The sequence below is a fragment of the Acipenser ruthenus genome, chromosome 14 (genome assembly GCF_902713425.1).
Source record: "Acipenser ruthenus chromosome 14, fAciRut3.2 maternal haplotype, whole genome shotgun sequence".
Lineage (NCBI taxonomy): Eukaryota > Metazoa > Chordata > Actinopteri > Acipenseriformes > Acipenseridae > Acipenser > Acipenser ruthenus.
In genome coordinates this window covers 23,713,892-24,002,249 of record NC_081202.1, presented here as the reverse complement: position 1 = coordinate 24,002,249, position 288,358 = coordinate 23,713,892, and the positions used below count along the sequence as shown (strand labels likewise).

The 288,358-nt window shown below is 37.3% G+C and overlaps 7 protein-coding genes across 12 annotated transcripts in view; 4 read left to right on the top strand and 3 right to left on the bottom strand.

The window, feature by feature from the left end:
* Positions 1–371, top strand: part of LOC117420146 (ubiquitin-conjugating enzyme E2 N) — a 12,921-nt gene extending 12,550 nt beyond the window's left edge. Inside the window, exon 4 of the mRNA XM_034033714.3 lies at positions 1–371. This exon is cut by the window's left edge and continues 345 nt beyond it. The gene's annotated coding sequence lies outside the window, so the exon portion shown is untranslated.
* Positions 372–5,585: 5,214 nt separating this feature from the next.
* LOC117419958 (diphosphoinositol polyphosphate phosphohydrolase NUDT4B) lies at positions 5,586–40,638 on the bottom strand. 3 transcript variants are annotated; one of them, XM_034033385.3, is made up of 5 exons: positions 40,191–40,638; positions 19,891–20,001; positions 12,218–12,262; positions 12,009–12,096; positions 5,586–7,451 (listed from the first exon to the last, which is right to left on the bottom strand). In XM_034033385.3, exons 1-5 carry the CDS (start codon positions 40,287–40,289, stop codon positions 7,246–7,248), a joined length of 549 nt encoding a protein of 182 aa, XP_033889276.1. In that variant the 5' UTR covers positions 40,290–40,638; the 3' UTR covers positions 5,586–7,245. The 3 variants fall into 3 exon arrangements, with proteins under 3 accessions (XP_033889276.1, XP_033889277.1, XP_058842161.1); XM_034033386.3 differs by having other exon boundaries at positions 12,009–12,093; XM_058986178.1 differs by lacking the exon at positions 40,191–40,638 and adding an exon at positions 39,104–39,189.
* Positions 40,639–76,260: 35,622 nt separating this feature from the next.
* On the top strand, positions 76,261–106,568 carry LOC117419784 (early endosome antigen 1-like). Its single transcript, XM_034032893.3, has 29 exons — positions 76,261–76,476; positions 78,280–78,360; positions 80,249–80,376; positions 80,655–80,709; positions 81,006–81,071; positions 81,246–81,282; positions 81,818–81,931; positions 82,036–82,157; positions 83,730–83,885; positions 87,000–87,116; positions 92,895–93,233; positions 93,763–93,912; positions 94,133–94,252; positions 94,951–95,154; positions 95,295–95,495; positions 95,630–95,743; positions 95,949–96,104; positions 96,355–96,494; positions 96,936–97,266; positions 97,510–97,611; positions 97,720–97,914; positions 98,355–98,528; positions 99,909–100,094; positions 100,283–100,414; positions 100,836–101,021; positions 101,234–101,472; positions 103,452–103,572; positions 103,786–103,884; positions 104,218–106,568. The coding sequence occupies exons 1-29, from the start codon at positions 76,453–76,455 to the stop codon at positions 104,335–104,337; spliced, it is 4,209 nt and encodes a 1,402-aa protein (XP_033888784.3). The 5' UTR covers positions 76,261–76,452; the 3' UTR covers positions 104,338–106,568.
* Positions 106,569–106,703: 135 nt separating this feature from the next.
* Positions 106,704–125,452, bottom strand: LOC117419785 (pleckstrin homology domain-containing family G member 7-like). Of its 3 annotated transcripts, none has more exons than XM_058986175.1 (17): positions 125,254–125,452; positions 123,912–124,591; positions 123,393–123,415; positions 118,818–118,936; positions 117,809–117,849; positions 117,575–117,670; positions 117,226–117,375; positions 116,283–116,378; positions 114,844–114,942; positions 114,201–114,314; positions 113,320–113,494; positions 111,687–111,802; positions 111,480–111,570; positions 111,313–111,392; positions 109,042–109,195; positions 107,609–107,706; positions 106,704–107,171 (listed from the first exon to the last, which is right to left on the bottom strand). In XM_058986175.1, the coding sequence occupies exons 2-17, from the start codon at positions 124,545–124,547 to the stop codon at positions 107,061–107,063; spliced, it is 2,199 nt and encodes a 732-aa protein (XP_058842158.1). In that variant the 5' UTR covers positions 124,548–124,591; positions 125,254–125,452; the 3' UTR covers positions 106,704–107,060. The 3 variants fall into 3 exon arrangements, with proteins under 3 accessions (XP_058842158.1, XP_058842157.1, XP_058842159.1); XM_058986174.1 differs by having other exon boundaries at positions 123,912–124,579; XM_058986176.1 differs by lacking the exon at positions 125,254–125,452 and having other exon boundaries at positions 123,912–125,245.
* Positions 125,453–127,423: 1,971 nt separating this feature from the next.
* On the top strand, positions 127,424–145,939 carry LOC117419521 (integrator complex subunit 13-like). 2 transcript variants are annotated; one of them, XM_058986172.1, is made up of 17 exons: positions 127,424–127,731; positions 128,776–129,024; positions 129,422–129,496; positions 131,734–131,936; positions 132,164–132,244; positions 133,311–133,401; positions 135,904–136,032; positions 138,338–138,422; positions 138,638–138,730; positions 139,127–139,216; positions 139,418–139,596; positions 140,282–140,449; positions 140,954–141,108; positions 143,022–143,252; positions 144,302–144,441; positions 145,179–145,314; positions 145,613–145,939. In XM_058986172.1, exons 2-17 carry the CDS (start codon positions 128,800–128,802, stop codon positions 145,647–145,649), a joined length of 2,118 nt encoding a protein of 705 aa, XP_058842155.1. In that variant the 5' UTR covers positions 127,424–127,731; positions 128,776–128,799; the 3' UTR covers positions 145,650–145,939. The 2 variants fall into 2 exon arrangements, with proteins under 2 accessions (XP_058842155.1, XP_058842156.1); XM_058986173.1 differs by lacking the exon at positions 127,424–127,731 and adding an exon at positions 128,368–128,386.
* A 4,550-nt stretch (positions 145,940–150,489) lies between these two features.
* On the top strand, positions 150,490–271,439 carry LOC117419457 (inositol 1,4,5-trisphosphate receptor type 2-like). The gene is made up of 56 exons (XM_034032209.3): positions 150,490–150,923; positions 162,533–162,603; positions 168,552–168,667; positions 169,798–169,884; positions 172,873–173,031; positions 174,542–174,640; positions 174,910–174,993; positions 175,214–175,360; positions 176,292–176,387; positions 177,608–177,652; positions 181,734–181,885; positions 182,454–182,553; positions 182,823–182,983; positions 183,754–183,895; positions 184,215–184,376; positions 184,887–185,059; positions 186,050–186,169; positions 187,269–187,451; positions 187,848–188,099; positions 188,611–188,755; positions 189,640–189,790; positions 190,485–190,675; positions 190,961–191,084; positions 191,173–191,230; positions 192,197–192,362; positions 194,042–194,209; positions 194,796–194,885; positions 195,157–195,282; positions 195,970–196,092; positions 196,704–196,904; positions 197,801–198,052; positions 199,873–199,998; positions 200,724–200,852; positions 201,409–201,529; positions 201,858–202,039; positions 202,460–202,602; positions 204,618–204,726; positions 224,132–224,261; positions 226,745–226,932; positions 227,231–227,414; positions 227,896–228,149; positions 228,537–228,737; positions 229,556–229,666; positions 229,990–230,085; positions 232,609–232,728; positions 236,758–236,868; positions 239,468–239,660; positions 240,500–240,625; positions 243,536–243,711; positions 244,776–244,940; positions 245,401–245,584; positions 247,560–247,684; positions 253,975–254,140; positions 254,488–254,648; positions 267,417–267,578; positions 268,444–271,439. Exons 1-56 carry the CDS (start codon positions 150,832–150,834, stop codon positions 268,528–268,530), a joined length of 7,986 nt encoding a protein of 2,661 aa, XP_033888100.1. The 5' UTR covers positions 150,490–150,831; the 3' UTR covers positions 268,531–271,439.
* Positions 271,440–274,446: 3,007 nt separating this feature from the next.
* Positions 274,447–284,219, bottom strand: LOC117419732 (sarcospan). The gene is made up of 3 exons (XM_034032744.3): positions 283,789–284,219; positions 278,678–278,764; positions 274,447–278,247 (listed from the first exon to the last, which is right to left on the bottom strand). The coding sequence occupies exons 1-3, from the start codon at positions 284,101–284,103 to the stop codon at positions 277,882–277,884; spliced, it is 768 nt and encodes a 255-aa protein (XP_033888635.1). The 5' UTR covers positions 284,104–284,219; the 3' UTR covers positions 274,447–277,881.
* Between the last annotated feature and the right edge of the window lie 4,139 nt (positions 284,220–288,358).

Here is a 288,358-nt window from a genome sequence, read left to right as displayed (position 1 = left end):
TACGAGTGCTGTGAATGAAGGTAGGCAGAGTAGCTGTGGGCACATTTTTATGTTACTTTTTTTTCTTTTGTAATGCTAATGGAGTTAATAAAGCAGCTAAGTAGAAGAACTTGGATCTTGTCCTCTGCCATGTCTGGTTTACCCTTTAGATGCTGTAGATGTATTTAAAAAAAAAAAAAAAAAAAGCTTGGCTTAACCTCAACCTTAAAAAAAACAAACAAAAAAACAATGAACTCCACCACTCCACCATCACTAATAACATTGTGACTGCTGTCGTGTACACCCCAAAAAAGGCTTGTGACTTTTTGTATGGCTTGTCTGGAAAATTCTGTAAATCTTATGTTTTAGTAAAATATTTTTTTGTTATTCTATTTGGTCTTAGTATTTTATTTTGACTTGATTTCCACTTTCTTATTTGCCATGACCATACAATTGGGTTCTAAAGGTTATAAAATCATTGTAGTTAGCCGATATGTCATAAATTTGCAAGTATTGCGGTAAATGGCTCCTCTGTGCTTGCTTGCAGGTGAGTGTCGTCTTTTTTTTAATTTTATTTACCTCTATGGAAATTCCATTTGAAACTGTAAGTTTTAAGGGTGGGAAACTTAATAGAAAGACATTTCAAAACTGATGTTGCTTAAAACTTCTCTCCATTTCCAAGAACAGCACACCTGTCATGATTGGTAGTTGGTAAAAGAATGTAAGAAATGAACTGATTGTAAATGCATTCATTTATATATAACAAGGATGGGATTCAAACATCAATCCACTTGCATACTGTTTGTCCTTCCTGTAAATAAAGAGCTGTTGATTTAATAAGAGACGTTGTCATCTATGTGTTCCTGGGGGCACCATGTTTGTTCACGTAGGATGTGCACATTAAACCCGCAGGGCTGTATTTTAAACTAAGAGCAATGGTATGTTTTCAAAGATGATACAACAGTTGTGACAGTTTAAAACTAACAAGAAACAACTTTGCTGCAGGAGGGAGCATTTCAATCATTTGTAAGTAATCTCTTGCTCATTAATACAGTTACTTTTATTCCTTTAAAACTGGCTTTAAAATGGGGTCTTGGCCTGGCTTTAAAATGGGGTCTTTCATGTACTGTTTAAGAAACACTCATGAACAAGTCTTGATTTTTCAGAGGCAGAAGAAAAAAGTTAATTTGCTTTTGCAGAAAAAAACGAACTTCAACAAGTGCTAAAATGTTTTGTATGTGGGTAATGGTAAATGAAGCCCCTCTGAAACCATATTGCTGTATAATGTCATTGGAAACTTGATTTAGGTTTTAAATGTGACAAATGGCTGTGAAAGGTATTGGCTTTATCAGCATGCATACAGGTTCAAGTTAACTAGCTTCCTGAATCACAACTGTTTCTGCCAAGAGAATGAATAGAGTGGGGTGGTCAAATATACCTGAATGATAAGGTAGATGCAGCAGTGCCTGCAATGCATCATTTCCTTGATTTGAACAGGTTCAACCAAGAATAATACTCCAAGTCAATATAATTTGACTATTTTGAAGACCATGGCTGTCTCAATCCAGACACTAAATTGAAGTACAGTGATTGTCTTTGGTTCTGTGGACTGGTATTCTAACCAATGTATGTCACAGATCCTACTATACTGGTGGTTGTGTATATTTGAGCTGGCTAGACACTGATGCATTTTGGATCACAGAGATCTTGAGCTTGAGTTTGAGTTTACTGACAATAAAGAGCTGGTGTTCTGTGCTCCTGCTGACTCGAGTACTCTGCTTCAGGATGTAGTCAAGTTTGATAGAATGCTGGTCCTGCAGTTGTCTCTGTTGTGTTTTATGTTGTTTGCTGTGGTGGTGTGAGCCTCTTGCCAGGTCCAAATTCTTAATGAGAATTTGTTCTCAATTGACTTACCTGGATAAAGTTTTGACTGATTTGATAAACATGGGGGTTACCTCTTTAATTACAAAACAAAGCCAAAAGCTGAACTACAAACTAAATTGTTCCAAAAAAAAAAAAAAAAGAAAAATGTGTTCAAGCCACTGGAGCATAATGTGCTGAAAATTCCAGCAACTGTTGATATGCAGATGATCAGAAAAGAGGTGGGATTTGAAACCAGTATTGTTAAGCCTCTTCCTGGCACCCATCATTCCACGTGTTGGAAGCTGTTGAAAGCCTTTGTGATGGGAGACTTTCCACCCATAAAAGAAAAATGAAAATCATGAAAACTTGTACAAAACATCCAGAATGGACGCTTGAACAAAGATTGGATGAGTTGTGTAAACTAGAACAAGATACTTGAAACTTAACAGGAACTTATTTGTGAGGGTTCTCTCTGTGCGTACAGTGGTTAAAGTATTAAATCAATGCAAGTAATAGATCATATTCATGTATGTTAAACGGACATATGCTGGGGTCTATTTTAATCATCTAAACAGTGGCAGATTACTGCTTGGGGTTTTCCCCTGCTGAGGTGGTTTATTGACCCACTTGCTGCATTACTACATACAACTGACGTGAAAGGAAATGGTCTGCAGAAAATCAAGTTTGAAAAATCCACTGTTTGGATCATTTTAAATCCATCTGTGGGGGCCAGGAAGGCCAGCCATGGGGTTAATAACATGATCTGTTATATGGAAGCTCAAATCCAGTTTGAGATGGATAATATAGGTGTACAGTACTGCCAGTGATTGTCTGTGTATGGGGGTAATATCGGCACGAGCAGAGTAGAAGTGAACGGGGCTGCCAGTGCCGATGTAACTCCTAGATGCGCTTGCAGTCCTATAAATCTATTATATACTACTTTCTAATCATCTAATCAACTTTTACCATTAAGTGGCAGAGGTACATTGTTGATTTGTGATGTCACTGTTTTCAATGGACTTTGCAGGGAATTGAATTCCGAGGTGAGTTTTCTTTTGACAGGGTTATTTCCTGAATCTAGTTCAGATTCACTCAAATGCAGATGTTTTCTTTTTCATTTCAAGAAGTTTTTTTTTTTTTTTGTAGTGTTCAGGTTTGCTTAAGAACCTAATGCTTACATAGAAGGGCCATTGTATTATTATTTTTTTTGGTTCTTTACATAGTTTGTAGGTTAGTTTTATAGTTTAAAAAAAAGCTATAAAAAAACAAGGACACATTAGGGCTGTCAAACGATTACAAAGATGAATCTCGATTTAATGTTTAATATTACTTATGCTTATTCTTATCATCGTTTATAGTTTTATATTTTTTTATAATCTTGCATTGTTAATTGTTTGAACCAACTGCTAAATCACAATGGAGTCAGTTTATTACTCACCTTACTGCATTTACAACTATCAGTTTCCTTTACTTATAAAATGATGTTTTTTATTGCCATTTAAATACTACTACTACTAATACTAATAATAATTAAATTAAGAATAAAAGGACATGCAATGCTGTCGTATTACATCTCAAAATGCTTACAACTCCAAGAATATAAATCATGTTTTTACTCTGCTGCTCAGAACAAATATTTAGCAAAAACACCATATTTAATTGCTGCGGAGACGTGTGCTGTACAGTACATAAAGGTCATAATGGACTAAGGCTGGAAATTCTTGTGAAATTACTGAAAGGACATATTTATTATTTTAGTAGGGATATTTAGAAGGCTTTTTAATGTGCTAATTGTGGAGACCACAAATTATAAAATATAATGGAATTTAATTGAATAATGTAAATTATACATTGTGATCTTTAATAGTTATTATTTTTTTTATTATTATTTGTTTATTTAGCAGACGCCTTTATCCAAAGTGACTTACAGAGACTAGGGTGTGTGAACTATGCATCAGCTGCAGAGTCACTTACAATTATATCTCAACCGAAAGACGGAGCACAAGGAGGTTAAGTGACTTGCTCAGGCACAATCTGGTTACAAGCCCTTTTCTTTAACCACAGGACCACACAGCCTCCTAATAGCCCCTGAAATCAACAGTGAATTGTATACAGGTCTCCTAAACAACTTTAAATCATGCTGATCAAGTTATTGTATAAAGTTTAAATATGTTCATATTAACTCAAATATTAGAAAACAATCTCTCTAATGGGGGTTGGTTTTCCCTTTTAAGAAAAGCTGTATCTTAAGCGGCAATACTGCTATTGTTAGAAGCCCATGCTATTATTATGTCGCAGTTTAAACACTTAAAATATGTAGACAGCTTTATATATTTATATATTATTTAGTTGGAGAAGTGAACATTATTGAGGTCATATGTTCTATTTTAGGCCACAGAAAAAGAGACTGAAATCCAAGCATTTGTGACTAAGTAACTGGGGCAAAGTCTAATAAATAAATAAATAAATAAATAAATAAATAAATTGTTGGATTTTGGAATTTTTTACCGCACATTGTATACAACCATCATTATCATATACAGTAAATATTGTAAAATATGAAAGGTCAGCAGGCATATACATATCTGTTTGCACTGCCACCTTGTGGTAGATGCAGGTCCAAGTCACTCAAACAGGAACTGTTGAAGCACCTCCACATGTATATTAAAACTAGTTGTTTCTATTATTTAGTCCTTTTTGTCTTTACGCAGTATGTCCATTTATGCTTTATATATAAACAGGCCATGCATGATTTCCTTTAAGAACTGCTCAAATGAAAAATAGAATACTCCTGCACACTGTATTTAGCCAAATCTCACTTTTTTATTCTTTAAAAGAAAATAGAAGCTAACGTTGCGCCACACAATTTGATCATTATTAATTAATTACAAAAACATCATTTTGAAAAAAAAAACACATTTAGAAATAAATTATTTATATAAATGTTTGCATTGATATACAGGAAACCCTTAAACAACTCAAACTCTTTAAATGGACTTCAATTTTGTAGATGGATGTAGACCAGAGATGGTTTGCTGGTGTAATATCGCACAATTCCACACTGCTTTAACTCAGTGATGGTATAAAACATGATATACATAAAGAAAAAAATATTTTTTCAACACTCTGAATCGATTGGTAATGTAGGTGGTATTCAAATGGTTTCGCAGAGCCTGATTCAGACTAATCTTATTCAGAGATTAGTTGTGATCGTGGTCTGTGCAACGAGTCGTGTAATTGAGCGGTTAATGAAGTCCACAAGAGTACTTGATGTTGTGCTGCCGGAGCACTTTGCTGCACATCCCAAAAAAGAAAAAAAAAAAAAAAAGTGTAACAATAAAATATACAAAAACACAAACTTGGCCTTGTTCGTTAACAGAAAACACTTGTGCATCCAAAATGAATCGCTCAACCCCGATTTGTATCCCATTCACTCTTTAAAGTCACTAAATATACTGCATCTGTTCTTTAAAACCTACTTTAACCATTTCTATTCAACATAACTTTTTTTTATTTTTTATAAATGTAATAACATTTTCCATGTTGGCTTCCAATTAATGCCTGGCGTACAGAATGGACTTCTGAGAAACAGTATTAAAAATAAATAAATAAATAAAATAAAATAATATAATAGAACTGTAAAGTGAATTTCTAGAAGGTAAATAACACAGTATTTCTGCTGCATTGTCCATGGAGCTCAATGTGGCACATTAAGTTTTGCTGAAAGTAACACTACTCAAAAGACGAGTTTGTTTGTTTTTATTTACAGCAGCACGTTTTGTAAAATGTTAGAAGTATACATTAATAGAAAATAAAGCATAGAAAAAAACAAAAAAAACAAACATCCTTTTTTTGTGTGTATTAAGGTACAAACCACACAAGGCCATTCCAGTCCTATTTTCTTGAAATATTTATGAACCTTATTTGTGTAATATTGTAAATGTGACAGTGGCCAGTTTGTAACCGTGTAACTCTACACTATTGGGGTTGGAGTCCAAAATCACAAGTACATTTTATTTTTGTAAGAGTTTCTAATTAAATGTGTGTAAAGGAGGCAATCTCTACCAATTGCTGTATTCAAAAGACTCAGGAAAGCTCACGTAGACCTTGTGTTTTCCAGTTTCCAGCCTGTAAACAGGAGATTGGGACATGCAATCCCAGCAGCATCCGGTCCCTTGCCACATATTGACAGTAATGCACACAAGTATCAACTGAACACACAAAATCTGGTTTAGCTGTTACTGATAATATTTGCACATTAAATCATTTGGCAGAATTTGTTTTATTTCATTTAGAAAATATTTGGCTGTAATATACTTTGTTCCAGTGGCTCTAAGAGAAAACAAAATCAGCGAGTCAATGAAATTGAAGGTTCAAGACCTAATACAGTGTAATATATTAACTACATTTGTATTTGATTTTTTGTTCTGGAACATACTTTTACAGTCTGTCTAATGTGCTGTTATGGGTTCCTCACAGCTGTGCTGTTTTGTTATTATCTTGGTCAGGCATTTAAATAGACAGCTGTAATTTTGTTAATATATTGAGGTAGCTTTGGAGTACTCAGAATTGACCAATTGGTGGACGAGGTTAGGGTCTATTTTACTGATGTAAGCAGCAGCAGCAGTTTTTTACCGTGCCGGTGCTTTATTAACATTACTACATACCATAGAAATACAGTGAAAGGAGGCCCTCGAAAAAGTTTGTACATTTTATGGTAACGGTATTAAGATCTGCCATTGTTTAGATTAGAATACACCCATATCTGACTCCATGCATCATCCAGCATTAAATAAGATTAAAGTTCCCAATGCTAGTCTGACAGTTCGCTTCTTTAGCAGACAAATGTAACAATATTTCCAAATGTGTCAATTGTTCAAATAGGACAATAAATCTATTGAATTTAGCAACATCTCTGAAATTAAGGGCCTGTTTAGTTTTCTTACTAAATAGCCAGTGTATATTATTTCCCCAATATGATTACAGCAGTGTCTGCAAATCTCTAAGTTCATGAATACAGCATTTGTTAATTTCAAGTATAATTAAAACAGAGGTTTTGAATCATAAAGACCATTTCATGTACTGTATAGGTCTGTTTAAAAAAAAAAAAAAAACACAACCCAAAAAGCAGAGTTTTAAAAAAAAGGCCAATTAAGGCATCCTTAACAAAACATTGTTAACACAATTCCAGGTATGGCTTTGGTTTGTTGAAATACTATTTTACAAATTATATTAAAAAAAACAAAACAAAAAAAAACACCTAGTGTCAACACTGCAAGAGTTCATGCAAATGTATTTGTTTTATGGATACATTTTACATGAGAATCCTGTGTCAGATGTCCCTACTCTCCTGTGAGTGCAGTGTCCCCTCTCCAGTATGGGACAGGCTGAGTGACTGTCCTTTTATCTCACAGTGGAAGGCTTTCCAGGAGTCTGTGATGAGGTCACATACAGAGTGGAGTTGTCATCAGGAAGGGTGGGAACCACAGAGTTGCCGTTGGTGGGAGAGCAGCCGAGTTTCAGTTTTTCCAAGTATTCCGCGTGGACCGGTTTGTGACACTGTAAAACTTTAATGGCATCTTCTACTTTAAACCATTCTCTCTTTCTCCCTAGAAGCAAAAGTTAGATCATTAGTAACACTCTGCATAGTTACACGCCCCTCAACAGGCCGTCATAGTCGACAGCCACAACTGGTCAGATTAAAATATCAATCTTACAGATTTTCGTGTTCTAGTCTGTCTAAAGCCATTTTAATCAACGTATGCCTTTTGTCAGTATAGGAAGCACTAGAAACACCACTTCAACCAGTCTATGGGAAACAAATGGTTTTTCAAGGCAAAAGTTAACTAGTCAAAGAGCTGAGTGAAAAATCCTAAAAATAAGCACCGCTGTTCTATAATATTCAACATCACTTTCCAGCTGCAATACTACTTAAACCAGGTTATTTAAGGACTGACAAACTCTCGCCAGAGCCAGTCCCCATTTCCAGAGGGTATTAAAGCCAGTGATATTTATAAATGTGTCAAGACAGCTCTATTAAAGAGAGAGTGTATCTCAGCAGCTAGGTCTGCTACATCCTCACTGAAGAGCTCAATGGTGGCACATCTGTGGTCACACATGTCCCAAGTTAAGGGACTTAGCTACATTCTGATATTGCAAAAGGGCTGCAGCTAGTCAGGCGCCAGGGGAATGCTGACACACTGTACAGCATTACCAGGCCTCATTTAGTAGCATCTACAAATAGTTACAGGTTTGAATTACGGCGCACTTGTTTTTAAACAGGTTGGAAAGAATTTGGTTAATTTCCCTCAGAGATTGCACTCAATTTAATACCTTTTCTATTGAATGTCAGTGCTGGCAAAGGGGACCACTTATCTGGCTAAGCCCAATATTCACATACCAGATTTCATCCATAACTATCCAACACTCAATAATGCAACATTTTGAAATATGAAATGAAATGTAAAATTCAAATGACAAAAGTTTTGAATAGAAGACTTTGAAACAGACTTCTAGTTGAATCATTTGTCATTGAATTTAGAAATGTTTCGTTTTGTATTATTAAACATACCAGTTTTAAATGGACCTTCCAGGATTGGCCCGACAGCAACAGACATGACAGGTTTGGTCACCACTGCTGGGTCAAGTCCATGAACCTTCACACTTTCTTATGAACTGACAAGACCCCGGAGCCACAGCCATCAGTCGTATTTGCTAACTGCCAAGCTAAGTCATAAAATATTGGAACCGCCTCAAGGCTTTAAATGGCCAACTGCTGCCAGATATTTTCAACTCCGCAAATAACTGACTGACTGAAGCTGCATCCACACTGGACGCAAGCGAATAATTTAGAAGTTACTGCAGTCAAATGGGAGTATCCACAGCAGCAGCGAGCGATGCACGCGACGCCACTTTGAGAATTTCACGTTGCTAAAATAGAACCGGTTTCTATTTTTTTTTTGTCTTTTTTTTTGTCGCATGACTGGAATGAAACTGACAAATCAGAAGCAAGGTTAACACCCTTGACACACGTCAAACACAGGCCTCAAAACACGTCACGCCTCAAAACAAGTTAATCATGGATGACGAAAAGTTAATTTATGAGGTGCAGCTGTATCCTTTATTATGAATGTAAACTGAACGACTACAAAGACATGCAGAAGACAGACAAAGCCTGGGTGGCTTGCAGGTGTTGCATTTAGCAGCACCAAGACATTTTCTTTCTGATTGTGCAAGTTCCATAAAAATAGGGTTATCAATAAGCAAAAATAAATTGGACTATACATGCAGTCTACATATCCAGCATTTAAATGAAAAAATGTGCACTTTTGCTGGCTTTTAAAAATGACACAAAAAAGGTCCCGCATTCACACAACTTGAACATGTGACCAAATTTTAAGCTATTAAGCGATGCGAGCCAAGTCCCGCATGTCAGTCCACACCAGACGCAACATGGAAACGATCCAAAAGACTGGAAATAAATACATCCCCTGCATTCCTATTGGACATACTAGAGATGGGCTGTCCCATTACAAAACAGGTCTTGTTTTGATAAAAGGTTACCACTCTGACCTCCAGCAACTCCATTGTAAAATAAAGGTTGGACTTGTACAATCTATAGATCAGAGTTATTGAACATCCCTATATATCCAACAGTTTTACTGTTCATAGTAGTACAGTTGTAGTGTTTTTTTTTTTTTTTTTTTTTTTTTCTTGGTAGCAGTAGTAGTCTGATTTGAAGCCTGGTACATCTGTTAGAAGACAGCTGGACAATAGTAGAATAGTTGAACTGATATTTTCAACAAAATAATTTTATTGTTATACATTTATATATACAGCTAACTGCAATCTCAATTGTGTTTCTTTACAAATTCCTTCATTGATCCTTTTTATTAACTTCTAGAAGTATTTAAAAAGTGCAACATTATTATTATTATTATTATTATTATTATGTGCAAGTCACCACTTACCTTGTATTACTACTAATGCCGTTCTGCAAATCTATTTTTCTACTTAATCGGAAACGCTATTGAAGACTGTGACGCATCAGATCATGGGTGAGTGTTTGAGCCGTCTCAGACTTAATTTACTTATAAATAATTTTACACAGAACAAGATCGTGTGCCATAGCAAGACGCAAGACTTTTATTTAGTTTTTCCTTTTAAAACAGTCCAGGTGAACAGAGGATGCTATGTAAAAGAATCTTTAATATAGCATCCTTCCTTAAAAACTAAAATGAGTAGAAGCAGCCTGTCAGACTCTCTGTACAACCACCAATTGTTACCAAGGAGTGGTTTTATATTTTTTTAAAGCCATTGTCTAGTGAAACCTGACCATTATTTTCTTCATTTCTTTTGTAAAAATATAGGTCACCACTGGCACCAACACAGCAGTTGTTAAAGTTCAATACATCTGAATCTGAATCTGTGCATCTTTAAAAGATAAAGGAAATTTTAAAAAAAGCAAAAGATCAAATACTTTATCTGCTCTCAGATATAAACCCAAAAATACGACAAAATTCAGTTTAGTTCATGTTGGAGGTCATTACAAGCAATCAAGGCGTTGGTCCAGGGGCATGATGTGTACATGGTTTAATCTGGCATGGTCAAATCTCCACCCCCTAATCAAAGCAGATAAATAACTCACAGTCCAATAAACTCTTTATATACTACAATAAGGGTGTACTGTCACTATTTGTATTCTAGGAAGACCTTGGTTATTTACAGTACAACCTCATGTATTCACTTTTTAGGGGGAGAGGATTTCTCTATCTGTAAAAATAGAAGTTCCTAATTATATTATTTAAATTGATTCTTTATTTAGATCTGCTTACGTTTAGATCAACTGAATTAACCATGCTGAATGAATTATGTTTTCTGGATATGTTTATCAAACTCTAGTGACTGTTTTAAGTCCATAACCAGTAATAAGGCTGCATCTATTTTATCAAAAGGTGGTGTTGCTGAGAAATGTTTAAAATTTGTTCTGTAGAATGTAAGCTGTGAGGCACTCCTGTTTGAACCTGCCTCAGCAGCTCCAATCTAACTAGCTGTCCCGTGTGTGGTGAGGCACTCCTGTTTGAACCTGCCTCAGCAGCTCCAATCTAACTAGCTGTCCCGTGTGTGGGGGGGGGTTTACTTACCTGGTAGGGGGTGTGTTTAGAGTGCAATAGTCGTTACGGCAACAAATATATTTACTAAAAACACATTTTCTATGCAATAGACCATGCTGAGGTGTCAAATGACAATTCCTTTATTAATAAAAAAATTAAAAAATACATATTTACATTAAAACACCTGTGTAAATAATGCTGGGAGAAAATTCCTGTTGCAATATATACATTTTCATATTCTTATGTCATGATACATGGAGTACAGCTGAAATTGTTTAGAGCCCAAGACTGGCAACAGCATGGGTTTTAATCACTGCGTGACCCACAAAGGTCGCCAAATAAGCATTTTTGAGGGCCTTTTCTCATCCAGCTGGTAGCAGGACACATGGGACCCTGTGTCTTTGTGTGTTTGCGTGTGTATCTATGTGTGTTTTGGGGAGTGGCACTTTTTTGGGCAGACGCCAGCCATCTCTATTGTCCACATTTGAAAGATTGATTGGTCCTCTTAGAATTGAGAGAGGCAATATATATTTCAAGCTACTGGGGCAGTACAAAGGTGCCTTTCACAGACATGTTTTTTTTTTCATGCTGTAATAAATGCAGAGTTTTCAATTAGATCAAATGAAATCTTGCATTCATAAATCCCAAACAATAACTCTTTAATGTTAAACCTAAAATCTCATTGTGTTCCCGAGAAAGGAGCTAAGCCCTTTAGAAAGGAGTGTAGTTTCGATTCAAGCGGTTATAATGGGGCATCGATTGAAGTTGTATATCTTTAGGAGTGTAGCCTGGTGGCTTGACACACCAGAACATTAAATCTCCTCATTCATATCCTGTGACTCTGCTGCTACACAGTCACGGGACCAGTGAGCTCATGCCAGACAAAGGCGGCATTTTGACTGCAGGAGTAAAAGAGCCCAAAAAAGTGTGCCCCTGGTGCTTATTCCTAGACACACTAACCGGTTTGGGAGGCCTTTAGTCTTGAAAAGACCTGAAGCTGCTGTATACCAACCCAGTTCTAGAGGCAGTAATGTAGAAAATGGTCAAACTTACCTATATTAACAGAATCCTCCCAGTCTTCTAGGGTCTCCGTCACTGTGAGAACGTACACGTATGTTCTATGCTTCCTGTCTTGGTTCTGCTTAAAAAGCATGATTAAAATGTTTAATGCAAACAAAGGCTTTACTTTAGATAGATTCTTATACAGTTGTATTTACAGTAGAGCTGTGTGACAGGTTTGAAATGTTAGACAAGATACTCACCTCAAAAACTCCTAGCAGCCTTCCTAACTTGCCTTTCACTCCAGCCTGCACAAAAAAACAAAAAACAAAACACACAGTCAGTTTGAATTATGAGTCACCACAGCTATTTATTCGCATTTGTACTTTGACATTAAAATCCCACCAGAACTATGGTGGTGTCTTTTGCGGTCCATCGGCACACTCCGAGAGGAGAAGAAACAGGAGCACTTATGAACTTTACCTTTAACACCTTTCCATTCAATAGCACACTGCACGCTCTTTGATCCATGAGACACTATTAGAAAAGTAGTTGTCAAAGCAAATGACTAAGAGCCAATAGAGTCAGAGTTCAAATTCCAGTTCAGTTGCTCGCTCGCTCACTCTGTGACTGGAGGAAGGTTTGTTGGCAACCCTATGACTCTCCTGGCCAGGTGTAAAAAAGGGGCAGACTCAAATTAACCGAGGTAAAATAAATAAATACATTTCATGCAGCAGCCAGTCAGTGCTTGGGAGGTGTAAGTGTTAAGAAGATTGATAGACTCTATGGTGACAAAGATACTTTTATATAATTTGTTTGGAAAAAGTTTAAAATGTATTAAAACCAGTGTCTTTTAACATGAAACACAGCTTATCTGCATTGGGTAGCATAAAAAGTAGCAAGAGTCAACACTTCAGTCACTTTGCAACTAATTAAGGTCTGATTATCTCAGCATATGTGGTTTCAGAAAGGACCATCAAGCAGAGAGCGAGAACACATTTAGCTTTCAGTCTCCCTCAAGCTGCTAACATTTTGCCAAGTTCATAGGCTTTTGAGAACCAATAATACAAATCTCTGAAGAAATTGAATTTCACTGAATTCTAGGTTTTTAAACAAGAGTTGTTTTCATACTTGAGAGTGGGAAGGTATATTTATTGGTGTGTAATTATAGGTCTTTATATACCAGTCCATATTTGTGTCCAAGAGGAAAAACACCTACACACATTCTGTATTTTTGTGGTTTCTGGGGAGCTGTTACAACAAGTGGAGGGGTATTATTTTTAAATAGTTTACACATTTAAAAATGTTATCGTTATAAGAAACTGAGCCATGCTTTCCATGTTTTATATATTACATTTGATTATGTGACATGAGCTGTACAGAAGCTTAGGGAACTACACAAATACACAAGGGGGTGGTGGAAAAAAATCAAAATATTGAGAAAAAACAAACAAACAAACAAACAAACAAACAAACAAACAATCTGTATCAAACTTTCAACATTTATCAGACGGTAGAGGAATTTGAATTAGGGATCACATGAATAGATGTTGTGCCTTGACAGGGTTTTTGATTATTTATATGGTTATACCTTGTCAAATACAGATGTAACACACAAGGATAGCTAGCAAGTACTTTCGCAAAAATGTATACTTGTGCATTTCTTACACAGATATTATTCAAAAAACCTCTGTTGCCACCACTTCACCAGCCCTATGGCAGCTGTATTAAGCAGTACAAGGCAATTGCCATGCTGAGCCAGATATAGTGGCATACCTTTATATAATACACCTTCAAAAAGGTAGTGCCATCACACAACTTTTCATTTTACAAGAGCATAGGACCAAACTTGTGATCAATACTTGCTATAATGCATTAGCTCAAAATGTTATTTAATAAAAAAAAAAAAAGTTTACATGTTTATTGTCTATTGTGTGGTGTCTTAAGAATGGAAGTCCTGAAGCACATCAGCTTTGGCTTAAATTAAGCTTAGCTTTTAACCTGTATTATAGTACTGAAGACATTTCAAACTTAAATTCTTCCTTGGCTGAAATTAAAGCTTCTAGAAAACAAGCTGGAATAATATCCCTGTATAAACATAATCTGATTGAAGAAGCAGAACAGCAAAGCACAAACAGAGCCATGTTGGTGTCACCTGCTCTTACCAGCCTGATGGTTTTTCCAATACAAATAAAAATGACACAAAACACACAGCCCCCTGCCTTAAACAGCCACAAACACAAAGTTCATTTGATGACTGGTTAATTCAGGTTTTGCTATAGATTAATTAAAATGAATTAAAGATTGAATGTAGTTTTGACCAGAAAAAGAATGCCAATTTTACAACCCAAATATATATAGTTTAACCATAAGAGACAAGCATAATATATGCAAGTCACATCAGGTGCAGTCAAAACTTATATTATTACACAATATTATTGTACAATTCAGCATACCTTCAACATACCTTCAACAGAAGTACTGATAAATAAAATGTTTAAAGGCTGCAAAACCCTCCCATAATGCAACAGTAGCTTTAAATTATTCGAGATATATAATTCAATTATGAAAAGGGAAGAGCCAGCTCAAGTACGTAGTAGTATTTTAACAGAGCAAGTTTTTTTTGGACAGACAGAGCAGTCGTAATGGTGAAGCTAACCTTCGTGTGGAGCGCATGACAAGGGTTACTTGCAATGTTGGGTTGATTGACATGTGGTGCCTGTCTGTTCTAGTATGCAAATATGGATAAAGATTTGCACTCCTTGCTGTTCCAAGTCGGCATGGCTGGCTTCCTACTTGCTTTACGCAGAGATTACCAGTAACAGGATACAGCATAAAAAAAAGCTCAGCCATGTGGAGAGGATGCACTGCTGTAGTTACCAGCTAAACAGTGGTATCAATGTGGAGATCACATTTCTGAATCCCTCCCTTTCAAGGGTTATAAAAATCCAGGTCAACAGTTTTCAATGAAGCTGATCTACATTGTGCACCAATACCTTTCTGTGCAGTAACGAATCTGGGGTTCTCATTAAATGTGACATGAAGTTGTGGCCCAGTATATTGCTGACTGGCAACCCGGTTGTAAATTTTCCCAAAATAGCTACTGGAAGGATACTCAAGACACCGAGTAATATATTGATGAGCAATTTGGCAAGCCTGGAAGCCACAAAGCAGACTGCTACACAGGCGTGGTAGAGATACTGATACGGGGGGGAGGGTGGAGTATGTTGTATGCTCTGTCCTATGAACGCCTATAAATCTCTACGTGTGTCTAGTCTGTTCATCGAGCCAATAGTAGCAATGCCAAGTTATTTATTGTTTCAAAATATTTTACCTTTGGCCTAGATGTAGTGTTTGGACCTTACCAATATAACATCTATAGCAGCCCAGTTGTTTTTAATCAAATTGAGAGGAACGGTAGTTCCTCACGCCATGTTATCAGCGAAGCGCGAGAACTGCCAGACTCTCTACACAGCAAGGATAGTTTACGTGTTTTCAGAGTATTGGTGTAGCAAAAGTAAATCAGCCAAAAGCACCATTTCACTTTTACTTTGCAGTTCCCAACACTCAAGTGAAATGTAGAAAAAAAAAGCCAATACCTGTCAGACAGTAAGAGAAATAAGTCACCAAAGTAAGGTAAAAATGTCCTTCTCCTTTTTCTCCCAACGTATTTTTTTGCAGACTCCAGGCACTTTTATCCACGCATATGTATATTACAGGACATCCAAGTTTAATGACAATTAACTTGTTTTGTCAACATGCAAATATACTAGGGAACACATTTATTTTGATGTCTGTATCACTTATATTAAACGATTTATTGATATTTTAAAATTGTCTAGTCGCATACATCGCATGCAAAAAAAAAAAAAAAAATCTTGCACTTATTGTGACATCTATATCATTTATATTAAAGATTTATTTCTTTTAAAATGGAACATTTGCCTGCAAAAAATAATAAGGTCTGGCATGCGTGGGATTTTAAACTATAACCTTCAGTTTGCAAGCGTGTTGTGTTACTGTCAGTGCTACACGATTACCATAAAAAACGTTGTATAAGTCGATTTTCTAGGGATTTTTGCAGGGCCCCTGTAGATGAGGTGTATGAGAGGAAGAAACTGCGGTATGCTCAACTAGCCACTGAAGCGGAACAGCGAGGATGGAGAGTCTGGGTTTACCCAGTGGAAGTGGGTTGTCTAGGATTTGTGGCACACTCTACAACCCGGTTTCTCAGAGACGTCGGATTCAGTGGCCAAGAGTTGCGTTGCACAGTGAAGAACTTATCTGAAGCAGCAGAGAGGTGCAGCAACAGGCTGTGGTTGAGACGGAAAGATTCTGGCTGGGGATCTCAAGCACAATAGAAAGGAAGAAACGCTGATGTACAGGTAAGTAAGCTGGGCTGAGTTGAGTGGGGGACGGAGGGGGGTGATGCTGGGATGCCAGAATCACCGTCGAGCCCTCTTGAGGTGTCGTGGGCTAGTCGACGAAACACTGAGGATGGAAGGTGCCCACTTGAAGACCCCAGAGATGTAACCTACTTAGCTCAATCCAGACTGTTGTTATGCTGATGTGCTGGGGAGACCGCACTGTGGTTGATCCCCGGAGCCAGCATCGTAGCCGTTGTGCATACTGATGCGCCAGGGAGGTAAAATAAGCTGATCCCTGGAGCCAGCATTACACTTCAGCCATTAACACCAGACAGAAAGATATCTACATCATCATATGGAAGGAAACGTAAATGGATGGAGACACATATGGATCACATTAGTTTACTGTAAAGCTACGTCTTATTTGGTGCTTATCTTGGCGAGAGCCGAGTTCAAATCAGCATGAAGTTTTAACATCTACTCTCGTGTAATGGAAATCATGGCGAAAGAAAAACGAGCGTAGAGAGCAGGAACGTGTTTATGGCCCGATGTAAAAAACACTGTTTGAATGGAGTACTTTGAATGACTTTAATACATAACATACTGTAACTTGTTCTACATGTCAGTGCAACGCAGTGGTACACTTTTATAGTATGTGTATGGTTCTGATTAATAAAACAATTAATGTATTTATTTTTACAGATGGAAATGTAATGCAATTGTACTGCACCGTATGTAACACTAAGATGTTTTGTTTACTGGTTATTAGATAGTGCACAGTGCAAGCAGCAGATAGTGCAAACAGCACTGTTTAACACTTCTTTCAAATTTGAATTAATACAACAAATCTGTAAAAGTCAAGTCAATGCAGCTGGAACTACTGTCTATGTTACGGGAAAACACGCACAAAAGGTAAACAAGCAATGACGGAATACAGCAGGGAGGGAATAACACACGACATGCAGACAGACAGGGAATACAGTACATAAACACAAATGCACAGATTGCTACAATATCTGTATTTGATATTTTGGCAGTGCAGTTTTCCTAAACTTGAAGTCTCAAAAAGGGGGGAGTGACTTTTACGTTGGTGCGACCTATAAAATGATTTTTATGGAGATGTTTCGAGTCATTATTCATCTTTACTATCATCATCATCCTGGGATTCTGATCTTGAAATATTTCAGCACCTCCAGGAAGGTGGAATGCCTCAGGATATGTGGATTGGCTTTTTGAAATTCTATCATTCAGTAGCTTAGAGGGGTAAATAAGAATCTATGGACATTTCTATTACAATTCCAAAAATGATGCACCACCTAAAGCTGAAAAATAAAAACTAGTTGACCTAGACCCTAATTAGAGATTGAGGACTATAGGAAGGTAACTTACTTCATCTCAAGATCTAACCTGTTTACTGAAGCAGAGCATATCGAATATTTGTATTTAAAAATAAATCTCCCACTACAGGCAAATTCTGCCAAGTGTGGGAATGAGACCTAAATAAAGGCAGTTGCTAACATTAACATAATACCTTTTAATATTGTTGTACATCTCCTAGTATTTGAAGTAAATTGCAACTATTTCAAATTCTCCACACAGTATTCCTCCAGTATATTACTGCATAACAATTTTAAAAAACAGACAAACACATACACATGCAAAACATCCTCTATAGCCACGAAAGATTAGATTTCCGATTTCATCATCCTGCATGCTTCACTTAGGACATCCCAAAGAAAACCCATGTCTTTGGAGCCACATTTCTGAACTTCCAAACAGGTACGGGTTGTACCGTAATTTCAGTGGGTGACAAGGAGACTGACGGGGTCCTGACAGCACACAGACAAAATTTTAGCTGGGAAACCCTGTAAGGGTTCTTTTATTTATCTTTTTGACAGTGTAAACACATCCAATCCAACCTGGCGTAATTTAAATCTCTGGGACTCTTTGACCCTGCTGGCCTAAATACAGCAGGCAGTATTTCAGAACCGTCAGCGGTTCTTTATTTCACATCTTGTCAAAAATCCCTTCGTCTCCAGGAAACAAAATGGAAGGTTTTCTTTGGATTTGATTTAAAAAAGCCAGATTACTGTACATATATGGGTATAATTGTTACACTCACAGGAACACCAAACCTTTAAATATTAGCATTGTTTATAACAAAACAACCAAAACAGTTAGTATGTTGGCAATTTCAGCAATGAATCCAAAATGTTCTTTTTTTAAACTTTGTATGGATTTCAGTGTACAATTTATGTTTTGGTTGATAGTTCTGAAAGTATGGATTCCAATCTAAAAGGAACTTGAGTTTTTACTGTACAGTGATGGCCAGGAGTTTTGCCCTACAGAATGAAAAATTGAAATTTTGTGACATTATTTTGTAGTTTCTTTAATTACACGACGTTAAATACAAGATGTTCATATAGCTGGTTTTTTTTTGTCTCAATCCTAAAATTCTAGGTGTTGCGAAACGTGCGTCCATAGCCGTAGGTTGTCATTAAAGTACTAAAATATATACAATGTAATAAAAGATTTTAAAAGGGTTATGAAACAGAGACTGGTGTCAGGACTTTCATTTGCTGTGGAATGCAAACCTCCCCCAGGTGCACAGTGAACCGAAAGCAATGCTCATTAAAACAGTCAGTCAGGTGGGCTCCCGAGTGGCGCATCCAGTAAAGGCACTCCACGTGGAGTGCAGGATGCGCTCTATAGTCTGGACGTCACAAGTTCAAGTCCAGGCTATTCCACAGCCGACCGTGGACAGGAGCTCCCAGGGGGCGGCGCACAATTGGCCGAGCGTCGCCTGGGAGGAGGGAGGGTTAGGTCGGCCAGGGTGTCTGCGCATCAGCGACCCCTGTAGTCTGGCCGGGTGCCTGCGGGCTTGCCTGCAAGCTGCCCGAGAACTGCGTTGTCCTCTGACGCTGTAGCTCTTGGGTGTGTCTGCATAGTGAATCCGCAGTGTGAAAAAAAAACGGTCGGCTGAGGGCACACGCTTCGGAGGACAGTGTGTGTTCATCTTCGCCCTCCCGAGTCAGCACAAATTTGGAGAAAATACTAAAAATAAATTGGCAACGACTAAATTTAAAAAAAAAAAAACACAGGTCAGTCAAGGTATTTTGGTAAGCATTTAATTGAACTAGGCAAGTCCAGGAAAAAGCAAACCACTGTTTACGTTTCCTAAAAAAACACGCAGTCTGAGATCTCAGGTCAACAGAGTATACGTTAAACAACGGGTGCAGATAAGGGTTTTGTGGTAGGGAGCTGTTTGTGGTAGGGAGCTGTTTGTGGTAGAGAGTTTTGTTTGTGTAGCAAAAAAAAAAAAAAGAGCTTTGTTACCTTATTGATTATTTAACAAAATGAATCATCTAATTTTTTTTTTTTTTACTGTGTGTGAATGTAATGGTCAGGCAATAAAATAGTTTGCAGACTTATTTTCAGTTTCTGACATCTTTACTTGGGACCAGTAAACAAGGTTAAAAGGACACCAGACCAGCAGAAATGCCCTTAAAAAGGTTTTCTCTCATCAGTCAATTGTAGACTGTACTGTAGATCGATAAGGGGCTTCTTACCTCTTCATAAACTTCCCTGACTGCAGCACCACCAGGCTCCTCCTCGGGCTCCATGCCTCCACCTGGTACAATCCACTGGTCCGGGTGCCGACTACTGCTAACCAGCAAAACCTGCAAGAAAACACTGCGTTAGTACCCACAGGCAATCAATATTGACATGCCAGTGTTTCAGTGAAAGGGATATTTTACTTGTATATTCCCATATTTTTGTGTGTCTTTATGAATATAGTGCTTGGAAGCAGATTATACTTTTACTTACACACAAGTTATTTCAATGTGGTAAAAATGCAGCCTGGTTTGCTACACAAAACACATTCATTATACTATAGCCATTTTTTCTAGTTTCGTCTCTTCTCTCGACATGCATGTCTTTTTTCACCCCATGAAATCAATATAGCAAGCATCTGTGCCAGGAGCAAGACAAAGAGTTTTTAGTAAGTCTGACCTATTTCATAACAAATCTGAAACTATTACTACCACAGCCTGTTTAGCTTGCAGGGGGGTGCAGATGAGATATTGCAATTCCCATCGAACCCATGCCATGTGTACAATTTCACAGGTCAGCTAGAACAGCTTCAAATAGCCTCCTAACAGCATTCCTCTTGAACCAAATATTTCACAGACCAATGCATTAGATGCATTAGCGGCCCAAAGAAATGGGAATTGTTATTACTCTCTGTAAATGACAGCTAGAAACGTGTTTGGCTAGAATATAAAAGATATTAAGAGGGAATTGGGAACAGAATAAATCAAGCTCTCTCACATCATCCACTTGTCTCCACAGTAACCCTGGCGCATACTGCATGTTTCTACGTGCAATGTTTGATTAAATATTGTGCTGCTTTCTGATTATAGCTGTCCCGACAATATTGTCTTGGGGTAACAAATGGAACAGGAGAAGTTAATGGCAGTGGTGCGACAGGAGAATTGGAAACTACAGGAACTAGAAACAGGGAGGACCGCCACAATACATTCTTGAAATAGGGTAAACAATACATTCATTAATGTGCAAAGAATTTGGGGTACAGAGTTTTCCAAAATTTCACAGGTGAGGAATGCAAAATAAATGTATACTTCTGGTATTACATTAGTATCAATACACTATGGAGAGAAAAAAAAAAAAAAGTAAAAGATAACTGAAACCAAGTCTGAACTCACGCTCATCCCAGACCTGATGAGCAATGAACACACCTAATAGATCTGCACTCACTGGCCAATACTTCCACAAGAGGCTGTCTAGCCAAGGAACTGTCTTGAACTTTGTTACTTTTGAGACATTTCTATTTAAAATAAAGAACTGCTTAACACTTTAAAAGCTCCAGAGCCCCAGATATCTGCTCAGCAGGTCCAGTGCTACAGCAACTCAATGACCTACTTCAACTACTGTGTGTTTCTGAGCAAGGCAGTGAAAAATGGCCTGTCATTAAAGCACAATACAATTATTATTATTATTATTTGTTATGTATTTTTTTTTTTTAAAAGACTGGTACTATGGTTACAACCCTGGAGTCTGTATGTCAATTTAACATTGTATACCATGCGGCACAAAGCCAACATTATTGTAAAATGTCAATGAACATGAAAGCAGAATAGGTAATATACGAGTCAGAGATGTGGTCCCGATAGCAAGAGGAGTAGCAGGAGAGGCCCAATACGCGACAGAGTTACTGAAGCTAGACTGCGTTTATATAGAACAGCCTTGTGTCAGGGGTGAATAGGGAGGTAGTTATTATTCAATGGAAACTACAAAGTGGAATGCTTAGAGAATATTTCATAAAAAAATATAATATTTGACTTACCGTACACAAATAAATACAAATCTGAATTAATAAAATAAATATAAATACATAAATAAAATCCTTCAAGGGCAGTGAATTGGTAAAAAGCCCTATACAATACATATAGCACGCATTTACCATCAACATAGCATAACTGTGAGGGAACCAAATAGGTGAATTATTGCATTGCAAAATAATGATGAGGTCACTGTCATGCTTTAACACTGAAAGTGTTTCTCAAGGACTGAAGACAGGAACAGTCAAGTGAAAGATCTCAATTGTATTTAACCCTTTGCTGTCCATTTATTCAGCGCCTGTCAAGCTGTCCAATTTATTTTCACATGCGCTGTTTATTTTACACGCGCGGTTTAAAAGTAATTTTATTCACAGTAAAACGGGTTTAAAAGGCACTGCATATTAATAGGAAACTCAGTACTTCATCTCCAGACCCGCCCCACTCCTTGTTCACTGTATTTTTCACCTCTTCATAGTAGTGCATACTGATAAATCATCTCCTGATCACTCGTTTTATCACCAAACACCTCAATAATGCTATCCAAGTCATTATTTTATTACTATAATATCACAAAAAAGCTTGACAAATGTCTGTGATATTGTTTGAGCGCTGGATGCGGAAGCAGCTATCTTGTTTGTTTATGTCCGTGTTATGTCTGTGGTGAAGGGACTATGTGTATTGCTCAGATCCGCCTACCTTTTTTTTCGGCTTTTCTCGGCTTCTACCGGTCTCATTCGGCCATTGAAAGGTTTTCTCGGCTTTTTCTGGAGGAAAAACAACTAGAGACCTGTGCTTGACGTCTTTTGATGATGTTGGACCGGAAAGGAATAATTGTAATTTCAGACCTGGTCCGACATAGGACCGCAAAGGGTTAATTCACCAACATTAATTCTTGTAATTTCCATTATTGACAGTAAACGGTTAGAATTCACAATGTGGCAAATTTTCACGGACGGGCCGTTTATGACGTAATGACGTAATTACTAAACTGCGCATTTAAGGAAGTGGAAAGGGGTTCACTGATCCCTGGTACTGGTGCATTTGTTGATTCGTTGATTCGTTTGTTCGTTTTCTTTTTCAAATTAAAAAGACTGAATTGTCAGGACATAGCTAATGCATAAGATGCAAATATAGCTACGGTTTACTGCAAAGTTGGCTAAACTTTCTGTAGGTAATTAGACAGCTAATTGCAAATGTAAAAATTCAGCTAAACAGCAACTGCTAGCAAGCTGGTTGCATGCGTGCCTTGCAGTGAAAAGAAAAATTGCCTGTACATTAAAGGCACAGCATAGTCAGACGATCATTCTACAAACTTTGGTTTTAATTGTCTGATAATTGGCGCGCGCAGGACTTGCCTGTACATTCAGCTTGTCATGAGAATTAAAACTGTCAATCGCTCCATATATGGATGGGCCCATGAGCAAAATAGGCAGGCCCAGGCCCAAGCGTGGCTCCGCCCCTGTAATGTAGTTTCCTTATATATTTCTTAAGTGTAGAAGGATTCCATTTACCTCCAGCGCCACTTTAGAAAGCTATTGAGATCATCCCTGGTATCATGGAGATATTTTAACAATGATTTGGGAATACAGTATACAGTTTATCAGTCACAGCTGTCAATCGTCATATGACGGGGTGCTGCTCAGTTCTAAAACATGTAACCGCTAACCCATGCCATAGCTCCACTGTAAAAGAAAATGTGGGCTCTGCAAGAGGAAGTACCACAGGCAGAAAAAGTGCCACCACAACTTTACCCAAATTAGCAAAAAATAAATGTGCCTATTTTAATTGCAATATAATTTTCTTAAACTAATATGTTGCTTTAGTTATTATTTAAATGTACTGGGGTTTTGTGTACTGTACCTTGATACACTGCCTCTGTTTCATGTAAACTCTTGTTACTAGTGTTCCTGTGCTGTTCTATATGGTTTTAAGTTTAGCTATGGCAAATTACATTAAAAACAAAGAGTTTGGGCTCAAATGTTAAACTGGTGCTTGTTTGCTAATTTCTGTAGCCTACTGTATTATGTAACACTACATGATCTTGCCAGGACAAGTTCAAATATGTTGCCTCCCTGTTGTTGCAAAACCTCTTACAATGAATGAGCAATTTATTATTGCCTCACTTACCTTACAGTAGAAAACATTTCACAAAATGGAATGGTGGTAAACGCCCTTACCCTTAAGGGGCCTCCCTATACAATGTTAAAGATAGCAGGAATGCAGTGTAATGGCACGGTCATCTAGGACTGCAGCTTTTGGCTTTGCCGATTAGAATACTCTACCCAGGCGTGCAGTCATGTGAAAGTCAATTGCAGAACTGCTGAATAGCAGGATTGCTGTGTTTGATTAAATCATACAGAGGCTTTGTGAAAGCCTTAAATCAGCACTTACCTTTCTGTACAAAAAACAAACGTTTAGACTTGATGGTAGTTCGTCAACAGAGGAACCAACACATATGCACGTATGCAGTGTAAAATGCCTCTAACAACAACTCTTAAGCATGACCTTGCAAATGTCAGGAATTCAGATGGCTCAACACACAGCAGCTCTATGGCTTTTTAGACTCAGTGATTTTGTAAAGCCATGAATCGGGAAGGATTAAGAAAAACACCTGCAGCATGGGTGAGACACCAGCTTGCGGCAAAGGCCAAATTACTACAGAAATGTCTGAGCAAACATAAAGAACGCATGGGTAACTGGATTGTCAGTGGAATCCTTCAAGTGCTGGCAGGTACTGTGTTAATCCCAGCCCCCCCCCCCCCCCCCCCCCCTTCCAATACATAAAATGAAAGTAAAACTGCTGACTGCAACATCAATGGATGGCATTATTGCTCTGTTCCTATCACGCTCCCTTTTATCCTGCATATTGGTAGAGGATCTCATGACCAAAATACCAAACAATTATCTGCAACTTCGGCAGCACAGCTCCAAATTCCGAAGCCCATTTCAGCCCCCCCTCCCCTGGCACAGCCCTGTTCTACTATCTATACGGAACGTTATGTTCACTCCCCTAACATGCTCTTTACCTTCTCCTCCTGGCAGACTGCCATGCACAGAGACTGGCTTAGCCCATTCATACATTGTAAATGGGCATTTCGGTTTAAAAAAAAAACAAAAAATAAAGAAAAGATGGCTTTGTTTCATTTTGAACTGGGTCTGTGTCAGTGTGTGGCGGGTTCATTTAGAGGGAACTATAAACAGAGCACAATGTGCCTCGCTTCTAGAACAGGGCACTGCAATGAATGTAGTGTTTCTATCAATGGAGCATCAAATTGATCCATTCAAGAATCAATGGTTACACTTTAGGCTCTACTTGCATCAGTCAGTTAGACTAATCTTAATTAAAAAATTTATAGAATAAAGTATAAAATAGACAATTGCTGTTCAGACAGTGACAGGATATTCTGCATATGTGTAAAACGACAGAGACTTTAAAAAACTAAAGTTTTTAGTTTCTTAAATTAATTTCTATCCATCATTACACTCATGAATAATCCCTATTTTAATATTTCTAAGCTTCTTGTAGATTATGTATTCTTTATTAAGTTAATAAATTGAAGTTTGATATTAATGAAATTGTTCTAGGCTGCTGTTGGTTTCCCTATCAGTACATTAAATGTACGCAAAACTCAAGATAGATGTTGAAAAAATTCAATTGATAAAAAAAATAAATAAATAAAAATAGAGCTGACTGATACCCTGTGTCCCAATTGCAGCGCATCAGTGGTTTAGTCCTCTTCAAGCAGACTAACTTCAGGACTAGAAAATCCCAACAAACTGAACAAAATGAGTCCAAATTGCAGCGTACTACTCAGAAGATCCAGTTAATTTGTTTAGTTGATTTGATCAAGCGGACCAAGTTAGACTGATCATGGGAACTAATCCATAGACCAGTATAAGGAAAATATAAACCAGGATTTGAAAAAATCATTTGCTGTGTGTTGTAGTGCAAACAATTATTTCCCTCCTCTTTATAAAAGTTAATTTCTCAAAATGATATATTTTTTTAGATCTTTAACCAACATAATCTGTCATTTAAAATGTACAGTAAGTGGATCCATCATTCTACACAATGTATATGCTGTGAAACAGTGTGTATTTGCAGGACAATCTATGCATCCCCATTGTGCTCTGCACACGTTTATGATGTATAGCCTGATTGATGAAGGCGGTTTGGTTTTGTACTTTCAATATTCATTTGTGTGGTTATTTTAATACAATGGTACTTTAAGCCAAGCAAGTATCAAACTCACTTAATATCTCAATTGGATGCATCAAGTGGACTAAATCTGGTACGCTGCAATTGACCTTGTGTGTTTTAGTATAGTGAAAATAGTTTTTTTTGTTTGTTTGTTTGTTTTTTTAAACCTCCGGTTTGTCATTATACATACGGTAGAATGCTTTATTTGCACTCAAAGTCATTTTAACATTATCTTCCGGGGGTCGATTTATTCTGGTCAATTCTGCTAGATCACCTCCTAATGACACCTCACTGCCCCCCGCCCGTCCGCCCACCAAGTGAAGACAAAAAACAAACAAACAACCAAGAGCTTTCTGGCAGCACAGATTTCCTGCTAGATAATCAAATCAATAAATCACATTCACTTTTGCCAGTTATGAGACTGAAACAAGATGTTTGAGAGGCTGCTTCACATGAACCATTGGAAAGCTTCACAGATGAGTATCTTAAAAGAAAAAAAGGGCTTTTACTTTAAGCACCAAGATATTTGACAGGATGGTGTAGTGTCTAAATAATAACGGAGGGGCATCTAAAACAAACTGTACTGTTCTGTTTTAGTAGTTTCTTCATATATCACAAATAATTACGTGTTGAACAGTGCAGAACAAAATGCAAGCAGCTTTCCAGAGTTCCAATACAGGTGAATTTGTGAAATCCCTGAATAAAATGTGTTAATAACTAGAAACGACTGCTCCCATAGGCCATAACAGTAATGTTGCTGGCTGATGAAATAAACTGGATGGTGCTCTCATGGCAGATGGTGGTTCAAGCAGGTGTTCTCAACAAGGTCCAAACAATCCATCTCATTAATTGCACATTGTTCAAAAGACGACTCGAGGTAGCCCCAAACCCACCTGCGTTTGTATTCTCTACTATAATTGTTGCACAGAAATAAGGAAATAATGCCAGAAGTATTTATACAAAATCGACAGAAAAATGCTGCAGAATTAGGATGTACAGAAAACCAAAAGCCGTGGGAGGTCTGTGCATTACAGTTCAGCTAATAAATCACAATTCACAATCCTTGCTTCTTTATAAGTAAACAATCACTAGAAACAATTTGTGAAGGATTGCAACTATAATGGTTTCATTTGTTTTGCAATGCAAGCACTTTTCACACAGACAACTACAACCCTGTTTGTTTACATCCCATGCCATCATGTCACTGCAGGCACAAGACATGTCTTCCCAAAACATGGATTTATACAAGTGCTCCCCTCCCCCCATACTCACCAGTGCATTTTTCACATTTTTTCACAGTATATGACATGTTTCACTCTGTTTCAACAATTACATTCCAGCAATTGCCTGCATAGCATGGCCTGCGTCCAAACCAGCTCTGAAACAGATTTCCTTAGCAACAGTAGTTGTGGAGGGGCGTGGCACTGCGGACATTACCTTTTGGAGAGGCAAGGAATCATTTCTTATTAGCATACAAGTGCAATTAAAGTCATTCTCAGAGTGCATAACCTGCAAAAGTTGAAATGTAACTATTTTGTAACACCATAACTTGGGGAGAACACGAAAATGCCATTTAAAAATTGCAAACAGCAATTCCATTAACATCTGGCAGGGTCTCTCACACTACCAACCTTATTTCTTGCTGTACTTTATCCATTATTTTTCAACGTATCATCTAGTCTGTGGATCTGGCTTTTTAAAAATGTTCGGTTAGTTGCCCCGACATCTAGCTTGTGTGGTCCAGGAAGTCTCCCAACAGCCTTAATACATTCAACATCTGCCCTGGGAATTGCTTCAGAACCATAACATATATCCATCAATTACAGTTTCTCTCAACTGCAAAAAGCAAGATTTTACAGCAATTAAAATACATTCTGCATCAGCCATGCTCTTTGGAATACCCACAATTGTCTCATACTACTGGTGTTGGAGTGGAGTGGTTTGGAGCTTGCTTGTCTATATTTGATGAAACATGCAAGGCCATTGTTAAGCACAAGTTCAACAATAAAAATATACATTAACGTGACCTTATGCAGAAGTTCTGGGGATTGGTTTTGCTAAAGAAAGCTATACAGCATTTTAGAAACCATTTATCTAGATTATATGACACTTTGCATATACTGTTTAAACAATAGGCTATTAAAAACACTATCAAATGCAGGTCTATGTTGACCACAGCTGTATGCTATATTACTGTATATTCAACCACATCTCTCAATCTTAATAGCTCTCATTGAAGAATTGTATGTTATTTACATTCAGTACATGGTCTAGTTCCAGCTCTATTATTGGTTGCTCATCAAAAATATTTTGTTAGCTACAACCACTAATAATTTCTTATTATTATATCCATGCGATTTATATTCCTATGAACAATTGGTGTGTGAATTTAGTGGCAGAGTTTAGTTTAAACATCCAATGAATGGCTATTAATTTAGCAGTACTGTATATTAAAATGAAGCATGTAACCATTGTGGCAAAGTCTGGGGAAAAGTGGTAGAAGGACAGTACATAGAACTCCAAATAATGCGAAGTCTGTATCCTGTAGTTTAAGAGGGCTTGGAAATAAGAGGGCTTGGAAATAGGAGGAGAAAAAATGTGTAGTTCTACCATTTAAAAATGAGAGAAAGAACTACATTTCCTATAATCCCTCAGCTAGGCATAAGTAGCTGATTGCCCTGACAATCGGTCAACTAGAGACAGCTGTGGCTGATTGAGGCAAGCAGCAAAGGTAAAAAAGGGCAGGTTAAACAGTCCCTGGGTTGGGCTCCTTTACAAGGAGAATCTGGACAAACCCGAGTGCAAATAGTTTAAGGTTTGAAGAACTGTTTTTCTGACGTTCATTTGTACAATTTGTTATTTGAGTCAGTTGTTTTGGATTAGCCCACTGACTAAGTTAGGGTGCTAAAATATTGTTTAGGTAGTGCTCCTGAAGGAGTTTGGTTTTCTTTTGTTTGTTTTGTAAATTTGTGTTGCATTCTTAAAAGATGCAGTGCACTATTTATCAAAGCGCCCTGCTAAACAAATAAACCATACGTCTGTTGTCACTGTCATATACCCACCACCATTGGTAGCAGGAACCCAGAAATGGTGACCAAAGTTGCCCCAGACCAGAAGGGACAAGCCTCACCTTGTCACAGCATTAAAACTTGACACGTCTGCTAAAATGGCTACCACTTGGTTAACCTTTGAAGTAGGAGTAATAATGTTAAAACACCCAATTTGGTTTAGGGCTCTAATATTTTCAAGCTGTTACACTTGGGGAAAAAAAAAAAAAAAAGTTAGGAAAGCACACTACAAAAAAGTCTCGCTTTTATACTTATCATAAAAGTTACATTTCAAAACTGTTGTTAAGATATCAAATACTTTGCTTTAATTTGCCTGCAGTATTGACCGAGTTGATGTCATTCGGGCTCAGGTTCAGGTTCAGGTTCAGGTTCCTGGTTACACAATTTGATAAACAATATAATCCAGGAGACAATCCTGTATCAGTTTGCCATTACGAAACTACACATTTTATTTTTGTAACTGGCATAAATTGAAATTTTATTTAGAGCAGTTCTATGCACTACAAGAGACAGCTTTGCAGCAGTGCACAAACCCATCAATATCAATGAAGAAGCCGTTTGACCTTTAAATTAGATTTCATGCTTTGGAAAACTCAGGAATGCAGAAAGAACATCCGACAGATACGGTATACAACAACATGCTGTTACCAGAATGATTTAACCAATAATGAAGTCTACCAAATCACAGTCAGTTGAAACAGAAAACAGCAGATTGGGAGAGTGGATCAAAGATGATAAAAAGCAGGGTGCACACAGTTCTGTTTAAAAGGAGCTCCCACTGAAAGACAATGCATCGAAGAAAGTGCTGCACATTTCAAGATTCATCCATAAGCCAGTGCTGTACTATGAAGAGCTGCAGTTGATTAGAAGGTAATCTCTACTGAGGACCTGCTACTCGGAACAAATCAGATTGACCCATGTCAGCATGTACTTCGACCAGGTTGAATACCACCATCCAAAGGTGTATTTTATTTAATTATTTCTCTCATGTACATTAAATATAAAAATGGTGCAAAGGCTGCACAGTGAGCTAATTCACTTTTACGCCTGCACTGGAAACAATATGAATTGGATGCCTCTATGCATCCAATTCATAGCTACATTGTATGCATGTTAATATTTTATACAAACAACTCCTCACAGGGGCATAATGTACACTATAACAAACCTGCAGCTGCTCTGGTCCCACCTCCCCTAGCAGGTGTCACGGTTAATTAGGCAGGACTACAAATCTATGAGATTGCATAACCAAAGAGCTTATTTTTAGGATGGAATTTAGTTGGCAAGGGGTCAAAGCCACCACGTTGGCGGGGGAGGGGAGAAATCAAACCTCCTTACATAAGTTCTCACTAGTGCAGTCAGTCACCTAATGTTTGCCATTCTTTTCCTACATGGTTTTATTTATAGGTTAAAGTGGTTCTTGAAACAGATTAATGAATGTCAAATCTCTGAAAGCTGTGGTTGAATATGCTAAAGAACACTGCTAATGTTTGGTTCACTTTGAGATGACATCAAACAAGTACAGTACATCTAAAGTACTGCACATCTAAAGTTAACTGACTGCTCTTAATTATTGTCACACTACTGCATGAGAAAGAGGAACAAGGTTAATTAATGGCATATTCTATTTTCTTCTCTTTATTATGCCTTTTTGTTTAACTATTAGGCACAAGTGTTTTTAGTTATTGGATGTTCTGTTAAAATACTAAATGTTCTTTATTTTGAAAAACACAACCATATGGCACATGTGTAATATAGCCTAAACAACTGTGTTGCTTTCTGATGCTATACTGTATACTGTCTATTTTTTTTTTTTTTTCTAAACTCTGATTGACAGTTGTCATGCTGCTCAAGTATACATTTGATAAATTACAAGAATTTTAAATATTGTATTTATTCGGCCGATAATCATGATTGTCGTGATAATTTACAGACGACAATTGATAGCTGAAAATGTCATTATTGTCCAACCCTAATATACCGGTACTATATAAATGACAACCTGGAATTTCTTAAAACACTGCAGTGAAAACCATTAGCATCTGTCGATAAACCTTCTTTCAAAATTGAACTTTTCTTCATCCCTGCCACATAATTAAGCATTTATCACTTCAGAATTCCCAAAGGGTGCATTTCTATAATGGACTGCTGGAAGCATGCCTCAGGGCACTAGTCTGGACATAGTAAAGGTGGAACCTTCTGGAACAAATCTACTGACTATATGGAGCCAATCATGGGCATGTAAAGCCAGGACAATCTCAGCTTTGTAGCAGAAAGTAAACTCCTTTGCTTTGTTTATAGTGCTGAGCTAAAGAACTTTTCCTTAAAATGCATGGCATCAGGAATACAGCACTCAGATATACGTTATCGAGATACACATTAGTCACGTTTTACCGTCTTGGAATTAAGAATTCCGACTCCTTCACAAGTTTCCTTATACATAGACCATTTCTTCAGTGTTACAATTGATTTAATTATCCGTCACAGCCTGCATTTCTTTTTCACATGCGTAATTCAGTCTGTCCATAGCGTGCAGTACATACAGTACCCAAACGAGTTTCATCGGTACGAAAATGCAAATCAACAGAAAAAGAACAATAACTGCAATTTCAAATAAGTGGTTCCCAGAATATACATATTCTGTATATTCTATACATATACATATACATATATACATATACATATACATATATATATATATATATATATATATATATTTTTTTTTTTTAATTATACCAGTCTTCGTGCTCATGTGGTTTCTTTACTGTACCTCACAGTTCATAACTAAACATGCAGGGCATATTAACCACCGAGTGTCAGTTTTACTCAAACCACTGCAGCCAGGAGCAGACTATACTGCAGCACAGGCAGCTTGTGGGACTTTGAAACTCTTATTTGAGGGAATCGGACACAGGTCAATGCAAGACCATGAACACTTTTGTCCCATTAAACTGCCAGACTGTATTAAATTATGTATTGGGGATCACAGACACCTAATCTTTCCCCCTTTCAATGACTGCCCTTCTCTTTCAGAAAAGCAACATTCCTAAAAAGTCAATGCAGGTTTAAAGAAGATAACTGTACAACACTGGTGAAGATGATGCTTGCATTATGGTTTGATGAAAATGCCAGTTTAGTAGTACTGTTAGGTAAAAACGGGTTCATAGGCCTCTGATGAACGTGAGAAGGAAGATTTTTCTAACAATGCAGTATTGCATCAAGCTCCCATGTGGGATCACTCAGTAAGTGCAAAACATATGGATTATTACATATATTTTGGGTGGTCAAGGGTAAGATTCTTCAGTACATGAATACCCCCTATCCAATATACAATCAAACCAAAAGTTTAAATGTGCTGTCATGTCCAGTCTAAATGTACCCTTCTCTGTACAGTTAGAAGGTTATTGGGCTCATGTATAGCATGGTGTATTGTAATTTAAGGCAAGCTCCTCTATCAGTTCCAAACAGTGAAAAAAGGGCCTTTAAAACACCTTTTGTTTCTGATCAATGTGGCAAGATCTACTTCCTAAAGACCTACTTTGGTTTTAAATATTTCCATGTGACATGACAGATTACATCTGGTTTTCTGTGCGACACAGAATTAGAATTAAAATAATTGAGAACTGCAGCGCTACACGCTGATCACAACATACCTTCTACCTTTAAAGGCACAGTTCAATCCCAGCTCCACATTGTTAAAAATACAATCACACTGGCAATCAGGTTTCTGGGTAAAACCCATATAAGGTATGAAAAAGGTTTTGGCCTAATACAATACTCATGTTTACAATGTACTTTATGAGGATTACTAAAATAATAGCCATGACCTGGACACACTCCATCTACCAGTACTTCAAATCTGTGGGAAGTAGTTGCAATGCAAACATATAGTTTCACACATTGCTTCATTGAGCAGACTGCACGAAAACTTGTACTTCATCCAAAGATGTATGCATTCTAACCAGAGATATCTATGCATCAGATTCTAGATCAGGAAGAGGGTGACATTCACACAATGTAACCTTTCTTCTGTCCTACGGTAAATAGCAAATAATGGATATTTACACTAGCATGTGCTTTGCATCAATTACAGCAATGAAAAAGTATTTGTGTTTTCAAAAATCCTACACTCAATACTTGCATACAGTTATCTGTAGACACACAGTTTATTCAGTCTGCTTAGCATGTGACTCAGAGACCAAGAAAGCTTTTCATTCGACTCTACAAGGTATACCCTAATTGTCTTAATAACATATGCGGCACATGTCCTGACAGAGACTGCCTGAAAAAATGAAAACAACTGACTGGACAAGACAGTCTAGAGCATTCCGTGCACAATAAAAAATATATTTTAAAACACAGTACATACAGTATGTGGCAAACACTATTGTAAAAAAAACCTATACAGTTGTATCTGCAAATTGAAATCGTTGTTATAAGGTAACTCCTTTATAATAAAACGATTTTAAACTAGCACAATAGTCTGCATCTGCTAGTTGGTCAAAACATCTAAAAACTGTACCACAAACATTTTAAAGGAAGGTATTCATTTAACTGTTTATGTTAAATTATATGTTTCCAATTTCACTGTACACCATATAATTAGGTACATTTATGATTAAAAGGCTACGCCCTTAATGTTTATAGGATGAGGCCATGTCAGTTAGTCCAGTTACCAGTATTACCTTTCAAAGGGTAATGAAAGTTTAGACAGCTTATCTTTTTTATTGCACTATTGTCTGAGCTACAATACAATTGTATGGTAGGAAACTGCTGTTCCAGTGGGCTGTGTACTTCAAAACAAAAACACTCATCCAGTCCTAGATCAGTAAACTACACCCACATTCTCATTTTTCATTTTCACAGGGACTGTTTGGCCCCCCTATTTAAGCCTAGTATGTCTAAGAGCTTTTGTTATTATTATTATTTATTTCTTAGCAGACGCCCTTATCCAGGGCGACTTACAATTGTTACAAGATATCACATTATACATTACTTTTGTCAGTTATGGAAGGTTTAAAAATATCAACCAAAAGCATATAAAGAACCCTGTACAAAAGACAGTCACCAACTACAGAAAAGTTTTGGTTCATGTGAGTGATACTCTGGCTTCAGTGTAACAATTCTTTTTAATGTAATGCTAAAATATGATTTATTGTGGGCTGGAGCAGTGAAGCAGTGGCTTGGATAAAAAGCCAGGGCTTTTAAAAAAATAAATAAAAGACATTCAAAAGTAAAATGATGCGAGACAAAACATTAGGGAAGACCTGATTGATATTTTGATATTTCACTTCATGTACTTAATGGAACAAAAAGAACCTGAAAAAAAAAAACAGACCTCAGGTATTAGGAGTCTATTAGTTTAGGCCAAACACTTTAATGATTGCCTGGGTTTAACATAAATATAAGTACAAAGCAAGTACACACACTGCACTGTTATTAAGTTTAAGGACATAGATTACACAATAGTCTGTCCCCCAACTTGAGAAAAATGGTAACCAAATTGGATTCCTTGCATATTAAGGTTTGGAAAATAAGGACACTAACCATTTGGGTTCACTGGTCACAGATTTGATGTAAAGCAGCACATTTGGATCCGAAGAAAAGTGTCATTACTGGTTTGCAGCGGTGTTTAACTAGTGGCCCAATGTTTTACACACTGTCTCCCAACAGTTATGAGTGAAAATTGAAATGTAGTCTTTCTGGATTTGAGCGCCTACATCATTACAACGCACTGATTGCCAAACAGTTTCACAATAATTTATGGTAACTGCAGTAGTAAAAACAAAGCCATTCTATATCAAATGGGTTATTTGTTGTGGTAATCATAAAAATATATACAGCATCACAGCCCAAGGATTTTAGTGTATGCTGTGTGTGGCTCAGTTAGGTGGGAGCCAGAATCCACACAATATAAACAAATGTTTTGGCTCATACAACTTATTATGGGATATTTACTTAGCACCCAGTTACTGTGAAAACGGACAAAACTTGTTTTTCTGCAATTGTCAAAATAAAATAGTTTTTCATGTGTCAATTTGTTTAAGGGACTACAGTGCATCACAGATCAGATAAGGGATTCACCTGCACTGCAAACAGACTGCCTCTCACGTTGACTTGAAAACTTCTCTGACCAGGTGAGCAACAAGAGTAGTATACTTCCTTGCATTTCATTCCTTCATACAAATCAGCTGTGGAAAAATACTTTCAAATGCGTATTAGTGCAGAGGGAATTCAGCCATTTGGGATTTTCATATTTGTAAAATGGCCAGTGGCTGGGGGGGAAAAAAAATAAATAAAAAAAGTGATAAAAAAAGTAAAAGTTACTTCAAGTAGGGTTAGCAGAAAATGCCTTTTTCTTAATTCAAAAGGTCACACAACCAGTTCCCTCTGAGGACTCACATTTGCTATTGGTTGATTTTCTGGTTGTCAAAAGCTCTCATAATTGTAGTACAGAGCCAAGTTTAAACAAGTTCTTACTCTAAATGGGTGGTACCATAAATACAGCCTGGAGAGGTTATCTTGACACAACAATGCAATTCTATGGCTACGTTTTAAGACCTAGTAAAACAAGTTAAATTATATTAAATGATGATAACATTTTACAGAAAATACCAACACGTCATATTTTCACCGTGGGTGTAACAATCTTTCAAAACATACTTATTTTTCAAACCTTATAGGGCACCACACCTTTAAATAATGCACTGTGAAACAAGAGATTACATTCTTCTATGGAAAGTGCCTGGAGAAATTACCTCTAATAATAAAAAGTTATTTTCCCTGTCTCACAACAGACTTGTATAAAAAATATGATGATTTTCTTAGCAAAAATCCTATAGCAGGGATCATTTAAATCAAGCCAAAACACATACGAAAGACTTCCCAGTACAAACATTTCTTTGTGTAGTACGGCTAACATTAATGCATTGTTGAAAATGTGCCATGGTCCACCTATTTAGCATTTTCTTGTCTCATTATGCCCCTTTCCTAATAATGTTGAAAAAAAGCTTAAAAACACTTTTTAAATCCTACTTTTTCCCTGTGCTCACAGTGACTTTGACTGATGGAAAGCTTACTTTCTGTAAACTAAGTATAAACAACAACTCCCTTTCCAAGGAATCTATGAAGCATGTACTCCTAGTCCCATTGTGCCATGATGTAAATATTGCATAATGGGAAGACAGATGCCTCCGAGTTAAAATGCTGATGTATCCACAGAAAGAGTCCCAATGCATCAAGTCATTGGTGAACCATTATAGAATGAAGGCTAAAGGGTGGCCACTGATAAGGTCAGCCCTATTGTACCTCAGCTCTCTGTATCAACATCTAAGACTCTGTTCACACTACTGGGCCGGCCCTGGACCAGCCCAAAGCCAACCCATATTTAGGTCTGCAACCCCCTTTTTGTTTATTTTTATGGAACGATAGCCTGCACTCAGAACGTAAGAGCTACCGGGATATATGGTAATCCTTTTGCAGCAGATATTTTTTATTAATATTCTTTTTCAATGCAGCACAGTAGCAATTTTATGGTATATATTTAAAAAAAAAAAAAAAACATTGACTATTTTCAGTTGCTGTTATGGTGTGTAACAGGGTGACGGTCCGAGCTTACCCCCACCCACAATCACGTTATTCTCTCAAGAACACAGAGGTAATAGAACGTAGGAAACAGCAACTTGCTATCAGGTTGTACACAATGACTGACATTCACAAGAAACTCAAGACTGACCACCTAATAGTCCTACTGCTCCCTCCTAAGGAAAGACACAGCATTAAATAATGTTAAATACATTACACATGTTTCTTCTGATTTATACACATTTGTTTAACCTGCATGAATACAGTCTTTGTTTACAAACAAGATTGTTAAACTACTCATTTGTTTACTCATTATTATTCTCTAGTCCCTAACCATTACCAGTAACTTTACTGAACATCAGCATTACCCCTTCTCTTGGGAGATTACCGAACATATGGCTATAACAAAACCCTTGTCCCACATGTAAACGACAACTTCATTAAGGGAATTGCCCTAATCTAAATTCACCGTCACATATAAAATACACTTTGCTCAACAACACACACGATACATAATAAACCACTGCTCTAGCGCTAGTACAATAACCTTAACAATAATAATCACAATAACAGGCACTGAAATTACAGTGAGGGTCTCACCCTCACATGGTGCATCAACGATCTTAATATGTGTGGATGAGAACAGTATTTTATGTGTGTGTAAAAGCAAGCAGCTAAAATAAAGGATCTGTATTTTAATGTAAAGACACACACTTCTGTAGCTATGTATATCGTTGCATTCAAAATAAACAATGGTGGCTGAATTTTTATATTTAATCGCTTAGTTACTAAATAACAGGAAGAAACTGTAATTAACAAATTAAGCATAATTATGAATGCACTGCAGATTGTATATTATGTGAAAGAAATAACCTGAACGTTAACCCGCTATTTTTTTTTTTTTTTTTTTTTTTAAATGTAATATTTTTATAATTAAAGTTGTATGATGTAGAAATAATTACCATTCAATATTGATCCACTGCCATCTTGCCTAGCACAGACTCTGGGATGTGTCTGCTTTGCACATAACCACATTGGTAATGAGATACGAAAGGCCGGCCCTAAATCTGCTTGGCGGACTAAATCTGGGCTGGCCCTGGGCTGCCTTTTTTTTTTTTTGGAGCGTTCACATATGAGAAATAACAGCCCTGAGGCGACCCCTGGGCCACCTCAAATTGCAAGTGTGAACGGGGTCTAATAAATCAAGCAGCTTGGTCATTCTTAAAAACATGCTGGTACACCGGCACTCTGGAGAGATCCAGAACTGTCACTGTGCAGTCCAATCCATAGTAGTGACCTACAGTATTGACTTTATTCCATAATTTGCACAACAACAGCAAATCAATATACATGCATTACAAAAAGGGCACTGACCAGTCATGCATTTACAACTTCATTACAAACCTTACATATGCTGACTGTTTCCAACAAGCAGTACTATCCCCTATCTACTGCTGGATTACACAGTGTAAACAGGAGATAGCACCATCAAGGAGGGGGAAAAAATAATCTTTAACATTGTGTTTACGCAAATCAGAGCTATTGTTTCTTTTGGAGCCATTGGGGTTCTGTCTAATCACACATTGTGAAGGCTTGGGCTATTCAAACACTCACCATTTAACTTATATCAGCAAATGAATGTTACCTCTCTGGAGTGAGATTATCATGTTCAGCATTCACTCATACCGGAGTTTGAGCATCTTTACAGTCAGGTGGCTTAGATTATGTTTGACACTGATGGCATTTTAAAACACCCAAATCCATTTCAAATTATTTGGAATCCAGTTTAAAGACTCCTGAAAGTAGCTTATTTGAACGATGTCTAATAGAATGACACAAGGCACAGAATGTTTTACACATTCCTCAACTGTGGGAGTCCAAGGACAATATAGTTTGTTATTAAAAGGGGCTGACCCATGCCACTCAGATCATTAACTAATGATAATGCACTTCTATCAATACTCAAGATTAAGCTGGCTGTGCTCCTGCCCACCCTCACACGACTACAGTAGATTTATTTTGACTAAACTATGGCAAGCACCTACAGGGCTGTTTAACATCTACCACACCTTTTAAAAAACATTGTATAATATAGCTTAATATAACTAGCACACAGAATGACTAACCCTATTTCACAAAACTTTAGTTTCCAATACCAATAATCCATTGGATATACTAAGAACGGTTGGTGAATGAATATTCTGTTTTTGGAAACTTGTTTACATAAATAAAAATGGATTAGTATTATTGTTCTGCATCCTGGCAAATTTAGTTTAGTTTTGTTTATTTTTTGGAGAGGGTAGATATGTAATTGGATTAGAGGAACTTTAAGAGAATATTAGGCTCGTACTGTATATTTCACATTAACCCAAAAACGTGAGATTTTTTAAAATTGCTTCCCCTCCCCCCACAAAATTATTTTTAAAGTCCTGCCTCCAATTCTGAATTATACAACACTGTACTATAACCTTTTTTTCCGCCCGTTAAGCATGTTAGACGACGTCTTATCGTTCAGACACTGTGTGTGGATTCTGCATTTCACTTTACCAGACAGTTTAGAACTTACCGTGCATTTCATGATGGATTTCTTAAGATCTGACAACTAAATGTCCCAATGTAGCACTACGGCATACGCAATGTAACACGCTTAATGCTGGCTAGTGTCTCGTGTCGTGCTGTTGAAAGTGTAAATGCACCTGTAAATGATTCACTGAAACCACAGATGAGGACCTTTAATCAGGCAAATTACTTTCATCATTCCATTAACAAACTAGACGGCGGCGGCAAGATAACTTCATTCAGCAACAATGCAATCATTAAAACGGCCTTACCTTACAAGCTCTACAGAACATTACTAATTAATAATAATAATAATAATAATAATAATAATAATAATTACCTTGGCACATCTCACAAAATGGCTACTATATGATAAATCTCAGTATACTGCCCTACCTGACACCAGAGGCATCTGCGTAATTTGTTAATGTTTTAAACAGTCGGGTAACCTATGTAAATTCAGATGGAATGTACATTATCACAATGCAGTGTGGTGAAATACTGATTTGTAAACGACTCTTGCCACATCATTGCTTTGTATCAATACTCAGTAATTTGCTCTGAAATCTAGCCCAAACTGGATATCACACACCATACAAGGAAGGAAACACACATCAGCTGATATTGTGCAGCATCTACTTTTCTTGAATTCATCACCTAAACTGCTTCATTAAAATATTGACTATACTATATTTTAAACCCGAACAATAGTATAACATAGACATTACAATCCTTTATGAACATGGGCTACCGTGTGTAAATGCAGCCTACTGTGGTATCACGTCGCCAGTAACTGCTGCGCTAGAAAATGGACACAGAGAACACAAGGTAACACACACCAGTACAGCTGCGTATAATAATGCCACTAGGTGTCTAGATAAGCTATAAACGTGATAAAATGTGGACTATTATTGTTTTAAAAAAAAATCCTGACATAACAACTGTACACCTAACTGGATAGACTGTGGCTGTCCAGTCTAAAATATGTTTTAAAAAAACCTATGTTACGTGGAGTTCGAATCTACGATCCATGCATTATCTGTGTCTTAGTTCCACTCCCCCATGTTCCGATGGTGTGTCTCAGCCATTCTTACCTCGTCCTCCCGTTCGTTCTTGAAACACAAACATGCCGCTCGCTTCTTATAACCCTCCCCGTCGTAAGTCCTTGTCTGGTTAGGCTTGAACTTCATCATATATCCTCACCTTTGCCTCACTCGAAGCAACAAAAATGCAAAACCAGAAGAGTGAGGCTAGACCCGTGCAGGGTAGCTGCTATTTAAACCGGCATGAACAGAATGGAGAGTCCTGGGTAGATGGTTTAGTGACAAACTGCTCTTTGTACTGTATATTTCTCCATTGAGTCCATTCGCCTGGGATACTTGTTCTCCTGGTTTTGTTATTACTTTACCCAATGAGCTTGCTCTCTCCTCCTGCGCCTCTCGGTGCTCCGTCTTTTATTTTAACTGAACTCACAATCTGCTAAACGCAATCCAAACCTCCCCCTGACCTTTTGCAGTAGTGCGCAGCCGCAGCGCTATCACCACTTGGATCAGCGTTTTACAGCGTTATTACAGCAGCATGTACTCGCGGTAAGATACTGTTCTGGAATATGTGTACAGTCTAGTTGCTTATGTGTTACCAGAAATAATAATAATAATAATAATAATAATAATAATAATAATAATAATAATAATAATAATAATAATAATAACAAACTTCTGTTAAAATTGAGTCAGTTGAAGAATTGTGTGTATTTGAAGAATCTGATTTTTTTTCTTCTTATGTCTTATATAATTGTATAGAAATACACATACAATGTACTTTAATTGACTGATTAATGTCACAAGAAATATATTGGGGAGAGGGGGGTTGTGACACTGGGACTGTTTGATTAGAACAGTTTGATTATGGTTAGTCAAGTAAATTACTTATAATATTTCAGTGTAATGTATAAATTGTCCACTAGGTGGATTAAGGTTCTTATAGCAGATGCCTTTATCCAAGGCGACTTACAGAGACTAGGGTGTGTGAACTATGCATCAGCTGCAGAGTCACTTACAATTACATCTCACCCAAAAGACGGAGCACAAGGAGGTTAAGTGACTTGCTCAGGATCACACAATGAGTCAGTGGCTGAGGTGGGATTTGAACTGGGGACCTCCTGGTTACAAGCCCTTTTCTTTAACCACTGGACCTCCTTTATAGATGTCAAACACTGCCTGTAACAATGCTGTATTGGTGTGGCAGGTGTGGCACCCCCCTAAAGCCTTGGGACAATGGGGAGGCACCACAGCTCTCGATGATAGTACTGTTAAACCTCAATGTGAATGATTTGTGATAAACTGAACTATTAACAAATGTTTTGTTTCTACTTTTAGTTTTTTTTTCTTTTTTTATATTTGCTCAGGTAGCCTGAATGAGTTTGCCACCACTTCATCTGTACTTTTTGCACATTTTCACAGTGACGTCTTCACATTTATTCAGTCAGACTGTCTATCCTTCACTCTACCCTACATTTTATAAATTGCTGGCATGCTGATTGAGAAATTGATAACATATACAGATTCTATCATACAAGATTATATAAATCTAACCTGTCGTGCTAGTACCTTTGCAATGTACAGCAGTGGCAACTGGTAGCCTAAAAATAAAAATGGGGAGGCAGTAAAAAGGCAGAGAGCCCCTAGCAGCAGGACAATCTTATTACTGTATTCCCACTGACAACACTTTTCATATTATTTATTTATTTATTTATTTATTTATTTATTTATTTATTTATTTGGCAGATGCCTTTATCCAGGGTGACTTACAGGTATTACAGGGCACTACTGTACAGGGTTACAATGCAAGATTAATATTTAAATACAGTATAGTTTGCAGTAAGTGCAAGTAATACTACTAAAATACAATATGAACTAGGATGCAACAAGTTAGGATTACAACAAGTTATATATACAATGACATATTAGTAGTGCAGTAGTGCAAGGATAGTGCATCAGTTGAGGATCCAGGAACATGGTGCTGAGGTCAGGCAAGTCCAGTGCATAGCAGTAGTAGTGGTAGGTCAAGAGATCTAGAAGTGCAGTCTGAACAGGATTTACCCCAATTTGGCTGTTAAACGCATTTTCTCCATTAGCAAACAGAGAAAAAAAACAGTGGCCCATCATAGTTTATTCTAATAAACGTAACTGTTACACACTGCCAGCGTATGTTTAAAAATGCACTATATACAACATAATTATAGCATTTAGATTTCAAGACCAGAAATAGAAATATTTTCTAAACAAAGTTGTTAAAGCAGGAGAAAGGCAGACAAAAAACTGGATTATGCAGCAGTCAGCAAACTACTGTTGTTGAACAAGGCACTTGATCTATGTGATGATGATGATAAGTGATGGTGATTTCTAGTAAAGTAACAAAATTCAACAAAATGACACGATCCATTTAAGGAGACTTCTGCCACTTAAGAGCCAGTTAATGGATAAATATCACACACTTTCAGATCATCAGAAAATATTGACACTGTCAGTTGGCATAAGCATGCACATGAGTCACATTGGGGTTTAATAGATGGACGTTTCTTTTCACATGGTTGAGAATTAAAGCTGTCAGCAGTTTTCTGATGACGGGACCTAACTTCATAACAGGAACATTTTTAAAACGGAACCAGTTCAGTTCAAATCATATTGTGTTAACAAATCTAATGACCAAAACAGAACATTTACATTTTCTTTCAAATCATAATTGTACACATCTAAAAGTATGACACAATTACAGACATTGCTGCACTTTATTGTGTGTTTTCTGAATATAGAATACTGGCAAGTTTGCTGAAAATGTGTTCTTAGTTGAGAAACTGATTTAGCTATATGCAATAGAGTAAGCACTCCAATATCCATTTTATATATATATATATATATATATATATATATATATATATATATATATATATATATATATATATATATATATGTAAGAAATTACATATATATGTATCACCAGTTTTCTGATACAAAGCCCATCTCTTCAATGTTACAATTTATTTGAATATCTGTCACAGCCCGCGGTTTTTCTTTTTTTTTTCTCTCTGCATCCCAAAGCAGTCTGTTTTTATTGTGCAGTTACATAGCGCTTCCTTCAGTTTCACCTGATGAAAATGCAACCAAAACAAAGCAAAGAGACAAGCTACGGTAATGTAACAGGTAATCATTAAACAGCTGTAGATACTGTGATGTATTTAAAAAAAAAAAAAATCTGTGATCTTTAGTTGCTTTTGTGTATTTTTTTAAAGTTTTGCTAAATTGCATATCTTTAAATTGTACGCTGTTCTGTGCATGGGTAACATTTTGATTTAATTTTGCTGTTTGGTCGTTAATGGGGAATTTTACATTCTGCTACAATATGTACCAGATTTAAAAGTGTTACAGTCCACGTGTTGTCTCTTTTGGCAAGTGATATTTTCAGAATCATATTGTTCTGAATTAAAATACTTCTTCTGTTGAAAATATAGTACTGTACCAACAAAACCAACTACAGTGCATGGAAGCCTACTTATTTTAAAACACCGGCCTTTCAGATATTTATTTTTGATATTGTATCTTTTTTGTGTTCCCTGGAAAATGGATATGGGGGAACTGGCCAAAATGAAATAATCAGATATGCGTCACACTCGTTTAACCGTCACTGAAGTCAACATTTTATAGGGTCGGATATGTGAGTGCTGACTGTATACTGTAGGCTAAATAAGTCAATTTTATGTTTGTGAACACCAGTGCCATCTAGTGAACACCTACTCTGTATTACCAGCATTACAAAAAGAAAATGTATGAAAAGTAGCTGATCGCTAGGTGGCGCTGGCTCTTACTAACTCTTAAGCTGATCTAGCCTGTTACATTGTCTATGGCTGACAACTAGCACTGCAGAGCAGCTTCTCAATAAAGGTTGAAGCACCTTAAACACAGACACATACAAACAGTATTTTAGTAATTGCAAACAGGACCACTTAGGAGACTTGCAAACATCATAAAAAGTAAATACAACTATGACAATGTTATTTGAAGATACTTAGTATTTCAAGTTCTAGATGAAAGAATATGAATGCACACTAGTACAGCTTGGGATAGATCTGCAAAGTTTAAACAGAACTGTAAAAGTCACCTTCAGTCAGCAATAAAACATTCACCCGCTTTAGCCAGACATGTAATCACTCCTGATTATGTTTGTAAAGTTTGGAGAACAGACTATCATTATGCTGAAAGAATGTTTACTTTGATATTTTTTCAAGAGACAAGTCACAGTTTGGCAAAATTGAGGCGGTCAAAAAAACAAATAAATAAATAAACTGACATTTGAGACTTTTTTGTTATTTATTTCAAACAGAAGCAGGGAGGGGGGAAACATTGCATATTTACTGAATTCTAATAATTTGATTACTGAAAAATAATGAGGAGAGACTATGGACAACACATACCTCTGATATCTCTTTCACTATACTGTTGCATAGGTATTATACAATATTATTATTTGTTTATTTAGCAGACGCCTTTATCCAAGGCGACTTACAAAGACTAGGGTGTGTGAACTATGCATCAGAGTCACTTACAATTACATCTCACCCAAAAGACGGAGCACAAGGAGGTTAAGTGACTTGCTCAGGGTCATACTATGAGTCAGTGGCTGAGGTGGGATTTGAATTGGGGACCTTCTGGTTACATGCCCTTTTCTTTAACCACTGGACCACACAGCCTCTTAATTCACTTCAGTCTCAATTTATTTTACACAAACATAATAATGACATTGGGATGTAATGCATCAAAGGCTCATGTTCAATAACTAATTTCCATATGTCTGACATTATAATATGTTCTGAATTTAATACTGTATATATACATTACAGGGACATGTTATCCTTTTCAATAAGAATTAGAACCAAGGCAGCATACAAAGCAAGGCAGATTACATTGTGCCTTTATATACCACTGTGGAATTACACAGCCCCATTGACAGGTCATTGGGTGGATATTGTGAACACAATTGTATGCATCTGTAATATCAGGTTTTTATATTGAGCCTACTGTTAAAAAAAAAAAAAAAAAGGTGTCATGTTGATTTCTGTGAGATAATGTTATCTGGGCAATGACAGCCATCAATCCTGAATCATGGGTTGTGTTGATGTTTTTACTAAATTTCAAATTGCTCATTACAGTAAATTATTAAAAAGGTATTTATGTTTACGTGAGTCAAAACCAATTCCCTGTATCAAATGATTTAAAAAAAGCATTTTACAGACTGTTGACAAGCACTCTTCATTCCTTTTTAAATTTCCATATTGACTCTCCTAACCAAACAGAGCTGCTTGAGCCTGTAAGCAAGACCCAAGACAACCATTCAGTGATTGGTTATGGAAATGTCTGAGTACACCCCCAGACTTCTACAAATAATTGGATGCCTGCCAAGAAATACAGTATTCTGGTTTGCACTGACTTTATGTAACTTTATGTAACTCATCACTGCCTACACATCTTTATGAATACAAGAGCACATTCATGAGCAATAGTGGAAACCCGTATACACATAGGACTGCAATGCTTTGAAATGTGTTGAATTGGTTTTCTCACAGTGATATTTAATAGGTCAGAGTTATAAATGTACGAAAAAGCAAGGTTCCAAGTTATTGAGAAATTTATAAGAGGGAATTCCAAATAAATCTTCTGAATATCTTTATCACAGTAAAAGCCTGTATGTGCTTGCTAGGGACTTCTTCCATTTCATAAAACATTATCTTCCACGTTATGAAATTCATTTTGTCACAGACTGAGGAATACTTTCATGCAAAAGAGGCCCAGACATTTCAGGTTTTCCTTTTTATATGAGACAATATACAGTAGATGAAACATACCAAGGATGATATCACTGCAGAGCCTATTTGCCCATCTGAGCTTCAGAATTCTGTTCGATCTCACTCGTAAATAACAGCATGTGCTCCTGGGAAGTGTGTTTTATGCAGTGTCATAGCTGCTGATGTTATAGGGGTATTGTCATCGTGAGGTCCATAAGTTAAGAAATCCTTGTTAGCAGGATATCTTGAATGATCCAAGCGAGTGGAAAGGGCTCAGCTGTGTTATGGATTCTGACCCTTGCAGGTGAGTTGAGGTTGAATGCTCTATTGCTGATCATTCAACATGCTTATATGTCAATTCCATTTGTTCCTATTTTATTTTGCAGTAGTAGGAATTAGAAAACACATTCACTGGTATCTTACTGATTACCCGATTGGGAAATGACTCATCCATAACTTCAGATAGTCAGTCTAGTTGTAATGGGTTTTATATCCCAATAAAACAAAATAAAATGTTGTAACGTGCTCAGGATTCTGTGAGTGTCGCCTTGTCAAAATGTTTGTCTACTGGATTAAAGTTGGCATGGGACAATATAAAAGTTTAGTAAAATTGTGTAAGAAAGGTTACCATTGCATTTTGGAAAATTGTATCATCTGGGTGGTGATTAAAAGCTTGAAAAGTGTTGACATGAAAGGTTCTGTGGGATTGGGGATGTTTCCAATGACACTACCCCATTCATCCTGGGGTGAAGAAAGAAAGACATACTGGAACTTTCATGTACTGTATGTAACACAGAAATGTCTCCAGTTTTACTTTTCATATGAAGGATGGTGTTTCTGACACCATGCTGGGGTCTTGGTTGATACAACAGGTCAGAGTTTCCACCCCATGGATATGTGCTCACAGCTGAGACGCCAGTAGATTGATGGTCTCTGACTTCCCCAGTATATTAATAACTTACTTGACAAGAGCATTTACAAAATGATGAGGCAGCAATTTAGAAGAAAAGGGCATGGAAATATATGAAGCCTTTATGAAGAGCATGTACAAAAAAAACAATGCCCACTGTGATTCACTCTGTGATAATTAGAGTGTATTGCAGCAAACAACATGTTTTCATTTTTATCTTGTATTGTTCTTAAATTAGTCCAATATTTAAGAAACAGGACACCTGAAAATATTTGTCTGTGAAAGTGTGAAATAAGCCTCCAACATGGTAAGAAAAACAAGCACCTCAGCACAGCAAAACCAAACCACTGACTGCATTATTAAAGACTTACATTAGACATTCTTAGCTTCTTCCATAAATATTTTAGCAGCCAGCATAGCTGAGGGAATAACCCACAGCACAAACCTGTATTTTCAATTCTTGAGTCAGCATCAAGCAACCCTTTAATCATAGCAGCGGTTTCACTGTCATTTTATGTCTACATAATCCTATTTACTGCACAGGCTAACAAGATTACAGTTCTCTAATTTATGACAGCAATTCCATCTCAAAACATATCATTGTAGGAGGACATATCTGACACAGCCAGCTTTAACTGTTATACTTAGTTACATGCGAATGCCTATCCCAGCATACAAGGTCATGTTGAATACAAGTAAATAGAAACCTGTCTTTCTTAACAGAAAACAGCTCCATATATACTCAGGAATGAAAGCAAAAAAGGAGAAAAGAAAGTAACCTAGTTTTGCAGAAATGGCACCATTCATTTTGTTTCTTTTGTTAAATTGTTCAAATTATCATTTTCATCAAGTATTATTTTAAAGCTGAAATGGTCAAATATAAAACCATAATCCCTCATTTGTTTCAATAAATTAATATATTGCATACAATTGTATAGTTTAATACAAATCTAGGCAGGATTTGGGAACACAATATCGGTGCCCAATATATTGTTATATTTCTTTTTTGTTATATTACATTTATTTGGTTGCCTTTTTCCAAATTGAAAATAATGTTTATGTGCTCCCTGGGGCAGGTAAAACAGTGTAGAAAATCAGAAAATCAGCCATGCCTCAATCAATGTCCCCCAGGAGGAGTTTCTGAAGATACCATCGTCCCAATCTCAAGTACAGTATCACCATCTGCTTCCATGTTTTACGATGGACTGAAAGGTAAATAAAAACAGACAATGTGGGTCTCATTTAAAGCTCAGTTCCCTATTTGGAAACAATGGCTAAACCGCACTTACAGGCATCAAAAAGAGGCAGTGATCGAGAGTTGCTTAGACTGATTTGTCTATCACATTAACTCAGCCACCCATTTGCTTTTCCTACAGTGAGCTGTTGATTTGTTCTGCTGTGCAATGCACTTTGTTTATTAAATTAATGTTGCTCATAATGGAATGGAAAATGCAGACAGGCACTGAAATCAGAATCCAGAGCACATATTTCTTTTGACATATGTACAAACGTATTGCCTTGACCAAACAGGCAAGTATTTCCCATGAGCTGTGTAACTACATACTGTATATCAAGCAGTTTAAATAGATACTTTGCTGTTTTTATTTTAACAGTGTGTTATGTTGTTGACCATAATGGGCTTTTTTTGTTTTTTTTAAGTTAATTATTATTGAGACTTGTGGTGGCTTGTTATGACATCATTGAAGGGCACATACAGTATCAATGATGTACTATCCCATATGCTAGTGTTTAATCATAACAGTCACCCTGCTTGAACTGGGTATTTCGGTAGAGCAGTCTCTACTGACATGTGACCTTGAGTACTCCAGTGTTGTTTTCAACCTTATCCTTGATATTACAAATAAACAAGAAGCCTAAAGATGAATTCACTTGTTAGGTGCAGGTGTTTATAAATGAATGGGGTATTGCGCACAGGAAGTAAAGTACGTAGAGCTGTGTACCACTTTCTTTCTTTTCTTTGTTTTTGTAATTGTCATGAATATCTATTTCATTGATAGTAATTACCAATTTATTGAAATGCTATAAATAGCCATGTATAACCATGTGAAAATGACAAATATCAGTTTAGTAAAACCAATCCCTGATGTCTCATGGAGAACATACAATACAACAAATACAAAATATATAAATGGAATGATTTATATCATTTTAGAGCAATAAACATTGGTATTTTTAAGAGAATTCCACTGGTATGATATTACATTTAATCTATGAAAGCAGTAACATGTTGTGGAGTAGTGGCGGTCGATCAAGGCTGGTAAACGGCAGGAAAAGCAAACCCAGACACTGAAACTGCAGTTTAAAAGCTTTCACTCACTTGTAACAATTCAACAAATAAAAGGTTTAAACAAAACTCTTACACAACACAAGCTCTAACCCAAATGGATAAAATGACACCCAAGCTACAACTATCTCGGTGCAGGGTATAAAGCTCAACCTGCAGCTCTCAGCTCTTCTCTCACCATGTGCTCTCCCAACAACATTTCCTTTCCTTTTCTAGGGTGTGGCCAAGGGTGATTGACTTCAATCATTCATTTGCCACCTGGTCACATTCCACACTTTTCTATTAAACAATTAAACAATTACACAATTAGTCCAACAATCAATCCCATGTGGCTGTGCAAACACAGTCACAAAGCACACACTTCAGTGTGCACCCATGTGCCCATGCTTTGTCACACATGTGTTTAAATATGGTCCAGTGTCTGCACTTCTAGGGGTAATGTTCAGTACAAGTCTAAGAGAAGTGACATTAAACAGCACAGGTCTGAAGAGTTTGGACCATATATTATCATCCTGGAGTGTGTTATTTCAAAATTGCACCCCCTCACCTTACACCACCCTCCCAAAGTGAATTGGTTGTCAAGTGAATCAGGTAAAATGGTTCTAAAAGTTCCAAGCTGTGCTGGTACAGTGACATATATGCACAGGTAGAAAACTTTTATCCAATCAGATTGCTTCCTCTATTCTTACCATTTTATACAGTAATGGCATATACCACATAGCAAATGTGGCAATTCAGAATATGGCAGATCATATTCAGTTAAAAAATATTCAGTATGCAGAATACTAATCTACATCCAGATTCAGTATGCAGAATACTAATCTACATCCAGATTCAGTATGCAGAATACAAATCTACATCCAGATTCAGTATGCAGAATACTAATCTACATCCAGATTCAGTATGCAGAATACAAATCTACATCCAGATTCAGTATGCAGAATACAAATCTACATCCAGATTCAGTATGCAGAATACTAATCTACATCCAGATTCAGTATGCAGAATACGAATCTACATCCAGATTCAGTATGCAGAATATGAATCTACATCCAGATTCAGTATGCAGAATACTAATCTACATCCAGATTCAGTATGCAGAATACTAATCTACATCCAGATTCAGTATGCAGAATACGAATCTACATCCAGATTCAGTATGCAGAATATGAATCTACATCCAGATTCAGTATGCAGAATACTAATCTACATCCAGATTCAGTATGCAGAATACTAATCTACATCCAGATTCAGTATGCAGAATACGAATCTACATCCAGATTCAGTATGCAGAATATGAATCTACATCCAGATTCAGTATGCAGAATACTAATCTACATCCAGATTCAGTATGCAGAATACTAATCTACATCCAGATTCAGTATGCAGAATACTAATCTACATCCAGATTCAGTATGCAGAATACGAATCTACATCCAGATTCAGTATGCAGAATATGAATCTACATCCAGATTCAGTATGCAGAATACTAATCTACATCCAGATTCAGTATGCAGAATACTAATCTACATCCAGATTCAGTATGCAGAATACGAATCTACATCCAGATTCAGTATGCAGAATATGAATCTACATCCAGATTCAGTATGCAGAATACTAATCTACATCCAGATTCAGTATGCAGAATACTAATCTACATCCAGATTCAGTATGCAGAATATGAATCTACATCCAGATTCAGTATGCAGAATACAAATCTACATCCAGATTCAGTATGCAGAATACTAATCTACATCCAGATTCAGTATGCAGAATACTAATCTACATCCAGATTCAGTATGCAGAATACTAATCTACATCCAGATTCAGTATGCAGAATATGAATCTACATCCAGATTCAGTATGCAGAATACTAATCTACATCCAGATTCAGTATGCAGAATACTAATCTACATCCAGATTCAGTATGCAGAATATGAATCTACATCCAGATTCAGTATGCAGAATACTAATCTACATCCAGATTCAGTATGCAGAATACGAATCTACATCCAGATTCAGTATGCAGAATACTAATCTACATCCAGATTCAGTATGCAGAATACTAATCTACATCCAGATTCAGTATGCAGAATACTAATCTACATCCAGATTCAGTATGCAGAATACAAATCTACATCCAGATTTCCTGAGATCACCACCTTCCAAAAATATGTGTGGAGGCTAGACAAGAAGGACAGAACATTTAAAAAACCTAAAACAAAAGCTCAATTATTTTTACCCCTGTGCTCCACCGACTGTATGACTGGCTGTGCACACAGTGGTGCCTTTGTCAGGGTCTCCCGAGAGAGCCTTTTGTAGCAATTTGACAACCCTGGACATCACAACAGTAAATGTACAGTTTCAGGGCACTCTTGTTACAGTTATTGAATCTCTCTGGCCTCCTCATAAAACTGGTTGGTTGTTTTTCTCATATCCACAGAGCTGTGTGACTGCTGAGAACATAAAAGTCTGAATGGCACAAATATCTGATACTGTGTTTCATCCATATTAACACAGAACTCTGTAGTAAAGTAACCTGCATGTAGCTTACCTAATTGAACAATCACTTCAAAAGTAAGTAGCGGGGTTCCGAAAAATATACGTTACAAGTCCCCACGTGTTTCTACAACTGTTTAAATAATGTACCTCTAATTTTTCTTTTTATTAGTTACCATCTAATAAACAACTTTTTACACTTATAACTTTAAAGTCTGTTTCAAAACTATTTTTAAAATGTCTGCTCTAGTGCACTGATAGTGTAAGGATTATTGCCTACATTGTCAAACACAACAATAATGATCTATGGTTTTGTACGGAACAGAAAAGCCAGAGCACTTGTTGTTAGGTTTTTTATTATTATTATTATTGTTCTTTCTGCAGTGATTTATAGGACAGATCTCAAACCCCAGTGAGCTAGAGCGGACATTTTGAGAAGAGCTTTGAAACAGACTTTAAAGTTATAACTGTAAAAAGTTGTTAACAATGAAAAGAAAAATGACAGGTATGTTATTTAAACAGTTGTAGCAACATGTGGGGATATGTAGCACTATATTTTTTCGGAACCCCGCTACTTACTCTTTAAGTCACATTTGTCACTCATGAAAGGAAACTGTGGTTTAAATAAACAGGCAAGAAAAGAAAGTTTCGCTAAATGACATTCTTTAATACGTGTTTTGACAAGTCACTTCTGGCCTATGTCACAAGCATGTTTGCTTCATGTATTAACTTGTATATCATATACAAAAGATAACTTCTATAAGTCTTTTTTATTTCAAGGTGTTGATGTTTTAAATCCCCTTGAAATGTTTTTTAGATACTGAAAATGTGACTTCTTTACTTTATATTGCCTTTAGGTAAATACCATCCAAAAAAAGGAACCACAAGCAAACACAAGACATCAGTCTGTTTCAGTCTTGTTCATAATTATCATGCTGTTGCCATGTGAGAATATGGCTTATGGCTTGAACACAGTGTTCTTTGTGTGGATATAATCTCAGAATCAATGAGCCCTAATTATAACAAGCTGGTTTTGACTTGCTGCTTATTCACAGACCTGGTGTTACTTAGAACACTTTTGCTGCCTATTTGAGAAGCCATATTGTGCAAAAGGAGGGGCTTCTAGATTTGTCATTCATGGTTAAATTTAACACTGTCAAACTAATCCTAAATCCCTTGCTGAAAGGCGAGAACAGGTGTTAACCACTACTCTGCTACTGGGAGACACACAGGAGAAATTAAACAGCACTCTCCTCCAAGAAATGAAGTTTCATGGGTTGAGTAAGAACCAGCTTTGGGTCTTCTTATCACACCCCCTAATACAATGTTAAATGCTGTCATCCTGTTACGATCTCTGTCATGAATATACTTTGCTGTTGTACAGTATGGTTTCACTGGACAGTGTGTGTGTGTGTGTGTGCGTGTGTGTGTGTGTGCGCGTGCGTGTGTGTGTGCGCGTGCGTGTGTGTGTATTTGAAAATTGAGTATCATTCAAGTGGGCAACGGCAGATCAGGAGGGCTCTCATCAGCAGCTGTCAGTTATGCAACAAAAGTTTTTTGTTTTTTTTTTCTGCCTGTGACCTAGAGATGAGGTAGTCTCTTAGTATAGTACCAGAATAAGCACAGATCCAGATGGTCAACACTTTGAAGAACATAGCTATCTTCAGGCTGCTGTTTCTAATTTCTGAGCTGTGTTCTATATAGCGTCTGCCTAACTTCCATAACAAATACATTCAAAATACTCAGGGGCCCACGCTGAATATGATTCGACGTCCTATAAATCTCTGTCAGAAAGACCACAAACTGTGCATTGAATCACATGTCAATCTCTTACAGACCAAAGTATTGAATCCCTGTGTATATATGTAACACCTGGTAAGGAGATTACTATAACCTGGTGCAATTATAAGCAGGAAATACAGTTCTTAACAAACATCTAGGATTTATTTTGTTTTAATTCTGTTCTGAGACCATATAATGCATATAGAAATATCAAATAACTAAGAGAGATATAACATGAAGAAAAAGCAATGATGTCATTGCCATAAACAGTTCCATCACATAGACTACTATGGAATACTCCAAGATGGGAGTTCTGATCCAGTGGACGCCGAATTTACAGAAAACCTGTGCGACTATCCCCATTTTGTCACTCAGGCAGAGTGCTAATAGTGTACCTCCTAACACAGTGACTGTGAAATCCCTTAAAGGGTTAGTAGTAGTGATTTTCGCTTATTACATATACATTTACCATACTGCCTAACGATATGAAAGAACAACCTGCATAGAAACGTCTCTTGAGTGACTGTAATAAACCAGTTTAAATGTATGGTCCCTAACTACACTGTAAATTATATTTGTGGTTACATGCTAACTATATTGTAAATGCACAATCACATATGTAAATACAGTGTAATTACAAAAGGTGCTAACACCTCCAATGTTTTAAAACAGGATTTAGTTTTTGGTTTTTAAATGTACACAGTAGACTATAACTGCATTAAGTACATTATGTTTATATTTAAATTGCAGTCTTGCTGTATTATAATAATGCTTTTTTAAAGAACTTTAAAAATGTTCACCTGAGAATGCTATCAAAAATATTATTAACCTGACCGGTCCCTTCACTCATACTTCCATAATGCTAGGGGCTATTAAAATCAGGGTGATCTTTAACCATTTGTATGATCCTTTTTTAAAAATAAAATAAAATAAGTATTTATTTTTCTTTTTAAATGGAACCTGATTTTACCTGATTTACCTTTCTCTGTATGTATTTGTTTTCCATCAACAAAATATGTAATGTGATCGTATAGGCCCCCTCAGCATTGACTGATACAAATGAAGTAGACTGACTGTGTGTTAATTGGGAGATGTTGCTTGATCTTTTGCTAATGTGTTTGGAAGCACAGCTACTATAACGGATGACTACTGTTCATCTGCCTTTTTGGATACTGTCATCTCCTGACTTCTTCATAACACTTATAATTAACCGGCCAGGGTAGAAAGTGTGGCATAACAGATTTTACTGGAACACACACTTGTCTTTGAAAAGTGAAAAGTCCCACTGGAGAACAATGGCTTTTGCAATAACGCAAAGGTGTGCATATCACTGTCCTTCAGCTGTTGTCAGGGGGGAAGTTGAAAATGGATCCAGGGGTCAGTGATGGGTCTGAATGAATCAGGTCACTATGACCGTTAGAATAATTTCACTGCCAGTTTGGGGGAGCGAATTTCATCCAAATGTACAGTATTGACCTGTTTTAGTGAAGTAATTGCACCCTGACAGGGAGAGAATTACATGTGAAGACTGGTTGGTTCTGAGGTTTGTCTGAGGAGTCTGTTAAGTGACTGCAGCAGGTACTGTGATTATTAGTTCTATTCAATAAGCTTTAATTTTTTGAAAAGGATGCAGTCTCTGAGATTAGAGAGTATTTTGTAACTCGTGGAGTTTTTTAAGCCATTAATATAGATTTCAAGTTTTATTCATCAGGATTTGATGAGTACAAGAGTTTCTTCATTATGTGCACATCGATAAAATAAATCTTGATAGTGAGTGGGAGATCCAGCTGCTTGCCCCCAGTTCTGACTTGTTTTTTCTGAACACCTGTAATGTGTAATGAAACATTCTCTAGTCATATTGTAATTACATACATTTTACAATAAAAATGTGAAAATACCATTGGGATACTATTATAGTTTAAGGATTACACTTAATAATCCTTAGCAGACAACAGCTTTACCAGAAATGGCAGTAAAGTAGATTTGGTCCTGTTGCAGCAGGAATATTGATATATTCTGCAAGGGACTATCAATGTGCATTTCCCTGTGTGATAGATTTAAAAAATACCTGCCTGTAATGTTAGAGAATTAAATTAAGGGTTTTGATCCTTTAGCAGAACCAAACAGTGAGTCTCCATGCCGATGTGCTCCATGCTTGTCTGGCAGTGACATTCTGTTCTTCTCAGCTGGTGGTTATACCCACAGGCCGAGGGCACTGTGACAAAGGAAGGAGAGCAGGACAATTCTTGGCCGAGGTAGTAACTCCCTACAAAGCTCATACTAATTAGTAGACAGATGGTGGGTACCAACCTATTGTGAGTGTACTGTAAGTGTGTGTTTATGCATATAAATGTATTGAGTTAAATAGCTAAAAGCTAAAAAAAAAAAAAAACATCAGACGCATGTAAGCAACGACCCTTCTCCCCTCATTCGCACACACACAACTTGGGGAAATAGGGGGTTCATTTGTAAGTAGGCAAGATTTCAGGGGAGCTGGGATAGTTTGCATCCTGGCTGTTCCAAGTTGTCAATCTCGCCTGAGGATAACAGTGTCACATTGGCTCTGGTTGAGGGGTAAAATCAGCAGGAACTGATTATTGTACAATGAAGCTATACAATAATAGAAAAACAGTTGTACAAAATAGAATGCAGATAATAATCAGCTAACAGACATGTGTTTGGTCAGGAAATAAATGACAGTTACGTAAACCAGGATACAGCCTACATGTTACCATATCCTCACTCAATACTCACTGATGATAACAAGACTGACAGGGTGTGTTCATTACCACTGATAGGAAGAGGATTTCTTTTGACATTAATTTGTGTAAAATGACAAAGAAGAACATTTGTATTCTTAGTACTAATTCAAGAATAAAACTTGTGTGGATAAAGAAGAGATATAGTTTTTAATTGGTCAAGGTTTATTGTTTAATAAAGCAATCACTGTGGTATCACGTTTTCACAAACACAGTTGACATTTTCAGTGAACGGCCTGTGATATGCAAAAGTTCATTCTTTGGTACATGAATTATAAATCAAGTAGACAAATGTTTTAGCTGTAACCACTGAACTGCATGGTCCTTTGAGGGTGGTCTTTTGTGCATAGCATGAGAAATGTTGACATTTTGATTATATTGTTTTGAGGAAACCTCAAATGTAAACAGTGTTTAATTATACTACCACTGTATCTGAAAAGCTCATTTCAGCAATTTATAGCTTAACTGACTGTGAGGGACAGAGACAGAAAAGATACACAAGCACAGTAGGGTATCTGGTCTAAATAAAATAACTTGTTTATGTATAGGTATTATGTACCTACAGTTCACACGCAAATCTTTTTACCAAGAGCAGGGTGTCTTCAGCACTAAACATGTGGAGTAAATGGACTATATCCAGCAATAACAATAAACTCAAATTACAGTTTTTGGGTAAAAAAAAAGATAATAAAAAGACAAAAAAGTCAGGGTAAATGGGCTCAGCTCAAAGTTCAGGTCTGGTCAATATTTTGGCAACACTTATGGTTTTAAACTTGAACTACTTTTGACCAGCTGGAAATGGACTTGGTCTTAAATCAAGAGGACTTAGATTTGGGTTTGTGCCATAAAAAATAATATTAATAATAATAATATTAATGTTTATTGATTTAGGTCTCAGAAACATGAATGTGGCCACTTTTTTATTATCAAAATATGAACTTTAAGTTAATTAAAATTTTTAAACATACATTGTACGTTTACAACGTGTGTTTCTGGATATACTTCCACAAAGTGCTCAGCACCTGCACAGACCTGTTAACTTGCCATTTCACACGTTTCAAATCAACTTCATCTACAGTTGATTTTTTTTTTGTTTTTGTCTTGCTGTAAGACCTGTGGATGTACATGCTATGTCTGCTGGGTCAAGTGCCTGTGAAGAAGGGCTGATGTCTTCATTCTCACTGCCATCACATATATTAGAATCTGTAATTAAATAAATAAACTGGACGCTACTTTTAAGGCTGGAGAAAATACACATATAATAATTATTATTTATTTCTTAGCAGACGCCCTTATCCAGGGCGACTTACAATTGTTACAAGATATCACATTATACATTATTTAACATTATACAGATATCACATTATTTTACATACAATTACCCATTTATACAGTTGGGTTTTTACTGGAGCAATCTAGGTAAAGTACCTTGCTCAAGGGTACAACAGCAGTGTCCCCCACTGGGGATTGAACCCACAACCCTCCGGTCAAGAGTCCAGAGCCCTAACCACTACTCCACACTGCTGCCCATAAGTAATAATAATGGTACTACTACCACTTATTATTAGTAGTATTATTTAGTATTAGTGATGCATTATTATTATTATTATTATTATTATTATTATTATTATTATTATTATTATTATTATTATTAATAATAATAATAATAATAATAATAATAATAATAATAATAAATCACCATCAGAGCTATTTTCCTCACTTTCCTGATCACTACTATCTGGAGGAATACAGGCAGTTTGCTGTTTACGTCCATAAAACACAGGGTTTTATGTCAGCCATCCTATTTGCTACCTACAAAGAGGAGATGGATTACTCAATTAGATATTGTAACCTTACAAGACATATGTATACAGTGTATGTTTAGAAATACATGGGTATATTTACGCATATCTACTCAAATTAAGTAGCTGTACAAAATATAATATATACAATCAATACCTTAAGCACCCACATATTAAACAAACAATCCACAACATCGTGGCTGTAGGATTTTATTATTTTGTTTTAAATCTTACCTTTCAGAGCCTGAGGTTCACAGCGCCATCTGCTGGTTTGGTCTAACCTTTCATGTGTTTTTTTTTTTTTTTTTTTTACAACATACATTGTCTTGTTTTATCTTACTTACTATTTAAGCCTTTATATCCGTATCTGATCGAATCTGGATACTGTACCAGTACATTAATTTGATATTCATTTGCGCTTTTCAAATTGTCAAATTGGCTGTATTGTGTTAGAATACACTTCGTTTTAATAGTTACTTTAAATATTTATATTTATTTTAAATCTGTTCACAATAAGGCTGTAATTCAGGGGTTTCTGGTGATGTAAATGAAGTCTTTGTATTGGTGATTACCAGTGACAAAGCTTTATTTTGACTGTTGAATTCTTGAGATTATTGGACAATGAAGCAGCACTGATGAGTCCTATGTACCATTCTGAATTAAATTTACACGTACAACAAATCAAATAAAGAAATGTTTTATGTCAAAATCATCATGACAGGCTTTTTGATTAAATAATGTCACCCTATTGATGCAGCCCATTACATGGCACAATGTAGGCTGATGTTGAGTCTATTTGCTGAATGCTGAGAATGAATTCGCCTTATGACTCAAGATGATTATTATTATTATTTATTTCTTAGCAGACGCCCTTATCCAGGGCAACTTACAATTGTTACAAGATATCACATTACAGTTACCCATTTATACAGTTTTTACTGGAGCAATCTAAGTAAAGTACCTTGCTCAAGGGTACAGCAGCAGTGTTCCCCACCGGGGATTGAACCCACAACCCTCTCGTCAAGAGTCCAGAGCCCTAACCACTACTCCACACTGCTATCTACATGAAAGTGCCAGCATAGCCTAGATTGGAGATCACTTTGATATTTACTTTTGCATCAGACATTCAGAAAGAAAAATGATTGAACGGTACCCCACTGAATTTGTAAAACAGAGAACATTTGATTATATTGTTCAGAAAAAACATGTAAAACAAAGGGAGTTAAAACTCCTCGAGGCTATGGACAAAAAACAATGACACGTTTATGTTGGATTCTCTCAGTCTTATACCTATACACTTAAATTTGCCTAATAATCCTTAATCATTTTCAAAGTCTACAGGGACATCAGTTCTGCAGTCTGCTTGTGGGTGTTATTAGATCAGATGATCTTGCTTACATGAGGAATACAAAGTCTTCTATCAACAGCTAACACATGATCACTACAGTGGCTTATTATAACCATCAAATGTTCATGAAATAAAAAACAAAAACTGGCTTATCCAGTGGTTTCCAATCCTGGTCTATTGGGACCGCTGATAGTTCAGGGGTCTTACATTCAGCTATCTATGAGTATCACTGACACGTATGCTGGTTGTCGGATAAAGTCCTATCTTTTTCCTTTTTCACAATGTTAGTTTACTACTATTTTATTATCTCTTTTAGTATATCTTAATTTTGTAAGGGATGACTTGATATCTTAGAGGTACACTGCAGGGGTAATGTACTATTAGCTTTCCTGGGTGGTTCGTAATGTGGGCAGCTGTCTGTTAGAGACTGGCTGAATGGGCAAATGTCCTCCCAGGTCATTGAACTGACAGAGACAGTCATTCCAAATAAAGATTGTATGGATAAGTAGCACATCTACCTGCTAGCATAACACACGCAGCCTTAACTTTTACCAGCAGGGCAGTTTAGTTAATGCCAGCGCATCAATTTCTGCTGGAGTCAGCCATTAGTGTTGAAATCCAAGCCTTAGACACAAACCCAAACCAATGTTTGTTATGTACAGTAGTAAAACAATAAACACGAGTCACCAAATACTGTTCATATCAAAATATTTAGCAAAAGCACTAACTTATAAGTTTTGTTAGCAAATGATCATGAACTACAGTTTTCACTCATTAACTCAAAGAATATGTTAAAACTTGAAGAAATGTGAGGCTTCACAGAATGCAGATTGCTACATTTCTATATTTGGTTTATTTCCCGGGAATATACATAGCCTGCAGTAGCGAGTGAGAGTGAGGGATCAAGTTTTTTCACATTCTTGAGAGATCATTCACATTGTATCACACCTTAGGAATGTGTGTTGATGATATAAGTATTATGATAATTAGGAAGATACCTACAAAGAATTCTAAAAAGTTACATTTTGAAGTTTATGGTAATTCTACAAGAGGATGGTAATATTTAGTACTTATGAAAGTTGTAAAAATACAGTCCATATCTTAGTCACAAACGCTGTATATTCCTTGACCAGCTTAGCTATCTCAGTTCAAATGACATGTAAATGGTTAGTGGATGCTGTAAAACCCTCCAAACCCCTATAATATCAAATATCTATGATCTCTTCGAACATATGACACATACACAATACAATTCCAATGCCACAAACCACTTAATCAATTTTGAACAACTTCCATTTTTTATAACAAAATCAGGTTTAACTTACACTACCAATCACATTCTTACAATGAAATCTGCGAATAAAGCCTCTCTGAAACATTGTAATGAAACATTTGGCAGAGCAGGAAGGACAGTGCTAGTCCTTTTCTAAACATTATGCCAAAACACTTCATATACTGGCTCTCTGATCTGACACAGAGATACAATGGACGCAAACAGACTCTTTTAATCGCGTTAAAATGTAATCAATTCTAATTTTTCTTTTCTTTTTTTAAAAAGCAACTCCAAAAGCATATTCCCAAAAAGTTCCTCAGTGCTCATTAATGTAGTAAAACCGTGAGTCCAAAGACGATAAGAAGATGATAAGATGCGGAGAGTGAGAAAGAAAAGATAGAAGTCAGAATGAACTACAGGGTGTGCAATAAGTAATGTACATAATCAGAAATAACCTTCAATGACTAACTCTCAGAAAGTACAAAACATGTTTCAGGGTGCACTCATAAAGCTCCTTTGTGAAGGCCTTAGCATCTGAAAATGCAATAAATATTGACACTGAGTCAGCGCACCAACTACTATTTGTTTTAATATACGTGTATAGTGCAGGCTGATGTCATATAATCCAGGCTGTTACTGAACAGTTAGACATTTGTCAGTTTGATGACTACCTACATCTGAAAGGATACAGTTAAGGAAAGGCCTTTTTTATTTACTGCTTCTAAGTCCCAAACCCTATTGTTAGTATGACATGTCACGCTGAAACAGGCCTTTCAGTCAAAAGACCCAAAGCCCACTGCCTACTCAAAAATTGTAAAATAAATATGTTAATTAATTAATTAATTCATTCATTCATTCATTCATTCATTCATTCATTCATTCATTAACAAAAGTAAATACATAGCTTTTACGCTGAGACAGCCATCCGATCCAAATTCTCCACTCAGTCACCGCTGTACCAGTGTTGTCAAGTCTCACAAGAAAAGAAAGCGGCACTGTCTTTCAAAACAAGCCCAACACATTTCAGAGGGAGGGGAGAGGGGGGTTTATACAAATTCCATATATTTTTTTAGTAGTTCTAGTTTTTTAGTAGTTCTTTTCTTAGGCCCTGTCCACATCGTATTAGTTGCCTTTAAACCGGCTTAAAAGTGCTAACTACGGTTTGCGTCCACATTACGCAGTGTTTAATACCGTACAATAGAGCAGTTTCGACTACGGTTCTCAAGTGTGGACAGGGCCTTAGTTGAACTGGAGTGGGGATAGGAGGATTCTAAAATTCTAATGACGTGCGTATACATTGACACCAGTCAATCATGCAACCCGCGATTAAAAATATGAAAGCAACTGTTATTATAAGCGGCCTTGGCAACTGTGCACTGTACGTTCGGAGGAGGCAGACAAGCTCTTGTCTCCTGTGTAGTTATGATTAGCTGGTCTGTTAGCCAATCAGATTCTTCCATTCCTTCAGATGGCTTGCATGGAACGCTGATTTAAAGATGTATAAAAAATAACCAAGGGCGGCATGCCTCTCCTCCCCTTCTGTCTGTTTTAGCCAATCAACAGATGTGTGCCCTCCTACTTTGATGCTGTCGGATGCTAATACTGAAGAGAGTAAAAGGAACGAAGTTCGCTTTAGAAGGACGCAGGGAATACCTATAGATTGATTAATTCAAATGTTAATACATTTTAAAAATTTAAATTAAGAGTACTGCTTCATGAAATACAACTGGGTAATGTACCTTTCTCTGGAACTAAAGTTTGGCTGAATTGCTTTCTTTTTAATAAATAGATATGTTTCATATGTACAGAATGGTATATAATTATTATTTTGGTCATTTGGTTATTACATTTTACAAATTAAATCGATAGGATGAGCTTGATTTTTGTCTGCCTTTCTCCTGCCTGAAGAACTTTGTTTAACAAATATTTTATGCCATGTTAAAGTGACGTGGTCTTGACATCTAAATGCTATATTACTGTTGTATACAGTGCATTTTTAAACATATGCTGGCAGTGTGTAACAGTTACGTTTATTAGAATAAACTATGATGTTTTCTTTTCTCTGCTGGCCAGTGGAGAAAATACATTTAACAGCATTGTATTGCAGCAAAATGTTAAGAAAAAATGAAAAGTGTTGTCAGTCAGAACACAATAATAAATTCTACTGCTGCTGGGGGCTTAAGGGGACTTCTAGCCATCTGCCTTTTTTCTGCCTCCCCATTTTTTATTTGGCCACCGCCATCACTGCCAAAGCCCAGTATTAATGAGAAACTACTTGATCAGGCTCAACACTCAAATGAACCCCCCACCTTATAAAAACACATGGTTGAACAAAATGGTATCATTTTAAATCATAAATAACAAGCATTCTGTAAATCCTTGTGAAATTCCATAGAAATACAGTATCTCCTTATTAATGATAAATGATTCAAAATCAGTGTGCTTTTCAAACCATTTTACTCCAAACACAAAAGTAAAAACATCTATTAAAGTTACAAAACTAGAAATAAATACCTCACATATTTAAATTAAGGCATTTTCACTGCATATCTTTAGAATTTTTTTTTTTTTTTACCTTTTGGTAAAAAATGTAATAAAAAACTCAAAATCATCCCTAAAGTCTACCCTGCAATGACATTGTTACAACTAACAAACTAACCTCATTCTAGTTAATGCTAAATTAAGGGAGAACGCTGGTTGGCTACTCCTGGGCCTGTATTCAAATGTGCGAGAATTGTAGGTGCTCTTTTGGAGCATTTTGACTAGATAAAAAGCAATACCACAATAATTACACAAAATCATTTATTACACTGTATTTACCAAATAATTACTTGGTGATTGTTATGTAATAACTAATAATTACGGAGTTCAGAGATCTGAGACTTGACCTTGTTCTGCATAAATCTTCTGAGTGAAAGCCATATCGTGTCACAGTTAGGGGTGAAGGCTTTTTCCTGCAAGGTGTTCTTGGAAGTGATGTTACTTTGAGATGAAACGCTTCACAATAGCCCCGCAGGCCCCACAGTGGGTAACCTCTTTTAATGGCTTTCATATTTTGGGCTTCAGTAAATGTCAGTACCTTTCATCTGGACAGAAATAGAGGCAACATGTCAATTTATCTTACTAAACTAATGATAGTTGTATTCAAAATAGCCACCAACTGTTAAACTTTGTCAGCTGCATTCTTTCTTGGCCATCTGAATGTCTTCATGAACTCTGGACCTCTTTGTGTGCATATAGCAAAAACAAGATGGAGTCAGAAAAATTCATTACTAACGTGGTGCTTAGGTCAGGCGAATACAGTACATGCTGTACATACAGTATATAGATAGGTAAGATAGTCTAGCTGGTCTTTTAATTAATGCTGCAACTTTACTTTTCTTTTTAGCTGACTGTCCCAGAAAGGACAATGCTTAGACCTTTTGATTCAACCAGACAGGCACAGCAACCGCTAAAGCCAAAACTAAGAATTTTTAAAAGATCCTAGACGATAAGGCCTCAAAAAAGGTATTATTATTCTGATCATATTTCTTCAGTGTGCCTCTTCTTTTCATCTTGTAAAATCGTTGACCATGCCTGACGTTTCCCCTTTGGAAAATACTGCTTTACACATCCCTCTCTATTGAATTTGACAGGGGCTTGGGATGTTGATGTTTTTCTAACACATTGCTGCAATGTTCACGACAGGGTCACACTTTATCCAGTGCTTCCGATTTGGTTGCAGCATATTTGTTTTCAGACCAGTAAAATACATTCACTTGTGTAAGTTAATATGACAAAGCTTTTACCACTTTAAGATTGCAACTTTTTTTAGTAAAACAAAAAACAAACTGCTTATTGTTGTTGTTCAAAGAGTTGACATTGTTTATCAAAATGTTCAATTTGAAAACAGTGTTAACATGATTAAAAAGGTTGGCAAGTCTTATAACGATGAATGCTGGAGTGTAGTGTACTGGGCTTTAGCTTGTATTATTGGGTATGTCCAGAACTTAAACACTGTCTCATGTGAAAGGGTTGGTCATGATACCAAAATCTCACTGTCTAATTCTTTTGACCCTACCTACATCACAGATAGCATAACCACCTAGTCCTATACTAAACCTTATCTCAGTGACATACTGTCTTCTTAGCTTCCACCAGAAAAAAACAATGTACACCAGAGATTTCAATACCCTAGCATATGATTAAAACTCATAGACTGCTGAATAGCAGTCTCTGCAGGAAATTGTAATGTGTATGGGAACAATACGCTCAGTCAAAATAAAATAAAATGATTGCCCAAACAAAGACAATAATTTGACTTAATTACACATTCAATATGCGTCATTGAGACCATCGGTGGATGATATGTAGTTTTGTCAACACATCTACACAGAGTTATGATGACTACTGCTCTGCTATTGTTAAAGGCCAACCACAAGGCAGCATGAATGCAGATGTTGTTTACACCATATGTTTGTATATTTCAACTGCCTGACCAAAATTTCTACTTTTCTGGGCATCATTGTTCAAAATATGTTAACAGCACATTGGTTACACTGCCAGATTGCTTAAGAGCATGCTGAGTTTATGCCGACTGTGCACTATACTCCAAACATAATTCTTAAACTTTTGGGTAAATATGTGCATTGTGAATTTGGTCATTACACTAAATTAGAGGATATGAGGGTGGAGTAGTTGTGGTGGATGACATGATGACTTTTTGGAGTTGTGTGTGGGTAAAATCGTTAAAGGTATTCAGAGACAAAAAAGACTCCAAATATTATTATTATTTGTTTATTTAGCAGGCGCCTTTATCCAAGGTGACTTACAGAGACTAGGGTGTGTGAACTATGCATCAGCTGCAGTGTCACTTACAATTACGTCTCACCCGAAAGACGGAGCACAAGGAGGTTAAGTGACTTGCTCAGGGTCACACAATGAATCCGTGGCTGAGGTGGGATTTGAACTGGGGACCTCCTGGTTATAAGCCCCTTTCTTTAACCACTGGACCACACAGCCTCCTGGTTTAGAGACCTCAGAATCAGTATAGAATGTACTGTCTGTTTAATATTATTTCTATGCTTTAAAAGGTATAAACCCTCACCTCTTGTCCCAATTCCTGTCAGTGTTGCTTCCAATGCTAAATATACTCTAACACCTTAGACCTGTTGAATTTACACCAGGTGTTTTTCTAGAGCTGTCTGGGAGGCACGTTTGGGCCATTTATTTTAACACTACTTATTCATACATACAGTTGTAGTCAAAAGTTTACATACCCCAATGGAAATGTATAATTTCTTGAAATTTCTTAAAAACAAATAATTATAGGAAAAATCTTTTGTAGCAAAAGTTTTGCTTTTGTGAATGAGGAAAAAAAGAAATATACAAGAAATAGATGTCTACAATTATTTATTTCAGCATCCAAAAATGCTAATTAAAAAATATTCCGACCCTGACAAGGAAAATGAAATTAATATCTAGCTGAGGTACCTTTAACAATAATAACCTCTTTAAATGATTTAGTGATTTTTGACCATTCTTCGACGCAAAATTGTTCCAGTACATTCAAATTCTGAGGACTTCTCTTGTGCACAGCCTTCTTCAACTCATATCAAAGATTCTCAATCGGATTTAGATTGGGACCTTGACCAGGCCATTCCAGAACCTTGATTTTATTCTTCTTTAACCATTCTGAAGTAGATTTTGATGTGTGCTTTGGATCATTGTTGTGTTGGAACGTCCAGTTGCGCTTTAAACCAAGTTTTGTAGCGGAGGGGTTCAAACGATTGGCCAATATCTTTTGGTATGCTATGGAATCAATTTTACCATGTATTGAAACTAAATTTTCTGTGCCATTAGAGGAAAAACAGTCCCATAGAAGGATATTACCACCTCCATGCTTGACAGTAGGTATGGTGTTCTTTTCTTTATACGCCTCAGCAGACTTTCTCCAAATGTAACGACTATCAGCGTGACCAAATAGCTCAATTTTTGTTTCATCACTCCACAAAACCTTTGATCAGAACTCATATCCATCATTCAAATGCCATTTTGCAAACTTTAAGCGAATGTCCTTGTGATGTTTTCCTAAGAGTGGCTTTTTCCTTGGCCTGCGACCATTGAGACCTTCACTATGCAATACTCAACCTATGGTTAAAATGGAAACCCCAGTCCCACTTGCAGCCAATTCACTTTGAATATCTTTGGCAGTCAATCTCGGATTGTTATTAATGTTCCTGACAATTCTTCTACTTGTTCTTGGTGAAAGAACCTTCTTTCTTCCAGACCGAGGGAGCGTTGTGACAGTACCATGAGTCTTGTACTTCTTGATAATAGAAACAATAGTTGAAATTGGGATACTCAAATGCTTGTAAATTATTTTCTACCTAAGGTCTTCAGAGAGCTCTTTACTTTTTCCCATATTGACTTACTTCCTATACCTAACCCTTTATACTCTCTAAGAATGTTTTTGGAGTTTTGCAAAGAACTTGCTGAAATAAATAATTGTAGACATCTATTTCTTGTAACTTTTTTTCCTCATCCACAAAAGCAAAACTTTTGCTACAAACATTTTTTCCTAAAATTCTTTGTTTTTTGAGAAATTTCTAGAAATTATACATTTCCATTGGGGTATGTAAACAACTGTACATGCACTAATTTTCCTTTGGCTATAGTGTCCCCATACTGACGTGGGAAGTAATACACCTTCTGAAGAAATAAACCTACAGGAATTGTAATGTATTGAATGCATACAAAAGCTTGGTTGATCTGAAGGAAGCATTTACTAATGGTAAAGTATGATAGGATGTTAGTTGATAGAAAGCTTGGAGTGAGTTTAGAAACAACAGTTTCCCTAGCTACTATATTTGGAAGACTGTTATGTTGTCATACACATGATGCGCCCTGTAGTATAAGTATACTGTTGGTAAATATCATATTACATATTCATATTTTTTTGACTCTATAGCTTTGCTACAGCATTACCCTGTATTATATATGTAATATCATATATGACAGCATATTATAATATTCTACGGTACTATAGTGAACTGTGGATCACAGATATCATTCTCATGGTTTAAAGGGAAGTAAGCTTCCTGCCAACAGGGAAAAGCTGTTTGGTGTGGTAAAAAAAAAAAAATACAAAATAAGAAATTCAGTTATATTACGGAAGAACAAGAGACATGTGCGCCTGTGTTAAGCATGAGGATAAGTTCCTATTACAGGCGGTTCACACGCAAAATTGGGTGAGATTCCAGAATGTTTCGTGAGTCACGCAATTAAAAAATTTAATAAAGTATATATTTTCAAATGTATTTGTATTATGATACCCAACATTGCTATAACTGTCCAGTAAATTATTACAATAATCTCGTATTCACTTCAGTCGTTTTTAGGGACCAAAGCTAAATAAGTCCTGCTACTATGAGCTTTATAATTTTTGCCTTCTTAGCGTTGAGCACTTAACCAGCACTCATCATTCCTGCTATTGACTCCTGCTGTACAGTATTATGCTTTCAAAAAGATTTCAGTTGCAGTGAGTCCCTCTATTGGACAGAGGTAGAATTGGTAACATTTCTATTTTTTGTATGACTTTTACATCTCTACTGTATAATGCTGTGCTAGGAAGAAAACACCAGTAGTCTACTTTTTATTTATAAGAACCAGCTTCCTGACTATCAAATTATTTATATAATTAAAAGTTTTTTTTGTTTTTTTTCTTGGGTCCCCAATGACTAGTAACCCCAGTAAAAAAGCACTACAACGTGGAGTCCACGGTGAGCCATGTGATCAAGGTTTGAGATCTTAGCTGGATGCCCACAGTTGCAGCTTGGGCCTTTGTAATCTGTGGCTTTGGGGAAAAGATTGATTGGGGATGGTCCACCTAATCATGCTTCAGCGACCCCCACTGGTTCTGCAAGATCAGACTAGCCTGGGACTTAGTTTCGTGCTGTAGTGCAGAACAATATTGTACAAATAATTCTGAAAGGAATTTATTAAACAAAAGCTAAACGCATCCAATTAAGCTTCCTGAACCACGCACACACATGTGTATTGACAGTCAAGGGTTATATTTTGTTCAAATTGGCTACAATTTGTGGTTCTGTGGGGATGACTATAATGACTATATAAGGTATCAAATTTCTTGTCTATCAGTCTTTAAAATATTTATCAAACTCTCTTGAATACATGAAAAACTGTTTTATCTTTTAATATATGAACGCTTGTGGCAAAGTGCCCCCCCTGTGTGTGTTATATGTTACGTGTTGTGTGTAAATGTTGGTGTATAGGCATTGGTACACGGGATATAAGCGGTCTGTGTTTCACGTGTGTGTAAATTGTATATTTGTATTTAGGCACGGGGATGGCACATCACATCACGTGCAAGTAAAAAGTAATATGTGAGCACGGGGAATTGCACTTTAATTAATTCACGTGCAGTTGTACCGAGATTCCAATTGAATGATTGACTAGCAATCGAATCTCGGTACAACTGCATAAAAGCTGCATGTTTTCACTCACTGGGGGTTGGTGTTCGGTGAGTGGAGAACGAGTGTGGAGAAGGAGAAAGTAAATAGTAAGAAAGTAAGAACGTAAATAACTGTCTCACTCACCGTGTTTCGTTTGTCTGTCTGTGCACTGTCTGTTTACTGTCTAGTCCGTTTTGTTTACCTGTTTATTTTGGCGCAAGTGCCGTGTCCTGTGTTTTTGGTTGTGTTTAAAACCTTTTATTTTCTGTTTATTAAATGCTGATCGCAATCACGCGCTCAGCTTAAACCAAACTCCACATCTCTGTCGTTTGTGTTCCTGTCTTCTGGTCTGACGTCACCCACTCAGCCATTCTTGTCACAATGCTACATTTCCATCTCTCACTAGGACTGACTGTCTATCACCAGCAGAATGACATCAAATCTATTTCAGTTCTCACCTCTAGTTAAGTTTGAGAGCTGGAAAAACTCGATCTCGCATTGATGGAAGAAGTTACCCAATGACCATCCAATGCAAAGAACACAAGAAGAAGGACCCCCTGAAAAACAGAAAAATCCTCTGACTCTGCGGACAATCCTGGAGGCGCTGCTTCCTGGACTGGGCCATGCCCCCAGAGGACAGAAAAGTTCATAACCTGGAAAGAGGTGAGGTGAGGCAAGTCCTCCATGGCCAGGAACTGGAGTACTCTCGCAGGGGTATCTGAAGAATAGAGTTTTGTTAGTATTTGGATTTTAGTATTTAAGGATTGTAGATGACTACAGCTTTTACTGGTACAGTGAGAGAGAAACAATAGAGTCTCTGGGTGAGACAAGAAAATAGCACATGAGCTGCAAAAGAACAGTGTGGCCAGTGGTCCCCTCTGACTCGCTGTGGCGAGGACCCCCCTTTGAACGAAGGCATGAGTAGCTGCGGCTGACTCGAGGCCGGGGAAATGAAACTCACTAACCCCTCCGTAGAGGAGACCGGCGCAGAGGCAACGCGGCAATTGAAATATAGAGGAGGAGGAGGAGGGAGGAGGAAGAAAAAGCAAACTCAAGAGAAAGAACATAGATTGTGACATGGCTTAAATAGGCAGATAGCTTTGACGGGCAGGAGAAAATAGCAGAGGAGGAACCCTAGCTCCTGCCACGGAACCCCACTTTAAAGTTAACATAAAAACGCAAAAGTCAAATCTTTGACTTTTGCATCCAAGATAGTGGATAACCACGTCGTCAATGCAAGCAGTGACATACTGCTGATGGGGTCGCAAAATGCGACCCATCATCTGCTGGAACATGGCTGGCGCTCCTTGTAACCCAAAGGGCATGGTATTAAACTGTATAACCCAAAGGGAGTCGAAAACGATGTCCTCTCTCGGGATTCTGGGGTTAGGGGTATCTGCCAGCACCCCTTCGTTAAATCCAGCGTTGTCATAAAGTGAGCCGTGCCTAGACGCTCCAGCAACTCATCTACCCGGGGCATGGGATAAGCATCAAACTTCGATTTTTCATTGACCCTCCTGAAGTCACTGCAAAACCGAGTCAGTCCATCTGGCTTATCCACTAAAATAATTGGACTATTACAGTCACTTTGGGACTCCTCTATTACCCCCAGATTGAACATTTCGTCAATCTCTGCTTTCACTGCCTGGCGTTTGCATTCAGGTGTACGGTATGGCCTCTGGTGAGATTCAATGTGATGATGGTCTACTCGAGTCTGCCCCGGGACCGAAGAAAACACATCAGGAAATTCCGCCACCAGTGCCCGAGCCTGACATTTCTGTTTTGGTGTCAGATTGTCTCCAATCTGTACTGACCCAGTTTTCGCCAAAACAGAAAGATCAGGTCTGTGAGTTCATCTGCTTGCACCACTAACAGTGCCCGACTTTCGTTTTACGGGGGTTGAATCTATGGCAAAACCTAGCCGGGTCGCAAAAGGGGAAGATCTCTCCAATTACTTCCTTCTTAGCCAATAGGGAGGATGAGGCTGTCACAGCAGCTAACCAATCTTTGAACTGCTTGCAGTCCCGCCTCAGAATGACAGGCACTGTCAAGCGAGGACACAACCCCACTTGTACTCGCATCACCTGCTGGTCAATTTTTAAAGTTACTGTAACCTTCGGATAGGTATGCATATCCCCATGAATACATTTAATATTAACCCGTCCTGTTAATTGTTTATGCTCCGGTGAGATTAACCCTTCTTGTATTAGGGACTGACCACACCCTGAATCCAAGAGAGCCTGGGTTTGTGTACCATCTACTGTCACAGGAAGGACAAAACTGTCTGCTAGAGTGACTGAGGTAACTGAACATTCTTCCCTGGACGGATGTCACATTCCATGGCAATCCCGATCAATATGGCTCACCTCCTGGCATGTCCAACACTTCAGTGGACCTGGTTCTCGCCAGGAAGCTTTCAGTGGAGGTCTGAACACCGGAGCTATCAATGGGTCTTGACAGTAGGGTGGCTGCACAAAACCCCGATCTGACACCGCCACAGCCCAGGCCAGGAGCTCCCGCCACCAGGCTCTGTGCAAATACCTGGTTCCACCCGCCTCCCCAGTTCCTTCGTCCTCCCTTGGGCCAGTCGTGGAGGTGATGCTGGAGTACCAGGCTTTCCAGGTGGCTTTGCGTGCGCTGGTTCCGCTGCCCAGTACCATTCCGCCAACTGGACTACCCGGTCCAGAGTTTCTGATTCCTGGCGTCGAACCCACAGGCGATGTCCTGGAGCCAGGCTTTCCAGGATCCACTCCACAACAATGACCTCCACCATCCGGTCCTTGGTCGTGGCATCCGGGTTCAGCCAGCCCATCGCATAATCTCTGAGCCGATGAGCAATCACCCAGGGGTGCTCATCTATTTGGAACACCTTCCTGTACCCCTCCAGTAAGGAGGTAACTAGCCCACTGTGCTTGGGGCCATTCAAAAACAGAAAATAAAAACTGTTAAACAAACTACAAACAAACAGTGCTGCTACACGCAGCATCCCACAGCCTCTGCTATTCCATGAGGCTCGGGTTTCCGTGACGCTCTACTATTCCCTCGCTTCACTCACAGGGTTGCCCATAGTGTACGTGATAATTGATGCTGTTGTCTGCCTCAGCCAGGTTTGTTGACATTCTTTTATTTTTAATTCAGGTTTCCAAACAGAGATCCTGCTGTCAGTTCTCCTAGAAGGGCAAGCAGAGCATCATTTGTATTGGTCGACTGTCCCCCCAAGACCCGCCTCCCGACCACTCAGAGAGAGAACCATGTGACACACCCTCACCCAGCCTCTCTGTGTCATTGCCATGATTGGCAGGCGGATCCCATAGGGCTTCTGACCTCCCCTGGTGGATCATGCATGCGCCTGATAGCCAGAGAGGTCTCCCCTGTTATAGCCAAATAAAAAAAATAATCAGGATGCAGCAGACGTTCTTCACCTAAGTCAAGGTGATTATTGAAAAAAAAAGATTCAGTCTACTGAATAACAATAAGAGACATGTGAGAATGTTGGTATGTTTAAGAAAGCAATTAAAAGATGAAAGCCTTGTGAACTCCGTCTTTTCGTTTTCCATTTTGGGAACAGAGCAACAAGTGCATGTTGGCAGTTCTTCAGCACTATATTCTTCTTATCCTGATTAAAGCAACTGTGGTCATGGCTTCTGTATTAGCAACAGGGCCCATTTTTCACGGTTATGAAGCGGTCAAGGTCATTAAAATAATGTGAGCATACAGTATGTCACATCTGGCATTTCTTGTTATATCGCATGCCACTTTCTTGGGACCAGTTCTATTACTGGAGGGTCTTGTGAGTGTATGGCAGCTGTCTCATAAAATATTTAACATAACTTGAGTGAAGGATTATATATCACAAGATGCATTAAAAGTCCTTCCGTTTGTTAATCACCATGTTCTCCTGTTTATATAGTAGAATATACGAGGACTGTGTTAAAAAAAGGTAGCAGGGTTCCGAAAAATATAGCGTAAAAGCCACCAAAATCGCCCTGTCTACGGTGAAAAATCGTCTCTCGGCTGCTCCCCGCTATTCTGGACGTCAAGTCGCTCCGAATCAACCAATGAGCGCAGCTGTTGATGTCACATAGTAAAAGTCATTCAAACAACTTGGAAAATGCTGTCTGTAGTTAAGTGACACCAGGAGTGCATGGAGAAATTGATTGATCTCTATGAGAAATATTCATGTATATAATACGAAAAAGAAAGAGTAGCATGATAAAAATGAAAGGAGCAAGGCAATTGAAGAGATTACCGCTGAGATTAACATGTCAGGTGAGGTTTTGATATTTAGATGTGAAAAGCCCAGGCCGGACAAACCTACCGGTCAATCTCTAATATTAGAAAATACATTCTGAAATTACATTTAAAAAAGGCATAGTCTAATGTATTTGAAATGAATAGATATTTGCCCTGAAAAATAAGATTGAGTTAACTCACACACAATTGGTGTTAGTACAGTCGTAAACTCGTAAAAATATATACTTTAGTGTATAGGCTATACTGGTAACAAAAAATAAATCGTGATGCTTTGTTCAGATTACTGTACAATGCTAAAAAAATGGTTTAAAATTGAAACTATATATATATATATATATATATAGTAGTGATCTCGGTTCCCGCAGGCAGGCGCATCACACAGGGCGAGGCAATCCACACACAGACGGAGGGCGGGCGCGAACCCGGGACCTCTCGTACTAAAGCATAGCGCCAATACCGCTGTACAAAAGATACATATACATACATATCATTTTTTTTTTTAATTTAGTAGTCATGAATTGATTTTACCCTGTTTTTTCTCCCAATTTGAAATGTCCAATTGTATTTTTAGGCTCAACTCACCGCTACCACATCTGTGCTGACTAGGGAGTGGCGAAGACGAACACACATTGTCCTCTGGAGCGTGTGCCTTCAGCAATAAAATAGTCAGTCAAGGACCACGCCAAAATAATAAACCCCTTTAATTATTATTTCTCTTAATTAGTTTCGGTTATTCTCTCTCACTCGTTTCTCACACACCGTTCTACATATTCATAATAATTTAACATGTTAAAATAACCATTTAGAATGTTTAGTACAATCTGGGAAGGATTTGAAAGTTTACGTTGTCTTGAAAAGTGATTTTACCCCCCACTTTCCCCAGCAACTCATCAAATGTGGCAGGTTCCATCCTGATAAAATTACTGTAACCACTTAAATCTTCATGGCGGAGTCCTACCGTTAAATTATGAAATGTCTCCCTTTCATCCCTCTTTTGAATCCATTCTTTAACACAGATATTCATATTCCTCCTTCTATTTTTCTTTCTCTTTCCTATCAAAGCAAGAGCTGCACAAGCACATAAAACCACAAGTCCTTCTTATGCCATTCTCCCTGGATGACAAAATTGGCCTGTGTATGGTGAGAAGGTTCTCATGAGAATTAACTGACGACATATCGCCAGCTGCAAAAAACGCCCTGTGTATGGTGACCTTTATACGTCCCACGTGTTGCTACAACTGTTTAAATAACGTACCTGTCATTTTTATTTTCAATGTTAACATCCTGAACTTTTTACACTTATAACTTTAGTCTGTTTCAAAGCTTTTTTCAAAATGGACACTCTAGTGCATTGGGGTTTGAGGGAGGCTGTGTGGTTAAAGAAAATGGCTTGTAACCAGGAGATCCCCGGTTCAAATCCCCCCTCAGCCACTGACTCACTGTGTGACCCTGAGCAAGTCACTTAACCTCCTTGTGCTCCGTCTTTCGGGTGAGACGTAGTTGTAAGTGACTCTGCAGCTGATGCATAGTTCACACACCCTGGTCTCTGTAAGTCGCCTCGGATAAAGGCGTCTGCTAAATAAATAATAATAATAATAACAAGTGCTCTGGCTTTTCTGTTCTGTACCACATCATGCATCGTTATTGCTGTGTTACCTGTTGACAATGTGGCAATAATCCTTACAGTATCCATGCACTGGAGCGGACATTTTGAAAAGAGCTTTGAAACAAACTTTAAAGTTAGAAGTGTAAAAAGTTGCCAGGATGTTAACACTGAACAGTTGTAGTAACACGTGGGGACATGTAACGCTACATTTTTCAGAACCACGCTACTTACTCTTTAAGCCACAAAGCAACTTGCTTAATTAAAACCAAATCTAACATATCAAATATCTGTTATAAACAAAATAATTAGTCACATCAGATGTATATTCATAAAACAAACAAATACATAGTTACAGTATGTTACTGATTATCCTGTCATTTCGTCCCACCCTGAACATTGCTCTCCCTTAATAAATAATGACCAACCCTTTTTATGACACCTCCCTTTTATAACCAACAGCAAGATTTTAAAAGCTTTTAAAATCACAGCTCCAGATTTGCTATACTTTGAAAGAAAAAAATAAAAATAAGAAACAGGTAAGAAACAACTCATAAGGAATTGACTACATTACGGCAGCAAAATAGCCAAAGTTACTTACAACTTCAGTATTTGTACTGGGGTTGCCACCAGTGAAGGTAACATAGCAAAAGCATGGTAAAGCACAGGTAAGCATTGTACAGAATAGCGAGTTATGGTAAAGCATATCAATAATGTGTAGTATAACCATGGGAAATTATAGTATTGTGATAAACTTTAATGGTTCCATTATCTCCCCATTATTATTATTTGTTTATTTAGCAGACACCTTTATCCAAGGCGATTTACAGAGACTAGGGTGTGTGAACTATGCATCAGCTGCAGAGTCACTTACAATTACATCTCACCCAAAAGATGGAACACAAGGAGGTTAAGTGACTTGCTCAGGGTCACACAATGAGTCAGTGGCTGAGGTGGGATTTGAACTGGGGACCTCCTGGTTACAAGCCCTTTTCTTTAACCACTGGACCACACAGCCTCCCATTTGAGTATTCACTTAATTTAACTGCAGGTCAAATTTACCCAAACAAACATAATGCTACTGAAGTTTATACACCAAGAACTCAACACTTTGTTTCTTCTATAATTTTTTTTCTTGTCCTTCAGTCATTCCTTTCGCTTAACTTTCCTAACTGACTTCCACTGATAACCATGTATCCTTAATATGTCAGTCATGACAGGAACACCCGCATGAACCAAACTGTTGCGCAAATGAAAGTGCCGGTCCTTCTGCCAGTCATTTCATATTCCCGCCTCCTGCATTCTATTCCTCCACATGTTGCCCCGCCCACCTATCCTTGTTCCGTCCTAGGCTTCACCCAACGCTCTTTCTACCCGCCCTCATTCACCCGCTTTTCTGAGCCTTGTTTTCTGTAATCCTGGGCTGTCATTTACCAAGCGGGCTTGGTCAGGTGTTCCTGGGGAACGTAAAGAATACATTTTTTTGTTTTTAATTTCATTTTCTGCATCTGGAGGGGATACTTCATCACCATGTTCAGACGGATTTTGCAGCTGGTAAGGCTAACGTTAAGACAATTGTAAAGTAAACGTGCACGTACGATGTCTCTTACTTGTGTGTGCCTCAGACTGAATTACCCGTGTAACACAGGCCTATCCTTGCCCACTTTGCAGGCCGTGGAACTGTGGGCTAGGCCTTTCTGTTGTTATTAAACAGTAGCTAATCAATGACGGGTTAACAATCGGTGCTTGCAGGCGGTCTATCGTATTTTAATTAACGGGGTGGTTAGGCTTGCAAGTAACTGTGATTATAACCTTTGTGGGATGTGACTGAGGGATGTCCAGTACTAGAAACGGAGTCTTGGGTGGGCTGAATTACTGTATGTGGTGTCATGCAGTAAGTCATATGATATTGTGTGGGCGTTCCTCCTACATTTTGTACTGGTACGCTAATATAATGTTGCGCTATGCTTGGATAGAGAGAACTTGTTCATTAGTACCCATTTCTTTACTCCAGTTATTCTCTGTCTAGGTCCTGTTGCAAGTACTACATTTTAGTTAAAACCACATTTTATACAGGTAACATAATACTGTATTAATTACAGGTCTGTATTTTAACTACAGGATTTGAAAATGTTTAATTAACGTGGCTATACAGTTTTAAAATGGTTGTCGCTGAGATTGGCAATTTGAAACTTCAAAAAGTGAATGTTTGGTTATGTACAGCTATTCGTGTGCAGCTTCTGACGGCCAGTCAGTGTATATGGAGGCCAGATTCTCTGTATATCCGACTCTACATCATTTATTTTAGCTCATTGCATATATCTCAGAACTGCTTGTCCAATTGCCGTTAAAATTGCTTGTATGAAAATCAGTGCAAGTGTGTGCTGCATCATGCTGCTTTTTTTATGCATGGTATGTGGAATTGGATGGTTGAAAAGCAGCTGGCAGATAGACATTTATCAGAGCATCAGTTTCAAAAGTCAAATATTTGTGAACCACTTTTCTGGACTCCTTTTTAGATCCTGGAATCCTTTTTAGATCCTGAACTCCCTTTGAAGATCATATACCCTAGTAATATATCTATAAACGTGATTTTGAACGTTTGAGAAACATTGAAAGGCAATAGTAAGTTTTGTTTCTGGCTGAGATAGATGCGATGGCTTATCCATGCTTTTATCACCTTCGTATTATAGTAGTATAGGCAGCAGTGTGGAGTAGTGGTTAGGGCTCTGGACTTTTGACCGGAGGGGCGTGGGTTTAATCCCAGGTGGGGGACACTGCTGCTATACCTTTGAGCAAGGTACTTGACCTAGATTGCTCCAGTAAAAACCCTACTGTGTAAATGAGTAATTGTATGTAAAAAATAATGTGATATCTTGTAACAATTGTAAGTCGCCCTGGATAAGGGCGTCTGCTAAGAAATTAATAATAATAATAATAATAATAATAATAATAAGATTATTGTACAGTAATTGCTTACACCAATCACGTATTTTGATGACCTGAGCTTTGGACTCTTAAGGTTACAGTACTTGTCAATACAATTTCTCCCAGGCAAGGTGACAGGCATACTGTATCTTGTTGGTCAGTGACCTACGTTTTTATGGGGCTGACTGGTTAAAAGCAGTCCGTTTTAATTAATCAAGCATGGCATTTGCTATTCTACAGGCTGCTGGAGGTCATCATAGCATGGCAATGTACTTATTTTTAAGATGCTAACATCTGTAATATGTGGCTCATATCCTTGTCCTTGGCCTAGCACACTGTGACATAAGTAGGCAAAAGACTTCTGACCTATGTTGTTTTTTTTTGTACTGTGTTCAGTTTGTTCACCCTTTATTTTTGTTTTTCCTCCAGACACCAGGGAAAGGCAGCTCCCAGGGCTCAGACTCCGATCAGCCAGCTGCTGCTGAAGTAAATCATGAAGAATCCTCCGAGGTACGTTATTCTAATGATGTAGCTCATTCTTAAAACCATATTGTAAAAGTACAGAATAAAGCTGCAGAGCCTGACCAGGATGCATAGTTTGTTTTATATTTCTTTTTCCCAGTATAGAACTAACTCCTGTACTCCCTCCTGTAACGGAATACCGTCGCAGTGTATTTTATAGAGATGATTACCTACTCATGCTTAATTAGTTAGAATAAGGAGTGATGCAGCTGTGAACGTTTAATTTTATATCTGGCATTACCAAACTAGTTGCACATGCTGGTCTTTCTGCTAAAGAGCTGTGTTACAGAATGCTGCATAATCTGACTGAGGAAACATTTGAAAAAGACTGCCAACTGCTTAGGATTACTGTACATTTGAATTATGATGCTTCTGTCCTTTAGCAACTTTCAAGTGCCAAATAATAAAAGAAACAACTGTGATAGGTAGTTTTATGCAATGTCAGTTGTCATTTTTGTAATCTGGTACTTTTAAAAGCTGCTGTAAGGGTAGCAGTGCCGAAATGTAATCCTAGACGCCCCATGTTAAGATAATTTACCATGAACTATTAGAAAGGTTTATTTTTTATTATTTTTTTTAACATAAAAGTAAACTGTCTGAAATGAGACTAACATATGAACTGTATTGCCTGCACTTTAATTTCTGTTGCAGCTACCATTCTCTCTCATGCATTTGTTGCTTTCATTAATTTTTCATTCACTGCTTTGTTGCCTTACAGTTTCACAGGGGTTTATCTGCCCTCTCTGTATGTGTTCTTACAAAATGTCTACTGACCTGTTTGACCATTACCAGAGTGAGCATGGGGAGGCAGACACAAATCCACAGGACCAATGAAATCCACTACCTGTAACTGTGGGTCACTGTGTTTTATTTGTTAGACATTGGGTGGTGGAGCTTCCCAGCGGTAGACAGGCTCTTTGTGTTTTGCGGTGCTGCTCATTTTATTTCCTTGCATGTAAATGTGTTTTCTGTTTGTTTGTTTGTCTGTTTATTAGTCAATACTGTCCCCTAAGTATCCACAGCATAGTGCTCTGTAGGTCTGTTCATTTGTAAGAGGCCTGTTTTTAACAGCAATATTGTAGACAAGGTTAGTGTTAAATGGGTTAGTTGCTAATTAAATAATACAACGTTTTACAAACACACAATCAAATTGTTAATATTAAGAGAAAGCACTCCGGTGCAGTGGTAACATGTAGATTTGGAAGGGATGTCAGAAATGATCCGTTTCAGAAACAACAGTGTTAAATCACAATGATTTACACAAATGAGAGAAAGAAGGTTTCTAATAGTGAATGATAGTGCATGGCAGGCAAGAATTGAATGTCCTTTCATTTCTTCAGTTAGTTTATTTGTATGTTAATGTAGGTTGGTTAAAGTGATCCTCATTGGCTTGTGGGTTAAATGGCATTCCCCAGTGTCTGCTTAGAAGGTAAATAGATATGGCTCATTATTCCCTGTTGGCTGGTTAGATGTGCTTCTGTATTCCCTATTGGCTGGTTGGAAGTTACATGTCTGTCCTCTCAAATGGCTGATTGTAGTAGGAGGTTGACACTTTTTTTTTCTCAGGCTGGGTTAGTCTAGTGCTGGGACGAACATGGAATTTTTATGTTCGGATATCCGTTCCAGATTCAAACAAGTATTTGAATGTTTTTTTGCCTTCGAGCACATATAAAGAAATGTTCGCTCGAATATTCAGGTATTTCACTAGGTTATTCATTTGTGCGGCATTAGGCTGAAGAAGTTGTGGAGGCTGAGACTTTTGAAACTTAGCAGAGGTGTATGTCTCCATAATGTGGCTGGTTTTCTAAGAAAAGCTTGAATCTGATAAAACTGCTTGTTGCAGTTCCCTTTAACACTGTGGCCTTCTACCCCACAGGGTTTTATTTGTCCCCAGTGTATGAAGGCTCATGCCTCTGCAGAAGAGCTATTCAAGCACTATGAAGCATTTCATGAATCCAGTGGTCAGTCGGTTCACAGAGGGTCAGACAACCAGTCCCCAGGAAGGTGAGAAGTTTGTTTCCAGGTATACCATAGTAGCTGTGTGATGGTTTAAATTTCAACTGCAGTAGGTAGGAACTGAGCTACAGTGTATGATGCATAATTAAAAAGCAGAGATTCATTTGAGAGTTTATCCATAACTACATCAGTGATCAATTCTTTTAGCATTTGGATATGTAATAAAATATAGTAATCAGCAGGATACTTCTGTCCCATTTTGTGTCTTGCAATTCATTTTAACATTGTCTGATTTAATACTGCTTTTTCCTTTCTGCTGTACATAGGGATAATTTAACATTCCTTCAGCAAGAAGTGCAAGATCTACAAGCCTCACTTAAGGTTTGAATTCCAATTCTGTGTTTAAGTTTTTATTTACAAACATTTCAGCTGGAAAGCCCTGCTTTTTAGTTTACACATAATGCATCATGGAATTTCCTGTGCTTACCATAGCAATGTGCACAGGTGTAGGGCCCACTGTCTTTTAAAAAATAATATTTGACACTGATCATTAGATAAAGAGAAGGAAATGTGATGCCTTTTATTGGACTAACTAAACAATAAATAATCACAAGCTTTCAAGACCTCAAAGGTCTCTTCAGGTGAAATCATGTTCCTTGTAATCATTTCATTAACAGGAGGAGCGCTGGTTTTCAGAGGAGCTGAAAAAAGAGCTGGAAAAAGTACAAGGGCAGCTGAAGCAAGTAATTCCTTTTAAAATGCTTAAAATCAGAAATTGAAAGAACATAAATCATGTTACTGTGTGCCATTAAGCTGAGACCAGTACAGTTGAATACAGTGATCTAGAATTACATGTATCTATTGTTTTGGAGAAGTATGTGATTGTTTTTAACATTAGTGTGCAACTTTTATTTTAGGGTCCTCAGACTGATGGGAAGACTGAGGGATCAACAGGTAAATTAATGTACTGTAAATACAAATTGACATTCTGGACTTGTAAACTAAGTTGTGCTCATCCAACTCTATTTATCTAATTGTGAAACTGCAGTATTACAGCAGGGTGGTAGGGAAGTTTGTAAAGCCAAATTAGCCACTTGCATTTCCACTGGTGTGCTTTTTATTTTTTCTGTTAATTAGCTGCTATTGTCTGAACTAGCCTGCTCTTTCTTATCATCACGTGCGGGTGCAGCTTATATGACTGTAACACATTATGCAGAAAATGAAGACTCACCATTTTTATACAGCTGCTTTGTAATTGTGCCAGTATATTACTGGATCAACATTTGTTTTGTCTATAAAAAAGTATGTTTGACCCGAACTCTATTAGGAAATATTATTGAACAAATTCACCTCTTTGTTTATTGGTCAATAATTTATCCTGTAATATGACAGTAATCCAAAAAGTGTATCTCTCTGCTTGGGATACAGTACCACCCTAATATTATTTTAATAGCGGTTATATTTCTTTTGACAAACATTTCCTTTTCAGAACTGCAGTCTTTAGAACTCAAGCTGCAAGAAGCTGAAACAGAAAAGTTCAACATCAAGCAGGTGAAGGATTTGTTTGAGCAGAAAGCTGCACAGCTGGCAACTGAGATAGTAGGCAAGTACAATGACTTTCGCAGCTCCTTCAAACAGAATTAATCTGATGCTTGTTCTGTGAATGTTGTGGCGTGGCATGAAGTTAATTGTATTTGTTGGTTATAGATATAAAGTCTAAGTATGATGAGGAGAAGAGTCTGCGAGAGGCTGGAGAGCAAAGAGTAAAGAGCCTATTGCAGGATCTTCAGCAGGAGAGAACAGAGAAAGAGAAACTCAATATTGAGCTGGTAATGTGAGCTGTTTCATGTTTCTTTCTGTAGCTCTTGTCTGGTGGCGCAATCTAAGTGTTAACGTGGTCTCTCTTGAGAACTGATTTTCCATTGGTAATGCAATTTGTTATGAGCATACATTACAACTTGCTCTTTAGGGTATCAGAATCTAGGTCATGATGCCTGCTTTTTTGAGTTGGACAGAACAGCTTGCCAGGATTTGAATAAACTGCAGGGGCATTTGCAATGATATGCTATTAACATTCCACTGATACAGCCCAAAATAATTATGTTGTGATATTTGAAACAGGTGTTCCGACAAACTGCATTGGTCTATATTTTATTGTTGTCCCCTGCAGAACCATGAGCTAGAGGGTGGTTCCTCTGTCTGCCAGTCCGTTCGTCAGTTTGACACATATTTTGGCATATGCAATGGCACCAGAAATTATTTAGATAGTGTTTTCAGATGGATCCCAGATTTTAACGGTATATTGTGGGGTTCAGTTGTGCTAAAAACACAAACAAAATACTCTTTCTCTTGAGCCGTAGTTTTTTCTTAAAGTTTATTGCACCCTGCTAACTTGCCTTAAAAAAGCTTGCCAGAGAATTCAGTTGACACTGATCAGTCTAATTAGTGCAATGCATTACTTTATACTGGTTTAGGTATGCCATCTATACTTTTAGAATAGTTTTTAGGTCCAGTTTAGCATACCTAGAGAACTGCTTATCCAACAGGGATTAAATCTACAGTCCAGTGGTACATTCCTGACTTATTGAAATCTACAGTCTAGTGGTACATTCCACATTCCTGAGTTATTGAGATTCTCAGAAACTACTGGAGAGATGTATGGGGGCACCCATCATTTTTGTCACAATCCGTGATATCAGAATTGCCAGTATCTCCTAATTTTACACCTTGTATGAAAGATGCATTTTCCATCACAACATTTCAGGAGTCTAAATAATGCTGTAAATCCAGATCAGCTTTTGACAGGAGTTTAATTACTTCCATTCAAATGTCTGTTCTCTTTCAAAATACCTCTGCAAACAATACAGGTAATGAGCTGCTTCATGGTTGAAATCTGACTTTTCAATTAAGAAACAGTGTGTATTTATACAGCAACAGATGAGGCTGCTTTCAGTTATGCTTATTTTTGGCACTCTGATTCAGTTTTTATTATTTATTATTATTATTATTATTATTATTATTATTATTATTATTATTATTAATTAGGCTTAAATATTAAGCCTAATAGTTCAGTCTAAAAATCTTCCTAGGAGGCAAATCTCTGTGTACAAAATAGTTGTGCACAGTAAAAGCTTAGCATTACTGTTACTTGTATGTTGGGAGAAACAAAAATACATAATATTTCTGTTGTATTGGTATCCAGGTGTACAATAACGGAGCTAATTAGTATCAAACAAAAAAAGGCCATTTTATCCATCTTCTGTAACTTAGAGTGAACCATGCTTGAAGTAATGTAATCATGACTCCATAAAGCCCTTTGTATGTCAAGCTGTGATTTAATAGGCAAGATTCTAAATAATAATAATAATCATCATCATCATAATTTTCTGTGACTTCAACAGCTTCAGCGGCCTGGTGTGGAAGATGTTGAGGTTCTGAAGAAGGAGCTGATCCAGGTCCAGACTGTGATGGACCAGATGACCCGGGAAAGCGAGGAGAAATCTGAGAGACTCAAGAATCAGTACAAGCAGCTGCAGGCTGATTTCACAACCTCTGAGGTAACTCTGAAACTGCAAACTGTTTCTAGGCATAATTATTTGAAAATTAACCAATACCTTTTTTATTTTACTTGCAAGTAAATCATGTATTATGTTACACAGAACTCACTTGCCCTTTCTGTCACGCCTTTTTTTGTGACACACTCTGGTCCCAAGTAAGCTTGTAGCAAGGACATTTTATACTCCATTTTATATACGGAAAAATAGCTGTAATAAACAACCTGTGATTTACTCAGTTCAATTAACTTGTATCTTACTCCTTGAAACCTGCTGTATTATGAGATGTATACCATTTCAATAAGCATGAGACAGATGAGTAAATGCAGAACAACTATGGATAGGACATTTGTTTCCCCATTTATCCCAGAGGATACTAAATATCTTGGCATCTCTGAAAATATAATTGTATCCTCTTCAAATAATGTACATGGTCACAATTATTGTTACAGTGTAGTGGGGCACCCCAAATCAACATTTTTGGCATTCCATTTTTTTTGCATTCAAAATTATTGGGTAGTTATCACATTAGCTGGGTCGTCTTGGTGATCTAATGTTGTCCACTACGATTACACCAACAGCTAAAAAGATGCACAAAAGGATTAAAACAGTTTTTTTCTGGTTCCGCTGCATCTCCCTTTTTAAATAAAAGTACAGTAGTCCCTCACTATACAGACACTGTTACACCGTACATTCGGATATGCCGGACTCAACGTATGTCCCCCAATAATAACCAAAGGCTGTTGTACTAACACCAAAGACAGGACCAGGGGATTTGTTAGTCTTGAGGGCCTCCAGTCCTTAATACTTTGGTTTATGTTGGAAAACATGGAACAAGTATTGAATAGCAGTTTGCTATGCATGAGGAATGACGGCTGTATTCATGTTATTTTTCTGAAAAGTGATTTAACATTGGATAGAAAAAACTGTTAGTTCCAAAAATGCAAGCACTGCTGTAATAGATGAAGGCTGGCTATATACTCTGGGTATATAGATACTTGCACTGCATTCTCCGAGCAAGCAAGAAATAATAGCAGCTTCATTGAGCAATGGATGGTAGCAGAGAGCTGAGAAAAACACCAAGTTAACGTATATTTAACTATATTTAAACAACCGCACATTAGAAGTAAATTGAAGGCAATATGGTAGAGAAGTTACCCTGAAGTTATGATAACTGAAAATGATTCTTTTGTGTCAAAGCAAATGACTGGCCAGCAGCACAAGGTTGTACAAACAAGTCCTTTGACCTCCAGCCCTGACATGAAAGACGTTTGCCCTTCGGGGAGTCCACTGTGGGGTATAAAACTAATTAAACAGGTTTTTGCTTAGAATATACAGCTGGTTTATGAGGGGGTCATAAAGCTAGTCTTCAGGGGGATCTGGAAGGAGCCAGACACTTCAAAGGGGCTGATAAGAGATTTGTAGATTTGTATAAACTAATCAAGAGAAACTTGTTTTTTCCTGATTGGAGTGCACATGGTACATAGTGACCGGAATAATGCATTGTCCCTTTGCCATTGGTTGAGTGTTATAGGAAGAGGAGGAGAGAGACACCTATGCAGAAGGGTATTTAATGTCATGTAAAAGTTGTAACAACTGGTAATCGGTTCTATACTTGGACTGGTTTCCCTGCATGTATAAAATAAACTTAACACTGATTAAGAAATGGCGTCTGTGCAGTTTCTTAAGAAACATCGATACTCACGTTTTAAGTTACATCAGTTTGATTCGTACAAAATGTGTGCCGGATTGTTTGAAGACTTTGTCTTGGGGCATGTTATTGACATCCTCGCTGTTGAGTATTCCTGTCCATCGCCTGGGGTAAACAATTTTGGTAATCCCAATGAGATTAGTTTTCGTAGCTTCCAACTAGTTGTTTATTTTATACTTCTTGCATTTAAACACAGGTATTCTGTTGTCCACCATGACTTGCCTAGTCTCCTTACTAGTTTCTCCCTGGGGTCCAGCAGTGTCTTGTCTGGTGTACCCTGCCCCCCCAGTCCTAGTTTAACCCTTTGCAGTCAGTTTATTAATTCAGGTCCAATTTATTTTCACACGCGCAGTTAATTTTAGTCAAACGGGTTTAAAAGGCCCTGCATATCAACAAAGCACTCACTAGGCATCTCCAGCCCTGCCCCACCCTTTTGTTCACTATAGCTTTCACATATGCTAAGAAATAAATAATAATTATAATAATAGTCGTACATACCAATCAATCATCTCCTGATCACTCGTTTTATCACCAAACGCCTCAATAATGCGATCCAAGGCATTATTTTATTACTATAACATCTCAAAAAAGCTCTGCAAATGTCTGTGATATTCTCTGAGCGCTGATGCAGTACCAGCCAGCTTGTTTCCTTATGACCGCCCCTATCTGATGCCAGGGGCAAGTATGACTATTCATGAGATACGCCCTTTTTTTTTTTTTTTCGGCTTGTCTCGGCTCCTGTCGCTCCCACTCGGCCATTGAATGGTTTTCTCTGCTTTTTCCGGAGAAAAAACGACTAAAAACACATTTTTTGCGTCTTTTTGGACCTGATAGGAATAATTGCAATAGGACCGCAAAGGGTTAAACAATTCCTCACCACCTAGTGTGTTGGCTTTCTTCTTGTTCATATGCAGCCCTTCCCATTTGTACCACTTTTTCATGTAACAAATCAGCTAAGAAATAAAATGAGAACATTTCTCAACTTTCACTCATCAGCGTTGTTTTAGTAGGGAGCATGATCTGTATACACTATGATGCTCATGTTACAAATCCTCGTTCTCCTAACAAAAGCTCCTGGGTGAGAGTTGAAGGATTTTCTCAGTTTTTTTCTCCATCTGATTTATGGCCCAGGATGTGTGGATAAAAATATTTAAAAAATACAATTTAAAAATAATCTGGATTTTATATATATATATATATATATATATATATATATATATATATATATATATATATATATATATTTTTTTTTTTTAATTGTCTCAATTTTAATATTCTAAGGGATGCAAAACTTCTGACCATAGCTATATGTTGGAATAATGATTCCAACCTGGTTCCTTAGCATTGTTCTATACTGTGACCACTTATCCTTTCCTTGATTTAATATAATTTTGGTTTCTATCTAGAAAACAATATCCCAGTTACAAGCTGAGCTGGCAAAAGGTCCACAGGAAGTTGCAGTTTATACCAAGGAGCTGCAGAAACTCCAGAGCTCTCTGAATGTACTGGAGCAGCAAAACCAGGTGAGGGGGACAAGGAGAAAAAAAGGCATTAGCAGATTGGACTTGCATTTCTGCTTGGGCAGTACCTTTCCCAAAAAACATTTAGTGACATTTTGTAATTTTATGTAGAATTGTATGATCAATCTTTTGGAAAACCAAAGTAATGACAACCTTGTTGCGTAGGCTGATAGTATTTGAACTAAAACTGACATATTCCGCCTGACAGACAGAGCTAAAAGTTTGCTAACTCCAAAGTTAATAGTCTGGTCACAAACCACCCATAAGTGATTACGCTAGAAGGACTTGTGTGTTCATATGTTTACATATGCATACCTATCAAATCCATTCAGTATCAGGCCAGCCAAGAAAACAATAGCAATGCTGAGCGTTCTTTCTGAAATGTATGATCCGTTGTTCATAATCTGCTTGTTAGTTGTTTATAGCAGCACCTTTTTTGCCTCTTTGAATATCTAGTCATGACTAAACCCATATTGGCATTTTCAACTTGGGAAAAGAACCAAAGCTACAGTAGATCAATATATTAATAGATATTGTGTGTATCTATCAGTGATGAAACTTTGTTAGGAAGTGCTTTCGCCTAAATTTACATCAGAAATGTACACTTCCATGATCCACGTTTTCAAGACGCTGAAAAATGTTGTCTTTGCAGCCATGTAGATGCCTTTAAAGGTGTAAGCTAGCATTTTAAAAGCCCCTTTGCTACTCTTCCCTGGCTTTAGTGCAGCCCACACTGAATGAAGAGATGAGATTGAGTGTGCAAAGAAAACTTAAAACCCTCAACTACTCCACAGTCTATGTAAGTGGTAGGAAAGATAATAGTAGCTGGGGAAATTGCTTAAAATACAATATTAACTAATTGGCGATTTACTTTTTATAAATTTGCAATTTTAAGTTGTTACGTTTTCACACTTCATTGTGAATATGACTGCCATTTTACGAGACTTGCAACTGTTCATCTTAATCTAGAGGAAAATGTGGGAACGAGTTGAACTACACTTACTCCCAGAGGTAGTTTCAATAATGAAATAATACCAATTTAAACAAGTATGTCAGTAACAGGCCTCCCCCGCCACGACTGTAAATTCAAAATTAGAGCAATCCGTGTGATAAAGTTGATGATTGTGACATGTCGGCAGTATTTACATAATAGTATAAGAATTGGCAAATACGTGTTTATTCACAATTCGACAAGCAATTCTCCATATACAGTAGATGCCAGTTATTAGCAACCCTGATAAAGACAACTTTCGGTTATTAACAATATTTTCCCAGGAACCAATCCTGTCCCATAGACTTTTTAATGTCAATGGATTTCTGATATTAGCAACTGCACGCTGCTTATTGACAACTTTATTACTAGCTGCCAGTGCTACAGAACGAACTTGCATGATTTATGCACGTACTTCATGCAGCTTTTATAATACAATGACTTCGCAACTGCGTATTTCTGGTTGACTGAGGCAGAATCGTGGCTTTGAAACTGGCTACGAAGCTGCACGCAAAATTGAGATGGATTTACAGTGGGAGGTGGTACATTGTAAAAAGCAGACAATGTTGGACAATTTCTTATTTTAAAATTGTGTTCTTTAGAATTGATTGTAAGTACAACACATTTTTTATATTTGCTTTACTCACTGTAAGGACAATTGTAGTACATCGTTGTAGTACTATTTAAGACTACTCCCTTTTTTTTTTGTTTTACACATGCGTGAAGTAAACAGTTATATGTTTGTGTATTTCGTGTTTCTCATGTTAATTTTTTAACACTAACATTTAAAACACATGTATTTCACTGCCATATTTGTACAACTACAGTAGGCCCAGTGGCGTGCCTTCAGGACCTTCAAGGTATTCTCTGCTGACCAGACAGTGTCAAGTAAACCGTCAGTCAAATTACATTACGTTGCCTCACTCACTTGCGTACAGTGTGCTTGCTTATACTATGAAACATACTACTCTAATTATTATTTGTTCATTTGTCTGACGCCTTTATCCAAGATGACTTACAGGGTTTACTAGAGGTTTTTTAAGAGTCTAGGGGTTTCCTGAAGGGGATGTGATCAGCCACTAAGAGATCTGCATTTCCCCCGCATAAGTCTAAAGTCTACAACGACCAAACGCTAGAAAAAAAAAAAAACAGTTGAGGGCATTCTCCGTTTCAGTTGAAGGTCTTGAGTGAGTTTAACCAATAGGCGAATCGTAGAATGTACTTTTTTTTTAGACAGGCAACCAATCAGGAGTGAGCAGAGGTGGGCCATAAATCTCCCAGGGTATTTTCTGCATCACTTGAAGGACCTGCTTTAGCAACCAATGGGAAAGTCAAGTCAAAGCTCTGACAGCTGACCAATCATTAGTGAGCAACCCCAAAACATGAATATTGCTTGGTTAGCACTGCTGCAGTTAGGAGGATAGCTGGATTTCGCACGATATTGCTTATAAATATACATTGATAAATACAAATACCTTTATAACGTCTAATTATTTCGAATTTTATTTTACACTAAAAGTGAGAAAACGAAGACATCTTCGTCGATTTGGTTACGAATCCTTTTTCAAGGAGAACTTTCTTTGCAAAACTGGAGATTGTTAAAAAAGGGAGATATACACCACAGATCCCCGAGCTGACACAAGAAGGTAAAGGATATAGTTGTCACTTTCAGAATTCAAATTATGAAAGGTACCTGTGGCTTACAGGTAGCTGCCACTTAAGAAAAGGAGGGGGGTCGAGGAGGGGCCGGGGGTTGCGACGACTCTGCTACCCCAGTCCATTTTGTCATGGTACGCCACTGAGTAGGCCTATATCATTGTTCCATATAAATACACTTGAAAACTGGGGCTTTTCACTTATTGGCAACTTTTGGTTAATGACAACTTTTTGCTGGAAACCGAGAGGTTGTTAATAAGCGGCATCTACTGTATATGCAAAAATGGAAATGTGACAGACAGATGAACGGAGGTCTGATCGGACAGGCAGACGCCTCAGTGTATTCTCCAGAATCTGATATTCAATAACTTATGCCAACTAATATTGATACCAAGTTTCATGACCAGCAGTTCTCTAGATATATGGAAAAATGTGTGAAGTGTGGCACATATATACAACCACCTCCACTATATCCCCTTCACAGGGGCTAGAAATCCAAATGTAGTGTATTTGAAGACAAGAATAGTGCAAGAAAGTCACTATGAAGCAGCTTCTGCTTTGTACATGCTTTTTCATTTCTTGCTGTATGATCTTAGCCGCTTGGTTTCAGGATCTGTTTGGGTTTGAAGTGGTTAATAGGGATTGTGGCATTAACCCTTTGCGGTCCATTGTCGGACTGGGTCCGACATTGCAATTATTCCTCACAGGTCCTTTGTCGGACTGGGTCCGACATCATTATAGCAACGCAATAAACGGGTGTATTTCATGAATAGTCATACATGGTATCAGGTATCAGATAATGGGCGTCCATAATAAACAAGCTGGCTAAGTGCGTCAGCGCACTGAGACTATCATGGACATTTGCAGAGCTTTTTTCAGATGTTATAGTAATAAAATAATGACTTGGATCGCATTATTGAGGAGTTTGGTGATAAAACGAGTGATCTGGAGATGATCGATCGGTATGTACGACTATTATTATTATTATTATTTATTTCTTACACAGCTGAACGCTATAGCAAACAAAAGGCTGGGGAGGGGCTGGAGATGCCTAGTGTGTGCTTTGTTGATATGCAGGGCCATTTAAACCCGTTTGACTGTGAAAAAAAAAATACTTTTAAACAGCGCGTATAAAATTAACTGCGCGTGTGAAAATTAATTAGACCTGGCGTGCCTGACGCGCGATTAATAAATGGACCGCAAAGGGTTAAAGTGCTACTGACAGCCTGTAATTAAACAGCATGGAGTCAACACTTGTAAGCATATATTGTGTCAGTACCTCTGTGTCTTTGTTTTGAGCTGTGGTTAAGGAATGGTGTTAGTGGGTTTCATGTTTAGTGCCATATGTTTCTTCATGACATATTGACTTGAGAAGCCAAGCAAATGTCAAACCATATTTGAGCCAGAGAAGGGCAGAAGGCCTGGTGTGTGAATCATCTTCCTTGCTTGAGGATAGATTAGAACTGAGCCCTCACTCTGGCACACAGCATGCAACATTTGTTGGAGAAAGTTTATATGAAAAAGCAACTGTAATCCTAGATTCCTAGATTCTGCCTCCTCTAATACGAGGAAATCAATCCAGTAAAGCTATGATTGAAAGCTGCAGTAATAAAATAACCGGTTCGCTATGGACTTGGACCGCAGTTCAAAGCAGCAGGCTTTGTTACTTTTACTATTGATAAGTGACCACGTAATCAGCTAGAACAGACTTAGTTAACCTAATAAATCTTGCCTGTGTCTGTCTAGATTAATATATTAAATACCTTTTAATATATACTTTGAGGAAGTATAGACAAAATGACAAACAAATGCAGCACATCTTCTAGCAAGCATTAGGATAAGCTGTAAAATACAATTGAATGTTACAAACTGGATTATGCACACAAACAGTATCGCTGGCTGAGAGCAGGAACACCCTAACTAACACAAATAATATTATAGGTAACTTCAAATTATATTCCTGTTCATTTTACTGTCCACTGCAGAAGCACTCACAATGATTGTTGTGAGTGGTTCTGCAATTACTCTAATATTTACTTTTTGTTTATTTTATGCCAGTGCTTTTATCTGAATTCAGTAGCTGCTCTTCCGTTCTAGATGCCTGACATAGACAAATGTAAACTCGGCATATGTGTCATTATAGAAGTGAGAGCCAACTCCATCTAGTGATCTGCTATTTTTCATTCTGTTGCATAGCTTGTAATCAGTGTTTTTTTCAGTTTCAGCACTTCAATTCAGTGTCAGTTTTTATTTAGTTGGTAGCATTATTGTTTTGTTTCTATTTAGTTTCTGTTTTTAAATTATTATTTAGTTTCAGTTATTAAAGGGTACATAAAGACCTTTTTATTTTATTGTTACATGTTCCCATGTGTTGCTACAACTGATTACGTAAAGTGTGTGTATTGTTTAAATATATATATATTTTTACATTTTGACCACTTTTTTAAAACTTTTAAATTGCATTCCCTGCCTCAAGGTGGCTTCACATGTACCCGCATGGACCGCTCAGAACTACATTTCCCATCATCCTTCTGCTCACTGGTAAATCCATCTCAGTTACGACCACATACTGTACCATCTTCCTTAATTATTTTGCACGTACTTTTGTCGCTTTTATTTGAAAATGCTCACAGATCAAGCATTCTCTTCATCTGCCACTTGTTGATTTTGTAGGCATTTTTCACTTCACATAACCCGGTACTTGAGCGCGAAATCATACTACAACCCGTTATCACTAGGGGAGTGACGCAGAGCTATGAGTTTAGTCACGTGTTCGACCAAGACTCCTATTAATAACAGTGCCACAGAGCAGGAAGTCATTGCAGCTTGACTGCTATTTATATAGCATTTTCGTGAAACAATATTAATACGACATAGAATATTAGTTTTTCATGTTTATTTTTTCGTTTCAGTTTTGTTTTAGTTTTTAAACATTTTCCAGTTTCTATTACTATTTCGTTAACAAATGTTTATTAAATCGTGTTTTGGCCATTTTCGTTAACTGAAAAAAAAAACTGCTTGTAATACACAGCTGAATACTAGATGTTGCAGCAACTAGATCAGAAGAGCAGCTCCTGAAACAGATTGTATCAAGAATTATTTTTACAGAGCCACTTTTTAAAAAAAATTTATAGAGTTTCTCAGAAAAGCTGTCAAAGAAGGGGAAAGAGTGCGAGGATTTGGAGAAGCGTCTGAATGAGGAGGTGACGAGTAAGAAGGGCCTACAGGCCAGCCTGCAGCAGAAGGAGCTAGACTGCCAGCAGTTGCAGGCTCAGGCCTCATCGATGGAGACCTCCCTCCAGAGAGTGCAGTCTGAGCTGAGCGAGAGGGGGGAGGCCGGCCAGAAGCTGAAGGTGGAGCTCTCCGAGGTGGAGGTCAGGCACCAGCAACTAAAAGCGGAGTTCAAACAGGTCCAGCAGCAGAGAGAGGAGAAGGAGCAGCAAGGCCTGCAGCAGCAGAGCGAGATCAACCAGGTGGGAGTCCAGTTTTTGGCACACATGTTTTGATATAAAGCATTGAATGTAATCCAAATGGAAGTCTTCAGGGATTTATTATGTAATGGCTCAAATATGCTTTGAACAGGTTGGAATCCGTTAATTGTTACTTGGGATCAGTCAGTAATCTGTGCCAAAAACAAGTATTTTCATTGACAGCGTTGTTCCAGAGATTAGGACGACCTAAATTAGCAAGGCAAAGCAAAACTACGAAAGACGTGAATTCTTGAGCGAGAAATGCCGAAAAGTAGCAACCTTTATTCTCACAAATACATGGTAGGATTTAGTTTTTGATTATGTTCTCTCTCTCTTCTTCCTACAAGAGCTATTTTGACTGCAGTTATTTGACCCATGTGTCATTATTCTGGCCAAGTGCGTACATAAATGTCATGCTTACAACCTTTGTGACAGGATTATATGGGGTTTGGGGTTACATTGAGTGAATAGAGTTAGCCTGCTGATTTCAATACCAGACGCTTCAGGTCATGTATTCATCTGTATTTTGCAGCTGCACTCTAAACTGCTGGAGATGGAGCGGCAGCTTGGAGAGGTGCAGGGCCGCCTGAAGGAGCAGAGACAGCTCTCTGGAGAAAAGCTGAAGGACAAAGAGCAGCAGGTGGCCGACCTGCAGCTCAAACTCTCCCGCGCAGAAGAGCAGGTATGTTTATTTTTATTTATTTATTTCAGCAAATATGGTAAGCAGTGTAGCTGCTTTATCCCCTGCTGGTATGCACACGACAGATCTGATATCTGAAGAACTGTTTGTTTATTTGTGATGACACCTTGTTTTTTGCTATTAGGAGAAGAGTATTTGTGCATACTTAAGCAAACCATGGGAAAAACACATTTTCTTTTTTTCTTTCTGTTTATTATTGTAGTTAAAGGAAAATGCAGTAAGCTCAACTGAATTGCAGCATCAGTTGGACAAAGCAAGACAACAGCATCAGGAGCTGCAAGGTGTGCAACAAAACACCACCTCCAAACTACGAGAGGCACAGGTAAAAACTACCTTCCACCAGGTCGACTACGACTGGTTGGGATTAATTCAAACTTTTAGAACCCTGAAATCTTTTCCCGAACCTGAACCCAATCTGAAGAAGAGCATCCGAAGACACAACCTAACTTAAGCAGTGAGCAGCAACATCAGAGTGCGTGTCAGTCTTCCAATTAAAGCTACCAATTAAAAGTACCACATTAGCTGCACAGTACACAACAGGGTACCATTATTTTTGCTGTATTCAGAATAAAATAACACATAAAAATAGCACCCTAAATAATCTACATTTTTTTAATTCTAACAAATAATAACATTAGTAAGAGTCGGAATAGTGCAACTTGTCCAGAATACGGCTGCTGCAAGAATACTGACAAGTACAAAACAAACTGAACATATGATCTGTCTTGGAAACTATCAAATATCTGGTTATTTTAAAGATTCTTCAACCCACCCCGAACAGAAAAAGTTTGGGGTTCTAAAATTAATTAACCCCAACCCGATGTGGTCATATTTCTAGTTGGGGTTCTAACATATACCTTAAACCTGCTTCAGAACTTGTACATGCTGCAATAAGTAGTTTCCCATAGCTGTAATCTTTCTTGGTGCTGGGGAGAGTGTGAACCTTTGAGATAGAAATTTGTACCAAACAACACAAATGTTAACAGGAACATTCTAATGCAGATGTAAACCTTACTCTAGAATGATTTGGAACAAGTATTGCGTCAGATTGGGGATAAAGACCAGAAGATCCAGAACCTGGAAGCTCTGCTGCAGAAGAGCAAGGACAGTATCACCCAGCTGGAAACCGAGCGGGATGACCTGTGTGCAAAAATCCAGGCAGGGGAGGGAGAGACAGCCGTGCTCAACCAGCTGCAGGAGAAAAACCACGCTCTGCAGGAGCAGGTAGAGAACACACATGCCTTCTGGTTACGGACAAGCTTTGTGAAGTATTTTTGAAAGCCCTGCACTGTGACCAGTGTGTGTGTGTGTGTGTGTGTGTGAGAATGTGTAGATTGGTCTAATGAATAGTCTGCCTATTCCAGGTTACCCAATTGACAGACAAGCTTAAGAATCAGTCAGAGAGCCACAAGCAGGCCCAGGACAACCTCCATGAGCAGGTCCAGGAGCAGAAGACCCACTTGAGGGGAGCCCAGGATCGCTGTCTCTCCCTGGAGACCACCATCAGTGAGCTCAATGGACAGATCACTGAGAGCAAGGAGAAAGTGACCCAACTAGATTCTCAGGTAAACACTGATACCAGCTTGCAGACCTCTGGGGACATGATGTCACATCTCATGTGGCCTATTTCTGAAAAATGTTAAAACATCAGAATGGTTTGAAATTCTACTGTTCGTAATACAGTGCCCTTAAATTGTAGCTGAAGGTGAAGACTGAATTACTGCTTTCGGCTGAAGCTGCCAAAGCTGCGCAGAGAGCCGATTTGCAGAACCACCTAGAGACAGCCCAGCATGCACTGCAGGACAAGCAGCAGGTAAGACATGATGCTACACCACTCTGCAGTCTGCATTCATATTAAAAACTACTGGTTACTGTCAGTCACATACTCTGTCTCCATGTATACTGTAAATCTGTGCAAAATGTTGTGAATTCTGTACATGATGTTCTTCAACAGCCTTCCTAATTTTGTTTAAATCTATATATATATATATAAGTAATTGCAGTGACTGTTTTTGCAGGAGCTAACCAAAATCAAGTCTCAGTTGGACCAAGTCAGCACCAAGCTTGAGGATAAAAAAGAGCATTGCAGTCAACTGGAGAGCAACCTGAAGGAGAGCAAGGAGAAGCTGCTGAACTCAGAGCAGAAGATTGAGCAACTTGAAGGACAGGTTAAGGTTTGTATACAATGTTTATCTTCATTTTTAATATTTTAATTCTGAAAAAATATTATAACCTGTATTTATACATGTGTATAATTAATTAGAATATCATTATGAGGAGGCCATTGCTTCATCTAATTTTCCTATCGGTGGTATATATTTATGTACCATCATTTTGAAAATTGATTTTAAAAAGATGGTAACAGTGTATGAAACCTTCACTCTAGAAATAGTTCTTTGAAAACCTGCTATTGCTGTACTGCAGAAACACGAGGCTGACCTCCAAGAAGTTCAAACGAACAGAGAGCAGCTTCAACAGGACCATGAGAAACAGAAGAAGCAGAGTTCAGAAAAAGAGAACAAAGTGAAGGAACTGTGCAAGCAGCTTGATGCAGAAAAGGGAGTGTAAGAGAACTAGGTTATATACTGTAGTAGCTTTTATAGTAACAAATTAAACACCTGTTCACCCCTTTTTGAAACCAATACTTGGTATCTGAGGTGGAACACCAGTATTTCTCAGGGAGAGCTTGTGCAGTGCATTATGGGCTTAATTGTTTAAATGAACAGAATTGTATTAAGTAATTATGAAATATGAACAGGGATCATTAACAGCAATCCCAGAGAGATTTTGAGAAGGCATTAACCAGTAGAGAAAGAATGCTTATGGGAACAATATGGGGAACCTCACATTGCCTAGTTTGTTAAATGCCATAACTTTGGAAAAATAGGGAGTTACCAATGCTGCATTTATTTTTCAAAGCTAAATAAATAACGCTGGATAGAATGGAGATCTGGCAGAGTGCCTAGTCCAGCTATTGAGCATGTTACTTGAAAATTTCTCAACAGTATAACTACTATCAAAGAGGAACTGCAAAAGAAATCCAGTGCTCTTGAAGAAGCAAAGCAACAGCTGACCAAGCAGGAGGAAGACAAGGTCAACCTGAAGCAAGACCTGGAGAAGCTGAGGCAGGAGGCAAAGACGCGGCAGGAGGAACTGAGCAACAAAGCTCAAGCCTTGATGGGAAACCTTCAGAAAACGCAGCAGGAGAAAGAGTCCCTGTTGAAAGACCTAGCAGAAATTAAAGAGAATCAGTCCAAAGTCTCGCAGTCTCTGAAAGAGTCGCAGACGCAGCTGGAGAAGCAGAAGCAGAATGAAAAGGAAGCCTTAGATCAAAAGGTTAGTTCAGTATGTATTATATTCAGAACTGGCTTCTTAAAATGCCCTCTCTTTCTTTCTTTTTTATATAGCGCCTTTCATGGTGGACCACCATCACAAAGCGCTTTACAAGATACGAGATTATCTTTATATTTTTATGCAGAGTGTTCTTCAGGGCTTGATGCCCTGAGAGTAATGACGCAGCACACTTTAAAAAGAAGGCAGCTTTCATCTTCTTTTTTTTTTTTTTTTTTTTTTTTTCAGGAAAAAACTCATCAAAAAGTGAATCAGGAGCTTCACAAGAAAGCGGAGTCTGCAGCTAAAGAAGTAAACAAGGTTAAAAGTCTGCTGCAGAAAAAGGATGAGGTAATTGGAAAAACTATCTAAAGGTATAGATATAGAGACAGTCAGTCACCTCTCTAGTGTCGCTCAAGACTATGAACCTGTGATCTGAAAGGGTTGTTTTGGTTGCAGGCTGAGAAAGAGTTGAAATCCCAGCTGGCATCAGTAAGCACTCAGCTCTTAAAAGTGCAGGAGGGACTGAAGGAGAAGGAGAAAGCAGAGCAGCAGCTACAGGCAAAGTTAAAAGGAGCACAAGAGTCCTCTACCCAAGAGATAAAAAAACTGGAGGCGCAGCTAACTGATTTACAGACGGTTCATTTGCAGAAGGTATGTGTTGTGTTCACAAGCATCTTTCGTTATTGGAAGCTTTTGATGATCCGGCATGGAGCTTAGTTTTGTGGTGTATATTGTAACTGTATTTGCTAGTTAGTTTTATTACTTAAAACCTGTTTAAATAGAAAGATAATAGCATGTTTTTGGCCTGTAATTAAAACAAAAATAGATAATTGGTACATTTATTCTGTTATCAACAAAGTTTTTTTTGCCTATTGAGGTTAAACATACTCTGTGTGTGTGTGTCTATATATATATATATATATATATATATATTTATTTATAAATATATATATATATATATATATATATATATATATATATATATATATATATATATATATATATATATATATATATATATATATATATATATATTTATAAATAAATATATAATACAGTTGTGGTGTGTTATTTTTATTTCTTTTTTTTAGGTTCAGGTGGAGGAGAAATTAAAAGAGCAGTTATCACAAGAATTAAATGATGAGAAAGAAAAATTAACCGAACTTCAGAAATGCCATGACAGCACAAAGGAAAGTCAATCTAAACTACAATCTGATTTGCATGGGAAAGAATGTGAGCTTTCTGCAATTAGGCAGGACCTAAAGGTGAGTGATAATACATTTGGTGACTTAAGAGTTACAAAACACTCCTTCCTTACTGTTGCTGTCTCCTGTGCATGGTCCTGCAATACCTTATTCATTGTAATTCTGGTTGTTTTAGATTTTTTATTGTGTCCTGGGGAATGCAGTTGAATAAATTCCACCATATATTACATGAGGTTGGGCCCAATGGAAGAGAATTCAGATAAGCAGCAATTCCCCAGTCTATTGCAGTAAATGATTATCAGAACATTTATATGATAGAGGAGGTTAAGAAATGACATCCCATGAACCACTGTATTAGGTTTAACTGGTCTATACGCCACTGCAGAGCTACAATGGTGTTAGTTGCATAACTACACTCTTCAGGGTAGCATGTCCCAGTTCATCCAGACTGCCTATGTAGTGAAATGAGACACAGTCAGCAATTATCAAATATGAGTATTTCAAGTGGGTACTCTTTACACACTGAAATTAACTGATAAGTTTAATTGTATTATATTTGTTACATGAGTGACATGCATCTGAACACAAGAACCCTGGAAATCAATATGAATATACATTTGTCAGACCATTTGGCCAACTTCCTAAAAGGTTCCAAAGGTGTTCTATGGGATTAAGGTCTGGACTGGGCCATCCATAACCTCTATCATCTCCTGCTCAAGATGGCAGTATGACAACAGACATTATCTGGCACCAGAGCAAACTCCAGGCCAATTTGACCAGCCAAGGGTTAGGGTCCAAGAATTTGTCTGTGCCGTAGAGCTGTAATCCTCCCCTTGGAAGCACAAAAAGATCCATGTGACCTCCAATACAGATGCCACTCCATACCATGCTGTGAGTGAGTCCTCTCCAAAAAAGGTCATATTCAGCGATGTTGCATTAAGCAAATAATTCTCTCTCGGGCTCTCCATACATGATTCATCACTGAACAAAGCACATGCCCAGAGTCTGGTGACCCAGGTGTTGTGGGGTCAATAGAGCTGTCACTGGTCTTGGAGGTTTACATTAATAATAATTGAAACCTCAAAAATCTTTCTCAAAGTTTTGTCTTTTACGATGCAAAATATATCTCAACAGGTGTCACAATTTATTGAAGAACACTTAAAAGGTCTACATGGTGAATGTCTTGTTATTATTTTTGCCATATTTAATGTTTGCTCCTTCAATTTTTGTGGAGTAGTGTAATATGGCTATATCAACTGGTTTCAGTTAGAAACATAGTTTTCCTAATAATTGAGGCAGTAGTTAATTTATTTCATTAACATCACTCCTTCTGTATAAGGCAGAAATATGCATTCTCCGCAGTAGCTTATTAATAGTCATCTTGTTCCTTTTTCCCTCCCTTAATCTCTAATATAAAATATTAATAATTTGTTTGTACAGACTACAGAGGAGAAGCTGATGTTGGCTCAGGAAGAACTAGTTACAAACAGGAACCAACTTACCAGCCACAGTCAGTTGATCCAAGAGCTGAAAGCAGCCAAGACTGAGCTGGAGCAGGATGTGGTAATGAAGGACGAGCAGATCAGACAGCAGGAGAAGACTTTACAGGAAGAACAAAAACAAAAGGTGAGTTTTTACTTGGAACTCTGTCTGCAAGTTACAGCTATTCAGTATTCTGCTTTAGATGTTGTGTGTTGGAGAAAGATTAGTAGTCTGCATTGGGCCCTGGTTCTAAAATCTAGCTCTGTAATGTGTTTGATTGCTTTGAACCAGCATCAGCTGAAACTGAGCACATTTTCATATTTTTCTTGCAGACATTAAAGGAAGAGGAATTGAAAAAGGAGAAGTCGAAGGCAGCAGAGCTGAACGAATTGAAGACTAAACTGGAGAAGGAAGTGAGCAAGCTGACTGAGGAACATAGGACACTCAAAGAACAGTATGAGAAAGTAAGCCAAAAACCTGTTGGAGATGAAGAGCATTCTAACAATTCACATAGATCAGAGGACCTTAGAACAGGATGAGAGACAGAGCAAAGCTTATCTAATTGTGCTGAAACATGACAACTGCTGCTGAAACACACTTTGAGTATAGGAATCCAGGGATATGTTAGGGAACCAGTCTGTCTGAATGTCACAATTCAAATGTGTATATGTGGTAGATGTAGGTTGTGATCTACTTTTTCATGATACTAAATTTGTATCTTCAGGTGGGGGAGTGTGTTTTACTAATAATACACATGTTTTCAATCAGCAGTTCCAGTTTAGGCTTACCATATCTTTTCTTTTTGTGCATTTTACTTTGTTTTTATATACATTAGGTGCATTTTAATGTAACCTACTCTGCTTTGAATGATTTTATAACGTACAGGAGCTGACTGACCTGAAGGATGCCAAACAGTTGCTGATTCAGCAGAAGTTGGATACTCAGGGGGTGGCTGACAGCTTTAGGTCTGCCTTGGAGCAGGAGAAGAAAGAACACAAGACAACCAGGGAGGCCATCGGTAAAAGAGAGGAAGAACTGAAGAAGGAGCAGACACAGAGAGTCTCCAAACTGGTAAAATGTTACTCTCCTACATAAAGTAATTTAAACCAGAACAGTACCAGTATATCATTATTGCAAATGAGTATGTAAAAGGTCATATTTAATCAGGTTTAGTTTTTTTATTTATTTATTTTTTTTAATTGAAGAAACCCAACCAGACATGTGTACAAAACAGTATTTGGTTTTGAAATCTACATCTAAAGTGTTACACTTTTGTGTTGCAGAACGCAGAGCTGAAGGCTAAAGAGGAGCAGAGGAAGCGGCATGAGGAGGCAGAGGCCAAGCTGACCATGCAGATCACAGCGCTGAACGAGAACATCGGCACTCTGAAGAAGGAGTGGCAGAGCAGTCAGCAGCGGGTGGGGGAGCTGGAGAAGCAGACAGACGACCTGCGAGGGGAGATCGCAGTACTCGAGGCCACAGTGCAGAACAACCAGGACGAGAGGAGGGCACTGCTGGAGAGGTGGGCTTTTACTGAGTGTGTGTGTGTGAGGAAGGGTGGATATAGAGAAATATAGGACTATTCACAGCCAGCCGAATAACCGATTGGCCTCAGGTGCAAATTAATTTTGTATAAATACTATTTCATGAACAGTTCTAAAGTATACTGTTTAAACTAGCAATGGATTAAGAAGAGCTTGTGGACTCTGAAGAAGGCAACAGTCTGCTCATACCTAAAACTGCTGCCGGCAGTCATTATGACGGTTACATTTTAAACAACATCTATATCAAAATGAAAGACAAACTATCAGATACACTTTCAGATACACCTCAAAAGTTTTTCAAGCACATCATATCAAACATCTGCACAGCCGAAACACTGTATTTAAATAATAATGATAATAATATCTTTATTTTTATATAGCACCTTTCATAGTGGACCACCATCACAAAGCGCTTTACAGAGGTAGGCAGTGAACTGTGCATTATATGCAGAGTCACTTACAATAGGACATTGATTTAACATCTCATCTGCAGGATGGAGCACAAGGAGGTTAAGTGATTTGCTCAGGGTCACACAGTGAGTCAGTCAGTGGTACAGGTGGGATTTGAACCAGTGACCTTTTGGTTACAAGCCCTGGACTTGAAGAAGAGCTAGAAAAGAACTAGGAGTTTATGTTGACTTCATCTCGACAATGTGGGGAAGCTATAAAAAAGGCCAACACGATGCATGGATATATTTTGAAAAGTGTTGAATTTAAATAAACGGAAGTAATGTTAAAACTTTACAATGCATTAGTAAGACCTCACCTAGAATATTGTGTTAATTTCTGGTCACCTCGTTACAAAAAGGACATTGCTGCTCTAGAAAGAGTGCAAAGAAGAGCGACCAGAATTATCCCGGGTTTAAAAGGCATGTCGTATGCAGACAGGCTCAAAAAATTAAATCTGTTCAGTCTTGAACAAAGAAGACTACGCTGTGATCTGATTCAAGCATTCAAAATTCTAAAAGGTATTGACAATGTCGACCCACTCGGTGCAGCACTGAATCCAGGTTGAGCTGCTGCAGCCTGTTGATCGAAATGTTTCTGCCAAAGCGCTGTGGCTAGCTTCAAGATGAAATCTCTCCTACTGATATTTTCCCCTGCGCATTCCTTGTATAAATCAAATGAATTGATGGTTGCCAGGTCCAGTAGAGATGACAACAGGCTTGTATGTACAAATAAAATAGAATATTGTAGGTGATATTCAAAATAAAAACATGTATTGTAAAAGGCAGTCAAAATGACAGCTTTGGCGGTTCTTGGTGGGTGGGATTACAACTTCCTTAATTTCGTGTTCCTGCCTTTCTAACACTGTTGGGGTATTTAATACATGTATTTAGGAAAAGTCATGAACGGACAACATAACTTTCTGACACGCAGAGTAATTTTAAATTTGAAAACCTCAAACCGTCAAAATGACTACCGTGGTGGTTCTAGTGTTAAGCAGTACAGTGTAGATGGCTGATTAGCACAAGAACTGACCACTTTTAAGTAGGCAATTTTAGTAGCTTGAGCAAAAATTGCCCTAGAGAATGTCTCAACAGTTTCTTATATATGTGTAAATATGTACACAATTCTACCAATCCGTTAGTAACACCCAACCGACTGATATGTTTACCTCTGCATTGTTATTCGTTACTGCTGTCCAAAGTATTTGCTTTCTGTGGTTTTCCTATTCTTGCGCCAATTTTCAATGCTATTTTTTGACCAAATGTAAAAGGTTTACATGGCACATTTTTCCAGAGCTGGCCTTATCTGCATTTCCCAGTCTTGAGCCCACTGTGCAGCACAGATTAGAGAACGCATCTCCTCATGCAATGAGTCCTGGAAGTGACGTGGGAGGAAGGAGCCACCGTCTTGTCAAAAAAAAAAAGGGAGCTTATTGTTACATAAAATTTTAGTAATTAATTCAGATTAGGAATTCCTAATTTTGTCATTGTATGTGCTGCTCAATCAGGTGTCTGAAAGGTGAAGAGGAAATGGAAAAACATCAAACCAAAATGATGGAAATGAGACGGAAACTGGACGATACAACTGCAGCAATGCAAGAGCTGGGCAGAGAGAATCAAACACTACAGGTGCACTTTCAATTAACAGATACATTAGATGGTTTACTATTTAATAGCAAATACATGTTCTTAGAGCTAATAATGCGTAACAACCATAGCCCTGGATTTTCAGAAGTGATTTGTTTAATCCTTCTAATGGTCAGTGTCCATGGTGATTGTTCTGCTTGCACAGGATGCTGCTGGGACCTAACAGTTTTAAATGTCTCAATTATGACCCAACAGATCAAAAATACCCAAGCACTAACCCGGAAATGGGCTGAAGACCATGAGGTTCAGAATTGTATGGGATGTGGAAAAGGGTTTTCGGTCACTGTAAGAAAGGTATGTGTATATTTTGTTGTATCTGTCATTGTTTTGTATATTACACGTTCTAGGAACATCTCTGAAAGGAGAGCGGGGGAGTGGGTATAACTGATTCTCCTAAAGGCTATAAATGTATCTGGCATTAAATTAAGGTTAACAATGGTGAGGTTTACATAACTTTTGTATTGCCAAATTGTAAACTTCTTAAAACATCTTCATGCAGTACTATGCCAAACGGGCGTAACCCCATGTATGATCAATTTGTCATGTTGCTTAACACTGAAAACCTACTCGAGAGAGAGAAAAATATATGTGCTAACGTTTTCATTATTTTTGTTGATTTCTCTACAGCATCACTGTAGACACTGTGGGAATATCTTTTGCGGTGAATGTTCAGCCAGGAATGCCTTAACCCCTTCATCCAAGAAGCCTGTGCGAGTCTGCAGCACCTGCTTCGATGAGCTGCAGTGATGAGAACACATATGTCTACACAGAGCTTATACCTTTATTCTTTCATACATGCACTAGTGTCTGTTTTCAAAAGAAATACTATTCCAGTTTTAAGAATGATTGATTACCGTATTATACAGAGCATATGGCATAGGATCACAGGGACTAATGGCTTGCAGCTTGTTTGTTATTCCGAAGGTGTTTATCTTGGTGGATTTCTGAGGGTTGTAGGAGTTTTTGAGTTTGTTAAACCTTATGAATTATCTAGAGTGCAGTCTGTAAATTCAAAGTACTGATCGGGATGTTGGTTGGATGTGCTGCATCCTTAATTGCACCCTTTAATCTCTGATTTGAACCAATGCATCTTAATAAGTTAGCTGGCTTTTGGGAAATGATGAACACTTTAAAAATGTATGTATAAAAGTACTAGAGAACATAATAATGAAAATCTTTCACATAAGTTTGTTATGGAAGCTGGTAATGGATTTTGTTTTTAAAGGAGTAGTTAGTTCTACAAATTTAACCTGACCACATCTCTGGAGACTTATCAAGACACCACTAGTTTGCTGTTTGTAGGTAATCTGGATCTGTGAGGCCCAGCACGTTTTTGTAATATTATTCGTGACACTGCCAGGTAGAAATCAACAGATTATACAAACAACAAAATCGAATCGATTCCAACAGACTGCTTGTTCACAGTATTAACCAATTGCAAAGTTGCTGTTTATAAAGCTAGAATGTGTCGTTTTTTGCATTTTACTTATATGAATTTGATGCTTGCATTTAGATCTATAATGGTATATGCTGACTGGGTATAACTGGTTTTTAATTGCATTTTTTTTTAAGTTCTGGTATATGCATATCCAGTCGTTTTATAAAACCCATTTGGTGATGCTTTTAGACATGCAATATGATGACAATACTCATGGTTATGTTAGATGGATTAGCTGTGGATAAACCAGAATTTAAGATTTATTTTAAAAAAAGAAAGTTTTTTTTTTTTTTTTTTTTTTAATCCAGAGGAATTATGTTTAAACAAGCGGAAATTTATTTCCAGACTCACTGGACAGTTTTCCTGAAATGCCAATCATTTTCCATTGGATTTTGCTGCTAGAGCATCTGTACTCTTGTCTTGTGCCATAAATATTTCAGAATTTGAAGGCTGCAGATCTCCTCTGTGCTATAGACAACCTTATTCTTCAAATGCATTGCCTTAGTTTGGCATACTGGCACAGCCATTTTGCAAATTCTGAATACATCACAGAAATGACTATATTCTGTTATTCTGACAGTCCTTTTAAGTAAACATGGTAAATGTCTGGCATGTCACAGTTGAATGCCCAGTAATTGGGCTTTTTGCTGATGTGCTGTACAGCAGCATTTACAGGAAAGCCACGTTCAGCAGTGTAGTGATCAAATTATTTTTTGTCTACCTCTCAGTTGTATTTGGGATTAGGTACCCCCAAAAGAATGTCGAAACACATTAGTTTGTAGTCTAGACTGATTTCTCCAAAATGTATGTTTTTGTGTAACTTTTTATATTCTTTGCCTATATTTACATACTACCTGCTATTTATATGCACTTTCCTGCAGCAAATTATCACATAGCCGCTCGAGTGCCATTGACGTCCTCTTTTTAACTTTAGCCCTCCAGACCTTTATCAGTCATGAAGTTTATGATCTGAATTCATTTTTGCGAAACAATAATGGTATTATTTTGTTTAGACAGTGCCAGGCAATTTTCCTGTTTTTTATTTTATTATGATGATTTTTACATTTTGTTATCACTGCAAATTATGTTAACATTGTGTAAAAAAGGAAAAACAAATTAAGTACTAATCTGTAAAATTATTGTATGAAATGTGTAAAATAACATTGGCAAAAATCAATTCAGCAATTATAAATGCAGAAAAGGAATGTCATTGTTGTCTTACAATACATTGTTTATTTAAATGATGACACTACAGACTTAATTGTAAATGGGTACACCTACAGTAGATGTAGATCTTCATGCATGAAACATCAGTTTTCTTTCATTGGTCATTTTGTGCTCATGTAGTTGTGCCTTAAATTGCAATGCTCTTCTTTTCATTTTGTTTAGTTCAATGCACAGTGACTGCCACTTTAAACACAAATGGATCAATGACTTCAATAATTATCAGGAAAGAGTGTTATTTATGTCCAGATGTTACCTTTGTTTTCTAATTTGCCCACGTGGCTAAGGGTAAATAAAACTAGGTGTTTCTATTTTTTTCTTGTTGTTTCTTGAAGTGTTTATTTCTAGTTTACTGGTAGGAAATGTAGTTATGCAGATTTTCATTATGAGGAAGAGATTGTGTGCTAAAACATGGGTAGTACTGTCTGTATTTATTTATTTTTTGGTTGGATACTGTTACTTTTTCTTTTTATCTAAGCCACATTCAAACCCAGTCACTGACATGGTCCTTTCTTTAGAGATTCCTCTATTCAGTATTTGTAAATCGGATGTGTTGTTGTTAAAGAAAATAAATAAAACAAAAAAAAAGAATTAAAAAAAATAAATAATAATAAATAAAATATTCTGAATGGCAAACTTAAACCGAAGTTGCATATGGCTTTAAAAATAATAAATGCATTTATTAAAAAAAAACAAAAACTAATACAATATTACAAAGACAAAGCAACACCCTCACAAAACTAAATTACATTTTTTTATCTTCCCATGTAAGGTCTTGGCAGGTCTGAACTGGATCTAATCACGCCTGTTAAATCTGTGAAGACTCAAGCCAGGAGGGGGAATTCTTACTCATTGGTTTCCGAGTTTCAGACCTTGATAGTGCCTCAGCTGCTTTTTCTATTTCCAAAATCCAAGCTTTCTGGAAAATTAAAATATAAATCTTTTTATTTTCAAAGTAAATAATTGACGAAATCCCTGTGAAACCGATGTCAACAAAGATATACTATAATTGCATAATCCATGAAGAAAGCAGCAACAATACACATTTGTTTGTCCTTTTAAGTCATTTGTTCTGTAGATGATCTGGCCCAGTCTTGAATGAGGTTACAATTGAAACAAATGTAAAAATGAAAATAAATATTGGTTACAAATAATTTGCTTGAATGGTGTCGGGTTCCAACCAATACTATAAGCAGCAGAACCCATAGTTTAATATGCTGCCAGGGAAGATGTAAAGTAGTTGGGTTGATTTATTTAAAATAGATATCTAAAAATACATTTTGGATGTAGATAATAACTGCTACTACTACTACTACTACTACTAATAATAATAATAATAACAACACCACATTTTACCTTGCTAGATTCTGTTTGTGCTTGCAAAATGAAAACTCCTATGCATTGCTGGTATCGGTTTTGATGCATTACAATAAAAGCATTGCGTAATCCACAGCCTAGAAATAAATCAGTAAAACAAGTTAGTGGAATGTACAGCAGCAAAAAAACAACACACAAAATAGATCTGGGCTAGTAACTAAGGTGGTGAGGAAATTCTGCCATTAAAATATGTGGCTCCGCCCTTTGCCTTACGCAAAGCAGACGCTCACTGTGGTATTATAGTAGTCTTCTTTAAGTATAGTGTGCCATTCCTTGGTGCAGTCTTGGGTTCAACAGCATTTCTAGGCTTGCAAGATCGCTTTCTCAGGAGCATGCCAGTTAGTACAGATGTGTTTCAATGGATTATCTACAGCAGGGATCTTATTCTGCAAACAAAGACGCACGTCCCTCTTTTTACCAATGCAATATATAATAAAGGCCTGTAGTTTTGCACTCCTTGTCTGCTTACCTGTAATTTAGTCCAACAGTCAACAGTTACTAAATAAGTCGTGCTCTGGGGAGAACCATGATCTAATTCACTGCATGTGATAAGAAGATAAATATATCTATCTAGAATTTCACAGCACGTATGTCTTTGTGACTTTATCACATTACAGCTGGCTGCTAAATGACTTCCACTGTGTGAACACACACATAGGTAATAATTAACCTTTCACGAATACGGATTCCCAAAAAATGAAAAGCTATAATTTGGTATACAGTATGAGCTACAAAATACCTTATAAACGCTATTCAGTACCTCCTACTTCTGCACTAGGTGCCTGTGTGTCTCAGGAGCAGAAACTCTTTGGGCAATGTAAGCAATCTGTCAACACAGTCTGTTTCGAGATGAAGTTGTAACTGGACACCAAAGACTTGATAGAGAATGATATATGATTGTGGGACACTGCAGCCACAGTTCTGAAAAATATAGCGTTACACGTCCTCACGTGGTGCTACAACTATTTAAATAACATACCTATAATTTTTCTTTTCATTGTTAACATCCTGACAACTTTTTACACTTACAAGTTTAAAGTCTCAAAGCTCTTTTCAAAATGGCTGCTCTAGTGCACTGGGGTTTGAGATCTGTCCTCTAAAACACTGCAGGAAAAGCAATTAAAAAAAAAATGTAACAAGTGTTCTGGCTTTTCTGTTCTGTACCACATCATGGATTGTTACGTGTTTGACAATGTGGGCAATAATCCTTACAATATCTGCTCTAGTGGCCACTTTGAAAAGAGCTTCGAAATAGACTTTAAAGTTAAAAGTGTAAAAAGTTGTCAGGATGTTAACAATGAAAAGAAAAATTACAGGTATGTTATTTAAACAGTTGTAGCAACACGTGGGGATGTGTAATGCTATTTTTTTTCGGAACCCTGCTACTTACTCTTTAACTAGGTCTGTTTTACCTGTTGCATTCAGTTGATCAATGTTTTTTACCAGCACTCTATCCAGTGAAATTGGCTGGTCAACAACATGGAAAGTGCCACCGTCTTTGAGCATCGTCTGTAGTTCTTGATTTACTGGTGGGCACAAAGTAGCTTGTTCAGAGCTCACAGATTTCTGTAAGGTGAAAAGAAAGAAACCTTGATGATGAGCCTTGAGAAATATTATTCATAATTCATCCCTTACCTGCTACTAGGACAAAACTGCTAAAATGCATGAAAAATCACTGACTATTTACAGCATTGCCCTTTTTGCATTTGTGGTCAGTTTTATTTTTACTTTTCCTTGAGGTTAATGATCACATTGGACTTTCCTGATCTGTAAAGGATTGTGTCTATGCCACTGAAAACAACCGTGCTGCAGCGTTGCTCTGCTTATGATATATTTGTAATGTTAATATAATGAGCATCAAAAGAAACGTATCACTTATATTTGAGCATCAAAAGAAACTTGTCACATATATTTGGATAAAATTCACTAGATGTGATCGAAAAATGACAACTGTTTTAGAGCAGATGCAGTGACTTTCTTATTATTGTACTAATTAACAATTGACATCACGAACATGCTGCAAAATGATCTGTCGATTTTGGGCAGGTGGGTGACTCTTGGTCTCCCAGTTTCTGGCCTGTCATTGACAGAGTGTGTCTAGTTTGAAATTGCTGGCTGTGAGCACCCAAGATGGCGAGCCACAGTACGCTGCCCTAGTCCAGCCTCCAACATGCCGATTGCACGAAGGCACTGCTCTCTTGACAGACGTGGCATATTGTTTTTTTTTCTGTGATTTTCTTTATTGCTTTTATTCAAGCTTGCAATTCAACAGCTGAAATCACTCCATATCCAGTGTCCCACTATCTCACTAATTAGGTGATTAAGTGCATATGCTTCAGTCATAGTCACTCTAGCGTGTCATGGTCAAGGATGAATGATCGAGTGATTAAAAAGAAACAAAAAACATTTCGTCAATGTCCATCATTTATATACCTTATTTTTTTCCGAAAATAAATGTGTTATAATAGTGATATTTATGTTTTTTTTTAACTGTATATCACGTATTGTGCATTTCTCTGTATTTAAAGTATTATGGATTTTCTTTTTGTTATTACATCTTGTAAAGCGCTTTGTGATGGTGGTCCACTATGAAAGGCGCTATATAAAATAAAGACTGATTGATTGATATGTTTCTTTTTGAAAACATGGCAATACAACTAAATAGTCTTTTGTTGCAAAGTGTGTATAACAAGTAGCAGCATGCTCCTGATAGCGGTTGCCATGCTGGTCTAAGGATTTTGTAAACAGGAAGTACCACTTTTGCCTTTTTTACTTTGCATGTTACTGTTTCAAACACATGCTAATGCAAGAATGGCGAAAGTGCCCATTAGCCTCCTCATATCTCCGTGATTATCAGGGATTCTGTCCCATTAGCCTCTTCATATCCCCCCGATCATCAGGGATTCAGGTTTGCTATTTTAGCATTTCATTTTTAACTTAATCTGAAAATAGGCAAAAATGCAGTTTTGCCCATTTTTGCAGGTAAGGGACAATTTATACATTACCATGTACTCACACATGTGAAAGCAACATGGACTGCACCACCTTCCTGTTTCTGCCACACAATAAATGGTTTATCTCCTGAAACCTTTCAGATTATACAGAAAGTGAAATTGTGAACAAACGCACTGTTGTGACTGGGTATACTTTGGTTTTGTTCTCTGAAACACACATTTCTAGTTTTACATAACAAGTCATTTTGAAGAATAAGGTAGTGCCTCACACGCACAGCAACACGGACCCTATCTCAACACAGCTAGCCCATGATGCTGAAAATAAAATAAATTAATTTCCAAATTTCAGTATTCAATCAAAACAAAAAGTCAGTATTGAAGTGTGCTCTAAATATAGATTGACTTTGACTTTGAACATTTCCATAAGGTAAAACAATAAACAATGTCTTACACATTGAGTGTGACTATTTAGTGATGCTCGACATGCAGGTAATTGGGTAAGATAAAAAATGAAAAGCTCATAAACCCAAATACAGTAGCATGACTAAATTGTACACTATACCCTTACAGTGCATTTTGTCTTGTTTGTTCTTGCAAGTCAAATAGACAAAAGTTTCTGAACCTGAGTATATTGTATTTAAAATAAAACCAAACAAGGAAGGGAATGATAAATCTCAGTTATTAAACACATTCACAAATAAAATAAAAAAGTATTGACTAGGTTCTTACCTTTTTACTGCGTTTATTCTTGGTAATCAACAGAAAATCATCAAACAGGAACAAATATACCTCCTGGACCTTTGTACTTCCTGCAAAATAATAAGGTATAATTTATCTCGTAGTTAATTGATTTTGCAGCCATTGTCAGCAACTGCCCTTCCAAATGCAACACCTACCTGTCAGATTCAATCTTCCTTCATGTAAAAGATTTTGGTTTGAAGATATGAGGTTTTCCAGACTGGTTTGTTTAAACACATGTTTCAAATTCTGTGGGCACAAACATGCCTGTAAGTTATGTTTTATTAGCATTTTTGTGTGATATGCATGTAAAAAATAATGTATCTTAAGTAAAACAAAATCTTTTCTCAAATAGATAGACTTACATCAGGGATAAAGGCCCTTTTATCCCGTTCCCAAACCGGAGGCCAGACAATCATCTCTTGCAGTTGCTGGACTGTCTGAAAGTTGTGGAGCCACTTCACTTTACCTTCAAGGTCTTCTAAATAACCAACAGGACACAAGCAAGGGTGAACAGTGCTGCATAACAATTCAAAATGCATACAATACATGTTAAACCACACACATGGAGTAGGTGGTTATGGATTGTGAGAAGGTACCAAATGAAATGCAGCTTTTGATCCCTTATATCAACACGTGAGTGGATTGATTTTCAAGTTCTACTCTTTTTCAGGTTTAAAAACGCATATTACATGTATATTTGGGGTTGATTTAGATTTAATTAAGTCAATTTGTTTTACCAAGTATTTGAACCCTGGAGGTAGAGGCTCAGCAAAAAAAGCCTCCGCCTGGATTTGCTGGGTGCCTGACCAGTAAGCCAAGATCAGCGACACAAACTCAAACCATGACTCACCCTACACATGGACCCCTTAATCTGTCTTTATTACCAAACAGACTCGGGGGCGGAGCTGCGTAAAATTGGGTCCTATCATACATTGGACGCTTACACATATTAAAAAAGGAAATATCTTTGTCATTGTCAGGTTAGTTTACACCATTATCTGGTAAAATTGGGTTAAACCCTAAATTAAAAATTCCCACTGATTGGTAGAAATCAGGCTTTATTGTGTAAAACCCTCAAATTAGAACTCCTATGTAGCATTTATTTTACATGTATCATTCCAGTGTTTGTAATAATTTTACTTTTTAACAGAATCATTCCGGTCAGATAGCATTCTCATTATGATGAGGAGACCACACACCTACCAGGAGTGAAATAACTCTTGAAAATGGTGCACAAGTGTATTGTCCCACAGTCCTATCAGTGACTATATATTTCCAAGGCAGCAGGGTATTTACCCACTGATGCAGCACATAGGAGGCTGTGTGGTCCAGAGGTTAAAGAAAAGGGCTTGTAACCAGGAGGTCCCCGGTTCAAATCCCACCTCAGCCACTGACTCATTGTGTGACCCTGAGCAAGTCACTTAACCTCCTTGTGCTCCGTCTTTTGGGTGAGATATAATTGTAAGTGACTCTGCAGCTGATGCATAGTTCACACACCCTAGCCTCTGTAGGTTGCCTTGGATAAAGGCGTCTGCTAAATAAACATACAAACACAGCTCTACTGTTTACTCAGCTGGTTTCATTAAACAGCATCGTGGCTCCCAAATCCTCAAATGTACCTGAAGAATGGCTTCCCATGCAGTAAGTAATATTTCAGGATGACAAGGAAGTATTTGATCTCACAATTTCAAAAACAACTCTTGGACAAACTGATCTTTTCCAGTTACACTGTTTTGTGACTTGTGGTCAAACTGATCTTTCCAGTCGTCAGTAGGGAAAAAGCAGATTTTTAATTGTTATTTTTTGTTGGGGTTTTTTTTGTGTTATGGCTGCAAAACAACCACGTTGGTGGCCTTACAAGCTGGAAGTTTAAAAGCATTTTACTTACCTGAAGCATTCAGGTTTCTCATCAAAGATAAAAAAGTGCATAAACTGCAAAAGTCATAAAAGGATTATCAATGATCCATCATGTTTGAAATGCTGTGCAACACTTACGTATGGAACCCTCAACTAGTTTGATGATATACTGGAGTGCAATCTTCTCTTCTTCGCTGGTGCTTCTTTTCCAAATGTTCTTGAGAAGTAAAGGGTAGCGGGTGAACCTCTGCATTGGCGCCACCAGCATGTCAGACAAGTGTAATCGCTTGCACTGCTCATTCCGCTCGCACCACTGTCGAGGAGAAAGCAGTCACGTCAGCTAGGGCTTACAAAATTTTAAAAAAATACTGTGAACAATTATTTTTCAGATAAAAAAAAAGCTTTTTGAGAAGGACAATGTATATTACAGTTAAAAATACGTTAGAGGGAAACAAATAAAGTTTGATATCCTTGACGTAATGTTTTTATTATCTAGTATTCCATAGTAGTAGGGGGCAATCTGATCAACGTGAACCCCAACCTGATAAGCCACAGGTGGATTTTTTTTGGAGCATTTTACAGCACCCTGAATTGTAACTATCCTTGGTTGTCCTGGGATTACCCTTAAAAATAAGTGGTTGATGAAACTCACGGGAATTCTCTGCTGCTGTAAAAGGTGGTTTACCTTGGTGGGGTATAGAATAATCAAATTGACCCCTTAGTACATTATAGTTTTTGATTCCACATAGCACAATACAGCAATAGCATATTTTATGATTACATGCATTACAATCATTTGAAAGACTAATGTTTTGCTTGGTGTGAGTTATTTCTTCACATGCTCTATAAACTGTGGATGGGAACTCACTAACAGTCACTGACAAAATATAATAGGATTTAGGAGGTAGTACTTTCAAAGACTAAAAGATTGAATTTTGCATGGCACCACAGTATTGGTACCTAAAGGCATTCTTAAACATTTTATTTTCTTAACAAAGTGTGGTATTAAAGAAAGTTACCTTCAGATACGTCCCAAAATCTTCTCTTTGCTTCAGACTGTCGAGGTAAAAGACAGCAGAGGAGTAGTTGAGGCAGTATTTCTGCTGACAGTGACAAACACTTTCTTTGAAATGCTGGAATACAAAAAGAGGACACCATTTATCAGTAGCAGTCTGTAACCTAGTTACTGAGCTGGAAATTAAATGTTGGAACAAGCCAGATGGAGTTTCCCAATTGACTGCATTTTCATTAGAAAGACAGTGATGATGTTGATGAAATACACATTTCCAATTTAAGTCCCATAGCAATACGTGCATCATTTTGGTGTGTTTTTCCTGGTAAATAATCACTAAAACTGATGCTCTGAGAATTGTGTTTATAGTTTTGAAATACATCTTTTAACATCACATCACAGTAACCCAGACAATCCTCATGATTATTATCTTATGATTGTAAGTCGCCCTGGATAAGGGCGTCTGCTAAGAAATAAATAATAATAATAATAATAATATCTAGATGCATAACAGACAGATAAGGATTGATCACAAGCTGTTGGAGAAAGGAGCTTTACATATGTCATTCACGTGGTAATGCAGTGGTTTGTAGAATTTAATTAGACGTTATTAGACCTAGTATTGCAGGACAAACTTGTAGAGCACTTGCCTTGGTTAGTAATGTCTCCAAAGACGTCATACTTTTGTCTACATTTGCCCAGGAGTCATTGATTCCCTTTAAAAGGCTGGTCAGGAAACTGAAGCTCACCTGGAAAGAAACGGTATGGAAATTTACACGCAAGATAAGACACATTTGTATATAACTATAAGCTATTCCCAGTCATTACCCTAAGCAAAACTTTTATCTATTTTTCAAAAATATCTTGACACACAATGCTGAGGACATTGCGTAAGCCCTTAGCTATGTTTAATACAGTATCTGCACCTGACATGGAAGCCATGCCCAGTATCTGTCAATAAACCTGATTCCACAAGGCCGTTCTGATGGCAGTACTGCCTGAACAACATTCAGAACAATAACATGGCAGCTGCAGTCTTCCACAATCGTGCTCAAGTTTGAAATAATGCTAACATATTATTACTGGATGACTGGTTACTATATTTCTTCATACGTTATGAGAATCAAGACAGTGCTGGCTTTCCAATTTAGTGGTTTAATGGTATTTATTCTGACAACATTTAACCCCCAGAGGTGATGTGTTCAACACTGGCTTATAAGGTCACAATCTTCCTAAATATGTAAATGCTTTCGCTATACACCTTAAATGTGATGCAATTCTACATTTCTAAAAACCCCCAAAAGAACAGCCAGTTTTTTCCAAAAGCTACAGGGCCTCCTGCAACCTCTTCTAAAAGCCATACAATTTGTCACAATTAGTCATCCCACACATTTCGTGAGCACTGAATTCACAAGAAAGAAAAATAAATAAATACATTGATTAACGTTTCTATTCAGTGTATCTCCTTTAGAAAACCAATGAGGAAGCACAGCAACTAAAGGTGTGGCCCCTGAGAGTGTACATGCAAGAGGGGAGGACAGTTAATAAGCCAACAACTACAGACCAAAGAACCAGAGAGACACAGGTCTCATGTTGGTCATGTCAGGCATATAAATCCTGTACTCCAGGCTTATACTGCCAGAAACCAATAAATATCAAACAAAATGACAGTTTAAAATATACAGACAATGAATACCCAACAATTTTACTTAATTAAAAGTTTCATGTAAACCTCAAAGATTATCTGTCTGGTTAATAACAATAGGTAAATGACATGTGTTGGAGGTCCCTCCTCCTAAACTTCAGATTCAGAACTTAACTTAAATGCTCATGTCTCAAAACACTGAAAAAATCAGGCCGCAGAGTTGAGCCGGCTTTGCAGCATGTGTAATTTCAAGAAAAACTGACAACTAAAGTGTTTTGCCATACCCTATAAATGATAACAAAGCAACCGATTTCAAAACAAGTGTCAGAAAACCGGTCAGGCTAGAGAAACAAAAACATTGATGCTGGTGACTAATTGTTTCTCTGTTTTTTTTTGTTTTGTTTTGTTTGGTTTCTGCACAACTGTGGGAAAATCTCTCCTTACCAGACACAACTCGTTCAGATTTGCAAAAAGTCTCCACACGTCAACATCAAGAAGGCAGTCACTGCTTTGCAGGCTATTTAGGGTGCTCAGGAAAACCTGCATAGTATAAATATACATTTCAACTTTTATTTTTCAGTTTTTTCCATATTGTAGGTATTTGATACCATCTCCATATTTTTTATTTCTTCCCAGTTTAATATCCTATCCTTAGTTGTGTAAAATTCTCTATTTGGTGTGTGCCGAAACTCAGATTTTCCAAGTAAATACCTGTAAGAAATCTGAAGTTGTTAGGTATTAATTGAACGGAATAAAACGCATTAATTGCTCAACATAAAACAATGCCATCCCTCAGTTTCCCTTGTTTATGCAATTATTGAGTTTCTGGTTTTAATAAATAGGTGTGTTTTCATTTATTTAATACCTGCTGACAAATACTCTTAAAGGTAATTATTCAGAAAATACGAGTATCAGCACACCCCTATTCTCAATTGCTATTAGTACTTAGATCATTATTTACCACTAACTAATTTCCCTTTTCAACCATGGGGACGGCTTCTGAAAAGACTCCTAAAAGCTAAATTACTGTAGTGAGGTTTTAGAAACAGCCACTAGCTTTGCGCTACTGTATTTTCTACCTCTTTTATTATTATTTGTTTATTTAGCAGACGCCTTTATCCAAGGCGACTTACAGAGACTAGGGTGTGTTAACTATGCATCAGCTGCAGAGTCACTTACAACTGCATCTCACCCGAAAGACGGAGCACAAGGAGGTTAAGTGACTTGCTCAGGGTCACACAATGAGTCAGCGGCTGAGGTAGGATTTGAACCAGGGACCTTCTGGTTACAAGCCCGTTTCTTTAACCACTGGACCACACAGCCTCCTGCAGCTATACCAATTGTACTGTTTTGGGCAGTTACTGAGTGAAGATAAATACACTTTTACCTCTTTAAGCACCATCAGCTGGTCGAGAAAGTAAACGCATTCGCTGGTAAAAAGCTCCCACACCGCTTCCTCTCTTTTATAGCCATGTTGGCAGTTCTGCAGCTCAACATTGGGGTGCCGAACCGCCAAAAACTCAGCCAGGGTTTTATCCTATTAGACAAAATAATAATCTAATCTAAAAACGTTGCTTCTAAAAAATAAGTATTTTAAAAATAAAACGGCATATTTCATATAAGGATTAATACTGTATTCAAGATTTACCTTTTAATTTGCAATACAGTACAAGGCTTACAGTACATACAGTAAACCTTAGCAAAGACCAGGTATATGATAAGAGTAAGTCCAGTACCTTGTACTTTTGAAAATCGCAGAGTCTCCAATCCTGGATCTGTATAGATGAAAGACACTTCTCCACGTCTGACAATAACTTTAGCTTGTCTTTACTCTATAAGAAAAAATTACTCACATAAAAATGAGATTCGGTGTATCAGTCCTAGTGACTGTTTTCTTTTCTTTTTTGTCTCACAAACTAGCTCATTACTTTCATTAAGGATTTACAGATTTAGGAATTAAAGTCACTTACTGTCCCTCGTTTCAAAAAAGGCCATTTGGATTTCTTGGTATCTGGAACAAAATACAAATGCAATAATGCATTCACTGTTTACAAAGATAACGGATTTACTTTAAAGCTGTGATGACAAAAATGGTACCAATTCAGAAACAGACAAAAAAAGAAAGAATAATGACATTTTGTCCTGAATTGCTGTTTAGAAACCAAAAGGTTATGGATGTGACCCTTCCTATTGCGTTCCTTCCCAGCTATCTATTAAAAGAACAAGAGGAATAAGACCAAGCTACACTTTACTTGAAGCAAAAAATGCAGTTGGGCATTTACTTGCATTTTGGCCCTTGGACTATATTTCATCAGTACAGCACAAGGAGACATTATATTTCATTCACATTCATTGAAAAAAAAAAGATGTTACCAGACAGAAGCACAAATACAGCAAGATTAACACAGTGTGCACTTGAAACCTGCAAAGCCCTCATCTACTCTGCTGCTGGTTAAAATCTTTAAAAGGGGTACTTAAGACTGTTAGACACATTTTCTAAGATTTTAGCTCTAAAGTGTAAATTACTACATTTTTCAACAGGTAAAAAAGAAAAAGCCACCATGTCAAACTACAAAATGAAAAATAAATCACCTTACTTACAAAACTGACTTAATTAAAGTATTTCTAGTTTTGTAACTTTAAACAGTTGAAAAACAACTAGTAATTTACTATTTAGAGTAAAATGCTTTCAAAGTCAGACCCTATATCTTCAAAACATGTGGTTACACTTTGCAGGGGTACGTGTACCAATAAGATATACTTTGAGCTTTTTCATAATATGGACACCTGGTGACTAAGCTGCTGAAGATAATATATGGAAGCTGCTTTGTTGTGAAACACTAGTCTACATCCTGTGGACTCTTGTAATGTCATAATAATTCATTTATTAAGCTGAAGTGGTAGTCAGGTTATGCTAGTATTTCTCAATTGCATTTTAAATGTGCTTATTGTGCAGCTGTTTTGCAGTTAAATGCTTACCTGATAAAGTTGAACGGCTCAGATAGTCCGCTGCCCCATCTGAGACAAACAAGTCCCCAGGAGATACATCGAGTCCAGGCAAACTCACCACAACAGAGCTGCGTCGCCGTTCCTGCATTCTGTGGGAACATAACAAAGGAGTTACTTTGGATCACTGCTCAATAGTCGGGTGTTTTTGACTGCCAGTATGTACTGGTTGTTAACATACAGGATTATTTAAAAAACATTAACAGAACAATGTTGTCATGACTTGCATATGACTACAGATCTTCTTCTCTCATATCAAAATAGTGCACAAAAATAATTTGAAGCTCACATTTGTCTTGTTTTTCTGAATGCCTCTTGGCATGAATACTATAGTTACTGCTGTAACAACAAACTAAGATCAAGATAAGAAGATCTGATGATACATTTACTTTCAATTGCTATCTTTAGTTCAGCTAACTATATCTATACACCAATGAATGACATCATTGTGTGAGGAGCCAATAAGGTGTTTTTAAACAGCAAAGCTCTCCACTCTAAATACAGTTAATATTAATCAGATAAACCCTGTGACAATTTAGTTGTGATTGTAGTATTCTCAACAATATGTGATGGCTGTAAAACTCAATCTGGTCCCATCTACAGTCTACAAGCCAATCTGCAACCAGATGTTTCACATATGACAGTTGCCATTTTTAAATGATTTAACTCCTGTCCAATATTTCTATATAATAACATGATTTGTTTTTACTGAGGTAACTTTATTTATCATACTGGGGGAGAGCCCTCAATTCTAACCAGCTCACAAACTCCCAGTTTAAACCTGTTTTCTAAAGATGGAAACAAGCAGAATTGTTTTCCAACTTGGTTCCAGTGGCATATTAAAACAAGGTACTATACAAGAAAGACACCAATGTGGGTCTTTTTAAAGTTAAGAAAAAAATAATCAAATCTACTTTGGGAGAACTGATGGTAATGTCACATGTTGTCTGTAAATCCTTCCAGAAATATAGCATTCAAAGCTTTTCCAAAGCTTTATGGCTTTGTTTGAAATGTCACAACAATTTTGCGAGATTTTGCTAACATGGCAACTGAGCACCTGAGCACATATAAAGCCTTTTCTTATGAGCCTGATTTTGACAGTTTAATGGATTTCAAGTTTAAGCAAACTTTATTTACACGTCATAAAAAGAAGATAAGTTGGTATAGAAAATCCAGTGCAACAAAAGGTTGTTAAGTGTGTTTCCATAATGCTAAAAAATGTAACATGAATATTAAATATAAGCATACATAAGCTGTTACATAGCAACGGAGCACGGTAGAAAATATATTGGCAATAACAAGTGAAGCATATCTGGTCAGATACAAAACAGTTGTGGAGTTAATGTTTGCTTAACCACAAACCTAGATCTTTCTAAATAAACATTATTCAACTTAAAGACACCCACTATAGGATTTGACACAGTGACACAGCTAAAGAAAATGCAGGTGCAAAAAACTTAAATCTGTTTTTCCAATACAAGTGTTCCACAACCATGATTATGCACCCTGCTCAAACACACACCTATATTATAGAAGACATTGACAGATATACAGTATATCCTCTAAACGTTAACATACTTTTATTACTAATGTTTTTTTGTTTTGTTTTGTTTTGGTTTTTTTTTTAGCACTACTGAATATCTTTTGATTGATTGTTTAAAGTCATGGACATATGCAAATAGTTGTAAATACAACATTTGAGCTACTGGTACCATGAAAAAGTAGATTATCATGGCCTTCATCTATAGTATGTATGTATAAACCTCTAAAGTAACCCACTTCTTCATATTCCTGTTGTTGGGGATTTGCATGTTCAGTTAGAATAAAAACAGTCTACATTTATACATTTTAATAACAGCATATATCACACAATGAAGCCTAATAACTGTATACATTTTAAAACATGTTGATATCTACTACACAGCAAAGTATACATTTTTTTTAAATACATAGAATAAAAAGTTAAACATCATATATCACTTCCTGCCATCTACTATTCTCTCTAAAATAAATCTAACAATATCAGATGAAATCTATGTTTATTGACTGTTACAAACCAAGACGTTATGTCATTGCCAACTGATAAATATTAACAATAGGATTGTTTTCTGACCCTTTGTGTGGAACACCTTGCTTGTCCCTCACTGTTTCGAGAACAATATTTTGTCAAAACATCACAACGGCATTCAAGGCTTTAAGGGTTTCAAGAACTGCATTGCATTTCACTGCAAGTATTTCCCCAAACAACTATCTAATAACGTCCAGACACTAACAGACTGGCTATCAGAACTTTGTTTCACTTTATCTTGACGTCTCACTGCTACTGATTAAAACTTAACGTTAGTTGACAATACAATTATCTTCATCTAATGCCAAACTGCTCTAAACAAGACTGTTTCCAAAGAGGCTCAAAGGTGTAATAACCAAGACTTAAATCTAACTTTTCATTAGCATAACAGCATTCTCACAATCTCCATATTTATATGTTTTGCACTTAGACATGATTCTGCGAGCTCTGTTAAGACTACACATGTTCTTTAAACGTCTGAGTTTTAATATGTCAACAGGGTGTGATGAATGGAATAGAAAATGATACCTAAACAAGAACAATGCTATATTAGTTAACTCTGGTAGTTCATACCCAGACCTAGCTGCTCTTTAACAGCCTTTTAAAGATGTAAGCTGATTCTGTGTCTCGTTAAGGTGTTCCTGTATAAATATGTTTAAATAATACATAAAATACCTTTGCCCTGGGAGATTGCATACATGTTTAACTTTCACTCTAATAATAATACAGGGCAAGGATAGTTTGCTTGGAGTTTACTGATTGTCCAGTTCAATTGTTTCCACTCTCCTCCCAAGTCGTTTCACTGCATTGATTACATTTGTTCCTTAAACATAAAATGAAAGGCCAGTATTGCAAATATTTGCATAACTTTCTCTTTGAATCTATTTTGCAAGTAAAGGTTGATATAGTCTACTGGTTTCAACGCTTTTCAATAGAGATGTTTAACCCCAGAAAGCCCACAATAAATTATAATTAACAGAGGATTACTAGCTTTTTGTGATATGATGTTTGGGACACTGCTGCTGTACCCTTGAGCAAGGTACTTTACCTAGATTGCTCCTGTAAAAACCAAACTGTATAAATGGGTAATTGTATGTAGAAATAAATAAATAAATAAATAATGTATAATGTGAAATAATGTGATATCTTGTAACAATTGTAAGTCGTCCTGGATAAGGGTGTCTGCTAAGAAATAAAGAAATAAATAATAATAATAATAATAATAATAATAATAATAATAATAATAATAACAATAATAATAATAATAATAATAATAAACCCAAGTCCAAAGTAACAGAAACAGCACCTTTTCAATCTGAAAAAAAATGATGAAACGCTGGACGATGAATGTTATTTGAGAAGCTATAATAATTATAACAATAAAATAATTAACAATTTAGACTAATTGCATTCATTACCATGAATCAAGACAGGCCTCATTAATCACCCAATGATAATGAGTTTCTCCAAGCTTTACACACAGCAACAAGCCTCAGTGCAACACAAGCAGGATAATGAAATATATATATATATATATATATATATATATATATATATATATATATATATACATACATACACACACACACACACAGGACAAATAAACCATCACATTTCCCAATATATCCAAAGATTCTGATGCTGTCAAAAACTTGTGGTAAAGAATGCTGTAACCACATTTTATTATAATTGTATAAGTGGTTCTCTTAAAAAGAATGTGTGAACCCCTCCCCCCCAATTAATGTTGCTGACATGCGCCTTTCTTACTCTCTGTGCTAGCAGGCCTGGCCCTATTGTGCAGTAGGAAGCACTAGATTGTGATTTGTGTGCATTTTAGACTGCCAGAAAACAACCTTGGTTTGCACCCAGTCAATGATGGTTGACTACCCCCACTCAGCAGCACCCCACCTCCGCCACCACCACAACTACATGCAGAAGGCTTTAATATAATAAGTTACAGTTGTGGAAGAGCTATAGTATACTGTAAACTCCCTCCTTATGATCAGCTGCATATAAAGACTAGCTTTCCATTATAACCCATTCTCTTTCAGTTTGGACCTTCTCTACACTGTCTAAAGACCATTTTACTCAGTTCCTTTAGTGGTCGTAAAGAAAATTATTCATACAGCATATAGTAAAAAATACTTCCATGAATTTAGCAACCACAAAGTAGGCTACTTAGAGATAAAAGACAGAAAACAACCCATGTTGGCAGGGGGTTTGAGTACTGCAGTTTGTAAACTGAGAAACAGGAGCATAACATTCTATATTTCTAAGTTTCTAATTATGTCCTATTTTACAGATTGTATAAAAATAATGTTATTTTTAAAAGTGGACTGTAACATGCAAAATCATGTTTCTGTTTCTAAGGGAACCGGACAGCATTTTGAATGTAATCCTATCAAGTGTTGTTAATCTCTTAACCTACTGCATATGACACATTGGAATCCTTTGTTACTAAAAGCTACCTGCTCACATACCTTTTCTGGGTTGATTCTGTCACCTGGAAAGAAATAATAAGAAGGTTTCTATTAGGGTGGCCATTGCATTATGATTACATAACAATGTTGGAACAAAATGAGCCTTTCACATTTTTTTTCCCGTGTTTTGTTTTGCTATGCTCAGCCATGAAGGGTGGATGCATTATTATTTCACAATGTTTCTACACACTTAGCAAATGCTTTATAAATACTGCAACAAGCTCTCCCCCCCCCCCCCCCCCCCCCCCCCATGAATACAGCAGGGTGTCAAAAGATCTCATCATGGGTTACTGCCATGGGAGATGAAACATGATTAAGGGTAAGAAAAGTTTTCCTGCAGTGTCTCACAGTCATGTTCAATTTTACACTACAATAAGATTCTTCAATAGTTTAGCCCTCTGTGCACTTTGACAGCCCTGTTTTGTTTACATTACCCAAGAGTATTTTTTAGCTTTTGTAAAACTGTTTGGATGGCAAGCAAATAATTTGTCATACCCACATCTTCTGTTAAACAGTTACCTGATGGCAATCATTTGATGGGTGAAATTTTCCACTGCCTATTTTTCTTGCAGAATGAGATTTTGGTCTGTTATAAATAAGGTCATTGTCTAGTTTATTATTAAAATCCCCAGCTTGCTTTTCTTGGGGTGGTGATATTCCTTCTAGACAGTCCTGTGCTGAATCCTCACTGCAGTTCACAGGGGAAGAGGCATCTCTGGCCAGAGGAGACCGTTGGTTGTTTACACATGATGTATGAGTCCCAGGAACATGGAGGTTTGTCTGGGAGACACTAACATTAGCTGTGTCAGCTGGTATGTTGCTCTGCCTCTCAAGTTTCCACAAGTCCAGCTGCAGTTGTGGGCGCCTTATGCTTTTTCTCATTCTTCTTAAAGTAGGGGAAGTGGAAATCCTGGCAGGGGCTTGTCTGTCGAACTGGGAAAAAGGTTTGACAGCCCCATCTTGATCCAGTAATCTCTGTATCATAGGAGAGCTGGTTTGAGTTTCCTTGTCTTCTGTGTGAACTGGACCAGTCTGGGTTTCGGCAATGGAATGACCTGCCAATCCACCATTCTGTTTCTGCCATGTGAAGACTGTCCACCCCAATTCTGTTTCAAATCCCTCTGCTTTTTCAAGAACGTCCTCAGGCTGCTGCATATTGATTCAGTAAAGGCATTCAATGCAGGGACCTATAAAACAAACTAGTATTTGGTTAGGGTTTGGATTACTGTGACATTCCCTTCCTGTTTCAAAGTGTGTAGCCCTGCCATTCATGCCTTTTAACCCAACCTACGCAGTAGCCTGTGGACATTTCTGCAAACAAAAGAATGGCTTCGTGATCAATTTACCATACAAGTAAATTATCCGATATTCACGATTCATAAGCCAGGTACAGTCCTTAAACAGATTTATTAATTCTTCTGCTGATTTTACATAGAAGACTAGTTAACAAAACAAGTATAGTGATAACAAAACGAACTGTACGAAGTGATAAGTTTGCAAATGTAGTCCGACTCTGAATCATACACTTGAACCTTGTTCACAGTAATAAACGTGATTAAAAACACGTTTTTATCGCATTACAATTACTATACTGTTAATGTATTTTAAATACCGTACGCATTCTTAACACGCTGGTACAAATGTTTTGTTGACGTTAGCTTTTCAGTTCAATCTTTGAATCATATGTGAAACTATAGCAATAGCCTAACGCGGTCTGTAAATTAGTTAGCAGAAACAATGTATCCTTTCCTGAGACGAAGCAGCTTTCATTTCCTGCAATACATGTTTTATAGTTAATAACTTACGGTAGCTACTAAATAAATAAACCGTCAGCTAATACTATTAATAAACGATAACCTACTGTTAACTTCAATAGTTCCACCACTTCTGAAACCGCAGATGTAACTTGTCCCGACACCCAAGTTCACAAGAAGCTGACGGAGCTTCGTCAGTTACATTCAATTGCCTGAGAGAGACAAAGGTTGTGTAGATGTGGAGCTGTGGTTTAATCATAGCTTTGCAGATACTATTTTTATAATCAATTACTAGATAGTGGGGATTCAATAAAACGATATTGTAACAACAACAACAACAACAACTGTGGTAAAGGTGACCTGCGCAACCATACTGATTACAAAACTTTTACTGTGACAATAAAACACGAAATATGAGAATGTAATGGGGTTTAATTTTGTCGATTCTTCTTCATATATATACACATACATATATAATGCAATGCACGCTAGAATATTAAAAATAAATAAATACAACTTTAAAGTAATAATAAAGATGCACAAGGTACAGCATCAATACAAACAACTCACTGAACTATGACATTTTACCTGACGAAGGAAACGTCATAGGCTAAATAATGTTATATTCATGTTGTACTTTGCAATCCAGCAGGGGACCTAAGTTAAGTGGTCTGCCAGCAGCACCTTCATCGGCCCACTGTCGGCATCCTTTGGTGGACGCGCATCCAACCTTTGTCCCTTTGTCGGTCCACCGGTGGCAAGCCGCTCCTATCCCACTGACGGCCCTTGGCCGGTCATAAACCGGCAAGCCGCTCCTATCCCACTGACGGCCCTTGGCCGGTCATAAACCGGCAAGCCGCTGCTGTCCCACTGACGGTCCTTGGCTGGTCCTTAAACTCCTCTACTCTCAGTCCCCTCCTCTACCCCCCTCCCCTGCTTTCTCTGTCACAATCATTGATTAGGGTTAGTGTAAACAAAAACAGTTTTGAAATTAATAGTCCCAGCAGAGTTATGCATAAATTGTCATTCGGAGTAGGATTAACAATTGTTAATTATTGTGCAAAGAACCAAAGCACAGGATGATAACAGTACAGTTACACAATTAAATATTTCTTCAGTTTCTACTGAATGGGTTTTGAATGATTAAGGGTCCCCTCCTTTGTTTTACAAACAGCCAGTGTCCAAAATGTTTTTTTTTTTTTTTTAAACAATGCAGTCAAAGAAAATAGTTTTGCAGGAAGTCAAATTACCTTCACTACTTTAACGCATGAGAAGATTTTTTCAACTCAAGGTATGTATATGCGAGTAAAAAAAAAAAATATATAGGAAAAAAGGTGAGGCACTGGAATGGATATATGAATAATAACTTAAAGAATAGGTTGATATCTATCTGTATTCAGTGAGACCAAAAATGAAAACCAACTTCTTGAAATTGAAAAGTAACGTAAACTACTCTAAAACATCCAGCAATAAAAGACATTGAGAAAGAAACCAAGCCCATTGCAGGAATAATACACTACTAAAATAAAATTAAGGTTCAAAATTTCAAACTTTAATTTTTCAAAATTAACAAGAATCACAGGTAATTATTCTAATCAGGTGGTGATAACGTCTTTTAAGGTATATCCTCTCTCTCCAGAGGGTTAAAACGTCCACCAACCCGACGTCCTAGTAGGTCCCAAAGATGTTTTTGTGGGATAGCCTATAAAGTGGATTTCTTCCAGGTAATCCTTGGCAAGCATGGCAGTACGACAAAAAACATTTTTTGCAGCAATTATTAAGTTACGTATGTGGTTGTATTTTTGCTGACATTATAAAACAAGTTTCAGGTCTTAAGTCTTTCAAGACTAGACTTGTCATCCCATCTGAAAAATAGTTCTACCAGAAGTATCAGTTTTATATCAATTACTACAAGTAGGATTTTTTATTGGAACTTTAGGCAACTGATTTTGCTGCTGCCATAAAGCCTCACAAAAGTTTCTCTAAACTTAAGGCGAATAAAGTCTTGTAATTTAGAAGCACTTATATATGTTTTATATTACACATCATTTTTATAAATACGGAGTGACAAAATCATATATTTAAAAAAAGTATGTAAAAGAGCAACACGAATTCAACATGCTGCTTTCAACCCCCGACCCCAGCTGACAAATGTGCAGCTTTCATAGATACATTAAAAAAATAATAATAAAAGGTGCAAGATAATTGCAATAAAATGCAATTATAGGCCAGCAATCCAGTTTCAATAAAATGAACGCATTTATCAACAAGCGGAACGATTTTGTACAGAACATTGTTTCCGTACCGAGATGTATTCCACAACGGACTTGAGTGAGGATTTGCAGCAGCTGTCAGTGTGTTTCAACAAACAAATTATCTTCAAATAATACATTAATTATACAAGCCATTAATTTTAGAAGACATGCGATTACAGTCCGAAACGCGAAGTAAAGTGGTGTAAAATCTACCAATTATGTAAATCTAGACTTTTGTTTTATTTTAACAGCATATAGGAACACCCCCGCGTCCTCATCTATCGCAGCTTATGTTTTGCTCTCTCTGGCTGATGACAGATTCGACACAAAGTGAGTTTTAATATATATATATATATATATATATATATATATATATATATATATATATATATATATATTTGTTAATATCTCATCAGTATATGTATCAAGAAAATCAGATATGAAGACGCTTCTTTCTGTTGACTTTGTGATACAGCGTGCTACATGATGTAAAATGTCCATGCTCTACAGAGAATACAAGGGAAAATTAATACGTGCATTGTTTTTTAGGTCAAGTCACTATTCTGCTAGTATTAATGTCCTTTCTTTTGTGTTAGACGGTGGTTTGGGGTTCATAGTAAATACGTTCATTTTCCTGTATTCTGAATAATAAAGCATACACTGTACGCAAAATGTTATTTCCAACGTGGAAATAATGTACTTTCTTACAACATTTAGGAGATCCCTTATGAGCCATGATATAAAAAGCGCTTCCTGTGTGACCACTGCAAAGCAATCTGACTGCAGTCGGGAAAGAGCAGGTGGAAGCAATAACCGTGCAGACAGTGGAAGTCAGCTGGATGGAGTTACAGTTTTAAATTGCTTACATTGTTAAGTCATATGGCCACCAAATTAATTTCAGTTGCCCTGCTGTATCTATTGTTGAAAGGCCAGCATCTCATTATTTAAGCCAGCTTTTTGCTTAGATCTGAACAACGATGTTAAGGTAAAGGTTAAAACACGGCTCCACATAAGTCTTTTTGTTTTGCTACTGTTTGTTATTTTACAGAGACAGTCCCAAAGTTTTCTTTCAAATGGACACATTACCAGAAATGAACTTTAATTGTTTTACAAAGTGTAGTGGGACACAATGTAGTGCAAGGTTAAGCACATTTTATTATCACGTATGTCATTTAGGGAAAGACTTATTGTAATCCTTATGCTTATATCAGTGGGAATCCAAAGTCGTACATAGATGCTTTACATGTTAAAACACGAATAGATGAAGTCCTGCAATCAATTAGTTACTAGGAACCGGATGAGCATTGATAGACTGAATGATCTCACCTCGTTTATAAATGTTATTGTGTTCTTTTTTTTTTTTTTTTTTTTTAGAGTCTGCTATTAACTTGAATAACGATGAAGACTTTTTCAGCTTCCCACAAAACTGTTTTTGTTGTGGACCACTGCCCATATATGGCAGAGTCATGCAGACAGCAAGTGGAATACGATATGTTGACTAAAACCCGGGCTCAAGGCATTATACCACTGGCTCCTGTCTCAAAATCCCTGTGGACCTGTGCAGTGGAATGTTCCATGGAATACTGCAGAATACTTTTTGACATCTACCCCTTTAAGAAACTGGTACGTGTATGTCATAGGAGGTGTCCCCAATAGGTGGCTGTCCCTGTAAAAAAAAAAAAAAAAAAAAAAAATGAAAACAGAAAAGATATATAAGAAAAACAGTAATTCCCTTCCAGTTTGAAATGCAACGGAATACTAAGTGTACACAGCATGTGGTTTCTTTCATAAAAAGTGACAGACATGCAAACACCTACAAACACTCTAAAATCATAATTCACAACAAGGGTAGTCAGAACTGTGGAACATGTACATATAGTACATTTTTTTTGTGTACTTTAAAAACAAAGAAGAACACAGAAACACGTTCATCCAGTATGTTGAAGTATTTTTTTATTTTTTAACCATAGACAAAATACCTTATCCTAATGTTTTGCAATTCATATGTACTTTCTTTCAGGTTAATTATATTGTAAGTGATTCTGAATTTCACTTTCTGAATACTTGGAGCCAGGAAGATCAAAATGTACAAGAGGTAACACTGTTTAAAAAAAGTGCAACCACAACACATTTTTAGCAAAAGCTTTTATGTCATTATTTAAAAAAAAAAAAATCTCTCTCTCTCTCTCTCTCTCTCTCTCTCTCTCTCTCTCTCTCTCTCTCTCTCTCTCTCTCTCTCTCTCTCTCTCTCTCTCTCTCTCTCTCTCTCTCTCTCTCTCTCTCTCTCTCTCTCTCTCTCTCTCTCTCTCTCTCTCTCTCTCTCTCTCTCTATATATATATATATATATATATATATATATATATATATATATATATATATTCTAGTTGCAAGCTATCCATATCAAGCAGAAATTATAATAAATTAAATTTACATGGTCAAAAGTATCTGTTAAAATTTATTTAAAAAGATTAATTGCATTCAGTAACAACAAAGGTGATTTTTAATGATTTATATATATATATATATATATATATATATACACAGTACTGTGCAAAAGTTTTAGGCAAGTGTGAAAAAATGCTGTAAAGTAAGAATGCTTTCAAAAATAGATTATATTTATTAATTAACTAAATGCAAAGTGAGTGAACAGAAGAAAAATCTAAATCAAAATCAAAACAGCATCAATTTTTCTAGGTACACTTGCACAAAGTCAGGGATTTTGTAGGCATATAGTCAGGTGTATGATTAAACAATTATACCAAACAGGTGCTAATGATCATCAATTCAATATGTAGGTTGAAACACAATCATTAACTGAAACAGAAACAGCTGTGTAGGAGGAATAAAACTGGGTGAGGAACAGCCAAACTCAGCTAACAAGGTGAGGTTGCTGAAGTCATACACCATGGCAAGACTGAGCACAGCAACAAGTCACAAGGTAGTTATACTGCATCAGCAAGGTCTCTCCCAGGCAGAAATTTCAAGGCAGACAGGGGTTACCAGATGTGCTGTCCAAGCTCTTTTGAAGAAGCACAAAGAAACGGGCAACGTTGAGGACCGTAGACGCAGTGGTCGGCCAAGGAAACTTACTGCAGCAGATGAAAGACACATCATGCTTACTTCCCTTTGCAATCGGAAGATGTCCAGCAGTGCAATCAGCTCAGAATTGGCAGAAAACAGTGGGACCCTGGTACACCCATCTACTGTCCGGAGAAGTCTGGTCAGAAGTGGCCTTCATGGAAGACTTGCGGCCAAAAAGCCATACCTCCGACGTGGAAACAAGGCCAAGCGACTCAACTATGCACGAAAACACAGGAACTGGGGTGCAGCAAAATGGCAGCAGGTGCTCTGGACTGATGAGTCAAAATTTGAAATATTTGGCTGTAGCAGAAGGCAGTTTGTTCGCCGAAGGGCTGGAGAGCGGTACACGAATGAGTGTCTGCAGGCAACAGTGAAGCATGGTGGAGGTTCCTTGCAAGTTTGGGGCTGCATTTCTGCAAATGGAGTTGGGGATTTGGTCAGAATTAATGGTCTCCTCAATGCTGAGAAGTACAGGCAGATACTTATCCATCATGCAATACCATCAGGGAGGCATCTGATTGGCCCCAAATTTATTCTGCAGCATGACAACGACCCCAAACATACAGCGAAAGTCATTAAGAACTATCTTCAGCGTAAAGAAGAACAAGGAGTCCTGGAAGTGATGGTATGGCCCCCACAGAGCCCTGATCTCAACATCATCGAGTCTGTCTGGGATTACATGAAGAGAGAGAAGCAACTGAGGCTGCCTAAATCCACAGAAGAACTGGTTAGTTCTCCAAGATGTTTGGGCCAACCTACCTGCCGAGTTCCTTCAAAAACTGTGTGCAAGTGTACCTAGAAGAATTGATGCTGTTTTGAAGGCAAAGGGTGGTCACACCATTGATTTGATGTAGATTTTTCTTCTGTTCACTCACTTTGCATTTTGTTAATTGATAAATATAAACTATTAACATGTCTATTTTTGAAAGCATTCTTACTTTACAGCATTTTTTCACACCTGCCTAAAACTTTTGCACAGTACTGTGTGTGTATATATATATATATATATATATATATATATATATATATATATATATATATATATATATATATATATATATAATGTGTGTATATATATATATATATATATATATAATTAATACATATTTTATCCTCCTTAATAAAAATATTTGTATGAAAACAAATTAGTAAAATGTTGTAGTCTGAACACATTTTTTTATCCGTTTAAAAAAAAAAGAAAACATTTATTTGTTCATTTCAACCAGTTCTTTTTTTTTTCTTTGAACAAGCTGATGTCGGCTCTAGCAGCTGTAGGACCCCCCAATCCTCGTGAAGATCCAGAGTGCTGCAGCATCCTACATGGATTAGTGGCAGCAGTGGAATCACTCTGCAAAATCACAGAGTACCAGCACGAAGCCCGCACCACACTTATGGACAATGCAGAGCATGTCACCAACAAAGGCCGAATTATCTGCATCACCAATGCAAAGAGGTACCTTCTATGTAAAACGACGTGCATCTTGTCCAACCTCATTTTAAAAGCAAAGTTAAAAACATTTAGTAGCACCGAATCTGATATCTGTTACAAAAGAGAGCAGTTCAGGACTCCCAGCATACAATGCTTCCTGCTTGCTGTACAGTACAGCTTCTGTCTAATATAACAGCCATTCTCACAGAGCTGCATTTGTATCATCCTTACTCTTTGTACTGTCTTTCCAGTGACACACATGTGCGAATGCTGGAGGACTGTGTCCAGGAGACGATACAAGAACACAACAAATTAGCAGCTGGCTCAGATCGGTGGGTGCAATATAATAGCCTGCATGGTAGGCATACTGATGATGGGGATTAGTATGCATTATTAAACAGTTTAAACAGGGTAATTTAATTTTAGGTAAAAGCTTACAGTGCGCAAAGCATGGCAATACATGTAGGTGCTGATTTACAAATTAATTTGTGATCAAAAATAATAAATGATTGAATTTAAACAATCTTTAATAAAATTTTAAAAAGTACAATGTGTTTTTTTAATCCATGTTACCAAAGTTTTGACACTGCAAGCAACACTGAACATTTTCATGCTGTACCTTTTACTTAACCATCGCACGTCTGAACTAGGGATGCAAGTCGGTTATGATCGGTTTGGTTTTTTATCAAGTTTTTGACATCGTCAGCTTTCTGTAAAACCGAAATGAAAGTTTAAAACTGAAAAACAGAGCTGCATTTGTGCAGCCAAGGGAACGAGACATACCATTATTACCATAAGCTTTTTATTTTTATTTTTTATTAACTGTGACAAATACACTCAACAGTGTTATTGCATCACTCAAAACAATGTATTATACAATTAGACTCAACGTAGAAAGAATATAATAATGCATTAATACAGTGGTTCTGGGGACCCACTGTCCTGTTGGTTTTTGTTCCAACCGAGCTCTCAATTACTTAATCAAACCCTTAATTGAACAGTAAGTTGCCTAATCAAAGCTTTTTAATTATTTTAAACAGTTGGAGGTTCCAAGTTAAATATAAAATTTTATAAGGAACTTGAATTCTCCAATTTTTTGTAAGCTAAACAATTTCAAAAAGTCAAATGCAGCTAATTATTAGTTCAAATAAGGTTTCAATTAAGTAATTGAGAGCTTGCCACTGTCCGGTTTAGAGAGGAAAAAACAAAACTTCACAAACTCATCAAACATCCAGAACTTTCTCTCTCTCTCTCTCTCTGAGTACAGTTTAGACTGGGAAAGCTGCACATCTATATGATTACTAACAAGATTAAAACAAATTGTTGCAGTGTTTAATGAAGACAGATAACAGTAGTTAACAGTAGTTGTAATTATCATTTATTTATATTACTTCCAAGGTTAATGCAGATTCAGCAGTGTGAGCTCGTTCTTATTCACACATACCCACTTGGAGATGACACGCTGGTCTCGGATCGTCCAAGAAAAGAGGTATGAGTGAGTCAGAAAACTGCGGCAGTATTCTAGTGTATTACTCATTCTCCATCAAAATGAGTTTGTTTTTTCATCTGCTAACTAGATATCAACATTCTTGGGGAAAGGAGGGCTTTTTCCCCAATAGTACTTCCTCACTATACAGTAAAACCTTGAGGTGATCGTTGTGTTTACTCCAGGGGTTGGTAGCTGCTTACATTTTCAGAGTAATTCCCATTAACATGTTTTTTGCAATGAAACTTGTTAAAAACATGTTAAATACACAACAAGAAAATATACCTTTCCGTCATCTACAGAATTATTGAGAACAAATGAATGGCAATCAAGTAGCGTCTTCTCTGACAGGGAAGGTTACAACTCTAATATTTAATGATGAATTGGATACAAAAATAAGTGAAGTGTATGCTGACATCTAGTGGATATTCTGAAAAAAGGAGGAAACATTCACTACTATTTACTGTGTACTTTTGTTGACTGCAAAGTCTTAAATCAGTAACACTTCTTGGGTAGAATTACTTGAATCAGCAGTCAGACCTGGGGTCAATTACAACTGTAATTATGCAATTCATAATTAATTGCAATTACAGTGTAATTGTAAATGAACATTGGCACACCTGCGTAATTGTAATTATACCATATAATTTATTAATTACCCATTTATTTGTCATTTGATCATTATTCTTGTATGTTCAACCACTTTTGGTGACCCTATTTGTTTGAAGAAAAAAAATGAACTTGTGATTATTGCTAGGTTATTTAGAATGAATACAGTGGACATGTTAATGTTGTGTATGTTACTTTTTAGTGGTATAATTGTAATTACTGCAGCATGATTGTAACAGTAATTAGAATTGAACGCAGTAGCATTGTAATTGCAATTGCAATTTCAGCAAACAATCCTGCTGTATTTGTAATTAGAATTGACCCCAGGTCTGTCACTAATATAAACGTTACAATTGGGGTGTACAGATATCTGTTTTACAGAGAAATTGCTCAGGGTCATTCCATGCCAACTCAACCAGTGCCGTTGCCTGTCCGTCTCAGAAAAATTCACCTAGGGGTTTTCAGACACGCTGAGTTCAGAAATGATAGCCATTATTTTAAGACCCTTAGGAACTAGTCTTCCAAATTCTGTGAAAAACTTTTGGTTTCAAGTCCCACCACTGGTCATTAAACCCCCTTGAAATTTGAGCTTTTGCTATTTGTACCAAGTTTAGGCCGTAATAACTTGCGTGGGGAACTCCAAAAAATCACCCAAAGATATGTTTGTATGGATGTTAATGAGATCTACAAGCATCAAGCAAAATATGTTGGTATCCGGGGATTTTGGCATTGCTTATGGCCACTTCGGTGAGGTTAAAGTACCACATAGTTCTATCCAAACTGGCTATTTCTTCAATTATGCATTCTCTGTGGATTGATCTAGAGGAAAAAGAAACAATGTGGGCTTCTAATGGCACTAGCTTAGAGCTGAGGGGTTATGAACTTGCATATGGGACTTGGGACTTCGTTGTTATGATGACACATTTGAAACTACCAAAACCTTACTTAGTTGGATTTTAAAAACCAAAAGTGATATTAAATTTTTTTTTTTTTTTTTTTTTAAGAAAACACGTGAATTTAGTTTTTAAAACCCAACTAAGTAAGGTTTTGGTTGTTTCAAATGTGCCATCGTAACAAAGTCGTCCCAAGTCCCATGCAAGTTCATAACCCCTCAGCTCCAAGCTAGTGCCAGTCGAAGCACATACTGTTACATTTTCCTCTAGATCAATCCTCAGAGAATGCAAAGTTGAAGAAATAGCCAGTTTGGATAGAACTATGTGGCACTTTAGCCTCACCAAAGTGGCCATAAGCAATGCTCGAATGCATGATGCATCTTCAAACATCTGCCAAAAATCCAGAATCCCCGGATACCATAATATTTTGCTTGATGCTTGTAGATCTCATCAGCATCTATCCAATCTTTGGGTGATTTTTTTGGATTCCCCCATGCAAGTTATTATGGCCTAAACTTGGTACAAATAGCAAAAACTCTAATTTCAAGGGGGTTTAATGACCAGTGGTGGGACTTGAAACCAAAAGTTTTTCACAGAATTTGGAAGACTGGTTCCTAAGGTTCTTACAGCAATATTACATTTTAGGACCCACATCCCCCACAGGGTAAAGAGTTAGGCTGAAGTTCGAATAAAACTCGTCAGGTACCCCTCGTCTGGCAATTTGGTAGCATCTAAATTGTGCCCAGGGTGATTTTTCTGGTCAAGGTCCCTTTCTCAATTTAGGTTGACCTTTGCAAGGTCACAGGTCGAAGGGGAAATTTAAAAAAAAGTAATGGCTATCATTTCTGAACTCAGCATGTCAGAAAACCCCCAGGTGAATTTTTCTAGGAAAATGTGAGACGGACGGGCAACAAAATGTCCCTTTTCTGGTTGAGTTGGTGTGGAATGACCCCTTAGCAAATAAACCCAGTGTCTGCCCAAATGAGTATTGCTGTTGTTTTAGATCTCCCCAGTCTTAACCAGCGAAGTACATAGCGTGCGAGCAGGAAGGCATCTCGCTGGAAAGCTTAACATTCTAGTCCAGCAGCACTTCGACCTGGCCTCCACCACCATCACCAATATCCCCATGAAGGTAACATCTGGGTTTAAACTGCCTGCAGCACTGCTCTTCAGTATTATTATTTTGTAGTCTTTCAATTTAGTTTTTGGTAAACGTGCATCCTATAAAAATAATCTTTATATTGCTTTTCTTTTCATATCATATTTTCTGTTTTGCTAGCCCACATTCAATGTCAGTGACCAGGTTAGTACATTTTACATACAAGAAGGATCACAGAACAAAAGGCTATATTGTTGTGAGCTTCTCCAAACCCAGTATAGCAATATAGCTGTGATATACTTTGACCTGCTCGCGTTACTCCTCTTATTTGTTTGTCTGTGATCCTTTGTATTGTGTTCATTAGTGACTGATGAGGACCACTTTTGTACTGTTAGTGCCCAAGTAAAGTTACTACTCATTATACCCTTTGTACATTTCGTCCTCTTGTTTAGATCAGTAGTTTGTATTATTGCCAATTGTGATTTCTCTGCTCCCATCAGCTGTATTCCTTTGACAAAATGATCTAATCTTTTATATGCACCAATGTTATATGGCATACAAAATGGTGAATGGTAATATGATAAACACTCTAAAAACTACACTTTGGCTCCAGTTTTTTATTTAATCATCCCCTGAATGGTCAAGTAATGCATTTTCTCTTCTTCCCTCTTGCAAATTAATTAAACAAAAATAGCTTGTCTCTTGGAAGTCACAGCTCTTTGCATATCAGCACAATGCTGTCTTTGTGTGCTGCTCGGTAGAGTCACTGGAGCTCTTAATCCCCTGATGATTTATACTATAGGTAACGGTCATCAATGCAGGCTTTCTGCCTGATAAAGGCCTAAAGCAGTTTATGTTAGATTTTGAGTATATCTGTCATTCTTTAGTTGATTGATAGATATAAGTAACATTAAAAATAATAGATTTTTTAATTTTTTAAAAGTTTGGAAACTCTTTTTATACCCGAGCAATGCACCTTTTTAATGGGTATTTGTAACTAGCCTTTTGACATGCAGCTATCTATAAATTAGACCCCTAATGAATAGCCCTAGGAAATACAATTAAAAACAATGAGTTAAGTAGCTAAATCAAAAACCTTATTTTACAGAGTGTAGTATAACAGTGAACAGTGTTTTTCAGAAATGTGAAGGTGCGTAAATTATTATTTATTAAACCTTTCCCATTAAAAACTCTTCTAGACTCTTCTAGTGTTCCATGATTTAAACAGTTTAGAGCAGGAAGTGGGAAGGTGGGACCAGTAGGCTTTGATGTGGGAGGTGATTTATTTTTGTTTGGGCTGCACAAATTTATGCCATGTTATATCCATGAGGCATTTCAATGTTGTTTTTTTTCCCCCTATTTGTCGGTGACACTTTTAATGGTGACAAATAATAAAGCTTAAAACCTGCTGGATTGCAGAAATGTTTTTTTGGTGTATGATACATGGTTGCCAAAAAAAAACAACCCTTCCAATCAACAGAGGGAAGTAAAATATTTTCCTCGTTTTATTGGATGTGAGAACTAAGCAGATGTGCTGTAGCATTAGAAAATGTAGGTTCTAATTTCCTAATACAGCGATACCCTGAAGAAGAAATTTAAAGTGACTCGTCCCTGTGAAGTTTGTGTAGTTCCTATTTGTATTTGCAAGAGCTGCTGTGTTTGATGTATTTTCCTTTCTTTCCTGTAGTGCCAGAGTAATGTTGTTGTTTTTTTCTGTTTCCTTTGATTTACTTTTGCATTGATTAAAGGGCATGTCACTGTTAGTTAGCTGACTCAAGTGTTAAATATATGAAAGGAATGTTGCATTTTAAGCTGTTTACTATATGCACAGGGTTTCAAATGATACATCCTCAAGGCTTTGTGGGATTCCGACTCACCTAAAGCATAACTCGAAAACAAATAATATAATCCAAACTGTCCCTCTCCTTACTAATTCAACTCGCCCGAGTGTATAACACAGTTTCTCTTATCATTTCATATTTTCTGTGACATATTTCATACATTAATACAAGAAATATGCTATCCAAAACAGCAATACAATATGAATAGTTAATATTAACCTAAAACCTTCACAAAAAAGTCTTAATGACTTGACCACACCTTGTGCATGCAGTAACAGTGTCCCTAGTTCCGTCCCATAAAAATGACCCTCCAACCTCCAAGTGTGACAGCTAAAAAAAACTGGAGATTCAAGCTGCTCAAAAAAAAATAGTAACTGGTTGCACTTTGGTTTGTTTCTTTGTATTTGTGTTATATTCTTGTGAACTGGCATGCTAAGGATAGCCAGTTAGTGGTGTACCTAACATGATAGTTTTTTACTTTTTCTTTTGATTTAAAGGAAGAACAACACGCAAACACATCCGCTAATTATGATGTGGAGTTACTTCACCACAAAGATGCACATTTAGAATTCATTAGGAGTGGTGAGTAGATAATGTGCTTCACTGCTTATCTTTAGTGATTATCTATGATGAGACCAACACAGATTCTAGTGAACTGGTGTCAATTGATAAGCTTTAAAGAGACCAAAAAAATAGGAATTCAGCGCATTAATGCTACAGGTAGTAAAAGGGTAGTGCTGCACTATCACTGTAATAACATGTATGCTCGGTAATGATTTTCCCCCCTCGTTTCATAGGTGAGCTGCATCCTCCAGGCAGTGCCAGCAGAGACAGCAGTCTAAAAGAGACTGTGACGTTAAAGTGGTGTACGCCAAGGACCAATAGTGTTGGTAAGAACAAATCTAAATCTTTTTTTTTTTCAGTGCATCTATTGGAGGCTTGGTGGGCCAGTGGTTAGAGAAAGGGGCTTGTTACCAGGAGGTTCCAGGTTCAGTACCAGCTCAGCCACTGATTCACTGTGTGTGACCCTGAGCAAGTCACTTAACTTCCTTGTGCTCCGTTCTTCGGATGAGACGTAAAACAAACAAGGTCCTATTGTACATGACTACAGCAGCAGTTTTGATGCATAGTTCACCCCCTAGTCTCTGTAAGTCGCTTTGGATAAAAGCGTCTGCTAAATGACTAATTATTATTATGATTGCATGAAAAACAAATCAGTCATGTATCTGAGAGTTGCCTTGTGGGGATAAAAAAAACAAAAACAATGGGCCTTTTTTCCCTTTCAGAGCTCCATTTCTGCACAGGAGCCTTCCGGATTTCACCTGTGGATGTGAACAGCCGACCGTCTTCCTGCCTAACAAACTTTCTTTTAAATGGTAAGGGGGGAGGGGTGGGAGGAGGGATATATGAACAGTCTGTGCTTTTTCTTCCCTTTTTGAGTTCTATCACTGATAACGCCAGCACAAGTTCTGATTAGGAAATATGCACTACATGGTTCAAAGGTTGTGGTCTCCTCCCTGCCTTGGTGCATTGAAGTGCACAGGCTTGACATGAATCTCTTGTTTTTTCTATTGCAGGTCGCTCAGTGTTGTTGGAGCAGCCACGCAAGTCAGGCTCCAAAGTGATCAGCCACATGCTGAGCAGCCACGGTGGGGAGATCTTCCTTCACGTATTAAGCAGCACCCGCTCAACCCTGGAGGATCCCCCGTCCATCAGTGAGGGGTGTGGAGGGAGAGTCACAGACTACAGGATTACAGTAAGCACAATTCCACACTCTTCCCTATTGATACAAAAAAAGACTGTGCAGTCTTGGTTGCCTACAGTGGCTCTACACACTCTTGACCATGTTATGGCAGGTGTGTCCATTTATTTGTCCAGCATTAAAACTGTACATAACATGCATTGTTTGATGTAAATAAGAAAAGGTCAATTGCTTAAATATTAAAAAATACAAAACCAATTGAATGTTATAGTAAAATGCTAATGTAAAATAGTTTTTAAAGCATTAGTGTTTGTATAGAAGTACTGTAAAGATTTGGCTATTATTCAACCAAACATGCGAACTCCTAACTTTTAACACTTCTACCCATGTAATGTATGATGTATGACTTTCCTAAAAAGATTATGTGACAGCCCAATCATTAACCAATTCAAGCTACATACATTTGTGTTACGTCTCAGAGACAGGGTTCCTATTCGTCTCTTTACAAAAAAATAAAAAAAATAAATAGAAAACTTGCATCATCTGCAGAGTCACTTACAACTACGTCTCACTCGAAAGACGGAGCACAAGGAGGTTAAGTGACTTGCTCAGGGTCACACAATGAGTCAGTGGGATTTGAACTGGGGACCTCCTGGTTACAAGCCCCTTTCTTTAACCACTGGACCACACAGCCTCCTATTAAAGCTTTTAAACAGCAATTATGTATTGCTTTCAACAGGACTTTGGAGAGTTTATGAGGGAAAATCGATTGACTCCTTTCCCAGGGCCCAAGCAGATCGAAGCAGCTGCAAGAGCCCCCTTGGAGAGAGCTAAAGATCAATTGGAACGGCACACTCGCTACTGGCCAATGATCATCTCCCAGACCACAATCTTTAACATGCAAGCTGTAAGCATGGTTCGCTTAACAAAGGCCTATTTGTTTTATTTGTCCATTTGAAATGCTTTCCCCTAATGAAATGATTTAATATGTAGACTTGAAAGCTTAGGTAGAAGTTGTGTGGCATGTGAGTGTTACCTGCTAAAACATCTTATCAATTTGCTCTACAGGAGAAAGTTACCTATGTGTGTCCAATAAGGAGGACACTAAAGGCAGGTGTTAAACCTCAGACTGCAAAAAAAAAAAAAAAAAAAAAATCTTTAATTTTTTTATCTGGAACATATTCGAGAAATTATACAAATGCATGATACATATGGACAGATTAGATTATACTGTATGTTGTAAATGGAGCTTTCAGCAGCACCAGATTGACATTGGAATGAGAGAAGATTTTACAAACCGCATTCATGGTGGGAACATGTAATTTGATTGTGTTCTATACATTTGTGTGGTGTGTTGCTTTCGACCGGATAATACTTTTCATTGCCTTACAGCTATACTGTTTGTCCTCAGGTGGTGCCTTTGGCCAGTTTAATTGTGAAGGAAAGTTTGACTGAGGAGGATGTGCTGACTTGTCAAAAGACTATTTATAATTTAGTTGATATGGAGAGGAAGAATGACCCCCTTCCTATCTCTACAGTGGGTACAAGAGGAAAAGGACCTAAAAGGTAAAAAAATACAGATTCTATATATATATTAGATTTGTATTGTATTTTCATCCAGCATAATTTTCTCTTAATCATCAGACAACCCCATATATAAATATATACAGTACTGTGCAAAAGTTTTAGGCAGGTGTGAAAAAATGCTGTAAAGTAAGAATGCTTTCAAAAATAGACATGTTAATAGATTATATTTATCAATTAACTAAATGCAAAGTGAGTGAACGGAAGAAAAATCTAAATCAAACCCATATTTGGTGTGACCACCCTTTGCCTTCAAAACAGCATCAATTCTTCTAGGTACACTTGCACAAAGTCAGGGATTTTTAGGCATATAGTCAGGTGTATGATTAAACAATTATACCAAACAGGTGCTAATGATCATCAATTCAATATGTAGGTTGAAACACAATCATTAACTGAAACAGAAACAGCTGTGTAGGAGGAATAAAACTGGGTGAGGAACAGCCAAACTCAGCTAACAAGGTGAGGTTGCTGAAGACAGTTTACTGTCAAAAGTCATACACCATGGCAAGACTGAGCACAGCAACAAGTCACAAGGTAGTTATACTGCATCAGCAAGGTCTCTCCCAGGCAGAAATTTCAAGGCAGACAGGGGTTTCCAGATGTGCTGTCCAAGCTCTTTTGAAGAAGCACAAAGAAACGGGCAACGTTGAGGACCGTAGACGCAGTGGTCGGCCAAGGAAACTTACTGCAGCAGATGAAAGACACATCATGCTTACTTCCCTTCGCAATCAAAAGATGTCCAGCAGTGCCATCAGCTCAGAATTGGCAGAAAACAGTGGGACCCTGGTACACCCATCTACTGTCTGGAGAAGACTGGTCAGAAGTGGCCTTCATGGAAGACTTGCGGCCAAAAAGCCATACCTCCGACGTGGAAACAAGGCCAAGCGACTCAACTATGCACGAAAACACAGGAACTGGGGTGCAGCAAAATGGCAGCAGGTGCTCTGGACTGATGAGTCAAAATTTGAAATATTTGGCTGTAGCAGAAGGCAGTTTGTCTCCTCAATGCTGAGAAGTACAGGCAGATACTTATCCATCATGCAGTACCATCAGGGAGGCATCTGATTGGCCCCAAATTTATTCTGCAGCATGACAACAACCCCAAACATACAGCGAAAGTCATTAAGAATTATCTTCAGTGTAAAGAAGAACAAGGAGTCCTGGAAGTGATGGTATGGCCCCCACAGAGCCCTGATCTCAACATCATCGAGTCTGTCTGGGATTGCATGAAGAGAGAGAAGCAACTGAGGCTGCCTAAATCCACAGAAGAACTGGTTAGTTCTCCAAGATGTTTGGGCCAACCTACCTGCCGAGTTCCTTCAAAAACTGTGTGCAAGTGTACCTAGAAGAATTGATGCTGTTTTGAAGGCAAAGGGTGGTCACACCAAATATTGATTTGATGTAGATTTTTCTTCTGTTCACTCACTTTGCATTTAGTTAATTGATAAATATAAACTATTAACATGTCTATTTTTGAAAGCATTCTTACTTTACAGCATTTTTTCACACCTGCCTAAAACTTTTGCACAGTACTGTGTATGTGTATATATATATATATATATATATATATATATATATATATATATATATATATATATATAATTTCCCTCATTAGAAAAGTGTAAGAGTGTTTATGAAGACAGCTAATTATACAGTTACTTAAGTCTGTAAAAATGTCCTGTAATGGCTTACTTTCAATTCTGATAAATCAAATATATATAATATATAAGTGTCATGGAGGAAGACCCAAATCTGATGACATCCCTTGCTATGTGTAAATAATGTTGAATCCAATTACATTTTAAACATTACTAGGTAATGTCACCATATTAAATACTGCTAAAAAAAAAAAAAAAGAAAAAGAAAAAGCTGAATCTCCTGAATCTCACTAGAGATGAACAGTACAGGATCATGTGGAACGAACTGGAGACCCTCGTCAGGGCTCATATTAACAGCACAGAGAGGCACCAGAGAGTCCTGGACTGCATCGTGGCCTGTCGGAGCAAACCTCCCGAGGAAGAGGAGCGCAAGAAGAGAGGGAGGAAGAGGGAGGAGAAAGAGGACAAGTCTGAGAAGAATGGAAAGGACGTGGAACCAGATAAGACGTGGCAGGAGTCTGAGAGGTAGGAAAGACGCTGTTCACCACAGTATGTAGACTTACTGACTACTGAGGTCTTTACAAACTGACCAATTCTTATTTAAATGAGCAGAGTGTTAAGATGGTTGAAGTGAAAAAAAGACCCTGAAGTATGTGACCATAGTCTTACCATGGTGTGTAACTTTGAACACAATTCAGGAGCTTTTTCACTGTCTTTGTAAACAAACAGCACACAAACAACAGATAGGTTTAAACAGGACGGTACCTGTAAGTTTTTATTCATGAAACAAAACAAACAGAAGCCTAACTCCAAGTTGGAGCACTCTCTAAACTTTGAATAATCCATGACTCACAACCAGATGGCTAAATCGTTTAACAGTTCAACAAAGCACTTCTTGTTTTAAATACAAGTCATAGCACACACAATGCACATCACCTTTCGGTGGTTACTGGGTCTTCCCACAGGCCTTTGCGTTCACACAAACGGACCCCAGTAGCCAGTTTTAGCCCTGTTTATATATCAGGCAGGTGTACCTCATTAAATTAGTGCCAGGTGCTAATCATCCCGGCTCTTATTCTAAGCCCCGCGGTATTCTGCCCTGCTACCCATTTCAAACCCCAGGATCTTTTTTTAACTCCTCCTGCTTTATCACAATACATACAGTGGATGTATGTGGATGCAGTTAATGATACCGATCGCTTTAATTAATGTTTTTTTAACATAATCTTGATTGTTTTGATAGTTTAGAAACAGGCAGTTCCATGCATAATATTGGCAGGAGCCAATCCCTGCAGGTGGACACTCGCTTTACGAACATGACGCTGATATGTTCTGTTTAACCTTTCTAGGATCTGCTATTGAGGAAAAAGAAAGCTTTCACTGGTTGTGAAAAAGAAAGCTTTTATTTGAATACATGGACTATGTTTGGCAGAAGTTATTCAAAGTTCCTGTCGGAAATATGTATGGAACGTGTTATGCCACACACACAGTTCAGATTCTACAGTGTCTGGTATGTTTCATTGCATTCTGTAGGAATTAAACAGGGATTGAGATAGATGTTGTCTTATTTCTAGGTTAAAAGGCGTGCTGGAGTGTGAGAAAGAGGAGCTGGCTGAGGCTGAAATCATTAAAGATTCTCCTGACTCCCCTGAACCACTAAACAAAAAACCCCGTCTGGCAATAGAGGAAACACCACCAGTGGAAAAAGCAAAAGGTACAGCCCACAGCTTTTATTTCAAAAGCCCTGTCTTAGATGCAACATGAGTGTAATAAAAGTATTCATATATGTGTAGAAACAATCAGCATATTCTGTAATCTAGTGAAGTAATTGCCTGTCCTATTACTGAATACAATATCAACTGCAAGAGTACTGCAGTATACTGCAACTCCATAAATCTTACACATGTAGAATTATTGTTAGCTGCATGGTTCCTAAACATACAGTTTTGAAAGAAGTACATGTTTTAGAAAATGCAAATATGTATTTTCAATTTAGACACAATTCCTGGTTCTACATTAGGTTAAAGAAAGTTTCCGTGCCTAGGCCATTTCACTTCAGCAGTGTCTTCTGGGTGTAAGGTCAGTCAGGAAGCAGATGGTTGGTAAAGACAGGACCGAAACGTTGAAGGGATGGAGACAATTTCATTCTGATATAGTCTTCCTAATGAATACAAAATGAGCAAGAAAGTACACCACTGTCAGAAAGCCTGGTTTGCAAGCCTAGTGAGGTACCAGACAGCTTGCTTACTATAACGTGTTTGTTACAGTATATAACAAATGCACATGTAAGGTAAGATTTATGGAACTGTTTTTTTTTTGTTGTTGTTTTTTTTTAGCTACAATCACGTCAATCCATATTTTATATTATATATATATATAATTTTTGGTCTTCAGAAAATACTCTGAATTTTGTGTTTTGCCATTGATTAAATCTACATGTTGTGCCTGTAGGTCCTGTGTCATTACTTGCTATGTGGACCAGCAGGATAAATACAGCCAATTCCAGAAAACATCAAGAGTTTGTCGGACGTTTAAACTCTGTAAACAACAAAGCTGAATTATACCAACACCTCAAAGAAGAAAATGGGTTTGTATCTTTGAGCATTACATGGATTACTAATTCATATTTGTTCCATAACTTTGTACAGCCCATTCTGTAAAATAAAGAATGAATAAAATACTTACATTTTAAGTCCAGGTTAGATGGGAATTGAAAAGTTCTTCAATTTGTTTATGTTTTTGTTTAAAGGGTTAATGTTACAAGAAATGTGAAGATTAATTGTTTCTACCCTAGAGCTAAAATGTATTAAATTTTTTTAATAAAAATGGGGGTTTTACCTGTTCTGACAATGTTTTCATGTCATTCAATCTTCTTTTGATTGTAGGAAGGACACTCATGAAAATGGAAAGGCTAGCAGATAATGAAGATAATGAAGATAACTGAGAAAGAGCGAGGATTTATATGACCACGTGTTACTTGAAATAGCCCAGAATAATTTGTACAGAATGGTTTATTTGATTTTAGTATGAATTGACAACCAGTTGGCCGTGGTTGACTGAAGTATCTCATTTTCCATCTTTTGTAATGTTTATAAATACACAACATGTCGTCTGCCTGTGGAAAGTGACAGCTAGAGATTCTTTTTACAAAATAAAACATTTTATACAGATGTTTTGAGTTTGTGACAAAAAATAAACAGTAATGTAATTGATGCATTTGTTCTGTTTTATTTAATCACATTTATAATCAACTTCCTACTAGAAGTGTAATGATACACTGTACAATTTGATACTTATCACTATACGCAAGACATGATAACATTATTATTATTATTATTATTATTATTAATAATATTATTTATTTCTTATCAGACGCTCTTATCCAGGGCGACTTACAATCGTAAGCAAATACATTTCAAGTGTTACAGTACAAGTAATAATACAATAAGAGCAACTCTTTTAAGGCTGAAGGCTTTTTTTTCATAATTCATGATCCACTTGATGTACTACAAATAGCCATGTGTGTAATGTAGGGCTCAAGTTGGCCTTTTCTCAATTTGATCAAATTATTTATTGTAATTGTTTAATACCCTTTTTGTTATATATATTACAGGCTGTGAAAAAGTATTTGCCCCCTGTCTGATTTTCTGCATTTTTGCATATTTTTGACACTGAATGTTATCAGATCTTCAACCAAAACCTAATATTAGATAAAAGGGACCCTGAGTGAACAAATAACACAAAAATTTGATAAATTTTTCATTTATTTATTAAAGAAAGTTATGCAACACCCAATGTCCCCGTGTGAAAAAGTAATCGCCCCCTTAGACTCAATAACTGGTTACGCCACCTTTTGCTGAAGAAGTGTAAAGTGATATGATGTGAAGAGAGTGTCAATAGTAACTGCAGTGGAATGTTCTGCAGGCAGGGGAGTGGAACTATGGATATCTACTTTATATGTCAGTGTTGGAGCAGGCCCCATAGAGATGGTAGGTGTTTTAACGCTAGACTGTTGAATAAGGGAGTTTTCATCATCCAGCCTGGTCGTTTTCTTATCTGGGTATATTAATGATGATGCACCAGGAGAGACAAAGGGGATGAATGATGTTAAATACTCTGATAACATTAACATATTCAATGATGACTCCATAGGCAGTGTAGCCAAAATGCTAGGGATTAATGAATCTTTACGTGGTAATACAGAAATGTTAGACACAGGATATGATAGCTACAAACTGTGCTGCTGTGGTACAGAAGGAGCAGAAAACGAGGTGTGTCCAAGTTCCCCCTCAAAAGAATGGGTTGAAGTGATGGGACCCAGCATGGTTAGTTGGTATGTTTCTTCTACAGTGGAATACAATGAATCCTGTATCTGTTGAGATAAAGTGTTTAAAGGCATCTGAATGTAAGGAGGCTGTGGTTCATTCTGGCTTTTGGAAAGCAAATGCCGATGGGAAAACAGTATTGTTGTTGGAAACACATCAAGAGAGCAATGAAGATAGCTGTGAGGGTAGTTCGAGTGCTGAATGACTAGATTGGAACAAATCTTCTTTGACTGATGGAATGGTGAGTGTCTGAGAGACTGACAGGACAAAGTCTATAAATGAGAGAGTTCGGATTGTATCTGGCTTGAAGGCAGGTGTTTCCGATTTACCAGTAGGTGGCACTATTTTCATCATAGCTGTTAAAGAGACTGCAGGTTCGGAGAACAGAAGCCCACTGAAACTTATGGCAGGTAAAAGCAAAGAAAGATACTGGGTGGATAATAATACTGAATAGGAGACTTTGTATGGGGATAATGCAGTGGTGGAAGCAATATAGTAGAAATCTGTTTCTGTAGCAGTTTTAAAAATGAAAACTTTGCTGACCTCGTCTGATGAAAGTGAAGAGTTTTTAGTCACAGAGCTTTTAAATTGTGAAGAAGGAATGGCTGGGATAATACTGCCAAAGGCGCTGGAGTATGTCATGCTTCCGGAAATGTCATCCAACAGTGGCTCTGTGGAAACCACTGCCATATTTATTGTGCTAAATATTTTAACACTCTGAGGGAAGAGTGCACTAATATAAGAGACCTGCAGACTACTGTGTTCCTGTGGCTGAGAAGCAGTGATAGAAGCTGCTGACGTGGGTGTTGTAGCAAATGAGAATGAAGTGAAAGGAAACATTGAGGTGTCAAAGTGGGTGCTTGCAGTCGTCTCCTGGGTGTCCATCAATAGGCTCAAATGGCTGGACAGGTCTGTCATGAAACCTAGTTGACATAAAAGAATGAAACTAATTATTATTGTGAGAGACAATAAAAACCTTGTCTATCTATCGATCTATCTATCTTTCTAGCTCATGGCAAGGTATGGTTTCACGTCTGTGTGCTTCAATCAAGCTTCATTTTAAAATGTTCTGTCAATATACACACCTGATAGCACTATTTAATTAGCTCCGCATCTTGATTTTAATTGGCGTTTCCTGGCAACCGGAAACACCACTGTCATCCTGTCTGATTCTCAATAATGTAATACTAGTTTATCCTGCCTTTTATTATCCTTCTTGCACATACTGCTTGTCCCACCTTTCCTTACAGTACTATTTTAACTTTTTTTTAAAACTAGAATGCTACATTAAATTGAAATTGGATTTGTTTTAGTTAGTAAAAAGTTAGTAAACATGGTAACTTACTATTTTAAAATAGAATTTTACAACCACAAGTCCACAGAGTAAAGAAGACTTAGCTCTTCTTCTTCTTCTTCTTCTTCTTCTTCTTCCTCTTCCTCTTCTTCTTCTTCCTCTTCCTCTTCCTCCTCTTCTTCTTCCTCTTCCTCTTCTTCTTCTTCTTCTTCTTCCTCTTCCTCTTCCTCTTCCTCTTCTTCTTCTTCTTCCTCTTCTTCTTCTTCTTCTTCTTCTTCTTCTTCTTCTTCTTCTTCTTGTGTTGTGGGGGTGGGGAGGTAAGGACATGGAAGGTGCAAGCTGGTGACCTTTGGACTAGTGTTTAGCCCTTTTGTGCACTGCTTTGTTTGCTTTGGATAACAAGATGTATCTTTTTCAGGATTCCTGTTTATTTTCACAATACCATTGTTAAATGCTATGTGTATATTTTGTACATAAAGAAACATTTCTGGGAATGCAGGTATTTATCATTCTAATGGAAACATTATGTCCTGTATTCATTGCTGAACAGTCACACTACCAGATCAAATACCTTTAAGATACTATGAGACTAACCATTCTGTTTTATCTGATGTAAAACCACTATGTACAGTAGTACATCACATTGTCGGATGACTGTTTTTTTTCCAAAGTCTGTTTTTATGTGAATAAATTACACATTTCTCTAACAGCAGGTTATACTGTTACATAAACATCAAACTTTATTTTATCATTTTTGGCTTATGTGTTGAAGATTTACACCCTCTGTGTGTTACATTAGCGCACATCGTTTTGTGTTTTATTATTATTATTATTATTATTATTATTATTATTATTATTATTATTATTATTATTATTATTTCTGTGTGGTATCTGGTGGTAGTTATTATTATTATAAGGCTTGAGATGGCAGTGATTGTAAAATAGTTTTCCCTCAAATAGGCATTTACAGAAAAGCTGTCTGGGCTTACAGGGTTATCTTGAATGACAAACCTCTCAAATATTGTTCACTTAAGGCATATCCTAAATTTTAAATTAATTTCTAACAAAATGGGAACAGCATTAATTTCAGCTTTTCCTATACTATGAACCTTCTTATTATCAAGCTATTCCTATTATACTGAGGAAAACAATGAGGAAAACAAATAGTCCAAACATGTTTAATAAGGTTTACCTAAAATGAGTTAATATCTAGGTTTACTGTATGTCCAGGCATGGCTTTACTTTCAACATCATGTAAAACTGATGACTCTCTTAAGCGACAGCAAATCAAAATATTAGGGAGACCAACACAAAAGTTTAAAGCCTTTAAATACTTATTCTAAATATTGAAACGGTATTTTGATTACACAATTATTTTCTAAACAAAGCAGAACAAGGCATACAAATACACAAACCACATACTATTGTATTTGGTACTTGGAAACACAAGGAAGCAAAAGCATTAACATATTGTAAAACACATTTTGGGTCAACATTGTGTTAGTATGTCACATGTTATCATTGCTTAGAACTTTTTAATATCCCATACAAAAAAAAAACATTCCATCGATTTGAATGACAGCTATATTGGTGTGAATAACAAAGGTTTGATTGTCAACTATATTGGTTTGATTAACAACTATATGTAAAAAAAATATTACAGACTTCCTCAAATGCCATTTAATCTATTATTGTTATTATTACAGAAATTGTGTTTATAAGTAAAGGACCACAGTAAGTCCTGCCTGCTTTTAATTGCCAATCGATATATTTGTCATTGAAACTAATACATGTCCAACAAAACCAATATAGTTGTGCATCAAACCGATATGGTTGTCATTCAATATACTGTAGTTGTAAACCAAAACGATGTAGTTATCAGTCAAAACGAGAATTGTAATTTACAACTCTTGGTTTAAATGGCAACTACATCGGCTTGGTTTACAACTATATTGGTTTGATTGTGAACTATATCGATGTAGTTGACAATCAAACACATATAGTTGTTAATCAAACCAAAGAAATACGTTATTCAAACCAATATAGTTATATTTTGTCTGGATACGTACGCACGTAACCCAATACAGTATTTCCTTGAACTGCGCCTCATTCCAAAGCTGCAGCAATCGCTTCCTATATGGTCTGTGATAGGCTCTGTATGTGTAAGACAAGAACGTCTCCTCCCAGCAGCGAATGTGCAAGAAACACAAAAAATTGCTCTTCTGCCTTTTCTGTCACAGGAAGAACTGGGGCATGTTCTTAACTGATAGTGGAAAAAAAAAACGCATTGCATCACTTTATTAAAATGATCATATAAAATGCATTTTGGATAGGTTGTTTACGTTTGGCGAGCTGCATCTTTGTAACAGTTAGTTTATTGGAACAGACTTTGGAACGTTGATTTATTGGTTACTTGTTGCTGGAGTGGAGTGGCAGCGTTTCAGGAATCCAAGAAAGGGGTGATTATAACAAAAAATGAGAAAAAATGTCTGAACCGAGGTCCAGTTTTCTTCACATTGGGGATATTGTCTCCCTCTACGCAGAAGGCACAGTCAATGGCTTCATTAGCACTTTGGGGTAAGTATTTGCGATTCTTTGCTGGCATGCAAGAATTTGATCTCACTCTAGTTTGAAATAAAAATTAGCCGGATTAAAAATACAAATAAAAAATATATATTTATTAAAATGTGCAAACCTATGTAAATTAAGCAGGAATTGTCACATCTGCGCATTAAAATAATGGTGTTATGCACACTACAGTTTGGATGTAGTGTTTGTTAAGAACGAAGTAGGAAGTGATCAGACATTTCACTAAAAAGGCCCGTGGAATAAGTTTTTTGTTTTTTTATTTTGTCTATCTCATATTGTATATTTTAACGTACAGACAGCTGACTGTGCTGGAAAATAATACAACAAATATACTGTAAATGTACCGGTAACCGTTCTTTATGTAAAAACTTTTTTTGCATATAGGCAAAACCTGACTGGTGATTACCTCTTTGGGCCTTCAGTTTGACAGATTGCCAGCATAATAGGTATTTTTTTTATTTGTAACATTGTGACAATGACAGTCGACTGGCCATTAAATATAATTAAGCACCACTGTTTTATTTCAAGTCTAATAACATTTTGATATGGAATGCTACGACTTCATAGTTTTAAATATGTTCAATAGGGAAATCGTAATCATAATTTAAAATAACAAAGCACAATATATTTTTTTAAGAATGCCCTTCTTCCAGTATAATTCAGCTCTGAATTCCAATTGTCCAAAAAAAAAAAAAAAGTTTTTAGTGCTCACTCTGACCAAGACCCCGATTACTCTACTATGCAGCCAGTAAGTGGAAGGGCATGTCAGCATAAGTACTGTATAGTCAGTTTGTTGATATATACTACATAGATCACCTTTAACCTTTATAAACCCCGGTTACTAAAAAAGGACTACCTGCAATGTGTTTGTCTACTTCGTTTTTGTTACAGAGTCGAAACTTTTGGTCCATTTTTGTCTGTAAAGTCTAATTTTAATATACCCACTGCTCCCTTAGAAACCAGGAAATTAAGATCATTATGTTACCTCTTGTATCTGACTCCTAAAGTTGATCATTTTAACTCCAACATGTTCCAGTTGGTTCAGGGTACTTTGATTTCTCCATCCCAATGCACTGGCACGTCACAATTTGAATTCCAATTTTCAAATATTATTTCAAGTGCTCATTTTGTTACAAACCCCAAATGTTTTTTTTTTCTTTTTTTAATACTGTGTTCATAGAAAAAAAAAAAAAAGTATCCCAGTTGCTGAAAAATGTCACATTAAAGGGCTAAAGTAAAAGTGTTCCATTGAAGAACATAACCTTTGGTTAGTAAATCATGATAATTTCAGTTGTCAAGCACAGGAAATGTGTCATAACAGTTTCCTATACTGGCCAGTGCTAGCAAAGTGCTGTTGCTTACTGCAGGATCTCTATCATGCAATGTGAAAAAATTGCTTGGATGATTATTTTAATCCCACTATTAAAATTAAATGTGAAATGACTGTTAATAAATGTTTGAGCATGTATTTCTGTGCGTATAATATGACAACGTTCTAATTTAAGACTAGCCAAGAAGTGTACCTTTCTTAAAACCATGTGTCCACTTTTCTATATATGGTAATATTGAATTATTCGATTTAATTAAAAAAATCACTATAAATGCTTGTAAAAACACAGCAGTGGTCATGACTTTGTTTGTAGCAGAGGGTTAAGCAGCAGGGGCTCTTGGGAAAATGTGTCTCATTTCTATATCAGACCTGCTTGCTCTCCCACCCACCTTTCGTAACACGGATGGCTTTGAGTCTGTACTTCATGCTAGTAGAGGCGCTGGCATGTCTTTGCAACAGACCCTGGAGGCAATTGCTCCGCAACACTACCAATTTAGTCTTTTGAATAATTAACCAAATATACAACATATGGTGTCATATGTGTGTATTTAGAAGACATTGGGACATGTTTTGAAGCAAGGCCAATTTTCTAAGAGGAATACAATAATTGTGATGGTATAAAACTTGAAGCAACTTAGTTGCAGGAGGGATCAGTTAATCTATTGCTCTGAATAGTTTCTTGCTTATTTTTTATACAATTAAAAGATGTTTTATTTGAAAACTTAGGGCCTAAAATATGTGAACAGAGTAACAGGGTTTTATCTTTGAAATGTTACATACTGTATCAAAATGACACTTGGTAAGAAGGTCTATATAGACATTATCTTCAGAAAACAGAACAAAGCCTTTTTTTTAGTTTTTTCTATATACATGAAGAAAGAACATAACAGTAAATGCATTGTAGTCCTACACATGTATCTTCACTTAATGTTTTATGAACAAAGACCCCTTTTTCTTGAAAATTGTAACCACAGCAATGTGCTGCCAATTTGTGGTGAGAAACACTCCTATGCAAACAATCCTGCATAGACGATCTTTTTCATTGAAAGGTTTACCCAGTGATTTGAGTTCTTTTTAAAAGGTAGCACTAGTAACTATTTATTCTGATGTCTTTGTAGTTATTTTAAAAACCTCCGTAAGAGTACCTTGACTTGTTGTGAAGGGCTGTCTTGGGTCACAGAATGTACATAAGCCCTTGTACTGTACCTGTACATGCTGTCTACCAGCAATCCCAGCACATTTTATAGAAGGGGGCTCTGGTTCTAGAGTTGCCAAGCCTTTAAATATGACATAATACCAATCTAGTTTGTGAAAATGTGCAACATATTAAAAGTCATTTTAAGTGACCTTCCTTATGTGATAATAGGCATCTATGTAGATATAAAAGCATTACCCTTTATTAATTGACAATTTCCCATTCATACCCTTTGCTTTCTAAACAACTCCTTCAACATAGTTAAAGTTTGGACTATAGATGCATTTAGCAGAAGCTCCAACTTCATGTGTTGAGTAGTGAACATGAGAACTGTAAGAGCGTGGCTGTAGTGTGCATGCAAACACTAATGAATAAATCTCGGTGGCCAGATCGGTTGGTTTTAAATGCAATCTATCATTTAACTTTGTAGGAATGAATCCTGGTTATGCTGTTTATTCAACCACCAGCTTTATTGGAATGAAAGTGGTCTGTTGTCTTTATTGATACACAGTAAGGTAGTCCAGGTTCGTGTGGCAGAATGTTTAATTGTGGCCTGCAGGGCTGGCTAGTGGCTCTACTAGTTGTAACTCTTGTTTTTGTTTTGTATAGTTGCTAGATTATTCTGTACCAATGTAAATATAACTTATCTATTAAAGAATGCAAAACATATGTGACCCAGCCACCTGTAGATTTTGCAGGAAAGTTGCAAAGCATGCAGGTTTTCTGTAATTCACTAACTCCGGGTGTCCGACTGCCTTGCAAATACCCTTATTAGTTTGCAGTTCTGCTTTAAGGGCTTTGCACACTAGCCATTTCGACCCGGGGCGACCCCGGGACGAACAGCAAGCGCTTTCACATTGCCAGTTTCAACCCGAGACTAAACTGTTTTACCGGGGTGAACTCACCCCTGACAGAAAGTAGGGTTGAGAATTTCAACCCAGGACGAAGCGCTCACCTCGGGTTGAAAAATTAAATGTGAATGCAACAGGGTTACACTCGCCTCGGGTTGAAAACATGCATGACAGTAGCCACAAACAAACGTCAAGGGGCAAAGTTCACAGATCCGCGTGCAGTTGTAAATAAAAAAAATAAAATATGGCAAAAGTGTTATGGAGCGATGGTGAGGTCCGGAGTTGCTCAGTCTTTGGGCAAATGAAAATATCCAGCGGTAGTTGGATGGAACAAAAATAAACTTAAAACTATCATCCGGGATTGTAATTGTTGTACTGGGCTTGTTGTACGTGAGCCCTCCTTCGCAAAATAATCAGAAACAATGAAAGCCATGTCAGGAGCCATGTTGGATATTTCCTTCTGCCACTGTGTTTGACACGCGTTGAAAATATGCAGTTTGAAACCGTCACGTCCAACCCAGGGGCGAATCTTAACCTGAGAATTGTACAGCACGGCAAATGTGAATGCATGCAGGGCTGAACTCGGGGGGGAAGTCATCCCAGGGCCACCCTGTGTCGACTCAACCCGGGTTTTGGTGGTGTAGTGTGAAAAGCCCTTTAGAAAAGGGAATCTAACTTATGGCTTTGTGTACCTACCTATCATGCAAATTCCCAAGTTTATGTGTCACTTGCCTGACTGAAATGCGGGTAGTGTTTTCAGGATTTCTACAAGGACTCCTGATAAATGTCTGCATTGTTTGGGTGATGTTGAGCATACAGAAGATATGTCTGGGTGTTTTGCCAATCCTTTCAGATGAAAACAAAATCTATTCAGTTGTGTGAGTATGTGATGAAGTATGTCCTCTGTCGGGTTGCCCGGTCAGACTGTTTTCAAGAGGTCACATGTTGCCTGTGCAGGGTTTATCAGGGCTTTTGTGTTGTGACAAAGGAGAAATAAAGAGGTTGAGCCTCTCACAAATAATATGAAGTCTAGCATTCCACAGGACATGTCCCAGTTTACTGTATTTATATACATTAACCTAAAGCAAATCTTACTGCTCATACCTCCTGGCATGTCAAAGTTTCTAGATGGCGCTGTGCAGGTCATATTTTTGGATGAAGTCCGCTGCCATCTGGTAATGTACGTTGTTTATCAGCTTACTGCGTGGGCAGTAAGCATTGGGCTCAATCTGTAAACTATTATTTGCATTGTTAAATTTGCCATTTTATTATGATGAATCAGTGACATACAGAGAAACCAATTGCATGTTTTCTATTTATTTATTTATTTTTTTATTTTTTAATTTTTTTATATACATGTATAGGTACGTGTGTGTGTGACGGCCGTCAAGTGCCACAGACAAGAGGAAGGGAGGTGTGGTCCAAAATGTTGTGAACCATTCCTTTATTTATTTATTTATTGAGACCTAGATCTCATTTACAAGGAGATCCTGTCAACAAACATGTACAATAAAACAACACAATATCATGTGTGGTTCTGACTTAATCATTTTAGGAGTCATAAGCAAAGGACATTCACCCACACATGTGTGGATCCTTAATCAGGATCAAAACATTTACAGAGATCATTTTTAAAACATTTCAAAAAGACACTATCAAATCTACTCCTTATATTGTGGTTAAAAGAGTAAAAAGTTTTTGGGAGCCGATAGGCAAAAGACATTTTATCCAAACATGTGCCAACCCTTGGAAAGACCAGGTTGGCAGAATCACAGCAACGCAGATTATAGTTGGTATCATACCTATTAACCAGAGCAGTTAAATAACAAGACACCAATCCTTTAAGAAACTTAAACACAAAACAGTACCAATGATAAAGCCTTCGGACTGCAAGTGAAAGCCAGCATAATTTTACATACATGTTGCAATGATGAGTCAGGGTGGGGCATTCTAATACAAATCTGCAGCATGAGTTCTAAAATATGTGTAGTTTATCTAAAGCTTTAGCAAGCTTTACCTTTACCAAGCTACAAATGATTTGGAGTTTTTCCTTGGTCATGTACAGTACAGGGTAGCAGAATGTCCAAATCCTTCAGTGCACATTGTGCACGTGGCCGCAAGCGTTTGTTTTCAATAAACTCCATTGATCTGTTTTCATTCATGCTATTACTCGCATGCAGTGGTGGCTGGTCATTAGGGGCTGAAAGGGCTATATTACTCCAACGTGTTAACTTACTGCGCTAATATTCATTGTTAGTTTCTCTTATCATCAATTAATTTAATTCAGTCCCTTGTTTATATTTACTGCGATCGTGTGCCCTCTTGTGTCAGGACGTTGTTGACATTCCTTGACTTGCGTCGTTATCAGACCGGAGAGGGCTAAATTTCATTAGCCCTTGGCTTTGTTCGAGTTGCTATGTGTTCATCACTTCATCAGTCGGGGCTCGCAGTTACTCCCTACAGTTAATGCGAAGCACGCAGGGAATAAAATGGGTCTAATCTCTGAAAGCCCATGATTTATCTGAGTATTTATGGAAACTACCAATGTAAACCTTCAGCCCGCCAGTTTCCCAGTTATTCGGTGAGTGACGAGGGGAAACGGCTGGTAGAGCACAATGAATTACGTCGACAATTTGCTTCAGAAGTCTTTTTTTTCTATGTCAATAGAATATAAGTTAAAAGGCTGGGTGTACACCAGCCTCGTGATATTACAATTACACAAAGTGAAGCTTTTGTGTGTCATGGTTTGACAGAAAGGATTGGCTGACGGTGAGTGACAAAAAAAAAAACGTTGTTTTGTTTTCCATGCATCTTGTTTGGAGGGGATATGGCTTGGACCAAAACCAGAATCAATGATTTTAAACATCTGTCAGAGTGCAGTGCTTCTCATATCGGGAACTGTGTTAAACTTAAAATGACTGGAAATATTAATATTGCTACTCAGATTGATGAAGATTACTGTATTTAGATGCAAAGGCATAAGGAGCTTGTACTAAAGAATAGGTGTGTTATTTCCTGTATAATTGACTGCATCAGGTTCTGTGGAAGTCAAGAGCTGCCACTGAGAGGTCATGATGAGGGAGTGTTTCTAGATTTGGTAGATGCCTTTTCTCAATCAGTTAGCTGATAACCTTGCAAATGCAACTGTGTCTAAAAATACATTGAAGACCATACAGATGGAACTTGTAGATTGTATGCTGGAAGTGTACAAGAAGACAATTAAAACTGTACTTTCAAATGCAAGCTTTGTGTCAGTACAAGCCGACGAAACGTCATTGGATCATATTGATTCCGAACGCTTCCATCAGTTTAACATGGATTTTCCCAAGGAGCATCTGCACATGTCAGTGAAGTGTTACCCAATACTGTGCAAAGAAAAACTTCAAAGTGAACTAACAGTTTTGTACAGCAGTACAGAATTCTAAAGTGTAAAGAGTGTTGACAGTGATTAAAGTGCTGGAGGAGAACAACCTTCAGGGCACTTTTTCAGAGACCTTACAACTGCAGAGATCACCCTTACTTCCCCAGTAACAACAGCAGAATCAGAGAGATGTTTCAGTAAACTGAAATGTATAAAGACTTTCCTGCGCAACACAATGGCCCAAGACAGACTTAACGCACTTGGTGTACTGCTGAGCAAAAAGGAGCTTATCCGCAGTATTCCTGGCTTGAACCATCAGGTCATAGAAGTGTTTGCTTCTCAAAAAAAGAACAAGGGGCCAGTTCCTCTCAAATAAGGAAGGCTTTCATTTAATATGCTTATAACGTTATTATGTACAACACACCTTTTAACTGAGCACAATATTAGTAAATTCTGAAAATAAATGTTTTTTTTTTTTTTTATAGCCCAGCCCCTCTTGTCTGTTAGGCTACCAGTCGACACTGCTCTCATGTCAACAGAGCTTGTAGTCAGAAGGTGCCGATTTAAGTGAATGCTTATTCACATATAAGAGCTCTGCCAATTTTAAGTGCAGAGTCTGTTTAAGGAGTTCATAATAGCCATATTATGTATAGGAACCAAATCTTCAGAAATCGGTTCTTTTTAAAAAATGTTATTCCAAACCCTTTCCTTATTGGAGAACCCAGCATTTACCATGATATTAAATGGTGCTATGGGGGTGTACATTTCTTCTAGAGCTGTTTGAAGTTGCAACTCTTTGTTGTTAAAAAGTTTAAAAAATCATATCAGAATCTAAAACTACCATGCTAATGGGGAGGTTTACTCTTACTATTATTTTGTTCTGCTGCCTTTTACCTCCAAATAATCGAGCTATAATTAGACAGCTTCGAGGTCGTAAACTGTACTGAATGTACAGCCATGGAAGGTGTTGATGTTTAACTAAATAGCTGTTAGAACGTTTCGCCCGGGGGTATAATGAGTTAAAGTTTTGACCTTCTTGTTTTCTAGTGTAAGGCCTACCTGTTAACCTTGTTATAAGTTAGTAGGTCGTGTGTAGTGTTTCTCTTATTGTATAGATGTCATCTCGTGCCGCTTGGGCAAGAGGACCGTGAAGAGAAGATGAGCAGTTCTAGCCATATAGCTTTACAATACGAGACACTCTACACATGACGTATTAAGTTATTATAAATCACACAAACAAAGACTCTGGAATTGTTTGAAAATGTAAAAAATTTATATTTTTTGGTGAAATATAACCCCCCTCCCGGTCATGAAATGGGTCGGTCCAAAATCAACATATCGTGGTGAGACTGTAGTATTTATTAAAAACAAAAGTGCAGCCGGAGAAACATGTGTTTTTAAAAGTTTGTAGCGATTTCGATAATATTTTCTTTGGAGAAACTAGTGTGAAGTTCATCAAAATTTAAAGAAAGGTAATTTAATAGGATAATCCATTTTACAAAAGGTACCAAGTATTAATTAAAAAAAAAATGTTTTGAACATTTGAATTAGTTCAGGTGGACTTTGTTCGGGCTGACGTGCAGTTTGTAAAGAAACACGTGTTATACCAAACATGTATTTGCATTTGAAAACAGATATCTGCTATAACACTAGGTTCATGGAAGTTCCCAGTTTGCTTGCCTTGCAGGAAGTCTGTTACTACTTTACTTCCTTGTTCATTTCGCCCCCGCAGTGTCTGCTGGGTTAAAGAATGTTACTGGCTGAAAGCCTGTCAGTCAATATGGGAAGCAGCTAGAAACAAGCCAGTCAGGGGGTGGGTACGACGTCACTCTCCAGGTGAAATGACCCAGGATGTGCGAGATAGTCTAAATGCATGGCTTGCAATCAGATATTTATTTAACCTAGTGTAGTACCAGATTTCATGTTTTTTTTTTTTTAATGAAAAAAACCTTTGCTAAAATATGTGTTTCCCCTTGAACTGTTAATCCATCTGTTTAATACTCTGGATGTAGTTGATCTACTTTTTCAAGTTATTGCTTTTTGTATTTATAGTCATGTTGGGGAGTATATGAACAACTAAAATATCTATATATTTTTTTCATTCAAACAAAATCCTAATCTAGGGCTTTGTATAGCTGTTGAGTAAGGTATTTCAGTCTGCTTTTAAATTCACAACCACATTTTGCAATTCTAATGCATTGATTTTTCTCATGCTGTTTTTTGTTTAAAAAATAAATAAATAGGAAATGTGACTTACTGTAGCAATGATAACTATATGCTCTACTTTCCAAATTACAGTCTTATTCTTGCAGTTGGAAACAGACTCTCAAAGATTCCATAGTTATTAACTAGAAAAAATAACATGTGAACTCAGACTTCACACCACTATCAATTAACAGGAAACTGGTTCCAGAGATTAAACAAAATAGTGGGCTGTGTTGATGAGAAGGGCATGTTTTTTATCTGGCATTTAGTGATGAGGAAATTGTTTTTAGTAGATTTGGAACACTGTCAGTTTTAAACCAAGCCCCCCCCTTTTTTTTAATTCACTCGGCAGGTTCACAAGCAGTAACTGGGGGTGATTTTCAAAATGTGAATTTAAATGAAAATAAAAAGAACTTCCTTTGTCATTTTTAACTGAATCTATATTTAGTTCATATTTTCTGTGGAATATTACTGAGCAAATCCTAACTACAGATGTAAGATGTTGTTCTTCCCAACAACACAGGAGGATTCTGTAGACACAGTGCATACAGTGGTGCCAATAGTGTACAGTAATTATTGACTCCCACTGCTACTCAGTTATTTGACAGTGAGATAACTGTCAGTAACAATAAATATAGATCAGCGGCTGAGGAATAGTCGGTGCAACTGCACAGGGGCCCATGCAGTGATGTGCTTCACATTTATATTCGTATCATTGTAGCTACTGGTGCCAGTAATCCTCCCACGTTTCAATGGGTACTGCTATTCTCCTAATTATGCTTAAAAACAAAATGCAATTTCCTAAAACAAAAATCTTCTTCTGCAACTTTCTTTGCAATGAGGCTGGTGCTGGACACTGTTTTATGTTTTGTCGGCGTCCCTTTTTCAAACTCTGCGATCACTTGTGCTTTAGCCTCATGGTCACTCACTACAGCAAAACATTTTCCCACTGTCTTAAAAAATGTTTTGGGATGCTTTTCAGTACAGACTTTTGCAGAACTCGTCTGTGCGAACGATTCATTGGAAGTTTAGGAAGAAGCTGTTATTAGGCCATTGCTTAGCTTTAAGTCTAGAATGACGTGGGTTTGTTTTTTTTCCATGATTGCGTATCATTTCATTGCTTTGGCCTTGTTGCACTATTACCTTTGTTTGTGCACAGGGAATGTAACTTGTCGTAAGACTGTGTCCTTTTTGGTTTAAAGAACTTGCGAAGGAAACCATTTTGCTGGCCTTAAATGGAAATTGCTAGTCAGTTTACAATACAGTGTGCCATCACCTGCAAAAAATAATAAACTTCAGATCCCTATTTCACAAGGACCAAAGGAAAATGCAATGTTGTCACCTTGTTTTTGTATTGTTTTCAAATGTGTTTGTGGTTTTTGAGCCCATTTCCCAATATTTGGCTGTGATATCTGTGGATATTTTCATTTTGATGCTCTGTAACCGTACTGTTTGCTGAGTCGTTGGTTGTTTCAGTAAGTCCACCTCATTCATCTGTATACTATATTTGATTGATTCATGACCTGTGCACATACTAATCATACAGGTCCTTACTTGCAAACCACATGACCTTCCCTGCCTTAGTTAAATATTAGTTTCATGTTGTGTTTTTGCACATGGCTTGATTTTATGTTTATTCATTCTGCCATACTGGTTGACCAGCAGCTTCTCTGAGAGCATTCATATAGCTAGCGTTTCAGATGGGCTGTGTAAAGGGTCTTTACACACTGAAAACATATTCATAACATATTTTATTTAAATGTAATGCGTAACGAATATGCAGAGCAATATTGCTGCACAGCTTGAGTTCGCATATTATCAGGCTTCTTGTGCTTCCCGGCATCACAATGGTCAATTGTGAATATAATGCATGCGGTAGCTAGAGAATGCTGGGACAGCTAATTGTAGTCTGCCTGAGAATTGCCAGAAACATGTGACTAATAAGTCCAGGTTTTCAATAAAAATAAACGGACGGTTGAATCCACTCACTTGCAATGCGTGTTTGTGACTGGTGAATAAGAGACTGGGTTTTTGATTTTGGATTCTGGATTTATCTGTGCCGGCACAGTACCCCTCAACCTAACCTACCAATTTACCTATCTGTCAACTGCATTTTTGAAAGGTAAATCTATAAAATAAATACAATATTCTGTGTTTTGGAGATGCTTTATATTGCTATAGCAAGGCAATCAATAAGGAATACAATATTATCATTTCTTTATAAATATATAGTATTTGCATGCAGGCCTTTTGTTAAGTATATTCCATCTGCAGCATTTGTTTCACAGGCATATTGTTTGTGGTCAATAAAACAAATAAGAATAATGGTTGCTTTTGTTTTTCTTGTAAGGCCACATCTTTGTACAAGTAGTTCAATGTAAAATGACAGTTAAAGTGTAAGGTTGTTGTTGTTGTTAGCATTAAAGTATGTGCAGTATTTCTTGAAAGTACTCATGACTTCAAGGGAATGTTGCATTTTACTCACCCAAAATACATTTTACTCGGATAGTGTCGAAATTGAAGAGTAAATTACTCAATGAACCAAAACCGTATCTGGAGTGCTGCCTATAGTATAGATTAGTTTTCATTATAATTGTGCAAACAGTCACCACATGCAGTCTGCAGCCTGTTAACAAAAGTGTATTTACCTTCCAGATTAGTGGATGACAGATGTGTAGTACAGCCAGATGCTGGGGATCTTGCCAATCCACCAAAGAAGTTCAGAGGTGAGTGAATACAGTATATTCTTATATGGCAACATTCATCCAAAAACTGGTACCTCAAACAGCACATCAAAACATTCAAACTTTTAAAAAACATTATTCCTATTCATAAAAATGCAAATGAATACAGGGGGTACAGCAATATCTTCAGACCCAGTGAATGTAGCAACAGTAATTACACATGGAAGTTGTGAAAAAAGCAGGTGACCCAGACCTTAGTCACTTACTCAGAATGCTATGATATGTGCCACTTTCTCCAATAGATAGTTGTTATTATTATTATTATTATTATTATTATTATTATTATTATTATTATTATTATTATTATTATTATTATTATTATTATTATCATGATGAGTTAGGCTTATGTTCACATAGGGATCGACTACTAGACTGCAATTCCTGGTGAAGAGCATTGTTTGCAGAAGCCAGGATAGGATTCACTTGTTGAGAATGCTTCTGTGGATATTTTTTTGTTTTGTTATTAACACTAATTTCCCAAAGACCTGATCTGCAAAAAATTCCTAGCCTGCATGCACTGGATTGTTAGTAAATCTTACCTAATATGTATTGCCGTGACTTTAATAGGTCTCACATTTTCTGTTTCAGTAGTTCAGTAAAAAAGACACAGCATTTTAGAATAGTGATGATTATGGTGTATGATACGGATGAGTCATTTAGCCTCAAACCTGCATGCGTTACAAAGCTCTTCAGTTTCCCAATTCCATGGGGTTTATGTATCATTAACATCAAATGGAGGACATGCCTCCCCAGAATATGGCGGAATATGGGCCACTTGAGCAGAAAGGACCCTGCTGCCAGAATAAAAGTTACATTTACAGTAAGTTCCTTGGGTCAATAGGTGGGAAGTCGCATTGTACTTTGAAAGTCTACATTGTGTGATTTTCTTTATTTTTTAAATATGTGTGCGTGTGTGTGTGTATATATATATATATATATATATATATATATAGTGGCAATTGGTACAAAAAAAAAAATCCTAAAAACTCTTAAACTCACTGTGACAGGGTGGCTGAGCGGTGACGTCACGGCAGAAGCAGGCACGAAAAATAAAACTGACACCGGGTACTGCAGTTCAAAAAGGCTTTCGCCGTTTTAATTAAAAAATAAATAAAATATTTAAACAGAAAAACACTTTGCTCAAAGAGCGAAATAAAAGGTTCAAACAAAAACAAATCACGAACACAAAATATATAAACAAAGGTCAGGCTGGGCAAATAGCTGTCACTGATCCTTTTACTTTCGTTTTAGTTTCGTTTTTGTTTTCACTCTTGCTCTCCTCGCTCTCTCTCATACACTCCTCTAAAACACCCACCTTGAGTTGGAGAGCTGCAGGCTTTTTATAACAGGTGACCATCTCCCGATTAGCAACAAATTAAATCACCTAATTAACTCGGGAGATGGCCACCTTCTGCACGAGTTTTAATTATGTTGTGGATGGGGCTACCCATCCACGCTAAACAACACAAACCGGCTACGCCGTCAAAATACAAAACAATAAAACATACAGCGCTCGCCGACATAAATATAATAATAAATCATAATAATAATAATACAAAATAACACAGGGGCGGAGGGGGAAATCCCGTTCTAAAATAAATAAACAAATGAATGTACAGGGCACCTCGCCCTGTTACACTCACTTTGATTAAAATGTCATTCTAGAATGTTGCATGCAACAGTAAAATAATGTTGGACATGTTTTTTTTTTTTTTTTTTTTTTTTTTTTATAAAAGTGTGGTGAATCTAATTATTTTGGAAGGGTGACAAGAAATGACCATATTTAACACCTGAATAAATAGCTGTATTATGTATCAGTTGAGTAAAGTGTTCTGTTTGCAAAGTTAATGAGGTTTTAAACAAGTTTAAAGTCATTGGCAATACCCAAAGTTCAACCATGTGAAACATACAAGAGTTCATTTTACCGAGGTACCAGTTAGGAATGTGCTTGCAGTTTGCTACTGCTGCCATGAATGTTTCTTTAAATATGATGTAATCAAAATTATTTCAGTGTGTGTAAAAAAAATGTTGTACACGCATTCTAGGGGTTAAAGGACAACATATCAACCATACTGGTTTATTATTATTTTTTTTTAAATACATCTGTGGTATTTGGACAGTATTTTAGCAATCGGTTGCTACCCTTTTTTCACTAGATGGCCAATATCCTGTTTCAACTTGGATCACAACAATGATGCACTTGCCATCAGGAAGTTTCTCCAAAATAAAGTGACAAATAGCTTTCTTCACATGGCTTTCAAATACAGTAGTATGTTTGAAAATCAGGATACATGTATGTGTAACTGGACAGAGTTTTAACCACAGCACCAAGCCTGGCTCATTTTCACAAACAGCTGGATTCTACCCTGAAGAGTGAGATCCTTAACAGCAGTGCATCACTGCCAGTTACAGTAAACATGTGTGTTGCTTTTAAAAGCTACAATTATTATTATTATTATTATTAATAATTTCAAAAAAATATATCCAGGGCGACTTACAATTGTTACAAGATATCACATTATTTTTACATACAATTACCCCTTTATACAGTTGGGTTTTTACTGGAACAATCTAGGTAAAGTACCAGGGATTGAACCCACGACTCTCCGGTCAAGAGTCCAGAGCCCTAACCACTACTCCACACCAATCTGAGACCTTCATAAAGAATGACCACTCATGGTAATATTTAAATTATGTGTGCTTTAATATACTTTAAAACATTTTTGTGACATCACCCTTTGATCTTTTGATTGATTAATTATACAAATCTTCTAACTGAAAGTGGCTTTGAAGAGAAAGACAGTGTGGGGCAGATATAATGTTAACAAATCCAGTAACAAATCTGCTCACTTTGTTGTAGTTCGTTGGGGTGTTTATCTTGTTTTTCAAGGCAAGGGTCAATTCTTCTTTTTATTTACTGGTTTGTTTCACCAAGAAAACGGCATTAAGTAAACTCTCGACTAAGAAAAGATGATACGAGGATGAAAAATGAGGTTTCAAGGCAGAATGGGAAGAAGAATTTGCGTTTACAGAAGAAAGCGGTAAACCTCTGTGCCTTCTCTGCAACAAAATGCTTGCACACTACAAGGGAAGCAACGTGAAACGTCACTTTGAAAGTAATCACAGCAGTTTTTCATTTGAATATCCTCCTGGATCCGAATTGAGGAAGTAAAAGGTAGCCTCTTTAAAATCACATCTCAGCAGCCAGCAGATGCTACTATCGGCATTTAGTAAAGAAGCTGATGTAACAACTGAAGCGAGTTTTGCTATTGCGTGGAATATCGCTCGTGCCAAACGTCCTTATTCTGAAGGAGGATTTATTAAGAAGAACATTGCAGAAGTGGTGGCAATTTTTAATCCTGATAATAAAAAGCTTCATAAGCTAGTAAGCCAAATTCCACCTTTACGCCATGCAACAGAGAGGTGCATCTCTCTGATCAGTGCTGAAGTTGTAATCAGTATGAAAAATGACTTGTGTAACTCACAGGCATTCCATTGTAAATAAAAATAATAAAAATAATTTCTTTTAATTGGCGTTAAAACAGCATTAAATTAAATCCCACAACCAATGACCTTTGGCAGCCCCCCTATCAGCTCTTCGAAAGCTGTGGAAAGTCTTGGAGTCTTATTTGATTCTACTCTTAGTTTTCAGCATCACATTTCAACTGTAGTGAAGTCTGCTTATTATCATGTGCAGAATATAGCTCAAGTCTGTTTGTATCTTGCAGAATCTGATGTAGAAATTTTAATTTATGTGTTTGTTTTTATCCCGTCTGGACTATTGTAACACCCTATTGGCTGGTCTACCTTGTAAACTAATCAATCGCTTACAGCAGGATCAGAATACAGCTGAATGAATTCTGACAGGTACAAAAAGATTTGAACATATTCCACCTGTTCTTGCACTGGCTTCCAGTGAAGTACAGAGTTATTTTTTAAAATGTTATTAATGACATTTAAGGCTGTCTCATGCTTACATTAATGATATGCTTTTACCTTATGTTCCTGGACACCAGTTGAGATCTGCTTGATGTTGGGCTTCTTTCTGATGACTACAATGATAAAACGTAGCTCTTGTGCTGGAAGAGCTTTTAGTCATTATGCACCTGTATTATGGAACAATCTTTCAATTGAAATCCGTAAAGCGGACTCAATAAATGCATTTATTATTATTATTATTATTTATTTCTTAGCAGACGCCCTTATCCAGGGCGACTTACAATCGTAAGCAAAAACATTTCAAGCGTTACAATACAAGTAATACAATAAGAGCAAGAAATACAATAACTTTTGTTCAAGTAAAGTACAAGTTTGACAAACCACAATTCAATAATACAGCAGGTAATAGTGATAGTTACATCAGGATATGATTAAATAGTGATAGTTACATAGAACTACTTCTATTTAAATAGAAGCTTAAAACACATCTTTACGCAGAGGCCTTTTTGTAGATTGGGATGGCCTATTTTAGAGTTTTGTTTATATGTATTTATTTATTTTTGTTTTGTTTTGTTTTAGATATTGTATTGTATATTATATTGTATAGTGTGTTTATTTGTAATGTGAAGCGCTTTGGGATGCCTTGGTGTGAAAGGCGCTATACAAAATCATTTTGAATATATATATATATTGCAACACCAAACTATAATTTACACACATACTAACTAATGCCACTGTTTAATAAAAGGAACCCATCACATTTTTTTTATTTTTTTTTATATAAATCTTGGTTGATATCCCAATGCAAGATTCAACTATAATGTAGTTTTGTACCACTTAATTTGCACTGATGAAACATAACCTGGTTAACAGTACTTATCAAATGCTTAGATGACAGATATGGTTCCATTCTTGTAGAACTTCAGGATAAAACAAAATGCATTTCGACAAACATTAGTTCCATTACTTAGTTGAGCACAAGGTGGTTTCAATTAATACTTTCTAGTTTAAATATAGGCCTACTTTGTGATAGTTTGTTTTATTCAGTCTATTTAAAACAGTAGGTAGTTTATTTTTAAAATCATTTTTATATATAATTATTAGTCGAATAAACCGCTACCGAATAAGACCATTTTGCTACGCACTTTCGAGGCAGGTAGCAAATCCTCACTACTGCCTTAAAAAGTTAACTCTAGCCCTGCTAAAAGCGATACAGTTATACATTAACATAATGTAAAAAAAAAGTTTCATAATTACAAATTAATTTCCTCATAAACACCCCCTTCTCGTTTTTATTTCACATATCTTCTGGACAGGTTCAGGAAAAACAGCAATTTCATCATCACTTAGTAAATCTCCATCAATTACATGGATGTTAGAGTTTAACTCAACGTTTGCCTTTCTTTCCTGGCTTTAACCATTGTTCAAACAAGCTACAGCCCACTTACATTTTGCCAGAGTACTTCTCGAAAACTGATCACTGGCAATGACATGTAGGTTTTAAAATCTGTTTTAGGTTCGGCAAAACGATCAATAACTTTACTCTGTTCCCAGTTCACATTCCTTTGTTTTTTTTTACATTTTTAGTTTTCATGTCTAAAACAAAGTCCTCGCTACTATCTTCACTTACAACAGACATATTTGTCTGTGAAAGTGGGATTTCAAACTCAAACTCTGAAGAACTCATGACAGCATTCCCTTATAACACTCCAAACAGTGAATTACAGAATTATAATTAAACGCCTATAGACAGCTCTGTGAAAAATGTTGTTGAATTTGGACATGGACATGCAGGGCCTACAGGGGCCATTATGTATTTTACAAAAAATCCTTATGTTCTGCACTTTGATGGTGGATTTGCTCCAGGGTTGAAAATCACAGAATATTCTGGTAAAATGCTTTTTTTTATATATATATATAGATTCTGCCTGATTATTTCCTGTATGAAAGTCACACAAAGTAAACTATTTTGTTTTTTTGTTTTTAAACAGACTGCCTTTTCAAAGTATGTCCTATGAACAGATATTCAGCACAGAAGCAGTTCTGGAATGCAAAACAAGGAAAACAAGGGAACACCACAGAGGGAGCACTGCTGAAGAAACTACAGGTAGTCATTCTATTACTAGCCTGATCAGTCAACAATGAACCTGCTGTGTGGAAATGCTGTTCAGTAGACCTGGATTCATTATACAGTGGTGTAGTAGATGCAAATAAGTGCATCTGTTTATCCTATTTTGAACTGGACAATACAATGGGGGTGTTTGTAATGGAAATCTCTGAGTGCATACATTACAGTATTTTACCAGAAAGGCCTGTGGGCATATATGCACATATATATGCACACGTCTGTTCAAGTTTACATCTTCATTACGATACTGAACAGTTTTTGTAGTATAAATAAAGAAATATTTTTAAAAAAAGCCAATGCCATTATCTATACTGTGCGGTGAGTATACGGCCCTGTGGCACACTACAACTTCACTTGATAGTTTAAAATGTATGTTCAGTCACCTACAGTTTGGTGACCTATGATGCCGCAAACAGTAAACCCTTTCATTCTCTTTTTGGTTGTGTTGTTGCGATGTCACCTAGGTCTCTGAGGTACCTTTTGAGTTGTGTAGCAGTCTGAGGGGGAGGAGAGGCAGGTGCTGAGAGCCTGTCTGGATGCAAAATAAACTTTAACCGGGTTGCATGCGTAGAAAAATAGGCAAGAAAAAAGTGACTCCTGTTAAGCTAGAATGTGGGTCTGCTGTGTTGCTTTTTTCTAAATAGTTTGTAAAAAGTGGTGAGTGTGGGTTTATTCTTTTCCAGATTGTGTTTCATGTGTGACACACACAGTTATCTGCCTAGCGGTGGATCTTCTTTCGAACGCCCTTCCCTAGTTTAAGGAATTGCAAAACCTTTTTTTTGTAATAATCTCATTACTTCCAGTCATTTTAAATGATTGTTACTGTCTTACTGTCACCTTCTTGTCAGTGGATGCTTCTAAGTCCAGTTTCTGTAGCAATTGCCAGTACACATAGTTACATCAGGCACATTCACATTTCTTGTAGGATATGCAGTGAGAAAATAAATACCCAGTGAAAGCATTATTAGCTCAGAATGTTATATAACTGGGACAGATCACTGATAAGTTAAATATTAATTTGTATGTGTGTGGTGGTGTTTTGTTTGTGTATTTGTGTATTTACATGCTTGTGTGAGTATATGATGTGGTTTTTGTTTTTGTTTTTACAGCATGCTGCCGAACTGGAACAGAAACAAAATGAATCGGAGAATAAAAAATTGCTTGGTGATATGGTTAAATACAGCAATGTTATACAGGTAAATACAATTCCCCTTTTTTATTTTTTGGACAAAACTTTTTTTTTTGGAGTTATATAAAAACTCCCCCATGAATGAAGTCATTTTTCAATGTTTAGCCATTTGTACAAGCACACTTACAAGTTTATTTAAGGAAATCCTTAGTGAACAAGACTATTAACCCAAACCATAAAGACGGTATTGTTTGCAGTTTTCTAGATGAAGGTTTTTAATAGTGTGTCAAAATTTTCAGGATGGAAAAAAAAGTTTCAGGATAAAAGATCAGGCCACTTGTTTCCTGCGACTGTGAACTTTGCTACGCCTTTTTATTTTTTTTAACTTTTTTTCTTAAACTGAGGTCTTAACACATATCTGACTAGGCCTATTATGATGCCATACTCTTTTGTGGTGTATGGCTGTGATAGAGGCCATACTGTGCTTTGCAAGCAGTGTGCCTGAAAACCAGAAGGGTCCCTGTAAATCTTGCTGCCATGGCATTACAACACTATTTAAAGGTTTCTAACTGTGAGAGTGGTCATCACGTACTGTAGAAGTGTCAAGAAACATCACTTTGGACAGATTTAGGCTGTGTTGATTATGACTGGTAAGTAAATAAACCTGTTATATTGTCTTACAAGGGGCTCGGTGTGCTGCTCGAAATGATAATGCTAAGAACCTGTTGAAAATGAACATATGGCCATTACAGCAAGTAGTGGGCACAAGAGCTGAACTGATGCCCCTGCTTGGTGCAAGTAGGTGCTGGACCATGCCATGAAAATGTGACCGTTATTACATTGGTGAAGATGCTGTCCTTCAGGTGAAGCATCCTGTTGTAATCTGTTGCTCAGTTCAGTATATTAAATATCTTGTGGCACTATTTTAAAGAATGTTAACTCCTGTACATGTCAAATTCTGGGTTCAGTAATTTCTCCCTGGTCTGGCATACTGTATTAGGTATAGTTGACCTGAAACCTGGGTGAATGGGTGTTATTTGGTCATATTTACAGTATTTTATATTTAATTTGAAGCAGTTGTTTGGTGGTGTTGTGTACAATTTAGAATGCCCTATTTCTGTCAGTATTAATATTAGCGTACAGCAGAGTTCCTCAATTGGCGGCCCGTGGGCCGGTTGCCTTCCTGTTGGCCCATCGCGTGTCAGCTGTCCTTCATTACAAAAGCAGTAATTGCTGATACGCAAGATTGTAACGTTGCCGCTATCTACAGGGTATGTGTGTCCCCTAACGAGCGTTTTTTTTTGGCAGCCTAATCAGGAACAAGTCAGCTGATTGGCCAGCTTTCATTCTGATGAGATTTCATTTTGGCATGCTCCACAAATCTCTGCCCATTTAGCTTAGTGTTAGTGCGATATGAAAACAGCGGTATGGAGTAATATTATTTTCTTTAGTGTGGAGAAACTATCTGAATATTCTTACAAACATTGCTGCACATTAATCCACGTCTGTGTCTAAAATGGCAAGTGATGTGTGGTATTAACACAACATCAACAAAGCGATGCTTCAGATTTGGCAAGTGAGTCAGAATCGGGGGATACAGGTAATGCACATCACTCGAAAATGCTTCACACTTTCCAAACGCTGGCCAAACTAGCAAGGTAAATGTTACGTATAGTTTTGTTTTGTTGTGCTCCTATTTTCTGTTATGAGGAGAGTAATAAACGAAAACCAAAATGGTGTTTTATTTTCTTTGTGCAGCATCCCCTTTTCCACATTTATTTCTTGAAGAGTTTATTTAAGTTAAATTTGGCAGTTTTAACTTGTGTGCACAGCTTTAAAAAAAAAAAAAAAAACAACCAAAAAAACGTTAAAAAAATGCTATTACTTTATGAAAATGTGTCAATTGCCACTTTGTTTATTGTGAAGAAACTACAATGGCAGGGATTAAAAGAAAAAAAAAGAAAAAAGCGATGTCTACTTTTTGTACTATTTCTGCCTGAAATACACACATGAAAAAGTGTATAATTTAAGTTTTGACATCCTCTACTTTTATAGTTAATTCAGTGGAGCAAAATAAAGCCTTCACAACCTATTCTGGAATATTACTGTTTTACATATAGTTTTAGGATGTCAGAGCATTTTTTTTTTAATCTTGCAAAACACCAGATTTTTGTCTCCAGTTTATTATAGAAAGACTTGGGAAGTTGAGAGGGGCTGCTGTATGTTTGGCTTTATTATAGAAATACATGAAACACTTAAGTGCATATGTCTATATTTTCTTTATTTTTCATATGATAAACTAAGTATTTTTAGGAAAAAATAGCAATGCGGCCCACCAGTAAGTGTTCAGGCACAGGAAATTAGCAGAAGAAACCGAGCCTATCAAAGATCTTTTATTTGGCTTAAAAAAACCTGTTTGGCAACAGTAAGAAATGTACCTACGGCACGCCTCTCAAAGATGGCATGTTGGATATGCACTTCAGTTTATTTTTCCCTCTGTTTACTGTCATGCTTTGTGTTTAATTTAGAAACTTTTCATTTACATTTAAACACATTGGAGTTAGAACATGTATATTTAGACACAGTGCTACACTTTTAATCAGGCACTTAATCAACATAAATAAAGCTAATTGACGTGCTTTCATTAGTTAACTTGAATGCTTGCTGCGCAGTCATTTTCCGAACATTTTCTAGTTTTAATAAAATTAAAATGAGTAACATGCTGTTTTAAAAATGCTGTTTGAATATTGTCAAAAAATATATTTGCTTTCTATTTTTATTATTAAATGGCAATCAGACATTGTATCATTGTAAGTAGTTATTTCTGACATGTATTAGTTGATTGGTGCAAGTGTAGTGTTGTAACGATCTATTACTGTATGTAAAGTGTGATTTTGATAGTCAGCTTTTCATGACCATTTAAAACCCCCCCATCAGTACATCTTGAGCACGCGGTGGCCCCCCAAGGTTTGGACATTGCCTTATCTGACCCTCCAGAGAATGGAATTGAGTACCCCTGGTGTACAGTATATAACAGTAATGTTGATTTTTGCAGCTACTACACATCAAAAGCAACAAATACCTCACGGTGAATAAGAGACTTCCAGCCCTTTTAGAAAAGAATGCTATGCGAGTGTCGCTGGACATGGCTGGGAACGAGGGCTCCTGGTTCTATATCCAGCCCTTCTGGAAGCTGCGGAGTGAAGGTGACAATGTATGTATCAGCATGGCTTTCTGGTTTTACAAGGGTGAGGGGAATTGGGTGTGTTCTATAAGATTTTACATCAGGGCTACTCAACCCTGGTCCTGGAGGGCCGCTGTCCCTCCTGGTTTTTGTTCCAACTGTACCCTACATTACTTAATTGGACCAATTCATCAATTTAGTGTACAGTTAGAACAAAAACCAAGAGGGACAGCGGCCCTCCAGGACCAAGGTTGAGTAGCCCTGTTGTACATGATGATCCCTATCTATGAACACTATCTACTGCCTCCTGTGGGAGGTAAAGTAACTCAGAATACAGCGAATTTCAATGTATTCTTAATGTTTTGTCCCCTCCCCCCACCTAGTGGTGAATAACAGTAACAGCATACAAAACTTAAAATAACAATATGTGTTTATTATTTGGTGAATTAACTACAGTATGTTTATTATAGAAGTAAATGTGGGCCTTATTTGCCCACACAATCATACATTATAAACAGTGATTATAATCTGTAAAATAGTACTTTGCATGTCTTAATTATTGTAGAAGATACACTGTATGACCCTTACATTAATGTAATATTTGACAGGATACTGGCTGCATTCAAATGTTATACTCAGTAAAATATTTTTCAAATGTTGATTCTGATCTACAGATGTTGTTTACTTTTCTCAGTACAGTCAGTAAACAAAGGTATGAGACTTAAATCATGTTGTGCATGGTTTGCTGAACAATGCACTTTTTAGCAGCATGTTTTCACAGAGTTGTATACTGCATGTGAAAAAATATTCACAAAAAAAGATAAGACAGTGCTTTGGTCCTATAGCCAGACAGTATTTGCTGATTTAATGGAAACAATAGTTTGTGTCTTGAAAGTTTGGCTCATGTGAAGTTTTTAGCTTGAACAGTTGCTGCTCCCAATACAATTCACCTCATTTGAAAATGCATGCAAACGTTATTATTTAAAATGGGGTATTAACTAAGGCTATATGAACATTTTCTGATCTCTTAATAGCATAACATTGACTCGTCTGAAGCTCAATTTTTTGGCATTGCATTATAAACACTGTTTCCTGTTCCTGTTGTGCGGATCCTGTGCTTTAGATATTGTGACTCCTCCTGATCCCACACTGTCCTACTGTATGTGTAATCTAGGAAGCGAGGCTTGAGGGCTTGCTGTTATTGATAGGATACCAAGTGGATAGTCAGGTAAAACTGAATGGGAAGAAACTTTGATATTACCCTATTGCTAAATTTGAACCCTAATACTAATAATTTAATTTAGTTTAATTTAATTTAATTAAATTTTTTATAATAGGAGCAAATCCACTTGTATTGCATCAATCACTTTCTTTTTGTTGAAATATACCTTTTTTATTTGTTTCTCATTCCTGGTGCCATACAGTGGGAAGTAACCACATCATACATTTACACAAGCGCTTGTTTTATCTGAAAGATAAATACATCCAGTGTGTTTACACTTTGGGAGAGTATTAACGTCTTTGTTGATTCCATGTGTAGGTTGTCGTAGGTGATAAGGTGGTGCTGATGCCTGTGAATGCTGGACAGCCTCTGCATGCCAGTAATATAGAGCTTCTAGACAACCCAGGCTGCAAGGAGGTGAGCACAGTGTGGTGGCTTGATTATTTGATGCACACTTTTTGATTTTGTGTGAAAATACATTTCCCATAATTTCCCATATTATTATATGTGTTCATGTATTCATGTTTATAAATTGATGCACCTCAGTGTAGACCTGGAACACAATTCTTGCACTTTAGCAGTGTGAAGATTATTAACCCTTTCATGTACTTAAACCTATTTATTAACAGTAAGTGAGATGTTACTACATGGTCACAGTAGCCTATGTTTTATTTTTTGTACAACAGGTGAATGCACTGAATTGTAACACAAGCTGGAAAGTCACCCTTTTTATGAAATTTAGTGACTACAGAGATGATGTTTTAAAAGGGGTAAGTATATTTATCTGTGTTACTTTAGTCTACTGAAATGTGAATACTGTATAATGTATTTCAAATGCTATAACATGTTAACACTTCATAAATTTACAGGAACGATTATACATTATATTAAGAATGTGCTTTGTTGTTGTTGATGGTGGGGGATAAATACATAACAGTAATAGCTTGTTTTGTGCATTGTTGTGACTGGTGTGATCTGTGACTCTCCCAGGGTGATGTGGTGAGGTTATTCCATGCAGAGCAGGAAAAGTTCCTGACCTGTGATGATTACAAGAAGCATCAGCACATCTTCCTCAGGACCACACTGCGACAATCTGCCACCTCCGCCACCAGCTCCAAAGCACTCTGGGAAATAGAGGTATTCTGAGATGCATCGTAAATGCAGCCTGAGAAAAGAAAAGTCCCGGCACATGTTTCCACTCAAGCCTTTTTCTGACTGGGGGAGCAATTAGGGTTTCCTCTGTGGCTCAGTTCACACCGCCAGTCAGTAACATCAAAATCTGAGCTTAATGTTTGTTTGAGCAGTTTGATCTGGAGATTTGAATGAATGTTCAAAGAAAATCCTAGAGAAAATACGGTTTCTGCAGAGAAGAACCACACTGCCTGTGATTATGAAAAGCTTAGTGGGGCTCCTAGCACACACACACGCACACACACACACACACGCGCGCACACACACACACACACACATACACTGTTTTAGAATGTAGGCTTTAAAATTAGTAATAAGTGTTAGTCCTTTTACATCAACGATGTGACACAGTGGAACTTCTAGCGAGACTTTCGCAATGACACTAGGACAGTATGTCAGCTGTTTCTTCAAATGTCCAGTGGGATCTACAATAGTGACCTCAAAGCAATTTATTAACTATGTTATAGTAGCAAATATGAACGTATTATATTGTTTTCCCTCTGAGTGCATTTCATGTTGTGTTTCTTTGATTACCAAACATTATTCCCAGCACTGTTATACCCTGACATGGTATGCTGGGGTATTTTAATCTGTACTTAACTGCATTTAGCACAGAGACACACATCTCCTTTTAAAGAACATAGAGCAAACAATGTATGTCTAGTACATTTTACCTAGGTCATTTTTTGAAATTATTTTTTCATAGGAATTACTGAACAAAAAATAATAAACAATGCTATTGTAAATTGAAAATGAAATACATGTTTACCATAATGTGCGTCTTTCATATAGGAAAATGTGTGTTCTATGCCATTCAACTATTACCAGTTCTGGTTGTGCAGTAGTCATCAATATGCTTGATTCTTCTGTGTTGCAGGTTGTACACTATGACCCCTGCAGAGGAGGAGCTGGGCAATGGAACAGCCTTTTCCGATTCAAACACCTGGCTTCAGGAAATTATTTGGCTGCAGAGGTGAGGCTTGTGTTACTATATGATACAATATACTGTACAGGGTCACGCGTCCATCAAGGGGTTACCATAGTGATGTCAACATATTAAAGTGACTTCTAATTATGTATCATTATTTTCAGCATATATTATGTTTTTTTCAGATGAGAAAACAAAACCCAGGGCTGCTCCAGAATAACAATATATCTTTTATATAACTGGTGACCTGCATTTCTTTTTTTTGGGGGGGGGGGGACGGGGGGACGGGGACTGGGGGCTTTGTCAATTCACACTTTGGGAGCTGATTTCAAATCCAGATAGAGCTGATATCAGATACTGATAAGGCTTCAGGGTCATTCCGTGACACATCAGGACACATCAGGCTCATTTTAACATTTGGGGTTTCCTCATTTATACATTTGGGCATTTATCTCGATCTGTTTATCAGTTATGCAGATAACATAACCACTTGCATGTCTTAAATGCATGATAACTGACTATAATTAAGTCCAGTAGAAAAGAGTGAAAGCCTGGGATAGCCTGACTGTAAATTTAGTTAAGAAACTTGGACGAGAGTTCAGGCAAGTGTTTTCTTTGCAGGTACTGCTTAAGTTCCTATTCTCTGGGTTTTTCTATGAAGGTTGCACTATGATGCTGTTGGATGTGTTACTCCTTGAGAAGCTCAGTAGATGGCAGTATTCACTTTTCACTCTTGATTTTGTGCAATATACTTTTACTTCTGTTAGTGTTTCCACTGGTGCAGGGACAGATTGTTGCAGGTTTGTTTTAAGGGATAACACATGTAGTGAAAGTATCCCTCTGTTCCATGTTGGGTATTAGAGTCCCCCAATGGTTTTGTGCTGGACAGTGTGGCCTCCTTTGTCATGAACACACTGTGTAGGTTGTAATACTGTAGGTACAGACCAACGTGTGGAAAGGTCTGCTCTATAGAGTTGTACCTTCAGAATTGTTTTTATTAGAAATGCAAACAATCAACTGCACAGCCATAAGGGGAGCATTGTAAATGGGACTGAAGGCTCCCATTTCCTCCTCCTGGACCACACCTTTTACAAATGTAATTATGTGTATTTGGCAAAAGGGTTCAAAATTGGTATACTGCAGATGTGAAAAATTGGTTCTTTAATTGTGATGTATAGATCCCCTTTCCTTCATAACTGTAAAGATATTTACTGAAAATGACATACACATTTGTAGCATTGGTCACTTTTTATTTGATTTTTCAGGTGAACCCTGATTTTCGAGATGAGGACACCGATGGTAAAGCTGCGGTAAGATTTAAACTATATTGTCAAGTGAATACACTTACACCTACAGCAAGATCCCCTGTGAAAGAATTATAGTTTCATAAGAGCTTAAAGGTTTTTTTAACCAGTTGTCTGCACCTTCAACTGCTTTCAACACCTTCAACCATATTTTGTATTGTATTGTAAAATTGTTTTGTATTGTAAAATTGTATGACCCTCTTCACTGTGACCTGTGACCTAACATGTCTGCTATATTGGAGTCAAGTGACTTTTTTTATTTCCGGATGCTGTCCTGATGCTATAGGATGTAGGCTTCATACTCGTTACACAACTGTATCCAATGATCAAGTTTGATTGTTGGCATCATGTACAGTAAGAAAAATAAACCTTTGTAATTTTAGTGTCAATATGGCTTCCATATTGAGGTTGTGTGACAACCTTTTTTGATACAGACAGTTCTCTTGGGTTTATTGTCTCGATGTTTGATACACAGTTATGGTCCATTACCTGGGTTTTCCAGTAAAAACTGACAGTTTCACAGCCCCATTGTTTCAGCCACTGACCATATTAATGAAGCATATCTTTACCACATATGTTTGCAAACCATATAATCAAATGTGCTGTTTACATTACGCCCTCTTGACCCCCATTTCTCGTTTATGCATTCTGTCGTCCTTCGAATGAGATGTAAAACCGAGGTCCTATTGTATGTGACTCTGCACTAGCAGTTGTTGATACATGGTTCACCCCTAGTCTCTAAGTTGCTTTGGATAAAAGCATCTGCTAAATGACTTAATAATAATAATAATAATAATAATAATAATAATAATAATAATAATAATAATAATAATAATCATCATCTCTTTGTGCCCTTGCCATACTTAGCTTCCATAGAGATGACTTACGTTAATGGATTAAAAGACTTAGTGATAGTGCAGTTACTATCTCATTGGATTGAATGTACAGACTGAAAAGAAAATATGTTATAATGCAGTACTTAAGGAGAAAGAACATCCCACAAATAAATGCTCTGGCTTAACAACAAGCTCCATAGTATGGTAATAATATTCTCCCTTACATCAACATGCTTTTGCTTGACTGTGGAAACTGAAAATTGAGTCCTGTTTACATGAAAAAACATGTCTCGGATTTGACGTTTGTATCAAACAACTATAAATTAATCAAAAAGACTATATTTAGACCAAATATAAACATGGTCCAATACTATGCTACTGATTGCTGCCAAATGAATGTATAGATATTTATGATTGACTTCTGTTGCTACAATGTGTATGTCTGTCACATGTCATTTTTACATACATCTAAAGAATGGGTAATAATCAAATTAAGTTGAAACTTGAAAAGGACCTTCTTTGTTTTTAGCCTAAGTTAGATCTTGTGGTCTAGAAGCACTTGTTCAGTTATGATGAAACTTGGGTGTATATGAAGGCAGATGCCCATCTGACAACTGTGCATACAGTTCATATAGGTAATGGTGATCCACTTTATTACCGATAAATATTGTGACATGCTTGTGTTTATACAGTACAGAGAAACATTTACTAATGAATAACTGTGGTTTTTGTTACAGAAGATAAAAAACTCCATCATTGGGCACGGTTTCTTTCATCATATACCTGCATAATTACAAATACCCTAAAATTATTAATGTCGATTAGATACAAAAGTAACAAGTAGCAACAACCACTGAGGTAAACGGGTAACCGTGATACCAGGACTGTGTCGACACATTCATCACATTATTGTGGAGGGGTACTGAGTAGGGCAGAGTGTGCTGCTGGCTAGTTTACCTCATTAAAACGAAGGCCGCAGACTTCCACAGTTGCTTGTTGTAATGTAAATTAAGTTTAAAAAATAATAATAATAATAAAATTCAATATACCTATGGAAGTGTTGAAATGGGCTAAACTACACTGAAGTAGTAGCTGTACTGTTCGAAACCTTATTTACTTGTCTTGCTTGGGAGCTATGTAACTTATTTTACCTAAGAAGATCCAGGAGATTTTTCCCCTGCAAAAGAAAATGCTGCATTAAAATTCTGGTCTGATACTACTGTTAAAACACAGACAGTCTTCCTTACATAACGTCTACATCACTGAACTGGAACGTGATGTCTTCACTGCATTCGGGATGACTCACGAGCAGCAGGAAAGGTGTTGACTGAAAAAAAAATAAAAAAATCCATGTGCGCCTGAGCACTTCAGCAGCTGTGATTGTTTATTTAACCCTTATCCCGATTAGAAACTTCCTTTTAATACAGACAGCTCTTCTCAGAAAATATCAACTAGAAAATCATTGACTGGCACCTGCTGCTCTGTACATCAATTAGAAATTATTATTTTGAAGTCACAAGGGCAGGTGGAATAATAATCTTAATACACTACTTAATAAACTTTTTTTTTCATGTCATGTGGAGATTTCTCTTGTGCAGTTATTATGCAGGTCTCTAACAAAGCACCTGGAATAACAATCTATTAAGAAACTTTTTCTAACTCTTGTCTGCGTGCATCTCTGTCCATCTCTTTTGTTTATGTTTTATCTAGTCCAAATATGTAAAAAATAGCTATAGCGTAGGGTTAAATAAACCCATTAAACTATTATTTAACACATAATTGTATCTCCACATTTGTAGACCTAGGGCCTGAAGGAGATATAGGGAGATTGATAATTTAATTTAACACAGTGTATTTTTTTGTTTTCTGTTATGGGTAAAATGCTGTTGCTTGGAGAGCTGTTGTTGATTTAATCTCAAGGACAGTAGAAGAACCTCCCCTCACTTCCCAACATATCCACACTCTCACTCACACACACACACACACACACACACACACACACACACACACACACACACACACACACACACACTGCCTCCCTTAGGCACTGTCTGATTGGCCCTGCATAGTCAAATGCATTGACAGGGTTCACTTTTATACACTTAGCAGCCTAGACAATGAACCACAATGTATTATACATTATAATCTCAGGTATTGTACAACTGTGTGCAAAACATTTCTATAGTACAGTGCTCCTTCGCTATAAGGCTCTTGTTTATAACGCTTGTAAGTCGCCCTGGATAAGGGCGTCTGCTAAGAAATAAATAATAATAATAATAATAATAATAATAATAATAATAATAATAATAATGATAATAATAGTAACGCGCCTCGGATATAACGCTCTTACAGCATCTCCCTCAATTCCCTTTACTAGTGATTCATGCAACATTGCTACAGTAAATACAGTACCGTTGTTGTTCAAACTATAAACAGCTTCTCAGTCTAACTTCCGTTTCTGTCTCTCCCTTTTGATACAGTGAAGAAAAGCTGGCTGGCGCTTTATAACACAGACATCTTAATCAGCATTCGTTTTATAACTAAATAAATATTAGGCCTATTACATGGTTATCTTTCCTAATGTATTTACTTTTTTGTTGCGGCTTTCTCCGGGAGACGAGATGCTTCAGCTTCGCTTCAGCCCAGCTCCAGCAGCCAAACCCGACCCACTGTCCTTCTCGCACTTGGTTTGCTTGTCTGTTGCTTCAAATTGAACTCCCAACCGCTGTTTAGCCAGGCTATTTATAGTTTAAAAACTGCTAATTAAAATGATCCATGGGTGGGAATGTTACCTTTTCCTTTTTTTTTTTTTTGTAAAAGATATAGCATTGATTACATGGTGCTTTATGCATGGTTAATTCATGGAAAAACATTTTTGCTTCACTATATGTGCATTATAGAGGGGGAGTTATTTTATTTTGTATTTTAGTCAGATGTGAGTTGTTATGTGTCCCGCGGCGTCTCCAACGCCCTCCCACGTTTTATAACGCTCTTCGGTTACAACGCTCATTTTGTGTGTCCCCCGAGACCCGAGTTACAGCGAGGGAGCACTCTAGTGCCGCATTTCAAAAAAAGTGTGGTGCTTGTTTACGCATAATGGCATAACATTCTTTCTCACTTCCCTAAAGATAGAACATGAATATGCCTGTACAGTGGCATGTGTATGCTAGTTGACAGCAGTGTCCCATATTAGGAGAGAGAGTGCTGCTGTTGAAGTGTGTTAATTATTTAACTATCTTGGCATCCTGTAGGTGGAAGGAGATATCCTGTCCTCAAAGAAGAAGCGCCAGGCGGCCGAGAGGATTGCCTACACTCTGGTCTCTGTCCCACATGGGAACGATATCGCCTCTCTCTTTGAACTGGATGCCACCACTCTACAGAGGGCAGACTGCCTCGTCCCAAGGTGTCCTGGAAAAACGTTACTTTTTAAATTGTTCAACCTTCAACCTGAAATGCAGTGCATTGTACACTCTATTTGTAATGTTAAGAAATGAACTAGGCACAGTTAGGTGTTAGTTAGCTGGCAGAAAAAAATTGTGGAAACAAATATTTATCAGAGTTCAAAAGTGGCACAGTAGTCAATGCCCATACACATTTATGCCAGACTGCAAGAGGTCCAGTCCATGAAAGTGTTTGTTACAAGAAGACCAGTGGGGCAGGCCTCTAGGATGCAGTTGCTCAGAATAGGTTCTGTTGCTCAGGTTCAGCATGACAAAAGAAGTGATTGGATTTACCGTGGAGACTGAGTTTGACTGTTGACCTTCAGTCCTCCTAAATAGGTTGGTGGGTTCAGCAGTGTGGTGACATTGATATTGTCTTTTAAAAGTCTATAACCTTGCCAGGTGAGTGTGTTTACTTTATTTTAAATGGCAGGATAGGATGTTGTGACCAGTACCAACCAATGAACATTGTACTATTAACTGCAGCATTGTTCAGGTTTCTATTGATTATTATTTATTCTTTTTGGTTAGGAACTCATATGTGAGACTGAGGCATCTTTGTACAAACACCTGGGTAACCAGCACAAGTATCCCTATAGATGTTGAAGAAGAGAGACCTGTCATGCTTAAGGTAAATAGCTAATCTGAAGAAAAAGTCAACATACTTGTCAGGAGGGCCAAGCTCTGAAGTTATCTTTGGGACTAACTTTACCCCCATGTTTAATGTCATGGAAGACATTCCCATAATGGATGTGTGTGTGTTTTTTTTTTGTTTTTTTTATATAAATAGTCCCAATTGTATCTTGTTTAATTTGCCCATCATTATTGTGCCTATGTTTATTTTTTCAACTAACTGTTTGTACAGTACTGGTTACCACATAATTTCCCTCTTAATCACAGATTGGAACATGCCCCACAAAAGAAGATAAGGAAGCCTTTGCTATAGTCTCAGTCCCATTATCGGAGGTCAGAGACCTGGACTTTGCCAATGATGCTAGCAAGGTCCTAGCATCAACAGTGAATAAACTGGAGAATGGGAACATCGCTCAGAATGAGAGGAGGTAAACCCCTTATTGGGCCTTGCTCAAAATGCATCTGTATGTCACAATTTTTCATATAACTGGAGAATCATTCTTAAGCCCCTTTCACACTGGTGCTCCTACCCGGGTCACAATCCTGCGTAGTGTGAAACCACGTACCTGGGTCGTAACCGGGTTGACCCTGGTTGGAAGCGACCCACCTCAGGATGTGGGTTGACACAGTTTGACCAGGGTTGAGCAAGCTAAAATGGCTATTCGTATGCGAACGAAATAACAAACAGCCAAGCAAGGAACATTTCTGTTTATTCCGTTTAGCCATATTTGTGTTGATTTGAGACACACCATTAGCCAGAATGCAGCAGGGATGAAGAAACATTTGCTCTAATCAACATTTGGGCCAACGGTTCAATCCAGAGAAGCTTGGATGGAAGCGCCCCTAACAGGCTACTTCTGGGGCATTGCGTGTGCGCATTGTGTACTTGCTTCTGTCACTCAGGTCAACCCTGCTTCTTCAAAAAGCAGTGTGAAATCACGTAGCCTAGTAAGTATGACACTGCGTCGTGACTCAGGTAGAGTCCAACCTGTGTAGAGCATGCCAGTGTGCAAGGTGCTTTACATTCTGTGCATGTACATACTGTTGATGTATGTCATTATTTTATTTTGTTTCATACTCATAGCTCTAATTTTGAATTTACAGTCATGGCAGGAGATCCATGTTACCCACATACTTGTTAACATACTATAATAATATTTTATGGCCAAAAAGGTTTAGTGACTCTTTTGTTATACAGGTTTGTAACTAAACTGTTGGAAGACCTCATTTTTTTTGTGGCTGATGGTTCAAACAATGGTCAGGAAGTGTTGGATGTGGTCATTACAAAACCCAACCGGGAGAGACAAAAGCTCATGAGGGAACAAGACATTTTGGAGCAGGTGAGACTAAACCGCGATTGATCTTGGTGCTTTATTCTTAAAATTACACATCTATAATAGGATGAAATTAAAATAATACTACCTGTTTTTGTAAAACAGCCCATGTAAATTATATGTTAACCTGCCCTCCCTGAGCTGTTACTAAATAACCCATTACAGATCATATCAATTCCATACTGGCACCATTTGAGAGTCAAGGGGGCAGGGATGGTGTTGGGTTATAGCCTGTAGATATTATGGGAAAACTGTTTTTTGTTCTTTTTAAAATGCAATTTGATCTTGAATTCAGTGTTCACTGGCCATGCTGCTTTCTTAACAGATCTTTGGTATACTAAAAGCCCCCTTCAAAGATAAAGAGGGTGAGGGGCCGATGCTAAAGCTGGAAGAGCTTGGAGATCAGAGATATGCTCCATTTAAGTACATACTCAGGCTGTGCTACAGAGTCCTTAGACATTCACAGCAAGATTATAGGAAAAACCAGGTAGGTTTATCCATTCAATACAGCTTTGCTGTTTGAGACTAGTGTCGGATTACATGAAAAAGCCTAAATAAAACCTTTTTCAATGTAAATGTGCTGCAAAGGATCTTGAGGAAGTATTTTGTAGAATGCGTCAGCAATTCAGAAATAAATCCATCACACTGAAGCATCCAGTAAGTAGCAAGGAGATTCAATTGTTCACTTTTTTTTACTTGTGTAATAAAGTAGAGTTTATAGCAGGTGACAGATGTAGTGAAGTTGAGATGATTAAATATGTTACTAATGAACCGACTACCCTTGTTGATAACCCTCAAAACCATATGTACAGTATACAAATAACTGTATACCACTGTGGATCTGTAGAGGCACACTTTGGTGTTCTCTGTTCTAGCTTTGAAGTGCTTTTCAAATTTTTTTTGTTATATATATATATAGATTTACTTTTTGCTTTTGTGCAAAATTTGTAAAAAGGAATGTAATCAAACGGTAATGCTAGATTTGCTCACTTTCCAGGAATATATTGCCAAGAAGTTTTGCATCATGCAGTCTCAGATTGGATATGACATTTTAGCAGAAGACACCATCACTGCCTTGCTCCACAACAACCGAAAACTACTGGAGAAGCACATCACAGCCAAGGAAATCGAGACCTTTATCAGTCTGTTACGGAGAAATAGAGAGCCCAGGTTTGAGATCCCACAATCGAATCAAGTTATTTTTGTAAAAACAAGTTCTTAAAAGTGCAGATATATCCGAATACCAGCTAGCTGCGACAATACCTGTGGAGGCTGAAGTTTAATTGAGCATTGCAATACACCAACTAGACCACCACCACTCTCAAGAACGTGTCTTTGCACATCTCAAAAGGAGGATTCAGTGCTTATATTATTGGAGCTTAAAGTGATTGGAAACAGCAATATGATTATAAACATGTATGAAATTATACACCAGGTTCTTAACTGCATTGAAATGTGATTGCTTGGGGAAGCGTTTTACTTACTAAATCCAGCGCTAGGTATTATGCAGATCAACATGTGTGTCAATGGGAAGTAAACTAGAGACTGCAAGTAGTGAGAGGTGACTAAAGGTAACTTATGCCTATGGATAGAAGGTATTCTCAACAGAAGCTATGTTACCTTGAGATGTAAGTATCCTAAATGAAACAAAAAACGGTCTGTCCTCACATAAATTGCTGTGATGCCCGTATTAAGTATGTTAATGTTGCTATGACCTGGGGTCAGTTATAATATGTTATAAAATGTAATTTTGTTAAATTACAATTAGTTACAATTATGCTGCAGTAATTCCAAACCAAAACGTTACATAAATAGCTACACTCATTAACATGTTTAATCTGTTTATTCTACCAAGCAGTAATCACAGATACAAATACAGAAACATACTATATAACGTTTTTTTTCAAATTAATCGGGTCACTAAAAGTGGTTGAAAATACGCGAAGAATGTTCACTCAGTGTAAAACACAACATGGAACTGTGAATGATTAAGCTTGGAAATTGAGTGTGTAATTGAACTGTAATTGATCAATTATATGGTAATTACAAATATAATTATGCAGGTGTTGCAAGGTTCAACTACAATTGCAATTACAATGTAATTACAAATTACACAATTACAATTGTAATTTACTCTAGGTCTGTGTTTCACTGTAATAGGTTCTTGGATTATTTGTCAGACCTCTGCGTGTCCAACACAACTGCAATCCCAGTGACTCAAGAACTCATTTGTAAATTTATGCTGAACCCCATCAATGCTGATATTCTCATTCAAACAAAGTAAGTATGTGTTGATATAAGTTACAAGCAGGTTTGTTACGGTGATATTTCTTGTAGGCGTACTGTTTGAAACCTTTTAATCCCAAACCAGCTCTGCTAACACCTACAGTTCAAACTACAGTACAGTTTGGGTGCCACTTAAGAACTTGTCATACTTTTTAAGAAAGTATCTACAATGTTTTACTATTGAAATTCCATCACACCAGCTGGTTTGTCTATTTAGGAGACAGATGAAGGAGCACCATCTGTCTGCCATCCAGCTCTTGAAACCCATAGCACAATGCAGCCTGTCTGTTGGCTACATTTAACTCTTAAACATGTCCTTTCTCTTCCCCTTTTACACAAATGCTCTGTTTCCATGGAAATGGTGATTTCAGGTAAAGAGAAGACACTTGAAGTTTTATAGTTGCCATTATTTTCAGTTGTGCCAAGCATATTTAAAAGCAGGTGTATACCATGCAAAAGGCCTGACAGATTCGCTACTAGTTGTATTTACATCCTTTTACAGACCACCACTTTAAAATATATATATAAAAAAAAAATCATTTAAGCGCTGTGACATCCCACGATTCCAGGGAAATTAAAATGAATTACCAAAAATACTGCATATATGTCTAACTCATGAATTATTTATGATGAGCTGGACTGTAGGTGCATATAAATTAAGGACTGAGTTGGTGCATAGGCTGAAAAGTGGTTCCCAGTTCCAGTTTGTATGTTAATTGTTTTGACCCTTATCCCCCTTAGAAACTATTGTGCAGTAACCCTCACTTAGAAATAAAAGCTTGTCAGCGTTGTGTGATGGCAGAGCTAAGAGAAGCAAAAATACAGCCTACCTTCGACCAGTAATGTGGGCCAGCCACATTTATTATGCTTTTGCTCCTGTGCAGCTTCTAGTTAAAGGGTGAAACTCTGTGTGTTTGTTTATATTATTATATACCATTCCACTTTTAAGCTTGTTTGCATGTGGTGTGTTTATACTGTATATTGAGTTAAAGTCCACATTTCTAACATCCCCAGTTGCTATTTGCTTGTGTGTGATAGTGAAAACCCGTCTTACACCATGATTGTTTGTCTCCTCATAATGAATAAATGAAAGGCTGATACCGCACATGGATAACGCCCTGGAAAGCTCCCTGCTGCAGGACGATGTTGAAGATGAAGAGGTGTGGCTCTACTGGATAGACAGCCATAAGGAACCCCATGGGAAGTCAATCCGGCATTTGGCTCAGGATGCCAAGGAAAGCAATAAAGCGGACAAAGATATCATTACATATTACAGGTTTGGGAAACTACCCTCTATAGTAATACAACACCCATTTCCATTGTTTGGTATTGTCTTTTCCAGGTACGATGATAGGCAAGCTGTACTATATGAGAGCATGGTTTCCTTACACAATTTGTCCGGTATTGGTAATGTAATGCAGTTTCCAAAGATGTGGAAAGAGTCCTATTTAATATTGATGTAAAGATAAAGATAATTCAATTGAATTTAATAAAGTAATAAAAACCCTGCAAGGGTTACAATTTTTTACGAATTCAATATAAAGGAATACATTGATGTAAGTTCTCCTTGCATGTGCAGTCCTGTGTGCCAATAGAAATGTGGTATAAAACTCATACAAAGCCTATATTCCCCTGGTATTTTTTAAAAACAATATGTTCTCTTTTATTTCAGATACCAGTTAAACCTGTTTGCTAAGATGTGTTTGGATCGGCAGTACCTAGCGATCAACCAGATCTCCACCCAGCTGCAGGTGGACCTGATCTTGCGCTGCATGTCTGACGAGTGCCTGCCCTTTGACCTGCGGGCCTCCTTCTGCCGCCTGATGCTCCACATGCACGTGGACAGAGACCCGCAGGAGTCTGTCATCCCGGTCAGATACGCCAGGCTGTGGATGGAAATTCCAAACAAGATAACAATCCACGAGTTAGTGTTTCTGTTAAATAATGCACTTGCTTTAAAGGGACCCGGTGTGTCCCATGGCAACCCTGTGAGTGGCCACAACGCTGACCCACGTTTCATTATCCCCTGCTGGGAATGTCTGTACCTGTGCTGAAGTTTTCCAATGGTTATAAAACTTTTTTACAACATTCTGTACAACAAGTTAAAAAGAACCTGGACATCTGTCTGCCTGCCACGCCACACTTTTTCACATTTACTTTTTGATGTACTGACAGTTCTGTTTTATATTTACGTTACTAAGTTAATACTTGTAAAACAGGCTGTGTACTACAGTAAAATTGAGTGCTAGTAAAACAATACAAATAACTATTCATTGAAGGCTGTGGGTTATTAAGTCAATTCAATCTGTAATTTTTTATAAATCTCCAGTCCAATATCTAAAGGTGGCTCTTCAAGATATCTTAAGTTTTACAGCTTTATAGCTACAGTCTGTTTTTCATAGAGTAAATTATTTTGCTGTTTTATTCCTCTGCAGTTATGAGTCCTCCACAGATACCTCCAGAGATGACATGAAGAATAAGTTTGCCCAAACAATGGCATTTGTTGAGGATTACCTGAAAGATGTTGTATCTCAGCCCTTCCCGTTTGGTGACCAAGAAAAAAATGAACTCACATTTGAGGTACATTTTAAAAATAAAAACTAAATAAAAGCAGTTATTTAGATATTTAGGACAGTGGATAGTTTTGTGGGTTGTGTGCAATGGCTTCAACCATCCAGCTGTGTGGTAATTTCACAAACATATACACCTTGAAGAGTCTTAGTATAAAATAACCCATTCCAGAGATCAAGCTCCTTAGAGAGGCTAAAGGAATCCAACCAGTGTGCTTACCAACTAACGCTGCATTTTTTGGAATCTTGCTCAGTCAATAAGAGCTCTGTTTACCTAAAGCTTTTTAGAATATGTTTTATATTTCGTTGTGTTTTGCTGTCCAAATAGATTTTTAGCATTTGTAATTTGACAAAAAAAGGACAGATTCCACATTTTCCACCAAGTGAAAACTTAAAGCCTGTTAACCCTAGAAGATATCTATAGATTTTAACATGTTGTGAAGTATGAGTTAACTAAGATGTCTTATAGAAGACTAACAAGGATTAAGCACTACCTACTGGTTATTACAGACCACCAAGGGAACTACAAGCTTTTATTAGAAACCAATAAAAGAAAACGCCACATCCACAAGTGTTCCAAAACATTCCATTACAATTCAGATTAAATGGTTGAACACCAGTCTGTATTGAATGTTGCTGCACTTTGTACACTTTTAGTTCTTAGTTTAGTAGACGAGCATTCTTTTCAGTGATCTGCATATATATGTAGGGTTATTGTTCGCTAGTTTTGTGTAAAATCTTGGTTGAAATTCAGAATAAACTTCAGTGGTGAGATATTGAAAATGAACACTTGTCAAAACAATGCCAAATGCCTGTCTGGTAGACTATTCTTTTTTTTTACAAAGGTGTTAAAAGGTTTAAAATGAGTATCGACAAAGTGTTTTTCCCTTCTAGGTGGTGCACTTGGCACGTAACCTGGTCTACTTTGGATTTTATAGTTTTAGTGAGCTGCTGAGGTTGACCAGGACATTATTAGCAATTCTGGACATTGTGCAGCAGCCCGTGTCGTCATATATGGATAGATTAAGCACATTTTCTGATGGAGGTAAGCAAGACTGAACCAGTGCTAGACATTTTGAAATGTTTACGTTGTAACAGGTCATGCAGGAAATCATATTTTGCATATTTAAGTTATAGCCCGGAGAAAAATGTAAAAACCTGTACTTAATAATTTATAACATGACTATTATTATGAGTAACAGGGGCAAGTCACATGTAAATGATGACAACCTGTGGGGTAGACAAAATAATGAACCAAACCAGTCTGCTGAGTCAAGGGTTTATTTTGACCTATTTCTGACCCGCAATCCCCAGCACTGTCTCTGATAATGTCATTATGACACTCTTAATGAATCCTGCTTGCTCAAGTGTCAGACTTTATGTGTTTGTGACTCAAACTTTTGTGTGACATTTAAAACTTGCAGCTTTAATACCAAGTTGATTTTCCCACAGCGTTCAAACTAGCATCTTAATGCTGATCTGAAAGTCCACCTCCTGTCATTAAAATCTAGGATGGCAATTGTATCAGGCTATTCATTTTTTTAGTGGCATACCAACATGAGAAGATGATTAAACTCTTTTCACATGTGAACTAGGCCATACAATCGCTGTGTAACCCACACCTAGTCAAATGTATTATGTGTTTGTAACATATCTGGTAAGTATACATTGCTTTTTTAGTTGTTTTTTTCATTATTACTGATATGTGTTATTTGTGGCACTTTTTTATATATATAAAGGGAACAATGTACTGAAGACGATTCACGGTGTAGGAGAGATGATGACTCAGATGGTGCTGAGCCGAGGATCAGTCCTGCCCGTTGTGCATGACTCTCAGCCCACTGCTCGCCACGGAAAGCAGATCAGCCTTGTTGACAGCGAGGACGTGATGGTAATGGATACCAAACTGAAAATCATTGAGATACTCCAAGTAAGTGCATACCTGTATCCAAACCTCCGCTGATAATACAAATCAGTTCCTTGTGTTATTACATTTTAATATTGTATGTTTTATCCCATTTCCTTCATATGTTTAATTTGTTAAGTAATTCCTGTTAATTTTCGTTGACACGTTTTTATTTTTCAATTTATCCAACATCATGGTACCACCACTACAGCTCAAATCAGTACACTGACAAAGCCATTCGCCAAAGTGCTTGTCTACTTGACCTGAACTGTTTTTAGTATTATTTACTAAGGGAGACATTCTACATAGTTTATTCTCAGTGTGCGACTGGACTACAGGATCACCTACCTGCTGTCTATCTACAAGAAGGAGTTTGGAGATAGCAGTTTAAATGACAGTTCCATATCCCTTTCAGGACTTCCCTCCATACCCAGTAAGACTGTGTTTTATAGAATACAAAGTAAATTCATGACTATAATGCCAGCCCCTAAGAAACTGACTGTTTGTTTTTTTTTCTTTAGTTACAGAGCCTGATATAAAAGCGATTGCAGCACATGCAGAGACCATGTTTGCCGGATGGTAGGTGAAAGATACAGTGGTCAGAGGGCAAACTCATTTTAGATGATAATACTATGTCTCTCTATAAGCCAGAATGATAACCAAAGATATGTATCATTACACTTGAATAAGTATATGTTTAATATAATTGATTTTATTGGGTACAAATGCTACTAGATTACTATCTATTTGAAGAGAATTTGTTAGTTCAGTTACATAGTGTAATTTATTTTTTTAGATTTTTTTTTTTTCTTAAAGCTCCCTTCAAGCTTTAAGTGAAAATTTAAACACAAGTTCTCCAAAAAAACTAAACAAAAGCACCTTAAATTCAGCTTGAGTCTGCATATAATTGCAAAGTGCTGAACATTCTTTTTTAAACTTCCCAACAGTTTGAAGCACTTGAAAGGATTTCAGCCCTTTGATGTTGATAATTAGTGAGTTTCTTCTTCTGGCACCAAGCTTTGAGGTGAAAGCAATCAAATGCAAAAGCACTTGTAAAAGAAAATGGCGAGTTCCTGACTTGAAGGCAAAAAATGTCGTGCCTTGAATCAAAAAGCTATGCCAGGCAGTTTCACCATTCATCCCACTATAGATTCCCCTCATTTCCATGACAGCTCGTGGGGTCAGCCTTACTGTATGTGCCTTGGCCATACCTATTAAGTGACAGGTTTATGATTACTGTAGCTGTATCTATCATTGCTCTGTTGTCTCCCATGCATCTTTCTTGCGGACATGAAGGGGTTAAGTAGACCTTGCCTCTTTCTGGCATTGGAATATTTTGTTCAAGAAACTTCCTTTCTCTTAGAAAACTGTTTAGTTGCTTGACGACTAAAAGCCGTATCTCTGCAGCCACAGGGTTTCTAACAGGTGACTATCAATAGTATTCACTGTATACGTTGGCTTCTAAGTGCTCTGTCCGAGTGGGCTTTGTTGTGGTAATACATTGTATTTCTGTTTCAGCTCAAGCTTTTCTTCTCTGTATTCCAGTAAAGAAAGGAGTGCAGTGGAGCTGGATGATGAGGGTGGACGGACGTTTCTCCGAGTCCTGATTCATCTGATAATGCATGACTACCCTCCTCTGGTGTCCGGTTCACTCCAGCTGCTGTTCAAACACTTCAGCCAAAGAGCAGAGGTCCTGCAGGCCTTTAAACAGGTAGCGTTATCAAGCTCTGTAATTCTCCTTATACTGGCGTAGTCTTAATCTCAAATGTTGTGCAGTTCTTCAGATTGTCCCTGCTGTTTTCTTAAATATATCCTTATTGGTCTCTTTCTCCCATTTTAAAACTTTAAGGGATATCTCTAAATGGCATGCGAATGTTCGCATGAAGACCAATTAACAAGAATATGCTGGGTAGACTGCTTGAAATATAATGCTTGATTTATCCCATTAGAATATGTTTCTCATCATGCTGTAGCCTATACTGTAGGTCTATAGTATATGTTGTGGTCATAAACTGCAGATCAAGACTACTATAAACTGTATTCTGAGCACATTCAGATTGTGATTTAACAACATTTTATTTTGATATATTATTTAGACCGAATTCAGATGCAGTTATAATCATCCTCCTGTTCTTCCATTTGTACTGGCATAAAACCAAGCACTGATTCTGAAGGTGCTTAGAGTATAAAATCAAATTGCAATTTGAAATAGCTGTTAGTGAAGATGAGGTTCTTCTAATGAATCATGTTTTAATTGTTTATATATATATATATATATATATATGTGTGTGTGTGTGTGTGTGTGTGTGTGTGTGTGTGTGTGTGTGTATACAGTGCCTTGCAAAAGTATTCAGACCCCTGACCAATTCTCTCATATTACTGAATTACAAATGGTACATTGAAATTTCGTTCTGTTTGATATTTTATTTTAAAACACTGAAACTCAAAATCAATTATCGTAAGCTGACATTGGTTTTATGTTGGGAAATATTTTTTAAGAAAAATAAAAAACTGAAATATCTTGGAGATATACTGTACCATTTGTAATTCAGTAATATGAGAGAATTGGCCAGGGGTCTGAATACTTTTGAAAGGCACTGTATATATATATATATATATATATATATATATATATATATATATATATATATATATATATATATATATATCTAAAACCCTATTTTGTTATCTGAAAGACAAAGGATCTAAACCATCATGATTCCCAACACTGTGTATTGTAGTACTCTGCATTTCCAATAATAGACATATATCTTGGTTGGGCTATCACAGTTTAGTTGAGAATATGGTCACCACCTCATGTCACATTTACATAGTGTTGTTTTGTATTATTATTTATTTATTTATTTATTTATTTATTTATTTATTTCTTAGCAGACACCTTTATCCAGGGCAACTTGCAATTGTTACAAAGTATCACAGTACAAAGTATTACATTATAAAATATCACATTACATAATAATACATTACAGATAAGAACAGTTATAAGGTACAGTAAAATCAGTAGAAAATAAGATCAAATTCAAATAAAAGCAAAATAAAGAATACAGTAAATAATTACATTTTAGAGCGAGTTCAACTCAGAGCAGTTAACTTACAGTAAACACATTTGCTTATACGAGTAAAGTCCATTAAGAGCACGTAGTAAGTACAATAAGTGGATGAAAACGATTTCAAATTCTACACCCACAGAGACAGTCTGACACATTATATGAACAGTATATCTCCGTGGAAAAGCGTCTGCTGCAACAATATTGTTTTTTGTTCAACCCCTGGCAGATCCAGAATACAAAGTCTTACCACAGCATTATTAGATTGATTTTGTTTTCCACACATTGAAGTTTGAAATGTATTATTCATTTTCTATTTAAGGTCCAGCTTCTGGTCTCCGAACAGGACGTAGAAAACTATAAACAGATCAAGGCAGACCTGGACCAGCTGAGGCTGACAGTAGAAAAATCTGAGCTGTGGGTTGAAAAGAGCATCAACTATGGGAGCGAGGAAATGGGCGAAGGACAAGCCAAGGAACAAATTCACGAGGTAAAGGACAAACCAGAAATAAGGGCAGTCTAGTGTGCCTTTTGAGTGTTACACAGGTTGTCGATTCAACAGCATTGAACACTAAACAGCATCGATTGTACAGAGAAATAAGAAATCAGTTGTCCCTCTGGGAGACTGAAAAACATTTTTGACTTCATATTGTGACTTAAAAGTTAGGATTAAGTAAAAGGTTAGTGTTTGTATGTTAGATGCTCCAGACAAATCGTACCCTAATCTAACTGCCCAGGTTCTGTTCATGTGCTCAGAGATTTACATTAGTTTATGCTTTTACTTTTTATTGTTATTGTAGTAGATTTTAAAATCCAGAAAGTTGAAATACCATACAGCATCCAAACCCTGTCAGTATGTAAGGTGGTGAACTGTTGCCAGAAAGCTGCTAAGCAAAGGTTCCAATTTGCTTGTAGAAATGCACTGCTCTCTTCCAGACTTATTCGAAATGTCCATGTGGTATACATTTCCATGTTCCCAGTATACTGTATATAACTTCACATGTGCTAGACAGTCAATATTGGTAGCACAGGATATGAAAAGTGTAATGGACTTTGTTTTGTGATCTTGGCTGTAGGATCCAGGCATCCTAAGCCCTGTGCAAGATGGAAACAAAAAGCCCCAGATTGATAGCAACAAGAGCAACAATTACAACATTGTCAAAGAGGTTGGTGATGTTACATGTACATATGTATGCCAGTATATTCACTATACACTGTACTGTATATATACACACTACTGTAAAATCATGCATGTTACTCTACAGCTTGCATAATACAAATAAATCTATAGCAATAATGCCAAGCTATCAACATTTTCCATATAATGGTAGTCCATTAATACATTTTTATTCAGTCAAACTATGAGTTTCAATGCTTTGTGTTGCATGGCCCAGGTTTTAAAAATAATAAGAACAATGCATATTTTTTTCTTTTCAGATTTTGATTCGATTGAGTAAGCATTATCATCAGAGCAAAAAGAGTCGGATTCAGCAGCAGAGGCTGTTGAAGAACATGGGTGCACATACAGTAGTTCTGGACCTCTTGCAGATCCCTTTTGAAAAGGTGACTTGTGCAACTATTTTTAAGTCTTGATTTGCTGATTCTCAAGAGCATGAGAAGAGAAGTAATACTGTCTAATGCCACCGGCAACAATTTTTCTGTACAGAAACTGAAAAATTAGACATACTTACTGAATATCAAATATTTAATAGTATTTCACATAACATAGTTACTGGAGACAATTATTTCAATAATGTGTTTTAATTAGGATTCTCATTCAGTTATGGCAACAATATATGGCATATTGGAGGTAGAAAATGTAAAGAACCATCATTAATTCCCACAAACCCTTGTGTACTCTAAACAGCTTTTCTTATATTTGACTTGGTGTTCCTTTTAAGCAAATGTTGTCTGATTTTGTTTCTAGTTTAAAAAAGACACACATACAAGAGTAACCTCAAAAAAAAGTATAACTGTACATAAGTGAACAAAAAGCAGAAGACTAAATAAATACACAAACAAACAAGTCATTGAAAATAGTGATTTCAGTGACTTTCCAAATCCAGTTTACCACAGAATCAGAAGTGTTGTTTTATTGTTGAATTGCCAAGAATAACAGGCAGCAAATTCAATGAACATGTTGATCTGATCATGTGACTGTATTGGTAAAGATTTCTGCAAAGCACATTGGCACTCGTGTTGTGGTGTTTATCATAACCCTGCATTTTTTTTTTTTTTTTTACATTCTAGTCTGATGAGAAGATGAATGAAATTATGAATCTAGCCCACGTATTCCTACAGAACTTCTGCCGTGGAAACCCTCAGAACCAGGCCCTGCTCCATAAAAACCTAAACCTCTTCCTCACTCCTGGAGTATGTGCTTTATTTCATGCTGTTCAGGGCCTGTGTTAGAGCTGCAGTTTCATTTTGAATGCTTTCAATTCATTTACTCAGACATCACTTGGTATGAGATTGATGTTCTTTAATTTTGGAAGTACCGTAACAGTACATCTGGTATTAGGTTGGTGAAGTGGAAATAGCCTTTACCTTTAGGACCTGGTTTGAGTACTGGTGGTCTTGCATTGTCCACCATTACTGTACATCTGGCTGTATGTTGGACTATTGCTAAGCACATCATGGTGTGTGTGTGTAGTCTTATGTACTTTTGTAAAGCTCTGTTTTAGTACTTGGAAATGATGGCATGTAAACATGTATTATGTCCTTTGACAGTTTAGCAATGTGTATATTAAAATATCCTGGGGTCATATACTGGATTTCTGGTAAAAGGTGGGAAGGTGGCTTTGATAAAAATATCGGTTATTGCTGATGTGATAACTTTCAAATGACTTTGGGTTAACTATGTGATGGGCTACAAAGGGAGTTTCCACCTGAGCTAAAATGTTTTAATAAAAATAATCTAGAAACCCTATCTGAAGTACAGCAGAATCATTTATCTTGTGATTAAGGCTGTTTTCCCCTCACAGCTGCTGGAGGCTGAAACGATGAGGCACGTCTTTATGAATAATTACCATCTTTGCAACGACATCAGCGAGAGGGTGGTCCATCATTTTGTGCACTGCATAGAGACTCACGGCCGGCATGTGCAGTATCTCCGCTTTTTACAAACCATTGTGAAGGCTGATGGCAAATACGTGAAGAAATGCCAGGACAAGGTCATGACTGAGGTAGGCCTTGTGTGGGTACTGAACAACTGAGGGATTCCTTTTCAAGATCAATAGCATACGCAATACAGCATGCATAACAAACATGCATTTCTACATTTTAAAGACCTGGTGTACCACTTTGAATTTTCATTTATACAGTAACCACCCTTGTTCTGGGTCAGCTATTCCACAGGCAAGTTAGACTTGCATCTATACTGCATACCCTTTCAAACCTGCAGTGATTTCACATCAATCATTGTCAAATTAGTATTTATCACCTGGGAGAGAGTTGGCACTGGTTGGTTGCTAGGATTGTACAGAGAATGCAAATTTTAAGGATGAGCTAAGGTAACATTCCTTCTTACGCAAGTTAGCAAAAATCTTAACTCTTATCCAGTCCTGTGTAGTATACTGTATAGGTGAATCCAAAAAGAGGCTGACTGTGTTGGTTTGATCAGATTGTCTCTCTGTTGTTTTTCTACAGTCCCTATTACACCATGTGACGATAGTTCTGTTTGCAAAATACATGTGTTGCCAGTGTTTGTAGTTACCTTTGCATAAACTTTTCTGGGTAAAATGAAGAATAAATATCCCACCCAGTTGTTCTACATTCGTATTAAACGGATGACTGTTTTTAGTGAACAAGGGGGTTAATTGGGGTAAATGGGCAATAGCTTCAGTCATTTGTCTTTCTTGGAAAATGGATCCATGACTTTTTTGAGCTGCCACTGCACTCGTGGAAAGACTTATTGAAATAATTAGCAAATAAAATAATACTAATCCACTTTGTACATTTCCAAGGTATACATATACAATAATGCAGATTTTATAATGAAGTATATATCAACTATATTCACTATAAATGCTATATGAAAAGCAACAGTGGATACGAAGTGTGTATTTATTTCTGGTTTTAGCTGGTCAGTGGAGGAGAGGATGTTCTGGTTTTCTACAACGACCGGACCTCCTTCCCCATCCTGCTGCAGATGATGTGTTCTGAACGGGACCGTAGAGATGAGAGTGGGGCTCTGGCCTACCACATCACCCTGGTAGCGCTGCTGGCAGCCTGCACTGAGGGGAAGAACGTGTACACAGAGATCAAGTGCAACTCCCTGCTCCCTCTGGATGACATTGTCAGAGTGGTGACCCATGACGACTGCATTCCTGAGGTAACTCAAGTGAATAGATCTGAAAGAGAGCGATGCTGCAGAATCCCAACTGCTGTTTATTGATACTGGTCTTTTGGCCATTTTGAAATTAAAATACTATCCTAAATGGATTTTTGTAATTGTTAGCTTGTTGGCCGATTTGTAATGCTATCTCCTGGGTTTTAGATATGCATTCCACCAATATTGCTTTATTTATTTCAATATATTTATACAGGATAAAAAAACACACTAACATTTTTATTATGTAGTTATAAAACAAATCATGACAACATACAAACGTCATTGTTTTGAATAGCAAGTATTGTAGCTCTACACTAAAACACAAGTAGAGAAATGCACACAGGACGTTAATGGTGACTGTTCCACTTCTCTCTCTGTATGCTCTGCCTCCTGTAACAGTGTTTCCTACTTGAGACAACTGCATGGAGAACTGGAGACGGAACAGTTATTTGTCCACCTCCAGCAATACCGTGACAGCAGTGGCCCATTTAGCAGATATTAATAGTATTGCATGATATTAAGTTGAAGTCAAGATGGCATTTGGAGTAGGAAGACATAACTGATAGATGCAAATCACAAAATAAATGGTAACTGTGCCTTGTGACCCTATAGTATTGTAGACAAAATTGTTAAATGATTATATATTTATTTCAGGATGTTTTGGACAAAAACCCTTCTTCAGCTGTATAGAAAGAAAAGTAAACACAGTACACTCAGCTTGTTATTTTTTTAATAGACAAAAAGAAGGAGATACCTCGAAACAATAATCAATCACAAGCTTTCAAGACCTCAATGATGTTAAACATCAATCTCTCTTTCCTACTTTCACCTGAAGAAGAGACCTTTGAGGTCTTGAAAGCTTGAGATTGATTGTTTAGTTAGTCCAATAAAAGGTATAGCATCTCCTTCTCTGTCTATCATCTCTGGATGAATACGGAAACCATTTCATCTGTCAATGACTTTTTTTTTTTTTAAAAAGAATTCTGTGTATCATGTTATGATTGTCAGAATAGAATGATCACTGCAAGAGGTTCCAAAGTTCCTAGTTTGAAGATAAACTCACATTCCCTTTGTTTCTGAGCAGTATTTGATCTGGAGCACTGACTGATCCCACAGATGGTTATCTGTTTAGCAGTGCGATTATCATTGTTGAAATGTCAGGCTACTGGAAATGTAGTGGTGTTGATTTGAATGCCTCGTAAATGTTCCACAAAGTTGTTACTAAATGTCTTTTAGTTCACCAATGTCCAGTTTGCTGTAAACAAGCTGTTCTAAACAAGTTGTCTTTCAAAAGAAAAGTTCCGGAGGTTGATGACACGATGACCTCAGAATAGAATGTTAATTCCAAGAGGTTCCAAAGTGCAGTTGCTAAGCTTCACAAGGGTTTGTTATTCATGCACCCAGCTCTTTGTTTTATCTTTACATTAGCAGGGTTTCTGAAGAGGACATAAGGGCTTATAAATAAAGACATCATAAGCTTTTTGTTGCGAAACTTAGTTACCCACTGCTGGTTATTATTGCTTTGTTCACTGCTTCATTCAGTACACAGATTTACAAAAACGTTTCTTTAAATACAAATATTTGTAGTCTTTTGTGCCAAGTTAAACACTTTTCAGAATTTGAATGACAGAACTTTAAGAGAAATATACCTCCTAAATAAGTACACTTATTAAAAAATCAACCTAGCCCTTTTTAGTTACCCACTGCTTGGAGCACGGACTGAAACAAAGCATTTAACTAACAATGTTCTTTGTCAAGACTGTGCTCTGTAGGTCTTGTTTGTCTGTGTATTATATTCAACTCTCTTCTGTTTTCTTTAGGTGAAAACTGCCTATGTCAATTTTGTTGACCACTGTTATGTAGACACAGAGGTTGAGATGAAGGAGATATATACCAGTAACCACATCTGGAAACTTTTTGAGAACTTCCTTGTTGACATGGCTCGGGTAGGTCATCCGTTAGAAGTTGCAATCAAATATCTTCCATTTTATTACTGATGCTTATTGAGGTACAACATATCACAGAGTCCTGTCGTATGTGATTAAATGTCCCTCCCCTCCACCCCCTATGCAATCTTCCCACAAATTTAAAATTGGGATTATAATTGACAGACTAAGCTTGTATCTGACATCCACGAATCTCTTGAGATTGCTGATGTGACTAGAACATGCTGTTTGATATCAAAGGCATCAGTTTGAGCTGGAGTGCAGTAAATCAGCAAAATAATTAAGAAATACATATTGGATGGCCGAAAGGAAATTTGCAGTCTGTTTCATCTTTCTGAAACCCGGTTCTTGGATTAAAAATAAACAAATTCTGGATGAGTGTTTGGGTTTCCTGTGCTTTGCATTTCATCTGGAAAGTCAGAGAACAGAAGTACATTGAAAAAAACAACAAAACTAATTTAGTTTGACCTTTTAGAAATACGAGCAAAGTTTAATGGACTATATTTTTAAATTACGTTTACAGTAGATGATAAGTTTAACCAATGTGAAGAACATTATTGTGATTACTACATGGAAAACTGTTCCTTTCGGTATTTAAGGACACTGGTATCTGAAACCAGTGGCTCACGTAGTAAAGGCACTTGTCTATAGCTTGTCCTATACAGTAAAAACTGTACAAAGTTTGATTAAGAAATGGATGCAATGTATTTTTTCAAATGTTTCAGGTTTGCAACACCACAACTGACAGAAAACATGCAGATGTAGCCCTGGAGAAATACGTCACAGAGACTGTGATGGCGATCGTCAAAGGTTTCTTCAGCTCTCCGTTTTCTGTTAACAGCTCAAATTTACAGGTAACAGCTTCACAGAGTCTGATTTCATGCCAGTTAATTTTCAGCCAGTTAATTAAAATTCACCCTATACTGGTTGTATAGCAGTATGCATATGTTATACTGTCTGTCCCTAATACAGTTGAACATGGTGGAGAGTGTTAGGTAACCAATCCATAGGTAAATCCAATTGTTCTTACTGTACTGTACACAAAATACTGAATACAACTGTGTTTTATTAATTATTAATTATTAACTTGATTTTAAACCAAAATGCAGAATTTGTGTATTTCATGATTTAAACATGGGATAAATTATTTATTTACATCCTGAGTAATTTGTTAAATTTGTTAAATGCCTAAAAATGTACTTCAATCTAGAACAAAGTGAAGTATATATTCTCTAAGGCGTCCTGTCACAGTAATGCTGGAGAGAAGAGAAAGACCATCCCTCGCAATTAATAACCGTGACTTCCAGAGGCACCAAGCCAAAATATTAAGGCAGCACAATCCCTCACTGCACCATGTACCCCCTTTATATGAATGCAATTTAGAATTATACTGGTGTACTCTCATTTCAGACTCATCAACCAATATTTATTCAGCTACTGCAGTCTGCTTTTAGGATTTACAACTGCACATGGCCAAATGCATTACAGAAAGCCAATGTAGAAGGTTGTATTAAAACTTTGGCTGAAGTTGGTAAGTAACAACTTTTGATTATAATTCCTTTCTCATTATCGTGGTTTCCTTTTCCATCATTTATGATATTAAATCAATTAACATAGACCATTTTGGTCTTGCATACTGTATATGTGCCACTATTATAATGAAAGAAGGCATGTATTTAGTTTTAGAAGTGTAAGTAGTACAAAGCTAGTTGTTATATATCCATTTTTAACATGTAAAGAAAGTATGTTCCACGCTTCTGATGGCGTGTACAACAGCATCACCAGTAAAAGGATGATTTAAAGAAATAAAGATGTAAAGTTTTGTCAGTGACCACATTTCATGTTGGTCTCCATCCCAGCAAAGAACCGTGCCATAGCCATTCCAGTGGACCTGGACAGCCATGTGAACACCCTCTTTTTGAAGAACCACACCAACATGGTGCAGAGGGCAGCCACGGGCTGGAGGATGTCGGCTCGCAGTGGGCCACGCAAGGAGCCTCTTGGAGGACCGGATTACAAGAACATAATTGAGAAGCTACAGGTAGCTAGAGATTCATATAACATTATAGCCAAGCTTTGTTCATGATATCTTTTTACTTTTAAACCACTTTGTTTTAACAAACCACTATTACATTATATATATATATATATATATATATATATATATATATATATATATATATATATATATATATATATAATATATATATTTTGTGCAAATGGAGAATCTGCAAGTGGATTTGAAATGTTAATACTGTGATCTGCTGGTCTTTAAAGTTTGATTCTCTTTCAAGAAATATCATGCAATGATTAGGCAAAAACCTACAGTATTTTATGTAACGGCATATATGTATACAAGTATATACATGTATTATGCTACTGTATACTTTTTGTTGCATTTTTAACTTAATCTAAATAATTGTAAAGGACACTGTTATGATCTGTGTCTTGTCTTTTGCAGGGTGTTGTAGCATCTCTAGAGGAGCAGTTCAGTCCGATGGTGCAGGCTGAATTCTCTGTGCTGGTTGATGTGCTGCACAGTCCAGAGCTTTTGTTTCCAGAGGCTGCAAGAATACGTTGTGAAAGTGGAGCCTTCATGTCCAAGTAAGCTGCAATGACTTGACCCAGTTACATAGCAACATAAAGCTGTCTGTCCTACTTTACAGTCAATTTGCCAGCATCCCCTAGCATTAATCATGCAGTTTGATAGCTGGTGTGATACTGCAGAACACACCAGGAAAGGAAATGAGAGGGAGCCACCTTTCAACATTTTTGTTTTTATTAAAGCTGGTAAACTGATATTTACATAAAAAATCAAAGATAAACATTTCTACACGACTCCCAGAATGTTTTATTTTTAAAATTTAGATCAGGATGTGCACTGAAAAATCAATATTTGTATAATGTTGGTGTCCTGAGACAAGAATCTTACCTAACACTGGCAAACTTCAAGTAGCAAGGATGAAACATAAAATAAGAACTCAATAAGGAATAATACAGAGTTTTGTAACGTTTAGATTGACTGCTGTTGAGAGCATAGTTGACGTGTGGCTCTTTGAACCTGTTCTTGCCACTAGATCCAATTGTAATGTTCTATTATTGTTTGCAATAATGTTCAGACTTGTTGGATGGTAAAATCAGGGATGCAGATAAGACTCTTATTCCATTGCAGTTTCACCCATTCCAGGTTTACATATATATGCTTGATTAGCCCCAGTGTATTTGGTGTGTTTTATCAAACTGCTATGCTGTATGCAAAAAAAAAACTTGCTAATAGGTATTAATCTTAAGATTTCAATTATAATACTGGGTGCCATTGTGTTATGGTTGGAGCTGTTTGTCTCTGGTGGCAGGGATTCTGCCAAATATATTATGTCTGATGTGTTCAGTGCTGATTGTCACACTGCAGTTGGGTGTGTGGTGGTTAGGCTGCTGCTTTGTGTGTAAACTCCTTGAAATGTGAAACGTCCTGGGATATTAGTAAAGGTATACGTGTGTCATTACAAAAAGGGTTCTGTAAAAGATGTCTTTGTGCGAAAAGCTGCTATTTATGCATGTATTGCTAATACTGTGCAAAACCAGTATATGGCAAGAGTTTCAACTATACAGTAAACCCCAAATGTTCCTCAGTATTCATGAGAACCTCTTCAAACCCCTTGATATAAATGCAATTTAACTGAAAAAAAGGACCTAGTCCCCAGGCGACTCCTGGCTACTGTAGTTTTCCTTCCCTTTTTAACTGGTGTATGTAGTCCCTGGTTACTGCAGGGAGCATGGTAATGTGTGGAAAGCTGAAGCATTGTATTAATGATGCTCTTTGGGAATTGTGTATCTAACCCATTTGATATTCATACAGAATTTACAACATGTAACTGATTTGCCATTAAACACAAAAGCATTGAAAATCTTAACATAAAATTGAATCTGCAGTACTTAGTTGAAATGAGTCAGGGAAGGGTTTGGAAGTCTGGGAAGGAAACACAAATTAAGAAAGCAAACAAAAACTAGCCAAGCGATTCACACACCGGTAAGGACACTGTTTAAACCATACTTTTCCCTCTATATAGTATAACTGTGCTAGTAGCTTTACTGTTGTCAGACTAAATAATACATTTCAAATTGTGTACATATGCTACATGGCATGACTCCAAAACAAACCTGGGGTCAATTACAGTTGTAATTGTGCAATTTGTAATTAAATGCAATTACAATTTAATTGTTATTTTAGTTGAACCTTGCAACACCTGCGTAACTGTAATTCTAATTATACCACATAATTAGAGCTTCTTTTTTTCGGGTTTTATTAATTGTATTTTTCTGTGCTTATTTTGAGCTATTTTTGAGTTTTATGTAAACCGTTTTTTTCGGGGCTTTCGTTTTTGATATACTGTGTGAATTTAGTGTTTTCGGTTACTTTCCAAAATGCTTGAGCATTTTTTTTTCTGTCAAAATATGTATAGTAGTAACTCGACAGTACTTGCGCACTTAAGTTGTACCTTCTTTCCTTTGCTGTCTTCCACAACGAAATCCCTATGGTCACCAACAGAAACCAACAGAATCATCTGAAGGTCATTTTCATTTACCCTGTCGTACTGAAAAAAAAAAGTTTCTTTTTGCAGGCTGATTACACATACCAAGAAACTGATGGATAAGGAAGAGAAGCTGTGCATTAAAATCCTCCAAACGTTACGAGAAATGCTAGACAAAAAGGAGAGCTTCGAAGAACAGGTATGTCTACAGTTATTAGTCTTACTAGGCAAGGGGAAATTAGGCATCGGTATGAAAAAGTTTAAATAGTACCAAATAAACCAGGGGGAATTAAATCATATTTTTTAAATGGACCTCCAGAATAGGAGAACATTTATGATTGGGCCTCTTCAGTTTCAATCTATAAAAATCTGTTTTTTTATTAAAAGCAGTAGGATGGAAGGCAAGTTCTTTAGAAGCTATCAGGAGGAGGCAGTGTGGTCCAGTGGTTAAAGTCCTGGGCTTGTAACCAGAAAGTCACCAGTTCAAATCCCACTTCTGCAGCTGACTGACTCACCGTGTGACCCTGAGCAAGTAATTTAACCTCCTTGTGCTCCATCCTGCGGATGAGATTATTATTATTATTATATCATTATCATTGGGTGCTGAGAAATGGAGCACAAATACTTGATTCGCAGGAAGCAAACCGGGCCGCTGGCATGACTGTTTCTAAGGAGAAGGAGATGGGGTCTCATTTGTGACTTCAGTTTATTTTATCATTCCTCTGCTTATTTTGGCGAGTGAAAATCATATTGAGGATAATAAAGATAATTCAAGCATGTTCCTGTTTTCACACGTACTACCACTATGTAGCACTAGTGGTCACTGTTTTTAAACAATTGACTAGTGGCTCTTCAATTGTAACAAAATGCACACAGTGATCATCAGTGGAATTTAGTTTCCACAAAATTAATATTTTCTTAATGAACAATATAAACTCCAGAGATAGGAATCCCAATGTGAGGTATTTTGTTAAAAGCTGTAAAACCGATGTATTCTAATATCATTTTTGGGGCAAAGCAGTATGCGTGCCAAATACCAGTTAGCTGGAATGCTGGCTGTATCTGCAAATACACATATACTGACTGCTACACGCTCAGAGCATTCAGTTCATTCAATGCATGCTTTTCTCTTGGTGGAAAGGTCAGATTAGGATAGCTTAACAGTGCTGCTGATCAACATGATGTGCCTTGGCACTGAGTGAACAAATCAATACCACTGCAAAGCAGCAAGCTGCAAAATAGCTCTGACACTAGTGCTGTTTAATACAAAAGAAGCCTGTGAAGTTCTGTCAAACTCATTTATTTTGCCCATTTTGTCTTGGACACATCTTGTGACATAATGGGGTCCTCCAAATATTCCTGGTAATCTGATCTGAAAAAGACAACGCATTCTGACACCAGTATAATAGGAACTGTGTAGAAACTGGAGCGGTCCTGCTACTTGTGAGACTGAAACCAGTGGAACAGGAGCGGCCCTGCTACTTGTGAGACTGAAACCAGTGGAACAGGAGCAGCCCTGCTACCTGTGATACTGAGACGAAGGCTCCGAATAACAACACTCTTTCTAGTCTGTAGAACCACCCAGCACACTCTTCATCTCTATTAGATTTTTGAAGATATGCCAAAAATGTTATTATTAATATTATTGAGATTTAGAAACTAAGAAACTTAGCAAGTAATAGGAGGAATTGCAGAGAATTAATATGCATACAGATGTTAAAGCTGCTGTAAAAAGCGAAAAAAGTTTTGGTTTAAATGAGAAAGGCAAATTAAGTATATATGTCTGAAGTATAAACAGCAATTATACTTGTTTCAATGTGGGCTAAACCATAGTGATTTGCCATTTTATGGCCTTGGAAGTTCAGATCAGATCTGTGCTTTACGTCTACCTGTCTAATAGGAATGTGTGACAGCACATGATTGCAACTAAATCAGGGGCTGAACGAATGAATACTTAAGCTTTGTTACTGTGCACTTTATATATAGAGTGAACATTTCCAAATTTTAAAAATGCGCTTGGATGAATAAGGTTGACAAGTTGTCGTCACTTTAAAAAAAAAAAAAAAAGTATTTGTATTTGATGTCTGGTGCTCTATTTGTCAACGTACTGTTGTGCAACCCTTGTTTGTGTGTTTTATTTTAAAACTACTTAGAATTTTTGTTTTACTTTTTATTATTGTTCTAAAATGTTGTTTATATGTTAAGAGATTGCAACTGCACTTCCGTCCATGTGAAACCACACACTTCACAATCACATGACGTGCGATTAGTCGACCACCAGTCGCTGAGGTTGGCTGTCACAATAGTATCTAGCATTAAGTAACCTTTTTGCTAATTTCTTCATGTATAATGTCACAAAAGTTTTGCACACAAGCACAGACAAATGTGTGGTAGGGAAGGCATTTAGCTTTCAAGATCGCACTCTAGTCATAACTAGGGCTTGTATCTTTACATGAGAATAATCTAGATGGATGATCAACATGTACTCACAAAAGCCCCATTCTTGAAGTGTGATGTGATCTCAATTGCACTGTCTTTGGGGGGTGATGTGTCTTTGCTACTCCCAGCAAATGTCACTAATGGCAGTGGTGTCTCATTGAGAGAATTATGTGTGGAATATTGTCCAGACACAAAACTAGATGAATGGTCAGGCAAACTCTGGGTAAAAACAATGAGTAAGATGTGCAATATATCCTTTATTCATTTATGCATGTAAATGAACAGTTTTAATAACAGTAACCTTGCTGATAGCGGTTAGCCATATGCAACTGTAGCTTCTTTATTCCTTAAGCAGTCATTTTATGGCCACTCATACCAAAGAGTGTCATAGTCACCACTATGTCACCTGTCTGTCATTACCATGACAAAGATGTTATCATGAAACTCGTTAGGTAGTCTGATGAAACCATGCAGTAAGTTTGATTGAAAGAGTGTCAAATTTTCCGCCATCTATTAGTGTCAGCTAACTCGAGTTTATCTTTTGTTCCCTAGTATGATCGTTTTCAATGAAAACGTTATACTTTTCACAGTTTAACAAAGTTGAATGTTCGGGTTAGGGTTAACTGAACAAAGCACAGTGACTTTTTAGAGAAACCAACACAAGAACCTAGTACACAGAAAATTTAACTGTATTTAAAGGCATTGTCCGTTTTATCACAGTGCTTAGTGACGCACAGTTTAGCAACAATGTCCATGTGTGGTGGTGTGTTCTGGCTTCTGATAGGTTGGGTCAATGAAGGTTTTATATTGGGAACCGTTTTCCTAGATTATCTGCATAAGCATTTGGTACAAGAGATGATTCCACAAACATTTATAGTATTAAATATTATATTACATATTATATTATATTTCCATTTGAGTAATTCGCATGTGGCAGGGCAGAGCCCTGTCTGTAAAGAAAGTTGGGTTTATGTGTTGGTGGTTGTTGGCAGGGATGGGGTTAATTTCTATCCCTGCCAAATAGATGTGGGTTTTGTGGCTGTTTTGCACAGCCACAGGTTTAATTGATTACTTGTGTTATTGGTTTATTATTTTAATTAGTGACACCTGCTTGTAATTAGTAGGCAGGTATTTAAACAGGGCACGAGTGTTTGGTCAGGGTCTGTGTGTGAAGACCTGTGTGGGAAAAGTGAAGAAGGTATTGCGTGTACCTGAAGTAAATGTGTGACCGGTAAACAGTTTAGCTGCCCGGTGTTGTGAAAAGCTATGAGTGTTTTTGTTGGGAAAACGTCTTAGCTGGCACAAGCCTTTAGTTAAAGAAATGTGTGTTTAGTCTAGGTCTCCAAGTGGAGATAGGCTTTTTATTTTGTTTAATTTTGTGTTTAATAAAAGTGCACGAAAGTGCTGAAAGTGCCATTCTATGTCTGGGTCTGCTAATTGAAGGGGCAAACGAGCTGAGCAAAGAGAGGCTATGTTACACCTGTCATTAGGGTTAAAATTTTGCAATAATATTTTTGCATCTGGCTGTTGTATTAAAAAAAAGAGATGTTGTCCAAGGGGATATAACAAGAAAAAGGTTCTTTACTAATGTGATAAAGACATCTGAAATGACTAAATGAAAACTGCTGGGAGCTAGTAAACTGTTGCGCATACATCTGTAAAAAATGTCAAACAATGTAGATAATGTGTTCAGGCTCATAATAACATTTGAAGAACATTTGCCAAACACAATGTACATGTCAGAAAGTATCGTCATAAACATAAAGACTGATGGCTCCATTCGATTTGGGATTTGACAGATTCAATTTAGGTGGCAAAGCTGGTGGTTTATACGACTATGAATTCATTGTCATAATATAATGTGTAGTGTTTCTGAGTGCCCTGTGTTTCTGTAAATGAAACACTGTATGACACAGAGTGAAAGAAACAGGATCATATACAAATATGTTTATCCTCAAAGTGGAAACTGCACTGTTACAGGCTGGTGTAGCCCTACCAATGTGACTCAGTCCTACCCTCTGACCTGAGTTGGCAGAGACGTTCCTCTAGATCAGCAGCAGCAGTTGTTTGTAGTCTCTCAAGTGACATTAATGAAAATCTTCATGCCAGCCTCGGCCACTTTGGATGGGTACAATACAGATGTAGTGCACTGCAGCGAGGGCTCTGCTTTCAGAATCAAGGGCACGCTGTGGTAGTTGTCACAAGTAATTTCACTTATAAAAGCCACTCAGAATCTTCCCTATCTAAAGAAGTCATGGGCCTACTTCATACATTTGTAAATTCAGTCATTACGGTCTCCATGTGTGGTTATGCTGTTTTGATCGGCTCTTGTGATGTCATATTTAATCCTTAACTAGAAACACACAATAATACATTCCAAGGTAAAATTAAGAACACAGGTGAAGGCTTTGGGTTATACAACATTGACGAAGGTATTATGCAAAACGTTTTTATAACTGATTTATTATAAATTATTTGTCACTTTAATCTCTATTTGGCATGGGGCTGTAATGCTTGGTGCATTATCAAGCTGCTAAGACAGCAATTTAATCTTGCTAAAGAGCCTTATGTTTCTGTTCAGTGTAACAATTTGTTGTTGTGGCAGAGTGCAAGTTTGTCTCTGTTCTGTTCACGTCAACTCACACTGTCTTATGAAGATAGATTGGAGCAATCTAAAGCAAAGAAATGTTGGGGGGTTTATTAATTCTTAAAATGGCGCTAGATATAAGCCTATATCTTTTCATCATTTGCTAACACACACACACACATTACCACACCTGTGCTACTTCTTACCTTGAGTCTCTACTAGTATAGTACATATAGGATATGAAATCTGACAACAGCAAAACAGCCTGTTTTGTTTCTATAGGGTCATCTTGCTAAGTAAAGTCAGAACAAGAGAATTACTTGAAATACATGGTCAGTTTATATTATAAAATCGTTTTAAACTAAGTCTATGTATGCTCTTTATATTAGTCATATCAATTTGTATACAGGGATGCTAACTGTGTCACTGTGCTACCTAACTTAAACGAGAGGTATGACAGACAAAGATAAGGGAGCATGAGAAAGGAAAAGATAAAAAGAGATTTTGATCCAACACCAATATTTCTTGTGCACGTATATCTATTTCTAGTCTAATCTAATCTAATCTAAATATATAGCAGATACTGCATGGTTCGGTATGTGATAATAACTTACAATGAAAGATGGTATTAGCAACAGGCTCTACTCACCAATGTGATAAAAGTACTGAACCATGACAAGTAAATTATACTACGTGTAAAATAATACACACAAAAGAAACCACAGTTCATTTAGATAGGCAGGGGAATGTTAATTATGGCAAAATGTTATCACATACTGTATGTATCTGGACACAACATAGTTAATCACAGGTATTGTATACATCTTTATACAGTACAGTACACGTCTGATAGAAGTATCTTTCTAAAATATATATTTGTTGTGTTCATTTTATTAGTGGCATTGTGGTATTTCAATGTGCAATATATAAAAGAAATGATGTCTGCATGGCTATAAGCACAAGCACTGTGTTTTACCTAAATATATCCTGTTGTATATTCATATAAGACATTAAATTTAACCTGAACCAAGCTACTGTTTTTTTTTTTTGCACAGGTAGATCTATGTGGATTCATTTTAAATCAGACAGTTCAGGTTTAGAGCACTGATATTATATTCTTGCTGTGTTAGAAAAAACTGCTGGCAAGTCTTATCAGGCAGCCAGGTCCCTACTTTGTCATTTAATCAAGCTTTAGCCTGGTCACAGTGAAGCAACCCCCTCGTGCTGCCTTGTGTGAAGACCCCGGAGCATGTGACTGTACATGTGAAGAGTGTGTGCAGGCAGGAGCTGTGGGGCGTGATTGGAAGAAGCAGTGTCTGCCAAGCCCATGAGGTGACTGAGAGAGCAATCCTCCTCAGCCAACAACAGCATGTGATTATGTAACGCCTGCAGTGTCTGGCACTGTGTTCCGCTGGGGAGGCGTCACGTGTCGTGAAATGCTCTTGGCCTCGGAAATTCAATTAGATTGTTCTGAATGATTGGGAGCTCACATGAGGCTAGGCTTTCAGTGGCTGCTGCTGGAAAAGTAAATAGGCTGATTAGCTGCACATGAATAGATAATTGTTGCTAGAATTCCAGCAAGGATGTTTGCATTGTTTTTTGTGTTGTTTTATTCATGTCATTCAGACTAGTGAGATTGAAATCTGTTATATAATCCAACTGGAAAAAAAAAGCCACTATTTTAAGTGAAGTTTTTTTTTTTTTTTAAGGGATTGTTCAGTAAGGAATTACTTGTACTGTAGTGTTAACTCCTTGTGTTGTTTCTTTTCATGCATAAATAATTAGGTACACAGTAGACCAGACCCAATGAAACAGCTTTGACTGGGTCAGTAATAAAATCCTTTTTTCACACTAGAGGAACTGAAATTTGAGCTAGTTATTACACAATTTGTTTCTTGTACAAGTTTTTAACAAGCCCTTTGTCCATGCATACTGATTTTGAAGGCTGCCTTCTCATACTGGGGGTGTGAAAGCATTTTGAATTGCATAGAATTATAGAACTGGTATCATCATCATCATCATCTTCATCATTGCCTTTCTCCAGATAATCACAGAGGCCATGTGTTCCTAGGATTGCGTTTTTACTGGAACATCTATCCACTCTCAGTAACTGTGACCAAGCAGGGGTGTTGATAAACACGGGCGGGTCCAAGTTTACATTAAACAAACAGCTGGAGGCTTGTTTTGCAATCAAGCTTTATAAACTGCTGTTTGTGATTGAAACAAATCCAGCTAAAACCAGTTAAATTGCCAACACCCACTGATTGCTTTACTGACCTGTGCCTGTAACCACATAGCACAGCACACCTTTTGTAATGTGTAATGAAGTTGCTGTAAACAATAGATACAGAATTACGTCACACTTGCGTGGTTCTCACATTGCAATCTGCCAACACTTTTTTTAATTTATTTTTTTATGTATTTGCTTTGTAAGTACCGATAAGCAAGATTTGAAATGTGTTGTAAAAATATGAAACTGCACTGCAGTAAGCCATGGGCATTTCATTTCGTCAGGTTTGGTGCAGCTGCAGTCTGTCTCCAGTGCCAGCAGGAGTCAGAGTTCACTTGCTTTTACTTCAGACACACCTCCTGGTGCAGTGTGTTTTTTGAGGGTGGTTTGGAGCTCATTGTGCTTTGCATAAACCTGTATAAACTATATGCTTCAGTAAATGTTGCAACACATCCCATACTTTTTTTATTTTTTTTTACACATGCTTCACATCTTTTGGTATTTGAACTTGAATTCAAGTCAAATGAAATGGGTCTTTTAACATTTCTTCTGCAACGACAAACATGCACACCTCCAGCTGTAACAAGTTGTTAACAGAGTGCCTGCTAATAAATTGAAAGGGAAAAGCTTACTGTATAGATGGTACAACCTTTCTCTACTTTAAAACCATATGCATGGTGTACGTGCAACAAGCAGAGCACGTGCACATTTTATTGATTTATTTTTGGCACCAATCAAGTGTTGCAACCTGAAGTGTGTGGTATCCATGGAAACAGCATGGCTCGTGTTCTGCCATGTTGTCCACCCTCCCACTCAGGTTATCCCGAGCAACACAGGCCATTAGTGTGTTTACTGCTGACTTTCTGTCTGTGCTTTCTGCTATAAAGGCACGTTTTCTATTGACCGCATCACATGGGTCTTACGCCTGGTACACGTTAGCCCCTCAAGCATCTTTGTAAAAGTATATTGCTAACCCTTTTTGGTTATTCAGTTGTAAGATTTTGTAGTCTGCTTGCTAATGCAGGAACATATTCATTAAAAAGGAACATGTGCAGCATTAGAAACAATACCTTTTTTTTCCTAATTGAAAATAATTGAATGTTTAAATGTTTCTGTGCTGTGTTAATTGTGTACCTTTGCTTTGTAATAGAAAGTGGGTAATAAAAATAATTGGTTCATAAAACCCCCAAAGCAGTATAAACAAAACAATGGTGTGCTAATGTGATTTTTGAAATGATTTCAAGTTTGGAATATTGTAGGAAATGAGAACATGTTTGCTTTTTTAGTTAACGTGTGCATACTTTAGTAAAAGCAGTCAGTTGTTTGACTCGAACTAGATATTTCAAATACGTATTGTACATGTTTAAGGCACAACTTGGAATTGGAATATGAGATTTTAACTTTTTTTCCTGAACTTGGATGATTATCAGTAATGATCCTCCCTACTATGATCGGCTGGGTGCTTGGTTTCTCACTTACTGCAGTTTAAATGAATGGCATGACATGTGCCGATTCCACTTACTGTATGTAAAGAAATCACATACTACTTGAGGGGGTAGATCTCTGACAATATTATTGCAAATACTTCTTTATTCAGAACATTAACTAATACTTGCAGGAACCCCCATTTTGGTAGTACATCAAATCATGTAATTACACATGGTTACCTCTAATTTTACTGTGGGTAGAGAATATTAGTGGGTTTTTGTAATACAAAGTATTGGTTACTCGTAACCTTTCCTCCTGTAGGCTTTGCAAATTAATAACAGATGTGTGAATGGAACTGGCTTGGGCTCTGCCTACGCACTTTGTTAGAAACACATTCTTAATCCAAGTCTTGCTGCTTGTAGCATTGCAGTGTTTTTAAACTTATGTTTAATACATTAGATGAAAATAAGGAACCCTTCGTTTTGATATTTGTTTGACTGCAGCGCAATAAATATGTGCCTAAATATAACCTTATGCAGGGAGAAGTAAGGGGCTGCTGGGTGGTCAGAATAGAAGAGCTTTGGTGCTCAACTTGCTCTGTGCGTGCTAAAATTGAAGGCGTGAGTTTTTAATATGACCTTCATCAGCAACGCTACAGAAAATATAATCTAACATATAAATTGTGTCCAGGGACAAACACAGCAAATTGTTGGGAGCTGGCAGCTCTCCAAGCCAGTGCTAGTGTTGTTATATAAGGCTCTCACAGCTGTTTGTCATGCTGTTTCTCAACCAGAGCAGTGACTGAACAAGCAGGTACTGCATCCAGCTAGACAGTGGAAAACAAAGATTTTGAAATGTGTAGAAATCTGCTTATCTGTTAAATATTTATAGGAGAGGGGGTGTGTTGACAAATATTTGAATCTAATACAATGAAAGACTGCTGTTTTTTCTGGTTATGTGTTTTTAATCGGCTCAAATATCTAGTTCATCTCCATTTTTATTTGTGCACAATTCAGCCTCCGTCTTCTTAACAAATAACCCCAAAAAAGCAGAGTGTAACCATTTAAGATATAGCCCATTTAGAATATTAATTCTGCAGCATATGAACAGATGGAATGAGCTTGTGGGGTGTGCTTCGATTTCTAGATATTAATATGGAAACAAAAAACATTTGCGCTACATTATTTGGGGGGGGGGGGGGGGGGGGGCAAGCAACACTAGTTAACACTCTGTTATAAAAGTTCTCTATTGAAAGTCTCACATAGGTCTTATGTCTGGTACATGTTAGTCCCTTCTTTTGTTTCTGTTTTTCATAGACAAACATGTCTCGCCATTTTTTACTTCATGACTTCATTGTGTGGACAGTCTGAGAGTGAAAAGATCAGTAATGCGGGGTCCCAGAGTTGCTCCCCTAAAAGCACAGCTGCGTGGTGTGCATGGTGAGTCATACAGCGCAGGTTCGCCGGTCTTCGCTGAGGATTCCGAAGGGATCGTCGCATTGGCTCTGGCGCTCCCGTGGGTTAGGGCGACAAAACCGATGAACCCTGCTGGCCAGGCACCCAATGAGCTCAAAAGTGACACCTCCAGGGCTGAGCTTTGTCCTCCAGAGGCCGGTAGCTCACTAACATCCACTCTTGAGTTCTTGGGTGTAAAATAGGAAGCTGTCACAGTCGTGGAATCGGAGGACGCCCACTTAAACTTTCACTTCTTCTGAGCTTTGTGGAGAATTGCTGCGGTGAGGGGAAAAAATTATTGGACATTCCAAATTGGGGAGAAAAGCAAAGGTAAAATAATTGGGCACACTAAATTAAAAAAATAAAAAAGATCAGTAATACGCTGAAAGGCAGGGTGGAACCCTGTTGGCAAAATGCATCATGTAAGCAGATATACCAGTTTACACAGCCAACCAGCTGGCATGGCTCCCACAGTATGTCATCCACTGGCACCTGCCACGGCCATTTGACTCCCTATTGTCCCTGTCTATAGGTAGCTCCTGTTCTATTTCTCCCGCAATATGCGTAGACACAACCGATGATGTTGGCGTTCCTCTTGTTGTTAATCTACTGTAAATTACTTTAAACATGCACACATTCACACACTTACCAATACACTGTCACACACACACAGGCACACAGGCACACAGGCGCTCCAACACTGGCTTACACACATGTGGACAGACCTCATGAATTAATGCATTATGTAAAGCCATGCAAACTCACTCCAAGCCACACGTACACACACACACACACATTGAGATGGGGGTAAGAATGTTGTGGTCGGCTAAGTTACAGTCTTGCTTAGCGCGACCCTATGCTGAACTCTGTAAAAGCTTTGATTTTGATTTGGAGAGCACATTCGTTGGGTGCTGCTCTGTTTTGTCATGATTGAGCATGAACAAAATGAGGAACTGTGGCAAAGTGGCTTGCAGTGTACAGGTGCAGGAGTGATGCAGTGATTAAATGAAAGGTAGACAACAGTAATCCAAGTGCAAGTGGTTTTATTTATAATCCAGGTCTGGCGACCGTAAATAATATTTCCCAGGCAATACCCAGCAGTAGGTATTGCACTGTTCTAAATAAAGGAATTGCAGTTCCACAAGTCCTTCCAGGTTGGTCTTAACCAAAACGAAGGAACAGATTACGTCGCTTCATCCCCTTCTTGTACCGTCACACATGGCCCCTTGGTAAATGATTGCAGCCGCTCCTCCAATCCGCGGCTGCCACAACGTTGATGAGTTAGTGCACCGAAGCTCTGCCCCCTTCCTAGATAACCGACTTCCTTTTAACCCAGGGAATGGATTGTCGGGGCAAACAGTCCAGGGTACTCTGTTACTTAGCGCCCTCACAGGTTGGGAGGGAGATTTACCATCAATGATCATTCTATTTCTGTCACAGGAACCAATTACAGTTCAAGTACAGTTGACTTGTATGCTGTTTGTCTGGCTGGGTGTTTGCAGAACTCACCCAATCACTTGTTCCTTATTGGTGACTCAGCTTTCAGGAACATCTGCTATATAGTATATGTATATTGTGCTGTCATGAATAAATAAACATTTCTGTAATGCTTATTCACTCATATATGAAGGAAATACTTTACCTACCTTGTACAAAACGAAGGAATTGATGGCTGCCAAGACTAGTACAGATAACAACAGGCTTGTATGTATGTATGTATATATGTATGTATGTATGTATATATATATATACAGACGTGCTCAAATTTGTTGGTACCCCTCCACAAAAAACGAAGAATGCACAATTTTCTCTGAAATAACTTGAAACTGACAAAAGTAATTGGCATCCACCATTGTTTATTCCATATTTAATAGAAATCAGACTTTGCTTTTGATTTTTTATTCAACATAATATTGTAAATAAGAAAACAAATGAAAATGGCATGGACAAAAATGATGGGACCGCTAACCTAATGTTTTGTTGCACAACCTTTAGAGGCAATCACTGCAATCAAACGTTTTCTGTAGCTCTCAATGAGACTTCTGCACCTGTTAACAGGTAGTTTGGCCCACTCTTCCTGAGCAAACTGCTCCAACTGTCTCAGGTTTGATGGGTACCTTCTCCAGACTGCAAGTTTCAGCTCTTTCCATAGATGTTTGATAGGATTCAGATCAGGACTCATAGAAGGCCACTTCAGAATAGTCCAATGTTTTGTTCTTATCCATTCTTGGGTGGTTTTAGCTGTGTGTTTTGGGTCATTATCCTGTTGGAGGACCCATGACCTGCGACTGAGACAGAGCTTTCTGACACTGGGCAGTATGTTTCGCTCCAGAATGCCTTGATAGTCTTGAGATTTCATTGTGCCCTGCACAGATTCAAGGCACCCTGTGCCAGGCGCAGCAAAGCAGCCCCAAAACATAACTGAGCCTCCTCCATGTTTCACTGTAGGTATGGTGTTTTTTTCTTTGAAAGCTTCATTTATTTGTCTGTGAACATAGAGCTGATGTGACTTGCCAAAAAGCTCCAGTTTTGACTCATCTGTCCAAAGGACATTCTCCCAGAAGGATTATGGCTTGTCAATATGCATTTTAGCAAATTCCAGTCTGGCTTTTTTATGTTTTTCTTTCAAAAGTGGAGTCCTCCTGGGTCTTCTTCCATGGAGCCCACTTTCGCTCAAAAAGCGACGGATGGTGCGATCAGAAACTGACGTACCTTCACCTTGGAGTTCAGCTTGTATCTCTTTGGCAGTTATCCTTGGTTCTTTTTCTACCATTCGCACTATCCTTCTGTTCAATCTGGGGTCGATTTTCCTCTTGCGGCCGTGCCCAGGGAGGTTGGCTACAGTTCCATGGACCTTAAACTTCTTGATAATATTTGCAACTGTTGTCACAGGAACATCAAGCTGCTTGGAGATGGTCTTGTAGCCTTTACCTTTACCATGCTTGTCAATTATTTTCTTTCTGATCTCCTCAGACAACTCTCTCCTTTGCTTTCTCTGGTCCATGTTCAGTGTGGTGCACACAATGATACCAAACAGCACAGTGACTACTTTTCTCCATTTAAATAGGCTGAATGACAGATAACAAGATTGGAGACATGTGTGATACTAATTAAAGAAACTAATTAGTTTGAAATATCACTATAATCCAATTATTTATTATCTTTTCTAAGGGGTACCAACAAATGTGTCCAGGCCATTTTAGAATATCTTTGTAGAATAAGCAATAATTCATCTCTTTTCACAGCTTCTCTGCTTTATTCTATGACATACCAAAGGCATGCAAGTATACATGATAAAATAGCTTTTAATTTCATCACTTTTCAGGAGGAATGAAGCATTATTTCAATGAGCTGTAAGGGTACCAACAAATTTGAGCACGTCTGTATATATATATATATATATATATATATATAATATATATATATATATAAATTGAATATTGTAGTTTATATTCAAAATAAAAACATGTTGTAAAAGGCAGTTCTTGTGTTCATGAAATGTAACTTTTAGATGTTCCACAAATACACACACATAAATATAAATTCTAAGTAGTAAAACTTGTAGAAATTATATTTTATATAATTGCGTGTGTGTTGGAAAGGTAACCAGACAAACAAGTAGCTAATGCGCGGCATAATTCAGAATGTTCGCGACAACATGTGAATTAATTTCTCTTGTTAAATGTTTTTATCTTCATGGCAATGCATGAAGCTCCCCTCACAATATTTAGAGTCGTTCTTTGCTTACTTAGTAAGCAGACACGGATATTTAAATATCCCCTCCCCTAAATGACTATGAATTGAGTAATCTGCATTGGTACGGATGTTTTTTTCTTCCTAAATCAGAACAGCATAGCAACGCATTTCCAGGTTGTGAGTAAAACTGTCATGACTTGTGCATGTAAACGCCGCCTTTGTCGTTTTAAGTTTTTTTTTTTATTTAATTTGAACCTTTCCCCAAATTTGTTTTGACAAAACATAGGTGTACAACCATAGAAAAGGAATTAACGGTTAATTTTGCCAAAACATCAGATATGCTTGACCAAATACCTTCATTAATTATTATTTGTTTATTTAGCAGACACCTTTATCCAAGGCAACTTATAGAGACTAGGGTGCGTGAGCTATGCATCAGCTGCAGACACTACGTCTCACCCGAAAGACAGAGCACAAGGAGGTTAAGTGACTTGCTTAGGGTCAAACAATGAGTCAGTGGCTGAGGCAGGATTTGTTATTCTTTGAAAGTTTAATATATTGTTAGTGTACATCTAAATTGACTTTTAGTGCACTTTACCTGATAAAGTATTAGTTGTAATACAAATATGACACAGAAGTTTTTAATAATAATATAAAATATTTAATAAAAGAACAGGTTTTTAAATCAGACTGTAAATCTACCTGGAATTAAAAAACATGTTATATTATTTACATTATATGTATTCAGTACCTCCTGAATATTCATTTTTTTTAACGAATGGGATAAGCTGAAGGTGACTTTTTGTTTGTGTGCACTCTGTAGATTTGGTGGAGTTGCAGCATCCCAGTCAATGTGAAATAATCATCTCCAGGTTTCCTGTTTACAAAGATTAATTGCTTGAATCTGCAGCGGTATATATATTTAATATGATATGTGTTTGTAGCTCTAAAAACAATCTATCCAGCATAGATGAAACAAATTAGATCTAACAAACAATATTTATAACTGAAGAATTAAAGCCCAATGTGACTTGCCTGAGATTACATAATTGGAAGGGTTTGAATCCAGGAACCCCCAGGCTTCTATTCTCCACTTATTTGAAAGGTAACTTATTATGGATGTGTTACAAACAGTATGAGTTGAGAGTCATGGTTAGTCAAATTCCAACCCTCACCTATTGCACTTAGTAAGACTACAGCCTGTAAAATGTTAATTGGTGCAGCTGTAAGTACCATTTTTGGCCATCAGCCGGGAGCTCATAGTGCAGCTGAAATGAGTCACAAAACGTGGTGCTCTGCCAGTTGGAGATCAAGTGATCTGTTGCCAAATGTTGTCTTGTGATGTGAGCTTACATTGCTGAGTGAAGATTGGGCCTTGGCAGGGTGAATGCAATCCCTCAGCATCACAATGACAGCTTGAAAATCACCTGGTTTACTTATTTTTAAACAGATTCAGCGTCTGTTAAAACCAGGTAAAATAAATAGAACTGTTTCTGTTTTTTTATTGAAACTCTAGGGTCTGGAGCTGTCTAATATAGTGTACTGATTGTCCCACCCCCCTCCCTCCCCTTTTCATATTTTGTCCACATGATAACACAGAGGACCAAGATTTTGTTTCTTGTCTGACATGTTGATTGTGCCTTTTGATTTCAGATGTTCTTTTATAATGGTAAGTGTACATTGAGACCCTATACTGCTTGTGCATATCTGTCAAGTATCCAGTTCTACCTTTTAAGGGTGCTAAGGCATTCATTCTTTACTTATCTTATACTTATATTAGAAATACAATAATCTCAGTGGCTGTACAATAGTTCAGGGTATTTATAAAAAGAGTGCTCCAAACCAAGATTGATTTAGAGTGAATAGCAGCCAGATATCCAATCAGTTGATGGAATTAAACCTACTTTAGAATCTGACTGACTGAAACAAAGGTTTGAGGAGTCTTGATTTGAAGTTTCTGTCATTCAAGAGCAGCACAATCGTACACCAGAGAACACAGTTGGAAATTAAGTGGAGATAGACTCGGGTCAAAGGGTAGCAGACACCTTTTTACACAAATAGTGGTGAGTGTATGGAATGGGTTACCAAGCCATGCTGTTGCAGCTGAGTCACTGGGGTCCTTTAAGAGACAATTAGACAAAGTTCTGGGAACAATCAGCTGCCAGGAACTGGATTAGCATTCATGGGCTGAATGGCTTCCTCTCATTAGTAGCTTGTCATTAAGTCCCCTCTTTAGATCACCTTTGGGATGGAGCAATTGCTTTTGTCCACGGAATATTATACAACATAACGTACAGTATACCCGACTTGCAAGTCATGACCAGAGGCACAGCAAAGTTCATGCAATTGTGTGCTGGAATAACAATTGTGCTGTTCAGAAACAGTGTTGGGAATGCCCTTCATTTTAGTTTAGCAGTTACTGTTTAAACTTCATTACATTTTAAATTAAATGTCTAGAGTTTTCACATACACTGTGTCATTTAAAGCAATGCTTTCAACTTTATAGGCAATTATGGAAATCATGATCCTTAGGCATGGATTTCTAGACATAATTGTGGGAATTGAGCTGACAATTACTATACATAATGAGAGTAGCTGAAGCCAAACTGAATTTTTTTGTTAGTCAGAGAAACAGTATTGTAGCCTGTATAGTAATGTTAAGTTGTGCTGTGCTGTCTTCTTCACAGAAGCCAAAAAACAAAATCTGTTAATTATTCTTTGAACTAGGAAACAAGCTCATGAAAACAAATCTCCTCCATTGGTCCATTCATTTTTAAAAGAAAAGAAAGAAAAACCCAACTAAGTGTTGTTTTCTTCCTCTAAAAACAAATTCCCGGGCACTTTGCATTTCACAGGTTGCCAAGACAACTCCCCCCCCTCCCAACTTATTTTGTTTTCCCTGCACCATGACTAACCCTCTACAGATTGTACAGCAAATAGCAGACATGTGACTGTCAAGGTATTATTATTATTATTATTTATTTCTTAGCAGACGCCCTTATCCAGGGCGACTTACAATTGTTACAAGATATCACATTATACATTATACAGATATCACATTATTTATTTATTTTTACATACAATTACCCATTTATACAGTTGGGTTTTTACTGGAGCAATGTAGGTAAAGTACCTTGCTCAAGGGTACAACAGCAGTGTCCCCCACTGGGGATTGAACCCACAACCCTCTGGTCAAGAGTCCAGAGCCCTAACCACTACTCCACACTGCTGCCATAAGGTAGTGACATGACTACCATATTAAATACTTTTTTATAACTTAACTTGAATTAACAATGGGTTTGGTGAAATACTATCATTTTCACAGGCAAAGGAAAATGTACAACAGCTCTGAAAAGTGCCTTAAATGCAGCCATCACAAAGTTATTGTAGAAGCATTTCTTGAGGGTTCACTTGCCACAAAGTATGTTGTCTTTACAGATTTTACTTTCAACAACTATTTGCAAAAAGAAATGTTATGTTAAAAAAACTGTTACGTTTAATTTTGTGTTCTAGGAATTTTTTTATGACAATACTTTGTGAGTGACTAATATTTGGACTGCATTTTGAAGGTCAAAGTGGGGGAGACGGTCACATGTCAGTGCACTAGGCAATGTACATATATTTAAAGATCACCAGTAATGCCACATTTCACATATAAAAAAATGAATGTTAACATTGCATTGAGTCCCTGTTTAATTGCTGTACATCAATTTATGATAATGTATTTAAATGGTAACAATACACCTTGGCTACTTGCACTCTGAATTGGCAGTGTGGGCGCCAGCTTTAGTGCTGTAAGTTTAGCACAGACTGTCATAGCTTGCAGGGTCTTTGAACGTGGTGCAGAGATGCAGAAAGGAAACTATTCCACTAGTAATGTGATGGACGATCTTGGTGATATTGATAACTCGGAAAGTCGGATCACTGTTCCAAGGATTTAGGACAGATATATTTGAAACTGAATTAATCCAAAAGAAACCGAGTATCAATACTCTGGTACAGTGCGGTAGCCTCCCATGGGTAGGGATGCACCATTTGACGCATGCCTGAATAATGTGGACAGCACTCAACTACAAATACAGAATTAATACTTTTAAAAAGTTTTTAATAAATAAATCCCATTTCTGGGTGGGTGGCTTTAAGTAATGAAAACGATAACAAAATAAAAATTATACGCCACAAATCAGCATGCATTTTTTATGTACAATGTGATCCCTATGTACCTTTTTTGTAGATTGCTGTACCGTGATTGGTGGTCCATAAGCACCATATGGCACCTTTAAAACTGCCTGCTATCAGAGTACCTTAGCCATGGCAAACTTTAAGCACATTTGCTTTAATCTTATGGATAAGCTATATAATTAAAAGCCTTACCTGGAGATTTGAGATATTTAGTAGTCATATTTTGCCTTCACATTTCTAAAATTGTGGTCAATAAATTACCAATACTTGTTATATCCTGCAGTAAAAGTTACCGGTATAGAGAGAGAGTGTTAAAGAAAATCAAACTTTAAAGGATCATCCAAGGTACAGAAACCTGAATATTTGGTACTAGTGCAGTAAACTGATGCAACAACCTTGTTCCAGTTCTGCACATTGAACAAACAAATGAACAAAACAATACCAAGTACCAATTAAAAAAAAAAAAAGTACTTTGGTGACCCAACAGGGAGGGATTTTGTAATACAATTTCAGTAAACACTCCACAAATTGATTAGTTTTACTGTTCACAAAACTCTTGTACGACAGTATATCTACTTGGAAGTTACATTTTAAGCAGTACTTGGCTGTACCATCTTGGTTTGAATACATAAAGCCAAGAAAGCTGCTTAGTTGAAATACAATTTGACCAGTTGACCCAGAACTTTTGACAAATGGGGAGTAGTTTGAAATTGGTTTATGTGTGGGCTGGAAAACGTGTGTTTGTGAATAAGGAGTGTTTCTATGTGTCATTTCGTTTCAGTTCTGAAATTCGTATGCAATCGGCTGCCCTGCAATACGGTATGTGGAAGCGAAACTAAACGTGCCCTTTTTTGTACGTGATGTTTTTCGCTCCCTAAAATATTCAGTAAAGTTGGTGCCGAGATTAATAATTTTATTTGTGAAGACATTGTATTCGTAACGCAAGAGGACAGCACTAACTACCCTGTTCCAAATCCATTCGTGATACATTCACTCCAGAAATAAAACTCTTTTTGTATTTCATTTGATTTTCTATAACACAATGTTGCTCTACTTCATTGGGTGAACTGTGTTGAATGATGGTCATTTTTAATCGACCTTGTTTCCACAATGAAATGTGGCATACATTTAGGCTATAGTACTGTTATTTTAATTGAGTATTGTACTATAATTCCTGGCTGTCAATTGGAAACCACAACCTCCTTGATACCAACATGAAAAAACAGTTTATTTCATTAATATCCAAATTTCAACCCATGGGAAGTATGTTTATAGTAGTTTCTGCCTGTAAATAAATAACAAAAATGTCCACCAATATTTGCAGTGCATTGTATTTCCATACAATTGAGTGACTTGGATTGTTCAAAAGCCACGAGAGACCATGTAGGCATGCTGAAAATGGTCATATCTGCTACTGTGCTTTCCTAAAGTGGCTCACAAACCATAATGTATGGTCAACATTTGTATATGTTATGAGTGTTTGGGTTGTATACCAATGCCTGATGTTAGCCTTACCTCTGGTAAAGTGACAAGAATACAGCCTTTTCTACCACGTCAGATTGATCAGTGCCTTTTTTTCTTCCACAAGGGCAACGTTTTACGAAGAATTCTCCTCACCCGCTACTTTGGAAGTGCCCGCAATTTTACAAAAGCAGATTTTGGAAATGCCATTAACAGCTCACTGTCTTCAGGAAGTCTGTCCAAATCTTCTCTGGGGGGTAAATATGATACATGCTACTTTTTTTTTTTTTTTTTTTTTTTTTTTTAAATAATTAACTAAATAAGTATACGTAGAATTACAAGTTCTCAATTTATATTTGTTTTACTGAGTTGGCATGCATGTTTACAAATATTCCTGCCAAATTCTTGTTCGTGGGGATGTTTAGTTTCTGATGTTAAACATTCTGTATGTTTCAATTCAAATTAAAATGAGCAGTTATGCACATCTTAAAATTCGGCTAATTTCCATTAAAATCCATTTCTAGCGAAAAATGACTACCGTATAACAGGAAATTTTGGCTGGTATTAAATTCGGCAGATTTGCTACCTTGGTAGATTTTGACGGTTTTTGAATTGCCGATTTTCACTTTGCACGGTCACAAAGAAAAATGTCAGTTTTGTATTTCTACTTTTAATTTCAAAAACATTCAAATACATGTTTACTTAATGAAATCTGTCGTCTAAAACAGTATCTAATTTACAGTAACTAGTTACAGCATCTACAATGTCACTGCAGCAACTTGGAGAAACACCGAGGAAGGCCTTCTAAAAAAGAGTTACAGCATTATCTTTATATAGACCTTAATTTTAAGATACCAGTAATTGGAAAGGATTAGTAGCTGCAGTACACTACACTCAGTTTTAAAATGTATCTCTGGTTCACTAACATGATCACAATATCATTTAGTAGTTGTAGGACAGTATTGCCACGTGTGAAAACTTTAAATTTCAAACTAGTTAATAGACTAGCAAGCACTGGCAAAATCAGCTCATTTTTATACGGTGCATAACTAATTTATTTTAACATTGTTTAGGGATGTACTTTGAGAAAACTTACGATCTACCCATATATTTCTGGCTTCTCCTTGTCTCGAAGATACTGGACTGTACTTAACCATGTTAGAACAACAGATGCAGCTACCTCCTCCATAAGTGGTGAATTAAGTAGTCGCCTAAATGGCTTTCCAAACTCTATATAAGCTATAAACAGTCCATTGCTTTTATTAATATTATTAAATATAAAATATTGGATATGGCTTAAAGCAATGGTTGCAGCGTACAGCCACAGTTCTTTGTCAGTAGACAGCTCTGCCTTGTACTTACATGGAGCACAAACTAGAAACCTGAGCATGCTGGGCAGGTGATTTGCTTTCCATTGATTTTATGCGAATGAAGGTAAAGTCAAGCGTATTTTGGAAAGTCGAATACCAGCTAAATTCAGCCTTTTTCCATTAGGCTTGTGGCACTTTTTTGTGTAAACGTATAGATTTATTGAATAAAACCGTTTTAATGGAAACAGGTTTTACACTTGCTGCTAATAGCTCCAGAATTTCCCTTTAGCTTTAGCACTGACCAAAGCGTTGCCTACTTGAAGTTATTTACCAATCGCAATGTGAAAAGATTTTAAATCTCTAATGTAATTTCCTTTAAGATGTCTATGTCGTTCATAGTACCTATATTAAAATAATCTTTGTTTCTGTAGAAAGAGTTTTAAGATTGCATGAAGAAGATTTTGCAGCAGTCAGCTGACCTATTTAGTCTGTCTCAACCAACTTAATAAGGAGTTTGATTAAATTATATATTATATATTCCCTATACTAGTGATTCATGCAGTATTTCAAAAGTAAATACAGTACCGGTGTTGTTCAAACTACTTCTCAGTCAAACTTCCGTTTCTGTCTCTCCATTTTGATACAGTATCTGAACTGAAGAAAAGCTGCGCTGGCACTTTATAATACAGACATCTTATTCAGCATTCATTTTATAACTAAATAAATATTAGGCCTATTACGTGGTTATCTTTCCTAATGTATTTACTTTTTGCTGTGAGAGGAGCTGCGGCTTTCTCCGGGAGACGAGACGAGATGCGTCAGCTTCGCTTCAGCCCCGCTCCAGCAGCCGAACCTGGGGCGAGCCCATTCCCTCATCCCCTCGCCAGAACCGCTGTCCTTCTCACACTTGGTTTGCTTGTCTGTCGCTTCGAACTGAACTCCCGACCGCCATTTAGCCAGGCTATTTATAGTTTACAAACTGCTAATTAAAATGCTCAACGAGGGAATGTTACCTTTTTTTTTTTGGTAAACAATATAGCGTTGATTACATGGTGCTTTATGCATGGCTAATTCAAAGAAAGATACATTTTTGCTTCACTATATGCAGATTATAGAAAGGAGTTGTTTTATTTTGCATTTTAGTCAGATGTGTGTTCTTATGTGTCCCGCGGCGCCCCTCACCCCCTCCCTGATTTATAACGCTCTTTGGTTACAATGCTCATATTGTGTGTCCCCCGAGACCCGCGTTATAGCGAGGGAGCATTGTATGTATATGTATATGTATATACATGCTTTTTTTTTTTTTTTTTAAACAAAAGCAATGTAATAAAACTGAGTTTTGTTGTTGTAATTGAGTGTTTTGTTGTTTATTTATATTTTTGGTCACTGGTACATGGTTTAATTGTGTTGAATGGTTTATTTGTGTGCAGGTGGATCTTCTGGGCAAGACTCAGACAAAACTGGGACCTGCTTGGCTGATATTCAGTGCCTGCTAGACAGCGAAGGGGCTTCTGAACTGGTTGTAGATCTCATTGTGAGCACTAAAAATGACAGGATCTTCCAGGAAAGCATTTTGCTGGGAATTGCTTTGTTGAAAGGAGGAAATACCCAAATACAGGTACAGTCAGGGGAAATATTGCTTCCTGGGTTATAAATAAGCTAAATTATATGATTTATAAAGTGTTAGGTGAGAAGGGGCCAGCAGATTTCAAGGAAGGTTTTGTCCTTTCAATTAAAAACTGTTTAAAGGAATATAAACAAACTGGACTGGTGCTGTTAAGGTATAAAGCTGAAAGCACCATCAGATTTATTTATTCTTCTACCATTGCCACCATGCACCTTTTTAGTTTAGCAAAGGAGTTTGAGCTGACATTTCAGATAGCCATTGCTTCAATATATGTGTTTCCTTGCTCCAGAATTCATTTTACCATCAACTGAGTAAACAGAAGAAATCTGAAAAATTCTTTAAAGTCTTTTATGATCGGATGAAGATGGCGCAGCAGGAGATCCGATCAACAATGTCGATGAACACCTACGATCTGAGCTGCAAGAAGAAGGATGATGACGGAGACATGATAACCTCCAGGACGAAGAAAATAGGTAGTGTGTTTAAGTCAAAGAAAACATTAGCTGTGGAGGGAGTGGGAGGGAGATAAATGGTGGAGCATTGGGCCTTGTAAGCAGATTAGAACCTTAGATACTGTAAAAAATGTTTGGTCATCTTGTGCACAGCTGGATAAGTAGCAACAATGTTGCTAGGAGGCACAGAGTTTGTTTGTTGACATGCTGTGCAACTTGTGAGAGAGGGAAAATATGTAGCTTTGTGTTTCATCAGATACAGTTCGAGGGGAAAAAATGTGAAAAAAGAACATCGTGGAGATTTTGGGAAAGATTAGGATTTGTTAATGTTTTGTGACAATTATGTCAAATGTTAAAAACATTAATTCAAAATCATTTCTTGAATGATACCAGCATGATCAATATAATATATGCTGCACATTACCCATCAGTGAAGTTTTCACAAATCCCTTGCTACAAACAAGAGGGTTATGTTATGTAAATGCCTTTTTTTTTTAAATAGGCAAGGGTTCACCTCTTCAACTCAAATATGAAATTAAAGGACAGTTAAAAGAAGCCTCCTCCGCCACCTCTAAAGCTTACTGCCTGTATCGGAAAGAGCTTGACCCTGAGATTGATCTGCTTGGCTCAGGGACTGAGGGAGGAGCTGATGACAGCGCTGCAGAAGAAATGCAAATGAGCCCCGCTATAGTGATCATGGAGCCCATCTTGCGGTACCTTCAGCTGCTCTGTGAGAATCACAACCGGGATCTGCAGGTGGGGCAGTTGCTTTTGTTCTGCCCTCACAAAATGTTATTTGGTTCAGCAGTACTGCTTGAGGTCAATTAAAAGTTTTAACATCCAAATACTGTACACTTCCCTCCAAGAAGTATTTGGATAGATGAATTAAGAAGTCCTGGAAGTGGGATATGTGTTACCCATTTTGCCCACTGAGTCCCCATGCTTGCTAAATATCTTTGCAAAAGATAATAAATAATCAGCAATCCATCTCACAATGTAGAAATGCAAAAAAAAAGAATTAGAATTTTTGGATTTCTGCCAAGGTTGCTGCCAAGAATTGTGCCACGCAAACTCACATTTTTATTGATGAAACAATATTAACAATAACTATTTTTATTAATTTCTGTGTGTTTATCAAAACAGAACTTTCTCAGACACCAAAACAACAAAACCAACTATAACCTGGTGTGCGAGACGCTCCAGTTTCTGGACTGTATCTGTGGGAGTACGACGGGAGGGCTGGGCCTCCTGGGGCTCTACATCAATGAAAGGAATGTCAATCTGGTCAAACAGACACTGGAGAGCATAACAGAGTACTGCCAGGGGCCTTGTCATGAAAACCAGGTACTTCCCATTTTCCATTTGTATCTCCTGTCCTCGTATAGCGGAGGCGCTTTTATGTACGCAGGTCACACTTTACAGTTTTGTAAATGTCTGGATATCAATTGTTATGACGCCTGGAACACTTATAGATTATGTTATTAATTGTATCAGAATGTGCTGTTGAATGGAACCACAATGTTATGTAAGTTAATACATCATGTGTAGGGTGTCTTTTTTATTGTTATCTCGTGCAGTTTGGGCGAGAGGACAGAGAAGCAAAGGTGAGCGGCTCTGGCAGCTCAAACTGTGCAAAATGACAGCTCTTATTCAATAAGAGACATCTTATACACAACGTATTAACATTATAAATCACACAAATGAAGATTGTGCTCCAGAATAGCTTTAAAATGAAAAACATTTAAAACATAACCTTTACTAACCTTTACCACCCCCCCACCCCCACCCCAAAAAAGTGGAATGAATATTTAAGGAATATTTTAAAATGTATATATATATTTTATACAGAGTCAGTGTTGTTTGTATATTAGTTGGGATTACAAACAAAATTGATTTGCTTTCCATTCAATTACATACAGGACTGTGCAAGTTTGTGACTGAGTGCACAAGTTCTGCTGCCTGCATAGCAACTATAATGTGACAGATATCACAAGCAATGGAATGCTGATCAGTAGTTTGGCAGGAATATTGTAATTCAGAATACGCCGTCCCTCATTGAAGGGCCACTTGAGTAATAAAATAATGGAATACTGTATTTAATTGATATATACAGTATGTATATATATATATCCCAGGTATTTCTAAACTTCATTTTTTTTCAGACCTGCATAGCACAACACGAATCCAATGGAATTGATATCATAATTGCTCTCATACTGAATGACATCAACCCTCTTGGCAAGTACCGCATTGACCTGGTGCTGGAGTTAAAGGTACGACTAACTTATTCGTTAGGGCTGTGGATAACCAAGAGTTTGTCTTGAAGTGTGCCATAGATTTCATTGTAACTCCTTTTTTTAATCTACAGTATTACTTGGACATGTAGCAAAACTGAAGGAAGTCATCCTTAATGTCTTCATTGCTATGATATAAATTATTATGAAAATGCTCAGTAACAGACAATAAAAACATTCATTAAAGGGAACAGGAATGTTATTTGAAAATCAGTTTTATACCTACATGTACGCTGTCCCTCTTTTTTTGTATTGTTTTGTGAAAGTGTGTGATGATACATTTTTGTTCTGTGTTTCTGCAGAACAATGCCTCCAAGCTTTTGCTGGCAATAATGGAAAGCAGACATGACAGTGAAAATGCGGAAAAGATCCTGTATAACATGAGACCACATGAACTGGTAAGAAAGCAGTCCTTTTCATAAGAACCAGTGCCACGAAGCCAAGTCCCAGACTGAGACTAATAGTTTTGAGGACTTGTTGCTATATTTAGCTCAGTACTTCAAGAAAATGTGTTTTAATTGGTGGGATTTTTTGGTTATGAAACTAAGAACAGTTACAAAACAGAATTATGCATTGGTATAACAAACCAATATATATATATATATATATATATATATATATATATATATATATATATATATATATATATATATATGGGCTTTAGTGAGTTACAGGAAAATAATTCCATCTAGGGTTTATGTGACGTCATAAACTACAAGACCGTTAGGTCGAGTAGTTTATAAACTATCACAGAAACCTGAAATGGAATTATTTTGTAACTCTCTGAAGTTGTTAAGGTTCAAATTGCAAGTGAATTTAATGAATAATAATAAAGGAAATTAAGTCAATATTAAAGAATCTTAAATATAATTTTCTTTTTGGTAATTTGGGAATGGTGAATTAAACTGGGTAGATACTGAACTGCAAAAAATAACGTATTTTTAAGGAAAAGGTGTTTCAATGGGGTATGCTTTTTATTTAATTTTTTTGTCGTGTCCAAGATTATTTGTCTCGTTGGCTTGGTTGGTGCTGCCGTTGGTGGAGGATGATTGTAAATCTTCACAGAGACAGATTTGTTGAAAGTGCCTAAAAACCATGAATTGTGGGTGTTGTCGAGTGACTGAAAATGAGACATTTTGTTTGAAAGTGGTCAGAGTGCACAGGAGTCAAATATGGGTCAAAGGTCAAGTATAATATTCTAGACGAATATGCCATTTTGATATCACAACTTAGTATTATGCCTTTTTTTTCGAATGGCTCAGGATGCAAATATGGCCTTCATCCGTGTGTGTGTGTATATATATATATATATATATATATATATGTATATATATGTATATGTAATCCATGCTGTAAAAGTCAGTTGATTTGAAATATATGTATATATATACAGTATATATCTCTTTCTTGCTGGTTATGCACCACCGAAAGTTAATGAAGTTTCTTAGTCAAATGGTAAAATTAATAGGCAGTAGAATATAGTTATATATAATATTGATAAGCTGTCCTGTACAATTTGTATACTAGGTGTTGGAAAACATGGATCGAGAATTGATTAGCAGTTTGCTACACATGTGGACTGGCAGAGCTATACTGGTGTTCTTTTCTGAAAAGAGACTAATATTGCAGATAGCAGAGTGTTTGGTTCAAATTGCATTTACTGCTAACAATTGATAAGAGACCTTGCGTCTACAAGCTTCTTGTCCAACACTGACTGCAAGCTAACAAGATAACAATGCTGTGGACCAGAAGGGGCCAGGCTCTAAGACTTTTGGAATACAAAGCATAAAGGAGCTAAAAGGCTCCCAGGGACTGCCGTTGGACCCACAGGTTCACAGGGAGAATAAGAGATAATGCCACTGGACTCAAAGGGTCTCAGGCAAAACGGAGAGATAGGAACAAGGAAGATGACAAAAACCAGATGTATGGACCTTTTTGGGGCATCACCAGGGGTCTGAAGAATGCACTGAGTTCAGAGGTCATCACACTAGATTACACACACAGACACACACACACACACACACACACACACACAAAATTAAATATATGGTAACAGAATAATGTGTTGTACCTTTTCTATTGGTTAAGTGTCAGAGAAAGAGGAGGAGAGAGACACCTATGCAGAAGGGTATTTAATGTCATGTAAAAGATGTAACAACTGGTAATCGGTTCTATACTTGGACTGGTTTCCCTGCATGTATGAAATAAACTTAACACTGATTAAGAAATGGCGTCTGTGCAGTTTCTTAAGAAACATCAATACTCACATTTTAAGTTACATCACTAGGGCTGCAACGAAGGGTACATTTTGACCTTCGAAGGTTCGGAACACATTACCTAATGAAGGTTTGAAACTTCGAATAAAGAAATTAAAGGTTTGCTTCTGGATGACATTAGCTGGAGGGGGGCGGACGGTTTCCAAAATTATTAGTGTTATTTTATATTTCAAACATATTCTACCATTATTATTTATTTCTTAGCAGACGCCCTTATCCAGGGCAACTTACAATTGTTACAAGATATCACTTTATTTTTACATACAATTACCCATTTATACAGTTGGGTTTTTACTGGAGGAATCTAGGTAAAGTACCTTGCTCAAGGTCACAGCAGCAGTGTCCCCCACCAGGGATTGAACTCAAGAGTCCAGAGCCCTACCCACTAAATTTAAAGATCGAATTTTGCATGTGAGTGACATTTAATGTGTGATGTATTGTATTGATATATTGTCAAACAGTTTCAGTTAACAGCAACAAAAAAAGAAAAACACAGTGCGTCAGTGGCTGATGAACCTTTGAAGGTTTGAAACAATCTTCGAATCCCTGGCTAGCAAACGAATCTTCGAACATAGCCCTAGTATATACACTGTAAAACACAGATTATATATATATATATATAGTTATATTATTTCTTTATTACAGGTGGATGTGATGAAAGATGCGTACAATCAAGCACTGGAAAGCGAAACAGATGAGGAAAGTGGAGGTGACCAGATACTTCCAAAAGATGTTGGCCATAATATTTATATATTGGCCCACCAGGTATAAACATTTTATATTTATCATACATGCTATTTCAAATGGACTTTTTTTCTCAACAGTTGTTTGTGGTGTAATTTATAAACATCCTAATCAGCGTGGAAGTTTGCTTTTCTTTGCACTTCCCTTCTGTTCATTTTGCAAGCCAGTACTGTTGATTTGCATTTTGGCAGTGCGGAGAGATATTTGCTTGAATGCAGGCTTATTAAGTATTGGCACTTGTCTGTGTACCTGAAGATGTTTACACTACGGTTTGTACAATAGTTTATTTCCATTTTTAAGAAATAAGCTTGTTCAGTCCCCCGTTTGTTGATTTGATTTTATAATGGCAGAGTGAATAATCAGAGAATATCTGTTTACAGCAATTGTGCTGTGTAAATGAAACCATCATTGGCAACATTTAAAATGAATTAAGGATTTAAAATGCAGCAGTAAGCAAGCTTTCAGGTGAAGGCAAGAGCTAAAATACAGTGAAACAAATTTGTCATTGGGTTAAAACGCAATATATACAATATAATTGAGAAGCTCAGCTACAGAAATGGCCATCATATCAGGATACAACATGGTGTATTGTCTGTAAAAATAAAGCTATTTATAAAGGATTTTGACTTTTGAAGAGCATGTCATTGCTTTTCCTTGCCATGGAGACAGTGTGGTCCAGTGGTTAAAGTCCAGGGCATCTAACCAGAGAGTCACCAGTTCAAATCCCACCTCTGCCATTGACTCACTGTGTGACCCTGAGCAATTAACTTCCTTCTTCTCCATCCTGCAGAAGAGATGTTAAATCAATGTCCTATTGGAAGTGACTCTGCATATAATGCACAGTTCACAGCCTACTTCTGTAAAGTGCTTTGTGATGGTGGTCCACTATCAAAGGTGCTATATAAAGATATTATTATTATTATTGTTCCCTAGGAACAGATAGGTGATAGTCAATCTAAGGCAGTCATTGCAGTCAACAAAAAAGGCCTTTTCTGGTTGTAATATGTATAAGGCCCTCCTTGACAAGAGGATGTTGTTTGTTATACTAATTTTATAATTCTATTTTGTAACTCTTGTTAGTTTTATTACCAAAATAGCTCACCAATTAAAACAAATATTTCTGCCTAGGCAGAGTCAGATTGAATCTCATTGCCTCATCGGCATGCTTGCAATAGGCTCATTGAAGTTCAGGTGGATGTCATTCTGGGTAGATTTCACTGCATTGATGGTGGATGATACATGAATCCCAGTGATTGAGTATCTGAAGGTGGTAAAAATAAAAAGACCCGTTGTGATGATTTTGACCTCATTTCCATGTGGGTGATGACTTAGACAAATAGTGTTATCATTTTAAAACATGTTTTAAGAGCTTTCAAACAAATAATAATTAATGGACTTAAGTCATTGATGTAAAAGGTCAAGTAACCCTTGTTGGCACAGCCCGCTATCTTAACCAGCCTATGATACAATAAAAAGAATCCACTTGTTTGAACTAGACTTGACAGTTTTTAATGCATACCAGAAAATGCTTTTTTTTTTGTTGTACACAGACATGCCAGTTCTTGCAAGTTTCAGGTTCCCCTTTTTCTGTTTAAACTTGGATTTCAGACAGTTATTTTGATCTGCTCAGACTTTCAGTTTTTGTAGCGGCCACTGTTTAGGACTGCTGTGGTTGTACTTTTTTTGCCACTGCTGAACCCCCCCCCCCCCCCTCACCCCCCCCCCCCCCCCTCCCTTTTGTGTGGTTTGGTTTACCAGCAGCGTTCAGCATTCTTGTAAGTGTCTGCTGTGCCGTGCATAGAAAGAATTGCATGTGGTCAGAAAGGTCAAATACAGAACAACAACCAAAATAAATAAATAATTACTGTAATTGGGATGGAGCAGTTTTGGTAAGCCCAATGGTTTAATGCTTAAATTAGGAGCATTTGGAATGGGATGGTTATGTTTTTATTGCTGTTTTAATTTCTATTTGATAGTGGTTTACTTTTATTAATGGGTAAATCATATTTCATATTTATTTGCCATATTTATTTTCAAATCTCCCATTCTTGGAAATTAGGAGAGCAGAAACATGAATTCAATGACTGTTGAATTGTGTGGGATTGGGTTCCCGAATGGTGTTTACTAGGTGTAAAATTTAAATAAGTAATTCAGGCTATGCAGTCACAATGGGGTCTAAATAGTGCAGTCAGGAGCTGCTTCTAGCATAAGCTCACAGAGACCCCTCTTGTAATGCTGATTATCGCCAGAGGACAGGTTTGTTATAATGCACATTATGTTCCACTAGTGAGAATTCTAGTAACCATGTAAAAAGATAAGAATATACCATATGATTAATAACAGACTTACAGGAAACAACTCGAAAGCGATCAAAACATTCGTTTTTATCAGCATTTCCTGACAAAGGCTTTTCAAGGTACGTTACCTTTATTTTTGTTTCTTTCTTTTCATGCTTGCACAGCTCCTACACAATCTGAAAAGTATAGCTCTCTGAACATACAATAGAATCTATTACGACCCTATAGGGGCTTACTAAAAAGTGTCTTTATAGAGGGATGCGCCTAATAGAGGGAACATTTTAGATTGGCTTCAAATTAAAAGGACTGACGCAGACATCGTGAGCTGGACCTTTTACAGCACTGCCTAAAAGGAGGGTGAATGCACACACACACACATATAGTGCTGTTAATATTTTATAATAGGCCTGTTTCACTATTCATAAAACATAATTATTCTTGTAATTGTGGTTATTTATATTTAAAGGTGCAATAATTCCTTATGAATAAAGCCCCATGTCCCCCTGTCTTGCACAATACCAATGACAAATGTGTTTTGTTGATGGGTGATAGTGTGGTCCTCCTCTTTCAGGCAATATAAAATAAAAAAGAATGCAGTCTTAGTTCCCCTTAATCTGAATGCTTGGCTGTTCTTTCAGGTCCTTTTTGTGAATTAATGTTCATGGGTTCTAGCTGAAGTTGTAGTATTGCAGCTTTAAGATGCTATCAGTTGTTCCCATTGTTTTATAATTGTGATAACCAGCCATCAGATTCCCTTGCTAATGTCTGTCCGTGCTATAGAGCCTATACAGTGTTATAGGTTGCTCATCCTGAAATTGCTCTGCAGTGTTTTAATACAGTTTCAGGGAATGTGTGTTTATGGAATCACTTTTGCTTTGTTTAAATGTGCTCAGCTTTGTAAATGCACATTGGTTTGGTTTGTTTAATTCCCCCTGGATTTGTGACACTCCAGCAACACAAACCTGCACGTGTAATCCTGCTGTAGTTGACAGCTGCCTGTTGTGCATCTTAAATGTGGCACTTTATCACAGACCCCTTGTAGTAAAACTACATCAAGACAGAGGCACAAATGATTTCATTGTGCCCAAGGGGAATCTTTTTTACTGCAAATTATAAAATATGCATTTCAACTGTGTATTATTATTATTGTTGTTATTATTATTATTATTATTATTATTATTATTATTATTGGTTTTGTAATTAAAGTGAAACAGCCACTGAACATTACTTATAAATATATTTTTGTACTTTAACTTATTTTATTATCTTGTAAGTAATTAAGCCCAAAATCTAATTGCATTTATTAAAGTCATAAAAGAAGGTGGCTTTCCATCAGTATACATACCATGTACTATGTTCTGCTCTATTCATACGTCATCTGTATTTGTGTTTAATGATACTGAAACAACTTTTAAAACTATTTCCTCCTAGTCTTGTCATCTCACCATGCACCTTCAGCATTGACAAATAACCTGCGAAAGTCTCACTCTTTTGAAGTCATCCAACCTTGGCATCTCTAATCACATCTCATCTGTTATCATCAAAACCTGAATACATGGAATCTCTGTGTTTTTTTTTTTTTTTTTTAAATCCCACTTATTATGTGACTGTAACATGCTAAGATAGAATACCTTTTTGCATCAGAGCTTTGTTTAAGGTGGTTGCTTGACAATATATAGCATGGTACTTTGCTGATACAGTATCTCATGATAACAGGTAGCATTCAAGTGATTCCTTTCCCTGTTCTCAACAGCTGGCCCGCCACAATAAGTTGCTACAGCAGAGTCTGAAGCCTGCATCTGATCCGGATTTGGAGGGTGATGAAGCCTTGAAACACTATGCTAATCACACGGCACAGATTGAGGTAGGTACAGAAACACAAGCAGTAAATTGATCCCTCCTGTGAAGTGATGCCTGTATCCCGACTTAGCTGACTAGTTCACTTCTGGAACAAATGAGCAGGTCCTACTTGCACCATATAATATGTATTATAGGCAATTAATTCAAGTGATGCATAAAATTAAGAAACAGAATTAAAAATGATTAAAAAAAAAACTTAAATGTAATATTTCACCCCCTTCAATGCACACAGGCATGTGTTTCTGTTTTCACCTAAACAAACATTGCTGTCAAGCACACAACACACTATCAGCTTTTTTGTTTTTGGTGGAGGAGTGGAACCTGGAAGGCAGTTGAGGGGGAAAATTGGAGTTTGAGCTGGTAGTGGTGAATCATGTGAACTTGAAGCAAGGCCAGGTACAATATTGATTGGCAGCTATCGTATTTACAAGTCCTTTGAGAGAAGATTAATGTGGGGATGAGATTCATGAAAAAAGGCAAGCTTGTTGGGTAGCAAAGTATAAAAAAAACATTTTTGGAGTTTTGCAAAAAAATTGCTGAAATAAATAATTGTAGACATCTCTTTCTTGTAACTTTTTTTCCTCTTCCACAAAAGCAAAACTTGCTACAAAAGATTTTTCCTAAAATTAGTTCTTTTCGAGAAATTTCTAGAAATTATAAATTTCCATTGGGGTATGTAAACTTTTGACTACAACTGTGTGTGTGTGTGTGTGTGTATATATATATATATCTGATACAAACAAAGAATTTTAAGATGGCTACATCACATCAATCAAGCTATATAAGAAAAAAAACAAAAAAACAAAAAACAGAAGCTTGTTAACCTGATGCTAAATTTGAACCTCAAGCATGATACAGCTGGCTGCTGCCTGTACCACAATGACTAGATTGCTCAGCTGCTGTGGAAAAGGTAGGGTCACGCAAATCCCACCACTAGCAGGTGTAAATTAGGGAAGTTAAGGAAATTGCGTTTGACCATGGCCACATTTCCCCTGTCTGTACAAGGGCCACAAACATGTGTTCTTTCTGTATGTAAAGTGTGGTTAGTACAATGCCCTTGACATATTCTATGGTAGGTTTTATATTAGTCAAAAGTTAAAGGAATTTGCTTAACTTTAACAAATACAGTGCTCACTGAGGACAAAAATACAAATGTGTTGTGTCGAGATCACAAGACATGTCAGATATGTCTCGGGATCCTGAGAGTATTTATCTTGTGATCTTGACAGAACAAATCTTTGTTTTCCCTGTCCTGATCGAGCCACTGTACACTACAGAGTTATATACTGTATAATATTGGCATTACATTGATGGGAAGGCACTGGATATTGGTATTCTTGTCGACTCTGTGGTTTAACAAATGAGCACTTCTTAGTACAAAGCATAAGCTATGTACTAATATAAAAACAAAAAAAATCTGATTATTTCTTAAAATCTGATTATTTCTTTTTACTATTATTATCTTGCTAATGTGAAGCAATGTTAAAAGGCTACTTGTTCTAGTGTTTTATCTCTTAGTGGTATTCATGTCATGTGTGTGTCCTGTGTGATTTTCTATCGTTGTTTCTGCTTAGATTAGTATTCACTACATTCTCTATAGGTGAAACATTTATAGATTAATAATAAACTTGCCTTTCACACTGTTAGAACTCCAGTAGGTCATTTGCCAAGTATCAGGTTTGTTCAGTTGTTTCAACACACTTTCATTCTTCCATTTCAGATGTAAAATGTCCTCTTTGTTATATTTCAACAGTCTGCAATACTGCGTGGCTGAGATAAGAACTTCTACTTCATGTAAAAGCAGGTGTAAAAAACATAATGTGATATCTAAACCAAATTAAACCTGTTATGTTTGTTTTATTGAAAACCTTTAACCATTCTGTGAGAAGCGACTGCTATATTCTTAAATAATTATTTACATGCACTGTCAGACGACCAACCAAGCAATCATTGCTGGTAACCACAGACATTTTTCAGGAGCTGGGCATAAAAACTATGCCCTGCTGAGTTTCACATCCCTGGCTATGGGGATATATTGGAGCTGCCCATACGTAAGTCAGTAATGTATGTCAGACATTTTTCAACATATCTAGTGAACCGCTGATCCATTTATATGTATCAGAAGTGCCAGGTGTCGTAGTACTTGAATAAGTTTCCTATAGTGAATAGTTAAGTAGTGTGGAGTAGTGGTTACAGCTCTGGACTCTTGACCGGAGGGTTGTGGGTTCAATCCCAGGTGGGGGACACTGCTGCTGTACCCTTGAGCAAGGTACTATACCTAGATTGCTCCAGTAAAAACCCAACTGTATAAATGGGTGATTGTATGAAAAAATAATGTAATTGTATGTAAAAATAATGTGATATCTTGTAACAATTGTAAGTTGCCCTGGATAAGGGTATCTGTTAAGAAATAAATAATAATATTTTTTATCTACAGAATGAACTTGAATGTTAACGGAACTTGAGCTGAACGTTCTATGGATTTAAGTTATGGAGATGCACTTTTCATGATACTGACAGCTCTGATTTGCATGTATTACTGGTATACTTGTTAATACAGCACACATCATTAGAATAATACTCAAGTCTTTTTGCTTTTACAGATTGTACGCCATGACCGGACCATGGAGCAAATCGTATTCCCGGTGCCAAATATTTGTGAATACCTGACAGAAGAATCAAAGATCCGTGTGTTCAATACAACAGAAAGAGACGACCAAGGCAGCAAAGTGAATGACTTTTTTCAGCAGTTTGAGGATCTCTACAATGAAATGAAATGGCAGAAAAAGATCAGAAGTAAGTCACATCTCAAAATGAATATTTTAAGTGATGCCTTATATTTATATAAATATAAATAGAGAATCTGTGGAATGAAATACAGGGGAGACTATTTTTAAATATATAAACATAAAAACCTGCTTTAAAGTAAAAAATCTAGGGTTGGTGAATATATTGGTGTATAAGTAGGCTTTTTGCTTCAATGTACAGCAGATTTTGTGAAATGACTGCCAAGAAATCTCGTGAATTTATTCCATTTTATCACTGTTTATAAGCACATGCTGAGAGTGCGCAGGATTGAGACAGCAGGCAGGAGAACTGTGTCTACAGCTATGGCCAGAAGTTTTGCATCACCCTGTAGAATTACCTAATTTTTCTTCATAAAGTCGAATGAAACCTCCTGAATAATGTTACATTAACATATTGAATTACATACCACTTTGTAGTTTTCCATATACAGTACCTAATGAAAAACATGTACTAATCTAACATGAAATACTGTACTACTATTATGGCTTCCTGTAGGTGATTAGTCTAATCAGCCTTTGGCTCTGTGTCTGAATACTATGGGGTCTGTTCAGTTGATATATATGGTTCAATACTGCTATTATTTAAATGATTGAAACGGACCCCATTTTTACAGACAGTAATCACATGCAATGTTAATGTCAGTTGTTTGACTTTTTAAACCTTTATACCTTGTATTTAGAGCCTCCTCTGTTTGGATCAATTGAATAGAACCCTATTTGTCGGCAGTATAGGGGACTTTTCATTATCTGTCAACTGAAATAAAAAGAAAATGTTCGCAATTTGTCTCTTTAGACCTCATCGTTTTTTGTAAAATGTTTCTCTTTCAGACAATCCAGCTCTGTTTTGGTTTTCCCGGCACATCTCATTATGGGGAAGCATTTCATTCAATTTGGCAGTTTTGGTAAACCTGGCAGTTGCACTATTTTATCCATTTGGGGATGATGGGGATGAAGGTAGGAGTCTTTTGCCTAATAATGTAATGCATGCCTCTGTTTCAGTGGTTCCTAACCCTTTTCAATGTAGGGATCACCTTGGTGTTTGAATTTTTCCCACAGACCACTGCCACTCATTTTTTCACAACAGTATTTTGAAACTCATTTTATGTGTATAAGTACATGAAGAAAGTAAAGGACAGTAGATGCCGGTTCCCAGCAAAAAGTTGTTATTAACCAAATGTTGTTAAGCGAAAAGCCACATTTTCAAGCGTATGTCTATGGAAAAACGATGTGTACTATAGTTTTAGAAACAGTGCACTGAAATACACATCTTGGCTCATTACAGTGTTAAAAAATAAACACGAAAAATACCAAATATCAAAACAAACAACTGTTTACTAATACTACACGGATGTGTAAAACAAAAAAGCATACACAGTACTGTATTGCGCACATAGTACCACAACAACATACTATCAATATCATTAAAAACAGTAAACAAACTTGGTGTACAGTATAGCGTCAAGAACCAACTGTACACATTATTTCCAGAAGTAGTGTTAATAGAATTTCTTTTTGACATATAGTCTTGTGAGATATTAAACCTCATATAATAACATGGAAAATAAAATGAAAAGAACTAAAACCATAGTTTTAACTTTTTTTGTTTTGTTTTTTGTTTTAATTTAGTCATTCCAACCGAGTTAGGAACATTCAATGCAGTGCAATACTTTTATGCGGAGCGAAAAGGCTGGGACAGCCAGATTACAGTGAACACAAGCAACAGAATGAGCCCAGATTAGATAAATGTGCATCTATGTGAACGCTAGATTTTTTTTTTTTTTTTTTTAATAATGCTGACAAAAAAAAAAGTTTATAATTTTGACAAGACAAATGTGCCTTCATAATGTGCAAGTTATTTAGTTAGTATTTGTTTCACATTAAAAAGCTGTTTCAGTTGATTGCGGCTTTGAAGGCGATGCTTGGTATTGCATCAAAGGGAGGTGTACTATATATGAATTTTATAAACACACCCGTAATAAAGTAAAACAGATAAAAGGGGAAAATGCAGACTACATACATATCTTCTAATTATATATCACATGGTTAGTAATAGTAGTAGCACAAAGTGTGATTGTGTAAAAATGGGTTTATGCAAGAACTGCATAACCGAGTTTTAGGAGTTGTTTGTGGACCACACAGAGTTTACTCGCGGACCACAGGCTGAGAATCACTGCTCTATTTTAATAACTTGTCAAACCAAGGAATAAACCACACAGGTTTTTTATTATCTTAAAACTTGTTCAATTGAGATAAGGGCACGAACCCTTAGACTATTCTATTTAATGTTAAATCCAGCGAAAGAGGGTGGTGAGGTGGAGTGTAAATATGCCTAGAAGACACTTTCTTGTGACTGAAATAAGTTTGAAATGCTCTTTAATTTTGTATTGTTTGTTTCAGTTTATGTAGGCCTTTCTTCACATCAAGATCATCTCCCTGAGCACTCCCTAGAAACAGCTCAACATTTACACAATGTATTACTATGCTTTTTCCTTTTATCGCCATTCTAAGGACATCTCTAAGAACATGAAATCCTCCTTAACATTACATGACATGAAAAAAAAACACTGCCTTGTTCTCCTTGTGGATATTTCCATAATTAAATATAATTATTGCGTTGAAGTTTGTGCTTGTTCTTCATACTGTGGAAGCCTGGTTCATATTTAAACAATCCAGTAAGGAGGTGCTTTATGTCTTAGTAAAGGTGTGTCTGATGTAGTATATCTGACACATTTCATTTTTGTTGTTTTTTCATTTCCGGATGATACACACTTATATGCATTAGGGTACAAATCTATGATGTCATGCAGCAACTCAAAAGCCCATTTAAAAAAATAAATAAAGTGAATTCAGCTTTGTTAATAGGGAAGCTATGAAAATAGTGTTTTTGAAGGTTTCATTTTCTGTATATCGCTGTTATCCACCGTGGTGAAACTAAATTGAAGACCTGCAGTATAAACTCTTGTTTTCTTTTTGTTTATTTTTTTTTAAACACACACTTTTGTTATTGCCGGGAGCGAATGATAGCAGCAATATAAACAATCAAAAATCACTTCCCACAAATGTTGGTTTTAAATGACAGCTTTAATTATGAGATTCCAGCATAAATTAGCAAAACAGTACACCTCAGTTTACTGGTGGACTTAGAGGAGACAACCGAACACATTGGTTTAACACTGGTTAAATCTTCCTGAGGCGTCATGCTTACAAATCCAGGGGCTATTTCTGTGGTTGTCAGGCTGAGCAACCATCATGTTAACTGTAGTGAGGGCTATGTCTATCAGTGTTTATAATTAGCTGCAGTATGAACCAGTTGTTTCCTTCCAAGATCCTGATTATCACACCAAGGAATTAAAGTGGCTTTCATTAACATCAAACATGTGTTACCCATTTATAATATCCACATGGCACCCCCAGAGCCTGACATTTATATCTCATACCCTGATGGAGTGGCTCTGCCCATCTATCTCATTCCGGAAGTAGAAAATAATGTCATTCTAGTGCACTTTGAATCAGTCAGCAACCTTTCACTCTTAAGCAGATCACAACTCTCAACTCTGCAATGCGCTGTATTGTCATGTTGATATCTAATATATTTAGAGTTTGACTCTGCAGCAAAAACACACATACAATACCTTCTGGAGCAAAATTATTAAAAAGTGCCTTACACATTATATAAAAAAGCTTTTCGTAATAAACAAAGAGAGGCTATTAATTAACACATACATAGTTTAATGCATTTTTTAGCATTTGTTTGTCACACTTCTTAAGCGAAAGCCTGGAGTGTGTTTTTTTTTTATTATTATTATTATTATTTTTTTTTTTAATTCTCACAGCTGTTTATTCCCCTTGTTTTTTCTCCTACAGGCACTCTCCCCCCTCTGATCTCGGCTCTGCTGTGGGCAGCAGTCATAGTCTGCACAGCTATGCTTTTTGTGTTACCGAAACCTGGGGGGATTCGGCCATTCCTCTTATCTGTTATACTCAGGTCTATATATACCCTAGGACTTGGCCCTGCATTGGTACTGCTTGGTGCTGCTAATGTAAGTAATGAACCCTCAGAGTAGAGTTGTCACTAATCTACATAATGAGGATTATTTCTGTATAAATGTTACAAAACACAGCTGTATCAAGATTCAGTCCCACCAATCTCTTCAAGTAATATTGATGCAAGAAAGGTGCCTGGAATGGCAGACTAAACAATAATTATTAAGCAATATCTAGCAAAAGCTTATTGTTTTCAGATTTTGAATCCTTTCCCATCATTAAAAAAAAAACTAACTAAAAATATATTTTGAGCAAATCAGAACTGTAAAAAAAAAAAAAAAAAAGAAAGAAAAAAGCATAAGAAAAGGAATAACCGAATGCTTTCAGTACCAGAGTTAAAAAGAATCAGCCCAAGATTTATTTGACACACAGTAAGACTGATACCTCATGGCCTCTTGGTACTTTGCCATCAACCTTCTGTATGTTATAGCAGACTTGGCAGTGTTTTAACTTGAATATTCAGGACAGAAGTTCCTCATTTACAAAGAAAGCTCACTTTAGACACCACTGAAAATCAGAAATATACAGGCATTTCTTCAGAAAGATGCAAAAGGTCACAGTAATGTTTTAAAAAGTTAAATGTGCTTCATTGTAGGTTTTTCTAGTATGCTAAACAACATATTTTACAAGGGGAAGACAGGGACTACAACTGTACTGATAGCTAGTATAATAATATTACAGTACATAGATAGTACTAAGTTAAGTGAATGAAAATTGTATTTGTTCAGTATATACTGGGGTAGTTTGGATTTTTACCAAAAGGGATAGCAGATTGTTCTGCTATGCCTCCAGAGCAGATGAAAACAAAATAGTTTTTTTTATGTAGTTTGTCAGACAATGTTTGTGTTTAATACTGTTCTCCTCATGTAGTTTCTAAATTAAAACATGAATTAAGAATTCAATAAAAATATGTTATTTGTGCTGTTCTTGGTGCACCTTTCACATTTGTGTGAAGGTGTTTGTCAGGACTCCAGTCGTCTCCATATCTTGTCTCTGTCTGTAAATAGAAGCCACTCCAAGTCTGTAGGCTATTTTTTACCATTTCTTTTTCTTTTTTTAGCTTTGCAATAAGATAGTCTTTTTGGTGAGCTTCGTTGGTAACCGTGGAACATTCACACGTGGATATAAGGCTGTCATCATGGACATGGCGTTTTTGTATCATGTTACCTACGTCATTGTTTGTATGCTGGGCCTTTTTGTCCATGAATTCTTCTACAGCTTTTTGGTGAGTGGGATTTTATTTATTTATTTATTTATTTATTTATTTATTTATTTATTTTAATAGCTTGTAAACTGTTAGGTTATAGAAAATGTAGCATGTCTTGCACTTGAAATATCTTTATCAGATCCTGATTGACACCTATTGTGGACAAAATAATGTTTCCTCAGTTAATATAGTCCACGGTTTTTATCATTTAAAATGACCTTCATCTCTTTATTTGTTTGGGGAAAGGAAGTTGCCCAAAAATTCATCATTATGAACTGCTTCTCGTTACATCAAAAATAAGATTTACACATTTGCATTTAACTGGTTGTCATAAATGTAACAAAGACTTAGGAGCCGGCCTGGACCAATATTTCAAGGGGTTCAATTGAGCTCTTTGTTGTGTCTGGTACGGGGGTGGCAGCACTGGTCTGAATTGATTCATCAGTGGTGTTTATGGAAATGTGTGCTTGCTCTACAGCTCTTTGATCTGGTGTACAGAGAGGAGACTCTGCTGAATGTAATCAAGAGCGTCACGAGGAACGGGCGTTCCATCATTCTTACAGCTGTGCTGGCCCTGATCCTCGTGTACCTCTTCTCCATCGTTGGCTTCCTCTTCCTCAAGGATGACTTCCGCATGGATGTAGACAGGCTGTCCACAGCAGGTAACTTCATTTCCCTTCAGTCTCCAAGGCTGACAGTGGTTAGAGGACTATCTGTATCTTTTTGCCTCTTCTCTTCCCATGTACATGCAGGTTGTGGCGTGTTGCCACCGCACCCACCTCTGCCTCTGAGGATATGTTAGTCTTAAATGAGATGAATTTTCTTAAAAACACTTTGCTGTCGATGGTAGTACAGTATTATCATGGGAGCAAATACAAAACACAGTAGAATTTGATATCAGGGCAGTTCAAGAGCAGGTAACAGTGTTGATAGATACATCAGGGTTAGATACGAGTGCAAGTGCAAATGCTTGCAATTCTGCTAGTGGAAAATGAAATAAGAGGCACAGGTATGCTTGATGGATTTAGCTGGTGAGAAGCAGATGCAGTTAATGAAGTTTGTTTCAGTGTATACTGACTGTGTACCCAGCATGATGGGTAAACACAAAGGATGTGCTTCTCTTTTATCAGAACAGCAGAAACATCCCACTTTAAGTTTTCACTGTATTGCGCACCAGGAAGCACTTTGTGGTCAGTCATTTGTGGTGTTAAGGCATTTGTTGCGCATGTTGTCAATCAGATTCATGCTCAACCCCTCAATCACCGTGAGTTTCAGTCCCTGTGGAAGAAGTGGATTGCAACTATCCAGGACTTTTGAAGGTACACTGGTTCTCCTGTGGCAAAGTTTTAGCTTGCTTTGATTCCTACTTAAGAAGTAAAAACATTCCTAAAAATGAAAGGTGTTAAATCTTGTGTGGAAAAACTGGACCTGGCATTGATTCCGGGCATCTCAGTCATCGATTTGGAGCTGGAAGCCACTGACTTTAAGGAGTCAGACACTAAATGCAAGGATGGAAACCCCTGCTCGGCCACATGCAGAACTGCATAAATGGAATGATTTGAAGAAATTGGAACACAAAGACAACATTATTCTATAAACTTGGAATGAACTTCCACTTGCATACAGCACAATGCAGAATGTCAGTTTTGTCATATTGCAGTGCCTGGTCAGTTTTATAAGACACAGTAGTTGTGTCCCAGATGTATTTATGGAACAGAAAGTTATTACTTGTATATAACAATAAATATCTCCAAATATGAAGTAATCTGGATCTTTCAAAAAGTCTATAGCACAGTTTGTATCAACTACCAACCGGAGTACTTGATCAAAACTAGTTCTGGGATCTCTGATTTACCATATATTGATTTATTAGCTCTTTCTTATCATCATGTCGTAAATGGTATGCATCGTGTTCCCCAGTGACAGGATTTGTGTAGTAAATGTATCAACAGATCTTTTGTCTGACGCATTATAGATCTTCAAAAGGAGCATTTGTCAGGAAATGTTTTCACAGCTGCGGAAGAGACCACTCTTTAAAACCCTTCTCTGCCAGGCTCTAGATTAACAGAACTTTCAGCTTGTAGCAGAGAATACATTTATTTATTAATGTTTTTTTTTTTTTTTAAATAGGATCGTCATCGTCTCTTAGGGACTGAATCAATAATAGATCACCAGTGAGGTGTTTGTGAACATGTGTCTGGAAAGAAACGTGTCTCTGTTTTTAGTAAACCATGCAGAAGTAAATGGTTTGAAAGTGTAAATTAAATATGAGTTTCAAATGAATTATCCATGTGCCTTGTGTTGCCGTGGTGGTGCAATTGGATTGACCATTGAAAACAGCTACTATAGCCCCTTTCATGAAAGCATCTCTGAGTATCTATTAAGGTTATGGTGCATGAATAATGAGAAAAGGCCCAAACAAAACATATTGTATGTCCCAAAGCCTAGGTTTCTAACACACGTGGCTTCCATAAGGGAGCTCCTTTTTAGATTTATGATACTGTGTTTGTTTCATATTCAACTCAAAAGTGTACAAGGCTAATATAAATATATGTAGTTCATGAAAAAGACAAACTTTACGAATAGACTTTTTTTTTTTTAATTGATAGAGATTTTGAATTGTCATGTTCCTTACAGAAACAGAGGCCGATGGGACAGAGAGAGTCTGCGACACTCTGCTGATGTGTATCATCACAGTATTAAACCAGGGCCTGAGGAACGGTGGGGGAGTAGGAGATGTGCTGAGGAAGCCTTCAAAAAACGTGAGTGATGCTAAAACCACTGTTCATTTCCAGTAACCTCTCGCTGCTTAGTGATGTAGAACTTCAGCAGTATTGCAAGCTGAGATTTTATGGGCTTACAATGTATTCATTATGTATCAATGAATTATGAGAATTCCTGACCTGATTCATATCAAAACCACCACTGATCGTTTGCCTACTTCACTTAGGGGTCTATTTTAATGTTACCCTCCTACGCTGTATCAACAACATTTAAAACAACAATTTTAAACATCGATTTACCGTAAAAAAAATAAAAAGCCAGCACTTGCGCAGACTGATTTTAAGTTTCATTCACAGCATCAATTGTGGCATTCCAGTGGGTATCTACTATTTGATAGCTGATGGTACTGAATCTTTTCTGATATTGAATTAGTGTGGTAGTATTTAAGACCTGTCGCTGTTTAGATCTGTTAAAATCAACCACATGTAAGGTTTACCTAAAATTGAGGTTTGAAGTTATGAATGAATACAAAACAACCTGCAAAGCATTCCATCATGACCAGCACATGCATCATAATCTATCGGACCTGACTACTATTTAGCCATAACTTAGAAAAACACTCCTAGATTATAAGAAAGGCACTAGATGAAACTCTTGTCTTCTTGACTTAGTTATTCTAGGTTTCACTGCATTGTGACTTTAGTGTATGTAATAGTATCGCTGGGTATCTTATGGATGAGATGTAATCCCAAATCCAGTCTTGCTTTGTGGAAACGGTACTGTATTTATGAAGACAAAGAACAGTTATTGACATGAACCCAAGATGTTTTACTTCACAAGGAAAGGTCCTCTCTAGAAACATGTATTGAGACCTGGTTGGCAAGTTACACCATCAGAGGAAGCACCTGCTGGCTTGTTAATGAGATTTTGCATTTACATTATCGCATATAACTTCAGCAAATTTTGCAAACTCCATTGTTTATTTGAAGATCTCAAAGATTAGCATCAAGCAAGTGTGTCCAGGAATCCTAAATTAAAAGACTAAGTCGTATGAACTTCAGTCCTAATAAAAGCAAATACAAAACACAGTACGATTTGATATCAGAGCAGTTCAAGAGCAGGTAACAGTGTTGATAGTTACATCAGGGTTAGATACGAGTGCAAGTGAAATACAAAATACTACAGATTCGGTTAAGTGCAGGATTAAGTACAGTAAAATAGGGAGCAAATAAGTGCAAGTTAAAGTGCATTAAAGGCAGAGTGCTATATTGTCCAGAAGGGAAGAGTTGAGTTTTACAGTTGTTGTCTGAAGAGGTGTGCCTTAAGGAGGCGCCGGAAGGTGGTCAGGGACTGGGCAGTCCTGACATCCATAGGAAGGTCATTCCACCACTACAGGGCGAGGGTGGAGAAGGAGCAGGCTCTGGAGGCAGGGGCGTAGAGCAGGTACAGCCAGTCTTTTACTGCGGGCAGAGCGGAGAGGTTGGGTGAGGGTGTAGGGAGAGATGAGGGTCTGGAGGTAGCTGGGTGCAGTCTGGTCAAGGCATCAGTAGGCGAGTACAAGAGTCTTGAACTGGATGCGAACAGTGATTGGGAGCCAGTTGAGTAAGCGGAGCAGTGGAGTAGCGTGGGAGGTGAGGCAGAGAGAACACCAGGCGAGCAGTGGAGTTCTGGATGAGCTGGAGTGGACGGGTGGCGGACGCAGGGAGGCCGGCCAGGAGGGAGTTGCAGTAGTCTAGGCGGGAGAGTACCAGGGCCTGGATGAGGAGTTGTGTGGAGTAGTTAGTGAGGAAGGGTCAGATTCTTCGTATGTTGCTCAGGAAGAATCTGCAGGTGCGTGTGAGAGTGGAGATGTGCTGGGAGTATTAGAGGCAGGGGTCCAGGGTTACTCCGAGGTTCTTGGCTGAGGAGGAGGGAGAGACCGTGGTACATTCCAGAGGAATGGAGATAGAGAGATCAGAGGAGGAGGAAGAGGAGGGGAAGAAAAGGAGGTCAGATTTAGAGAGGTTGAGTTTGAGGTAATGAGAGTGCATCCAGGAGGAGATAGCAGACAGGCAGGTAGGGATACGAGAGGGGATGGTGGGGTCAGAGGGGGGGAAGAAGAGGAAGATCTGAGCATCATCAGCATAGAAATGGTATGAGAAACCATAGGATGCGATGAGGGGGCCTAGGCAGCGAGTGTAGAGAGAGAGCAGGAGAGGACCCAAGACTGATCCTGAAAAGGAGGAAAGGATGGAGCAGTAGAGATCTAGGGCAACAGAGAGTTTGGTTCTCTTCCATTTCTTTTCAGCAGAGCGCAGTTTGGTTCTTGCCGAGCGGAGCACAGAGGAGAGCCAGGGTTGGGGAGGAGAGGGGACAGAGGGAGTCTTGGGAGGAGGTGAGGGAGGAGAAGAGGGTGGAGGTAGCAGAGTCTACAGAGAGTTGGGAGAAGGAGTCGATAGGAGGAAGGTGAGAGAGCACGGTGGAGGCAAGGACAGAGGGGGAGAGAGAGCGGAGGTTAAGGTGGGAGGTGAAAGTGGGGGTAGGTGGAGTATGGAGAGAGGGGAGAGACAGAGAAAAAGAGATGAAATAGTGATTAGAGCGGTCCAGAGGGGTGAGAGAGGGTGGCGGGGCAGCAAGCCCAGGAGAAGGTGAGGTCCAGTTGACGGCCAACTTTGTGGGTAGGAGGGGATGGAGAGAGAGGGAAGTTGAAGAAGTGAAGGAGAGGAGTGTGTGGGGTTGGAGAGATGGATATTGAAATCACCTAACAGGACAGTTGGGGAAGGAGGAGAGGAGAGTTCATCGAGATAGTGAGTGAGAGGTCCAGGGGGATGGTACAGTACAATTAGCAGGAGTTGACAGGGAGAGGTTAGTTGGACAGCATGAAATTCAAAGGTGTTAACAGAGAGTGAGGAGAGGTCAGAGGGGACAGAATAGAGTAAGGAGGGAGAGAGGAGAAGACCAGTCCCACCTCCCCGTCCAGTGAGACGCAGAGTATGGGACAGGACGTGGAGAGAGGACAGGGCGGCAGGAGTTACCGTGTTATCAGGAGAGATCCAGGTTTCAGTGAGAGCAAGGAAATCGAGAGAGGCAAAGGCAGAGATTAAATTTGCTTTGTTAACAGAAGAGTGACAGTTTCAGAGGGCTCCAGAGAGAGTGCGGGAGGGGAGAGAGTGGGAGGGGGGGAGAGGCAGAGGGATGAGCTTAGAGGGGTTAGGGAAGCAGCGGCAGAGAGATGAATGGGAGTGAGAGGATAGAATAACAGGGACATGAGAGACAGTCATACCAAGACAGGTGAGACAGATAGGTACAGTAGTAGTGGGAGCAGGAGAGGTGGGGGGAGGGTACAGACCTCTCTAGTAGTTGACGTCTTCCAGAGCGCTGCTAGGTTTGTATTTTCTCCAACATCCTCTCCTCGCAGGACTCCCACAGCTAGACTCTCAGCTCTTTGGTAGAGAGGCTGTTCGGTTGGCTGCCGCCTCATGCTGGTGCACAAATAGGCTAGCTGTCTATTACACTAAACTGTGCTAAAGACAACACTTAAGCAATACAATAGTTTCAATGCACTTCAATGGAATCACACAACTACAAAACGCTGTGTGGAAACCAGTCAAATTGCAAATCAACCTCTATTCAATTTAACCACTCACCTGGTAAAAATCACAAACAGTAGATCACCTAATTAAAACACCACCTTTGTAATGTAACTTAAATACAGCTAATGTTAAGAGTTGGAATGAGGCCTCTAGTAGCCACTGGGAGAGATTTGGAAAAGGTCCTCGCTCTACCTGTCTTCGCTCGGACTGCCACAGCTCAGACTGCCCTTGGACGTGTGGCCCTTAGACTGCCACAGCTCAGACTGCCCTTGGTCGTGTGGCCCTTAGACTGCCACAGCTCAGACTGCCCTTGGTCGTGTGGCCCTTAGACTGCCTGGTGCTTAGAACAGCTGGCGTTCTAAGACACTGATTACCAATTTATACTATCTTGTAGGTCTGCACAAAATTTGCATCAACCTCACAATTCAACACAACCCAACACACTTTGCATAACTTAATTACTAGTTTTTAAGTGCAGGCTGGTTACCTTTAGCAGGCAATGATTTTAACTAACAATTAAACTACAATCCACTTACCTATTTCAACACCGATTCAAATAGAAACACAAGTTCAGCCAGGAGCAGAAGCAGATACTACACGCATTTGCAGATTATACTCTCAAAACTGGTGATGGTGATGATGATGATGAAGTGGCTGTTTCGTCATAGAGCCATATGTGTAACCTGCTGATACACCCACTAGTGACATGTGAAGAGGCCTTTTTGGGGAGCGCAAATCACCAGATCCTGGCGATCACTGTTAATGTGTTAAAAAAAAAAAAAAAAAACACTCTGTTTGCAAATCTTGGGTAACTTCCTGTTTGTTTGCACTTTCACCTGCAAACCTATTATTATGACTTGTTGTGAAGTCATTCTCTGGCTTGTAACTAGCTGAGTGTAATAATATCTTGTTACAACTCAAAAGTTGCAATGTGTGGCAGACATTGCTGAGGATACAGGAAGTTAAAATGTTTTCTCATATTTGTGTTGCCAGTGATCACATTAAACTCTGTCTGCCTTCCCTTGAGATAAAATAGTTCCTTGTTGAACTGCCTTTTCTTGGTAAGACTGGGAGATTGAAGCTGTTAAGAGAACTGGAGAAATCTCTGTCACAAGGCGTTTTTTTTAATAGAGTACAGCTTTCCCTCACTGGGCATTCTGTAACTAGAATCTGCGGTTCATACTACACTTCTACACAAAGCATATTTTATATTTTAGTTTTCTTCAGAATGCTGTTTAAAATGGCAAAGTGTGTTTTTCTGCCTCGTGCTTTCTCAGAAAGTGTAGAATGACGTGTGCGTCCTTTGTTACCCTTGACGACGCAGATTCCCTTTCCACAAGACAGGGCCCATTATTAATTTAGCGCTGTAAAGAAGTTTAGGAAACCAGATCTGAAAGCACTTTTAAAGCAGGTTGTTCTGTAAGCTTTCTGTTTAAAATATCTTGTTATGTAAGGCACTTCTTTTGCCTATGTTACACCTCTGCTATTGTCCTTTTATCAGGGATCAGTGTTTCTTGTGCCAGCTGTCAGGATTGCTTTCAGAGTCTCAGGGGGCTATGTGACAAGGAAGCAGTCTGTATTATTCTGTACAAATTCTTTTCAAGCAACCAGAATAGCCTGCACCACCAGGAAGTGAAACAAAATACTTCTATTTTAAACTTTCATCAATGGTAAATCCACAAGCAAAGGACCTCTCAATCCAATAGGTTCTATGACAAACCAGATAAGACTTTGAATTAGAGTGCAACGATATCAGATTTTAGGTTGTTATTAGGCTTGTCCCTTCCAGTTATGTCGGTTTTTGGTAAAACTAAAATGAAAGTTTAAAACTCAAAGCCAGGCTGCCTTTGTGCAGCCAAGGGAAGTGGATATACCATTATTACACAACTTTTTATTATTATTTTTTTTTATCATGACAAACTGACAAATAAGCTGAATACAGTAATATTGTTAATACACATGTTTTAATCAATTAAACATAATTTAGAAAGACTAATGTATTAGGTTTTACACTTTTTTATTTTCCTGGCACCCCCATTGTCGCTGTGGTCGATTTTGGCATATCACATGCAAATCATGTCTGAGTAGAACTGGAGCTCATGGTTAAAATTGAAAGTATTTAATCAATATGTCGGCTTTAAAGTGACTAATGTTTGGTTGCATTTTAAAATAGTTTCCGAGGAGGAAACCCAGTGCAATCACTGCAAACAAATGTACAAATGAATCAGTTTTAATTTAAAACGGCACCAAGATTTATGTTGGCAAAAAACGAAAGCTAGTACTAATTTTTTCCTCACATAAATCTGGGTGCTGTTTTAAATTATAAGTGATTCCTTTTTACATGCTTGCCCACTTGTTTAGTATGCTGGTTTATTGTAGCCTGTTAATATAATGCATATGACTTTATGTATAAGGTCCTTACACATGAATTCAATCAATGCAGCAATAAAGTAATCAGACATATAAAATTAGTTTCAATAAATGCACAGTAAATGAAGCTGCATTGCTTAATAAAAATAAAATGAACAGCTCACAGGAAGTTTAATTAACCAGAAAGCATCTGCCCCCTAACAAAGTGGAGGGTCATTGGACTTTGTGTTTGACTTGCTAAGCTTTTTGATCCACAACAAAGTTTTACTGATTTGAGTTACACCTTGCTATGAGTGAAGCAGCAGAATGAAATGTCGCTCTCAGAAAAAACAACAACAACAGTGGTAAATCAGGAAGCTAATGGGACCCCTGCCTCTTTGTTTCAGGAGCCTCTGTTTGCTGCCCGGGTTGTGTATGACCTCCTGTTCTTCTTCATTGTGATCATTATTGTTCTCAATCTAATCTTTGGTGTTATCATTGACACCTTTGCTGATCTGAGGAGTGAGAAGCAAAGGAAAGAAGAAATACTGAAGACCACATGCTTCATCTGTGGTTAGTGTCTGACGCCTTGCTCTGTATAGCCAGTAAGACTAAAAATAAACTTTGTTATAAATTTAGACAATGGTTAGGATGAATTTATCATTTTCCTTTCTCTCAACTTATTTGATTTATAAGTATGTCCTGTATTTCAGCACTTTGCACCCTATCTGCATTTTATATATGACGTTTTTCTTTTATTCAACCTTAATTTCAAATAGAGAAATTAATAACCAATAACGGTTTCAGGTGTTTGTCTCACTTAGGACACATTCTGTAAGATTGTTTATTACTGCATGATATAATATATTATAAAGCAAACTGTAAACATTTTCTTTTAAACTTAACTGTTCTTGTTGCAGGTCTTGAGAGAGACAAGTTTGACAACAAGACTGTTTCTTTTGAGGAGCACATCAAGTCCGAACATAATATGTGGCATTACCTGTACTTCCTAGTGCTTGTTAAAGTAAAAGACCCAACTGAATACACAGGACCTGAAAGTTATGTAGCACAGATGATAAAGGTAAATCTACATATTTATTATGATCTCAAATCTCTTGCATGGGAATGGACATGTGTATTTGAGGTTTTTAGAAAGGATGGTAGGGTCTAAAAGACTTCAAAGTGTGTTAATTTAATGTTTGGGAATATGACTGGTTTGTTTAAACTTTTGTTACACATATAAATTAAACAGCATGTGTATGAAAAAGTGCAGTAAATTCAATGAGAGTCAAATTACCCTCTTATTACTTTGGTAACTTTGATCTCCCCTCTAAACCAAGACGATTCCTCTCAAAGGGATCCTTCCAGGTTCAATTATATGAAATAAATAAATAAAAACTGAATTTTAAAATGATTATTGTCCCAGTGTAACTGCTTCAACCAGGCTATAGAAAAGTGAACTTAATCTCGTGTTTAGGAAACTTACTGTCTGCTGGTAAATCCTCTGCAAAGTCAATTGCTAGCCATTGTTATTGAACCAGAATCCAAACTGCAAATATAGAACAGGCTACACAAGGAAGTAAGTAATCTCTTTATTATATAAAAACGATATGTTCCGTACCTCACATACAGAATTTAGCATAGTCGTGCATTTCTGTTGAGGGCTCTATGGAATTATGAAAGGCTATGGTGCTCACAGGTTCACTCTCCGACCATAGCTTTTAGCTCAGAATAGGACTGGGGGATTGAATGCTGGTATGTTGGTGTTTTGTTTTTTTTTTAGTTTATTTTTAGAGATAATGGTCTGAGGTGCACACAAGCCTTTTTTTTTTATTACCAAAGTCGTTTACTGTCAAGGCAGTAATACACTTCAGAATGCAGGCTTTTTCCAGTTGCTGAGTAAATCCTGGGGCCTATCTCAACTTCCTAAAGATTATGCAAAGTCCTCCCATTGTCATTTTTTTGTCCTGCATTTTCAAAGCAATTTCCTGTTTGTTTTTCTAACTGGTCTCTGGATACAGTATTTGGAAAGGGTTGTATATGTTGTTTTTAAACACTGCAACAATCCTAAAAAAATGAAAGATTGCTCATATCCAACACCTGTGTTGAAGTACTGCTAGTCCTCTCTGTATTCTATAGAAATAATACAGTCTCAATATATAGCTATATTCTTGATAAATATTCTTCAGTTAACTGTCTCTGCTAAATGAGTGGGGTACATGTATTTGTCAACTTCAGGTAAGAAAGTCTTATGACTAGTTGAAATACACAATGACAAACATCATTTAACTATTTAGCAGGCAATAGGGAACAAACAAGGTGCTCTTTTGGCAGGGACCAATTTGTGTTGACGTTGTCAGTCTTTAACTGTGGGCAGTTTTTTGTGCTCTGTTGGGTGCTTTATAAAGTGTTCTTTTAGCATATGCTTCAGTATTAGTGATAAGACTCAATAGATGTGTACATTGGCAGTGGTAATAGATATTACAATTGGCATGTACATCAGTAGTGGCCATTTGACTGTTTATGGGTAAATACAGGCTGCTTCGGCAAATGAGGTTTGCGTCACACACATACACTTCACATAAAAGAATGACAATGTTCTAATTTGCCAAGAGTAATTTTAAAAAAGGTAGGTATCGTATGGTCAATAAACTAGTTAATGTATCATGAGATTTCTCTTGCAAGGAGTGATGCAAGTACAGTGCTGAGGGAAAACACAATGTAAAAGCTGATGGAATAAAAAAATTGAAATAACTCCCTTGAAAAATTAAACAGATTATAATAAATGTAAATATTTTTTTTCTTTAAAAAAAAATATATACGTTGGAGTCTGTCTGTTTAAAAATAAAAAAATAAAAATGATATGTATAAGATGGCCAGTTTTTTAAGCAGAGCGCAGTTTGTTTTATAGATTTACTATTTAGGCAATTTTATAATAAGGCTGAACTCTGCTGCCAACAAATCAAACTGCAAGACATTTTAGGCTATAAATCTTTCCAGTATGTTCTCTCAGAACATGTGCCCATGTGCTGGCAAAAGCATGTTTTCTTTTAATATATTAATGACAGCAACACTTAATAATAAAAAAAAATATGTTATGTCTTTAACACACATTACAAGGTATTTTATTTTATTTGCCTTTGAAACCAGAGAGAGATTATTATTATTATTATTAATAAACATGTCTTGTGGGGGGTCTATAGCATATCTAAAATCTTGTTTTTCTGCTTTAAATTTGTAAACTAATGCAACTATTTTATTACAACAAACTCTTATTTCAAATCTAAAGTTAGATAAAACCTACAGAGGCATGTTTTAAATACCCAGTGAGTGGTCTGTTTTATCCCCTAATTGACCTGTATATAAATGCGTCCTCCCACAGCACAAATATACATTAAGTGTTATACATTTACTAGAGTCTCCATTTCTATGCAGATTGTCGCATCCCTGGGAATTGGAACTGGCTAATAGATGAGGCATTAGTATGAACAGGCACATCCATTAGCACAACGTATTTGCAAATTCTCTTTTGGCAAAAAGAAAACCTGATTGAGCATGCCTTTTATGCAGTAGTACATGCTAGAGAAGCACATGCAAAAGAGAAAAGGGTGAATGGCAGAAACCAATTAAAGAGAGGTCAGAAATCACTCATTTAACTAAAAAGTGGCAGATGTGTACACCCACAGTAAAATCTAATTGGAAATGTTGTTGAGCAGAATGAACTTTTACTGAAGAGAAGTACATCAGATATTACAAAGTGGTATTTTGGTTCTCATGGGTGAAATGAAGTATCTTTCTAGTGGCTCTTCAAGGAATTAGAATGCAGCACTTGCGGTTGTAACATGTGACTATAATAGAGAGTGTTTACACTGAGCTATTTCCTGAAATGAAATAACATATCCCTGAAATGAAATAACATGTCTCGTCTCGGGTGTCTGCAGTGGTGAATCTCTTGTGTACACGTGTTTGTTTGTTTGTGCCCAGACTTGCAATGGAGTGGGTCTGAGGACAGTGTTGTTTGGTAGGTTCAGTGTCTGGATTGCTGCCCCATAGGTACCAGATCTTTACTACTGTATGTGCCCTAACTATAATATCATGATTCAAACCTTTTTAAATTCAAAATACAAGAGCTTATTATTGATGTTTTGGCCAGTTGTGAACATGTCTACTTTATTCTTTTTGCCTGAGAACATTTGAGATCATGTGACAGTTCATATTGTAGAATATGATCTCCTGGCTATCTAGGCCACATGAGAGAGGCTGGGGAGTGAGATTCAATAGGAAGCTTGGAAGAGAGGTCGAGGAGCTGCTACAGTATGCATCGGGTTCTGGGTCAAGGGCAGTCAGTGTGGTAAATAAATATAACAGAATACCTTGTTTCTGGTATTTGATGTAAGGCGAAGCTGAGCTTAATCTCTACTCCTTGAAATTTCAAAGAAAGAATGAATTTTCATATAATTGGATATGCTTTCCAGAGAAAGTTCACAAACAGCTGGGGGTTCTGCAATTTGTTCTTGAAGTCAGTCCAGTTTGTCTCCTCAGTCGTTCTGGTTAACAGGTGAGACAGGTTATTTTAAATGGTAATATACCTTGGCAGGCATAAAGCCTCCAATAATCTATGTAAATCCCTTCAGACAAATCTCCAAAGTCCACCATTTTGATCATATTACAATTTAGCGAAGATTTAAAAGCATCATGACCAAGGCTTTAAAATCCATATTAGAATTAGTAATGGTCCTCTTATGTTTGCACTGAAGATCTTTTCTTTTTTATTGGCATGTGAATGGGGCGAGTGGTGTAGTGAACAAAGTGAATGTCCGACAGTACTTTTTCCCAAAATGTCCGTGTTTAATTCACAAATAATAAATAAAAAGAGCCGCCCCTCTACCAGTGATGGTATCGGGGGGGGGGGTTACATGGCAGGCTTGCAGACCTAAAGAAAACACACAATATTATCCTCAATCCACGAAAGTATGCTCTTCAAACTCTGGAGTCGTGGCGAGTGCTGGTGCTGTGATGTGAGGGCCCCTGGCTCCTTAATTCTCCTCTGCAAAACACTACAAACAAACACGTAACAAAACAAAACAGAGCTCCAGCCGTCAGTTACGTTATCAGCACAAGGGGCCATACTCGAGTAGCTGCATCCCCTTTGTACTACCCAACTCCTCCCTGCAATCAGCCAGGCGCCCCTGTTTATCCAATCGTTGCCTGTCCCGCAGCTGATCGCACGGGAATCGTTTCACATATGTGCAACTACGTGCTTCCTCCAAGATGGCCGACTTCCTGTTTCCTCCCACCGTCGAGTTGACCCGTCTATGGGGAAGTGAACTGCCAACCTTACACAGTGCCCTTTCTGGTCGGGAGGGAGATTTACAGATTTCTGTCTTTACCACATGGGGTTATGCAGATTTTTGCTGTCCCTTAAGTAATACAGTACCAAAAAACTTCCTGTCTCAAACTCAATCACATGGTCTACCAGAGGGAGGCTGGCTTCATGAGAATGAACAGTGGAAATGTACCTTTTCCACAGGAAGTCTAAACTTTCTAAAACTACAGCATGGTACTTATAAGATCAGCAGACCCCCAGTTAAAATAAAAAAGAGACAAAAAATGATCACAATGTTAAGGTGACTAGTGATAATATCTTATAGGTGTTTTAATAGATTAAAGATTAATTGCAAAAAATAGACAAGCTAAAATGTCTGTCTTACAGCATTGTTCTCTCATATGTAATGTTATTTTGAAATACTAAGTGCTAGTTATTCTAGAAAGTTGTTATCACTATTGATGTTAAGGTAATCATTCATATTAGCTGCTTAAGAGAACAAGATGGGATTTGTGAACCCACACACTTCAAAGGCAGTATGCATTGTGCTGTATGTACCATAGTATAAATACATTGAATACAGTCCTCCGTTCATTGAGAAAAAATACCTCTACTCTAGTTAAGCTGTACAGAATAAATTAATACCATATCATCTGCAACCTACAGAGTGTATTTTTAAGCAATAACAAATCAGTCAGCACTCAGCAGTGGTAAGACTAAATGAACAAGGACTCTGCTAACTACAGTATAGGGAATGTGGAAATGGTTGCTTTTTGTTGTTGTTGTTGTTGCATGGCCACTGCCAAAGTGTTTGCGCAAAGATATTGAAAGTGGCTGACTAGTCATATGGCATGCGTTAGACTGCTGGTCTCCTTCCAGATGGTAATAACCTGCTGATGCATTGTTAATGTGATGGTGGAACAACATTAATTGATGACGTCCAACAAACACCTTGATGTTTTCTCAGTCTGAAAAGGCTGATTGTAATGCGGGGCAGTTAACTTGTTATTAGTGACAAGAAATACTAAACGTTCGTGAATCTGCAAACATAATAAAATGGGATTTGGAGACAAATACTACAGTACACTGTGATAAGAGATGGCTGTTCTGTGCTGCTGTAGGAAAACAGCATCTTTGAAATTTGGTTGCTAACTCATCACTTGAAAGGTCTGTGCTCTTAATTTAGTTTACCAAAAAATCCAAACCACTGCACATGAACTTTAGTGTTCAATATCAGCTCCCTTGATGAGATATTGTCTCAGTATAAAGAAAGGGTTAAGAAAGAGGTGTAATTTCACATTTAATTGTAATCAATAAAAAGCAACTGCCACTATGAATTGTCATAACATATTTTTACATTAAGGGATATAAAGTATTAGAAGCTGAGGTGTGGCAAGGCATTGCATAAGCTAACTTTTAACTTTTTTCCCAGAAATCAATAATCAGCCATATACAGCATGTAAATGTAATAAACCACATGTTTTTTTTAAAGTTCCTCTGAACTTGCACACCTTGGGCTGCTGACAATAGAGGCCTTGTTCACAGATAACCTGTGATTCATTTACAGCAACTAATGTCTACTGCAAGAGAACAAGAGTGAGCTTCACATGACGCCTGACCAAATGTTCGTTTTCTTTGGTGCAAGCAGGGGATTTTTGGAAAGTAGGTGTTTAATTAGGCTGATCTGTTTGCCTGATGTCTTTATTCAAAGCAGAAGCTCGGTACACATGCGAGATCTGAGGTCTTGTGTAGGTGGAAAATTAATCTGGTTCTCATATTGGTTAGCCATATATATATATATATATATATATATATATATATATATATATATATATATATATATTTTTTTTTTTTTTTTTCAGTCAGTTAAAAACAATTTTAAACACTAATTTATCTTGAATATTTTCCACAGTATGGCCTGGCTCATAGAAGCCTCTATTTAAATTTATCTTACAACTGGTTTCAAAAATCCCGATTATCACTCATCTTGGACTACATAATGTCAACTTAGGTAAGGTTATCCATGACTGATAATCAGGGTCTGTGAAACCAGTCTGTAGTGTAACATTAAAAGTCCATAACAGTAATTAATAAATTGAGCAACAAGCTCATGTCTTTGCGTGGATGTTTCTTGCCTTGAAAAGGTTTATAGGTCAGCTTGAATAGTTCTGAGGACACACTTGCCAGTACATTTCTGCATTTTCTCTAAATTTTGGAAATCCAAAAAATTCTAGGTCCCTTTAACTCGCATGTATCTAACTTACTTCAATTTGGTGCTTTTAGTGGTCAAAGACAATCTAGCATTCACATTTACAAAAAAAATATATACAAAAACAAAACAAATGAATATTAATGATACTATGCTTTTGCAACTTTTTTTGTGTCGGATTTATTTTCTGTTCTACCCCAGTATAATGTGCGTGTTCACTTGTTTGGTGCTTAGTAAAGGTGTATTTGTTACAACCTGACAACATACTGCTGCTACATTGCATTCCACGGTCAAAATCATTACTACAGTACTTGCATAACCCTTATTATTTAAAGGAAAACCTTTTTTGTCACCGAAGCCCTGGTTCACTATGGAAAAAGGTCTGTGTAGGCCTGGTAATGGGTTTCTGCCCACCCAATGTAGGAGGTTGCCTGCATGGCAATAGCAGTTTTACATAAGTCTACTTTACAGAGTTTCAGCTGCTGAGTCATTAAAGCTATCGGCCTCGGTGTGAGAGCAAGCCCACTAAAACCTATTATGCATGCCTAATTATCACGAATATTGTTGAGGCGCAGCAGCTGAGCAGTAATCGAAGGAGGATTACATAACCCATCTCAAGTGGCTGCTTTTAGCTGCTATAAAAGAGCACTGTCTTGTGCGTGGTTTTTAATCTATTCTGGATCAGGGTATTTAACACGCTGGAGGGTGGAATTGACTTAAAAAAAAAGTCTTTAAAAAAAATAAACTGGTTGTTCCACCAACGCATTTCACTTTTGGGTTTCCATTTGGATGCTTTTTGTAAAGAGGCTATGATATTGTCAACATGAGTATTCCAAGCTACTTTTTCTTTTTAGTTTTTTAGGTAGCTTTTTATTTAGGTGTTTACATTTTGGTAATTTATATATTTCACAAGTCATTTTTAATTTGGGCCTGTGAACAGGTTGGCTTTGGTGGTGGTCGTAAGACACAGACAGGCAGTAATGGCGGGTGAAACTACGGCGCTCAGTGCTTTATTCAAAACAAATATAAGATTTAAACAAAACAACGCTACACAAACCACAAAAGAAAAGTGCATGTTGGCCAAAACAAACAAACAGACAGTAAGTATCGTGCTGGTGTAGGTAGACAGGGCAATATAACGTTTACCCACTTCTCATATAAGGGAAACAGAGTTTACTCACTTCTAATTTCCTGTGATATGCAAATCCTCGGTTAAAAACAAGATATTTTAAAGGTGACCGCCTGTGTTGTGTTGTGTTGTGTTGTGTTGTGTTGTGTTGTGTTGTGTTGCTGCACGCGAGGCTGATAGCTGAGAGCTCTGTCAGAACTGCAGTGCGAGTAGGGGAGGTATGGCAAGCCGATTTATCATTTTGAGATATCTCCAGATAATTTCTAGATAGCTCTAAATATTTGAAGATATCTTCAAATATTTAAAGATGTCACTCAATCATTTGAAGATAGCTAAAATACATTTAGAGATATCTTACATTGATTTACAGATATCTCTAAGTGGAGCTTTAAATGACATATCTAAAATGCAGTGGAAGGTTTTGAAAAAATGGAAAGTTGTCAACCCTAGAGATATCTTTTAAATCATTTTAAGATATCTTGAAATAACTTCCTGTTCATTTGGAGATATCTTCAAATCATTTAGAGATATCTCTAAATGGAAAGGAAGTTATTTAGAGATATCTCTAAATGATTTAGAGATATCTCTAAATGGAAAGGAAGTTATTTCAAGATATCTTAAAATGATTTAAAGATATCTCTAAATGAATAGGAAGTTTTTTCAAAAAATCTTCAAATAATTTAGAGAGATCTTTAAATGAACAGGAAGTCATTTAGAGATATCTTCAAATGATTTAGAGATATATTTAAAACCCTCAGTTTGGCGTACCATGCTAGCAAAATCCACATGGTTTCCATAGCATTTAAAGTTATCTGTAAATCAATTTGAGATATCGTTATTTCATTTTTAGATATCTATAATTGATTTACAGATATCCTAAAATGAATTTTAGATATCTTAACTGCACAATTAAAGATATCTAATTCAATTTGAGATATCGCGAAATGATTTAGAGATATCTTTAACTATTTCAAGATATCTTAAAATGCAATTTGAGATCTCTCGAAATGATAATTTGGCTTGCCATAGGGGAGGTGGCCACTGGACTGTGTGTTGTATTTGTGTGTGTGTGTGTGAGAGGGTTATGTGATTGGTTGTTTATGTTTTGTTTAGGACTGTCAATTAAGGGCTCTGGAAAAAATGGGAAACAAAATATGTCCCCTTTGATTACACATTAGAAAAGCTGTGCTAGTCCTGTTTTCACATCTAGTGAAGTTAAATTATTAAATGTGACTGTTATGTTTAATCTAATTTCAGACCCCCCACATCTCTAATAGAAACACTGAATGTTAGCTTTCTGCACTGAAACACACAGGATCTGATGTGCATACATATAGCTTAATATCCGATTTGTGCTAGATTGGGACATTTGCATGCAGTACAGACATTGGGCTTTTGGGAGCTATTCTTCTCTCCTAGGATCTAACAGCATCTGTTAATGCTGCTTTCTCTTTTAATCTGCATAATAAGCACATAATCAGTTCAGTTATAGGTAATGGAGGGAGATGCTTGGCTGATAGAACTTACACCAGTAATGAATGTGTAATGACGGGTTTGTTCATATTGCTCATGGTTTCGACACTGAGGTCAAACTTAGCTCCGTCCACAGTGGCCTCAAGAATGATAATATCTGTACTCCGTACTGTGTTAACTGTGCTTAGTGTTAGCAAGAGCCTGTGCTGGCTGCAAGATGGATCTACCAGAATCTTCTGTGTGAGCAAAAGGTACAGAATGTGCATACATTAATCACTCCATAATAAGATGCAACTTAAAAGGTAAAAGGGCAGTTGTATCCCATTAACCTTATTAGGGATCTGGTTTCATCGTAGGATTCAATTTCACCTTGTGTCAATACAGAGAGTAAGGGTTGAGCCCCATCCTAATCTTCTTTCTCTAACAGTGTGTTCTCTATTCATTCTGAAGACCTTTGCTGCAAGAAATGTTAAGAATATTAATGCACTGGTCCACCCCCACTGCACACCTTGCTTTTGCTTGCCCTGGCAGCAGCTTCAGCAGCAAAATCTAATGGTGCTGTTCTACTGTATGATCAGAAAGCTTTCGTGATACAGAAATAGAACCTATGTTTGTAGTTCCCTTTCATGCTGACTGAGCCACAGCAGCTCCAGGCCTGAAGCTCCCAGCACTTTGCCAATCAGTGTTACTTTTCACCTTTCTGCACATGAGGGTTCAGCAAAGGGTTTTTATTCAAACCTGTACCTAGCTTACCATGTGCCTCCAAGTGTGGGGTGGGTGTGAATATATACTGCTGCTGCTCACCTCAACTCTAATACTAGAATTTTTCCAATCATTACCTGTTGCAATTGTTTTCTACCATTTCCATACATTTAATAGATTCCTGTGCTAAGGAAAGAGGTACAACATGGAAACCGATCACATGTCAAAGGATGTCATAACGTTGTATACTGCAACTTCTAAATGAATTTGAAAACAGAAGTTGTCATTTTAGCGTGCAGTAGTGCCTGTTTTTTTTAGCTGGAACAGTATTGCCACTTGTGTCAAGGGTAACTACTGTATTTGCCCTGCTTGTCAGTCATGTCTTTTATTTTAACAAATGTTTGAATGTGCTTTATTAGTCATGAGATTTGGCAGACAAACTAAAACTTATGAATTCAGTTTTATAAAGTGTCTTTCACACACTAAACAGCATAAGAAACAAATCCCTTATAAAATAAGACTAAAGTATCATTAGACAGTCGTTATATTTTAATATAACTAAACCATACATATAAAGACAGTACAAGACAAACTGTGCTCTAAGTCCAAGTCTAAATTACTGATATCCACCATCTTGCACCAGTGTTTTAGGATTTTGAACTTTTTTTAAAACTCAGCAGCAACCTTAAGTAAATGGTACCCACACGACAAATGTCTGTGTCTGTGCCTGTCTGTTTTGTGAGACCTGTAGATAGGGAAATCTCTGAAAGACTAATTGTTGGGATCTTTTGTACAAACATTGATTTTTTTTCCTTACTGTTTGAGGATCAGAAAATAGAATCTGGTGTGCTGTCAGCAGATACGATCTTGCTGTTGTAATTGCCTACAAAAAGCTTTGTAACAAAATATGTTCAAGGTTAACCTATTTGGATTTGGAGAGTGTCCACAAAATAGCTTTTGTTTAGCTTTAAGCGTCTCATTGGTGTGTGTTTGTGTTTTTTTTTTATTGTCTGTTGATGCGTAGGATAAATCACATTTTATCATGCTTTATTTGAGTTAATATCGGTTTTTAAACCTACAGTGTTGATATAAAATGAAGGCATAAGAATTATTTTGTCGTCTGATGTCTACAAATTGTATCAAAACCATTAGTTTATTTAATGTGACAATTTTGTATTTGTCTGTAAGAAATAAAAAGTCTTAGAAATATCAAAGAACATTAGGCTTAGTTAGGCTTATGCAAGCTTTTATCTATAAAAAAAAAAAAGTAAAAAAGAAAAACAAATTCCCTGCAGTAATCTGTTACATAACTGTAGAAAGAAATCTTGTACCATATGTAGTTCCGTATTTTAAACCATTTACACTAGCTATGCTGTGATCCCCACAGCTGCCATCAAGTTTGTAGAATGCATTTCAGAACACAATGGTAGTGATGCACTGTTCAAAGTAGAGAGTGAAAAAAACCCACAAATAATCTGACAAACTCTGACAAACACAAATAATTCTCAGTACACATTCATCATCACCAGGGGTGTCATGCTAATCCAGTGTCTGTTTGCCAGAAAAAAATATTGTCTTGTACTGTCAATGCTTCAAAATATATTTTAAGAATATAGTTTATCATTTACCAGTATATCTGTCTTTTTTGTATACTTCAGTCTTATCAGTAGCGTGCATATCTTTGTTTGTCTAAAAAACTAGATGAGTCACTGAATAAGCTGCCTTCAGGAGATGCATGTGAGAAAGTGTACTTTTTATACCTGCCAACAGTCATTTCCAGACAGTTTGTCAGCCGACACATTAATGTTTAACTGAGGGCGCTCTTCAGTCCAGCACACAAGATATCTACCAAACTGAACAGAGGTTGTTTGTGTTGTTTTTTTTTTTGTTTTTTTTATAAATTTAGTCGTTGCCAATTATTTTTTATTATTATCTCCCAATTTGGAACGGCCAATTATTTTATTATGCTCAGCTCACCGCTACCACCCCTGCGCTGACTCGGGAGGACGAAGACGAACACACGCTGTCCTCCGAAGCGTGTGCCGTCAGCCGACTGCTTTTTTTCACACTGCGGACTCACCATGCAGCCACCCAAGAGCTACAGCATCGGAGGACAACGCAGCTCTCGGGCAGCTTACAGGCAAGCCCGCAGGCGCCCGGCCAGACTACAGGGGTCACTGGTGCGCGGTGAGCCGAAGACACCCTGACCGACCTAATCCTCCCTCCCCCCGGGCGACGCTCGACCAATTGTGCGCCGCCCCCTGGGAGCTCCCGTCCTCGGTCGGCAAAGGAATAGCCTGGACTCAAACTCGCGACGTCCAGACTATAGGGCGCATCCTGCACTCTACGCAAGTGCTTTTACTGGATGCGCCACTCGGGAGCCCACTGGTTGTTTGTGATTTTGTCTCATGTTGCTATACAGTATATCCTCAGGTATAATTTATTTTAGAAAAAATGGATACTTATCTTAATGGGGACTGAAGTAAAGGTTTATGTTCTCTTTTAAAAGCCCTTCTAACTGACAGAGAGACCAGTAACTGGTTCTGGTGTCAGCATAAATTAATCCTGAGTTTAGAAACTCTTGTATGGGCTGTCCTTTAATATTAGTGGTCATAGTGCAAAGGAAGTAAGGTTTTGGAGGCCACCTCAAGACAAAGGAATAGATTAATGTATTTTCTTAGTTCTCCTGGACTGGTGGTGTGACCAATTTCACTTCACTATTGTTACTGTTACTTCTCCAAAGCCTATAAGGGAAATAATTAATCTGATTGAACATTGCACCTACTGTAATTTTATGCCATCAAAACCCACAAAAAATTTAAAGTTTCTCAAAAACAAATGGGTGGGGAGAAACCGTATATTCAACATTCTGTAAACTCTGGCTTTTAAAGCCTAAGAACAAATTATTTATTATTTAAAAAAAAAAAAAGAAAAACAGACTCTTCTATGTGCTAGGCCCTCTTTAATATTTAATGTCGCTTTTTTATTTTTATTTTTATTTTTTCTTCAGGAGAAAAACTTGGACTGGTTCCCTCGGATGTGTGCCATGTCCCTTGTTAGCAATGAAGGTGACAGTGAGCAGAACGAGATCCGAATGCTGCAGGAGAAGCTGGACAGCACAGAGACGCTGGTCACACAGCTGTCTGGTCAGCTTTCTGAACTCAAAGAACAGGTACACCCCCGGTCTGCTACTGAGTGACGAACCAAATTACCTAAACAGGGATTCAAATGAATCATCACTCTTTTTGTATGGTGCAGAGGTACAGAACAGGTGGTTTCTGAATAGCAAGCCAGAGATGTTAATGGATTGGTAGACAGCGCGCGCACACACACACACACACACACACACACAGACCTCTATAGCTTAAGAATTCCCAGGGACACATTCCCTCTGTCAGTACATTAGCATGGAACAGGAGGTGCACTGTGCCAAAAAAGAAGCCATTTTAAGCCTTCAGTGAACTTCAGTCCATATCACAAATCCACCATAGATAGAAATGCCATGTCTGATCTACATTGTGGGTGTGCAAGACCCCAATCTGCAAGCTCAGTTTCACTCTCTAATTGAGTCAGAGAAGGGTTGTAAGAGTAATTAAAAGAAGATCCCACTTTTCAGTAAAGATCTATAAAGAATTTCTCCTCTTAGTTTTGCAAGCTTACATGAACCCTCGCTGCCATCCAGGCTCAAACTGACTAAACTGAGACACTCAAACTATCGACTTGTGACCTGACCCAGATTCACTCCCAGGCCTCCAGAGATTAATAGTTTAAAAGGCCAGTGATTGTTCACCTGCTGAGAACCTAAGAAGTACTGTATAATCATAGACATTTATTATAAAAAGAAATATTTGCACCGGTGCACAGTTACACAAGTTGCTTAAATGTTGTAGCTTTGAATGCCATGTGTTTATAAATGTCTTGACAATAGCATGCTTACAGAAGCCCAGTAACCTCTAAAATCAAGGGGATTACTGCAGCTATGATGAGGGTTAACACCGTTGTAAGAAATTCAGTTACATTTCCCTACTGCTCTCCAGATGACTGAACAAAGGAAGAACAAGCAGAGGTTGGGCTTTCTTGGATCAAACACATCTCATGTGAATCATCACATGTCATCACACTAACCACGGGGAAGCAGGACTACGCTGAGAGAAAGAAAACAGCGATTGAAGAAAAAAAAACAGACTTGGGCAAGATATTTTCTTTTAAGAACTGGAACCGGTTTTAAATGATTTCTGGGTCAACTGGACCAGCCTGAAACTAGGGAGAATAATGCAGTTGGGCTACAGCCATATAGTATACATGTTTTGTATGTTTTCTTGTAAAGTTTTTGTATTTTTAATGAGTAAAGGCAATTCAATTATGTCAGGATTATCTACCATAGACCAAGAAACTGTTTTAATAATAGCAGAACCAATGCTGTACTTGACATAGGGAATTTAGGGTTAAAAAGGCTGCTTGTGATTAATTTTTTTGTTTTTTTGTGGCCTTGTTAGTCACTGATTGGCATCATCTATATACCTGACTTTAACCAGTCACAGCCAAGCCGATTGAGTGGGTATCTAGTGAATACATATGCCAGCTGCTGAACTGCCCCCAATGCTCTAACCACTGAGTTTTAGGGACTCCAATGTTCTTTTTTGATGCCTTTGTTAGTAGAAAATGAAAAGCCTTTTGCCCTTCATACGATGACTACTTTTCTCAGTATGATTGTTTAAGGACCAACATGTTTGAACGTATATAAACACTTATATACGGCTTACACTTAATGGTTCCTCATTATATATGGCTTACACTTAATAGTTCCTCAACTTCCCCTTTAATGGTTTTAAAATGCAGATTAGGAATTTTAAATGTATAGGCCCCTATGGGGGAAAAGTTTGCAAAGTTCATGTCCAAGATTTTTTGTTTTGTTTTGTATTGTGCAAGTACTTTAACTGTGAGTTAACTATGTTGTATGGGAATCAACTGCAAATAAGTCTGAGCTCTTGGAGATTCTGGGCCTGATTTTCTAGTGGGAATAAAACACAGATATTGTATATTTTTGAGAAATTACATTATTAATCTGAGTTGTTTATTATCTGTTTTATACTATATTAATTGTGATATTTACGAAATGAGGGCAAACATCAAAATGGGACTTTAAGTGCCTTGAGCACTGCTCTGCATTTTAACAGCTGACTGATTCAGGATTGAACTGCCTCTATAAAATAGGCTAGAACGTGAAACCACATCAAATGTGTTACTCATTTACTTATCGGACAACTCAGCATTTGAGTTTACCTTTACAGAGGCATTTGAAATGCTTCAAATGTATTTGATAAGTTTTTATTTTTTTTAAATTAAATAAATCTTAACACTGATTTTCCTAACCAACAGCAGTATCACAGTTCACATAACATGCTTTACCCTGCCCCAAGTTCACACCCTCAGTGGTTCTTACAGAAATCCAATAGGCAATACATCTACAGTATGTTTCCCATACAGTGTATTCATGCACCTTTATGTAGATTCGGAGCCAATGGTCCACAAAGGAGAAACATGTATTATATCTTAATATACTGATTACTGTATTATGTGCCTTTGTAAAAGTATTTGTAAATACTGTTTTTAGTTCTATATTTGTAAATTACATACAAAAAAAGACAAATTCAGGTGATCCAGGTAGATTTTACTTGAAGAGAAAAAGATACAGAATAAAACCTTTCTGGGTTCCTGAGTGGCGCATCCAGTAAAGGCACTCCGTGTGGAGTGCAGGATGCGCTCTATAGCCTGGACGTCGTGAGTTCGAGTCCAAGCTATTCCACAGCCGACCATGGACGGGAGCTCCCAGGGGACGGCGCACAATTGGCCGAGTGTCGCCCGGGGGGAGGGACGGTTAGGTTGGCCAGGGTGTCCTCGGCTCACCGCGCACCAGCGACCCCTGTAGTCTGGCCGGGCGCCTGCGGGCTTGCCTGTAAGCTGCCAGAGAGCTGCGTTGTCCTCCGACGCTGTAGCTCTTGGGTGGCTGCATGGTGAGTCCGCAGTGTGAAAAAAAGCGGTCGGCTGATGGCACACGCTTCGGAGGACAGTGTGTGTTCGTCTTCGCCCTCCCGAGTCAGCGCAGGGGTGGTAGCGGTGAGCTGAGTTTAAAAAATAATTGGTCATTCTAAATTGGGAGAAAAAAATTAAAAAATTAATTGGCAATGACTAAATTTATAAAAAAAAAAAAAAAAAAAAAAAAAAAACCTTTCTGGAATTTGGACTGTTAGAAAAATGGCCACTCATAGTATCTCCAGCCCCATCATATTGCTGTCGGTATCTAACACAACAGGTTGCGTCTCTTTGGATACAGTATATGGAACCAGTCTAAAGGGAATTTTTTGTATTGATTTTAAAGTGCAGGTTCTATACGTTCATCTCATTTCAGGGGGAGGCTATAGCTGGGCTGTATATCGCTGGGCTACATCTTGCTCAAGCTCATTCTCAAAAATTCTATTTTATCAGGTCCTTTTGTGGCTACCTCGCTTCCTTGAGTGGTTTAATATTAGAACTGGAACTAGTTTACATTAACCACAAATGCAAATCAATACAAAGTAAAAAAATGTGCCACTAAATGAACCTTATTGTTTTGAGCAGTTTGGGGCTAGCCTGTCATCCATTTTGTTCTGGGGATATTGTTTAGGTAATTACTTAAATAGTTTTCAGGGGAGGAGGTTGTTTGAAAGTTGAGACTGAGGATAGTTTTGACCTTGAATAGGGGCATACACACTGAAATCCCCTGATTGTATTAAGAAAGAGAAAAAAAAACAGGTCTATTTTTAAATATAAAGAAAGGACAAACACGTTCTCTGTAAATATATTTGTGGAAAATGAATGAGTGCTTAATATGTTGTCTATGAAACACAATATATACCATTTAGGCTAATATTTTTATTAAAACCTGTGGATTCTTTGCTCCATTTTTTTATCAGTTCAACAATTACATTTTCTGTTAAATATGTTTAAGAAAAGACTTGTGTCAGCTGCTGGAAATAAAATATGTCTTGTTAAAGTCTGCTTATTTTAATTTCTCACAGTGTCATGTGTAATGCAGCTATATGTGTTCCTGGTTGAACATCACTGAGCTGTTGTTGGCACTGAAAGCATACATCCCAACAGTCTCTGTACTGTTGGGACAATCACGGTTTCCCACCAAATGTCCCCCATCACGATCTATGGGAACAAAGTCCTTGGCACATGCTGCAGTGACAGGAATGTACACAATTTACAGGAAGCAAGCTGAAAATGTCTGTGAATGTAAAAAGTGAAAAATAAAGACGTAGAAGGTGAGTCAATGCAAATTCAGTAGATATTAAAATAATTACATTAGTCACCAAAGAAATGCAGTAGAAAAGTAAAAAAAAAAAAAAAGTCAGAAACTCTGGGCTGCTAAAGCCCATTGTCTTAAAAGCTTCAAAGTGCTTGCAGTTTAAAATCTATAAATATATCGACTTCAAATGCAATGACCATGATTTCTTGTTTTATATTGGCTCCCTATCTGTTCAAGGCAGTTTTTTTCTCATCAGACTACCGCTCAGTTATAGAGATTGTTATGTTCTTGTGTTCAGTCACAGAAAGGCCTAATGATAAGGTAAAATGTGGTTCTCATTCCCCCTGATTATCTGCTGCTGTATCTCAGGACTTGATGTGTAAACAGTTTCATTACTTTAGGGGAAGGGCAGTTTGTTTGGGTTTCTGACATTTAACATATCCTGGCTCTGTGTTGTTGTGTACTGTGATGAACAGACTTACATAATGCTCGTTGAGTTCATCTTCACAACATGTTCATCACATGAGTGTGCTCAGGCCTCTGTTTTTCCTTTGTGAAAATCATGAGCCAAAAAGCTTTTAAAAAAAACAAAAAAAAAAACCCTTTCTAATATTTCTAATATTAACCTGCGTGTAAACTATTTTATTTAAGTAAAACTTTCAACCCCAAAAGTGATATATGTGTTGGTACATGAAAACACGTGATCACAAAGCATCTTGTTTTTATTTAATTAACTTCTACTTCCTCCTTATCTGTATTTTATACACTTTTTATTATTAAACTAGGCTTACATTAGTACTGCATTGACAAAAACAAAAACAAAAACAAAGTCCTGGCACTGTTGTATGAATCTTGTTATTCCTTTTCACCCACATAGAAAGATCAAGTCATGGGATAAGCAGTTCTGTCTCATATTGGACTGCTACTCAGAAAACCATAACAAACCATACGCTTGCCAGGCCTCGTGGGGGAATGAGATACAAACCTCTTTTCTTTTGAAAGAAAAAATATTATGGATAATAAAAAGAAACTGTCTAAGTGAACTACCTTCATAAGCATTCAGGGTAGTGCTTTGTAAAGGTCCTGCAGGTTATACATCCTCTCACAATACCAGACCTTATTGTTTTATACAATATGTGTTTGGTTGATCATTTGATGAGACAGAATTACAGAAAAGACTTTGATGCTGCTTTATCTCTTCGTTCTTGGGTCGACCACGCTGTAACAATCCAGACTGGAGGGTTTAGCTCATTGTAGTCAATAATGGATAGCCTTATTTTACGGAATGATACCCCTCTTAAACTACATATAAATGGACATGATTCTGCAATATATGGTTGTATTTATCCTAACAAATTGTTCAATATTTCATTCATTTTGTGTAAAAGCCTTAATCAAAAAATAATAATTGTGAGGTGTAATTAGTTATTTAGTCATACGGCAGTTTTAGTAGTGTTTCACATATAATCCATGGTTTGTAGTACAGAGTGAAAATAAAATGGAGAGGGGAGAACCTGAGCACTATGAATAGTCTGACAAGGTGTTGAAGCCCCCAGGTAGTCTATTGTTGAACATTTTACTAAGAACTCACAGCTGTCTCAACAACTCTAATAACTTAGGAAGTCTGCAAGTTATAAATGTTGTGGAATTAAAGATATTTGTACTTGTGAGTATTCCTGTTCTTTCTGCATAGCCTGTCATCTGTAGAAGTTGTATAACAAATGTCTTCATTTACAGGGTTGGGTGACTTTGTAAATGCATGTATTATTTATTAAATATTGCTATAAAACATCCCACCATGAACACCGGAAGTCTACATTTATACATCTTACTACTTTACACATTTAACACAGTACATTGTATTTTGCTAGGTGACAAAGAGCAATGATGAGCTGCAGAGAATTAGAATACTGCCTAGATTATTACCTTCCTTCCCGTGTATTTCTGTGAGCAGTATTTAGTTACCTTCTGGGCAGGCTGTCAGACAGAGTAGTATCTAGTCTGGTCAGGAATAGAAAAGTGAAATCCCCACTCCCAAGGGCAGCTACACTCACCAATCTCGAAATCATCTAGCACATCTCAGTTTTATTATTCCTGTAACAGAGCTTTTAAAATGTAAAAGGAGATGTCTATATGTATTTTTGTATCAATACTGTATCTGGTATCTGTGGATCTGTACTTGTATGTACTTCAGACTGTCTTTGGGGTTTAAATCACAGAAAAGACTTTGCATTGCATGAAAAATCAGGCTATGTAAAGCCAGCCATACAATATTTAGTTTTTGCATTCAGCCTTGCTCTTCTGAAGGCAAACCCCCTATGTTATGGGTGTGGACTGGGAGGCAGAGGTGGAACCACGACAGAATTTTTTTTTTCTTCCCCACATTGTATTATAACAAGAGAAAAGCAGCTTGTTGGAAGGTTAACAGGTTTTAGTGCTATGGCTGTTTTCTGTGATAGATTGTTCCATGAGCTGAAGGAAATTTCCTGCCTAAAATAACGCTTTACATTTTTGTGGACATTGCAGTTGCTAATTGTGAGTAGGATTCTTGTTCAATCAACTTGTATGTGTCCCGTTCATCCAAGCTTTCAAACACTCAATCTTAAAATCTTCAGTAATGCTGAACTACAGTAACAATGGTGTTTCGTTGTTTTGCAGGTTGTCTATTTCAGCTGTCTACCCTACAAAACCAGATAGCATGTGTGAAAACTGTGGTTGTTTATATATATATATATACAAAAACACAATGTTGTCACTTTGCCATATTCTGAAGGCAGCTGGTGTTGTTTTTTTTATTATAAATTTCTTGTTATTTTTTTATACATATAAAACAGGTAAACATGGTATTTAAAATATAACATTCAAGCTGGAATACAATTTTTTTTTGCTGCAGACAAGAGATGTTAGGCTTTATGTTAAACACCCAATAGAAAATGGAACACACACTGATTTAAAAAATGTTTCATTAAAATGTCCTTATAAAATGTTACCTTTTTTATGACTACCCTCTGGCCATCAGTGTTAATTCACTGGCATGTTGTTCTGTAGCTTAAAGCTACAAAATGAACTGCAGACTACTTACGGAATATTGAAGGCTTCTGCTCAACTCTGAAAGTGATTTATTTAGTTGTCCCTCTGAGCCCCCCTTTCTCTCCCTTTGTTTTTTGTAGGATATAAAACTTTTTTTTTACAGAAATATCCAAGTACAGCTGTAGCAAAAATTTAACAGCAGATACTAATTATTATTTTGTCTTTTATCATTTGCTTTTATTGTGTATATTTTGTTGCTGTGTATATGTTTGTCTGTATATATATATATGTGTGTATTTATATATTTAATCATCTATATTTGTAGTCGGCAGTTCAGCCCGTAAACTCTTCCGTTATGCAGGCCCTCGTGCTATTTTGGGACTGGGCCCAAGTTTCCGCCTACAGTGAGCTGAGTTTGAGCAAGGCGCAAATGGTGATCATGTGAAGGCACATTGTGGGGAGGTGGAAGCAGATCATAAACAGTGGCTGTCTACACTCTCTTTTTATTCCCCCCCTTTCTCCTACTAAATGTTTCAACATAGTTCTAGAAGCTTGTAACCAATCAGCACCAGTGCCAGAGGGAGGTGCAGCAGGGACAAACTTACAGAATAAGATACGAATTGGGTAAAGTCCACAGATCAGAATTTTTCCAACATGAACACAGAACTTGTGTCTATTGAAATATTGTTTAACAGGTCATCACTGTAAATCGGCAATTCTGCTGATGCTGATCTGACACAATTTTGAGCCTTACCTACAACATTTAAAGGTGCAGAATCCAAAACTGTTTTATCTTCAGGTCTATGTGGATCTCAGAGTGATGCTATGGGTAATGTAAACAAACAAAAAAGTGGTTCCTGATGGGTATGATAGGATGCAGTAAACACCAATGAATCTTTTTTTAGTTTAAAATTAGAAAAGATTGTGGGACTCTGCAGCGTTAAATAAATAATAACCTCAATCTTCTCTTCTTAGCACCCCAAGGCTATACATTATGAATATATGAAAAGTATAGAGCTTAATACTAATGCCAGTGCTATTTTTGTATCCAATCTGGGTACCTGTTTTACTCCCCATAACCACTGTTCCAAAAATGTACTTAAAATATACTTAAATATTTTGCACCACTGAAACAAGCAGAGACCCCTGCCCATAAATACTTCACTCCGAGGGTAGCCATCTTATTTCACTGGTGTTCAATTCTTAATGTTTCAACTCGAACATCTCTAAATCTCAATGAAAATTACATACAATTAATATATGAATAACACACTTCATGTGTAATGCACATTGTGTGTGTACATATTGATTTTCTTGCCATGAAGATTTGTAGACTTCTAAGGTTACTCTGAAGTTAATGTGTGAACACAGGCAGTAATATTTTTCGATATGAAAGATTCCAGCTCTTTCTCACTGGCTCAGTGAGAACCTATTTTTATTAACAAGACATTTTGTTTAAAGGTCACAAGACAATCAGCAATTTTCAACCCAATAATTAGGCAGCAGCAGAGGCCAGATCATTTTCTAAGAAATGTTTTCAAATAATTATGGGCTTCTAGTATTATCTAAACAGTTTGGACTTTTCTCTTACTCCATAGCAGATTTTCAGTTTGGACATAAACAAAGAACTGCTCTCTGCTTGGGTTCTATTTAACAATACTGTATAAGGCTTCATTGCATTTTTTCTCACCTGAGAAAATAATTCTCACACATGAATGTGTTTTTCCTTCATCCACAATACCAAAAAGAACACATGAAAATAATTTTCTATTTACTTCACTTGTAATTTCATATACTGGTATTCATTTCAGCAGCCTTATTTCATCCAAACCCTAAGTGGAGGTCTGTTTACATGATTTTAACCAATGCTGCTGATACTGCACCCTCTCTATTTTTACCTCTATGGTTGTGTTGAGTGTAGACAGCTGTAGCACTGAATTCTTCCTCACAGCCCTGCCAATGCACCTTTGCCCTGGGTAGTTTCAGTCTCCATGCTCTGCTAAACAAAGACTACTGCCTACTGTGCCAGACTGTGCATATTGTAGGTCTATATCATCTGTACTATTCTCCAACAGGAACTCATGCATCCACCACATTTTTTACTAAAGACTTCAGCCAGGATCCAATCCAGTCCTTCACAAGGAAAACAAACATGCTATCAGAATAGAATGAATTCATATTCTGCAACACATTCAGTGATTTTAAAATGTTTGAATTTCAAACAAGAAAATTGGATACAAATCAATTATAAAAACAGAAGATAAATGATCATGTGCAAATAGACTAGGCCATTGTAATACACTGCCCACAAAATAATCTGGTTACACTTTTATATTTAATATATTAATAAAACTAAAGAAAGGTATTCGTCCAGTAGACAAACATTGTAACACATTTTACAATGTTGACATGTTGCCTACTGGACGAAGGGTTTTTCTTTATATTTATGATTTCGGTATTTAACTTAGAATATTATTTGTAAATTATAGTTTGATTTAAGAAAGCAGGATCTTCCTGTTACATATGGTCACTACACCCTAAAAATCTTATTTGCTAAGATCATATATCTGCCACAGACTTTTTTCCAAAAGATAAATACAGAAAATTAGTTTTTAGGCCTATTGTTAAATTTGTTAATGTAGTAACTAGGATTTCAAAAACTTATGAGCAAAGAGCAGTTTAATTCCAACATTTCTGCACAATTGGTCTACCTGTATGTTAAAAGCTGCTGGTAGTGTTACTCATCTGCTGTTACCCTCTACTGCACTTCTAAACTACTTCTAATGAAAATATTGATAGCTGCCAAATGTTCTTGTGTGTATAACTTGCATGACTCACAAGGTGTGTACTTGGCAAAGATTATTTGGTATGTTGTTGCTGATCATCTGAAATTGTACTTTGTTTCCTTTTTAGTATTTAGTAACCCCCCCTCCCCCCCCTTCCTGAAGAAGAATATGCTGCAAGATAAAAGCAACTGTTCCTCATTAGAACTAGCTGGGTCCCTGCAGTCATTAGATTCTTCATCTTGGGCTTGCTTGTGGAGTCATCGGAAGGTGTCTTTACTTGTTCATCAGTAAGCCACAAATAATTTGATGTTATCTTGCAGAATGGAAATTAATTTATAAGGACCAGTGGTGAGAAAGTGTTAAAGAGGTTACACCTTCTGCTGCTTCTGCTCATTGGCTGAGTTGAGCTGAAGGCCTACGAAGAACACCTGGTACCTGTGTTTCCACATCACAAAACATCCGATCAGACAGACAATGGCCAGGGTCAGGTTCAAAGCAATCTGCAGAAGGAAGTAGAGCTTGAGGGTGGTGGTGATTGTGGAGCAATCCTTCACATCTCTGTATTCAAAGGTCCTGGCGATCGGGTCCATTGGGTCTAGCTTGCAGACACAGGATTCCATTTCACCTATGGGTTCGCAGGTGAAGTTGTTGATTTGAGAATAATGATGTCCTGCAAAAGCCACTGCTAAGACACATATGATTAGCCCAATGGCACATAGCAAGAAGTAGACCAACTGAGGAGAAAAACAAGAGACAGGCTTTGATTGGATACTGTGATGTGTAATGTCTAGTGCCAATACAAGTAGGATTTGTTTATTAATGCAAGACAATGATAATAATACTTAAACCCATTGACAGAAAACAGCTTTATTCCTTGATAACCATCCAGAGTACCAAATGTGGCCAAGAAATTTTGTTAACCCTACTTGAATGACTATAAAAAAAAGCACAGCCCTCACACACAGCTGTTTATAGTTACAAGAGCAGAGAACAAGAAGCAGACATACTGAAAAGCGGGTTCTCAAACTTATTTCAAGGTTTATTTTTAAATCTACCCTAGAAGAAAGGGGTTAGTCAATTGAATGTGCCATGTATAGGTCAATAAGAGTTAAGCTAAAGCTCCAATGTGTGCAAAAGGTGATAACCTATTTGGTGGTTTCTTACCTTGGCAATAAATTGCATAGATGTCCTCTCATCAGGCAGGTATGTTATGCAATACAAGTAAAAGCCCAATAAGGAGACCAAACAGACCTAAAATAAATACAGGAATAATGTTTTATTACAGGGGTCTTTAAAATGTTAGCCAACTTCTTTTACCATATATTTCAATACATACCCAATAGTTCATAAATATTAACAAAATATAGTGTATACATAAACTACAAAAAAACAAAAGAAAAAAACATAGAAAGTTGGTCTTCGTTGACAATGGTTCAGAATGGTGAATTATTTTGGAACATTTATAGATACTGTAGGACTAAAGCCATGGAAAGCTGTGGCATAATGTGGTAGCTATACTTTATATTCACGGTTGTAAGAAATGTGAGATCAGAGACTTAATGTGCTAGTTAAAACTGTAAGAAAGACATTAACTGTATCGGTTGATAAACTGATCTAACAGCCTTTACAGAAATGTGATTCTAAAGGCCTCTACACATCGGACGCGATGCAACAAGCAAATGTGTCGTGTGACACACCGCACCACGACAAAAAAAATAAAAATAAAAATGTATTTTTTATACAAGCCGTTCACACTGCCTGCGATGCGACAGGCGACACTGAAGCGATGCCGAAAAAATAGGATCTGGGTCTATTTTTGCGATTTTGTCGCTAGGGGACTGATCGATGATGAACAGCTTCCCTTGTGCTCCTTCAGTTAACAATAGCAGAAGAAAAGAAAATTCTTGCAGTATCAAAATACCTAGAGCTGTACAATAAAGGACACAAAAATTATAAAGACACGGCAATGAGGGAGAACACCTGGCAGTCCATTTCTAGGGAACTGGATATAATTGGTGTGTATGATTCTTTTACACGATTGATTTCCATTACACGAGAGTAGATGTTAAAACTTCATGCTGATTTGAACTCGGCTCTCGCCAAGATAAGCACCAACTAAGACGTAGCTTTACAGTAAACTAATGTGATCCATATGTGTCTCCATCCATTTACGTTTCCTTCCATATGATGATGTAGATATCCTTCTGTCTGGTGTTAATGGCTGAAGTGTAATGCTGGCTCCAGGGATCAGCTTATTTCGCCTCCCTGGCGCATCAGCACACACAACGGCTGCGATGCTGGCTCCGGGGATCGACCAAAGTGCGGCCTCCCCAGCGCATCAGCATGACAACCGTCTGGATTGAGCTAAGTAGGGTACATCTCTGGGGTTTTCAAGTGGGCACCTTCCATCCTCAGTGTTTCGTCGACTAGCCCACGACACCTCAAGAGGGCTCGACGGTGATTCTGGCGTCCCAGCATCACCCCCCTCCGTCCCCCACTCAACTCAGCCCAGCTGACTTACCTGTACATCAGTGTTTCTTTCTTTCTATTGTGCTTGAGATCCCCAGCCAGAATCTTTCCGTCTCAACCACAGCCAGTTGCTGCTCCTCTCTGCTGCTTCAGATAAGTTCTTCACTGTGCGACGCAACTCTTGGCCACTGAATCCGACGTCTCTGAGAAACCGGGTTGTAGAGTGTGCCACAAATCCTCGACAACCCACTTCCACTGGGTAAACCCGAACTCTCCATCCTCGCTGTTCCGCTTCAGTGGCTAGTTGAGCATACCGCAGTCTCTTCCTCTCATACGCCTCATCTACAGCATCCTCCCATGGCACTGTTAACTCTACCAGGTGAACAAGGCGTGCTGATCCAGACCACAAGACAATATCTGGTCGAAGGTTAGTGGTGGCAATCTCAGGTGGAAAAATAAGCCGTTGACCAACATCTGCCAGCATTTTCCAGTCTCTAGCAGCTTCCAGTTGTCCTGGGCGAGGATTGGTTTTAACACCCTTTTCTTGGTGGTTGCTCTCCTGGGCGGAGGAATGTTGTCTTTTGTGTGTAATGTTTTGATGGAACAGGTGACAACTTATTGGTCATGTTACGCTTGTCTTCCAATGCTAAGGCCAAACATCGCAGCACCTGGTCATGGCGCCAAGTAAACCGTCCTTGGCTAAGAGCCACCTTACATCCTGTCAAAATGTGCCTTAATGTTGCAGGTGATGAACACAAAGGACATGAGGGATCCTCTCCTACCCAGAGGTTTAGGTTCTGTGGTGATGGGAGAACATCATATGTTGACTGAAATAAGTATTCTGAAAAACTATTATGTAGTCTACAATTTTATTAGCTGTATAACAGGATTTTTCCAGGTGATGATACAATCAGATGAGAGTTGCCACTGGTGTGAAAGGTAGTGTCGCAGCGAAAGTACCGTTTTATTGCAGGACAAATCGCGTCATAACCGGTGTGTGGAGACCTTAATGGTTTTTTCTACAGAAGTTATTGAAGATTGCTATTACTGTGTTGTGGCGGAGTGTCCCGCCCCTATTTATTATTATTTGTATTTTTGTTTGCGGCGCGGGTGAAAGCACCGCGTCTTTTATTATATTTAAAAACCCTGTGAGGATGCATGGCTGATCAGCTACTGATTATTTAACTAGCTGACAGTCATGCATCCTTACCAAACGCGTGCAGACTCTGGCTGAGGGATAATAAGATAATTAACTACTAGTTAATCCCTCGGCCAGAGTATATAAACCTGCAGCTCTCTGCACTCGAGGTTGGGTGTACAGAGGAGAGTACGGGGAACGGAGAGAGCGAGTCACATTTAAAAAAACAATTGCTAAAACGTGCTGGATTCTCCAGCACGACACTTGCTTGTTTGTTTGTTGATTCGTTTGGCCCTCGTGCCCTTTTGTTTTGTGTTTTGTTGTTTTGTTTAAATCTTTTGTTTGTTTATTAATAAATACGCTGAGTGCCATTGCACTCAGCTTCAACCGCCCATCCATTGTTTTGGTTTCTACTTCCTGGTCCGTGACGTCATCCACCTCACCACTGCGAGCCAGACTGTCACATGTGCATTTTTAAACTTGCACATTTGTGAATTCCAAAATATCAAGCAGTTGCTTTCGTTTATTTAGTCTTTTACAAAAGCGAAAGCATAAATAGTTGCTTTAATGCAAAGCAGCACATGCAGTTATTTTGTAATATTTTGTTCTGTTTATACATGCCATGCCAGGTTTCTCACGGGCGACACATGATACAGTAAATACACATTGTTTGAAAAGATTATCTGATAAGCAAAAGTTCTGTTCATTTAATTATACTGTACCTTTCAAGCGGCTCCTGTCCGATGTAAACCAACAATGTAATGGTAAGCTGATGTTTGCTAATCTAATTGCCAGATAACTGATTTATTTTACTTTGTGCTTCTTCACTCCCAAGCTTCTTAACAGCCGGGTCAGTCCTTTGACTTACATACAGTATCTAATTTGTTTGTTTTTGCAAAACCATTTACAGACGGAAAGGGTCCTGACCATCAAAGTCTTATTGTCCATGGTAATATGTCTCTAATTCATTTCTGTCTTGTGTAAACCCTGTTGAGGTCACAACTCTCTGCATATTATTTACTAAGTAAGTTGTGCTATTTTTAAGCTGTGGCTATTTTGCAATGACATAAATATTCATGCAAATCAAATTGCGTGCTTGCACGCTATCAGAACAGACATGCATGATACTGCATCGGTACTAATTCTTTATAGTAAACTGGCTCGCTGGCTTAAGTTGAAGCGAAACTTACATTGAGGGAAATAGAGTAAGAAATTCAGGAAACTTGCTTTAGCTTCAAATTCTACAACAATTTACTTTTAACAGTATAAGAGGTATGTTAGAAATATGAATCCCCCAGCATGGCTCCAAATTCAAAAGGAAGAGTAGGTCATCACAACCTACATCCACCATAGGTTCAGATTGGTGGACAGGTTTCTCTATATAGCACAGTTATCATTTAGACTGGAAGGTAAGCCATTGTAGGCCTCCTACTACGGCAACAGCAGTCTTATTAGTCTGTGTGGCAATGGCAACTCCATGCTACAGAGCACCTTGTTAAGAGAATAATGGGTACAAATGGTTAGTGGCTTTTGTTGCTGTTGTCACAGCAAGTCCCCCCTAAAGATTTATAGATGTGTTTTATTGGGGATGGATCTTTCAGCTGTGTGTCCTCTTGTCTATTCAATGCATCTAAACCAGGAATGTGATGTCTTTTAAATACCAGATTAAATAATGTGGTTTGAATTATTAACAAACGTGTTCATGGCACTGGATGAAAGAACTGCACCCCTCCTAAAACTCTGTATGTACGTGATACATGCAAGCCTGTGACAGAGGCATCTGCTCCTAATTTCAGTACATTAGAAACCATAAAGTTATACAACCACAAATTTCTAATGACCTGTTCTCATAAATGAACTATAGCACTGAAGCTTTGAAGCATGGGCTTTAGATTATATTATAGCTTTGGTATAATAGCCTATGAAGTATTATTTTAAAAACTCAGGTCACACTTCTTTTAAGTAGCCAGTGATGTGACATAATTTTGCAAACCATTACTGTACACTTGGTATCCAAGTGGGATTTCGCATTCCTTATGTAAAGGAAACTACCAAATCCTTCATGTCTGGTAGTACATTTTGTAATTTAAATTTTAAGTAACATTCTACCTATATGCACTAAAACATAATTGGGCTGTATATATATAAACTGTGAGACTCAAAAATATTTTATATGGCTGAACTAGGGACCTTTTTAAAATCCAGTGCTGGTAAGTGACTTAATACCATCCACCAGTACATACTTTAACCACTTAGTCATCACCAGAGACTTCAGCCCTCCTTCCTACAAACTTATGCAGTTCCTCTGTTAGGAAAAAGCATGCATAATAATTTCACAAGGTGTATATGTACATAAACTATTGACAAGCTGTGAATACTCCATTAGTTTAAATACAAGTACCTGGGTCTACAATTTAAATGTGACACTTGTTGATTCCACAGCAACTTTTCTTGAATTCCATTAACAGAAAAAAAAAATCAATACACATAATAAATCAGTTTCACAAACCAATTTGCTGTTTCTGTGTTGATGTAGCAAGCACTTGCACATACTGTACATGCAGTTTTTGTTACTTTTATGCCATCATGCAACTTAAATCTGTTAATGATGAAATGTTTTGAAACCAATTAAAAATAAATAAATAATAATAATCAGATTTGTGCTTACAAATATCCCAGCCCAGTGTGGAGTCTCTCTGGTCAGCAAATAGGAGCTGATGCTTGTCATTAGAAAGGCCACCACTGCTATGGAAATGCCTAAAATCAGCTGTAATAAAGCAATCAGTAAAGGAAAACGGCAGCCACAACAAATATGGGAATCCTCCTTTTGGCCTGCCTTGAGCTTTCCCTTCTGCCCTTTATTCTTCTCCATGTCTCCTTTGTTTTCCTGAGCTGGGTCTGTGCTCTTCTCTCCTCCCGGCTTCCCTGCCTGGCTCTGATTGTTAGGGACCGGGCTTGGGTTGCTTTTCCCATCTTTTCCCATTCTGATAATCTCAGTATTTTGTGCCTTCCCACCCCCCTCAGTGTTGCTCCTGTTCTATCTGAGGCTTTGCTGCTATTTGGAATCAGGGAGGCTCTGAACAAATATGGAAAACATTTGGAGCGGATTCTCAAGCTGTCTAAATGCCACATATAGAACAGCAAATGGGGAGGCTGCAAGGGGGGCTACCACACACAACCAAAAAGTGTTGCAAAGCAGTGCTCTTGATAATTATACATTACAGATAATGTAACACAAGCGCTTGAAACAAATCCAATATAGATAAAAAGGCAGCTCAGTATATAACAAATCAGATAAGCTTTATATGAAAACTGGACACAAATGCTTTTATTGTTTAATCCTACTCAGATCATATGGCTGAGAGAGGGTACAAATGTGATCTTATGTCACGTGAGTATTATTTAGTCAAATCTGTTCTATTAAAAAATACATAAATTAATGCTTTGGAATATAATTATTCTATTCAGTAATATATTTAATTAGATTTAATTAAATCTGATTAATATAACTGTGACTGTGTTTTTCACTTTTCTGAACATAAAGCAACTTGCATGTATTTGTACGCTTGTTACACATATCAAAAGTTGGTAACTGATGCTAGGAAGCAGTGCTAAAAAGACAACTGTATAGAGGTGTAAATAAATGTAACTCCACAAAGTGATAATATTGCATTATGAAGAACTTACCTTATACTGTTGAAGCACTGAGGAAATTCTACTTGTGTCCATGTTGTGTCGCCCCCACCCCCACCCCGCCTTCACTAATTCACTGTTTCCAACAATTAAAGTCAGAAATGGTTATAACGTACAGTATTTCTTATGTCTGTTGTTTCAAACTTGTTTATTGGCCTATTTTCTGAAATAAATGCATACAAATAACACCCAGACTTACATAACTTTAATTTAGATAGCTTGGCTCTTTGTTTTTGCTCGATATCCATGCATTTGATAAAGCTAGTTGGCCTCCCTTTCGTGTGTTTTAATGCAGCCTTAAAAATACACGTTGTCATGTGCTTACTAAATTGTATACACTACAGTATGTGATAAAAATCTGTGTTTGTATGAAAGGGTGGGTCAATTACCCTTAGCATGACAAATGGCCTTGACTTGATAAAATGTGACGTCATAAAATCAAAGCTACCCTATCCATTGTGCTAATAAGGTGGGTCAAAGAAAACATTGCGAAGCATGACAGCAAATTGCACTTAGAATAAACACAGAATATGAAACCTAAAACTTGACTCTGAAAAGAGATACAGTAACTCATAACACTAGTAATCACCAATATACTGCCCTGTGAAAAGTACTGGGACACCCAAGCAACACTGATGCAATCTGTGTGTATGTGAATTCAATTACAGTATACACTAATTCCAAAGCTTAAACAGCACTTTTAAATGATTAAAAATGCAGCTCTCCAAACACTGCAGGAGTTGATTAATATACTGATTAAAGGCCAGTCACAGCCATACTGTTTGAATAGACTAAATCCATTCCCGCCAGCATTTTGCTCAACAAGCACCTCCTAAAAAATGTTTACACCTGCAGAAAATGGGGTATAACATTAAGGTATCATAGTCCTAGTTTTCATTTTAATTCAGCTGGTTGATTATGTCAGTGATAATAAATATTTTCAGATATTTTAAAATAGATAAGGTTATATTATCAACATATTACCCTCTCCCCTAATTATGTATACTCAAAAATCAAAATTTGTACAAATCAGATAGACAGACATGTTGACTTAATCCAGCATGCTATAACTGAAACTTATACAATGCATTGTGAAACAGTAAACAAAATATGTCTACAGCTGTCGCCAAAGGTTTTGCATCACCTAGCATTTTAGGATTTAGACATTTAAAAAACTATATGAACATAATTTTGATCTTTTATTTAACACCTTGTAATCAATTAAACTACATAATAGTAGTACAATATTGTTGAGATTTTCAAAATGTCACATTTAGTCATTTGTGTACGTTTTTCATTAAGTATATGGAAAACTGAAAAACTGTATTTATTTCAATATGTTAACGTAACATTCTACAGCAGGTTTCATTCGACTTTTTTTTAAGCAAAATATGTTAAATCTAAAGGGTGATACAAAACTTTTGTCCATAGCTGTACATACTGGCTCTCACTAAAGCTCTGAATCAAATCTACATCTACCCTTTAATTTCCAAATCATAATGACAGATTAAATTAGTGCTACCACTTTAATGCATACCATAATAGAGGATGTGTAAATGATGCAGAAATCCACCCACATACAGTAGAAACATGGTAGATAACTGGAAATCATGCAGTGCTGGGAGGGACACCCGATTTCAACAGCTCTCTTAACCTAAAAAAACAATCAGGTCATTTCCGGGAGCCTTGACACCACTTCCATCGACTAATTAGCTGGATTATTAAATGTTCACTATGCAATCACACACACCTTGCTAATATTTACTCAGTGGAGTGACATGGCTGTCTTTTCAGCAATGGGAGAGAACAAATCACGTTGAAAGCCCAGTGGCTTTGCCAGTTTGAAATAGGATTACAGTAATATCTGAGGTGCCAGCTGTAGCAACCGTGGTTTCAACATGTTCTGCTTGTCAGGAGAGGCATGTATTGCTGGAACTAAGAATCTAAGTAAACTTTTGAATAACTTAGGGGAAAATACGTGCCTTTTTGCATAACCATCCCCTGAAATTAATTTACCAACATCCAAAATATGCACCTTTCTCACTTTTATGTTGCTAGGAACAGAGCCAAGTCTCTAGAATTGTAATTGGATTACGTGCCTCCATTCCCCTCCAGGCAAACTAAGCACTATGCATGGAAATAAACAACCTTTGACTAAGAATAAGGAACACAAAATAGGGTATGCAAAGTGAAACTTCTGGTAAAAGTTTGTATTTCTTCTGAACGAGCAATGACCTGGGTATAACAATCACTTTTTATAAAGACAGCATGCCTGGTTTATTAAATACAGTACACATACAATCAAAATATTAACATTTTCACAAACATTTGAGATTTATAAAAGCCCTTCCTTCCCAACGTGCTCGTAACTTTGGGGTTCTACTAAAAAGTCAAGTACTCAAACATTTCAGCTGTTGATGGCAGTTACCTAAAAGTTAGTTTGACATTGGTAATGTAGGCCTAAATATTAAGTGATTTTAGCCTTGACACGTCCTAATTAATACTAGTATTTGAGATATGTCTTACAATATAACGCACAACTCAGGAATTCTGTTTAAATTAAATGAATAGGAACTCCAGTTCATTATAAGATATGTATAGCACCTGAAAGGCTTAACCTAACTCTAACAACAATGGGTAGGTATGGTTTTTGGTGTCAAAATGTAATGTTCCTGTCAAATCCCATGCAAAAACAATATCCATCAAAGGAAATCACTGGATTAGGTCCTAACTACTGCGTACTGTTCTCCATCAAGAACCAGAAGTAGGATGTTCACCTACATGGCCATGGCTGCTGCTTGAATACCCCCCCCCCCCCCCCCCCCACCCCGCAGTAATGATAGCACTGCCAGAAATGTAAATACCATGCATAGTTTAAAAGCATGAATAAATTATTTACAAGAGTTATGCAGAAGTAATGCTGTTTCATTCTATGCAAGAGTCTCCAAAAGGCTGCCCCTTATTCTGTAAGCCATGTGTATATTCAATCATGATGTGTTTCTTGATCACTGCAAAGTCTGAATTAGTCCAAAAAAAAATTGTAATCTTTTTTCTTCTTTTTTTTTGTTCTTAACGAACCCCAGGTACTAAAATGTGTATTCATAAAGTATATACAATTAATTGCATTCCACTGCCTTCTCACTAATACAGTAAGGCCTGTATTAACGGTCCCTTGAACTAATCGGTCAAAAAAAACCAAAAAGCTGAGTGACAGAAAGCAGCCACCTGTCTTAAGTAGCCACAAAAGTTCAGCACAAATTACTTTTGAAGTAAAATATGCTGTTTTGTCTGCAAGATATCTCACAATCACAGCATGCATTAGTTTTATAAAGTACAATTGACATGTAATTTGGATGTGGAGTTAACAGTGATACAGTACTAAGCAAAACCACCAAAAAACAGGATCTCTAACTAAGACGAAGCCTAGACAACAGAATGCCATTGCCCTTATACAGAATCATAAGAACATAAAATAAAAATAAAACGGTACGCATAGTGCACCGTTATTTTTCTTGAAATAAACATTTATGTAAAAACATCTGTAA

Coding starts and splice junctions, on each gene's coding strand:
- LOC117419785 (XM_058986175.1), bottom strand. CDS start 124,547: ATGCAGCAGCCTGAGGACGTTCTTGAAAAAGCAGAGGGATTTGAAACA. Junction 109,196..111,312: donor AGAATAAACGCAGTAAAAAG/GTAAGAACCTAG, acceptor TTCACCTTACAG/AAATCTGTGAGCTCTGAACA. Junction 107,707..109,041: donor TGATCAACTGAATGCAACAG/GTAAAACAGACC, acceptor ATTTATTTCTAG/GCTGTGGATTACGCAATGCT.
- LOC117419457 (XM_034032209.3), top strand. CDS start 150,832: ATGTCTGAACCGAGGTCCAGTTTTCTTCACATTGGGGATATTGTCTCC. Junction 196,905..197,800: donor AGGACAAGGTCATGACTGAG/GTAGGCCTTGTG, acceptor TTCTGGTTTTAG/CTGGTCAGTGGAGGAGAGGA. Junction 236,869..239,467: donor ATCACACGGCACAGATTGAG/GTAGGTACAGAA, acceptor TTGCTTTTACAG/ATTGTACGCCATGACCGGAC.
- LOC117419958 (XM_034033385.3), bottom strand. CDS start 40,289: ATGATGAAGTTCAAGCCTAACCAGACAAGGACTTACGACGGGGAGGGT. Junction 20,002..40,190: donor AGAACGAACGGGAGGACGAG/GTAAGAATGGCT, acceptor GTTTTCTTGCAG/GTTTTGCTGGTTAGCAGTAG. Junction 7,452..12,008: donor GGAGGATTCTGTTAATATAG/GTAAGTTTGACC, acceptor TTTTGCTTCTAG/GGAGAAAGAGAGAATGGTTT.
- LOC117419521 (XM_058986172.1), top strand. CDS start 128,800: ATGAAGACTTTTTCAGCTTCCCACAAAACTGTTTTTGTTGTGGACCAC. Junction 129,497..131,733: donor AAGATCAAAATGTACAAGAG/GTAACACTGTTT, acceptor TCTTTGAACAAG/CTGATGTCGGCTCTAGCAGC. Junction 141,109..143,021: donor AGAGGAAAAGGACCTAAAAG/GTAAAAAAATAC, acceptor GAATCTCACTAG/AGATGAACAGTACAGGATCA.
- LOC117419784 (XM_034032893.3), top strand. CDS start 76,453: ATGTTCAGACGGATTTTGCAGCTG. Junction 97,915..98,354: donor AGACGGTTCATTTGCAGAAG/GTATGTGTTGTG, acceptor TCTTTTTTTTAG/GTTCAGGTGGAGGAGAAATT. Junction 101,473..103,451: donor AGGAGGGCACTGCTGGAGAG/GTGGGCTTTTAC, acceptor CTGCTCAATCAG/GTGTCTGAAAGGTGAAGAGG.
- LOC117419732 (XM_034032744.3), bottom strand. CDS start 284,103: ATGGGAAAAGATGGGAAAAGCAACCCAAGCCCGGTCCCTAACAATCAG. Junction 278,765..283,788: donor CACACTGGGCTGGGATATTT/GTAAGCACAAAT, acceptor TATTTATTTTAG/GTCTGTTTGGTCTCCTTATT. Junction 278,248..278,677: donor CTATGCAATTTATTGCCAAG/GTAAGAAACCAC, acceptor TTTTCTCCTCAG/TTGGTCTACTTCTTGCTATG.